We start from the raw sequence: 288,358 nt of genomic DNA on the forward strand, positions 1-288,358 counted from the left end.
GTTTTATGTAAGTTATTTATTTAGAGTAAGAAAACCATCTTTGTCCTGCTTGTCTCAAGTTTGTTTTGCTTTGTATTCAGACTGTTTTCACTGGCTTTGATATTTCATACCTTCTGAGTTATTACCAGAAGCACAGTAGGATATGATGTTTGTTGGAAATATGAGTTTTTATAAAACAGTTAAGGGCTATTTTCACAATGTGTCCTTAATGGCAGCATTTTAGTTAGAGACCTACAGAACCCAGTCAGCTAACTTTCTTGGTTACACTGGGATTGTTTCTTTGGTGGTGGAGGTTTTTCCTGTGTGCTATGTAAATAATCTTTCAGTGGCAAGTCTTGTGAGCTGAGCTTGGTCCTCCTGTAGAAGACATCTCCATCTTCACTCTCCCAGTGAAGTGTGTTCCTCTTGTCCGAGCCATATGAGGGTTTCCTTTTTGTTCACAACCAAAAATTTCTAAAAAATAAATTTAAAACAGAGGTGTGAACAGAGTGATGAACTTCAACCCATTGTAACAGTTTGTTTGCAGTGAGGCACGTGTGCACACAGCATGAGTGAAGCAGTAAACTGAATGTTGCAGATTTGCCCTCTTTTATGAAAAAGCACACTTCTCTGCCATCGACTAATAGATGTGTTGATTTGCTGTTTGTTTATGCCTTCCTCGTCTCTCTGGCCGTTATCACAAAATTTCTGAGCTAGGCAACAACCATTAACCTACTGCTACTGTACTTTGTAAGGGGGGTATCTACTGTACTGTACATTATTTGCTGAGATTTTGGGAAGCTTTAGGAAGTGTTTATTAATTATTTCATTTACCTTCCTTGTGGAGAAAACGTATGTTAGCACCATATTTGAGAGCTAGCATTGTTAAGAATACAAAAAGGTCGCTAACAAAGCAAAGCCATTTGGCCCATCTTGCTTGGTTGAATGCTAGAAGCTTGTTGATCCAAAGATCTTAACCAGCAGCCTCTTGTCTTCAGCAGCACAGCTGGGTAGTTTGTTCCAGACACTCACAACCAGCCAGTGTACAGAAATACCTTGTGTTTTCAATGCTAAATGCACACCCTTTTAATTTTAAACACTTGCTTGATCCCTTCAAAACCTTCACTTTTCAGGACTAATAGTATTACAGTAAGTTCCTCTAACTTCTCCATGTGAGACGTTCACAGAAAGATTAAAGTTAGGCTTTCACTACTGCGTTATCTTGTCCTCAAGTACCACAAGTTTCTTTTTTCACATAAAACTGGTGATTTTTTGAAAGTATATATTTTCATAAAATATCCATCTTTGATAGAGATTTAGAATGTTTCATTCATAAGCAACTTAAAATTATATTACAGCAGTGCATATTTAGACACAAAGCTTTTAAATACATCAAAAACAGTTACAATTGTCTGAGAATTTTATCTAAGATACTAATAATCAGACTTCACTTTTTGTTTAGTTCTATCACAGTGGCCACTGGGAAAGTCAGAGGCTGCTTTTTAAGTACAATTAAGCAGTCTTACCCTACATTTAAGCGGCAAACTTTAAATAAACTCTCACAGGATACTGTACCTACCATTTCCCTCTGATTATAAATTACAGGAGCTTGCTTTACACTTTGTATATTTATTTAAAGAATTATATTTTTTTTCCAGATGAACAAGCGTGCAGATAGTATGCATTTAAATATAATCACACTTAAGTACATAATCTGAAAAATGTATATTGTAACTGGATATATTTAGCTAAACTGTACTGTGTAGTAACTGGGGTTACACAAGTTGGACTTTAGAGAGCCATCATCTTAGTTTGTTTTTTCTGAGAGTGTGTGCAGCCTGATATTTTTGCCCATTAGATTCTCAGGACCTGAGGTGTTCAGATTTCCTGGGAGCCCACTGTGGCAGGATATTGTGATAAAAATTTCTTTCAATCAGGTATGGCAAACCAATTGTGGGCAACCTATTTCATAGTTCTCGTTTAACTTATGATTGTTAACTTTTGGCTTTAAGGATCATTACAATCATTATCCTCATTTATTATTATAAATAAGAAGTTTAATTATTATTATTATTGTTGTTGTTGTTATTATTTGCTTTCCAGATGTCCTTATCCAGATGATTTTCAACATGCCTATGCATAAAATCCCCCACAGCAACATCAGTAATTAATTTTCATGTGATAATAACAGCAAATAGCTTCTTAATCAGCATACTTACAAAATGTTTAATAAGACAGGAGCTACCATTGGACAGTGGTACCCAATGTCACATGTGCTCGAATGAATGAGAATTCTTTAAACCAAATCTTAATTCACTATGAAGTAATTAGTAACTAAATGGATACTAGGGCTTATATTTTACCTCAGAAGGTACATTACTCTTTCCACTTACGCCCCCACCATCACCACCCGCACCACGCCTACCCCTTTATTTCTCAACCCCATCCTCAATGATACCACCTTCCTGTATCACTGCAGGTCACAGTAGACGTTCCGGAGTTAAATTAAAGTCACAGACACACTTAATGAGATTATGGTAATATAATTTAGTTGATCTGACCTGGGAATACTGCAAGATTTTGTTGATATCCTGAGGCATAGACTCCCTGTGAGTGCCTGTGACAGACCCCAGCACATGTGCCTCCTACTTATTCAGCTTGTTATGAGTCGAGCGTGTGATTTGCAGGCTTACATTTCAGGCAAATGTAAAATTTCACAATTTCAGACTTACAAACCGGATTCCGGGGCAGTTTTGACTGCACCTGCTTATACCTAGCATTTTCTAAATTGCACAATAACAGCTAAGTCACACCTGAGAAACCCTGACACTTAAAAACAGGGGCATCTTTGCTCTTGAGCACAAACACAGACATTCCCAAAGGTTTCATAATTAACATGCAGATGCATTGCTAGTCATGTTTCTACTGTTCTTTATCGTACAAACTATCTTTTTATGATATCCACTAGTGTGCATCCCCTATGGTCCAGCTCATAATTGCAAGACCATTATTGTTGTAATTTCAAGCTTGTGGGCGTAGTTGCTATGGAGACATCCCACATGGTCAGTCCCTGCTTATGTGAAGTATAAAGTTAGTTGACTGCAATGATTTATACAGTTTTCCCTGAGGTTGTGATCTTCTGTGGAATTTTTTATGGACTAGGGACAAAAGACAAATGAAAAAAAGAATCTACAGTTTCTTTGTGCAGTCCTGGAACAAAATAGACAGACACCAAGTAATATTAAAACAAAAATGAGCAATGCTGGGGCAGTAGCAGTAGCTACTATTGGGTCAAAGTGAAAGCAGCTTTAAGAGCCTTATGATAGGAAGAATTAGATTAGTTTAGCAATGGTAAGTCAGGGGAGAAAAAAATAGTTTTGATCAGACAGAATTCAAGACTGGCACAACGATTCACTTGCTTCCCATGATTTTACTTCCAACTACAGTTTCTGAATGCAGATTTCATACCACATAATAGGTTCGCCACATGACACAGAGTAGGTCATTTGCTACTTTGTATTTTTGACTACTGCAGATATTTAATTGTTTCTTGTTCACACAAAATTAGGGGAATGAGACTGATGGTTTGGTTTTCTCATATTTCTTTTACCCAGCCATGAGCTTGCATGGTTTAGTCACCCACAGTTCCAGTATACCATATGAGTGTTTTATATCTGATCTTCCTTTTGTTTTGCCTGTTTTTTGTTTTGTTTTGCTTTGTTTTTGCGTTTTATGGTCGTCCAGTTTCCAAGGGTGAGTTGCCAGATTTTCTTTCTTTTGCATTTAAAAAGACCACCCATTGGGATCGGCGGGGGCAGATTCCCGACCAACGTCTGCACAGAATAATAATAGAGCTCTCCTGGGAAAACTGCCCACAGAATGGGCCACAGAATAAAATCGCATTTCCGATCCTCTTCAGCGATGTTTAGCAGCTATTGGTTTAAACAAAAAGTAGACTACTTTGCCACGATCTTTCCAGAAACAGATGCACGTGTGCCAGTCCTGTTAGGGGTGTTCAGTTACTGGGTACCCCTTCACATAACTGATTTTAAAAACCAACAAGTAATGAATCACAGCGCTGACCACAGATACAGTATGAGTCACATGAGTGAGGGTTATGTGAGTCTTTAAGAGGATGCTTCACTTGTGATGTCATTTCCTTTCGGGCTTTAGATAATTACAATGAAAACAAACTTAATAAGTGAAGTGCCTCAGTGATAAAAAAATGTTAATAAACAGTAATAGTATCAGTAGAAGAATAACAAGGGAAAGAGAAAGAGGAATTTTATTTGGCACTTAACACAAACACCCATTATATTTTGTAACATGCACACACTGTGTAGCTTCACTTTACTTTCAATAAATCTTTGCGTTTACTATCTGAACATATTCCTTTATCTTTATTTATATACAGTACCCCCCTACCCTGCAGAACAATAGAAATTCTGACTGCTTTTGACTCTTGTTCTTAATTTATAACCGAAATAATCTAGCCTTTTTCTCTCGAGCTTCTGAAGGGATGTTCGTAGACCAATGATGTGGGAGTTTTAAATCATAATTTTAAAACTGAGGCCAAAGACTTGGCATTTTTCTTTTTTTATAATACTGTACGTTATGAAAGACTGGCAGTGAATTATTTTACATTTGTGAAAATGTGCTCCCACATGCAGAAGTACCTACTGTATATAGTCTGTGGTCACAATAAATATTTAAAATACTTTCACAGCTAAGACTCTTATTAAAATTAAATACACTTCTATTTTTGTAAAAAGGTGTTGGTTTATTGATAGGCCTCCTTTCGGTAATTTAGTCAATATACTGTAGTAGATTTGCAGAATTATGAAGACTCTTGGGATTGTCTGCTCATCTGAAGACATGATGATTTGTACCTTGGCATTTGTACTGTCTCATTGCTGAAACTGACTGCACAAATCCTGAAGTTTTAATATTCTCTGTAAAACATAGTTGACCTGTAATTTTCCCTCTTAGATAGAACCTCTCAACGTGGCTTATAGGAACATGCTTGATTCCTAAAGGAAGAGAGATTCAGATTCATTTTTTATTTGCATCTTTTTTTTACGTTACCAACATCTGCAGCTCGTTGGCCTCCGCTGCCCCACGGTCCCCCAAGATTGAGCCCTTGAACACATGCAGGAGATGAGCTGGATGAGTTCTCTGTGTGCAGTGATTAATAGCCAGCTTAGGAGCCTCTTCCACCACCTCGGTCTACATAGGTTACTGACTGATCTGCGGAAGTGAGAGTCAGCTGCTGGAATTGGGCTTCAGCCACAGGGGGCCCCTGAGTCCTGCTGTACAGGCCACTGGATCAACTTGCTGTGCTTGAGTTAAACTCCTGCTGAAATACTGCAGCACATCTTGTATGGTATTTACGCAGAATCCCTCAATCCCTCAAAAAAAGACTAAATCTGTCTCCTTACAAGTCCATCTATCTACCTGCCTTACTGGATGCAGAATATTTCTTTCCCCATCCCCTGTCCGGTCCATTTAGAAATACAGCGATTTGGGGGCTATACTGGTTCTGTCTGAGACCACTTCTGTAGCACAGCTTCAGACCTAGATTTCGAGATGGGCTTTACCTCGCTCCAAAAACTCTGGATCAGATCTTGATAGTACTCATTTTTAATGCCTCACACTGTATACAGTACATACTGAAAAAAGGATTGAGTTGGGTAGAAACTGAAATATAGTAATCTTATTTAGATGATTGCATTTACACGGTGAGTTTGTAACATTTCTCACACTGAACACTTGCTTTTGGACTCAAGACCTAATTGGATAGGAGGTCCATCTCTGCGATTCAAATAACAGTTTGAAGAGAGGACATTTCAGTCATCAGAGCAGACCTTTGACCTTGAAACAGAATCTGCCCACAGTGGAACAGGAAATCAGTATCACAGCTGCCACCATCAGACTTTGTGTATGTTTTCTGTTACTTAGTCCTTGTTAAAAATGAACACAGCACAAGTACTGAAGTAATTTTAAAATGTAGTTTCATTGTTTCAGTTCTTCACTTTGCCAATAATACAGTACCATAAATTGTGGCTCTCCAAAGTACACTGCTTAATTGCAGTAATATTGCAGAAGCAATAGAGCACTATTTACGCTTGGAGTTTCAGAAGAATTGCACTCGGACAGAGGTAGCCTGTGCTGGTTATGAAGACTAACAGCATTTTTCAAAGATTAAGATTGAATGATTTGTGTCTTCAGGTGTAAAACAATATTCATAATTGAAAATACATTGACACGCATAAGAGGGCCAATAGTATAATGAAGTAATTTAAAGACCTTTTGATTTCAAAACATGAGCATCCTTCAGCTTTAAAGGGCAAGAGTTGGCTTCTTTCAATAAATGAACAGATGTCTTCATGAACTGATCAAAACCTTGAGTTTGTTGAATACCTGTATAAATCTTAAGCATGACAATCAAAATCTTATTGGATGGTTGTTCTTCCCTTCAATATGCTTATCAGAAAAGGTGTGCCATAATCATTTGTACACACACTGTGGCAGTGCTCCAGCAAAAAATATTTTCAAGTTTAAGAGGCCAGTTATTTAGTCTCAAGATTTTGATTTAGATCTATGATCCAGGAGTGGCAAGTTCAAGCCTGGGTCAAGTCGCTAGCTGAATATGACCGGGATTCCCCAAGTGCCAACCATTGTTTGGCTCAGTGCCATCATTGGTAGGGTGAAAAATGGTTGGACAGAGCTTGTTCGACTCTTAGCCAAAATCAGAGGCACTTGCTACAGTATGTTGCAGTGCTGTCCCCTGTCCTCCAATCATTGCAGAACCTTTGGTGCTTGCTTGTTGTATTAAAGACACTTGCTTGCTTGTGATGCATTCAAAGATTATTGACTTAAAGTTGGGCGGGTCACAGGAGTCTGCCTACGCTTCCTCATTCTCCTCTGTGTACGATCATGAGGTTCATAGCTGTGAGCCAGGACATCCAAAAAAAAACACAACTGTCGACTCTAAAATTGGGTGTGTATAACACAGAAAGTACATAGCTATTCTAAATTTAAATAAAATAATTTGATTAAGTACAGTCCACAAAACTCACTCAGTTATTTTTATGCTTTATTTAAAATCACAAATCTGTGATACAGTAACTGCAAACCTCCATTTTAATATAACCCAGGGCTAAAGCAAAACAGGCTACATGTTTGTTTTTCACTCTGCATTTAGCTTCACTGATAGTTTGCATTTTATTTGCACAGTAAAATAAACCCCAAGGTTAACATGTTTTCCAAAGGAAGTTTTCCAAATAAGCCATCATTATATGGAAATTAGTGCAAATAATAAAGTTCAGTTATGTCTTCATTGTCAGTGACTGCTAACAAAACCTGAGAGACCAAATTAAAAAATGAAGAAAATATTGTTGTCGACATTATGATGAAAAACACCAAGAATAATTTTTTACAGCATTTAATATTTAACAAAATCCTCCTATTTTCTTATTGTGTGAAATGGTTTGTTTTGAAATTCACAAGTAGCATTTGATGGATATGTTTGTTTGCTATTAGATATTTATTTGTATAGAATTTAATTTTCTGTAGCTGTAAGGACACCCATTGCCTATGTAAAACCATTCTTTTTAATTTTACTTTATATTTCTTAATAGTTATAAAACAGTCCTAGTGAATATGTAGACATCCATGAGCATACTTAATATTCTCTTTGTTCATTACAGGCAATCCAGAGCAAGCAAATGAGAGGGAGTAGGTCCTAATACAATGTGATAATTCTTCTACTGATATAAACTTTCCATGCCGGCTCGAGTTCAGTTCATCTGACTAATTTTTATTTCAGTGGCATTTCTTCTTGGCACATTAGAAGCAAGTCCCACACCGCAGATGTGGTGGGCCATTTTGTGGCAACAGTTCGAAAACTTTATCTCATGAAAGAAGCGTCATATCTGGAGCTATGGCGATGTGACCATTTCACAAATCTCTCAGATCTAGAAGTGAAACTCAGTGAAAAAGTTCTTAATCCTTAGACAGTGAAATGCTAGTTAATCATAATGCGAGGGTTTCCAAACAAGTTTTCCAAGCCGGATGATGATTGTGTTTATGTTACTTGTGATTTATTATGGGTAGTGCAATAGCTTTGAGCGTACGCTAATAAGAAATAAACAAAAATTTATATTTGATCATTGGTTTGTTTCAGTAAGAGAGGGGAAATGTTTAGAAAAGGAATCATACATCATCTCAATTGTCTGGGTAATAGCTAGTGATCTCATAGTTTGAAGCCCTGCATTAAATTGAACTGTAAAAAGCCACAGGCAGTATTTTGAATGAGTCTGACATTTCATGGCCTCTTGATCATTTGGCCTCTTAAAAAAAAGTACATCAAGAATTATTCAAAGATCGCAGACTTGTTTTGATGTTTACCAGGATAAAACTAAGTGGTGAGTACGCTGCCCAACAAGGGTTCTTATATTTTTACAATGATTTTATACCATTGCACCATGATTTACAACACCACTTTTTGAGGGATAGCTGTAAGCAGCAGAAGCTGTGTCTTGCATGACAAATACTTATTGTTTTTATGTGTTTGCTAAAAACAGTACATATTACATGCCATTCATAAAATATAAGTGAATAGATGGAATAAACCTTTCTAATTTCTAGAATAAATAAGGAAAGAAAAACATTCTGAATGGGTTCAGCTTTGAAGTATAGTATACAATGAGGAGTCTTATTTACACCTAAAATTGAAACTAAATATTAGACCTATGTAGCCATTTTGTTAAAAAAAGACTTGTGAGATATATCATATTCAGTGCGATTGCTAAAGCATGCTTTCAGATGTTCGACATAGAGCCATATAAGACAAAAGATGTTTTGAACGTTTGTACATAGAACATTTCAATTTCCAAGCAACTCAGCAAGCTTCTCCGACATTGCTACTGTACGTGATTACTTAAAAATATAGTTGTTTAAAGGGTATTTTAAAAATATTTCATATTTTATTGATTGAATATAAAAAGACGTCGTTTTCCTTCAGCATGGAATGTTTTTTTTCTTTATGCTTTTTTCAGCAGCAGCAGAGAGAGGACCAGAAGGAACCCGTTGTTGCAGCTGATGTGACAGAAAGTTCTGGAAGAAAAGGTTTATATCCCTCACCTTCCATGACACACCACCACCTCAGAAGAAGACTTCTGGGTTGACATCAGTCATATTGTAAATCTCATAAAGGAAGGACTCTCTAATAAAGCACTAGGAAGGCAGTACTTTAAAATGCTAGAAAGTAGAAAACAATATTGGAGTTAATCAGTTCTGTTGTTAAGTGTTTGTAATCATGAATCATGGACTTTTGAATATGTGAAGTGAATCTGCAGTAAATAAACACGCTGAAAATCCATACATTTTCTCTTTTATTGCAAACAATATAATACAAAAGATAAGCTTCTTTAAAGACAATAACTTGTTAAACTCATCTAAAGAAAACAAAAGGTTTGTTCAGTTGCATTAAAAGTTGTAAAAGTCAGTACTAAGATATGTAATACAGAATAAGAAATAACACCTTTTTTAAAAATAAAAAAGTATGCTGGTAATTTTATAAAGAAACAAATCTTCACAATGCAGCCACAGCTTCAAATAAACTTTTTTTTCATGTTTGTAAGAATGAAAAAAACTTTTCCAGTTTTTTCTTTTAAAAAAATTAAATCAAGTTTTATCACAATTAAAACTCATCTGTACACAACTAGATACAAGATTTAACAAAAAATCTTTTAAAAAGAAACATTTACAAATGATAAATAAACAAGATGGTTACAATTTGTACCATATTAAAACAAGCATACCCTTCCACTGAGAACCTGTTTGTATATTTTATATATATACAGAGGGTAATTCTTTTAATTTTAATTAGTTGTATACAGCTGTATTAAAGAATAAAATGCAAATAATTACTTTAAAATAAAATTAATGCTAATAAATAAATTAAGAATGGAAGGGTTGGAATAAGGGGGTGTGTGTTGGCGCTGAAATACTACACTAACTTGGTTATGACCTGCTGGAGATTCTAGTGTTAAAGGCCATTTCCCATACTTGCTTAGCACAGGGTAACAAATAGAAAGTAGCATCCCAGCTGTGGCTTCTATTACAGTGTGCTGGTACGCTGGTACTACGGTACTACGGTGGTAGTTTGAAACTGAATCTAGCTCCATAGGCACTGATGGTACAAAGGCAGTATCTTCAATTAAACAACAACAAAAAAAGCTCACAGCTGACTACATCCATTCTAAAGTAATGACATTAAGGCCTATGGATGCAAATCTGCCTAGCATTTGTAACCTTTGAATCTTTCATTTGCTTAGGAAAGCTAAAAAAATATCAGGTAATCTCTTTTCTTTTATGACTGTCAGGTGACCAATGGGCTGGGACCCATTTTTTCACACCACCTCTTCTCCTTTTTTAAGTTTTTAGTCTTGTTTCTTTTAAAAAGGAGCTGCAAAAACAAAGTTACAAAAGCACAATACATTATTGCAAGGCATAGTCAGAAAGACAAAGAAAAGATGGAACATTTTGTTTTCTGTACAAAAATAGGTTTGTCAAAGAGACATAAGGCCATTGAAGACTGCACTACTAAAAGTGGTTTATAGCTGATTTTGAGAAAAAAATAAGAGCTTTTCTTTCATCTACAAATACGTATAAATCCCCCAAAATAATAAACTGCAAAAAAGTAATGAAACATACACAGTACATACTAAAAATATTTATAATTAATGTCCTCATAGAGGATTTTTTCACACTTTTTTAATTATGGCTAAAAAAATAATCAAACTCCAAGTGTAAAAAAGGCACTGAGTGAACCATTCCAAGTCTTTTTTCCACTAGTCAAGTCCAGCATTTTTTTTGTGCGTCAGACCTGATGGATTTGTTCATTCTCAGACATGGAATGGTGGCACAGCCGCTGCCTGTAGCAGTTTGTCAGCAAAGAGGCCTTCAGAAAAAGTCAATGCTCTGTGTGGGCATGTCACTCAGGGCCTGGTTAGCTGTGTGTAGACAGGCTGCTGTTCCCAGTGCTGAGGACTGTGGTTCTGGGGGATGGAGGGTACCCCTGTTGTGTCAGCGATGGGGGTGTACATGGGTCTCTGACTCGGACTCATGTAGGTGAAGGTGGAGTACAGGCTGGAGCCCTGGCCGGTAGCGTGGCTGTAGTAGGAATTGGCACTCTGGTGGTCTGGATAGTCATACTGGGCACGTGTGATGGTGGGGTAGGATGAGCTGTAGTGCTGGAGGTTGAAGGAGCCGTAGCTAATGTGCTGTGGAGAACTCTGCTGCTCGCTGTAGTGGCTCGGGCTGAGCTGTTCGGTCTTGATGTGTGTGGCTCTCTGCTGGCCCTGCCCCTGCTCGCCGCTCAGGTTGGTCAGGGAGTGCTGCTGCTTGGATATCCAGCTGTGTCCGCTGGCACCCGCGGCCTGGGTGACTGAGGTGCTGCTGATGCCATAGCTGCCTGTGTACGTCACCTGCCCGCTCTGCCCGTGAGGGGGGTTGGTGACTGGCACCCCAGGGTGGCCGTTGGGTGGCAAGTACTGGTCAAATTCATTGACATCGAAGGTCTCAATGTTGGAAATGACATCGCTGCTCAGCTCTCCGATGTCAACATCTCTGAAGTCAATGTGCGGCTGTCTTCCAGTTCCTTCCTGAAGGGGGCGACCTTCGCGCTTCAGGTCGGCTTTGCCAGGCTGCACATCTGTTTTTGGAGTGGTAGGAGGAGTGGGGGGCCCCTGGGACTGGCCTGTGTGGGAGAAGGACAAGGAAGGAAAGGTAAATAACTGGGATGATTTTAGCAAATTGGATTAATAAAGACACACTTCGAGAAATTAACCAAAAAAAAGATAACATTTTATGAGCTTTCCCCTGGAGAAGGCAATTACGCTGTTACACACCGCTCCTGGGGAGGTATCATAAAAGAAGAGATAAGTCGGTAAAGTAGTGACAGGTGTTATATTTGCATTGCAGCTCGTAAAGTTCTGTAATAATTTACCGATAGTTCGATATCAACTCTCATATAGACTATGAAGGCTCCCCGGACTGTTAAGAATATTTAAAAAAAATGAAGCTGAACGTTTCTGTTTGGTTAGATTGCAAATGAAGAAGGAAAGGACGAAAACACGTCGGTTAAATAAAGGCTAAACCATTACTGGAGCCTGCATAAAAATGCTTTCACCGGGCTTGCCGCTCACCTGAGTGCTCTCCAGGAGAGTGCACCTCACTCATGCTGGACGCGGGGGAGTCAGCCTGCTGCAGCGCTTTGAAGATCGCATTCGGGGAGATGTGAGTCTGCTCTGTTCCGTCTTCGGGCTCATTCTGCCCGTTCTTCACAGACTTTCTTCGTCTCGGCTGGTACTTGTAATCTGGGTGATCTTTTTTGTGCTGAACCCTCAGTCGCTCGGCCTCTTCCACAAAAGGACGCTTTTCTCCTTCGTTAAGCAATCTGGGATAGGGCGGGGGGGGGGATAAAAGGTGGACACATTAAAGAGTGTGCAGCGAGGCAAGTCAGCTTCCTCCCCTGCAGAGCACCCGAGAAGATTAAAAAATAACGCACAATACGGTATATTGCAAATACACGCGGGCATAACTATAAGATAGATTCCCCATGACCAAACGTAAACAAAGTTAAAATTCTGTAAAACGCAATTAGACGCACATGCAGACCATCAACTTTCATTTAATATATACTGCTAATGGTCAATCGACGCGGATGTTTTTTTCACCAGAAAGATAAGAGTTGCGCAACGTTTAATCAGACTACAATCAATCCCGCAGCCCAACGGTCTTCGCTGTTAAAATCTGCAGGGTACAAATCACAACCTTAAATTCTCGGAATATATCCAGTCACCCCTCCATGCCTACTTGTTCAAAACGCAAAGAAAGCAAGGAAGCAAGTACTCACCTCCAGAGTTTGCCCAGTGTTTTGCTGAGTTCGGCGTTGTGAAGGTGAGGGTACTGGTCAGCCAACTTTCTCCTGGCAGCCTGTGCCCACACCATGAAGGCATTCATGGGTCTCTTGACGTGAGGTTTGTTTTTGCTGGAGCCGTTCACCCTGACTGGCATGGGGACCAGGGTCCAGTCGTAGCCCTTCAGCACCTGGGAGACCGCCTCTCGGATGCACACGGGGAATTTGTCGTCCTCGCTGTCCTTCTTGAATTCAGTGATCTGCCCGTTGTTCTCTGAGGGTCTGGTGTTCTCGGTATCGGACCCAGATCCAGACGGGCACGGGGACCCTGCAGAATCCTCTGACATGCTCGGACTCGGGGCATCAGAAAGACACTTCTCTTGTTCGTCTGTCATTTTCATGAAGGGGTCGAGTAGATTCATACGAAAAATTGAAAAATAAACGCTACCTATGAAATAAAGTAGGAGACCGAAAAAATAACAAGACCTAAAGCCAGTTATTACTATACGAGCCCCTCAGTTCTTAAAGTAAATATGCGAAAAAGCTTTCAATATCATAAAAACTGCAAACTTTATTTGCCCCAGCAAACAAAGCTGTCAAAAGTTTGCAAAAGTCCCTTAACCGATCTGTTTTCTTCAAAGCACACCTTCTTTAAGGCAAATCGAAAAAAGCAAACTCTTCACGTCTGCATGCACTATTTCTCTTGCGTAGGAGCACAGAAGATGCAATTCGCTTTACTCTTTCACGAAAATAGAAAGAAAAGTGTTCCTTTTCAGTTTTATTTCCAAGTTGTCTGGGAGTTTTGAAGACTGAGAAATCTACTAGCAGCCTGACTAATAAATACTGCTTCAGGAGAGCAAGAAGATGATTGGACAGCAGAATTTGGGGCGGAGATGGAATTTGATCTTTTTTCTTTTTTTTTCCCTACCCTGAACCCAAATGTGCCCGGACATTGATTCTAAAACTAAATTCAACTTCTTACTCTTAAAATATCATATGAGGTAGACTACACGCACTTTTTCAGTTAATTATTAGTATGTGCAGTTGGCTTTTTATGTAATCACAGTAATTTAGATAGAATGTCCTTGGTGTAAAGGCAACAATTGTATCATTTTTTTCTCAAGATATGTGATAAATAACAATTCTATTTCCTATTATATTTTGAAGATTAAATAGCTATTTAAGAAAATGCCTAGCATTTCACAAAGTACTTTGCTTACCCAATGCACATCACTACCAAGAGGTGTTACATGTAACCTGTTATATTTCCACACTTTCATCAAATGATATATGTAACCCTTTCGTCAGAATGTATATATAAATTAGTATAAGTATTGACGTTTTCTTTTTTCCCGACGAATCTGCCGTACCGTGCTCTCTATCCTTGCTCATTGACACACAAAACCATTGAATTGTTTTTTTAATTACTTTCCCAGTTAATTGTCATTGCATGTTATTATGAATGCTTCTGTGCACTACCTCAAGCGTACTGTACATAACAGCTGGGCAAGTATGAACATCTTTACCGTCACTGAAGTATCGTTCTACGTGTTACTATGTGAACTTTTTCATAATACGGGGCGTCTTTTTTTCATTTTCACAGTCGTTTATGTGATACATTTATTCATTTTGTATTCGTACTGCCTCTTTAAGTAAAATACTTATATTTTCACCCGAAGCGCGACCGGCGTTTATCAACACCGAAAATATACTATTTGTGAACCAAACATTTATTGGGCACCTTTCTCATCAGCAACGATCACTAAAATGAAATTTTTGTGTGTACTTTTTACAGTTTTGTTATATTATTTGTTTTGTAAATGCTGCTGAATTTTACAAATTGATACACTTATATGTAGCCGCGGACTTCGACGGGGATACAGTAAAACATTTTTCCCACAGTGTCACAGAAGTGTTACTAACCGATAGGGGGAGACAACAGCCCAGGAACTCACAAAAAGTTTCTGCAATGTTAGAAGCGCTTTCTGTAGCAGTAGCCAAGAAAATCGACCCAAACGGCTTCAGGAATGTTCGCTACCATCGCTACTATTACTGCTACTAATAATAATTTGCCATCTTTGAGTCTCTTTGTCTTTCTCTCTCTCTCTTTATATGAAACTATATTATAAACATATATTTAATAAAGTGTTAATTAAACTTTTAAATTAGAATCAATTTCGTGCGATTCCAGTGCATTGAAGAGTTTGGCACCCATTTTAATATTGGACTGCTATAACTACAGTATGTAAGGTACTCGCTGTCATGATTCAGTGTCCTTTAAACTTGAAAAATAAATGCTCGATAATCAATTGATCGCTTGATAAACACCGTACGGTGTGGTACGTCGTTTCCCGCATTAAAGCTGGTTAGGAAACACCGAACGTTCTTAAGTGGTTAGGAATTTAAACATTTTCACGTATTTAATACCCCGTCAATTCAAGTAGTTGAAATTCGAGCAGGTTTCTCCTAATACTTGAATTAGGACTTTAGCTACGTCTGCAGCTACTGTAAGTCTACAAAATGGCACAGGTAAACTATACTAAGTCTCAGATAATGTCATTACACGTCTTGCATATTCCCCTTCACATGCTTTGTTTATTGTGTCGGGAAAAATAATAATATTGCTTAAAATAACATGTTTTGGAAGCAAGGGGCATTATGTTTGCATAGAATTAAAACACTACTAACAGATCTCACACGCACGTCAATATTGCTTTTTCAGGAGACCGCCAAAAGTATACAAATTAATCCGTCTTAATTTGCAAATTGTTTACAAAAAGTTTTCAATGCAATTGAGCTTTTTTGTGGAAGATTAATGATACACGTCGTCTTAAAATATCCAAGTTGTTTAAGACGGGAGTGAGCAAGGTCCTGAATAAATACATAACCTTTAGAAAAACAAAGGCAAGTGAAGTCTCCAGCAGACAAAGGGGCTTCTTTAGGAAAGGTGACAAGATTATTTTTATGCACTACACAGAGAAAGTGTTTTTTTTTACTCGAGAACCTGTTTGTTTTTGTTACGTTGCTCGGCTGTGCTTTCTGAATCGAAGTGTCATTTAGCGCGCCGTGCTTGTGCTTTCTTGTGAGCTCGGTCATAAAACGGTGCTGCGCAGTTGCTGGTTCACGTTCTGTGTTAGGCCGTCTGGAGGTCGGGTGCGAGGCTCAAAGCCAACGCGAGCTACTGTAGACTTCAGGCAGAGTTGGTACATCGACCGTGCTGGTCTGCCCCTTACCTCGACCAGCACACAGCAAAACACACACAAAGCAGTGTTAGCCAAGTCCTGCGGAAACTCTCTTTCTGGATCCAGCTTGTAGTTTCGGTACTTTACCTTTACTGAGGTAGTAGGCTATGCACCTTGGAGTGTTCTCAAAACCTGTTGAAATTATATAATATCGAGTTTAAAGGGGCACGACACCATTTTATGTTACTATCAACACAAAGCAGCACATTGGTGTATTTTTTCAACACGATAATGTGTTTCAGTAGCACAATCAAAGCTTTAATTCCTGAATTAATGATAAAATGATAGAACTATTGTTGAAGGCGGTCATAAGGCACAAACTGTAAGCCTTATGACTGATACCAAGTTCCTCGCATACATCTATTGAATAAAGCATAAGCGCCGAATAACTGTAAATTCACATTCATTTATAATAAACTAAACGTATAGTCATTCAGATTTAAAAAAGTGTACTAACGAATTTCTGCCCAGTCCTGTTTAAACATAGACCCCTGTGTTGATCCCTTTTCAACACCAAATTATCACCGACACAAGTTAATCTAATTGTACATTTCAGTACACTACTTACATAAGTGTATACATGTAGGTTTGAATACATACAGTATATATTTATACAGTATATTTACACATTAATACTAAACATCTAAACTAGATGTTTGTGTCACTGGGAAAGAGATTCTTTAGTGTGTGCTTTTTAGTAGAACTGAAAAAGAATTCAAATACATTCGTAACAGACAAAAAAACTTTATCTTTGAGTACGTCACCTTGCGTTGTATTATGACATTTACAATATCCCGAGTAAGCAGGAATTGGCGTATTAATGTCACTTTGTTCTGAACCTTACCAATTAACGATGTGCAGCGCAAGAACGGTGTTGCCGATCGAATAACTCAGTTCTGCAGAACCCAAAAACCTATTTTTCTGAACGCATAATGCCTGACTAAGTGCCGAAACAATCGAACTTACAGTAAATAACGCCACCTTGAAAATACTAAATTAAAATACCGTAATATTGCCTTTAGAAAATCTATAAAGTGGTATATGTTCAGAAGAAAAAAACGAAAAAAATAGTGTAGAGGTGATAACTGAACGTTTTGCTAAGCAAATCGGTACAGTATGATCTGTGTTTCGTTTCTGTATAATGCCAGTTAATAATTAAACATTTTATCACATAGACTTTTCTGATTTATGCGTCCCTTCTTTTAAGTCTATAGTTAATGAAAATGTTATAGTTAAAATCAATTTTAGATATTGCGGAAGACGGGTTCTTACGACAAAAGTTGCAGACTTGCTTAGTCCTGTTTAAAAACTCTAAATACATTTTAAGTATTATCAAAGACTGGGATGAACCAGATTAAACGGAAGTTAAAGTATATTATTATGGTATATGAAAATGTTTAGTGGGTTTTCTGTGGTATTGGATATGCTTTATAGGAAAAAAAAGTACATTCAAAATATGTCTACGTTTAAAACGTGTTTGAAGTGTTTCATCTGTTCATAGTCCTTATTGAATTCAGGTATCTAGGAAGTTATCTGATCAGTAAAGCGTAGGGGTACCTCAGCTGTCCGCGGGAACTTTTACCTTGTTATTGGGTATTCTTCAGCGCTTGTTTACACCCGGACAATAGCAGCTTTGTTATTAGAAAAGTCTCAGTCACTGATCTGGGTATTAAGCGGCAGGAACTAAATCTGATTCTTAGGTCTTTGCTTAATGTAGGCCTACACCATGCAAGGACCAAACGGCTCAGTTTGATATTTTTAGCAGAGAGTTCTGTATAGTACAGTAGTTAACAACTCTATAGATTTCCCTGGTTTGGACAATTTAATGTATTTCTATGTACTGTAAATAGATGTTATATTGGTTTCATTTGCCTTTTATTATCAGAAAACAATATAGAACAGACATAGGAATATTTTTTTTTGAAGACATGTTCTGGAGTTTGCAAATGAATTAGTTTACGTGTTGTATTGCAATATACAGTATGTATACCCGTTTTACCATCCTACAGATGTCCCGGCTTAATGTTACGATGATAAGAACAACTCCCATTATGCAGTTATATAGAGACAAAATGTCGATCATCATTGTACACCAAAGCCCCCTTTCCTCTCTGGAGAAGGATCAGATATCTTTGTCCCGTCCATTGTCCTGTTTCCGTACAGCCTTCGACTGAAAACAGTTCTCTACCTGTGCAGATTCTGTGTTTGTAGCTTCTTGCTAATGTATATCGTGCAGTTGTTTATTTGGGTTAGTAAAGCTGTGGAAATGTGATTTTAGGTGTAATGTGGGCAGCATGTGTGCTTTCCTAGGCTACCTGAAGTTTTACATCTAATAGTTTACAGATGTCTCTTGGCAATTTCTCCTCTCTTTTTGCCCTCGAAGCCAGTATACTGCTCTTTTTAAGCAAAGGGAAACTCAGACTTCTGGATCTTGTAAAATTGTTTGTTTGTGTTACGTCAAAACCCCAAAAGCTGTATCAGTCAGTAATCCTATCTCCTGGTCAGGTTAATTATACTTCTGATTTATTTTTTAAAAATACATAAACTTATGCAAGACTTGATTTCTCTTCACCCCGCCTTTTGAAAGTTTATTTACACTGGACTTATTTATTTAAGATATTCACATTTTAACCACTTTTAGTACAAACAGAACAGGAAATTTCCAACTTTTTGTCAACACTGTCTTTGTTGTAAAACAGGTCACAAAAAGATAATAGCATGTGGCTTTTGAATTTTCTAAACGTAAACTTGTTTGAAAGCATATTCTGAAATTTCTCCTGCATAAGATGAGCTGTGGAACCCCTGATGCTTCACTGTAAAACATGTAGTTGTACTGCTAAGGTATAATTAATGGCATCCACGCCCTTGTCTGAAATATTTTATATCAATTTACTCCGCTTTAAAGATAGTTTTCAAGTAATATAAACATTGTAAATAATGTAAAACTACAGTCCATATATCATTGAAAGATAAATGTTATAAATTTAATATTCCACACTACTGGGCTAATCAGTACTGATGTTTTGTAAAAACTGAATTTACTGTAAATTTCAGCGCTGACTGCAAATTGTAATATACTAGTGGGACATGGAAGTTTGTACGTACATGTTAATAGGGCTCATTAAACACAGATTAAAGAACTGTAACTCAGGTCATCACAGAAATAAGATATAAGATATAGTTTAAAATTGAAATGCATCTGAAAAAAATTAAGTACTGGTTGCCTTCAATTAAAAATGCATCTGTTTCAGAACGGATTTTGCTGACCACCTGCAATATGAAGAGTTCGTTGAAAATTACACCTGACGCGCAGGTAATAATTCAATACAGATGGGTTGTCTTTCTTTGTTCAGAATAATCTTGGGTAAACTACACCTACGTGTCAGACTGTCAGAAATAATAACGTTTCTTAACGCAAACATTATATCAAAGAATGAGAAAAACATATGGCTGAAAATGTACATGTACTGTATATATTTTTTACTCCCCCACAAAAATAAAATACCTGCATTGAAATTGCTAATCTCTGATTGGTTTTTTTAGTTGAAAGCTTCTGATATTAAGATATGAAGTTTCAGACTGGCATGGATTCAAATCACCCTGAAATTTGCCATGTGATCTGAAGCACATTTAAAAAGTGCACAGTTCAGGCCAGGGTTTTTGTTGAGTGATAATTAATGTGGAATGGTTTGTAGAAACTGTAACACAGCACTACATTAAATTAAAAATAATATATAGATAACAATGATACATAATACAGGGGAAAGTGTAATGTAAAACCTCTGTATGTCTATTTTATTTTGTTATTATGGTTAAACAACAATCGAAAGATGTTACATTTTACACACTTAAAAACACAATTTCTTAACCGGCTGCTAAAAAAATCTGATGGGCAGTGATAACAGTGGTGAAAAAGTGTAAGTGAAAAGGAGCATCAGTGAGCACCAGTGCAAGCCAATTAGATGGCTTGAGAGGTGAACTCAGGAACATTTTGAGAGCTGGAACATTATCTCTCTGCTTCCACGAACCATTGACTGACCATTGATTTTTGATAAGAGGGTTTAGATTAGAACAGTCAGGCCATTTACAAATGAAATGAACATGATTTATTTATCATCTTTCCAGATGATTAGGGAGAGCTTTCAGCTGCCTTACTCCACAACTCTGGAACTTGCTCCCTGTCAATCTGAGAATGTAAACTCTTACAGTTTTCAACTCTAGACTAAAAAGACTTATATATTTTGTCAGGCTTTTAATTAGTGTTTGCCTTTTCTCATTTTTCCATGTTTTTTTATCTCTATCATTATTGCTGTTCAATGCTATTTGGCTTTTTTACCCAGTTAAGTGCCCCAAACACTGTTGGTGTATGTGGGCACTAAAATAAATTTGACCAAGATGGCAGTCTGCCATTTCTTCTAAAGAAATACAAATCGGTATCAATGGGTAACATTCTTTGATTATTCAGTCAGAAGACACACAAATGAATAATCCTACGATTTTTGCATAGAGTGTTAATAAGAACTTTTTGGAGAAAGCCGACTACTAAACTACTAAAAGAAAAAATCTTAAAGCCATTGGAAAAGCTGTGGCCCTTGCTACAACTATGGGCTAAAGAAATCCTACAGGATTTTTATGTGAGGCTTCAGTTTTTCATGATGTGTTTATAGTGCTGTCCTGTATTTTGACAATCTTTAACAAAAGCAATGGTAGCCATAAAAGAAACCAAAGTTAGGAACAGAGCTAAATAATTTACTTCAGGACATGTAAGAATTCCCGAATACAACACTGTGTAGTGGCAAGCTTGTTTTGAATACAACTTCCCGGCACATAATTTCATTTACATCCTCCCTTGCCTCACAGGGGTTATGACCCCATGCATTAATTAAAATCAGGCCTTGATTAGCCTGTCAGCTTCACCTGTAATTATAGCTTTCAGTTTCAATCATTCACTGGAAGTTCTGTGAGTTCTAACTACCCTGCTTTTTAACTAGATGGTGAAAGATTTCCTTCTGCAATCGCCATGCTCTATTTGAGATCCTATAGAAACCACAAAACTTACCAGTGGTAATGGAAATACAATAACAATAGGATAAGTAGGAGACTGTTGTTTCTTGTTCGTTCACAAGCAAAAAGGCATAATTACTCTGATTTAAATAATCATCCACGAAATATGATCTTAATACCCTGCTGTATGGTTTTCCAGTCTTTGAAAAGGTTCTAGTCTTGTTCCAGGGCTAAGTTGGGCCTCCAGCCATTTCTTTTGTGTAGTTTGTACAAACTGTACTTCAACTGCATTTCGCAAGAGCACTCCTGAGGATTGCTGCTTTTAACAGATTTAAATAGATGTTTACACATCATTGACTGTGTAGTTCTCCCCTTAAATTTTGGTTAACCTTTCTTTACAAGCATATATTTTTACCTTTTTCTTCAGCTTAAAAAAGATTTTTTCAAGAAGCAATACAAACAATTAGCTTTTGCCGACATAGAAATGAAGCTATTTTATTATTATTTTTAATTTTTCTATTTCTTTTCTATACAGAATCACCAGTTGAAGCAAAAACTGATGTTCCAATTCTAAGGCCTGGAATGGAAAAGGGAATGTTGCTATCAAGGCCTTCCAACACAGAGGAAGGTGCATCTCAAGCATGATTTTGGCCTTTTCCAGATTTACAGTAGTTAAGCTTGCTGTGTTTTGTGGTCGAGGGGACCAGTATGCTCCTGGAAGATACATATCCCTGCGTGGTGCTTGTGTGCTGGGCTGCTGCTCACAGACTCAGGGCTTGGGAAACTTCTCAGCTTGACTTCTAACTGCAGCGTAAAAATTCAAGGCAAACACTGTGAGTAAACTGCTAAATCATGTCTTAGATCCCTTCTGCTCTCCCGGATTCCTCTCTGAAATGTTTAACCAGGACATTTTTCTGTGTGTATGTCAAAAGTTTTAAATTGTCCCAATAAAGGATGCCCTAGGCGTTTTTCCTCTCCCTGAACCCATTCTGAGTGATATTACTGTACTTAATTTTCCTTATGGCTTTATTGTCTTAATTATGTTATTGAATATATAGTAATAAGTTTAGTTGCACATTTATGTAAATTTACAGTAAAGTAGTCTTGCCAGCACTAGTTCACGTTTATGAATCCACAATAATTAACTGTGATTTCTAACATTCAAGTAAAGTCTTGTTTGTTTTGCAAAATTGACACTGATTTCTAGTACTCCACGTCTGTGGCTTTCATTTGTGACCATTCTTCTGAGTCCAGTTTGGGAAACTGACTGCCCTTTTAAAGGCATATACAGTACAGTATGTTGAGCTCAGTGTGTGTGTGCTGCTGCTGCTTCTGTTTGTGTTTACTAGGTCCAATGAGTCATGAGGACTTTCCAAGTGTAAATACCTTGTTTGCCTAACCCCTGACATAGGGCTGGACATTGGCTGCTGATGGAAGATGAAGTAATGGGAAAGGGGCAGTGGGGCACTGCGTGGGAACTAGAGGAACAAAGCTAGGTAAGGCCACCTGTGCTGGATAACAGGGCTAATGTAAAGAACATTAGCAGATCTCCGCCTCTCAGCAGTAGCAGCTATTTAGCCCATAAATCTGATCCCCCCTATCGAGTCGTGACAGCTCCAACCACCCCCCTCTCCCAATCCTCTGTGCCCCTTCCCTATCTCCTGGTGGCTGAAGTTATTTCAGACCAAGTTGAGAGTCCTGACAAAGCATGGTCAGGGCCACATCTTGGATCATAAAAGTGGTGACAGCAGCAGGGCGAGAGTCTTATAGCCCTTTATATGGTTGGGAAAAGCAATAGGTTGTTTAATTTGCCCCGGTTTAAGCCCCCATGAAGAATTAATGGAATTCTACCCAGTTCCGTGGCACTGTGATAAATGACAAAGGGGCAGAAGAGCAAAAGCTAGCTTTTCACCTGTCTAACGCTTTCCCTCACAACTGCCAGTTTACCAAGATAATGCAGCCGGGTGGGAAGGGCACAGCTACAATACAGTACCTATTGATGTGATTTCCTTCTGACTATGAACATTTCAGGGAAACTTTAAGATTATACCAGAGGAAACAATTACAGACATTAATTCTAGAATATACATGAGAATTCTCAGTCTTTTTTGTTTTTTTGTGTTTGTTCATGGGATTATTTGCTCTTTATGTAGGTTATTACTTACTATTCTGTTATTATTCCTATTTTTCCAACCCACTCACTGTGTCTGGTAAGCATATAAATAACAATAGAAAAGAACGATTTGCATGACTTATTTTAAATAATTAATTTAATGATGATAGAAATCCAAATGGTAAAAACATGCTTTACCCATCAGAGACTCCTGATTTATTGGGCTGATTGGGTGTTTGCCTGGCCAGATCAGAGCATTTGGGCACGGTCGCCTGTTGACACGTAGTATTTTGTTCTGGGTAAAGTTTAAACAAGACTTATCACACCCCTGACACCATCAGAAGGCAGGACTGATTTAAGAGTATTGCTTTCTCGCGCCTTTCTAAAATGCCTCCTACTTTCAAAACTGTTCCAGTTCCCACTGCACTGTCAAAATGCTAGGCAGAGGAGTTTGCTTTAAGTAGGAGAAAAATTCAGTAAATAGGCAAAAAAAACTCCTGCCTGTAGAATCATGTACTAATGTTGAACATATATGCTGAACTATCCAGCTTTAGGTGCTATAAAATACTTTTTGTAATATTCCAAATATATATTATATTAAATATATACAGTAAATATTCCTCTTACATCTAAAAAATTCACTGGAATATATCTGTAAAACATGAAAAGGAATTGAAATCTCGCAAGTAAGGCCCCTGGGAATTCGTTTTCACAAGAAGGATAGTGCTATGTAAATACCTCACTTATCGTTCATTAAAAGAACAATGGCTTCCAGCGACAAGTCTCTTAATTCAAAGACAAATATGAACCTTCTTGTGTGGTTATAGTTAATTGCAATTGAAAGTAATCGTTTATCAGTGGGTGGTAAGTGCAACTGTTATTAAGCGAGTCAGTAGTTAACATCCAGAGCAAAAACTAGCTGAGTATCTGAGGCAGCATAATGGATTTTAAGATGGAATGTCCTCTGATTAATCACACAGTGTTTCAGGGATTTATGAAATACCACTAACAGACAGAAGCATTAGATGTTTCTTTATGTGCTGTGTAACCTGCTGTACCTTGATACAATTTATACTCATTTCCTCTAAGGTGCTGTAAATTCCTGAACTTTTATCTCCTTTTTATTTATTTCCTTTTATTGCGTGGTTTAGATCTGGAGATAGCACAAATCTCTTTCCTTCTCAGGTTTGGCTTTCTGGCAGACTGAGGTTCATTTTGGGCATACAGTTAGGGCATCTGCGGGGAAAAAAATGCATTCCTCCTCCTAAGAAGACTAATTGCTCTAGCTGAACTGACATCCCACTTTCCCAATGGCAATGGATCACAGCCTCTGTGAATATGGTACAAGCAGAAGCTCCTTATTGCATCAGTGCCGAAAACTTAATTAATACTCAAATTAATTCTGAAATTGCAGTCTGTAGACATTGAAGTCAATGTTTACACACTGGAATTAATAATTAGTTACATGTCAGGAAATGATAAGTCCGGATAAGTGGAAGATGCCCAAATTGTTGTGCTGTAATTAGTGGAGTACCTCATGGATCTGTATTAGGACCACAGCTAATATATTGACAAACTATATCCTGATATTGTTGAAATTAACTCTGTTTTGCAGATGATAACAATCTAGGTTGATCAAATACTGTTAATCCAGAACTGAGCTAACATAGACATTTAATATAGACAAAAGATGACAAACCGGCATTTAACATGTTTCTCGTATCTTTATAAATAATGCTCACAACAGCTTTCCCCACCTGTCAGAGTCCTTAATCTTTGGTTTTCAAACCAGAATAAACAGGATTTTCAGAAATTTCTTCTACCATTAAAGGTTACTCAGCTGAAGGAATTTCATAGAAACATCCAAGTTGCAAGCTTTTTCTTGAAAGATTTCCATTCAAGAACTTTGGTTCAAAAGTATACTGATGCAGGAGAGACAGAGGAGTTCAGTTGGCTTTTATGTGTGTGTTGACATGTGAGGTACTTCATTCACATTCAGCAATTCACAAATGTCTGCTGTTATTAAACTTTAAAAGAATTGAATAAGGGCTGTCACTTCTGTAAATAGGTCATACCACTGTTAGGTCTTGTAATCTTATTGTTTTTGAAAGCATGTCACATTTGGAGGATGTGAACTATCAATAAATTGATTATGCATTTAGCTTATCTTTTTCAGTACAATGTATTCAATGGTTTCTCTCCTGCTTAATTATAAATAAGGTGTATTGATGGAGGGGCTTGAGTGATGTTCAACTGGTGCATGAAAATCCATTTTAAGTTTAAGATGTTTAGCAGACATAAATGGCCAGAATTAATTAATCGACAAGTTCACAATATGTCTAATTTATTTGATTAGAAAGATGGTATTAGAGATAGATTTGCAATATGTTTCATTTCAACAACAAAATCTCCATTATTGGATATTAGAATAGTTATGTTGAGGTGCTAGCTGATGGTAAATTCTTTGCAGAGACATGACAATATGATCATAACTGATCAATTTATTGCATATTTGTACAACAGTGTATCTCAATATACAGTTTCAGTGGTAATATTGAGGGTTGATCATACTTGTTTTAGTATTATGGCCAAATATAGCTCACCTCTGTTCTGAACTGCTGTGTGTAGATCATATTTCAATGCTGATTGTAATGTATATTGTACAGTCTTGAGCTTGAAAGTAGAGTTACATATTTCACACTGAAGTTCATGTCTGGTAACAAGAATCTTAAGTCTACAAATTTAATGTTGACTTTTGTATCATTCCAAATTGCATTTTTAACCTTTTTAAGAGATGACAAAGTCATAGTGTTCAGGCATTTTTGTTGATGTTATCTGGTACTGTATAGTTGCAAAAAATAAAAATGGTAATGATACAATTCAGCTCTTTTCAAATGGCCCATCTTGACTATTTTTATTTCATCCACATTTTGTGTCCAGTTACAGCCATGATGTTTGATTATCTCTGAGAATCTTAGACTTCAGTGCATAGTTGTATCAGTAAGCATATTTAGTACAGTATATAACTTTAATGCTTCCATTCATTTTCTAACTGCTTTTATCCAATACAGGGTATCTGGGGAGCTGGAGTCTAACCTAACAAGTAACAGACACAAGGTGGGATACTTCCTGGACAGGATGCCAGTCCATTGCCAGTCCATACTTTAATTTAGTATTTAAAATTCATTTGATACAAACTAGAATTCAGTGCAACTGAATTCACAAAAATAATCAAATGCAAATTTAACTGCACAATTAGGATTGTGAAAATACTTTCATCTCACTGCAGTAAGTCAGTAGATGTGCTTTCATCCCTTCTAAATATGCTCCTTTGTAGTTAAAAGATACAATAGGTAATAGGAAAACAACCTAGTTGGGTACAGTAGAAAGTTTGACACAATATATTGAAATTGAAATCTTATTACATCTCATCAGACACCATTTCTGACATAACAGCTAAAATAATACATACATACTGTACTCATCTAATTCTAATTGTCTTGGTTTGGTGGGGGAAGAACAAGCATTTAGTATGCTATATCTGTCTGATCTGAGGATCCTTCCAGAGTTAATCTGATTCTAAAAAACAAAGCAGCCCCTGTCAGCAACAGTTCACTGCAGCCCTCCTTTGCTTAGTGTGTGTCTTGGACAAGTCCGCTGTGTGCATCTCGCTGACTCAGTCTCACTCTCTGTGCTCACTGATCCCCAACCAGACTCAGAAGGAAATTACAGTTTAGCTCTCAATGATGTCATTCCCCCTTTTTTCTTTTTTCTTGTTTTTTTTCGGGCACCTGTATTTCGTGCCTTAGGGTGTAACTCCATGCAGTTTTATTTATTTTTTCCTATTTCTTTTCCATGTAACGAAAGCGAGATTTCTAAATATAGCCTGTTATGTCACATTGACGTAAGTTTGAAAGTCTGGCGACTTTGCTATTAACCACTTCCTTCAAACAACACACTCCAAAATCTCTATAGGTGCTGTGCAATATTTTAACTTCCTTATTTACTACACAGTTACTCAATAATGTTCATTCATGTCATGCTATAAATGTTTATACAGAAAATGTATATGTATACATAAGTGTAAATAGACAGTGACTTCTTTAGGTCTTTCACAAAGGGTTTATGTACTGCAGTGGTGCATCAAAGTAAGAACTAGAATGTAATGTACAGTATTAATTAATAATGTAATAATGTTGAAATTTTAAAACAAAACAGCATTTACGTTTTGACAGATATTGTCAGGGAGGTATTGCATAGCAGATCCCTGTACATAAATCTGTAATTGCTTATAAATGTCTAAAGCATTTAAATACTGTGATGTGTATGAAACCTTTTTTTTTTAAAGAACATAATGGAAGAATGTAAGTACAAATCTTTTTTGTTGGTAAATATAACTTCTTTATTTTGTGGCTTATGAAGTAGATAGACAAATATATATTTTTTTGGAATTTAAAGATATAAGTTATGCAATTTTCAAACCTATCCACTCGTTGGCCTGAGTTAAGAAAGCATAGTTTATGAACCAAATAGCTGAAATGCATTGAACACAATATCCTACTTTATATAACAAATCAGCCAATAGGTAATGCTGTTGTAAAATTGTACATACAATTTTACTAGATGTTTTGCATCTGACAAATGAACAAATGAATAACACAAAGAAACTTCCTTGGCGGAATTCTTCCGTTAGTTTGTATCATTCCTGTATTGCCACATCTCCAATTCTTTCCAAGAAGCCCACAGATTCTCGGGCGAATGAAAAGGTTCATTCTTTTTTTGCGCAGTCACAGTTACACCTGTAAATGCCACAGTAATGAAAGAGCGGTGACATCTAACCCTGATGTGGTACGGCTTGGTGAGGCGCTTCTAGAAGTATTTTTGTCCTGGTTGACCAGTTAACTGGACTAGTAAGTTATTTGTCTTCTCAGCCTGGAAATACTCTTGTCGCAAAAACAACCAAAAACAATCTAAAATCCACATACTCCTGCAAAACATTGTGGAAAGAAACCAAACATAATTAGGATATATACTTATTTGTATCAAAATCAAGTACAGATAGTCAAATGGGGTGCAATAATTGCATACAAAGCCTTTAATTAATTTTCCTCTGGTGCTCATATTCTAGAGCTATTAATTGTTTTTTATAGCTGTTATGAAAGGAATACTACATGAGAAAGAGCTCCTGCCATTGTGAGGAGTGTAGTGAAGAACAGGAAACATTATCAGTTTTTATCTCTGTTATCACCACAGTACCACAGTAGTTTAATGAAATTAAAATGAAAATGATAGCCACTAATCCTGTAGTTTTTTTTTCTTATGCTTGATCACTGGAACTTAATTAAAAAAATCAAGTTGGAGTTTTATGTGCCAATTTTGAATCACAGGTGCTGCCAGAAGATAAATGTTGGTCCTATTCTGATATATTTGTGTTTGTGTCTAGAAGATAAGGCAGCAAGGGGGAAATATTTGGCAAAAGTCGAAAGGGGGAAGGAGTGAACATTCTTTTCATGTCCTTGTTGTTTGTGAAGCAATTGTGTAAAAGACAATATTTCTACATCAATACTCGAGTAGCAATGTGTAAAACCATTTTTAACAATAGCAGTTGCAACAGGTGTCTAAAGCTTTTCATACTGTACATGCTCTTGAATAAAGGAGCTGAAGCGAATTGTTTTTTAGGGTACTAGTCACAATCCCATAGGCTCATGGGTTTAAACCCAAAAAGCAAACAGTACGATTGTTCCCTTGAAAAAGGTACCATACTGGGTATTGGTGCAGTACCTTACTGCTTCAGTTAACCCAGGAGTTGGATCTGGATCTTAATGTGTGACAGAGATATCCATCCATAACTTCAGGACTGTTTTTATACTTTAAGCAGTTTTGAAATTAGGATAAACTATGTTGAGTCTTTAAGGACGTCAGTCTCTGATTCATTCTTTATTTTGATACAGTTAAAAATGGAACATTTCTATGCTGGTTTGTCATACATAGAAGCATACATCTTATTATTGAATACATGAGATTTTTCCTTTCATATCCTGTTACCCGGTGACTCTTTATTGCCAGTGACATCTCTTTACTATTATGCATCAATTTCACAGTTAAATAAAGCACTCATCCAATGTTTAAAACATAGAAAAATAATATTATGATCCATTAAATCACGGTTTTGCATTTTGCTGACAAACTATCCTGAAAGGGGAAACAGAGAATGTCCACATGTGATTGCTTTGGAATGAAATGAGAGGTCATAATAAGGCACAACAGGGGAAGCTTTTCTTCTCTTTCCATTTTCTGTGACTTTATTTTTAACGAGCACTTTGCAAAGTAGCGGAGGCAGTGTGAACCTGAGCAGGGTGTAGGGTCTGAAAGAGGTTAAGTGTAATATGTGCAAAGTACAGTATTCTCTGGGCACATCAGACCTCTGCCCAGCTATCCTGTATTCGGATCAGGTTCAGCACAGTGGGGTGGCGGCTTAATTGGAGCAGCCCAGTAGTTATGGCCCAGAGCCCCTGGACCCCTGCTTCTACCTTCTAAAGTTACATGAAGGAAATTGTCCTACCTGATTTCCTGAGATCCAATATTTGAACAGCGTGTGTATGAGTTCAGTGGGAGGAAAGAGAGTGTAATTCAATCAAGTTTATTAGATTTTTCTGTGATTGGTGTCCTCTGCTTGTCTGTTGACTTTCAGCCTAGTGGTCACCTGTGAGATAAAAGCCCATAGCCATCCCTGCCAAGTAACACCTTAGTATTGTAACTACCATTATTACATGGACGAGGGCATGGCTGTGAAATTATTCAAAAAGAAAATGGAATAACCCACCATTAAGAAAAACTGTATGACAAAATTTAAGAACATCACAAACGTTAGAGAGCTAATTTTCTTAATTAGTTTCTTAATATCTATTCTCATAAAAATAATTGCCACTGTTTTTTATATAATAATAATATATAAAAAGATAATATTGGATTGATGTGAAGGTCAAGCAGTGTGCTTCCTTATTACTGTCACCATTATCATCACCATTATTGTTATGCCGAGTGTGTGCTTAAGCAGGCTGGATTCCCCCCAGTGGCTTAGGTATGCAGACAGGAGTATTGAATCTGGCAGGGGAATGCATGCTGTTCTCACTGAGTAACCAGGCTATGTCACAAACACAGATGACTCAGTAGGTTATCAAGAAGCATTGACCTGCTTATCGCACTACCAAGGCCTGTAATTAAAAATATAGAGTTACCCTTACCTACAAGTGCACTCCCGTGACCTTCCCTGTGAGCCTTAATAACATTTTTTAATGAATTAACTCATAAAGGTATTTTCAAAATGCTGACCTTGTCATTAAAGGATGTCTCGGGAACCCCTCTATCTAGGTATTATATTCTTTAATGACAGAGTCTGAATGTTAGTGCTTACGCATGGACATACAGGTCAATCCTTTCACCTGGCAGTGCGGCTCAGGGTTTTACACTGCGCTGAATAATATGATTATTTTTCATGGGCCTTGACCTCTTCGCAGTGCTAAACAGAGAAAGGAGAAGGGAAGAAGGTTATTGTATTCATGTAATACATAGTGCTCTTTACTTATCACCCTAATTCATATAAAACAGAGCAACAGAAATCTATAGTCAATAATAATATAATCAAAGTATACTATCACAGTATAAATATAATTTGAACAGAAGGTACTAAATAACCTTTCAACACATACAGAGAAAATATTTTTTTACTGTGTTATCTTTAGGTCTTCCACTTTAAAAATATTTATAGTAGTGATATCCTCCCACAGTCCAAAGACATGGTAGGTTAATTGGCTTCTGGGAAAATTAGCCCTGGTGTGAGTGTGTGCGTGTGTGCATGTTTGTGTCTGCGTGTGCCCTGTGATGGACTGGCCTCTTGTCCAGGGTGTTTCTGTCTTGTGCCTGTTGCGTGCTGGGATAGGCTCTGGCTCCCTCACAGCCCTGAATTAGAGAGAGTGGTTTGAAAATGGATGGAAGGATTGTCATTTATAATGATTCAATCCAATATGCCTCTTTCATTTATTGTTGTCTAACATTTTGTTAAAGCATGTCATTTTAAATGAATGGCTTTAAAGGTTGTACTTATGGTGAGAATGGTTGAATAGTCATATTGTGATGTGTGGAAGAGACACAACCCCAGATTGTAACACCCTTACAGCCTTAGTGATTTTCTCCAAATACACTGTGGAATTTTCCAAATTTGACTGGATTTATTCAGTAAAGCCCTGCTTTACCTGTCATTTTTTGTTCATGTTGGCTGTCTCAGTCTCCGGCTGTGTTCTTTACTGAATGCCCTCAGTAGGACAGCAAAAAGAGAAGAAAAAAGCATTTGTACTCCAGCCTCAGCACCCCCAGTTCAGTTCCACTTCATAGTTAATAAGTTTTGACTAAAAGAGTGAGAGAGGAGAGGGAAGGATAAGCGCAGCTGAAGTTACAGTCACATTTGATGTGTGCGTCTTAGCTGAGTCCTGTCACATGTTAGGCGAGGGCACATGAAAGTTCTAGGCACAAAGCTTAAGAGGGGTAGCTTTGAGTGAAAAAAAAATCTTACTGGTAGCACAGGTCAAAGTCTCCTGGGTCATTACTGAAGCTCATGTGAGAGGCTAGGAGGAAAGACCATTTCGGAAGTTTTCACTGCAGTAATTGATTACCAGGCGGAAGGAAGGATGTGTTGCAGAGAGTGAGTCCTTAGAGCTTAAAAGTTTACAATTTAATGTAAAGTAGGGGAATGAAAGTGGCAGGAAAAGCATCGAAGCTGAGCAGGCTGTGTGTCAGTATCAAATTTGACCCTTAATGCCTCACAAATCGACAGTGGTCGACCAACAAAAGTCCTAGAAAGTCTTAGTTTCTGAGTGGCACAACCTGGAAAAGTGCACATCTGCAGTTAGGTGGACCTCTATAGCCCAGGGTCAAGGTTCACTGGTTCAGGCCTTTGAAACATAGATATCCTTAGTCTAGCATTGTTAGTGTCCTAGTGTCATTAGGTAACTTTCAAGGATTCTCCAAGCAGCAGTTCATCACAGGCCAAGCATAATCTTAAATCAGCCTGTGTATCTTTGATTGGAAACCCCATAGTTTCTACTACTACTACTACTACTACTACTACTACTACTACTACTACTACTACTACTACTACTACTACTACTACTACTACTACTACTACTACTACTTGAAAGGTGCTTGAAATCTTCTAGTACTCAGTGTGGTCAATAAGAGTGTCAGTCCTCCCTTTGATACTGACTTTGCTATTGTCAGTGGAACTTTCAGCATGGAAATTGGCAGCTCAATCTAATGTGTGTGTTTCAGGGAAAAGTTGTCTTCAAGCCACTAGTCCCCATCCTACCCCATGACTACATAAAGATCATAGTGTCCCTTGATAACAACAGGGAATTTTAAATTAGAGGAGCTTATTAGCTGATAATTTAAGGCCCATGACACATGAATCACGTTTAATGATGAAAATCCCAAAATAAAAGAAAAATGAGTTGTGCAGGCTGTGTATGTCTAAAACTTCAAATACACTAAAGATAATTTTTCTTTTCTTTTATTAAAAATATGTATAGTTGATAAGAATTTATAAACATTTCATGTTTACTCACAGTAGCTCTTCATTTGCCTTGTTCAGCCGAATCCATGAGATATATTGTCAGGTGATTTTGATTCTTGACCAGGGCTCAGAGGGGTCTGTGCTTATCACACTGAGTGAAACTGTCATCTATGTCTGTGCTGTAGTAAATGCGCACAGATCTGTGCTCTTGCATTACTGACAGACAACTGTAAATCACTGAAGCCTGATTCATATGGCCTCACCTTCTTTTTCTTATCAGGCAGGTTGCTTTACAGAGTGCTGGAGAGACCAACAGTTTAAAACTAGTGTATTTCAAAATCTTAGACAACACTGCAGTGAACAAATGCAGTGAACTTCATTGATGGATGTCTTGTAATAGTCTTAGATTGAAACTTTGAATTGATAAGTTGAATTTTTATTAATTTATTTGTGAAAACCTAGGGTGTCATGTGTACTTCAGGCAAAGGAAACTAACAGTGAGCACCCTGCTTTGTGACAGAACCTTGGTCTTAACTCCACTGCCGCTAAAACAGTGATCTTACTTGCACTCAGCATTGTGTAGTATATTAAAGTTGTCATGCAAAGACGTTTAAATTTCTAATAAAAAAAACCCACGTCTAAGCTTTTCAAAACAGGGGTTTGCGTAAAGTCAAGTATCACCTCACTGAATAAATAAATACTGATGAATGTAACTTTATTTCAGAACAGGGTTCAGGTTGTATCAAACTGAAAGCATATAGTCCTGTTTCAGTGTGGCATTGCCTAACATTTTACTGTAAAATAATTCATTTCCAATCTTCTGTGCCTCTCAAGTTCATGATCCCCGATCTCAAAACACATATTTTAAAAACAAATGAAAACACAGTTTGAGTAGTTAACCCTTTATTACTAGAAATGTTGATATTTACTTTAAATTACCTTTTTTACCTAACTGCAGACTACTATACTGTAGTTAATGTATACCGTAAATGCTAGTTAAATATTATTGAGACCTGAAAGGTTTTTTGGAGGTTAAAAGAGATTACCTGTTTTTCCTTAATGCAATAAGAAATATACATGAATTTAATAAACAAAGTACCCTCTTTGTTAGCTTACTTCTCGTATTTCCAAAGGCATGCAGATTTTTTTGTATATGGCCAAAATTCTAGACGATTCAATGTAGAAACTAAGGGGCTTGACCTAATATTTATTTTTACATTAATTCAGAAACAGGCCAACTTTCCAAAATCTAAATGAAAGGTAAAATGTACAGTAAATTCCTTTTTTTTACATTTCATGTGTGGTTTATTAGCATCTTCCTTTCTGGCTGTGCCAGTAAATAAAAAAGGCAGCTCCTCAGTAAGTGCCAACTGATTTTTATCGCCTTTAGAAAACAGACCCCACTTCCTCTACAGTTTCTCTTTGGCGCATTTAATAAATTTTACACTGACACGAATCAAAACAGGTAACTCTAGATCCGCTTAATGAAATCTACCATCAACAGTGTCAATTGTGAAAAAGCAATATCTTTGCTTTTATTTATTTTTTTTAAATATTTTATTTGAGCTTGTGAAATGTTTCTTTTATTTTGTGCTATTTATTTCATGACGTTTCACCTTTGCAACCCCTTTCCTGTGAGGATTGTTATTATGAGCAGGGGAAGGCTTGCCAAAAGGCACTGAAATAAAGGAGCTTCAAGACCAATCAGACAAGTCAGCCACGGCAAAGCATTTGAAGGTTAACTCTATCTCAGTCCTGTTCATTTCCTTTGTTTAGGCACCTTGACCTCTCCATTTCTTCATGGTAGTACTGCTCCCTGTTTGCTGAGGGGACATTTGAGACTGTACAATTGCACTGATTCGATTTCTACATCTTCAGCTGAACTTAGGGTACTTAATGCAGCTCAGCAAATGTACTCAGATAATTGCTAACATTGAAGTAACCAAGAATTGATCCCACAGTTCCTCTAGGTTTCTTTTTGGCCTTTTCTTTCATTCTTTTCTGTGATCCTGCAAATAATGTGAGGTGAAATTAGAAGCGAAAAACTAGTGGCTCCTATGGTTTGAGAATGATCCAGTGCGCACTCAGGGCCTGATCCATTGTCTAGTCCCAACAGGGGAGGGAACTGGGATCCCCACCTCATTTTCCACCTGGGAGAGGACTAGCCAGCTCTATGCCTCTCCCGCTACAACCTGAACCATTTCTAGGACTGCATACTGTATGAGGTAAGCAGTCCCTACTATACTGTATATTTCTGACTTTGCCCAGAATAGGTCTGTTGTGAGTTATGCTTCAGGGACCGTAAGACAATTTGTGAGGCTCATGGAATCAACTATCTGCATTTGATACAGTTACAGTATATCTGCTACATCCAGTAATTCTTAATCACATCGCAAATGCAAGTTTTTGGAATATCTCGAAGTTTCTAGATGGTCCAGAATACAGTGGTATTAGTAGTAATGTAGTAGATAATGAGTACTTAACTGGGGAGCGCCAAATTCAAGGATAACTGTTGTATTTCAAAAATGAAATTTGGTCTTAATATTCTCATCATACAGTAGGTATGTGAATAAATGTCGAAAAAAGATCCATTGTGTTTAAATTGCAGTGTGGTTAATGGCTATGCTACAGAGTGCCGCAGGAGCAGAAACAAGCCTGCTGAATAGATGAACGACATGGCAGCATCTTTATGCTAAATGGTTGTAATTGTTTACCTGCAAAAACTGTCCTTGTGTGAATTTGTAATGCTTTTGGTAGCTGAAGATCAAAACTGAAATGAAGATCAAAAATCTCTTAAAGGATTAAAGGCAGTTGTATAATGCTTCAGCATGTTGCTATACCATATGGTAATCAGCTTAAGTTACCAAAGAAAAAAAAAATCTTCCAGCATTTAAAGACTGAATGATAGTCCCTTATGAAAAATGTATATTATACTATATAGATTTACACAATATATTTTGTGATAATTTTGTACCATAATTCACAAGGTAAAAATACGTTTTACTGGTACAAAAAACATTTAGATTTGAGTAATTAGATTTGTTTTCATATTCTGGGCATTGAAGAAAATAGGGGTTTACAATGTTAATGATTTTGCTTTGACTCTTTGATTAAGTTGTTTTTGGGCACTACTAAGGCCCTCTCATGCCATAATTTTGAAGTAGTGACCATAACTGGTGAAATGAAACCCATACGTAACACTTCCATCAGCGCTAACAAGGTGGGGCTCTAATTCCAGTTAACACAATCTGCATATTCTGTTTGCTTTGTTTAATAGTTTAATTTTCTCAGCCTCAGTCTTATTGCTGAAAATTCTAAATACTGGGTGCAAATGTTTGCTTAAATAAAAAAAAACTAGCATAACAAAAATAAAGGCAATGTCACATAAAAAATATTTGAAGTGGCAGCTACTTTGTTTTCCTTTTATTAAAAGCTGATTAATATTCAGTGGTTGAAGGTTAATACTTCATTCATTTTATTCCCCAGTATCCTGCAGAAAGGTTGGTTTCACTGCTTCATCTGGGCTGTAAATGCTCAGAAATCTGGTTTCAATCAAGTTGAGACTATATTACAGAATAAGCAGAATTGTATTTTTATTAAACTCATAATTTGCAAAAATGAGGTATATTTCACACCAAGCTAAAATGTAAAATGTCACAGTGGTGCCTTATCACTTTTGTCAAACTTCCTTACAGTGAAAGCCCATAATGTTAACTTGATATTTACTAGTAATAATTGTGTAACCAGCTTAGAAATTGCTGTGAACTCATTTTCTTTTTCTTGCTTATTTGAGCTCTGTGGCCAAACAGCTTTCAAACTGCTGAAACTGATACACCGATCTCTTGGTTGCCCTCAACAGGGAAGAATAAGAGTGGATGATGAGGGAACTAAGGGCCTTGCTTGTGTCACATTTGTCAAGATATCAATACAAAAATTAAATGGGGAAACATAACACATGTACAATAATGACCTACAATTTATTTCATGGCTCTGAAGTCCCTGTTCAGTGTCCTATTAATTATGCTGTACTACCATTAAGTAATAGTATTATGTAAGACAATATCACTTAGTTTTTACCAAATTTGTTTTTATAGCAAGCAATTTGAGTGTGGAATGTCCAACCTTCAAGAGCTATGCTCTAAAAGAAATATCATCAGCTCATAATTTTGTAACTTAACTCCAAAAGAAGTCTTTGCATTAAACGAGAGGCTTGTTTTGTTCTTTACTTACATTGACTGCTGTACTTTAAAGAGCCTTAAGTGTGAGAGAGTACTCACGAGGGTCAAGGATCAAGTTTGGGACTTTCAGTACAGACATTTGTTGATGGTGGAAGATATTCTTGTAGCGTGCATACACCATTGCTGACCATTGTACGCAAACCACATATCAGAATCACAGGATCGGTGCAAGGCGTAATCGATCAAGGTGGCCAATGGGAGAATACAGGGGCAAATGATTGGAGGGGAACAGAGGGAGCAGTGAGGGTGCTGGGAGTTCAATACAAGGTGGAGGATTTGTGGTGGGAAGGTTGTTTCTTGTGGTTGACACAATTCCTCAGCATGTATTTCTGGTAGAATTCTGGTGAACGTTGTGTATACTGTATGTGAGTTCAGGGAAGGTGGCAACCAGTATACACAGAAACCCTTCCTTTATTGTCCCCCTGCTAGAGCTTGCCACACAGAGCCAAAAAATGCTTAATAAGCACAGATACCAAATTAGCTCTTCATTCGTTTTCAGTTTTGTCCTCCATCTACCTTCTGCATTCTATATGCCAAGCCCAGTCACGACATTAAAAGGCCTATCCATGTATGAACCTTTAGCGTTAGAATGGAAACAGAACAGTCAGAGCTCTTTCAACGCCTTTTTCAGCACCTCTCGGAAAATGATTTAAATTAGAAGCAATAATGTCGAAGCTCCAGCACCTGCCGCTTGAGGCAATCATAGTGATTCATCTACTGTAAGGGCCAGCCTCCCTTTCCCTCAGGTTATTACTGCTCTGCTTGCAAAAACATTTTGGAAATTAGTTCTGAAAATATGTGTTGAAGAATAGAGGAAGAGAAGGGAGGAAAGCACTCCAAAATATAAATCACTGCAGTTGGTTGTATTTTTTGAAAATGTGATACTCTGTTATTTTCCTGAATTGCTCATGCTTTGGAGACCCTAGATCATGCAGATATTTGCTTTCTATCTTGTAAGCTTTTCTTCTGTCTATTCTGTTTCTTAGTGTGATCAGGCTGTTGCTGAAGACCCGATGTGTTTGTAATGCACACAACACAGACTGTAAACTATATACTATATTTGCATAGAGAAATGTATGAATTATGCAGGGAGAGCTATAAAATACAGATGTGGGAAGATATAAGACATCACCACACCACTGTTGTCACTTTGTTTCAGATTGTTTCAGGTAAAACAAAAAACCTCTTACAGAAATAACAGTGTTTTCCCAAAGTACTGTATGCTGCTCCATACTGGAAGCCATCTTCAGAGGTTAGACCATTGCTGGATCAAAAAAATACCTCTGAACATACAGTATATACAGTACCTCTGAAATACCTCTGAGTTATGTACTGTATATATACTGTACATACAGTATCTAATTGGATTCACCTAAAATTCACTCATATTTTTTGTTCTGATTCTACCTTATATGTATAGAATCCATTGTAATTCATTTAAATATTAAGCTTCGATTTCCAGTCTGTCTTGGAAATGTATTATAATCTTAAACAATAATTTGGAATTTACAGATAAAAACTAGAATAAGTTTTAGCATTCATGACGGTGCTTTTGTTGAGAAGAGACAGAAAACCAAGAAAGTGCACAAGTAAGGTAACATCTAATTCTGTAAAGGATCAAGTAATAAGTTTATTCCATGCTGAAAAGAGAAGAAAGAAAACATAACGTTTCGGCCATGGAGCCTTATTCAGGGTGTAAGAAAGACTGGGCAGTAAGCAAAGGTAATGTACAGTAGCAGGAGAACAAAAGCTGGGAGAGAGGAGGGACCAGAGGTGGGAGCAGGGGACAGACAGGCCAATCAGGTAATGTGAAGTCAGGATAGGTGAAGAGAGGTGTGATATAAAACCTACAATGAATAGAGAGAATTTAGAAGAAAATAAGTCTGTCGTTGAGAGAAGGGGATAGGTGTGATCCTAGCTGCAGAGTAATTTTAGTTAATTTTAGTTTCTGTAGTCTTTCTGATGTAGGAGTTAGGAAAACCATCTTTAAGAACACAGACGGAGAGATTAGTGTGATCATGGCTGTCAGAGGTGAAATGAGAAACAATAGGTTGGGAGAAATTAATCGTCAGAGCCCTTACATGTTCTCTGAAGCTGTCTCCGAGTCTCCTTTCTGTTTCCCCAATGTAGATGGTTGGGCATTTACTGCAAGAGATACAGTAAATAAGGTTGCTGGAGGTACAAGATGTACCTCTGGATGCTGACACAGCTACCCACCTGAACTACTTCAGTCTAATGCCTTAAAATACATTTAGAAAATACATATATATTGAAAAGTGACATACTGTTACTTAATTTTTCAGAAGCAAACACACATATGCTTAAAAAAAAGTTCACACGTGTTGCAGGCACTCCAGCTTTACTGGAAGCAACATTTCTCCTTATCACCAAGGAGTCGTCAGATTTAATTAAATTAACAGAGACACGAGCCACAGCTTTGCCTCAACTGTTTGAGCAGGAAAAAAAAACAACAAAAAAGTTGAGTTGACTGAGAAAGAGAGGGAGGAGAAGAAAGTGAAAAGAAAAAGGTTGCAGTGTGGAGAAATTACAGCGGGTATAAATCAACGCTTTGATTAGGCAATCAGCCTTAAGCAACGTTCTCTAGTAAAGTTTTAATCAGGGAGTCATGCTGTCTCTTTTTCCCCTCCATACACATCCAAGCTAGGTCTCTGGAGAGCTGTTGTTGAGGAGTTTGACTGGAGTAAATCATGTTTTATTTGTGCAAATCTCTCTTTACAAATTGTTATGATGAAATCAAAGAGGTCCACCCCCCCCAAGGTCTCCCTGGGAATAATTCCTTCCAGAATATTAGAGTTAGTGAAACGACCAGGCTATTTTACACTGGACCTGGAACCTGGTGTCATGTGGTTTAGATAACAGGACAGTAATCAGTGTTTTATTGCTGTCTCTCCAATTACTGGGTATCTTTAGCATATCAGAGCAATTTTTTATGAAAGTGTACTGTGAAAAGCATATAGAACCCCCTGGCTTTCCTTTTCGGTTTCTTTTTGTGTGTTAGCCTTAAATATAAAATTCGTCCCTTTGGATTATAGTTCTCAGTTCCCTGTCAGTGTCTTGGAAAGGCTGGTTAAGTCCAATGAAAATGTTGAGAAATTATCTTTAAATAAGTAAGGATATCCATATTAGATATGATCATTATCATATCTAAAAGCTCATGTGAAATGTATTTTGTCTAATAGGGTAAATAATAGATTTTGGTATTCTATATTTTGAATGCTTTCTTTTTTCCATTCTCTAGATGACTAGTGATTTTGTCACACAGACACAAACTGTTCATTGTCAGGCACACAACAACACTGTTTCACACTGAGGAAAGCACTGAAAGGAAAGCAATGCTTGTTCCCTAGTTACAAATTCTAGAAGTTTGTGACATCTTGATTTTCAGTTTCCGTCATTAGAACTGGTTTAAGGTTTCCAGAGAGTGGATCCCAGTAGCTAATTCCTTCTGTACGTTTTTGGCTCAATGAGCTCTTAACTTCAATTTGTCATGGCATTTAATAATTTACACTGGGTTTGGAGTTTCTTTTTCATGATTTTTTTAAATTTTATTTTGTTGTTGCTCATTATTACTACATAAGGGGTCAAAGTTGCGCTGAAATGTTCTTGGTTATCCAATTTAATAGTAGCTGCCTTTCCAAAACTGAGGTAATGCCCCAAAACAGAAAAACGAACTCCCTCTGAGCCCGTCACACTGGAATATGACGAATAGACCGTGTCCTGGTTACTTTCTCTCTCTCCCTTTTCTCCTTATTTTCTTTTTCCATTTACGTAACTCTTGTTAATGCAAATGCTCAAATGAGAAAGCGGGGAGCTGTAATGGAAAAATAAGACAGCATACAAACAAAGTTAAACAAGCTGCCTTTTTATGAAACATTGTAAAAGGAAAACCAAACAAACAGGAGACATGTACAGTAATACTCAAGGAGTAGTGGCATCTGAGAGTGGCATTTATTACATTTTTACAGACATTAAATGTAAATTTGTGTTCCAAATTCAGTGATAAAAATCAACATTGACAATAAATGACCTGCCTGATATTTTGGCCAAAATCTTCATTAGAAGTTTGATATTTAACATTGGAGCTAATGGGTCTTAAAATATCACATTTGTACAGGTAGGTTAACACTATTGTCCTGGCAAGATTCCAGTTTGGTTTGTTTTTTTCTGAAACTCCAAATTAATTCAATTGTTGAAGTAATTTCTCACTTCTCCACCTCACCTTTGGTGTAGTAAGTAGTGCAACTGCTGTTACATAATGGTAATCTTGCATTGTCCTTTGGGGTGAAAAGTAAATGCAAACACTTATCATTATGATTCATTCTGGAGATGGAGTAGATTGACAGCTCTTGCAGGGAGGATAGTTATGATTGAGTTACTCTAGTCTAGGTGGGACAAGGACCCAAGGAATGTGCCTCTTCTACTTCAAACACTAGGAATGTGTTTGAAGTAGAAGTGGCAGGGACCATGAATGGAACCAAGGCTCTTGAAAGAGGAGGAGGGTTTTAGGATGGTGGTGGAGTGAAAAACAAAAGAAAGGTCTGATAAGGGGAAGGAAGAAGAAGGGGGAAAAAGAATTAAAACTTCAAGAGGTTATGTTCAAGAGTGATAGAGTGCATCCAGGTGGAGAGACTAGTATTAGTAAGAAGAAAAGACCAAGATATAAGCATCATTAGCACAAAAATAAGAAAAAACCATAGGGAAAGATATGAGGACCCAGGGATGAGATGTACAGAGAGAGAAATAGGGGACCAAGGGCAAAAACATGGCAAAGAGTGAGAGTATGGGAAATTGAGCCTCACCAGTAGGTCTTTTATGTTTGACCCATGAAGCAAGAGAAGAGGCAAATGTGAGCACTACCAGTAGTGCGTAGGTCAGAAAGTGTTGACTGGGGGATAAAGCGGTCCATAGTGTTGAAGGTGGCAGAGAGAGGAGATGGCACAGGTGAAGGGCGAATCACTAGACAAATAGCTGAGAGATGGAAATCAGTAATAGAAAAGAGAGCTGATTCTTTCAAGTGTACCCAAAAATTAAATCAGACTGGACATGGTGAGTGCAGTAAGTGGAAAGCAGAAATCTGGTGGTCTTTTTGACGGCTTTAGAGAGAAGTTAAGACAACTGTGAAGCTCTGAAGGAATGAGGAATAAATGGAAAGAGAGATATAATATAGGCCTGTTAAGAAATTTGAAGGAAAACAAGATGTGAGTAGAGAGGTGTCAGGAAATAGAGAAGTGATGTTTAACAAATTCCTGACTTGGCATCACTTTTTTATTCCCTGCTATTAATTAATTAACCTTGGCAAATATTAAGTAATATAATTGGAAACACATTAGTCTTCCATTCTTTGAACTGATACAGTTAAAAAAGTACAGGAAATGCCTTTTGCTGGCAACAGGTCTAAGACATGTTCTGTGAATCGGTTCATTGCCCACAATCAGTGATGCGATTTTACTTCTGTGTGGTCATTTTTCCTTGCTTCTAAATGGTTAAATGGTGCCCTGCAAGGCCAATAGTAAATAAGGGACAGCGTGTACACTTCATTGCCAGTCACTCGTAAAGTTGCCACGTCCTGTAAAATGCTGAAAGGAATACTTATTACAACTTTATGCGTTAGTGAACCTTATTTTTATGAGGTTTTAATAAGTTTCCCTGGGGCTGCTATAATTTTGTGGTTTATTTTCGGAACAGTTCTTATTTTTATGTAGGCTTTTTTCTTCTCCTCATATTGTTAAATTTTACAGTAAGAGGCATGGCTTTACACTGCACAGACCCTGAGCTGCATCCTCTCTCCACCTTTCCCTCCCCACCCCTCCACGCTGGCCATGTATACAGCAGTTGGAGACAGTTCTGGGTGGCTTAGGGGGAAAAATAATGGTTGGGAGCACTCTGACGTTGGCCTTGGTAAAACAATGCTTTTGAGCTCCTGCACAGTTGGCTGTTTCTGAATTTCAGCTGCAGCAGGAGAGAAAAAGTCCTCCTTTGTGTGGACAGAGCCTTGTAAGATGAGCCGCAAAATTCCCGCTCCAGGTCACATTAGGCAAGCATTAGATAGACATGGAGGAATAGAAATATAATCAAGCTGGCCATTTAAGCAGTGATGTTGCAGAGACACAAGTGGGAGATTGCAGGACTCATCCGTTTTGATCAGTTTGTATTTGTTGTGAATGCCATTGCATACTTTGTTTTACAAGCCTCTGAATAGGAAATGGGGAAAAAAAGAGCTTTGCACTCTGAAGTTAAAGGTTTATTAAGATTCATTTAATGTTCACCCAATGGATTCAAAATCAAATTGAAGGCTCTATTAACTGCACTGCAAACTGACATTTTATAAGCCTATTAATAATAATCTGGAACTCACCAAGGGGCAGTTAATTACCCATCTGCCATGGGTACAGTCTGGGTAATCTTACAGTTTCAGTTTGTTTTGGTGAGATACAGATGTAGAGGCAGCACAACTGAAAGCTTCAAATTAAGATTTTTTTCGGAAAATATCTTTAACACACTATTGTGTGCGCTAAATGGTTCATCTACAGCTTTGCCATGAATGACTCTGACATCCAGTTCCTAACTCACTCAGATTAGAAGATAGTAAAATTAACGCTAAACAAATATTCATATGCATTTTAAAACAGTTTATGTCTTAGCTTGTAAGTCCAAACCAATGTAATGTTTTGAAATACTCCAGAAACTCAGTGTTAATGATAGCTAGAACAGTAATTGTCTTGTATACTGTCAGTTGAACAACTTTAAGGCATGTCGTTATTAATTTATGTCTCCATTTCAGATGTAGCAAAAGCCAAATATTTTTCCTGGAGCAAAACTGAACCATCCTAAGGGCTTTTGGAAGAACATTTGTACAGGATAAACCAATCAATTGAGATTGTTAGGATGCCAACATTGCCTTTTGTTTGTTTGGTTTCATAAAATAAGTTTTAAAAACTATGACAATACTTTTTTGAAAGGTTGGGTCTTATGTTTATTGTTTTGTTCACTTGTACAACGGCTTACCTTGTTGATATTCATATATATTGAGTGAACCATTATATAGCATTACTGTATTAGCATGGTATATTTTTATGGGATAAATGTAATAATATAACACTTTTCTTTTTTGTGGGTGAAAACTATTTGCAGAAAGGAGCATGTATGTTTTGTAAATCAGTATGATCTTCTCCTCCTTCGCGAAGCTGTCTGTTTTCTGAGTGGGAAGGATTATGAAAATTGCATCCATATGTTTGCAAGAGACATTTAGTCAAAAATCATGATCTATAACATGTCAGATGTTAAGCAGGACTGCACGCCTGACATCCAAGAACCCTTTTTTAGAATGGCAATTACTGACAGGTCACATGACAATGACATCATTAGTCTAGTAATTCTGTAAACTCTATCACATGAATCTATGGCTTTCTCATTCATTGGGTGGTGCTTTGACAGATACACCAGTGATGTAACCTTATCCATCTAACCTGCTATGCATTAAAAAACAGCTTAACCTCAGCTAAATCTTGAAGCTACATCCTGAACCCCAGCAGTTGTATCATTACCTTGGCATGCCAGTATCACATTTAATTCAAATAATCATTGTCTTCTGTGCTAACTGGACAAGATCTGAACTTGTCTGCAACACAGTGACCCCATTGGGGATAACTACATACCAGAACTTTTAGTCTGTTCCAAGACAATATGCATTAATATTCTACATTTTGTTCCTACCCAGGAGGGCAGGTGGCGAGTCCCAATCAGCAGGGAAAGTTAATGTGGCTAATGTTAATTGTTAATGTTAATGTTCCTGGACTACGCAAGTCTGTAGATGGGAGCAGCGTGGACCAAACTAGAGCAGCACAAGCAAAGTCAGTCAGCAGAACAGCCATGGGGTGGAAATGTTTGGAACCCAGTCATGACGGAACTTTTAAAAGTTGAAAAAAATCATTACATTGGCAATGATGGGTTTTAGTACAGTTACAACGATCTACAGTACCTTTAATGTTGTCTCAAGTCCTTAAAACTATGATCAATAAAGATATTCTAGATATGCACAGGGATATTGTAATAACAGGTCCTATTTCACCCTATTTTGTTAAATGTAGTAAGAATCAATTCTATTTATATCCAGGTACAGTAGTTAATTTTATAGGATTAAAAATACTAAAAATAACTATATCCATATTTTGATTAATGTTATACTGTATGCCTGTGACATGGGCATTTGATTTATTTGAAATGCATTCAATTTCCAGAATCAACATTTTGTAGTTTTAATATAATGCAAAGAATACTTTTTTTACTGTTGGAAATATAAAATTTCAGACCTCTGTCTGATCACAACTCAGAGGTGTTTTGTTATCATATTTTTTAATGCTGTCATACGTCTTCCTGTAATCAGTTTTTATTTTTATTTTGTATGTTCTTTTGAGTACATTTGTGAAGTTTAATATTCACATTGTTTCCCTTTAGATATCATTTACCATACTGGCTAAGTATTATAAAGGAATCCTTCCGATGACCTCTTACTATATCAGGAGTTGGCAACTCATTTGGTTCTCATTCTGACTTTAATTTTAATGATACAGTCTAACTAATTATTGGACTAATAGGTCAAGTCAACTGCAAAGCATGGCTCAGTTGCTAAATGAAAATCAACATTTAAAGAATTTTAACACTTAAAGAATTTTCAGTCCAAGAAAATACGTGCTGGCCATTCCTGAAGCATACCCTGTTCAAGCATGAAAAATTAGGATCAGAATTTAACTACCACACACTCATAGTTCACCATCTCATCCTTTTGGAAATTCATTGTTATTGTGTTATTGTGTGATTGTCACCAGAGGTTTCATGGTGGACACTGAAAGACTCTTTTTGGTTTGGTTGTCATTTGTACATGAGCTAAATATCAAATTCCAATTATAACCTTTGTAGCTGGACAATGAGAATCAATTCATTAAAGTTTGTTGACAGCTGCTGTACATTTCTAAAACCTGTGTGGTGTTATTGAGAGCCCTTACCAGGATTTAGACCTTGACAGCATGGTTGGTGTCAACAGGTTGACTTTACGTGTTGTCACTAATTCATTACAGGTAGACATTTTAATTCCATCTGTTCTGAGCCTGTTAATCTTGGGATCATGGCTGATCACTTTGACCTGTTTACCAAAGCAGTCAACAAGCAACACACTAGGACTTTAAATGGAGACACCAAGGATGCAATTGTAACTGATTTTTAAGGAAAGATAAACACAAAATATGACCAACCGTTTCATTTCTCTCAATAATGTGATTGAAATATCAAATCAGTTGAAAAACATATTCTATTCATGTGCGAAAGCTAGCAACATAGAAGAGTAAATAGTTGTGGTACATCTTTATTTGATGACTAGCTGATTAATTACATTTATTTGTGATTTTAAAATATTTTAATTTTACTGCTGACTGTTCTGTAAGTACAGTGGAATTGGAATTTCAAGGCTGGTTGCTGCACATTTACAACGCGTAGCAATGTGATGCTTGGTGCAGTAATTGGAAAGATATGTGCTATTCCACTCTTACTGGAAAGCTCTGGAAGAAACGCAGGAGGAACATTCCACTTTTATTATGGCACACTGGTGGCATGACTCATGGACTTCTAATCTTATCCTACGAATATACAGTGTACCAGAATTTTCCTTCTTTTCTTGATAGGAAATTGACATGGCCTACTTAATGTGTTTTACAATATGTTTGACTGCATGAGCAGGACCTTTTCATATTATTGAGTTATTAGGGTAATTAAGAAATTAATTTACAGATTTTCTTTCTTACTTGCCAACTGCTTATACTTTATGTGTTTTCTCTACTGCAATGAAATGCATATTTTTGCTATAATGAGTGGGAAAACAGGTTTACTGATCTTTTCTGTGTGTATTATTATTAGTAACACTATTATTTAAATATGCTCAGCAGCTGCACATATTCAGTATGACTTAAAACAGGTTTCAAAATACACAACAGAGATCAGTTTTAAAAACTTAAGAAAGGCAGTTGTGGTATCTGTACATATTTAACACAAAATACAAAATGCAATCAAATAATCATTGTTTACCTTGGTTTCATCAAGTAGCAACCAAGCCTCTTCATGTTCTTTAACCAGATTGAGGAATGCATACATCTCAAGCTATATGTTGATTAGTGTTTTCATTTAAAGAAAATAGTTTAAAATTTTTAATAACCCTAAGCAGCCATCCTTGCTAAAATTAGACAGACATATCCCTGCAGGGAATTTGGAAGCAAAGCCAAGTATAATTGATTTTAGCTGTTTTTTGTCTCTCCTCTCGATCCAAGTGTTCCTAGGCTGAGATATACCGCCATCGTAAAAATGTATTGACAAATAATTCTGCTGTAACGTTTCCTGGAATGTTCGGAGGGAACCTCTTGTAGGAGTTCAACTTCTAGAGCCCACACTACACAGGTAGACATGCAGACATGCAGCTCTTCTCTCAGTCCACTGTAGCGCCAGTGCTGTGCCAATTTGTGCTTGCCAAGAAGTAATTGTTTCCATACTGTATAATATATTACAAGCCCATTTTTTTAAGCTTGTACAGATTGTAGCTTTCCTCATGTACCAGACTTCCTCTGGCTGCACTTACCAAATGTCTTAATATTATTTAGATAATATGCGAGTGTGAAATTGAAAATATATTATTCACAGAAGTGAGACTTGGCCACCATTAATTCCACTGGTTTGCCAAAACCAGAAGACAGAAGTATTGCTGCTCATTATCCAACATATAGTGGTGTGTATATACAGCAGGCAACATACAGTACTGTACGTGCACTGTTTGTGTTCAAATAGGCTGACTGTGGAAAAGAGGACAAATAACAGCTTCATTTGTTAGGTTTTACTTTAAAAACAGTCTAGGATTTGAAAATAATTGATTAGCTAGTAGATTTTTGTAAAATGTATTTATATTATATTTTCCTGCCCTGCGGGAACATATGGCAACTTTTATTCTGTTGGCTTTATACTGCAGACTGGCACAGGCACTCAGCAAATGAATGAAAAACTCAAGCTGGCACTTTGGTTCCAAACCAGTTCCTTGGCTGTAGGATTTAGCCCTGGTACAGCTTGTGGGTGTCATTATCAGACCTCAGTTTACAGATGTGGTAAACTTATAGATCTTAATCACAGCGGCCAGCAGGATAAGTCTGTGACAGAGAGAGAGTGGTTAGGAGAGCCACAGGGATTTAGCCAGGCAGAACATCCTCTGCACTTGACAGGCAACAGGATTCTAGATGTTTACTGTTACTCAACTTACAAGCTTTTCCAGATGAAGATGCCTTTGCATCCTTATCCATAAAAGTGTCTACTCACAGAACCATGTGTCAGTGCCAGTAAAAGCACATTAGCACACCCTCCTTATGCTTTCAAGCTGTTTGGATATGGTCTTCCTTTCTTTGATTGGATTTTCCATGTTTTGTACTTTGAAGAAAATAGAATCATTTGTATGGTTAGTCACCAATCTTCTTTCCAGATTAGTGTAGTTGGGTAACATTCTGGAGAGAGCCATTTGGTATTTCTCAGGAGCCTGCCTAAATATTTTAGATTAAATAAGTAGCTTATTGAGTGCTTGGGGAATTAATGTAATTTGGTTTAACTTGTAAAAATAATCGCTCTTCGCAGCTCTGCACCAATGCCTGTGACTCAAAACTCCAATACTGTATATCCGTAGAAAAAGTGACAGAGGGATTTTAATCAGATGATAATATAGCTGAACCTTTCTAAGTAATCTACAATATGGAAGAAGTAAAAAAGGGTGTCTGGCTTGTCACGTGAAAGGCATCAATCTGTTTTCTTTAAAGACCTAGTGCTTTGTGGTACAAAAGAAGATCCTCTTAAGGGGACCTCCGCTGGTCATTTTACAGGATCCAAGTTTATTAGGAACTGGTATGAGTTAGGAAGGTGGAGTTGCCTAGTGTTTTAACTGCTCCCTATTACCACTGAGGATTTTTAAAAGGTGGTTTTTACATATAATGTCATTTGATAGGTAGGGTTTCAGACACAGGAGGCTGTGAGGCAGAGTTTTGTGTTTATTCAGAGGGCCGTCAAAGAGATAATAGTGAGATGTGAGTTACGCAATCCATGGCTGCTGAAGGCAGGGAAAGTTCCTTCCCTCTCATTATTAACTGCACCAAAGTGGTATATTTAGTCTCTGTCTGTGAAGGCTAAATAAATATGGTGATGCTTCCGATTGGGAGAACATGAGAACATATCAGCAATGTGCTTAAAAAGGAATACAATTTTTTAAGTTTTATTTCTGTAATATCGTAAGGAAATAAAAGTCTTCTTTTTATTTCATTTCATTTAGCCGAGTTTTTGTGTTGTTTTATTATTATATTGAAGGCGTTTTCGTCTCTTCCATAGAGAATCTGTGTTATACAGATTTGAGAGTAGCAAATTACAACATTTGTTTACATGGACAGCAAAGAAAAGATCAACTAAATTAAGAGCTTATTAGGAGGTCACCTTTTCACCTATTTTTTGCAGGTTGTTAATGATTTGCTTTGGGCCTGTTGAAATAAAATAATATGCACATCCAAAAGAGAAGCCTTCATCTTTACAAAACATTGTTACATACAGTAATGTAAGTCCTTTTTCTTAAGATGCTAGTGTGGTCTGCGCTTATAGGATTTAGGCCCAATATCTATCGGGTTGCCCAGTTTTTGCAGTATGTTAGTGATTGGTTTTCTGTTTGTTTTAAGTGGATAAAAACACAGCTGGTATACAGTACATGATTACCATATGCCCTGGTTTTAGGAAAGGTCTATGGTATTACATATTCGCTTTTTGCAAAAACAGAAAAAAACAAACATTTATCAGTCACTATGCTTTGAACGTTTTTTTCATTATATGCCACATTTTCCATTTCACAAGAAACCTGAAGGTTCATAAAATGCAGTGATATGAAGTGATTTTGAACAGTAGCTGATCTGAAGTGAAAATAACCAGACTTGAGCTTCAGTTATTTTAAAATAAAATATTTTTGGGATATTGTGATTGTGATGTCAGCAACAAATACAAAATACAATGCAATTACACAACGTGTTATTTCTCATGCAGTTCAAATAATCTATACTGTATAAGATGTGACCTGTCTGACTAATCAACAAAAGCATTCATGAAAATAATAGGTTATTGGCGTTAATTTGGGTGATGAGTTCGTACAAGCAAAATGATACAGTTAATAAAAATTCCTATAATCTAAATATTCATCATTAACAAGTGTGTGATGATAAAAATAATATTGACTATACAATTCAGTGTTTTACTTATGATGGTTGCATCTAAATCGAAATTTAAAAAGTTAAATGTCAGTTTCAAAAAAATCTATAACATACCATTCTTATAAAAGTCATTACAAAATTGCAATTTTCTTGGTTGGTTTGAGTAAATCATTTACAGGTTTCATTTTGATTAATAGGAGTCCACATTAATTTAAATATAATTGGAAGTTTTTTGCAATGCATTTTGTATATTATTTAAGATAAGAAAATATTTCAAGGAATGGAAGACTTTGTAATAGAGTGGCTCTTGTCAGAAAATAAATGCTGATCTGTGTTCCTGAGTTGTAGCCTTGTGATTTGAGCAATGTACAAAAACAGTAAACACCAAAGGCTAGGATCATGTGCTTTCTGAAATTTTAGGAGACAAATCATGTTTCTAGATTCTGTTGTAAAGTGAATCATTTGGCTCTGTGTAAATGTAAATCTGATAAGGATGATTTGTAAGGGGAAAGAGAAAGCAGTACAAACAGTAGGCCTAAGTGATCCATTTGCTAACATTCTTATCTGTTTAGATCAAATAACAGATGATAATTCTCTGAAGGTGCAGAAACCCAAACACTGTTCTCAAACCTTTCAATTGCACCTTTACACTAAAGCCTTTAAGCTGTTTATGGATGCTTGCTAAAGCGTAATCTGTCAGGTAGTACTAAGAGGTCTTAACAACCACTTAATCCTGCAGTAAAGCAATCCTCAGTTGGGAATGATTGCCTAAAAATTATTTGTAATGTCTTCAGAAATTTATGTATTTTTTATTTTAAAATAACCAATTTTTCTCAATCAATGTTTCACATCATAGGATGTAGTTGTACAAGAGAAATAAAATCACAGTAATGGGATGGTTTAAATTAATAATAATAATAATTGCTTACACTAATATAGCGCTTTTCTGGACACTCCACTCAAAGCGCTTTACAGGTAATGTGGACTCCCCTCCACCACCACCAGTGTGCAGCCCCACCTGGATGATGCGACGACAGCCATAGTGCGCCAGAACGCTCACCACACACCAGCTATCAGTGGGAAGGAGAACAGAGTAATGAAGCCAATTCATAGTTGGGGACACCAGGGTAATACCCCTACTCTTTTCGAGAAATGCCGTGGGATTTGTAATGACCACAGAGTCAGGACCTCAGTTTTACTGTACATCTCATCCGAAGGACGGCGCCTTTTTACAGTACAGTGTCCCCGTCACTATACTGGGGTATTAGGACCCACACTGAACACAGGGTGAGTGTCGCCTACTGGCCCACTAACACCTCTTCCAGCAGCAACCTAAGTTTTTCCCAGGAGGTCTCCCATCAGGTACTGACCAGACTCACACCTGCTGAGGTTTAGTACGCTGCCAGTTGTGAGTTGCAGAGTGATCCTGCTCCAAAGACAGTCCAAACAGTCTAAAGACATCCTGGTAGGTTACTTAGCTTCTGGAAAAATTGGCTCTGGTCTGTGTTCTGCATGGAATGGTGTCCTCCAGGGTGTATCTTGCCTATTGCTTGCTGGGATAGGATCCAACTCTCCCGCAACCCTGTATTAGATATTGAGGTTAGAAATGGATGGATGGACAAATTTAAGAAGATTGAATAGTTTAAATCTGAATTTCTGAATAAACTAAGATACAAATTAAGAAAATACCGCAACTTGTGGTGTATATAAATGTTTATTTTTGGTTTAATATAGAATTTTCAAAACTGTCCTTGGTTAAACTGCAGGGTTCATCTTCATTATCTTCATTTGATTTAATTATAAGCCCTTATGATACTATATTAATATATAAACAGAAACTCTAACTTTGATATACCTGTAGTGGTACACCATACCAAAGAAAGAGCTTATTTTAAAAACATCCCAATGGTAAATGTAAAAATGTCAGGCTCACAGAGCTGTAATATACTGCAATATATACTGTGGTAGTTATGCCTAGGTACATTGGTATGGGAGGTCAGAGGTTAATCTTAAACTTGGGGTAATTAAGCTGTGGCACACTGTCCTAAATGTAGTCTCCCGGTGTAACTGCTGCTGTTGTTTGTCCCTAGGGCATATTAAACGCACAGCTCAGGAAGACCTGTGAAGTCGTGTTGTTCAACACCCACTTCTTACGGCTATACATTCATACCAAAGTTACAAATGGAGAAACAAAATATTAATTTGTGTCAGTTTCTTTTAGTTTGTAAACTGTAAACTATAATTTTATAACAAGGTCAGATACTGCTTTATTGACATTTCATTCCCCATGATAATCCATCTGATCACATTATTCTTTCCTAGAGAGGAAACATACTATAATGTATTGTGATTTTCATTTAGTACAGTACGTAAAAAAGATTCTGTTCTAAAGAAATGGGGGGGGGGGGTATTTATTCTTTCTTTTTTTGTCAGAGATGAAATGTTTAGCTGTTATCCGTCAACATTCCTGATACAATTTTTTTAAAATGCATTTAGTAATTTTATCATCTTGTTAATTCTTGACTTATATAAACCTACCCAATGAATGCAAGGGAAAAGTAAGTTTTCTGGGCACACAGTTTGACTTATTGAGGATGATGAAATAACCAGGAACGCATGATCTTAATAATCTGTATTTATTATTAAATTGTAGGTGAAAATATGTATTCTGCAGTATATACAGTTGCACTGTGCTTTACGCTGACATCTGGTCCATCCCACAAGGCACCAATTCTGCTTACCAAAATTCCCCATGAGTCTAATAAATTTGTTACCACTATAGCATAATATTGTTCTCTATACTCAATGAAAAAAATATTTTTAATTGTGAAATTTCACAGGTTTCAGAAACAGATTTGTTGGATTTAAAATTTCGAATCATACTTTGCTTACTATTTTGCATTTTCACTTTTCTCCTTGCCTCATGTTTTCAGTGTACAGCAAGAATACTGTGGCAGGAGTCTTGTATCAAACGTTTTGTAAAACTTTCCACAAGCCCAACAAGTTTGTTAGCTTCCTTTTCTTGCTGATTCTACGTAATCCCATAAGGACTTCAGCTGGATTGGTGTCAGCACTCTGTGGTGACCACTCAAGTGCCTTTAGCACAAAGGCATTCACCTTGATTTCTAATAACCATATTTGTAGTGAGTCTGGGTTACCCTGCTGTTAAAAATTTGACTGGAACTTGTACAACAGAAAGAAATGCTAACCTTTGCAAACTGTGTAGTTCCAGCAAAGTCAAGTGTCTGAATGTGATGGTCGTCCATACAGTGACTGCAGCTATGGAACTTTATTTAGCGTGACGGATTGCAGTGTTGCACAGCCATGACAGCTGAGCCTTCTGTGTTTTGCTAAGGGCACTGGTGAGAAATCCAGGAGTCTGCTTCATCTCAGCACGGCTGCTTCATTTTTGAATCTCAGCTTTTAATTGTATTTCCTAGCATGGTGGCAGCCTTATCTGCAGAAGCGTTGTCTCTCATTTTGAAGGGACCACACAAAGAGCATTTTGTTGGAGCAGGAGCATAGGTAGGATCCTGTGTGGTGCAATCTTGATTGGATGTTATTATTTGGATATATGGTCACAAGTGGGAAACACTGATACTATGCAGAGAATCCATAACATGCTAGTGGTTTTGAGATTACATTTCAGAGTTGTCTGTCTGGCAGTCTTTTGGAGGGTTGTGGATACTGTTGTTTTAATTGATTTTGACCAGCTTTGAGTGGATCCAGGACACTGTTCTTAACATCCCCCCCTTTTTTAAGTGCAATTCTCTTAAAAGAATAAGTGAAGATATTCTGCAATGTAATATTTATTTCATTTAAATACATTTTTGGCACTTCAGGACGAAAATCAGCTTTGTAATTATTCTGTCAGTGGAGGATTGGGAATGCGACACAGTGTTATCATTATGATAAGAACGTAATACCTTCCGACAAATTGTGGGATTTCCTTTCATAAACACGCGTTATAGGGTAATATTTATTTTTAGTCTGCATTTTTAAACAACTCAAAGACCAAAATAAATGACCACTGTGACCCTCCCACCCCTCCTCAACTGCACTTGCTTTGTGGTATGGGAATGAGCCAGCACGATGATGTCATGAAGGCTTCTTCTCACCTAGCTGAAATTCTTCAGTGACGATTCCGGCCGCAGTCTGGGTGGTTTCCTGCCTATACCAAGCTGAGATAATTCCAGGCAAACAATGAGACAGACAACAAACAAAACACTATGCGCCATCCACCTGTTCACGCTGTATGGCCTGCCTCCAGCGCACAGGGACACAGGCTGGAAGACAAACACATAAGAGTGGTAGTTCAGCTAGTGCATCAGCTTGCTTTGGAGCTATTTCAAAATAGATGTGCATAGGAATCATGCTATTGAACAAGACACCTCAATCATCAGAAAGCAGCTAGATAACTGTTGTGCTATATTTAGCTGCTTTCTTAATCTCTTTACCCCACCCTTTCCTGCTCTCTTTATTTTCCCCATGATTACCTTAACATACTGTACTTTAATTACATTAAAATGTTATGCCTACAGTACATGCCATGAAAAGCGTATATTGGATGTTGGCTAGAAGCAGTATACTGTACATTTATCTCAGGAGGGTAGGAGGGGGGGGGATGCTGCATTGTATTGCTAAGATGAGCAGATGATTTATTTGCTTAGCTGCCACCCTTATCTGGAGTGACATCTCACAATTTTTTGTGTCTTCAGCAGGTGGCAAAAGGTGGTCAGGGACCCAGCAGTTCTGACTCCTATAAGTGGTTCATTCTGATGCTGAGGAGCGAGGAAGGGCAATGCATGGGCTCTGAGAGCTGGAGAATGGAGTATGGATACAAGTAGTGCAGCGAATGTGGAGGAAAGGAGAAGGAGGAGAGTGGTTGAGCCAGTGATAGACAAGGGATTTATTGGTCCTATCTGTGTAGCAATGTAATTAACTCAAGTAGTCAAGTAGCATGCAAATGTAAAAAAAGAGAAAAGAGAAGTTGAGCAGCTTGACTCTGGATGAGGTGAAGTGGGAAGAGGGTTGGTAGAGAGTTATAATATTGTAGGACCAGGGCCTGTACAACGAATTGTTTCGAATGGTTGGTAAGGAAGGGAGTCTTGGTAGGGGAGTGGGGAGAAAAAAGCTGATAGAGTCCAGGGGAAGAGAAAAAGAGAAGTCTGTTGATCGACTTCATAACAAGAAGCATGCTGATAAGCTGTTTTCTTCATTTTTAACAACATTCTGTATCCAAGATCAGTACAATGGAAAATGATGCTGATTTTATTACATTTACTTGAATTTAACCTCAGATGAAAACAAAACACCTGTGAGGTTAACACAATATGGAGTGCCATGCAGATGACTAAATCACCATTCAGTTTGAAACAGTTTTTAAAATATGTAGGCTCTGCAACAATTCCCCACAAAAACTCAGACTCTGAGGTTAAAGTTGTCTGTCTGGGCTCTGAAAATTCTTCGAGATAATTCAGCTCACAGACAAGCAAGAATGTTGTCACACCACAAAAGTGAAATATTATAAGGCTGAAAACTGTGACTGATGCCAGTTCAAATTAGGGTTTGTGCTGTAGATATCTTGATAACCCATCATCAATTGCTATTAGCTTGTTAAGCCTTTCCAGGACATTGTTCAATTGCAAAAGTTTCAAAGCTCACAACCAATCAGTCGCCTTCAACAAAAGAGGACCTGTTGGCCTGTTTGTAGGACTTTAAATATAATAGTTTGTGAATGCTTTAAAATCCCAACACATGGCAATATAATAAGGAGACAACTAAACAGTATGTATGGATATACTGTAGCACGGATTTAATCAAAATGTAATAAAGAATGGGTGTATGGATTTATACTCATCATTTAAAATGGATTTCAGAGATTGATTCCAAAAATTCTATAGGAAAGTTGTCAGAAAACTTAATTGGGGAAGTCAGATGGCTGAGTGGATTTATCTTATGCATGTGCATGTAGTGAGTAACGGATTTTGTTTATTTAGAGGTAATTGGAAGACAGGTGGGCCGGGGACATGTTATTTTGCTTAATCTCCACTCCAGCAATCCAGAACTGTGCAAACTAGACCTCACTGACCCCTACCTCTACTTAAATCAAGGCATAGAAATCACACATATTGTCCCTTATGTTTCTGAAGCCTGTAACAACCTGTCAAAATATTCCCCGCATGTGCAGGGCGACAACTACAAGACCTCTACAGTAATTTCCAGAAATCAAACTTAATTGCTTAAGTCTTAAATTATCTTTAATTGTCCCGTGTTGGACTATTGGGGGTTGCTCATAATCATGGTTTCAAGTGAAAGAAACTAGTCTTTTCCAGCTGTTTAATAATGGTAGTGGGGTGCCTACTGACACTGCTTAGAATCTTGAAGGTTACCTTTGGCAAATACTAGAATGCTGGCAGGTTAATTTTGAATTAATGGAATTGAAATTGTGAAGATTGTGAAGACCTAGAGCTGAGAATTTACATTGATTAAGAGATTATATAAAACTTCACTGGGGCAACTATAACCAAAATGTATGCTAACGTTCACCTAAAAGTAATGCATTCGAAAATATATTGTTAAGAGTATTCCATTGACATATTAATGTGAAAGAAATACAATACTGTATGTGCAAAGCAATGCTTAAATCCTTGGCCGTGGTACAAGAATGATTTTGCCCTATGGAAATTTGGAAAACTTTCCTCATCTGTAATTTGGAAAAGAAATCAAAATTCGCACAACAACAATTCTCAGATTCTCAGAAAAAAACATGATAAAAAGTACAGAAATTATGCTGAGCAGTCATCAGATGATTAAGTTTAACGGCACGAAAACTTTTCTTTAATAATCATTCATTTAAAAAAATGATTAAACCAAAACTATGTCTGCTTTAAGATAAATTTTTTCTGACTGTAATTTATCACAGTTGATAAATCAAATTAGTTATGGTTTTTGGATTTTGCATTGCTAGTTACATAACCACGACATGGTGGCATGGTGTTTAGCATTGTTGTCTAATAGTGTCTGGGTCCTGAGTTTAATTCTAGACTGGAGCACATTCTATGCAGAGTCTGCTTTTCTTCCGGTGTTTGTGTGGGTTTCTTTGGGTGTCCTGGTTTCCTGTCACATTTCTAAGACATGCCTGAAGACATTTTTCAGCCTTGGTTAATTGGTATCTCTAAATTGTACCCGAGTGTGCAAAATTTCAGTATCAGTCATAAAGTACAATTCCATCAGGGAAAATATTTTTTGATTCCTAAATTTAAGCTGTGTTCAAAACTACCACAGTACTTTTGTTTATATTTAGTATTCCAAACCCCACCTATAGCATCTGATTTCATTTATATATGCATCTGTACATCTGAGTTTAATTCTTGAGGGACTATCTCTGTGGAGTTTGTATATTCCTCCCATATTCACATGGGTTTCCACCGAGTGCACTAGTTTCCTCCCACAATCCAAAGACATGCGGGTAGGTTAATTGCCTTCTGGCAAAATTGTCCCTTTTGGGAATGTGCGCGTGTTTGTGTCAATGTGCGCCCTCCGATGGACTGGCATCCCATCCAGGCTGTGTCCTGCCTTGCGGTTAGAAAGTGGATGGATGGATGTGTACAGTATATATACTTCAGGCAGTTTGTCATATTAGATGTTAACAAATCTGTGCATGCTATTAAACACATTTACAGTATACAGCAGCAGAGCTTTACTGATGTGCCATAATTTTTATGTGGTATTATGTAATGTGCTAAGTGGAGTCTCGGATGGTGTATCACAGAGACCGGAGAGAATGCCGAAGTGTTTACAAGCCATTGGTATTATCATTTTAATACCTGGAAGTAACCAGAATCCCTCCACTAGTGGTGATATCAGTGTGGCTTGAAGGGGGGGTTACATCGCACCAGAGCTCCTTGCGGAAGAAGGAAACAGACCCTCTCTTTGTGCTTTCCCAATGAAGTGAGGACGAAAAGTAATCAGGAGGCAGAAAACATACACCGGGGCAAAACAGGATCGGGCCTGGAGAATTTATCACAAACTTATTAACTTTTCAAGGGCTTAAATTGAAACCAGCTCAGTCCTCAGGTTTCAGAGGTGCTGAGTGCTCGAAGTGACAGAATAATTTAAAGAAGATAGCCAGCAGTGGAACAGACAAGGAGAGAAAAAGAGCGCAGTGCCAGAGAATTAAATCAAATGAGTGCTACTCTGAATCATTTAGGAGGGAGAGAAAATGCAAAACATGTCCAAAGTACGATGCTTGAAAAAGCAGTGGTAACACAGTCTATTAATAGCAGCAATGTTGACTGTTGTTTGGCATATTTTACAAAACCAGCAGATTTTGTGAGTTATCATAAAGCGCCAATAATATTTCATTAAATGTCATGAGATTGTTTGAAATCCATAAACCAAAGATTATGCAAAAATTCACTGATATTAGTATGATGATTTTAAAACAATTAATCAGTGACTTTTATGATTATAACATTAAATATAAGGTATCAGGCAAAATCTAAAAATGAAATTTAATGACTTAAGGTTTTAAACTGTATGTATGAATGTATTTTTCTAATATTTAGATTTTATAAATCAACTATTAATGTAGTTACTGATGTCTGCTGATTATCGTATACTGTATACTGTAGTGCTTACTACTTAACAGTAACAGACATGCTCACCTTTTCTCATTTTCCACACTTAAAATGGGAACAGAATGATTTAAAATAACGGCAATAATAATTAATATAGATTTTAGAAAGTCATTAAAGTTATGTAGTATTCTAACACTCAGTAATGGCTATTGAATATGATTTTCGAAACACAGATATTGAAACATTTTGTGTTTGAAAAGGTTTTTATTACACCCTGCTTTATTAAGGATGTTTTCCTTGAAATATTCTATATAATTGAGCTAACAAATTTGTGTTCCTTGCTGATGGATAGAGTTTTCATTCCATGTATAAGGTGCACTGCAGGAGCTGGCATGCTGCTGTCTACTTTACACCCCTAATTACAAACGCAGTGCTGTAAGTGAGAATCCAGACTGATAATTTACACCTCCTCTGTGTGTTCTGGAACTCACCACCACTCTGTTGCTTCAATCTGAACTGTAAACACCGTTATGATGTGTTCCCAAACATTATTATTTTGCTCCCTTTCCATTAAATTGAATTGCTTTTCTGCAAAGATCAACAATGCAAAGATTTGTTCCCAGTTTTTGTTAATATTGCCTTTTATTGATCATGGCTCTTGATATTTTTCCACTTGCATTTTATCTGTGCTTCACTTTAGTTTGTCCTCACATACTGTTTAATGTGAAAGTACTGTATGGTGGTGTTCTCTGTAATAAAGCTGTTTTAATCTAAATACGCATTGTCTTGAAGTAAAGTAATTATTCTGTTCTCCGTTTTGTATACCATACAATTTTCAGTGAGCGTGCTGTTCTGTGTCATATCTTAATTTGGTGGGAACTCTGATAACCTTTGTACAGAGCCAATGTTGGCTCAGTATTCCCAGCTACAGTACTGCAACCACGAAGCAGTTCTTTTTAGCTCGTAGGCACTATCTTAGTCCAATACCACAGTCCCAAAATTTTCAATCAGCCATGCTTTTGTGTTGCCAGTTTAACTGGAAACTCTTATATTATACAGTCTGACTGAGTTAGTGGTGACACTATGGTTCTACTTAACTTTCAATGATACTGCTGAAAGGCCAGGCAGCACATTTACATCATGTTTAGTACAGATGACTCATGGCAATTTAAGTTTGGGGTGCCTTCTGTGTGGATGCTGTATGATCACCCCATTTCTTTTAGGCTTTCTTTGGGTGCTCTAGCAAGATTAATTGGTGCCTCTAAATACTCCCTATGTGCTTGCATATGTGCCCTACAATGAACTAGCATCTCATCCACTTTATAGTTCTATCTTGTCCAGAGTTCAGGTTGCTGTAACCCACGAGGATGGGACGTTCTGGTAATGGATGGACAATGAAAAGCTTAGCTGTCAGACTACAGTAGGAGTCAGATTTGGCCATGCTGTGGCCAAGTTGTAATGAAGCCAACCAGCCTAACCAAGATATGTGTATACTATTATGTGTACAGCATATACTGTATGTTTGTGCATCTACTGTACCTGTAGATGCTGGGTATATACAGTATCTGTACAGTATGTGCATACTTACTAGGAAAATAATCACTTAATAAAAATAATTTTAACTGCTTAAAAGCCAAATAAAGTAGTTTATAAAATAAAACAGTATATAAAATAGGTTTACAGTATAGAAGTATGTAAGAGTTACTATGGCCACACAAATACACATCCCATTCTGAGGCCATAAATTCCACATTTCTCGATTTGCCAGTTGTTCTTTATGTAATTGTTTTGTGTCATTGTTCCCTATCCTCTTCTTCAGGTGTCCAAATGTTTGGAGGAGCCATGGTCTGTGTGTTGTGGGGAAATGGGAGGGGACTATGGGAATTATCTGACTTGTTTCACTTAATTTGGAATTGCAAATCCAGGGTTCTACCATTTTGGTCTGGCTCTCTTCTTTCATGGTCCATGCTTTGTTTTGGTCATATTGGGGACCTGCTTTAAATCAACAGGCTGACATTTGCTTAATGTCTAATTAGCCATGGGTGGGCATGTTCTTTGATTATAGGAAGTGCCTTGGGCTTCAGGCTGCGCAGTTTTGACAAAGCATTCGAGACTGATCAATCATGCCCTGACAGATGGTTCTGTCTAATTTTATCACATTAGATTTTTTTACCCTTTCTTTAAACCAACATATTTAATATTTACTGAGACATTTTCCCTTATTTCTCCCATCTTCTTCACACATGAATTAATAATTGGTTTTGGCTGTTGGCCACACTAAAACAGTGCATGCACTTAGTTGAATAAAAACATAAGGAATCACCCACAAATTCAAGCTGTTTCTTAAAACCTCTATAAGACTAAAATAAAGGGCGCCAAGTTACCAATGTTTTGGCATCTGTCATCTTCAGTGAGGTGCTCTGCAGACGATAGATATGGATACCTTTGTTTCCAGACTTCAGTTTCCTTTTCTGTTCTTATGGGAAAAGCCCACCTCAAATTGTGTTTATGAATTTAGGAGCAACTATATTAGATCCATCTCCTTTTACCAATTTAAAGTCAATGCCATTTTGCCCTCGCATGTTGGTGTTCTATCAATTATTTGTCAGTTGTCATCCAAAATAAAATTCATTTGTTTGAAATTTAATGCAATTCAACAATTCTAATGGCACAATTTCCCATAACATTGAAACTTAACTGGGTTAAAATTAACTCAAGGTCCTCAAATGTGATTTGAGCTTAGGAGGACATGGCTTCAAATTCTTTAGCACACCAGAGAAACACCAGAGAAATGCTTCAGAGTCTCGGATATGGATTAAGTATCTGTTCTTTGTTACTAGGGTTCAGTGTTGGGTTATTGAACATTCTTTACATTGTCCGGCACTGCTTAAGACTCTGACTGAAATTCTAAAATGTTTTTTGATAATCATTGCTTTGGATGTTTGAGACTTAAATAGTGTTCCTTACATGTTAACCATTGAAGAGTCAGTGAGTGTGACCTCTCTTCATTTTATGTGTCAATTGTTTGTTTTTTTGCTTAAAAATGAATAAAAATGAAACAACTATTGAGTTGAATATGTGTGTCTTATGAGGCCAGTAATGCAGGCTATTTAATATTAAATTTCAATAGATAAAAAGGAAAACTCAGTTTTACAGTAATACTCCTCATTGTAAAGAATGAATTTTAGGTTTACTCTGTGCAAGTGGAAAGTGATTAATTGGTTAATTTTGCTACATTGCTTGTTCCAGGAAGAAAACAGCCCTAAACAATTCTATTCAGATTGCCTGCATGACAGACATAATGCAAAGAGCTTGTCTTTTCACTGATTATTACTTTGTCTGAGGTATACAGAGTTTATTGGGTCTAACTGGAGGTCTGTTTAACTTGAGTTCTCTTTGCCTTTTGTCATGCCTGGAGGCTTCAGGATATTGGAGTGAAAATGAATGGGTTCTCCTCAATTTTATTAAACTTGGAGGGTTTTCTTTTTCTTTTCCTTAAAACCAACTTAAACACAGGCCAGATGGCGGAAGGTTTACTTTGTTTAAACCCCAGCATTCCGGCTGCTCAGTCTTCTCCCCATTTGGTATTTTTTATATCCAGCATAGGCCCCTGTGCATTTTGCTCTACAGACGATTCAGCTTAGTGACGACATGTCGAAATTACACTGTGATGACTGGAAGTGCAGAAGGGATTAGAGGGGTTCGTTTGTTTGAAAAGAATTGGCATAGGGTTTTGTGATCTTTACGATTGCTGGATTTTTTAACACCACTGAGGCAACCGGGTAACTTTATTTCATTCGTTTAAATACAGAACCAAGAAATGGAGAAACAGAAACAAATTTTACTTTTTATTTTTACCATCTTTAGTGTGTGCACTCTTAGGATTATAAAAGTGTAAACCGAAAAGGGATGGAACCTTTTAAAATTGCTTAATGTATTATTCCATGGAGACGGAAGATAAATTGATTTGCTTTTCCCATATGGGCAATGTTAAATCACATATTTTTTATGTTTTGAGGTTATGAAATAGAATCTTCTTGGCATCACTGGTGTGGTAAAAGGGGTGTGAGAAAATGAGCTCATGTTTGAGACTTGATCATTTCCAATCATATTTTTAAAATGTGATGTAGAAAACAAAGGTTAATTTCACAATTTTGTTGTGCACTTAAATACTTTCACCAAAACATTCCAGGATGATGTGTTTTTAATCTAGATTATAACACTTACGGGATTGTTCCATCCAGAGGCACATTACTCTCATGCAATAAAGGGCAAAAACACATTGTTTCACTGTGCAGTCTGCTCCAGGTCACTAAAGTAACAAAATTTGTAGAGGATTTGCTTAATGAGCTTTTCCCAGTTTTAGTAACTTGTTACCTGGAAAGATCGTTGTGAAATGCAAGATGTGATTTGTGCTCAAATCATTATATATGCAGAATTCCTGACTAGTTAATACCTAAGACCTGTCTACAGTACTGACTTTATCAGATGGCTTTCATTCTCCTGGCTCTTAAAAGTCACATGAATCTACATGCTGAAAGAATAATGCCTTCATTATGGATCTCATTAGTGTGGGGGTTAAAGGTCACAAAACAATCAAGATTACATTGTGTTTAGTGACATACCTCTGCTTTCATTACTGATAATTGTAGTGTCTTCTGGTCTAGGGTGGGCTTATGAAAAACTGATTATAATATTAATGTGTTTTGTCCATTTGTCTTAGCTTTTCTGTGAGTGAATTGAGTCATATCTATTTATACCTGTTACCTGTACCTATATTTATACACAGGAAGAAAACCTTGCATGTCTGATCTTTTTATACTTGTCTTGAGGTTTAATAGAAAATTAGTAAAAGAAAAGATGCTTTCAATATGAAATCACGTTTTAGCATCCCTGCATCAAATTGCTACTTGCTGGCCGTGGCTCAAATGCATGATCTATGACACCTGCATCACGAGCTTGTAGTTTAGAATTTAGACTCCATGTCTGCTTCCATGTCTCCTTTTTCATTTACCGCTGCCTGGCAGGTCACCCTCTTCTTTTACCCCTTGAAAAGAGAGCAGCCAGTCCTTGAGTCCTTCAATGCACAGTTTCCTCAGAGGGAAACTGAATATAAACCAGCAACAATGGTAGGGGTGCAGGGGGAATAGGACCGAACAGCCATTTAGCAGGTGCACCGAAGTGGCTCCTTGCTGTTCCCACACATATCACTCAGCTGTACCAGGAGCCCCGGGGACTACCTTTGAATTGTCATTAAAGATCGGGTATCGATCAATTAAAAGGAGAACAAGGGGGGTCCAGGACCGTGTAGTGTCCGGTCCCCCCTGCTTTCTTTCACAGAATGCTCATTTGCAACTTTATCTGTGTTGCTGCTTATAATTATTGTGTTCAGGCTGGGATGGAGATGCTATCTAGCGTGGCTGTGAGAAACTTCCATGGCATTTAACTCTGGCTTTTGTTGCAGGCAGTCAGGGTTGTCAGGTATGAAGTCACCTGGTCAGCCAGCTGGAGGGCCTTGTGAGTATACGTTATCTACAGGCAGTGTATGGGTCATGATGATGATGGTGGAGGGGAGGAGGAGGGTTCAAGCAGTGTGGAGGCAGCGACAGAACACTGCCAGGTGGCGTACTGGGCTAGTGAACCTGCCTTTCTGCTCTGGTGGCCCTGTTGCACGTCTGGCTTCGATTGCACGTGGGACAAGTCTTGAGGTTTACATTTAATCCCTAAGTCCAAGCTGCGGATGACTTTTCAGCAAGGCTTAGTCATTTATGCCTGAAGAAAGCTTAGGATCCGGAGGCATTAATGGTGATTGAATCTAAATCCATTCTTATATGTCATACACAAACTCACTTAGAGGGGAAACAAAATTGAAAGCTTTCGTAGTTTGCCCCAGCTGCTATAGAAAAATGGCTGTCATTGCTAAGCAACAGCAGCATAACTGCAAGTTTACCGGCCAGGTGTGGGGGAGGATGGGAGCCTGATGAAATCAAGACTGCCCCAAGGGGAGAAATTGTATAATACCACACAGGAGGGAGAGCAGGACTGATACTGAATAAGGAAGGAGAAGCTAATTCTGCAAATGGGGATAAAGCCTAGCTACAGCCTCCAAGGCAGATCTTGCTGTTGCTTCACAATTTATACAAGTTGCAGGTCAAGGCCTCATTAGAGCATAATTTCAAGAATGTGTTTTTTCCATGTTTCGTCAGCAACTTACAACCTGTACTAATAAACATGATTGTTCGTTTTGAGCTTCATATGCTTTACAAACTGATGTTCCCCACTAACTCTAGCACATACTGTATGTCAAAAGAAATGGGCTTCATTGCATTATTTTGTTATTGAGACCACCAATTACACATTTTTGTCTAAGCTAAGGTTACATTTGAAGAAAAGTACCAAATTACTCTGAACTCTGAACTTAGCAATAATTTATCATGGCAATTATTAAAATGTCACTAAAAAGAGTAACTGCAGTTCATGCCCTTAATTAACATTTCCCTTCATATCAGTGAAATGGAAAGGTGTTGGTTTATAAATAATTGCTGTTGGTCCTAAGACATTGATCACAATGTGCGACACCGATAATTGCGTTCGTGGTTGAGACTAAGTGAGTAGAAGAATTTCCCTGACATAATATAGTGGACTGTGTGAGTTGTGAGATAGCAGGAAACTAGAGCTGTTTGCCTGCTCTGTTCTTACAGAGTCTGTGCAGTTCCCTTGTAGCTGGTTTCAGATCAGCCTGGATGGAGTATGAAAGCTGCCCAGAAGAAGGTGGCAAAAAAAAATTGCTAATTTTAAAGAGAATCAAACATAGAAATATACAGTATAATTAGAAGCAGGGGCTTCCTTGGTGGATCAACCAGTACAAATGTTCTTGAAAGCGTAGGCTGAGCTCAATGACTCCACATGGGTTCGAGCCTGGGTCACGTCAATACTAGACTCTGACCGGGGTTTCCCTAGAGGTGGCGCTCAATTAGCTGAGTGCTGCTGATGGTAGGCTGGAATTAGTTGGCCAAGGTTTTCTTGGCTCTTAGCAACAGGATGACCCCTATAGGCTCGTGGTGCTGCTGGGGAGGTACTTGTCTTTCCTCTGGTCGGTGCTGAACATCTGGTAATTGAGAAATACAGCAGTCCTATTTCTCATGCAATCATCTCCAGTTGCCGTGGTTGGATAGTCACAGGAACATCTTTGTATGCAACTTTGATTTGTATCCTCTGGGCCTTAGATTGTTTTCAAAGATGACCATAATGTCCAGTATAATTTAGCTGTTGGACATGGACAAGAGTGAAGACTGATGTGTAATGGAGTACTGTTTTTTGGGGAAAATTTGGGCTGCTGCATGCTTCAAAGGGGAGGAACAGATTTTCTGGATATATAGTTTGCATAACAGTGGCCAGCACTATAGAAGTTGTATCTTTTACTTCATATGAAAGTACACACAAATAGTAATCATTAATTTCCAATACACGTTTTAAACATTTTTTTCTCAGTATATGGCTCTGTTACAAAGTATTTACGGCGTATTTTTCTTGAATATGTTACAATCAACTATGTAAGTGCACCAAGACAGAACATTTCCCTTAATGCTATCCACTGTGTATGCAGTACTCAGACTAGGAACTGCCCTGTAATAAATAACCTAGACCAATACTTTGTAATGCCTTTTACAGTGCATTTTCTTCTTAATCCTTCCAGGCTTATGTTTTTTTTGCTGCAGTCAACAGTTCCTGTTGCCATTACACTTGCTTCAAAACAGAGTTCTTTGTACAGATTGCATTAAAAAGTGAAAGGAATGCAGAAAAGCATTTTAATGGCATTTCTGGGCTGTGCTAAGCTCTACTCTAGCCTGCTTCTCCATGTCTGTGTTGTAAACATGCCTGGAGTCAAAAAACAGGTTTATATAATATTGAGGCCTTGGCTGGTAAAGAAGTTAAAATTAATAAACACAAAACCCAAAATGTAATCTTAATGATTTCAAACAATATATTTGCCTACATACAGTATTAGACTTTTCTGTTTTCCTAACTGTTTGTCTGCTTCATGTTTTAACATTAAAAGTTAAATGTGATGTCAAAAATAGATAAGATAAAGAAAATAAGGATCACAGATGTACATGCTTTATAAAAAGCTTGTTACTGTGCTCACTACTTAAAGCTGCTGTTTTAAGAGTAATATAGATTTCAGCTGACCATAAAGGCTGATACTGATGCAGAAAAAACACCCACATTCTTGTTCATTTTATTTATATATAGAATATTGCATTACAGCAGGGGTCTGGTTCTGCGGATTCCCAAAATACTTAATCAAGATTGGCAGCCTCTGTGGCTATTGATGAATCAATCAAGTAATCTGTTTAATTAACTGGACTCTGGTCTTTGAAGACTGGGGTCAGGAATTTAACATTTCACTCCTAATTATCTCTAAATTACTTTATTTAACACATCACCTGTTTAATTTATCACAATTGAACTATTCCACATCAGTAGAAATGGGTGATTTAATGGTGATGTAAAAAACTGCTGGAGTATGGCACTCCAGGACGAGGGTTGGAAATCCCAGGTTTATTGCAGGCAATAAAGTATAAGCATATTCTTTTCTTAAAATTTCTCTCAAATTCTTATTAAGCTCTTTATAAATTGGCATACCATTCATTTGCCAACTGTGTCAGTCAGCTCCTGATACAAACTTTTATCTCAATCTGAATTCCTGAAAGGTAGTTGGTGGGTGACCCCTTACTTTCAGCAGTTAGGAAGTAATCCTTATGTGTCCTCATCTTTTTCCACTCAAATGATTAAAGAAATTCTCCCTTCAGAGAATCGCTGGATAAGGACATATCCCTTTCCTCCTTATTGACAGATTGTGAAGTAGATGAGCAGCAACCTGCAATTTCTGTGACAAGACAGCTAACAAATGAAGCCGTCACCGCGTCTGATGGTCACACAAAGATGAATACAAAGAGGTCTTCAGAAACAGCAAAAGGATGTCAAAAGGTACTTGCATCTGTAAACAGAGGGAGAACCCTTCTAAAAAGCAGTAGGTCTTAAATTTCAGAAGAGTTAAATGGTGGTCAAGGCATACATGTGCTGTAGCATTGTTTTGAAAACAATAGATTCAACCAGTTAGTACCACCTGTTATGCTGACCCTAAAAACAACCTCCTAAAAGGAGATCACTTCCGAAAAAGCATTTGAAATCCTCAAATCATTGGTTTTGTAGTGAAAGAGGATTGTAATGCAAGCTATAATATTATTTTTAGTAGCATTAAAAAGATACAAAAGAACTGCTCACAGGAAATTCTGAACTACACTTTCAATTTATTTGCAGTTATATCTGAACTGCATTGTTAAATGGCTTTAATGAAAGAAACCATACGCAACACGTTGCTAGTAATTTACATTTTATCATTTACTTGATTTATTTTTTAAACAATATGAAATATTTTCCTACTACAGCTTTAACCTTAATCCAAAACAAACTGCCTCCAAGATAAACTAGGGTCTACATCCCTGCTCCTAGAGAGTTATTGTTGGTGCAGGGTTTGTTCCAGTTCTAAATGACAATTGGATTAATCAGTTGGTTAATTGGGTAGTATTGTTGTGGGTTTCTGATCTCAGCTCACTGACCATTGAAAGCATCGGGGAATGGTACTTAATGTAAGTGTGTAATTCACTATATATATATAGTTTCATCTAGTGGACTATATTTTTTCAGTCAAAGCTATCTATAAGCCCTTCAGGTCTGTAGATGTGTGTATAGCAAACTAAAAGATAAATAGATAAATCAACAGTTGTTTTTTATACTGTACTTGTAACCTTTCTGTAAATGTAATATGATTAAAAATGCATATATACAGTAAATGTGTTTCTATATTGAAATGATATTTTCTGTATTAGCCACACTGTGGCTAAGGATCTGCGCCTGTGACTGGAAGGTTGCCGGTTCAAATCCCATGGCCGGCAGAGGAATCCTACTCTCTTGGGCCCCTGAGCAAGGCCCTTAACCCCAACTGCTCCAGGGGCGCTGTATAAATGGCTGACCCCAAGCTTCTCTCTCCCTGCCTGTGTGTCTCATGGAGAGCAAGCTGAGGTATGTGAAAAGACAAATTGCTAATGCAAGAAATTATATATGGCTAATAAAGTGATCTTATAAATGACATGGGAAAAATGTACTTGTGATCAATTGCAGGTGATGAGAAAATAAGGCCCCCAGCATAAGTTTCCTTTACTGATCAGATTGCTTAATTAATCAATAACTGGTATATGCTCCGAATCTTCAGACAAAGGTGGTTTAGTGAAGTGGTACCCAGCCCTGGTTCTGGGGGACTCTGTCTGCTGGTTTTCATTCCAGCTGAACTCTAATTATCAGTGCTAATTGTTTGATCTGTTTCCGTGTTCATCTGTTTCTGTACTTGGATCTTGCTGTCTTTAAACATCCTCCTTCAAATTTGTATTGTTTCCAATTACAAGAACATACATGTATTCTCAACTTGCATTTGAGAGTGTTTTCCTTGATCCTTTATGTGATCAATTTATGATGAACAGAGAGAAGTGGGAATGATAATGTATCAAATGCTGAGCATTTTGTTTCCTTTTCAGGAGGCCCGATTGGTTATCTTTCAAATAAACTGCCTGAATCAGGGCAGTTCTAAACCTCCTGAAATGAGTACAGGTTTGATGCCATTAATGAATTCCAATTAACTTTTTAGGACCTGAAAGCAATTTTAAAAATATGCCTCAAAAAGTCAATTGAAATCAATTAGTGATTAAGAACTTGTCAAGAACAAAAACCAGAAGAGTCAGTGGTCCCCAGTCCCCCCAGGACCAGGTCTGGAAACTACGGGGTGACCAATAAAATTTTCCATCTTGGGGCTTTCTGGGCCAATGTTAGGGACCCCGCTCTAAAGCCTTTACATTTGTAATTAATGCTTGCAATCATGCGGTTTTATGAAGTTTGCTTAGTGTCCTGTTTAAATGGAATACATCAGTTATACATAAATTTACATATGCGTAGATATATAAAATGTCTATGTGTCTATGTGTTACATGTTTAATTCATACATACATAATATATTTAACTCAGTGTTTTCCTTTTGGGAGTAAACCAGATTTTTTTAGTTCATTTCAATTTATAAGAATCAACCGAATGGAAATTTTTTTTAGTTTTTTTTTTTGGTCGGGCAGTTTTATGGCTACAAAAACAAAATTTGTGGTTTCGACGGTTGAGGTTTGATGCAAACGGCTGTGGAACCTTTTATGCAACCTGGCGTCCAGGAGACTAAAGAAAATATTTTGCTTTCCACCCTTTTGAGCCTTTTAGCCTCTGCTAAGGGAAAAGCGCGTGTTTGAAAACCGCACGGAGAAACTAAAAATCCACAAGGTCAAATGTCCTAAGTAGGCTGCATGCCAGTTTTATTCCATAAGCAGTTCACACACACGGACTGGCCACGGCCTCAGAAAAATAAAGGCTAACATGAGTGATCCATGAGAGCATAAGAGGGTATTTCAGAGGAGAAACACTGCAGATCGCCCAAGAAGATTAGGTGTGTGCTGTAAGGCTTGTGTAAATCTCCTCCTAATTGGTTGGGGAATTTGAAAATAAAATAATTTGTGAGGCCTCAGCTTATTATGGTTGCTCAGCTAATGCATAAACACAGTGTCTGTAGATCCCTATAAGTGCCATCAGTGATCAGATACGAGGCCCTGACCCTCAAGACTAACAGTGGCTCATTGTAGTGACATTAAGTAATAGGTGGTATAGTATGGCTGTGAAATCTAACTCTTGAGTTGAAAACCTATTGTTACAATTGAAACTGTGTATGCTTATTAAAGATTTTGTGAAGGTTGCAAATGGAGTTTTATTTGTGACTATCAGGTGTATTAATGAAAAAGACCTCCATACATTTCTAAGAAAAATGATAGATGCTTCATACAGTAGATATACAGTAGATGTTATCATTCATTGTTAAATGAATAATCAACAATATTGACATACAATTTTGTCCAACTGACATTTCATTTTGAATACTAAAATTAAAAGCATCTTGTGGTCTTCATTTGACTTGAAATCAAATGAAGACCACATGTTGGTCAATCAATGATGTCAGTGACTTTTATTTTGGTGCTCTTCACAGGTCAGTATAACCGATGCATGTACAGTAGTGACTTAGACTGCAGTTTTAAATTGTACAATTGTATGAAAGCAAAACAATGATGTGATAATATCTTATTTCTTAGTGCTAATTATGTTTGTTTTATAATATAATATGAAGAAAGGGCAAAATAAATACTGCCAATGCAAATGGAGCTATGGATTACTGTGCAACTAGTAAATACCAAAACAAATCAATACAATTAAACCTGTCTATGTGGGTAGAAAATTAAACAGCAGATGTTTAAGTGTTGATTTATGTCAAATAATAAATCAGATTATGGAGAAATGTATTGATTTAAAATAAAATGTCAGGTTGTAAGAAGATTTCTTTCCTTTGAAAAACAATGCAGAACATTAATCAAATATCAGTGTCAACAGCAGTTTAGATGTACTGTAGCATTATTCTGTTTCATTCTGTTTAATATTTTATTCACTAGGGAAGATGTTGTAAATGCTTTTAAGATACGTTTGATTGAACATGTACATTTTGGTAAGTTGTTTTCTTTATTTTATCCGTCTTCCAGCAAAACGGGGTATCTTAATTTTTACTCTGGGATTGTTCACATGAATAAATAGAGATCTGACTTTTTGTCTCAAATTCCTATAAAGTGACTAATCTGACCCAAAATTAGTGTGGCCAAGCTCTGTTCTCATACTTCACAGAATTGCTTTTGCTTGCATTTTTTATATTAAAACATCTTATCAGAGGAAAAGAAATTCACTACATTATATTGGCTATCAGAAGCAATAAGACAATATTACTGCACACTGTATATCTACAGAGTCATTAATTGTGGAGGATTTAACATAAATTCATGGATTAACAATCTCTCAGACTGGGAAATCAGCATTCCTTTCTTTGGCTGCTTGTTAGGCTGCTTGTTTTTTGTAGATGGTGATTTGATCTGTACATACAAAACAAGCAGAAGAAAGAGGCAAAGGCTTCAATAACTTAGCAAGAACACAGTGTGCAAAAGTCCACACTTAAGCCTGTGCTGGCTCTCATCACTAGAATTTTAAATTCTACTGACATCAGCCAGGGACTGGACGCAAATACACATACTAATACTGGAAAAGGAAAGGTTTTGTTTGACACGTAAAGGGTGTATGCCAGTGAGGGCTCTCCCCATTAAATACAGTACACGTAGACCTACAGCATGGTCAGTCTGGTATGAGGATGTGTACAATTAAAGATGCCTTATTCTAGAGAAAGGAAAAAGAAACTTGAACATTTTAACGCAGTGTTATTGCAGGTGCGTGTGGAAATCTCTGTAGTGATGATGTGAGCTCACCACAAAACAAGAAAAACAAGCCTACTGTACATTCCCCGCACATGGCAAGAAATCCGAAAACAGACACCCCAGTCAGATGCGATCCAGTACAATGTTATCAAACCAGCCAAGCCAGATAAGAAAATAATTTAAGAATCTTTTTAGTTTTACTCCTTTCTCAAAAGCTTTTGGTCAGGTTTAGTAGTTACTGTACCTATAGTATTATGCCTTGCATCTACATTTCTATAATTTTATAGGAATTTCAATATACACTGATAGCAGACATGTCAATGAGAGGCCTACACATTCTACAAACATCTATCCCAATTTAACTTCACTAGGAATAAATAATCACTAGGGTTAACCTCCTGGCCAGAGGATGAGGAGGCTGGTTTCCTACTGTATGTAGAGAGAGGAGTGACCAATGGGCAGCTGCAAAGGTGGAGGTGAGATGCAAATAGATGTATGTGAGGGAGAGAAGGGGATCATGTACAATATTTATAATGTTTTAGGTGAGGAAATGACTTCAGGAATGATAATGAATTACTGACAGCTGAGTCTGATTGAACTTGGCTGTTGTCATCCCTCCCAATCTTTCGTTATAAACACCATTTAGCATTTACTGATATTCTGATGGCATCACAGATGCCATTGTTCACACTTTTTCATCGCAGGTTTTAGCTGTTCCTAACCAAGGCAAAGCTTCTCAGTTAATTTTGTTCTCCTGGGCTTCATGCTTCACTCAGCTGCCTCTTCCAGTACCTAATCTGTAGCAAAGGCTTCAACATTCATACATGTCACTGTTGGTTTAATTAACAGAGAACTACAAGCAAACTATGTCTTACACTTTTAAAGGTCAACTAATGCGTAACACAGTGTTTATATAAACAATGCTCTTAACAATTAACAAATTGACAGTTAGTAAATTAATCTGGATTTCTTACACTGCCTGAAATGAAAATACTACCCCACTGGGTGAACGGTATAGATTTAGGGAGGTACTGTTGTACGGGCTAGTATAATAGGGCTTTACAAAAATACATGAAATATCGGCATTGAAAATTCATATACAAAATTTCTCTTTGTAGAGAGGGTTTAACTAAACTTAGAAGTTTGAAGTGAAATGTTTCTTATGTTTAAAACTCTTAATGATTAACACCAAATGTTTAAAATATGCTTTATTACGTAAATATATTATATACCCCCCTGGCTTTAGTTATCAATCTTAAAACTCAATCTTTAAAGGGAGTTGTTCCTGTTAATAATGATATATTACCATATTTTTGAGTACTTTGTGAATAATTTGATTTCTCTGTTGTGATCTTTGTGTTTTTTGTATTACAGTAATTCTGACAGGCTTTGGTATAAAATGTCTTTTAAAAATATAAGAGGCACTCCCACATGCCAACTTTAGCTTTCTCGTCTCTCGTTGCAGTCTGCCAGACCTCATAGTTTCATCTCACATGAATTGTTTGACCATGCCTACTGTTCTTCCTGAACATACTGTCATTAGAGTGACATCACCTCAATACACCAACAGGTACTTTGCTTCGTTGCTCCTAATGAAAACAGGAGCTGACCACGTACACAAAAGGAATGCTAGAGTCATTTCCTTGTGCATCATCAGCCAAAGCAACAGGATGCCACAGCTTTGTGTATGTGTTTCAGCATACAGTACCATCCAGACACTCATAATGTCACTTTACTTCTTCCCTTTAAACAGTGTTGAAAAAAATATAAATTAGAAATGAAACAGCTAATCCTTGGTTACAGATGTTCGTTCCTGTATTAAAGAATCTACAAATAATACAGAAGTCTCGTTTACAATTCTCGAAGTTCACATGAATGAATGTCCTTTCAAGAGAGCTTCAAAAAGTTTCAACAAAGTGTACATGCTCTCATTGTTGTGAGAAAAGTAGAAAAGGACAACAGTTACTTTGTGGTATGTTAAGTGGCTAAGAGACATACTGTAGAGGCTTAATTTTGTGGTCCTTAAAGCTTTGTCTCCAGAGCCTCTCATACCTAGTAAGCCAAAGATGTTTGATGGTCTTAAGCTAGCCCCTAGTGGACATCAATCTACATCACAAAACCCCTCAGGCTATTTAAAACATTTGGAAATCAGTCCTTATGCAGGATGTAGGCAGCATGTCAAAATTATTACCTGGATTCTGCAGAAATATATACCATAGTAGTCTTTCCATAGTAGTATTTTTATGTATGACATATTCATTCATTTTAAAGTGTGCAATCAGAAAATAAAGAACATTGCAAAAAATCCAAATGCTTTAATGTATGAATATGAAGACAAATCTACATTTAGGAAGACTCTTTATTATGTTTCAAAGGCCCTTCAAGGCTTTGATGGAGTGATGCTTAAACAAATATTGAACCTATTACTTAGTCGTGTATTGTTTTGCTGCTTAGTTTGCTAATGTTTCTCTTCTTTTTGTTTAAACACAGCTAAACATACAGCATACCGCCAGAAAACGAAACACAGTAACCTGTTCCGCTTACTTGATCCCTCTGGTGATGTGCTCGGTGAGATGGGCCAGGTACTGTGGCTCATTAACACCTTCACACATTGCAGGAGGATTCCAGACACAGGACAATGTTTTTGCAGCACATTCCTCATTACTATCCCATCGTAAACTTTCCAGCAGTGCCCTGTCTCTGATTATAGTGTCAGCTGTGACTCAGCTGTGAGAGCACTTTAGACTAAGACGCCCACTGACAAGCACATGGAAAAGTTGCACAACTTGGGGGAAGGGGGTGCATCGTGGACACAACACCATTAGCAAACCATTCAATGGCTCTGTACACTCTACTGAACTGGTAATAAAGTCTGCTCTAGTTACATCTCTTTGCTCCACAGTGTCATGCATGTGCTCACTGAGCAGAATCTCAAGTAATGACAAGTGCATGATACTGATTGCACCAGTTAAAAAGGTTATGGGCTCAAGTGGGACTACTTAAAATCACTGTAAATCCTGGAATGGCATAAGCCACACGTAATAGGATTTTTCTTTTCTTATCCCTGATGTGTGAAGAACAAAATCTTCAAGCAAATCAGCAAGTACTGTGATAATTTTTAATTCCTCTTAGCACAGTTGACCGTTTTTCTTTGTATCATCTCAAATGCACTTTAGTTGAAAAAGTACAGCCAAAAGTAAAATACAGTATTTGCAGTTGTGTCTGCAGTGACAGTTTCATAGAAAAATATGGACAGCAAATATAATGTGAACAAGGAAATGAAAGGTATGAAATACTGTTCATTACAAATCTGAGAAAGGTCTAAAAACTGAAATTCACATACAGTGCAGCTCTTTTTTAGTCATCACATTCTTTGTCCTGCACACAATGTCCTGTGATCTGCTTACTTTACTGGCATAAGAATGAACGAGTTAGTTAAGAATCTGAAAGAAAATCCTGAAAAGCAGTTAATTGTGTAATGTCTGTGTTGAGAAATAGTGTCTTAATCTAAAAATGCTCTTGATGAGTTGTTGTTCTGCTGGTTTTTATTGCATATGATCATAATACTCCAGTTCCCTTTTCAAGTGAGACAAAGATAAATATTTAACTTTTTCCATGGCCTGTGGCCGCAGTATCTCTGCAACCAGTTCTGTTCACAGGGAGTGAATCGTGGAAATGAAAGTGCGATGTGATCCATGGTACAGTACTGTATATGGTTTGCCCTAGACTGCAAGCAAATATGAGAACTAAGTTATTCCGTTGAGCTAATCATTAATGTATGGATTTTCTTTTCCATTTTTGAGACTCTAGCATATGTAAAATGAGTTTAAAAATGGCTGGACTTGAGGGGTGAAGTTTTATCCAATGTTTTTATTATACCTGCTTGTCTCATTTACTTTAATGTGGTCTGGGTGTTCCTCACCTCCACCTGTAACTCTGTCACTCTGTGGCAGATTCAAGAAAAAAGCCCTCTCATAATTATTTCGAGGCTTGTGGCATGGAACAGTGCTCATCTTTGTTCTCTCTTCTGTTGGGTGATCATAGGTGACGATTGCTCACAGGTCATGGAGGAAATAGTGACAGGAGGGGTGGAGGAAGTTAAAAAAGCATTTTAAAATCTTTTTCTTACATTTAAAGATACAAATCAATCTTGTTTGTAAAATGCAAAGTGAAATAGTTGTAGGAAACATGCGCACATAGTTTTAAGCTTCTCCCCAATGTCTTCATTCAACAAAAAAAAAGGAAAAATGTCCTGTCACGTATGTTTTCTTGGACAAAACTGTGTACATATCACATATGGTTTCTGTTTGAATTAAGAGAAAAGGTTGAGTATAAGTCTGCATATGTTTCTTTAACAAAAATTGTTCATCTAAGATTTATCTGAATCTAAGACACTTCCCAACTGCTGAGGAAAACAGCATGTAGCTGAACTTGTCTACACAGAAATATAAGTAAGGTATCTTAGTACTAAACAGTGTTTGTTGAAGCCACACATGTGACTTATGTTCAGTTTGTTTGTAAGGAAAAATGTATATTACAGTTGTTGGATATATAGTAAAGTATGTACTAACATTATTCATATCCAGAAATATTAGTAGATACCAAAGGCCTCTTTTACGCTTTGCAAACACACTTCACTGACAGGATTTAAGTACCAGTAAAGGCAATCTTTTTGTTTTCAGCTGCTTTCTGCAGGAGGGCATGTGAATGCTTCATTGCCCATAGGGTAATTAAACCAGCTCACAAAAGTGCATAAGAATGATTAGTTACTAATTGTGGTGCTTAGAAGCCAGAAACCAGCATGGAACACAGAAGGTGGCTGGAATTCAGCTGTGAATGTACCTCCAAGGTAGCACGGAGACCTTTTTCAATTTCATCGGCTGTCTAGACATGCCTAGAGGCTGCAAGGAGAACCAGTGGCAAAGGAGACAAGCTCCTGGGGACAGGAGCCTTAAATCAAGGACCGCAGGACACTTTCTTAATAAGAGTCTCCGCCAGCAGATTCCCAGCAGGGAGACGTGTTTCCAATTGATCTCACTCGAGCAGTCCATGTCTAATCACTGCCCTTCTTTACTGCTAGGGTTAAAGTAGCCAGAGGATCTCCCCAGGATCGCTTAGCCATGGCAGATAACTTTCTTTTGATTTTTTGCCCCCAATTACGTGGCCCGAGGCTTGTAATGTAAGAGCTGCAGGATTAGCAGGTCAGAGGTCCACTTTCTTGCTGGGAAGACCATTTCATCCCATATGGACTGATACGCTCATCCTACTGGAATTTGTGACCTGAAGTTGTGTCTTATATAACTGTTCATGGCTAACATTTTAAATGAGTTTTAAAGCTTTATATAAATATACACTGAGAGGCATCCTGTAATCTATTACTTCAGTTTAATGCCTCCCAGTGTGTACAGTATACTGTATATTAGATGTAAGCAATGAATAACAGATTATTTGAAGAATACATGCATGTTAAAGTCACATTTTAATGGATCTTTTATTAAATAGGAATTTAGATTTTTTTTAAATTTTAACAGAAGCTCAAAGTATGTTTTCTCTGTAGTTGCAGCGGCTTTCTATTCTAATCCTTTAAAGACTTTTATGCTATTGAACAGTGAATCATTATTTGATCCTCTAAATTCTTAAATAAATATGGTTTCCAAGTGATAAACTTGATGTTGCATGGAGTGCAACCGACTCTGATGGTCCAGGTGTCTTCAACCTGAGCCTGGGTCATGTGTTTAGCTTTTTCCCAATTCTTGTGACAGCTGCAAAATTGGAAAACTGCAATGGGTGGAGGATGGGCATCAATCAGCCAAGTTCCTGTTAGTGTTGTTGAAGCATTGCCTTACAGGGTATTTCCAGCCATAACACTGACAGATGTGCCACTTCTCCAATCCACTCTATCTCTCCTATCGGGCACCGTGGAGGTCGTGGCATGAAAATAAAATGTACAGTAGCAATAACAAGTGGGCATGTTGAAACAACTTGGACTTGGTTTACTGTGCAGTATGGATGTCTTAAGCACAAACCGAGAACTAAAAAACAGCTAATAATAATAATAATAATAATAATAATAATAATAATAATAATAATAATAATAGGGTTATGGTTAACACCTAACCCTAATCTTTTTTTTGGTCTCACCAATACAGATTTATTTTTCCACAACGTATTTGTTGTTTTTGTTGTCTACATTGCGTGCGGTTGTCTGTGGTACTGTGCATGTACCGAGATATCAGTGCGATTAAGAATTCCAATGTATGTGTACATATGGCAATAAACTACTCTACTCTAATGTATTAAGTATGCTATCTCTTTATATTTGTCAGCTGATATTATCATAATTGATGGTTTTACAATTTATATTTTTGGAGAAAATATTTACTAAGGAACTGTCAGCTTTTTGATTAAAATGTATTTATAGTGGTGCAGAGTACAGTATGTATGCTCTTAGTCCACAAGACAGGGCCTTACCTTAAAAATGTTTAAAAAAGAAAGAGGGAAGAAAAATAACTTTTAATAGTTTATGTTTCCTGAGAATCACATCGGTGTTCATTCTGAGACAGCAAGCATTCAACGACATGACTGCCAATAAATCAATGTACAAAAACGGAACGGTGGTGGAGGAATATTGTGGAGTTTCTGAAACTTGTTAAAATACTTATATACCTCTCTACAACACACATGGTGCTGTCAGGAAAACAGTGCCCTCCCGTCGGCCATTAATTCCTTGTTTAAATGGTCTGTGTCCCTCACTGGCAAGCTATGAGGTGAAGATGTATAGACTGTGGATCTGACTTCTCCCCAGCAACTGTACCAACACAAAGGTGGTTGCCACTACAGAGTGTGTGGAGTAGGTTGTTAGTATAAGTGTACTGTTCCGTTTACAAAAGGAGTAAGGAGATCTAATGCTGCAGATGCTGTAGTTTGACTGCTAGGTGTTCTGAAGGTATTTGGAGGAAATATCCTATAAGATAAGAGTCCAACAATTAGAATTTTTAATACTTTGCTTTGCCCACATATAATCCTGTGTCAGGACACGTAGTCACAGTCCCAACACATGTACATTTTGTAAGCCAAAAGGAACATTTAGAACACATCTGTGTCTAAAAAATAGCTCAGTAAGCAGCATGGTATTATTGGCTGTTTGAATGTTAACTTGGATTGCTGACTGGAAGACACGTTTTGTGCAAAAATGGCAATAATTTTCCTTCTGTCAACCTCTACCCAACTTAGGACAACAAACTCTCTGACCACATTGACTTCATCTGTGGGCCACCTTGGAGCTTCTCTTGAGAAAGCGAGGAATTTCATACTTTCAAAGGGTATTTTCAGCAAACTGGACTTCAAGAGAGGCAACACCAGAAAGCGTATAAAGTGGAGGTTCTTATCGTGGTCCAGATGCACAAATGTTCCCTGAAGCACACTTAGTAGGGTACTGTAAACAATTTTCCTGCATTCACAGTTTAAATGTCCCAGTACCACCTACTGTAGACAGTATCTTCCCTTTGCAAATAAACAGACTTGGCTTGAGATGCTGGTCTTGTGGCTGACCGAACGAGCCCTTTGGTTTGGATCTATAGCTGCCAGTGAAGTGGGATGCAGTGGCTTTTATCAGCAGCCAAGGTTTCATCAACCTAGATGTGGGCCTGAAATAAGAAGGTGAAAGTGGGGTGGCTAAGTGCCCAATTGAGATGTAAATCCAGTTGGCGTAGAAAACATGGCTGAATTAGAACTAAAATCAGGCACTTGGTCACCTCAATGTCCATGAATAAGGCTATTGAAAGTTGTGGCGTCAAGTTTGGCACAGAACTCAAAATGAAATGATGGTCAACTTCAGGACCACAGAGCAAAACAGAGAAGCACAGTTTTAGAAAACATGTTTTTTATTCAACCTTTCACACAGCTCATTTAGTTTTAAGACTGGTATAGGATAAGGATTTTAGAAAATGCCTTTTTTCTCATCTTTTAATTCAGCTCATAGAGTTAATTTTAAGAATATGCACTTAAAAAGGAAGGTGTCGCAGAGCTCCCTCACATGATGAGTTCTGTGAAGTGGTTTTTAATTGTTATCATTTGTTTGTCACAGATTTTTCTTCTTCTCCCATTTGAAAGAACGGGGGGCTTTTATTTGTGGTACATCTGTGATCCGTTTAGTTTTTTTTAAAATAAACTCATCCTGTTTTCAAAATTATCCCACAATCTAAGACATAACAGATAGACTTTGACTAGTGGCTGCATTTGCCTTTTAGACACAGAGCTATAGAAAGGAAATAATTGTCTGTATTTTGAAAGCTGGTTAAGATTGATCCGGTAGTCTGTGGACTCTGAAGTATTTTTCTGCCAACTTTATTTGATTGTCAAATGTGATTCCAGACTTTGAAGGCTCACTTACATGGTTTTGAAATAATTTGTGCCACAGCAATGTCAGTGATTCTCAGAAATATCTGCAGCTAGGGTACAAGATATTGAACTGATGGAGCCACTTCCTTTGGGAATGCAGAAGTCTATTCTTTTAAAAAAGAAAAAAACACCATAAAACAAATAACAATAAAGCATTCCTTTGCCATTACCAGACCCAAACAATTTTTAACTTTAAGTGAATTTTGTATTGCATTCATTATGTTTACAGTAAAGCTAAATGCAAGTACAGGATGGTTAAATAATAACAATCTTGACCCCTTATCTGAAGAAGTAGCTTACTGATAATGAATGGGTTAACAGTTCAAGCAGCATTTACAGATACGATGTACTGTGGTCAGCATTGCTGCCTCCCAGTACTGAGGCCCTGGGTTCAATTCCTTGGGGTCTATCATCACGGAGTTTGCATGTTCCCCCGTGTTCATGTGGGTTTCCTCTGGGTGCTCCAGTTTCCTCCTACAGTCTAAAGACAAACTGGTAGGTTAATTTGCTTTTGGGAAAAAAGTGGCGCTGGTGCGAGTGAGTACGCACTCCTCAATGGACTAGCGTCCCGTGGAGAGTGTATCCTGCCCTGCTCCATCTCTGTTTTTGTTGCTTCCCTAAGTTGGATAAAGTGGTTTATAAAATAGATAGATAGTAAGATCACTTTATTAGCCATATACCATTTCTTGCATTAGGAATTTGTCGAGATGGATGAAAACTGAGATGAGTTATTATCAAAGATCAAGCACACAAGCACAAACTACAGAGGAACCTAAAAGGACTCGCATAGTATAAAATATGTGAAAAATAAAAAGCATGGCCATAACTGTTTTTTATTTCTGAATTGTATTTTGTTTATATCGTGAGCATCTTCCCCTTGTTTGTGAAATGTTGTTTAAAATGTTGATGAAAAAATAGGACGAATTAGTGATATCGGAATCTTAATCAATGTGTTTAATTTTTAAATCTGCAGTTTCATTTTTCAAAATTCTAGAATATAGAAAAGAAAAAAGATCATATGTTTACGGTATCTTTAGCACCAAAATCAGGAGTAATATTGCTGCTTTATGTCTTGAATTATTTCACTTTCATTACCTGGTCAAATGTTTCAGTCATTTATTATCAAATTCTAATTTTAAAAATATCCAATACACGTCTTGCTGAGAGAGATTATAAATTTGATCCCCTCAGGATAAACAGTCCCTTTAGTTCCTCATTCCCAAGGAGATTACAATGAAGATGTATTTAATGGTTAACATCTCCAGTAACCCCCTGCTGGTACTGGGGTCACCTGCCGGAGGGGGGGCAACAGTTCTTTGGGCTACACTTAGGCAAATTCACCATCGCTTAGGGCAGTATACTCCACTGACCTGCTGTTCGCTTTACTGACGCATAGGAAAACCAGCCATGAGAAATGCACAACTTCTTTCATTCCCTTTCCAATGTGCTCCCTCACCATGGTCAGTTGTATGTTATATGCAGGCCCAATTGTGTTTTGTTGAAGTTCTTTCCAGCTTATGCCCTGCTAAGCTTTGGTATAGTTCCAGTATAAAACATCCGTGTCAGTAAATTCATATTCTTCTATTTTTATTTTTTATTTTTATTTATTTTAATTTTTATTTTTATTTTTCAGTTGTAACAGTACGACAAGGCAAGCTTATTCTATATTAGGTTAAAGACATATTGTGGAAAGGTGTATTTGACATATTGTACTGTACAGCTTTTAACAGAAGGCCTCCAGATCTCTTTGAGTTGTTATGGATGATAACAGTACAGTACAGTAAGGGCATTTTTATTCGAAAGTGAGAGCGTTTAAGCCAGTTTGATAAATGAGTGCAAATCCTCAAATTAATTTTTTAATCTAAGGTCATCTATGAAGTTACCTCATAAAGGCAGAAGAAACACTACTGTTCACTCACTCCAGAGAGTGATGTAAAGTGACAGCAATCATGTTCTTGTTTTCTATTTATCATACAGGTAACAGCTGTGCTTCTGCATTAGCTGCTGTATGCACTACAACATTGGTTCCAAACATGCCTTGTTGCTGCTGGTACATTATATGTAAAGAGCAGAAGGCATTTCCAGTTTGGCAGTACTCTGAAGATATAATGCCATCCACATGTCTTGGCAGAAATCAGTGTTTGCAATTTGTGGATCCAAGTGAATCTGAGAGAATAAGAAACATTTAAGAGATCATTGTCTCCAACTTTGAATTTTTCCATAAAGCAAGAAGACAGAAACAAAGCAGAGAAGAGAAAATGAGAGAACAATGAACTAGGTGTTTCCCGTTACCAAGGCTTCATCAGGACAATAAAAGACAGCAATATTTGTAAAACTTTAGATCTCAAAATTAATATTACTGTGTTGAAAGATGTGTGTAACTGGTCTCCTGACACATACATACTGTGTAGCCGCAGTATTAGCAGGTTTAACGCAACGTGTAAATCATTTGGGTTTTGGTGAGTGTTGCGAACACTTAGGAAATAACTGTAACTTCAAGAGCAGTGCTCTGTCAAAATTGTACTAGGAAGCGCTGTTTGGCAGAGTGTAAATTCAGACTTCAGAATGTAGTCAAAGCATGGAGGTGTCATCATCAACTAATTTAGTGGTCTGTCACTCCAGAGGCCTCAGCTCAGATTTCAACATGGACAAAGTGAGCTTAGTGGTTTCACTATAGCCAGGAATGGAGACAGTGCTGCATTAATTTTCTTTTAAAAGAAAATACAGTACATTTCCTCTTTTGACTTTGTCCATTTCCCAATTGTTGCAAAAAGATGTAGGCCTATATCTAATCCAGACTACTTTTTTGTTGCCTTTAGACCTTATGCTGCAAATGAATATCTAGTACTGCGTTATCGGAATTTTCCAAATCTCTGAACGGTCTAATATCTGAAATTAAAAATATTTTATGCATAATTCAAGATACAACAAATGAGCATTGATGCCGATCTGTTAAGTTTTTAAGGAATATGGTGAGACGTAAAGAAGAGTTATTACAACGCAGTCCACCACTTCTTTCCTTAGATGAACTTTTGTACGTTCCAAGGTTTGGGTTATATACTGTAGTTCATTGGGACATGTGTAGTAATATATCGCATGCCATGGATACAAATTCCAGAGAAAAAAATGATATATCGTGCACCCATGTTCGCTAAATCTGTGGGTTTTTTTCTTTGTTTTTCTGCTACAGTCGTTTGCATTTTCTCAGAAATGTCCTTTCACTGAGAATGTGTTCATCTGAAATTGCAGATTTTCTGAATGTGTGCAGCAGGGAAACAAAATCAGCTGGAACAAAGATTCTCTTCAGTCCGGCTGACTGCGCTCTGGAATCCAATCCTTCAATGGCAGCGGCCCCTTAGACAGAAGCAGTGTGGTATACAGCAGCAGTCCTTCAGACAGAAGCAGTGTGGTATACAGCAGCAGCCCCTTAGACAGAAGCAGTGTAATGTTTTAAGGTGTAACAATCACAGAAACACCTACAGTAGGACAGACATCGATGAAGCATGGGATTCTTACAGCCAGACAAAGCTTGAAAAGAAGGCAGCAGGCCTGATGAGGGCGTAATGGAGGGAGTGGAGTGGGCAGCAGTGACTATCACTGGGAGTCGCAAATAAAAATATCTGTGCTGCTGCTTGGCAAGTAGAAGCAGCCGGAGAAAAGGCTTCGTGCCATGGGGTGGTAATTAGGGCTGTGCTGCAGGGGAGTCTTCTCTACCACAGACTCCTGGAGGCCACTCTGAAGCTGTGGGACTCAAAGACTGTTGACCCCATGGGGGTCTGTGTGGTGTTGTCTGCTGCTGGCAATAATGTTAATGAGCAGTCAGCTAATGAAAGAAAATTGCTTAATTGTGTTGGGTTCCCCCAAAAGTAACCACATACTGTAGTTAGCAGGAGACAATGCCGTTCACTGCAGATTTTGGTAATCCTTCCGTAATTACAGTATCTGCTCCATGGAGTACTAAAATATGAGAGAATGTGGAAGAAACTGCACACACCTCCTAAAAATCCAACGCAGAATGCATGCAAGTAGTTAGCAAAAGAAAACACAATGTTTTTGAGAGACTGTATTCATATAACTGAGTAAACTACAGCAATATTCAGACAAGGGGCATTTTAACTCTTAAGAAATGGTCCAGTACAAGAGCTCTAGACCTTGTTTTAATGTACTGTATAATAGTAGAGAGAGATATGGTACAATATTCTACAGCTTTACATTTCACTAGTACTATATATGAGAGTCTTTAAATGTTTGTGGTCAGATGCATTATGGTAGAATTTTCTTGCAGAGATCAGATATATCATGCAGAAAATGACAAAAATATGACAAATGTTTCTAACAAAATGTATCATTTAGTAGACATACTTATGCAAGGTGACTTACAAAGTTTAGATGAAGTGTACAAACAAATGTGCTTATTATTAAGTTGGAATTAAATTAATTATCGAGTACCTGTACAATGCCCATGCTTATTTATTAGTATTATCCATATAGAGCTTGGCACTAGATCCTTTTGTCCCTATCCAGATTGACCATATTTAATAGCACACATGTTAAAATACAATTGTTTTTCCATGCCTTTATGCTACTGCCCGACTTTTTTACATGCCAGTACAGCTTTTATTCTTGGCCCCCCTTCCCCCCTAAAAAGGAGAAGACCAACCAAGCCCCCAACTTTGCTAGGGGGCCGTGTTTAGCTTCTGACAGGAAGCTAATGGTTTTAATTGTGCAGTGCATGCATAATTAACTAGCTCACACAATGTGTACAGGATGTGTTGGGAGTGGGTCCAGTGAACACCTGTGGTAAACAAAGATTTCCTTTGCGATGGATGCTACTAGTACCCATTGTCGCCATGCCCTGCCATTCCCAGCTGCGACGCATTCAGCCTCGCATTCATCTCTCCGAATTTGGAGCTTCAGACGAGGCCAAAAAGTGACACTGTCCCTATAAAGAGGTCTTTATTTGATTATTAATGATAGCTAGCAAGCTGTGGACAAATGTGTGGAAATGAGTTTATTATTAGACCTCCAGCCTTGGCCTGAGATGGGTTTTGTTTTAATACAAGGATGCACATTCCACTGCCGAAACCAAGTGGTTGTGCAGGCAATGAGAGCATATTCAGCATCGTTTTTGTGTGCATTGTTTCACGTTATATTGTGACATTGTTTCTTTGTTTCTTGCTGCTGTTTCACAGGATTTCATTAGGGAGGGAATCTGCGATAATGGGGTTCAGCTGAGGAGCTTTTTTTTTTCTTCTTCAGATAAGAAAATATGCACTGAAAGGTAATGGCAACAACTTAACAGCAGGCCATTGTGCAACCTGTTCTAAATCCTAGCAGTCATCAAAACAAAGTATGTATAAATAATTTTGTGAGAAAATGTATCACTTATGCAGTGTTCCTTTTTGCCTTTTTGCAAAGATGGTTCATGTTTAGTTCCTTTTAGATGTAGTTATTCACAGTGGGTTATAATAAGACACTTGTACCCTGTTAACTTAGCCGTTTAATATTGAGCTTCAGTAAACAACTAAAAAATACAGAGGTCCTAAATTTGATATTCCAATGTAATTTTAATTTGAGCAGCTTTTACTACTAAAAACAGTTTTTATTACTAAATTTGTCTTAAGCATTTGTAAAGATTTCGGATTTTGTTGCAAAAACAATTAACTCTCTTGCTAGTTTAATAAATGATAAAAAGAAAGAAAATTTAAGCTTCATTATACAGGGATTTTAAGATGAGGTACCAAAGAAAATCCGATACTAAATACTTTGATTCTACTTCAAAAACCAGGATGAAGTATGTAAAATAGAAGTTATTTATTTCAGGACTTAATTTTTCATTGCATAGCTCTGTATTCAAGGTAACTGCAATAACTTTTTATTATAATTTGAGGTTCTGTGTTTCTTTTGTTCTTTTGCCATCATATTATCAGGGCTGCAATTTCTGCTGTTTCCAGCAGGGGATGATTTATTCCAATGGTGCTCTGGAATTTCTCAAGCAGCCAGCTGCATTGCTCTGTGGGGAACAAAACATTCCCAGCTGCAAAGATTACAATCTTCTATCTGCTACTGATGCTCTTCAGATTTGTTTCATTACACATCACATGACTGGAAGGTCGCTTTCGTTGCTGTTGTTATGTTAATGACTTGGCCTCTTAAAAAAGAAGGGTTGTTACTGATCCATCCCAAGGAAAAGGACAAGAATACAAAAGGAAGCAAATTTAAAAGAATCTGAAAGAATTCATAGTTCACAAGACTGCTAACCACTCTCACCCTCCCTCCAGATTTTGTCTTCTTCAGTGTCCTAAACATTACATTTAAATATTTTCTTGACACAATATTCTGTCACACTAGACTGTGTTACAGTCCTAAAATATTATTTTTTATTCATCGATTCACAAAGTAAAAGGGCATTTCTGTGTTCTATAAACATATCATAAGAGCTGTGATAGAAACAATATGTTGGCTCTGTGATATACTGTAGTGGGAATTTGTTGAAATTTAAATAGCAATTGCTGGTAATTGTGTATAAAGTTACAAAACTTTGACATTAAGCCCAGCTTGCCTAATGATCTTTGGGGGGCGCTTTTACAAACTGGCATAGTTGCAATTTTTTTGTCAATTTATCAATCACGTGAAAACTTTTAGCATTACTGATTAAATAACTATAAGTTACAATAAAGGGAGCAAACAAAGGATTCATATTTTAAATAAATGCAAGTCCAACTAAGTCTGATAAAAAAATCTGATCAAAGGTGTTAGTGCTTGCAAAATAAACAATTTTTTTATCTTAGTCCCACATTCCTGCTTTTTAAGCAGACACGTTTTGGCATTATTCAGTGTAGTTCTGTCTGTTTTGTGAAGCATGTTGGAATCCCTGAAGTCAGTCCAGTTGGAAGGAGGTTAGGAAATGGATTGTTGGTATTGTGTGTCTGTTCTGTTAACATGGGCATGTTGGCATATTCCATTAGTGCCCCCTGTGCTTCTTGCTGTGCCATGACAGTGAATTGTACTGTATATCCTTCTGAATTCCTTTGTCTTGTTCTTGATGTTCGTTTCTTCTTTTCCTGCATATGTCAGTAAAAATGAATTAATTTACTGTAAATAAAAGTGTAATACAATGTTCAGGGGCAAATGTTTGAACAGATATGTATTTGAATATAAAATTATAGTTAGTTTTAGTATTTTAGTTAATCCATCTACTGTACTTATCTAGTTGTAAATTTGTTCAAGTGGAAAGTTGCTTCAGTGTTAATTAAAACCACACTATTAAGTAAAAATGTTATAATGTAAATGCAGAATATACTGCAATACAGAAGTTGTAGAATTTATTGTCAGATTACTTACTTGGTAAAATAAGTAAAGGAATAAAAAGATTAAAAGAAGAAAAGGTACTGAAACACTATTTTTTGACAAATGTTCCAGTACTGTTGTCATCAATGTTTTGCTAGTTCATGTGTATTTTTTGCTTATTGGTCTGTCTTTCATTTTGTAGGATTAGTGTAGTTCCTTTACAGTTATAATTGAAAAATATGAATATTTGGGGATAAAATTGACTGATAAAGCAACTTTATAGGTCAGAAGCATGCAGGGAACTTCTTTATTGTATAACTTTTTTCCAAACTATCAGAAAAATGTTTTATAAAAATTGCATTACAGGAAAAGCTTTCTCTAAAATTACATGTGTACACTTTTTATTACAAAAAAGTAAGCATTTTAACAAAACATTGAAGACTGTAATATCCAATTACAATTAACTCACTCATTCTGTAACAAGGCCCAAGGTAGAAAATCGGAGAAATAATATTTTCTTTCTGGGTTAAGTAAGGCATTTGTCAGCTTCATCTCCCACTGCAGCTTTCTGCATAGATCTATGGAAAAGATTGCATGTGATTTTAAACATGTGGCAACAGTTATGAGAAAATGAGTTAAGGGATCCAAACGAAGATTTATTAAATATCAAGTTTTTCTCGACTATGACAAACTCCAGTATCTAACTTTAAACATAAGTCTGTAATAGGGCCACAAAAGTGGTAGATCATCGTTTCATACATACGTTGAAAATTATACACATTCCATATAATAATCCCACCTTGACTGTTTTGTCTGGCTGTAGAAACCATTATTTGACCACTTCACATGGCACAGCCACTGGAGCCCAATTTGTGTTGTATAATTGTACATGTGAGGGTTTGTCTCTTGGAAATACCGAGGATCTGGTAATCCTCACCAGAAGGGAACATGGACAAGCTTTCCCTATGCTTTTCTGTGTTTATTTCTTAGTTTACAAGTGGAGAATTTAGTTAAGTAAGAAATTGCTTGGCTTCTTGGTCTGTTTTATTCTGGGCATACTGTATGTTTACCCATTAATTCCCTGATGCTGTATTTTGTCATTTTGGTACATTTATTTAAAGGAGTTGTTTTTGTAATTTACAGTACTTTTCCTTTTAGTTTGTTACTCATTGTTTATCCAGTTGTGTACACCTGTTTACTGTATGTAACCTTTCAATATAGTGTTTGTTGTGAAGATTGATAATTTCAGAACAAGTGAGCATGTCTTTTGCAACTCATTGTTGAAGTGCTAGTGAGGAAAAAAATGCGCTGATACAGTAGGTACGTAAGCTTCTTCTGGTTTTCTAAAACCTTTCGGTAAGGCTTGATTCCTGAATACTAAGTAATACATGCTTGGAAGCTTTTCACCTGTTGGAAGATTATTCTCAAGATCTACTTTTGTTAGACCTATTAATCAGAAGTAGTTCAAGTAGGTAGCTGTGTCGACTGGCGTAGGCTGCAAAGGAACAAGTAAAGGATTATTCCATGCTGAAAAGAGAAGAAAAGAAACAATGTTTTGGCTGTTCAATTATTTAGAAGAGTAGGCAACAGCCTTGGGGAGAAATATATTAAGACCATTGCATTGTTTAACTTACAGAAAAAGTGAGTAACAGGGAAAAAAGGAATCATCTCATCATTAAAGAAGAGTGAAAAACAGTCAGACATTGACAATAACATGTTTTATACCATACAGTCATGCATGCATCCACACTTTAATTTTGGAGGTCTGCAAAGTTGCCTAAGGTGGACAAGGCCATGAGCAATCATGCATAACAGAATGTTATCCCTGTGATAAGATTATTATTCTAAAAAGTTGTGTGAAACAAGGATTTCTCCATGAACAGCAGAGTTTGGGTGAAGGACCTCATTCCAAAATGTGCCTTTAAAGTCAAAGTGCACATTGCCTTTGCTCGATCCTAGATTAATTACTGTGCATTGTAGTTTAGATCAGTCTTGTACACCCCAAATGCACAGAATTCCCCAACAGCTGCAGAATGACTGGGGTGAGATTTGGTAATGTCCTGAGAAAGAAAATACGTTAAATTGATAAAACAATGTGTAGCAATAAAAAGTATCATTTTATATAAATACACAAATTAATGTATTATTTTATTTAAACACTAAGGTAAAAAAGACCAACACTGAAATATACTTACTGTACAGCACAGGTCAGTAGCTTCCAGTTTTCAAATCCCCTCCAAACCTTACAGCTCAATCCAGTTTTTAAAACTGGCTTTAGTTAACTTGCTGTGTGGCGCGGTGCCAGTGTACTCAATAAATTGTAGTATAGACAGTGCCTCAGCATCCTGTTCACTTTAAGCCGATGACAAACCACGAGAGTGTTGACTTTAGCTTTATGTGAACCTGATGTTCTGCAGCACCTGATCATTTTGTTCCAGCATTCACTTTACTGTCTTTGGCATTATTTTTTGCTAAGGGAGAAATGGATTTGGCGTCAATCCAGCATCAAGCAAATAGAGGGCAAGGTATTGGTTTCAAAGTTTTCATACTGGCAGGGTTAAGAATAGCCATTTAGTGCCATTCATGCTGGGCCACAACAGGCAAGCTTTTCTTTGGATCCCTGGATTTGAGACAAACCCAAGAAGCAAAACCAATTTAAGATGCATTATGGAAAGTTTTAAGGGAAATTTCTCCTAATTCATCAAGCTAACATAATCATATTATAAGCAATAACGAATAAGGTGTTTAGGATTATATTACATGTGGTGGAAAATATGTATTTTTTTATCGGCACTATACTTATTTTTACATTTCTATTCCCATTCTTACATCTATAGGTGAATAGCAAAGGGGTACAACTATTTTATATTCATTCACATTTTTTTTCTTTTCTATTACAGTATTTTTTAATACCAAACAAAGTAACATGGTACCAAAATAATGTGAGAAGGCAGAGAGACTTTCATCATGTGAAGCATATACTGTATGAACCCTAACAGAAAACATCCTTTAAAAATATTTTATTGCATGCAAATGAACACCAGATGCCAATTAAATAATTTGAGTGTATTGTTAAAGAAATATATAGCTATGACTTTGTAGCCCTTAGAGACAATTGATACCATTTCCAAAATATTCAGTGTTTTTTTATAGAGTTTTTTTAGAGGTTTGATTTGATTGATAGCAATACTGAAAATCTGGCAGTTGCAGATGGCAAAGTTTTAAAAGATTTTTCTTAAATAAATTGCACAATATCTCATCAGTATCAACTTTTCTAGGAGTCCAATATTCCAAGAAAACGACAGATTATTTTTTCTACACTCTACTGTGTCATCAGAAAAAATAGCAGTAGTGCACAGAAAATAGAAGCTTGATTATTTTACTTAGCAAAAAGCATTGCAGATTTAACATGGTGAAAATAAGAAAGACTGCGTTTAAAAACAGAGGTGAAGATTCTCATCAATTGGCCTCATCTGCTTAACGTGCTTTTTCATGTTCGAAGTTGAGCCTTATTCGCTCATCCAGCAAAGCTAGTATCACAAGGATTCACGTTTGGTGCTTAAAGCTTTGCCTGTACCCATTGCACTGTACCTGTCTGTGCTTTAAGCATGCTATTGAAAGGTTCACTGCAGTTACACAGTACAAAAGTTTCCTGTCTAACCTCATTCGTTGCTTTACAATACACATGAATGTATATACTTCACATATGTAAAACACGCATATTTCTTCCAGACATGAGTAAAGATTTCCTAATTGTGAAGTCTGACCTGAAAGCCCAAGGGGGTTTATTGCATCTGCTTTAAGTCTTTGCAAATCAGCCTGTAACAACCTACACCCTTTCCTTCATGGCACAATATAAATAGCTGGATTGTGAAATGGAATCCTGCTTAGGTGTTGCCATCACATTCTTACGAGTTTGCCATCAAATTCCTGCCTTCGACGGCTCTTGCTCCTTGTCTTCACAGTTGCTCCTGAGCAGGACATTAGCACATCTTTTACTGAAAACAAAGACAGCACTGGCCATTCTTGCACAAAATTGGCGTTCTTAGCTGTCCGTCATGTAAATGCTCAAGCCAGATGACCTTAATTATATGTTATTTATTGTATTAGTATATTAAATGTGAATGTGCAGAGGTGGGATTCTAGACACTTGCTTTAGCCCATTTAAAATGTAGACATGTTTTTACAGCATTAATTGATTGCTCATTAAGAAAGTGCTGGGTATACAAAGTTATTCGTTCTTCCCATTTTACATTTTTGTAGTTCATTTAAAACATCTCTTAAAAATAAATATCATCCTAAACTGACTTTCTGCAAATGTCAGCGGAATCATGTTCTTGGAATGATCCCATATTATTATTTATCCATTTTTCACCCAATTAGTATGTCATAAAATTGTTTTCTGAAACCTAGCCTTTCAGCAACCACTTTTAACCACTTCCATTGTCTACATGCCATATAAAATAAACTTCATGATGGAATCTCAGGCCTCCTCAAAATATGACAATTATGTTTTCAAGAGGCCAAGGAAAAATAATTGAAATAGTACTGGTGATTACAATAAATGTTTCTCCTGCTATTATCACTTACAGTAGAAAGTAAAAGTGCAGTTAATTGTTTATAATTCATCAGCAGACCCTGTGACCATTTGAGTTTGATGGTCATGTTTTCAATTTCAAAGTCTAAGAGCTAAAGCATACTTTGGTTTGAAATCATTCTTGTTTGTATATTTGTTCAAAAAATGGAAAAGCTTGTATACTGGACATCTGTCATCGTGGAAGTAGAATCCTACACATTGTGCTTTAAGTGTAACATACTGTAGGTTCAAGTAGGTAGCTGTGTCAGCATGCGTAGGCTGCAAAAGAACAGGTAAATGTTTATTCCCTGCTGAAAAGAAGAGAGACACAATGTGGAGCCTTTTTCAAGTGTCAGGTGATGAGGCAGAAGGATGACAATACATCTGTTGCTAAACTTATGTGAACATTTGGACCTTCGAGAATGTATTTATAATGCCATATTACTGTATATACTGTTTTTCACTGTTGTGTTTTACTGCATGCATATATCTTGTCAAAACATGCACAAATTAAATATATTGTTTAAAAAAGAAATACAGTAAATTTGCATTGGAATAGCACAAAAAATAACTAATTGCATTCTGTGTATAAGCTACACATTTTTTATATATTATCTGGCATACTGCAATATATATCTTCTCATTTTTCAAATATTTCTTAAAATGGTACTGTATTTACATTGTAAAAACAATTAAGAAATGTTTGTTTTTATTTTCTGTATGGGGCCAATTAAAAAAAATCCCCAGCCCCAGTCTTTTTGCTCAGTTAATTTAATACTTTATTAACTGATTCTGAGTTGAAGTCTTTTAAAATCAGCATGAAAGGATATAAGCTCACGCTCTCTGGTATCAGCCTATAACAGATAAAAACATATTTTCTTGATTTACAGTACCTTTTTGCAAAGACATTAAATTTATTTTCAAGAAAAGAAAGAGCATTTACATTAAGGTAGGTGCTGTAGATGGTTATTAACCAAAGCCATATACTGAACTATTTCTAATTATTTATAGACATAATATGAAATATAGTAAAGATCTCCGACTTGCTTAACAGTAAGGAAATCTATAGTGTCCTCTCTCCCTTCTGAAATATGTTTAGCATTATAGACTAGAGCAAGATGATGCTCATATAAAAGTGAATAAATTATGTACCACTCTTATCTTGTTCTCTATCACCTGATCACATTTGCAACCTTATTTATGTATACTATTCTAAAATGCATACTTGGAGACTAAAGGTATGAATATACCTGTACCTGGATCGTTTGAGGTGCTATAACAGTTTTTTAAAGCAAGAACGTTTTTCTCAAAACAGGTGTTAATATTTTGTGCGCTACACCAATTAGGGTACTGATAAATAGACCTGCAAAACACCTCTCCTCTCAGGAAACAAGCCCTTAGTAAAGTCAGTGCTTATTAGAAAGTATTGTATTGTATTGTAACTGCACACCAATTTTGTTTTTTTAAAAGATCATGTAAGGAAACCATGATCTCACTCCTTGAACATCATTCTTTTTTTAATTCAAGGGGTTACTTTTATTTTTTTATTTTCTATTATGGTCCCTGGCCTTTATTTGTTGTTATTTATCACCTCAGTGATACATTGGGATTTAATTGTAGCCTTAGTGTGTAAGCTACAGTTCTCAAGCGCATCCCTAACTAGTTCAAGAAAAACACTTTTACCAGAGACTTCACATCCGGTATACATTTCATATTCTATTTCTATAGCAAATCACATGCACACTTCTGTCCAAACAGATAATTTCTGATACAGTCACAAAAGAATGTTAGTCACCAGTACTTTTATTAGATTCATCACAATATGCATCTGTGGTTTTCCCAAAGTTTGTAATTTATCTAAAGACATAGACATCTTTTGTTGTATCGTGTTCAAATTTATGAAAGAATGCAGTGACTCTTTTAAATGTCACAATCCTTTTATATGATCCAGATATCACACATTGGAAACTGCCACTGTCTGACACCAGGATTTCCCAAGTGGGAACCCGTGTTGGGATTAGCTGGAGAGGGACTTCCTGTGTTCTCAGGGAAACAGTAGCTTGTGCACCTTCCAGGACACCTGCAATTTAGTGTCAATGTTTGAGATGGGCACATCTCTCTTCCACTTGTCATCAGTCTTTCTCTACATCATTGTGGGGCTTGTAACTTTTTAAAAAGTATATGTTATGATGGGTAGGTGGGTTGTCTTTACTTTTACTTTTTACTTGCCTTTCTCCTTTTAGGGTACAAAGGTTGTTGCAGTGGGCTGAGAGTCACAACTGGCAATTCCGTATTGAGTGAATGTACTCTAAAATATGTACAGCAGGTCAAATTTATATGAAAGGAATGAAAATGAATTACATCCATCCTTTCACAGTGCAAACCTCAGTTCTGTCTTTTACTATAAATTTCTTTCAATAACTGCTTAAATGATTAGATTAATAAGAAGAAGACAAAATATAGCACAACAGCTTTCATACTCAATCTTCTTATCCATTTTTGAGATATAATTTTAGTCACATTGATTTGATGTCAGATAGTTTCTCTTATTTTGGTGAACCAGTAGGAGATTGCTAAGACCGTATGGCAATGACTTGTAAGGGTATACTGGATGTTTGTATTATTCTAGCAGAGGAAAATATTGGGTTTTCTGGAACCAATTTTAAAATCTATATAATCCATGCATGCCACATGGCATTATTTACATTACAAAGCTATTCTGCCTCAGCCTACGGTCAAAGTGAAGTAAGGTAGAGATGAGATCCATATGAACAGAAAGAGAAGTTCGCTCAAGGCATGTCTGCAGAAGCTGTGGAATTCAGGAAAAATGCATAGTGGAAGCTGGCATAAAATTACAGTATTCCATTATCCTTGTCCTTTTACTTGGCTAATAATAAACATTAATGACAATATAAAAAGTTCCTGTGTGGCATTTTCCATTTTTCAATAGCTGTTTCTCCAATTTTCCAAAGAAATGTCAGATATTGAGGGGTGGAAAACCTTAGTAACTCAACTTTAACAGATGAAGGACCTCCAAATAATAAGTATTTTGTGTAGATACTGAACAAATCTGTATTTTTCAGAAATAAATATGGGTGGATTTCTGTGGGATATTTGGAAGAAAGATACAATAGAATTTGAATACATAAGTTATTTTTCTTGTAAAATCTCTTGTAAAATCCATATTATTTTTTGGAAGTCCATATGTAAAGTTAAACCATACCATTGCACCTACAGTATACTGTATACAGTACATATAACAAGAATAATAATCAATTGTATTGTTTCTGCATTCAATGCACACAAAATATAGTTTAATGATTCTGTATCTACAGGCTTTGTTTCATACATTTGGAGGCATGAAACCAAATGAGGGTCTTCAGGTTCATGCATTTGTAAAATACTCATTCTAAGTCTGTGGAAACTGCAGTGAATTACTGGTTTTCATTAAATCAAGTGAAAATTAAACAAAATTACAAGGTGGGTTGCAAACGGAGGCCAAGCTGTTTTAAGGTACAGTTTAGGAAAAGTAAAGTCCATACTCAAGCCTGGAATCTTGTCAGGGGATAGCTTATCCTCCTTATTTCTGTAGCATCAAGCTGTGCACCTGAGCCAGCAGCCATATCACCCTGCATCTCACAACTGGCAACCCACTGAAGCTCAGCACGTGTGATCCAGCACCTGAATGGGAGACCTTGTGGGAAAGTTACGGTTGCCATTGAAAGCAGTGTTAGTGGGGCCAACAGGGGGTGCTCACCCTGCAATCTGTGTGGGTCCTAATGTCCCACTATAGTGACAGAGACACCATACTGCAAAAAGGCACCATCCTTTGGATGAGACATAAAAATGAGGTCCTGGCTCTCTTTTGTCATTAAAAATCCCAGGGAGTTTCTTGAATAGAGTAAGGGTGTAACCCCAGCGTCCTACCCAAATTTCCCATTGGCCCTTACCAATCATGGCCTCCTAATAATCCCCATCTGTGAATTGGCTTCATCACTCTGCTCTCCTCCCCACTGATGGCTGGTGTGTGGGGAGCATACTGCCGGACCATGGCGTCCACCAGGTGGATGCTGCACACTGGTGGAGGACTGCTGCACACTTGTGGTGGTGGAGTCCCCATTACTTATAAAGAGCTTCGAGTGGAGTGTCCAGAGAAGCACTATATAAGTGTAAGTAATTATTATTATTCACTCCTGGACAGGATACTTCACTATGGATGTGTTACTCCCAGCAATGCAGGTATACATTTGTAGTGGTGGGTGGAATGTGAGTAATTATCTTCCTCAAGAGTACAGCAGCAGTGTCCTCAGAAGATAAATGAACAGTCAGCCTTCTAGCTGTGAGTCCAGAACCCTAGACGCTACTCCTTGCAGGCCCCTACTTTGCAGTTTACAATATTGCAGATCTGGCTTTGTGAACTGTTTACACATACTGTACCATTTTAACATTTTCTGTAAAAACACAATTTTCCACATTGTACCTCCTGTTTATTTATAAATCAAATAACATTATTTAAACTGTGCTGAAATTTACAAACATAAGTATGCATTGATAGAACACATTGAACATAATAAATAGAATATCTATTTCCTCTTTCATGCTTCCCATGAACATTTGTTTTATTTGAACATGTCATGGAAAAAGGCATTTTGTTTTTTTTCTACATTTTTATGTTATATATACACTGATAACATGTGATTGGTGTCATACTGGTAAATGTCAATGTTGAAACAAAAGTAGGCTTCTTCAAATGTTATTTTGATTATTTTTTCAACATTTTTAAAAATGTTCAGTATAATAATGCTGGTTTCTAATGAGTTTACAGAACTCCGATAGAGAGACTGTGTGATTGTGTGATTAAAGAGGGAATCATAATTTTTTTAATTGGTTACACTAAGTTTTAAGTCACTTGTGCAACAAAGCTGAAGGTTGAGTAATGTACTTACCAGGAGAACTTTACTTTTATGAATGGTGACGTGGGGTTTTTAATACCTACATAGTCAGTATCATGGGTTAACATCTATTCTGCAGGATGACACCTCATACTGTACCTGTAGTGTCATCGTCATAAAGGGAAATTGATTTGGAATGTCTCCAATCACAGTACTGACCAGGCTTAGTCTTTTTAAGTTGATGAGCTCTGACAAAATAGGGCTACAAAGTGGCAATAGTTATGTCACTTGCCAAATTATCATTCTTCTAAAACATGCATTTGAAAGCAATGTTCTTGTCTTGTACTTGATGATTTAGATTTTATATACTTTTCTATTTTATTTTATTAAATTGAACATTAAGTTCTTTTTTTCTATGTATGTGTATGTATAACGTACTGTACATACTGTATCAGTTAGACTGCACCCGTTGACTGTTTTGTAGCATTTTCTAGGTCAATTGTTATCCCAAGGATGGTAGGAATTAGAAGAAATAGAATCAGGCCTGAGATAATGACATTGTGGGCACAATTCTGGCGAACCACCAAATACAGTGGTAGAGGTGGGGGGATTTCTTGATTTAATTATATCCAGATCATCTGAAACACAACACTTCTCCATTGTTGTATTTATAGTGCAAATGAAAAAAAATAGCTGGTGTTTTTGTGTCGGAGGATATGTTGTCTTTTATTTGTGGAAGATGAAAAGTCTTATTCTTCCTGTTTTGTAAACTTAAACCCCTCATATAGGATTGAGGGTAGAATCATGACTTTTAAAATGCTAAGCAGGATTCTCCAGTGAAACCAGTACACCACAGAGTCGACAAGAGCTCAGAAATACTGTCTACAGCTCTTTCTCTTTGCTAAGGAAACGGCACTTACTTTGTAAACTACTGTAACTAGTGAGATAATTAAAATGCATTGACTATATCTTTGTTTCAAAAACGTATATAGAAATAAAGTTCAGTAAGGTCTGATATAATTAAATTCAATTTATTTTTGTGTTTCAATTTATCAGTGTTTTATTTTTCATGGTTGCCTGTAGTTTCAATAATTAATTTCTTAACTTTTTTGCCTCCTGAATATTTGATTGAAAGTGTGTGGTGTTTGTGACCTTAGATCACCTCAGTTGGTTCCACCAGTTCTATAGATTAAGAGTATAAGAACCTAAGAAAGAACTCAGATACAACAGAGAGGAGGCCATACCTTCATCTAACCCACTTGGCTGTTTGATAGCACTTACTAAATGACAAATATGATTTAAAATTTATGGACAGTCATGGAAACCTATTATATGTTGTATAAATTCTTGTCATTACATTTCAATATTAATTAAAAAAACATTTACAGTATATAATTCTGTAAAAACACTCCTTCATTTTTAAATTGCTTTTTATTGGAGTAGTTCTCTCTAAAAGTATGAATCTGTATCCAGTAGTACTGTATGTTCATTAAAGTTTTTTAATTTATACAAAGTTGCCTACATCTGCACCCATGGCAAAAAATATACTGCTCAGCCTTAAACAAGCAATAGAGAACAAGAGGACAAGAGCCAGCTTCGAACCTGCTTGTCCATACTTTTATATTTCCTTCAAGCTGCATGAAAACCTAGCATTTTAATCCTTCAACCTTACAAGTCCCATGCTATGTTTCTCAAAGCACCATGTAATTTGGTGTAGAAATTGCCAAAGGAAGGAGTGTTCAGCAGCTAACAGATTTTTACATGATTAGACGCTATTGAGCCGTGCAAGCAAATATTTAAATATGTTTTAATAGGCAGCACATGTAGTATCTTCCCAAATGGAATGCAATTCTGAAATTTTCTTTATAAAAGGTAAAACAAAATATTTGACAGTTATTACTTTGGCCCAGTTAATTTTATAGTAAACTGAAAACAGTCAGAAGCAGTGTTTAGGTTTTTGGACTCAATCTTGGCCCCAGTATGAAGTACAGAATGTGAAATACAGATTAATCGTGGTAAAAATGTAGACAAACATTTCTTTTTTTTTGTAAGTGGCATGAAGAAAACATTTTAGGCCGTAAAAAAATCAAATTTTACTTTCTTGTATAAGGAACTGACGCAGAAGAAATAAACATCTGTACAGATATATATGAGCCATATTTGTAGGGGGCAAACTAAAAGAGATTCAATTCAATCAAGACTCTATTTGCCACTTAGTTCTCCTGCCTGAAATGATTAAACATAGCACTGGAAAACTGAAAAGCAAAGAGACTGTACTTTTCAGTGTAACTGGTGGGAGAAAGATGATAACATACAGTAGTGGTACACATAACCTTCTAATTTAAAATGAAGATGAAATTAGTATATGAGTCCAACTAAATAAAACATTTTAACTTGTCAATCAGTTACTGCTTATTGACCTAAGATAAGCTGATAGTGAGATACTTAGGATTTAAAATGTGTACTTTGGAGGACATGTTCAATACATTACTTTTTATTGAGTATATTTCTCTGTTGGCGTCAGGCAGGGAAGCTTTAGTCCTAGTGAATTAATGTTGTCTAAATAAACTGCTCCATAATTTGCTGCCTCAAGAACATGACAAGTGTGTATTTAATAAATCCTAATTTGTTTACAGGAGCAGCACTTAAAATCACTTTGCTGGTATTCTCAGCACAAGCTTCGCAGATAATAATCATGTGTTTCTGTCACAGTTTTAAAAGGTCAGTGTCTGACCTCCTTCGTATTTGAACATTGGCCCGTTTTATAGCAGACTGTATTCATTTAATATAAAACCTTTGCCTTTCTTAAGAAAAGAAAAGTCCTGATGCAATCCTGTGCAAATTAGAAATAAACGAATCCATCAAACTCAGTGCCCACTCGGGCATGAAACTAATAATCTAATAATCTGCTTTTATTGAAATGGAGTCCCTATGAGCTATAGTTTCTGTCATATTCAGCTTTGGCTACTCCTGTGCCTGATCATATGAGGAGGATGGCTTAACTGAAAAAGGCATCTCAGACAAAAAGACGGAGGAATTTTCATGTTTTTGATTATGAAGAGGCTTGACCGCAGGGCTGGGGATGTAATACGTTAAACTTTGAAAGAAAGTTGCATTTCATGCAAGGTCAGAGTGGAAGAATACAAAACAGGGCTGGGAAGTAAGCTAGACTTTTTGATGGCAGGTTGACTGTTACCTGTCTGTCTGGAACCTTATTTGCGCAACAATACTTCCCGAGATGGTATGCGTTCTGTAAAAAAAACAAACATCTGAGGTTAGAATACTTTGAAATTGCCAGGAGTCAGAAAAGGTACCTCTGTGTATTTTTATTAAGAGGGTTAGTACTCAAATACATTAGGTAGATTTTTTTCTTTGTAAGCAGATCTGCATCCATTTTCTTCTAAATGTTTCACTTTTGGGGAGAATTACATTTTTCATCTTACTAAAGTTTGTTCTTAAGATCAGCTTAGACAGAAGAGTTTAAAAGACTGTGACCTGTTTTACTAGAGCAGTATTTTAACTGCAACTAAAATCATGATGTACAGTAGAAGGAAGCTGGTGCAAACTCCAGTGTCAGGAAAGGATTTTGATTTTAATATACTGCAGGATTATTCATTATAACCTGTATCTAGTGATGATAAGAATTCAGAAAGCAGAATGAGAATACCAAGTGAGCTCATGAATGTAGCCTATTGCAGAGGTAGTCCTGCTCTTGGATTCTAGTCCAGAAGATAGGCAACCGTAAAAGGCCAATAAGCATAAATGTGGAAAACAATGTTAACATCTCCTAACACAGTAATTCTGCATACACCAAATCTGTTGATCTGTAGAATTTGAAGCATTATATGTATTGAAACTCTTTTTCTTTAGATATGTTTTTTTCATATGGCAAAGCTGTCTCAGTTGGTTAGTGTGTATTTGCACTTTTTAAAAAATCCTGTCAATATTCATATCGACAGAACATTAATAAAAATTAGTTGTGACCCTTTTCACGTTTTACAGATGTTTATCAATACCTTACTATTGACAGTTATATAAAGCTTTCTTAATCCAAAATGTCATCAACATCTGCTGTATGATCTTAAAAATGACAAGTTGAAATATACTTCTGGTTCCTTTAAATTTTTTTCTTGTTTTTCATCTGCAATGTAGCAATGTGAATCCCAGTGGACTTCACTCTCACCAGCAATGTTCTTTGGATGTTCTTGGGCTCTGATCTCTGAAACTGACGATTGATAAGAGTCATTTCCAGAACACAAACTGCGTCACTAACTGTGAAAGATTTGGCTGTGCTTTTCCACTTCTAGGATATTAATGACTGAGTAAAAGGTCAGTGTATTACATAAGTTACAGTATATGGAGCTAATGAGACTATGAGATTGATTTACTGATATGTTGTGTTTGTAGGTTTTAATTTAAATTTAGCTAAATATGCAATTTAAATTAATACCTATTTATACCTAAATTTAATACCTATTTAGAGGTATTAAAAATAAATTTTGGGGACTATTGTTTCAAGAAAATGGAATTATGAATCATAAAATCTAACCATAGCCACAAAATAAAGCAATATCACCCTGTAGCTCACGAGTGGCGACCCACTTAAGCTAAGCAGGTGTAAGCCTGTTCAGTACCTGGATGAGAGACCTCATGGGAAAAACTAAGGTTACTGCTGTAAGTGGTGTTAGTGAGGCCAGTAGGGGACACTATACTGCAAAAAGGCGCCGTCCTTCAGATGAGATGTAAAACCGAGGTCCTGACTCTCTGTGATCTTTAAAAAACCCCAGGTCATTTCTCCAAAAGAGTAGGGGTGTAACCCTGGCGTCTTGGCCAAATTTGCCATTGACCTTTACCAATCATGGCCTCCTAATAATCCCCATCTATGAATTGACTTCATTACTCTGCTCTCCTCCCCACTGAGAGCTGGTGTGTGTGAAGTGTACTGGTGCACTGTGGCTGCCATCGCATCATCCAGGTGGATGTCCAGAAAAGTGCTACAGGTGTATTATTATTAAAATAATTCAATTCTAGACAATTTCAAAGACTTGACCTCACTCTTTTCAGGACTCCAAACAGTGTTCTACTTTTCCTGGTGGGACACCAGTCACTTGGCCTGGTAGAGGAGTTGTTGCTGCTGTTCTAATTCTGGGTCCCACAGCATACGCTACACAAGCCATCCAGTAATTTTCACACTAGAAGCCAGGGACAGAAACAGAAAGACTATGGGTTAGAACATAATGTTTCAGTAACATGCTGGTCATGTCCTAGTGTGCTTATTCTAGCAGTATTGTGATATTTTCTATATAATATAGTGTAATATATCCTACAGCAGTATTGTCTCCCCTATTAAATGGCACATCGCTCACTCCTCTAGCAGCGAAATCCACCAAAAACCTTGTAGAGAAACTAGACAGGGTTTGGGCAATCTTATCAGATTGTCCAGGAACTGTTCTTATTGTCAGCCTGATAACTCAAACGCAAATGAGGGTTGAGAGTTTACAATGTGATTGCATACAGTATACAGAAGAACACACTAAACATATTTCCACACACATATTGCACGTATGTACTGTATACTTCCTGTATTTAATACATGTATAGACGTGCGCACATGTATGCTTGTGACTGGAAACATTTTTTGTTTCTATTTGATTTGGCAATCTTAGTTGACCTTACAGTAGGTAAGTTGTACTTCTGCAGTTGTTGCCCTGGTATTTGTTCAGAGAAGGTAGGCAGGTCTCAGACTGTCTCTCGGCAAGCCTATTGGCAGGAAGAATATCAGCCGTGCAGTCTGCCCACCACCTGTACCCATTCGCAGCTCCTCACACTCTGGGTTTGGCACTCCCTCTGAGAACCTTGGCACCCAGTGCGCCTGCAGATGACTCTCAGTTACTGAGTAACTTCTCATAGCTATACAGTATCCCTCTGAGTGCAGGGTGGAGTAAAACAAAACACAGCTATTGTTTGGCTTCTGTCATTCAGAAAGGTTTATCGCAACAGGAGAATGTCTCTGCTTTCAGTGTAAATTTACTTGGCTGTGTTGAACTGAAATCGGTAGCTCTAAATGTCTTTTTTGTATTCAATCCATTACTTCTCTCTTTATTCAATACATATACTGTATGTGACCTGCTGTCTCTACTAACCAGGCTCCCCCAGGAAAGGTTTCACATGTTAAATTATTGATCTTGAAGCCCAGCTTGGAAAGTACAGGTTTAAAGGAGCCGATCATTTTATCTTTATGACTTTTGCAGATAAAGTCAGGATAAATACAATAATAAATTAGATTGAATCGGAGATGCAAAATAGCCCCGTTTTGGAAAAAGCTGGTCACATATGTTCATCTCTGCTGTTACCAAGGCATCCTCTTTGCATTCTGCTTGGGTCTTTATTCCACTGTATGAAAATACAGTATGCTCTCTCTGTGTTTATGCTGCCTGCCATACTGTTGCCATGGCTAAGATTGTGTATGTTTTTATGTATGCATTCTGTATACTAATTTGTATATTTTTGCCAAGAACGAAGATAGGCTTAAGAAAACACCAGGTTTGTGAAAAAAATATTTTTATGAGAATTAGATATCAGATATGCAACTTAACCCCAGTGAATATGAATGTAAACAAAGTCTTACCTCATAAGTGACTTTAAGTCTTTTCAAACTCCGCATTATATTTAATATCAACCCTGAAAACCCCCTGGTCTCACCATAGGTGAATCTGGGAAATTTGATTTATTAATAGGTTGTTCTCTTGGGTAAAAATAACAAAAACGTATTACAATATTTAAATCCCTTTTATTTAAGTACTACAAATTTCATTGTGGAAACACCACTCCATTCCACTCAAGTATTTGTAATATTTGTAATTTAATTATACCTAAGTAGAGCTCAGTATTTTTGTATACTTGGTACAGTATGTCATATATAATACAATCAAATATCTGGTCTTTTCACGTACTGGACACAGCTTTATTCTTTCTGTATGCACAGAGCTTTGAAATTTGAAGATTGTGGGGCATCAATCTTTCTGCAGACTCAAAATATAAACCATGGTGTGTTTGTCAATTGCAGTAATGGAGAAGTTTGGGTTTGTAGTCTTTCGGTCCCAATGTGCATGTCTGATCTTGGGCCTCTTTCAAATTAAAAAAAGACATCCAGTTTGGTTTGGTTTGATTTACGTTTGAATTTATGGACAGGAAATACACTAAGACATTTTTCCTTGCTTTAAAGAACAAATCCAATTAAAGTGAAGTGAACTCACTGTTTATATTGAATATATTTATACTGTAGTTCTGGTGTTCATGAGATGTTGACTGTCTTGACAAATAAACTCATCTGCAACTCACGAGACCCCAAATTGTCCTCTAAAATAACTTTTATTATATTTGGGCTCCCATCGCTGCATTGATTACAGATTGTGCCCCTTACTTCAAACATTGGTTTTAGTTCAGGCAGACTTATGTCAATAGCTGACTTTGATCATGATTAAACCCTTCTTTTATTTACAGTAGGCTTTAATAATAATAATAATAATAATAATAATGGCTGAGTGCAACTCAAGAACCGAGCACTGAACACTGGAACTTAAATTCAACAAAAAATCAATAACAATAACTCCTAACATTTATATAGTGCCTTTCTGGACACTTCACTCAGAGAGCTTAACAGGTGATGGGGACATTTTAAATAAGTGGCTTCACCAAATGCTCTTTCTGATGGAAAACCCACATAGTCTTCACCCTCCTCCCCGTCCTCCAAAGTTTAAAACACTGTGTGTACCACATTGGGAATGGGGTTTATAACAATTCTGAGAAATCCCTAGGAGCATTTCAAGCTGGAAGCTTAACGTACCATGCCAAGGCTACAGGGGAATGATTCTCAGAATTGACTTTTTTAAAAATCAGCTGGAATATTATTCGGTGAAAAAAAGCAATATTCGAGTTTGAAAATGAGTTTGCGTGAGTTATAATTAACATGTTGCTTGATCCCAAATACATGCCGACGTGTTGCCAGGGAAATTGAAGGAATCTGACTGTTTTTTCTAAAGGGTGAGCTGCCCTCCTGCTGTGCTCGAGCAGCCTCTTTCGGACTGCTGGACCCTGCTGAAGGCTAGGACATCAGAAGTTGCACCTGCCACGGCGCTGTAGCTCTGCAATGTGTGTTTGAGAGCCAGCCACACATGTGTGTGTGCACACGCTGCAGGATAACAGAAAACAGATGTTAAGTAACGCCTTCCAATCCCCTCTAAAAGTCACTAGGCAAAGGGAGGGCTTTCAAGCCCATCAGAAAACTGATAACTGCTTAATGCAGCTTCACTGGCAATCTTTAGGGCTGTGTCCTTTTGAAGGGCAGAGAAAGAACAACTGGAGGGACTTTCACTTCACTGTTATGAAACATGCCATAGAAATATAACCTAAAGGGCGGGCCAGTCTGGTAACATCGAGGGGCTTATATGGCAAAGTAAAAACATCAGTATCATAAATTAAAGTTGAAATTGACTGTATATGGTCTTCACAAATTTAAGCATGTCATGCATATGTCTCTATTTTAGCAAGTTAGCTAAAGTTTGCTTAAAATTGAACTCATGCTAAAACGTAAATGATATGAGCATATGGTATCGTGTTTCTAGAACAAAATACAATTCTACTTTTTTCTTACTAGTGCCTTGTGTGCATGCACCGAAGATCTCCAGCCGAATCATAATAAAATTTGTCATCCTGTATTTTTGTATCATGACCATTGATCCTTTTTTCTATAATGAACGCCGGATATAATAACTTTCTATAATTTTTTCACGAGCGCACAGTTAAACCATATGCCACAATGAATCTGTAAAATAAACATTATGCAACAGATATCTGAGCAATAATGCACAGCTTTGACATCCCATATTACACTTAATTGCCTCCAAATGCAATTTAAAAAAAACCCAGCCACCTGTTCCACACATTGTTTACATTTGCCCAATAATGACAGAGAATAAGGGTGATTTTCAGCAATTTTAAGACACTTGAGATGGGGATTTGGCAAGAATGTCAGCAGAATTTTAATCCACTTTGTGTTTTGATAACCAAAGTACATTGTTTTAGGAGTATATGGTACTAATTTATGTTTTAAAACAGATTTTTCAATGAAGATACAATACCGCCAAAAGATAAACTTAGACATACATTTGTAGTTGTCTAATGCTTTATAAACCAATGCTAATTTCTCATTATAATAGCTAACAATTAAAAGCCCTTGATTCTTGACCTGTGTTCTGTTTGGTTTTGATGAACAATGTTTGACAGCTTATTCTTAGTTAGGAACTGACTGAACATGCATGCTTTTTGTTTTCTATACAGATAGAGTGTACTTTGAAACTGATATGATCACTGGAAACAACTCCGAAATCTCTAAAATGAAAAGTTTCTGGCTTAAAACACTATCATTTGTCATTTTATTCATGACAGCTAATTTAAAGGTTGGGAAATCATGAAGGGCCCACACTGGTATGAAATGTTATATATAGTGTTAATATGAATATCATCATGTTAAATTACTTGTACTGGTAATAGTATCTTTGATGACTAAGCAGTTTTTTTGTTTTTCAAATTCTGATTTCCAGAAAAATAGGTTCACTGACAACATTTGTCAGTTTTCTTTGACTGTTTAGTTTTTCTTCTGCATTTTCTCTTTTTGAAGAATCCTTGCCAGAACAATTAAGAAGCTGTTAAAAGATATATCCGTAATTATGTTACTGTATATGGTTTCAAATTAAACTACATAAAGTATTAGTTGGGTGTTCTCAGTTTTTACAAGTTTAACAAATGTCATATTGTTTTCTTTTAAGCTATGATTAATTGTATGCCATTTCTAATGTTAGAAAAAACTAAAACGAACATCTGAAGAAGCCTTTGCTCACAGGATTAGTTTACTTTGAGGTGTCCGGTCTTGGTTCTGCAGGGATGGTATTTAATATAGGCTATATCACCCTGCTCAAAATGAACTGTCATTGAGGATTGATCAGATCTCCATGTGATGTATGAATGTGGCACAGGGCTGGGTGCATTTTTTTTTCTTACAGCTTCATTTCTCATTTAAACATTTAATAATAATAATTATTATAATAATAATAATTGCTTGCACTTATATAGTGCTTTTCTGGACACTCCACTCAAAGCACTTTACAGGTCATGGGGACTCCCCTCCACCACCACCAGTGTGCAGCATCATTTCATCTTTATTAATTTTGTGTTTAATTATAAATAATTTAATTATTTATTATTACTTTTTAATTTCCACATTGTGTTAAATGAGTTACAGCCATGGTTTTAATTGACTAAAGCTTTATAAGTCTTACTTTTATTCTTCTTAGGTTTTATGCTATTCTCATGATATGTTCTGAAATGTTAAATGTAATCTTTTATTTAAGCAGATAACTCAACTGAGAACAACTTCTTATTTATTGTGATGACATGTAGAGGGTTTACAGAACAGGGCATCTACAGGAGCAGTCTGAGTGAAGCATCTTTCTTAAGAGTACAATAGCACTGTTCCCCCCAGAACCTAAACCCCCAACTCAGTGGACTACAATGCAGACCCACCTCAATGATTTTGATGTCAGTATAAAACATATTGTGCCACAAAACTACTGGAGGTCATACAATTGTGCATTGTTTTAAACACGTCCCCTAGTACTCTGTGGACCTATTGAATGAATCCCATAGAGCAGTTTTCTCATAGAATCCCCAGAGACTTCGATCTAATCCTTCAGAGTGAAAACTGCAGAACTGCCATACAATCAAGTATTTGATTTAAAAAAAAATTGTATAATAAAAGTTTGTACAAACCACACGGAAGCGTGGAGCCACAGTAATTGTGCATCTGTTCCCTCTGACATTGTTGTGTTTTCTGAGATCATGAATCACAATTAATCAGAACAGAATGTAATATAAAACAATTTATGAACTTAGTTCACTGTAGTGCACTGTACAATGCTTGAGTTACATATATAAATAAGGGAAAGGGTTGCTGAGTGGATTATTATGGATGATTTAGTATTTTGGAATTGTTTCATTTAATTCACTATAAGGTAGTGGTTTAATAGCATTATAGACAACAATAAAGTCATTTAAATTAGGAGTGTTCGTTTGCAAAACCTAAAGAGCTGTCGTTACGCACAATAATCTCTCATCAAAATGGATCTTTTGGTTCATTACCATATGTCTGCGTCTGTTAAAGTGAAGCCTTGTTTTCAGAATCTTTTTTTTTTGTCCTAAAAGGAAATCGTCTATACTGAATGTTTTACTGGGGGACCATAAAAGAGCTCTTGTCACTTAAAATTCTCAAAGGAGAATGTGAGACCGCATCTGAACCCAGTACTAGTCGCCGTTTATTTAAGCTACTGACAGTGTGCTTGGGGTCAAAGAGGTAAAAGATTAGAGACTCAATGCCACCTTGTACCTGATGGGAAAAGTTAAAAAAAAATCCTCAGGAAATCATAGTTACATCTGGGGCCACTCACATTCAGCTGGTTAGCCACAAAAGGTGTGCAGTGTGCATGGTAAAATTTAAAAACGTAAAAACAGACTGCTTATACCGTCTGCCCTCCTAGTGGTTGACAGGGGAAAAGGAAGATTTACAGCCCTAATCAAAAACGGCCCACTGCTGGAAATTGACCATGAATGATGTCATGAAACTGTCTTCACTCTGATGCCTTGATTTATAACATAATGTGAGATTCATAAAAATTAGCTCACAATTTCACGGTGCTTCATATGTAGTGTACACACCATAACATGCGTTTGCAGAACCTGATCTGCTTCTTATTTTGCCATTGTATATTTATTTTGTCCTGTGTCTATAGGCTGTGTCTCCCAGTGATGCATCGGGCCAGCTCCCCTTCATCAATAATAATAATTATAATTTCAAAGCGCAGTTCCAAGAAAACAGAACTTGATGCCAGTTTCTGCTGTGTTTCCCCCTCCTCTACTGTGTAGCTTCTGGTTTAATAAGAGCCAGACTTTTTGCATGAACCCCCTTCAAATGCAACCAACCATGTCGCCTTAATCAGAGCTTATCTTCATAGAAGGAAAGCATACAGTAGTAAGGTAAACCAATGCCTTGGCACCTCATTTGCAGCCATAAAAGCGGTTTAATTTTCACCCAGGGGCTTTGAGAATGATTTGCAATGTCTTGACTTTTTCCTACACTACAAGAAACTTGGATAGCAGGCAAGAACAACAGGCAGCGGTTGAAATCCTTTGGAGACATTGCTCCACGGGACAGCAGGCCTGCAATGACATTGCTGACACTGTTTCTGGAAATCATAAAATGTTCCTGGGTTAGGAGGTGGCAGCTTGTCTGACTTTCATTAGAAGCAAAGTTTAAAGTAGGAGTGCTCAAGCTACCTGACAAACAGGCTGTATTTTGGATTCTTCACAGCCATGAGTTAACTAGTACTGTAGTTAAAGGGATGCTAAATAAGGAAGCCATGAAACAATATTGTAGTAATGTTCAATTTATGTTTTTCAACTTTCTTAGAACGTATTCTTTTTTATTGTTGTAACACACAGTCAATGTACAACGTATGTCAGCAGTTATAAAGAGCTCCTTGTTGGCCTTTTGTCCTGTGATGCTGCACTTTAAATGAATGTGTGTGTGAAGATTGATTAATACTGTGGTAATGAATACAGGAACAAAATCTCCGAACACACCATCAGTCCATATGATTAATATTATCCTACTTAAAACATCATCTCTTACTGTTTTTTTTCTTATTTTCCTGTGTGGAAAAAAGTTCAATAAATAATTTGGACAAAATGGATTTGGCGCTAAACATGAAAATTATGCTACAGATACAGAACAAATACAGTGTGACTGAAAGATTCCAGGACTTGCTTAAACATAAAATATTACACTGATGTATACTATTCTATACTATGAAAAGGTTTGCATCAGCAACATATTGGGTTCCTACATAATGTTATTTAAGAACATTAGAACAATTATAAAGAAGGGGAGGCCATTCAACTCAGTTGGATTATATGTTGTTAATTACATTTTAAAAAATGAACAGATACATGCACATTTGTATTGAGTAGTAATATTCCTTTAGATAAAATAAACTACTGAGCCTAAGTTGTGTGATAGAATAAAAGCACATGGTTAATTGAACTGAGTTAAAGTTCCCAGAATAATTTGATTAAGAACCTAAGCAGGCATTCACAAATCCATTATTTTCATTAATACAAGAACAATTTACAACACCTGAAGAAGGCTCCACAGCTGAAACGTTGTGTTTCTTTTCTTTTCCTTTCAACATGGAATAAACATTTATCCATTCCTTTGCAACTTACAAGAAATTTACAACAACAGAAAATAAGGCCATGCCCTGCTTCAGTAATGAAGATCACTCGGTCACTATCATCTGGTGGTTGAAAGGGGTCTGTATAACAAGTTGCGTGGAGAATGAATTGTTGTGCTTAAACTATCAGAAAACTAGTCCAGAGAACTGCAGGCCATGTCCTCAAACTCAGATGCCACCTCACTTTAACAAAATTACATTTTTCCATCCATGTAAAATATTTACAGCATGAAACATCCCACACATAAGCAGAATGACTAGTTTTCTGCCTGCTTGAAAATGATCTGTGTACTCGGAGGCCATTCTAGGTTAACAGGTAACACATGCAATTGCTATCTTCTGTGGACCAGAAAACATCTGAGGTGGCAGTAGAAAGGAATGGAGTGTTGTATTTACTGGTGTCATTGACAGAAGGCAATATGTGGAAAAGCAAGGTGGTGAGCATTATGCTGACTGTTTCTTTGTTAACGTCAACTGCCATAGGCCAGCCTTAATAACTGGGCAGGTCTGTGCATCAGTGCTGCCAGTTCAGTGATCAAGGAGGACATAGGATACAATCCATGAAATGTTTTCATTTTGACAGTGTGTCACATTTCATACTGAAACCGTATCATAATTTATTCATGTTTTGAGGAGATCTGTTGATATCTTTATTTAAAATATTTGATTTAATCCTTTAGACATTACTACTGATACCTTTTTCATCAGTATGTTTTGCCATTTGTTTTGAATTATCTAGTGTAATTATTTCCAGTGTAATTATATGATCTAGCAAAAGTACTAGACTGGTTTGTTTTTGTGACCCAGTTTTTGTATGTCATGTGTTCTAGTGGTGTGGTTTCTGTTTGTGTCCTGCAATAAAAAAAAAATTATCGTCTACGGCAGCAATGTTGAATCCAATGCTCTTGGGTGATATACAGAACACAAGCATTAAGCCTAGTCTTGAATGGACACTGTCCTTCATTTTTCAAATAAAGGAACAGCATAAGTCAAAGGGGCCACCCTTAATAAATTACCTGCCATGGCGCTATTTCGGGCTTACACTCAGGAATAACACAGAGTTGTAGGTGCAGCTGTGTGGGATCAGATGTTCCTAGCATGTGGTGTCAATGTGGTGTCTGTTAACTGTCAGAAACAGACACAACACTGCTACCAGCTTGCTTGGTATGGATTTGTAGCCCTACTGCTGGCTAAGAATTTTTACTGGACAGGGCTATTTTTTTCCAGCCAGATTAAAGCTGATGACTTACGTACTGGCATAGTCTCACTTTGTGGCAAACAACTGAAATGCTGGAAATTTTTCCATTGGTGTTAACGGCAGCTGAGGAAAACTTCTATGCAATCTGAATATAAATCAGCAGAATTTTTTGTTTGGGTGGACTCAGAAATTCTTCCTGTGTATTTAATCCAGGCGTTATTTGCTTGGTTTGAAAGTGGTATGAAACATTAACGATTCTTATATGAACAGCAAATGCATATGTGTTGTTTAAATGCATGTTATTGTACTGTATGTCAGACAAAATATTTTCAAAACAATAAAGAATAATTTAAATAGAAATGTTAGTTTTGGAATGTGGGATGGGACTTTTGTCTGTGTACTGTATCTGAGGGCCATACATGAGTATAGGACCACAGGTTTCTCACCTCTGGCCCTACATAAAGCTTCTTTGGTTTGTATAGGACATCTTTCCCAGGGGCATTACTGGTTGATCTGCAGAATCTACAAAATAAAAATATACAAAGAAGACATGACATTACAAAAGCAAAGTGCTAAAGAACAGCTTAAAAAGTAAACATCACTTGTGAGTCTCAATTACTCACTTTGATCTATTTTAAGCACAGTACACTGAAGAAATCCTCTGAAGCAATAGGTCCCTCTGAATTCTGAATCTCCTTGTGAGTGATTCAGTGCAGGCCCAGATTTCAATTGCAGTATTCTGTTTGAAGGATTTTGTAGCTTCATGTCTGTGGGAGTTATGAGTTTGCTATTTTTCTGTGCTACACTGTTGACATACTGTATTCACTCAGGACTTTGATTTGGGGGGGGGCAGTTTTACATTTTGAAAATAGACTTTGTTTTCAGATCTTATCTAAATTTTGGGGGTATGGGTGGTGTCACTGGGGTGTGAAAGGAACTCTTTTTTTTGGTTTTATTACTTTATAGAAACTCAAACAGTCCACTGTTGATACACCTGTTAATCTAGAAGAGAGGAAATAAACAAAATGGTCAAGTGCACCTCAGATTTCCCTGTTTATATTAATTAAAGTGGCTTTTTCACAAATGGGCATAGCTACACATTCAGGGGTCTAAACTATACTGCTGTAAATGCCTGATGCCGTAATAGGTGGACAGTACATAGCCTCAGGTTTATTGCTGGCTGCCTCATTGATATTGTAAGAAATAATTCAATTATTCGATTGGTGTTCATTCTCTGAAAAGATTCTTTGAGAAACATTGTTCCCAAACAGCGTTCGATTGCCTGCATGTTCATTTAATCAGATTTCCACTGCTTTTTCTCCTCCGAACTCCACTTACTCGTTGGTGAAGGATACTATGTACAGTAGAAGTAGCTGACAGAGCACAGAGGTGTGGTGCTTAAACTGACATTAAATAATAATACTAAAACCCCTGACTTTATAAATAGGGATATTTTGTGTTTAAAAGTTCAGTAAAGCGGAGCAGTATAAATAAAAGGAAATTAATTAAATGTCGGGCGATTGGTACGGCGCCATGGAAACAATACACAATTTAGGAACATATGCCAAATTTGAAAATGGATAAAATGAAGGTGATCAGTCATATTTTTCAGCATTTTGACAGTAAATATATGGTTTCAAGGGACTGACTGAGCAATTTACACAAATTGGATGAAATTGGAAAAGTAAACATGAGAAAAGCCCCCAAAAAGTTTTTGTTTTTGTCTTGCGATTCCTGTACATTTTTTTTACCTGTATATTTTCAGTAAACGGTGTTACTCAGGAAAGCATTTGGAAATGTTCTGGCAGGGAAAGTGGTCTAACTGTGAGACTGTGACTAGCCAGCTTGGTGCCTCTGTACATTAGCGTACTACTGTTTGGGTTCCTTTGACATTCACTGTTGATTACAGAAGAAGCTTTTAATGACAAATTGCCGATGTAATTGTTGAGTAAGCTTTTCTGTAAATGTTTCTTTTGAAGTGCTAGATGGTTTTCCCAATGAAAGAATGATTATTGAATTGCTGGGGCAATTAGAAGAGTTTTTAAGAAAGTCCTGCATTGTAAGTTTAGCCAAGGGCTACAAAATCTGTATTATAGCTGCAGTTAGTAGCAGATATTTTCAGGGTGAGTATTCTTTTTAATTTTGATTTTGTGTTTATGCATCACAGGTCTACAATTATGTTTATTTTCCAAAACTGTAGCATGCCTGATCATTTACATCATTGACCAAGTATGGTGGTATGGTCATAGAGAAAATTATTTACTGTAAATATGTAAAATCCATGTAAAATCTTCAGGCTTTGACCCCTTGCATATCTGACACAGGCCATTAGTTACCCAGGTTTGGTTTTCTCAGTTAAACCACCTCTGGATCCTGCATCGTGTGAACAATTAAGATTGTTGGACATAATATTAAATGTTAAATGAATATGGCTGATGCATCCCAACTGAAATAATTTGGGAAAACATTTTGAAGAACTTGTACTGTAGCTGCCCATACTGTAACAGCTTCCTAGAGGTAATAATATGATATTCCACATCACATTTGATCTGGCATCTCAGTATATCTAGCAAATACAAGGCAAAATGGTTCATTTGGTAGTAAGCCTGTCATACTTCAGGGCATACAGTTTAAACAATTCGGACACCCATGGGAGGCTGACCGTTTGCTGGAATACACTGCTGTTGGAGGGAACCTATGGCTGGCGTTGCGCCTAGACAGTATTCAAATGGCAGGTGTGGACGAACAGCAAATGAAAGATTATTCAGTTTTATACTTATCAAAAGGGTTGAACTGATCTAAGAAAAGCAGCCTTTGAAAAGTGTCTGTTTTTCAGGGCAAAGTAGAGAATTTATGAAAAGGTCAACAGAATGCTTGGATATAAATTAAACCTAAAGAAATTATACTGTTCATACTATAGTGCACAATGTTAGCTAGCTATACCTTGTATACTCAGTGTTGGCTTGCAATAGGGAAACTTCACAGAAGAGTATTCAGATTGATTCAGAAAGTTCTGGGGAGCCAGTTTAGAACCATTTGCCTCGACATGCTGTTGAAGCTGACACTCTGGAACCCTCTGAGAACAGCTTTTGAGATTTCAGTATCTATTCCAGATCAGCCACTAGTAATCATAGTGTAAAGATGGGTCTTCTGTTCTAAGATGACCTTTGACACACAAAAAACACAATATGGAGGCCAAGATGTATGACACTTCCAATATGTTTTGGTTTGTCACTTTAAAATGCCTCACAAATTAACATAATTGTTGCACATTGTTGTGAATAAGATGAAGTGCTTCAAACTATGCTCAATATTTTTTTTTTCTGAACCAGATCCTTTCAATCCCAAATAATTGTTCATTATCATGTTTGGCATTTGTTACTGAGATGCGATAGCAGTAAATGGAATATTTTAGCTAGTTTTTCTTTCACTTAAAAATCTTTTTTGATGTCTTATATTATTACTGTATATTATGACTATAACTTATCTGGCAGTCGCAAAAGTAATTTTTACAGTAACAGAAAATATAGAAGACAGTGGTTTGGAAAAGCAAAGGTGATCACTTTCTTACCACTTAGAAGTACTTTAGGGGTAGTGTTTTTTTTCTTTCCATTCGAAACAATCATTTAGATATGAATCATTTATGAAGCACGGTTCATTTAAACTATTTAAATCTGAAATTGCGTGCAAGAACTCAAAATTGCAGGCTGTTTGAAAGGTGATAGGGCTGTATGGCCATGTGTGGCACAGCCTCACTTTACACAAAATAAATAATAATAATAAAAATAACAGAGCAGGTTGCTAAGTGACTAAGCATTTATCTTATAACAGAGGAAAGACTGGTTCTTGTTTTCACTTTCCACAACGTTGTGGCCCAGTAAGCACACAGTCTTTTTATAGCCTATGTGTATTAAAAGATTAAAGAGGGAAATTAAAAAATCCAGTTCTCCAGTGTGTCATTTTAACCATTTACTTTTTATTTTCTTCAATGTGGAAAATATTCATTTCAGTTCCAAGATCCTCAAATAAACACAGGATGGTCAAAGACAGTCATTTGCTTTGTTTGGCCCTAATATTTAACCATTTCAGTCCTGTATTTAAGATTTTTTTATATTATTAATTGAAGTATTTTTTGAGGCATTGTACCTTTTGATGGGATTATTCTTCATTTTTGCTGTATACTCAATAGGTTCTTCCAGAAAACTTCCTCTTCAAAAGAAAAAATGGTCAACATTGATTCCATGGGACATTGTTTTGTCAATAATGCACAAACACTTGACAATACTTTCACATCAGTTGAACAGAATATCTTCATTTAATCACAAAACAGGAAATAAATGTGTGTGTCTGAATGAGCTTGAAAAGCAACCAGATGCATTCTCCTCCACATAACAAAAAACAATAAAACCTTAATTGAACTCAACAAACTCTGCTCCATGTCACAAACCTCATTAACATGTAGTTCAGCTTTCCAATAAATAAGCGATCCATCTCTGTCAACTGATTGTTAAAGTTTTTCTTTCTTTGATACACATTTAAATTAGTTAAGTACCCGATCAAGGTTCATGTAATCTGGAAAGAAAATGCATGCCAAGGAAACATTGGTGGTAACATCCTGGACTGCATTACCCGTCTGCAAGAGAGGATGCAAGATATGAGGATTGGTAGATTTCAAAATGTGTCCTTCCAATGTTACAATCTGAAGCCAACAGGGTGGACTGCCAGATATCACACAGGCCCTTTCATGATCTGCCTACAGATTAACATTGGAGAACATATAAAAGCCAGACATTTATCCCTCAGCAGAATGAGGCTTGTGCCAAACAAGCTGTGGAAAGCAGAGGCCCTGTCAGCCTGTCAACACATCACTGGATTGTCAAGGTGTAAGAGAGCTTTGCCTCCCTTCTACAGCTTAATTATGACATTGCTCAGTTATCTAGAACACTCAGAAAGAGCGTAACGTATGGGTATGAAGTACAAAGACAATGCTGGAGAATGAACTTTTTTCTCGCTTTGAGTAGATTGTCTTTCTTTGGCATTAATACAGTGGATTCACACCTTCCTTTGTATCTTTTCCAGTTTTGCATTTCTGTGCGTCTTAAACATAGTCCATTCACTCCGCTTACAAGTAAGTCCTTTTTGTTCTCGATTTTGGTCATTTTGAACATGTTTCTATTATAGTTCAGGTGGGTAGCTGCGTCAGCTTGCGTAGGCTGCAAAGGAACAAGTAATAGGTTTATTCCATGCTGAATTAAAGAAGAAGGAAAACACAACGTTTTGTCCTTGGAGCCTTCTTCAGGTGTCACCTGACACCTTGACACTTGAAGAAGGCTCAACGGCTGAAAAGTTGTGTTTTCTTTCTTCTTTTTTTTCAGCATGCAATAAACCCATTACATGTTTCTATTATTGTAATGCTCATGCAGAAAAGTGGACTGGAAAGGGGTGGAAAAAATGTGTTTCAGGAGTTCATCGCTTACTATTCAGTTTCTAGGCACATTAATTGTTTTTGGTTAATGTGAGGGTTTATCATTCCCTGTGGTGATGGGTTTTGTCATATTCTGCACTAATGTGTGTTGAAAAACTGTGTATTGAGAAGAACCAACAAAAACATGCATGTGTATACATGTTCCAGCAGTCTCTTTGTGGATTGAACTGTGTAGAATAATTCAGAGGAGATCATTAACTCATAGCAGTGAAAAGTAGTGCTTGTGAACAGTAGCCGCCAAAAACTCAACTCTTGAATTAAACAATAAAGGGGCTATGGTGAGATACTGTTGCAGATATCAACAAGTCTGTTAAGTGTGGCAGGTTTTAATTGTAAAGATTACAGCTACTGAAACGCAGTTGATGTCTGACCTTCAGACAACTGACTTGTTGTACAACATTGGGAATTATTTCACCCCCTTTTCGAGAAGATTAAAATCAGCATTGTTCCTGTAACAGCTGGACTGGCGGTAAAATAATCACTTCTGTCTGCGTGGATAGCTGTTTAAGTTTCAGTCTGGCCTGATGAAGACTTCCACCGTTCACATGTGGTGTGAAATATTTTACAAAGTTTCTCTGCCAGATCTGTCAGCCTGGATTTCAATCTGGCCTGGGCAAATAAAGGTTGATTGGCTGTTCTGACAAAAAATGTGCAATAGGTTGGCATGTGAAAAATTGAATTACATTTGTACCTTTGTTCCAATTCTAGAAAATGTCAGCAAGGCAAATTATTAAAGGAACGCCATACTGATTTTTAATAATTATTTTATTTAATATCCAAGGCCACATTATTGGTAATTTGGTTTCCTTCAGTCTGACAACGTTTTAGTTAGAAGGGTATGGGTTCATGTACCGTATATGTACTTCGTTCAGCTGTGAAGGGTTTCGGTAATGAGCAAGTACTGTGCATGTCTACTGGAGATTACCCTTACAATTTGCAGAGATGCATAAAATCTTAGTAGGGTGTATAAAATGGATACAGTTTTCTTGTCATAGTTGGTTAGATTGACTAAGGTATTTGGCTGGAAGGTGGAGTTTTGTCACGTTTCAGAATTGTACTCTTGTCAGGCTAACACCTTCATGGAATATTTTCATTATTAAATGACGACAGTAAAATGTCTCACACCATGTTCCTCAAATGCTGTATGTTGTTTTTTGCGTACTGAGAGTTTGATGAATTCACTGCAGTTTGTGCCTTTATATTCAGAATTCACTGGAAACCCCACATTAGATATATGAAATTGGCAATAATTATTAACGGATCTGCCAATAAACATGGTTCCTTTTTTGTTGCAAAAAGCAGTAATCTGCATATGAATCCAAACACCGCTGAAAAGCACTGTAAATAATGAAAGAACAAATAATATATTAAACCATTGGAGCTCTTGTCTATTCCTTTGTCAACAACATCACTCTCGGATACAAGAATATATTACATTCTCTTTCATAGTATTCCAGTTTGCCATGTACAGTAGTACAATATAAGATCGTGATATGTACTGTATCTATTCCCTGCTGTGTATTAGAGCTACTGTATAAAAGTATCTATCACTATTTGACTTCTAATTAGATTTAACATACCCACTGATCCCACCATTCTGCTGATTTTTTTTTAAGAAGTAACTGGAATTGTGACTATGAAAACAGTTCACTTCAAAGGCTTCGGTAGATTAGCTTTCATCATTTTATAATGCCCATAAATTCATGCTCTGTCATAAAATGTTGAGTGGGCATTGAAGAAACTGCCATTTGCATGTGTGATAAACAAGTCATATCCTCCTTTAATGTTTCTGAAGAGGATTAACTGTATATACACAGTGTTATATGAACATTCACTTTACAACCTTGGTATTGTCATCGCACAGGTCTATGTCCTTGTTTTGCTTGTGATATAATCAAGACTGGAAGAAGCTTATGAGGGAAGTGAGTCTCTTATGCCCTAAGGGGCTATGGGGTTATAAAAGTACATGATTTATCAGTTTTACCTCGAACTAGGAATACTGTTTTCTGTACTATTTTTCTGACTAAAGTCAGCAGTTGTATGAACTGTTACACATTGGCTCAGGTCACTGATTGATTAGTTGTGACTTATGACACAACCTCCATCTTCAGCAAGCTTTAGATCAGGCGGAGCGACTGACAGACAATAGCCGTTGAAGAGCATGATTCAGAGCCCCATTTTAATTTCTGAAAAATTCCTGAAAATAATACCTGTAAGCACTTTAATAGTGTAATTTGTAGCGGCTGGGCAAAAGCTCATTAATCAATATTTGGGCGGGGGGGGGGGGGGGGGGTTGAAGGTTTTGTTAAAATTAAACCTGTGCTCTTCTGAAGGACTGAGGGTTCGGAGTCATATTTTTTCAATCAATGGCTGTTCAATTTAGTGCCTGTGAAAAGCGAGGGGCTGACAGCTTTGGAGACTAAAGCCCTCTGTCTATCCACAGGCATTAAAATGAGGTTTTGTTACAGCCCCGGCTTCCTCTGCTTTCACATCTGGGACTGGGGAATCTGAGCAAAGCTCGGGTTAAAGGAACTGGGGGGGAGAAAAGCCATCTTTGCCTCGTACACAGCAACACCATCATATCAGCTATGAATGGATGCTCAGTTCTATTTACAGCTAGTGAGCTGGGAGTGTGAGTCAAGCATAGAGTTATGGTCAAGCATTTGAATTACCCTGTGAGATACAAAATGAAAAGGCAGCTTCTAGAATGCACTAGCTCACTTTAACAAAGACCTTAAAGGCTGTCTTTTGTTATGTCTGAGACAGCCAAATTCAGCAGTTTATATCTATTTCACCACTTTTGCTTAGGGATTGATAATTATTCCAAATCAAATGCAGGAACAATAACCCCAGGACACAAATGGTAACTAAGGGGAAGTGTGTTTTAAAGAGAAAAGGATGCACTTTTTTACACAAAAGGTTTTGGGTTTCTGGAACAAGTTACTCAGACATATTGTTGAAGTCGATACCATGGCTTCAAGAAATGTTTGAATGAGATCCTGTGATCACTTAGCTACTAAAAAACAAAATGAGCTAGAAATGTTGGTAATAATGTATACTGTATACACATCATTATCCAGAAGTAATAAAAGTCCATTAATATGTATTTCTCTACTGTATATAACTACACAATTCTTATATGCAATAGGCACAAGACATGTTGATTTGTTTTAATGAGGAAGTCCAAAAGGCTGAGATAATAATATTTATTTGTTCTTCATTTATATCAGCAAATTATTATACTCGAGCATTAATTTGATCAGATCTGAAGTTAACATACATGAAATTCCTCTGAACCTCTGAATAGCATTGTAAGAATAAGTCAAGCTATAATGCTTTCAGGAAAGTGAGTTTGGAGAAGAACAAAGCCATAAAAGAATTACACAGAATATTTGACTTAGACTTAAGAACAACCAAATAAAATTTAATACAAGCAACGCTAAACGTGCATGTAACCGTAACGCCGCGGCCAGGTGACAAATAGCCGGCGGCGATGCGAGGAAGAAAAGGATCCAAGCTGGTTTATTGTAGAGGCGAAAAACAGAGTATAGAGATGTGCTCTGACGGAAACACCCGAAACCCTCCTGGCGAGGCGCGGCGGAAGGCTCCGAAGCAGCTCGGGGAGAGCAGACAGACGTAGCGGTAGGCGACTGGAGACGGAAGCGGACTGGTACAAGACTACCAATAGCAGGGAATACTGTAAGATGAGAAGCTGAACAGGACTGGAAAACCGAGCTCTCAGATCAGGCTATAGCATGGCTGAGAGCAGCTGAAACCGAGCCCGAACACTCGTGCTTAAATACAACAATAATATTACTTACACTTACAGTATAATACTTACACTTGTACTTGCCCGCAATACACCTGGGCGCTTATGTGGACACTCCACAAATAGTGCTTGTGTGCACGTAAAGGTTGGTAAATGGCAAACGATTATTTAGGGCCACTGATTTCTGTACAGAGCTGACGCATTTGCAGGTAGTACAGTTTGGCCGATTGCATTGGACAGTGCGTTTAAATAGGCCAAATATTATTTTAGGTTTCTATACGAAATCAGCAATGGTGTTATAGGATGGGTCTTGCCATAGAATCTTAAAATTCCTGAGGATCATGTCCTGGACTTTTCTGCAAGTGGAGTAATTGAGAAATAGATTACTTTAGCAGTAAAAATTATTTGTACACTGCAATTTGGCTTACAGTGTCATATCTGTGTTTCCTTCTCTTACTATATTATACTAATATATCCAATGTCTTTTTATTCTTGACTAATTAAGCCCAAACCTTAAATATTATAAACTGAACAAGATATCTACTTCCTCATCCTTCTTACTTTCATCAGAACTAAAGGGCCTTTATGACTGGAGAAGGGTAAGTCATTTCTCCCGGCAGCTGCTGGGCTGAGATTGTGGGAGGTTAGTGCCAATACAAGGACAGCTCTTTCAGTTCCTGTTGCCTTCTTGTCAGCTCCTCCCTCCAAGTTAATATCAAAGAGCACATGGAGACCAGGGCAACCAGGCTGGAATAAGACATCTGCACAGATCTCCTGACTCCCACCACCTGCCTCATTCAGTGATGGCTCTGAGACAGCCCCCATTTTGACTGGGATGTCCAGGAATGGTCACAGAAGTCCTACAAAATACAGGCCAGACAAAGAACGGGGCAAGATGTGTCCCTTTACTAAAAGTGCTCTAGTACAAGAAAAATATGTAGAAAATCTGTAAATAATGCACATACAAAAGTAATGCAGTTCTAATTAATATAAAAATAAATACAAACATAATAGACTGCATTTTCTCCAAGGAATTTCCTCTTGGAAGTTTCAATGACCAAATCACCCCCCAGATGTCTAAAGCAGAATTACAAGGAAACACTTACCATAAAGACTTGCACCTTAATTTCCAGGCTAAATACAGTAAGCTCCAACCCCTGTTCCTGTTGATTGATAGGTAAGCCTTCATTTAAGCCAAAAGAGAGTCAAGGTCTGTAACTTGATACAAAATGGTGGAAAAATGAAGAAAGACAACAGTGTGGATCCATAATAGGTAAGACAGAAATCCAAACAACCAATATTTAGGTTATATTAACAATGCATCTGTACAATAATGCTATTCGAGATAGCTTCTCATAGTAAATATACATACAAAACAAATGGCACAGAAAATCAATACTAACAATTTAATGGGTCGGTTAATGTAAATATTTTAAGGTTCATTAGGTAATTCTTTAGTCATTTAAGTGTTTTGTTTTATCTGTTTAGTTAGGACCAAAAGGCCAACATTTAGCTGTCTTGTGTTTACAAGAACTTCAAGATCAAGATCACCTTTATTTTAAAAAAAACATATTCTATATAGCATTGACTTAGTTAACAATAGTTTTAACTTGGATTCTACTATCAGTCACTAGTATTAGCTGTTGAAAACTGAGTGTATACAGTTGTTTTGTGAACACTATTAACACGAATAACATAGAGAGTAGCATTGTTTCAGATTCAAATATAATATAATAGTATTTTTGTCCACTATTCTCAAATTGTAAAAAAAAAATATTAAGTGAGTTTTATTTTGGAGCCAGCTTTCGAAACATTTTGAAAAAAGCCTGCTGATTTTCTTGCTATGAAAAATACAAACATTACTGATAATAACAGTTTGTTTCAGAATGAAGTTTGAAATTCAAAATCCCATGGTTCAAAATTCAAAATGCAAGTGCATTTTTTCTGAAAGTGAGAAACAGTGACGCAAAGGATAGCCATTGTTTGTAACAAACCCCCATAACTGTGAATGGGATGAGCAAGAAAGTGTGCTTATAATCTGTGTGCAAAATATTAAAGTAACTTTGGTGAAATTAACATCTGCTCAACAGCTGTCAGTGATAAACATTGCCTTTGTTCATTTAAAAAAATGCAAGGTCAGTTATGATTAACAGAAGTCAATTAGATTAAAATATTTGCTATGAAATATTTGCTCCAGAAAAAGAAGCATTCTCAAGTCCCTTTCTTTTTGTTTAATCTGCTGCTATTACTGCAGCTACAGTACTACCACCATGGTAGCACTACTTAAACAGCTGCTGCACTGATACAACTACTAAAAAAAAAATATTTTGCAAAGAAGGTTTTCATAACCAAGCACTAATATTAAAAAAGTTTTTGTTTCATTCAGTCACAGTTAATGCACTAACAAGATCTAACCTAGCCAAATGTATTTTTTACCATAAGAGCATGTAAATGAGTTTCATGTGAATGAAGACCATGCACTATGTATTGTAAGAATATCCAAGTGTTCACTCATTCTTATAAGGTGGGAACAATTATAGACTTTGGTAAATTTAAAAGTGTCTCTTTTGTAAAAGAAGTACATAAGAGGGATGTTTAACGTACCAGATTGAGTTTATAAAATGTAACTGTAGCCACTGTTGATTGAACTGAGCAGTAACAAAATAACTGTGTGTAAATTACTGTACACTGATTAAAAGAGGAAATATAGTGATCATATCATTGCTCATTTTATTCCACTGGAAAGTGGTCTGTAGAGAAGAAACTAGGATCACAATTTGGCTGCATTAACTTTCTTTTGTAATTTATATTTGGAGTGATATTTCACAGTCTTAGAGAGAATGGATGGACCAAAAACAAATGTATTCATTCTTTTCTTATTTTGTGGCAATGTGTCTTATTGTGGAACCATTTGTTTTAAGCTGCTTTTGACCAAATACCCTGGGATTTTATTAATTATTCCATTTCAGCCTTTCAAATTGTTTATATCCTGTTCTTTTTAGTTTATTGATAATGGCTCTTTGGTAATGTGCTTAGATTAACCACAGCTTAATAGGGTCATTAATTTTACTGTATTGGGATATGGGTTTAATTAATCATTTCTTTATGGCAAACCAATGCAGGCCCTTACTGTTTATGTTCAGTTCTGTATTTAATTAGAATAATTACACTGTTCTGTTTGAATAAAAATAATGCTAGTGACACTGCTGGCACAATTGGATTTCTTCTGTGGTGAGTTCTCCACAAGTATTTCAAGCAATGTTTGTTGTACGGAAACCACATACTGTATGCTTAAGGGAAGCAAACACAACTACAAAGTTCATTAGTGCAGCTGCTAAAATATTTCATAAGTAAGCTTTGAATGATGAATCTACTGTACAGCAGACATAACATCTAATATACAGGAATCTACAAATATACAGGAATCAACTTGGCTCCATACTTGCTTTAAGTATGGCATAGAAACAGAAATAAATTTCTTTGTACTTGACTGTCCAGGTCTAAGACTTGAACCAAGTCATACCACAGTCTCTCTTAAACCCTTCCTTCAGTTTATTTCTTTTTGTCTGTGGCTTTCTCTTGGCATACTGGTGCAACTAACATTTATACAGAGTAGAATTTTACAGAAGCCCAACATTTTATAATCACCTTTGTGTGAGGTCATACCTTGATTTGTATTGAAACAGTCTTGTCAGATCTGCGTCTTGAAGGTGATTTGTGGTCCCGTTTTCATCAAAAAACCTCATTTTGGAACAAGTGGAAATATTTTTTTAATTTGTATATTTATCGTAGCGAAACTAAAGAGTCTATCTTGGTAATTAGGTCCTGTAAGTATTTCACGATGTACTTGTGACCACATCATATTGTAATGAGGCATGTAGTTACTACTGTTCTTAGTCTTATGTTTATTTGATTTCTTTATTGTAATTAAACTCAGATGGCCTGTGTTTACACCAGCAGAAATCAGTAAAATGTTTTCTAATTAGCTGCAAATGGGTTTGGAGGAAAGCACAAATTTTCTCACTGTGCCTTAAATTGAACCTATCATTAATTTTCATTATGGCGAAACACAATGTAATATAATGTTTCCCATTAGTACCCACATGCACAACATGGCACTTGCTGTTAGCAATTATCTCATGTTGTACTAAGTTTTAATTATTTCATTACTTCTTTGTTATTGATGGGGAAGAACCCTGGCTATTTTTTCTTTCCTAAGGAATTTTGGTTCAGATCGTTAAGCTTTTGTTCAACATGTTATTACTGACTAAGGTCTAGCATATCTACTTCACAGTTGTGATGGTTTGTGTGTAATTCCCAAGTCACATTAACATACAGCCAGCAGAGACTGAATTATTCTTTAAAAGTAAATGAAGCAGGTATAGTAAATATACCAAATCTGCACTACACTGACTTTATCATAAAGTTGCGTTATATTTTGTAATATATTTTCAGACCAAAATAAAATGGCACACTTGATGCAGATCTGAATATTTATTAAGGAGAGCTAGTTGCCAGCTACTGTTGTCAAATAAGAAATAAACCACATTTTAAACTATTTTACGTTAATGTCCCAGTCAAGCAATTGCAGGACAACACAGTGAAGGCCTGCCATTCTTTCAGGTCTGAATCTTTACCCTTCACTTCAAGTGTTTGACTGATGTGCAGCATGTTATTTGTCTTGAAAGGCACAATGCTTCTTTCATTGGATCGTTTCCCACTGTATTGCAGTTTGATAGATCAATGACTAGGAAACTGAGAGTCAGCAGTCATAGGTCAAATGTGGGAAGGCATGAAAGAATGAAGACAATAATGCCTTGGGGTCAAGCTGGACCACCAATTAAGGGGAACAAAGCATAGAGGGCCCAGTAAACTTGAACTGTAAAGTTTCCACCACCAGAAGTGTTATATTTTATTGGGCTTCAATGGTTTAATAAGATATTCAAGGTATGCAGCAGTGGAGCTGTAATTATCTTTAAAATACTATCATGCCGATGCCAAATTGCTTTGCAACTAATTCTTGTGTTGAAAACTTGATTGCAGAATTTGTTTCAGTTAACATTGTAATAGAATCCTGTGCCAAAACTGAAAGAGGTGATTTACCGTTTAAGAGAAGAGGCCTGTAATATACATGTATTGATGTTCATGTTGGATAATGGAAAAGGTTTATTACTGTTTTGGACTAACCTGCTACAGTCACCTTGGTGACTAACTTTTCTTTTGCTCCCAGAAGGAGACAGTACAATATAATAAGAATGGAGTACACTGCCTGCTCCTAATTAAAGAATAACAGGGCAGACTTTTGAATTCTACTTTTATTTTATGGTTTAGCTATAGAAAACGGGAAACTGTAGAAAGCTGCCAAATTAGAAAAGGTGACTAATTAGATCTGACAAAGAAAAACAATTCACTTAAGATTGGTGATAGAATTCCATCTGCATTGGCTCCTTAGAAAAACTAAAATGACTGCAGAATAAATCCTAGCTAATGAAGGAGGGAAACATAAAGTGCAAGAGACAGGCATAGAAGGAAGTAAGAGGACAGTATAATAAGAGAATTGTGTGTTTCCCTGGAGGCCTTTTTCTGCAAAAGGTGGTGACACAGGACTATGGGTTTGGTATTTCAAAGCTGCTTGGGCTACCGCTTAAAGCTTTTGTTTCTCTAAGGTACAAAGGGCATGCGAGTTTCTTGTTTCTTCTGAGTTCACCATCGAAAATCTCTCAGTTTTGTCTTCCAGTGTTTCATTGTGATGTAATGTTTCCTCAACATGAAGCCTTTGTTTTAAAACTATAGATCTTCTCTTGCTAAAAATCTAGAAACTGCAACATAAACGCCTTACTTCTACTGACTCGCGCGCCCTGTCGACATTTCACTACGGTGATCTGAACCGCTCGAAAAAACGGTACACAACTGTCATGGCATGGCACGCCACAGTCCTTATTAAAAGTTTATGAGAGCTGGAAAACTGGTTACATGCACAACAAAGTATGAAACGTTTGTATTGTCTGTTTCCATGGTATAGATGGCATCTTTTAATGACTTCCAAAAGTGGGGTGATTACAGTCAGGATGTTTTGATTATATTCTCTGTTTTTGCTGGCTGTCGTTGGGATACATGAAACATCCACTGACACAGCCTAAGAATATACTGGATACAGCAGGTCTGTGTAGGTAATGGAAGAGTTAAATTAAACCTGAAGGGAATAAAAAACCAACTGCAATCAAAATACACACACCAGACAGATCAGCTAATGTTTTGGAACTATTACCCTTTATTTCCTCCAACTGTGTGCTCTCTATGGGTTTTTTTTTTCTGCGCTTGATCAGAGTTGCCACTAGTGACAGAAATTGCCCCAATTTTGTTGAGATTGAGTGGTTATTGGAGCACAAGGATCCAAAACAAGATAGACGGGGAGGCTGGAAGGTCTGAAATGTCAGTTTATGTAAAAAAACAAAACAAAAAAAACATATCTTTTAGGAAATGAAGTCACTATTTTAAATTAAAAATAAATAAAAAATCAAAGCCTAGTAGTTTTTTCTCTGATTGCCATCAAGGTCAATTCGGCGCTTTGAGGTTTTTTGAGAGGTGCTTCTAAATAAAATGTAGGGGAAATTTCTACCTTTGTACATGTAGAGTGGAGAATTTATAGTTTAAAGGTGGTTTAAATATGTGTCCTTAACTGTAGAGATGAAGAAATCAAGTACTTTACTTCTGAACCCTTATATTGTAGATCAAGAAATAAACATACTGTACAAAACATAGTTCATCCTTATACAGTATATTGTGCTATACTTACGTCTATGCTGAAAGCAAACTTGTATGTATGAAGGCCACAGCTCTGTAGTGAAGGCAATCCCAGATCTTGTCTAAGACTCAGATCTTGTGGGTCTCCATGAAAATGAATATAAGAGCACTAAGCTTCTTCAGTGGCTTATGAAAACTGATTAGAAATTCTGTGCTGGTAGCCATTCAGTGGGTTATTCTGACACTGGTGCCAGTACAAACTCTATGTGAAAGAGCTCATTTATCACACATTGAGGTTTTGGAGCTGTGCTGAGGGTACCCAGGCGAGTTCTTTCAATATTTCAGATGTCAGTAGGGACTGCCTTAACTTAGGAAGCAAAACCCTCCAAGATTTAATTTACTGTTCCGACTGACTTGTGTTAGTTCAAAACATGATTTATAGCTCGTCAAAAAAATATACCTCACTGGTTCTGCCTTTTGGTTCTGTCTGTGCCTTTGATAATTTATAACATATTTGAGGCTTAGACAGTAATATGGGGCAAAATATTGGGGCATTTACATATACTGACAGAATTCTAAGCATGAATCCAATCATAATGTTGGATGGCAAGCACTGAACATGCATTGTTAGACATTTATGGAACCAGTCAAAGAAATGTGTCTATAGATTCATATAAAATAGGTTTCATTTGATGATGGAGGTGATGATGAAGGCAATTATACCTAATGGTAGCTGCATCTTTATTTTCAGTTATCTTGCTAAAAAGTCAGAAGTACACTAGGTGATGTTTATCTTGTGTTTTATCTTCCTTTATTAAAAGGCATTTAAATACAGTACATTGAGATAAATAATTAATGATAACATAGATGCACATCATTTCATGATCAGTTCTCTGATCCAGAAATAGAAAAGAACAGCAAAATTCTCCCCTCCAGGGAAACCTTGCTACACAATGTACAACAGTGACATTGAACCCCAGGATACAGCAGGGCTTTTTTTTTTTTTACTGATCTGTTCTTTTTTTAATCCTGCAGAAATTACTTAATTGCAGTTGTCTGAAGAGATATTCTTTTGGTATTTTATTTGTAAAACCTTATAAATATAAGGTGGGTTATGAATGAAATGTGGTGGTGTCGCACTTGTAACTCATTTGGTTTCAAATGCCTAATTGATCCTATGATCTCATCCAATCAGTTCTTGAAAGAAGTGGGGATTTTAGCTTCTACAATATGGTTGGGGTAGCTTGTTTCAGATAACCACAGCTCTTGTATAAATTGCCTCCTGTTAAATGCAGTTTTAAATGTACGTTCCTGTTGTTTCCACATGTCTTGTCTCATTTATTCTGCATACTTGAATTCTGTCCCCTCGTAGTCTTCAATGTTCCATACTAAAAAAGTTAGGTTCTTTAAGCCTGCGAATCTGCCTGGGTACAGTTCTCTGAGCCAACTTCTAAAATAAAAGCATCTTTTTTATAATATGATGCCCATATCTGTAAACAGTTATTTAATTGCATTGTACAGTTTTAATATTAAATCTAAAACTATATAACTAACTATAACTATCTGTTCTAACAGTCTGTTTGCCTTTTTTATTGCTCTATCATATTGTCTAGACTAAACAAAAGCTTTATCAACATCTTTTTTATAGGTTCTTGAAGTTATCTCCCATCGGAAACCAGTATCTGCACTTATCTACAGTACATTGAATGTCATTTACCAGGTAGTGTTGAATTTTGTTTATGTTCTATACGTGATGCAAACACATAGAAAGCATGACAGAAGGTACATTGCAAAAATTGTGTAGCAAGCCTTTTCACTGGGAGCAGCCAAGTGTCCCTTCATAGACAGTAACGTTTTTAAAAGGTTTAACAACTGAAATTAGAATAGGTTACTTGTTAAGGGCAAGGTGGGCCTACACCATACCCAGGAAACACCAGTCCATCACAGGACATGCCCTTATACACAGTGCGTTTTGGCACTGAAGAAAGTAGAATAACATGAGAAAACACAGACATGGGGTGCATATACAAACTCCACGCAGAACGTGCCAAGGCTGCATCTGCTTCCAGAACCCCAAGAACTGTGAGACCACAGTGGTAACCACCACCCCAGATTTTCTTTCACTTATCAAAACTTTCGGCACTGTAATGCTAGTTTATGGTTTACCCACCACTATAGCCTTCAAGAGAACCCTTGACTTTTGAGTGCACTAAATATACAACTTCTGGAGCTTTCCAGCAATAAAAGAGTTCATTACGTGGTACTATAATTGTTCATTTTCACTGATGTTCTGTAAAAAAAAACCGAACTGGTTTCCTGTCCATGATCACTCTTTAAGGATTATTATGCATTGTGCCATGTGCAAGTCTTTTTATGTGACGTGTCACTTATGTAATAAGCCATAATAGTTGCATGCCAGCTGAAGTGTGCATGTGGTTCTTGCTTCTTATAACAAATGTCAGTTTATTTTTTGACTGGATCTTTTCAAGTGTGATTTACCAATATTTTCCACCCCCCCCCCCCCCCCCCCACTTGAAAAAAGAAAAAGAAAGAAAATGCAGCACATTTGTCATCAATCTCTCAATGTTTATACTGTCATCTGAAAACATGCAAACGTGTCAAATTAAATCACCAGTCAGTACTGTCTGTGGAAAATACTCTGAATCATAAATTAGGTTTTGGGATACATTTATCATCCAGGATCCGATTGAGCTGAAGTTATATTATGGACTTTTCTTCAAAGTTGAAAACTGGGCTTTCTGGTATAGTGTGGAAACCTTTATAGAGGTAACTCTTTTGCTTTTATTGTCTAAAGGCTATGTACCTTTCTTTAGTGGAATTTCTCAAATGCTGTGACCTAAACCACAAATTCTTCCTAGACATGTGTTTATTTAGTCAAGGCTATTCTGAGCCTTCCTTCTTTCCCACTATGCCTTAAAGATAGGATTTGAGTGATAGCAGGAACAGAATCACTGACACATGTTATACATTAAAACACAAAAGGCTTTAAGGTAATCCATTTGAAACTCCCTAGTATTTGATAATGGCAGCCTTAATTCAAATGTATCACCATTGATCATGGTTTGCTAATAATGACTGCCAATAAAATAAATGATATGAATTACGTTCTTGCCTGAATGCAAAGGGTTACACTAACACAGGTCAACCCCTTTTCTATTCTTTTCTCTTTGCTGTGACCACCATTACTTGAACATGCAGTTCGCACGCGCTCACATTCGGTACGCATATATGCGCATTACCTTAAGACTATGAAACTTTAATGTGGAAAAAAGCCTGTCATTGTGAATATGGAAAAGATTCATTCGTGCAGTGATGTAAGTGTGTCTCAGTGACTTATGAGTAAAGTGTAGCCACATCAATTAATACAGCAACCACAGAGTTCTTCTCTTTTTTTAGCTAATTGGGTTTAATGTGGTTGGACAATAAGCTGAACCCTTGGCATTGTCTACATCTAGATGCTTGGCACCTGTTGCCTATGACACTTTATGAAACACTTTATGAAACATATGACACTAATTATGTTTGTTTAAGAAAATGAAGAGGTTGCTTTGCACTTCTTTGGTGCAGAATTCCATCTGTTACCAAGGAGAACAAACTGGGAGGGATTTCAGATAACATTTGTTGCACTGCAAAGACTTGCAGTGCTATTAAGCCCAGATACATAGGTACAGGTATGTTGACCTCTGAGCTTTTGATAAGAGATATTCACTATCTAGTGAAAGTCAGAAGTAGACTGTACTCCCAGATAGAAATAAAACACACCAGTACCTGCTTCTGAGAGAAGAAACTCAAATTAAATAGTGATATCAGTTGGTAGGGTTTTTGGTCTTTAAAATCACTGTAGCTACTGAAAAAGGGTTGTGGTGAGTTGTCTTGAAGAAATGAACTAGGTTTACCACACTAAGGCACCCATTGAAGAATACAGAAATGAGTCACAACAGCAGATCTGAAACAAGTAACCTCATATGAGTGCTGGAAGTTAACCTACTGTATAGGCGTACAGATGTTGGGTAGCTCATCGATATGTGATTAAAAAATGTCACTGTTCGGCAGATTACTTGTAAAAGACTACTGCAATATTTCTTAATGTCGAGACATGCCACTGTACTGATACAACATAGTACTAACAGATATTGTTGGGAAGTATGAAATGCTGGTAAATGTTAAAACTGTGTTGCAAATCTTACAGAAGTAACCTATTAAATAGTCTCTTTGTTATTTAAACTTAGCACTTAGCTTTTCATAAATATGCTTCACTCAGGTTGAAGCCAGTTACTATAGATGTATCACATGCAGTGTATGTTAAGTATTTTGGACTTTTTTTAGGAAGGTTGCAAAGTCTGATTCAGAACAAAAATGCCTCTCATTTATCTTCGGTCTGTGTGGCTGTTGTTATCCCAGCATAAGAGCACTAGTGGGAAAGTTGTGAAGAATCACTACTCTTTCTAGCCATCAAAGGACTGACACTTCCTTTTCAATGGATCAACTCTATCAGTCAGGGTCATGGTGTTGATCGTTCCTCTCTTACAATAGCTACTACAGGTAAAGGAGACACGAAGATTCACCTTTACTTGAGCCATGTTTTTGCTTATGTTGTATTTAAGTTGATAAAGTACATTCTGTTGAGCTTACGTGTTTCAATCACGTTTCTTTAATAACTTAAATCTCTACATTATATAGTTATGAGAATCTAATTCCCACATATGGAAGTATTTTGTGATTTATGTTAGAATTAATACAGCATTTAGTCTGTGGTACTGCTATATTAGAGCACAATTCTTCAGTATTTTATTGAAAATAGATATTCCATGTTATGGAGCAACTGAATGCTACAGTATATCCATGGTCTCTCCAAAGCGAGATTTTAAAAAAAAACTCACCAAGGTAGTAAAAATGTGTTTTCTGCTATCTCTTCCCAGTGATATACTAAATATATTTCTGCATGTCTGTATGTTTATATATGTGATAGAAATGCACCTGGTGTTGTTAGTTTCGTAAGCAGCTCTACCTCAGCGATAGATAATTTCTTGGTGAACAGAGCTGGAGCTTTGAAATGACAGGTAAGTTACAGCCTTGGTTATTACAAGTAATTATGGGGATTCCCACAAAATTACTTCCAAAATAGTTGGAGGTGTTTTTCCAGAGATTTAAGCTGTGGAAAAAGGAAGCCCTCCACCCTTTGGAACAAACTGCTGCTTTTTAAACAATTTTTGTTGATGTAACTTTATTTATTTTAAATAAAAAGCAAGGTAAAACCGAAAGAAAATTACAGGTTGTACTTTTAGTCTTGGTACCTAATGTACAGTTTTAGCCTTTAATTATGGAAAATTAAAAGAACTGTGAAAACCCCGTGTGTATTGTACCATCATCTAAAATTAATTGTAGAGTGGTTAAGTAATCATATTCACAGATTCTTTCACAGAGTACGTAAGCAAACAGCTGCTAATAGTAGGTTTGGAAAGAGGATGGCACACATTCAGTTAACACTTAATACTTTGTTGCTACAGTATCTCTATTAAAAAACACTGGTTCTTATTAGCATATTTTCCCATCTAAGAAAAGTCCATCTTTATTCCAAAACAATTGTGCTTATGAATAGATGGTTAATTCTACGCTTAACAGCAGAAGGATGAAAACAATTTCCATGCTGAAAAATAGAAATTCAGCATCAAGAAGGTTCTGCAGTCTAAACACGTTTTTTCTTTCTATCTTACTATTTTTCAGCATGGAATTTAGCTTTTACTTGTTCCTTTGCAGCCAACACACACATTGACCAGCTCATCACTGAAATTATTATCTTTATTATTAATCATCTTTATTGTTACTGTTGTTGTTGCAGTTGCCACACTAATGCAGTATTCATTTTTAAAGAGAAAGATAATCTGTGCATTCATTGGCAATTAATTCTGTCTTCCATGGGTTACATTTGCCATACTAATTTGCCTATAACTCTCAGCAGTTTGGATGTGTACATTGATGGGTACAAATTCTCAGTGCCTTTCTGTAACAGATGGAAGGTATTTTTGTGATGAGTTGTCTAAAGCAATTCCTGACAGTAAAGGAGAGGAAGAAATTGCATTTCAACTGTAGGAAATCAGTAGTTACGAGCCAGTTGTGAAGGTCTGTGGTACAAGGAATTCTGCTTGGCCGAGAGTTAGCTTCCTCATTGTCAGACATTTCCTGCCATGGTTGAACTCATAATGCAATGGAACCTGTGGAGAAACACCGATGTAGGTCACACCCTGCCTAAAACAACAGAACATGTCAGACACCTGGAAAGTAAAAAATCCCAAACAGACTTTTATGAATGTAAGCACCCAATCAAGCACTTCTGCCATGAAAGTGCAAGTTCAGATTGAAACATCCAGATATCTTTTCTTCAGCATTTATATCACAATTCTGTGCATGTCCTCTACATACTGTAGTAGTTATGCCATCATATTATCTATTTAAAAAGAAGTCTCTCTCCGTTCCAGTTGCTATTATGAGTAAATATTTGATGTCCTGGCAACTACTGTTTTCTTTCTACGGATCAACAACATTTAATAAAATGAGCTCGATACTATTTGGATTCCCTTACACTGATTATAAAGTTTTTTTTCACAGAAATTTATTTTGGGCTCCCTATTTGTTTCCTTAAATACTGGGACCTGCCCTGCTAATTTTCAACAAAATCTGTCCATGTCCTTTTTTGTAAAAAAAACATTTTTAAAGCATTGACTTTTACATAAAGCAAACACTTAATGTGGGGAGAAGTTGAACATTTCCACTCCTCTAATTGCTGCCATTACACTTGTTTAGATAATATGTTGGGATTCCAACCACAGTTTAGAAAACTTTGGGAGAGTTGTGGAAAAATGCCCCATTTAACTCCAATCAGAAAGGGAAATGTAAAACACATGAAATGTGAAATGTTGCTGTTTTGGAAAAAGAGCTGTGGTAAGGTGATCTTTTTAGGTTTTGAAGATTTTATTTTTTTAGAGATGTCTGATATTGACCCTTGGCCCACAATATTCAGATTTTTATGATCAGAAATACAATTGCTTTGCAGACTACACATCCATATAATTAACAATGTCAGCAGAATACAGTTTAGTACAGTTTAATGTACTATTTTGTGCCAATCCAACTGCTGCTCTGCAGAAAGTGTACTTATTCATGATACTGGGGTTATGTTGCTGACATCTAAATTATATGTAGTTAAGAGCACAGAAAGAACACTTTCATTCATTACATTTAAAAGGTCCCTAAACACATGCAAGATAATACACCTGATACACAGAATATCCTCAGAGTAAACTAATTTCCCATTTCTCTCATCTCATGACCCCTATAAACCAATGCCTCCAATAATTTAAAATTGTATATTTTCTATTGGCATGTACATTCTCTTAAAACAAATCTCAGTCATTGATACAGATGTAACCAGGAGCCATCTATGTATTCTATTTGAAAATCTACAACACAATACCTAAAATTAGTTAGAGATATAGGTAATTCAAATGCAGATGGATGGTTTCAAATAAGCGTTTAATAATATAATTCTTTCTAATCATCTCTTTAAAATGTCCTGCATGCTGAAATTATTTCCAACTAGCTGTGGAAGTACTGTATTTTAAGCTTTGTTGTAGGCCGTTCTTGCAGTAATTTAATTAATGGTAAGTTGAGTGATGAAAAAACTGGTCCAGGATTATTCCAAAATCACACTTTGTATTTAAGATGCTCCACCCAAGTACATCAAGGCTACAAAAAGAGACATACTGTACACCATGTGTTTCTGTGATCATCTTATTACTGACATTTCCTGGCCCTGGATGCATAAATCTAAGCCAAAAAATGTCATCTGTACAGAATTGCAGTTGGATGTCCTGCTCAGTGTAAAAACATTGATTTGAATTTCTCTGGATTGCACTACTGCCGATACGCTTCCCCTATCTTTCCAAAGTGGTCATGGGAAGGATTCATGTGGTTGCTAGCTGTGTCCAAGTTTAACATATTTAGAATTCTCTCTGGACAGAGTCTTGGGTTTCATTATGTTATCGAGCATCATTGAGTTATTTAGCAGTTTTAATGTACTACAGTGATTTCCAAGTGGGGTTTCTCAATATAGTTCAGAGTGGTTAAAAGATCTACAGTAAATGGTGTCTTCCATGTTAGACATACTGTAGACTCAAATAAGTTTAAAGGATTTGAAAAAGTCTTCCAATAGCATTTTCAGTTGTGAAAAAATATGAAATGGTAAGATCCAAAAGTAATGCTTATATTTAAACTTAATGGTGTTTATACTAACATCTGATATTCCTGTGGTAGATAAAAACACAATAATAAATGTTCCTCTAGAATCAATAAAACATACTGAGCTATTTTACATACTGAACATATTGTATTTCTTTCCAGATTTTTAAATTCTGCATATCATATTTTTTTATGATCTACTATCATGGTGCATAGTGTGTTTTGCCTAACTGTTATATCATTTTGTTTAACTCAGTACAATTATTCAGTCAGCTTAATTCATAAAATATTTGAATACTTTATATACTTGAATACCACACTAAACTTACAAACATATCAAAATTGCACTAAAAAATCCACCATTTTAAGTATACAAAACAATAAGGGAGAAGGATATACTGTAGATCGCTGAAATGCTTAGTTGACACCCCAGGTAGGGTTAGGGTTACCAATCACACACTACGTAGACAATTTTAACAGTCAACACTGGATTTTGGGGCCCAAGTCAAGCTCAGGACGAGTACTTTTTGCTCCTAACTAAATTGTTTTTTCCGGAAACTCTCTGGGGCCTGGATGGCGCGGTGCACCGCGCAGTAATTGTATCCCAAAACTGAGTCGGGCAGATCAAAGGTTGTAACCAATCATTATTGAATCTCGTTCACTTTCAAGAACTTTAATCCATGGTTTTTACTTTTTCACACTCATACTTTTTGGTTTGGGGAACATACGATGCCCAGAGAGGTTCACATATAGATCACGGAAATCCTGAGTTGACACCCCAGGTAGGGTTAGGGTTAGCACTGACACACTCCTTAGACAATTTTTAAGGTCAGCCGTGGATTTTGGGGCCCAAGCCAAGTTTCAGACAAGCGATTTTTGCTCCTGTCTATTTTTTTTTCAGAAACTCTCTGGGGCCTGTAAGGCCCGGTACACCGAACTATAATTGTATACCTGAGTATACAATATACAGTATAACTGAGTCGGTCAGATCAAAAGTTGTAACCAAACATTATTGAAACTAATACATTTGCAAGTTTTGATTGTTAATCATTCTAACTTTTGGTTTTGGGGAACATGTCAAAATCTGATCCCCAAAATCCAGCTCAGACCGTAAAACGTTTCTAAGTAGTGTGTGAATGCTAACCCTAACCCTATCTTGGGTGTCAGCTGAGCATTTTTGCGATCTATAGCTGAACCTCTCTGGACATTGGATTTCGACATTTTCCCCAAACCAATAAATAAGAGTGGTAAATAATCAAAACCATTGATATATAAGCCCTGGCAAATGTTTGATCCAGCCGTCTCAGTTTTGGGATACAATTACAGTGCTGTTTACAGTGCCATCCAGGCCCCAGAGAGTCTCTGAAAAAAATGTTTAGATAGGAGCAGGAAATCACTCATCCTAAACTCGACTTGGGCCCCAAAATCCAGCGCGGACCATACAAATTGTCTTTGTAGTGTGTAAATGCTTACCCTAACCCTACCTGGGGCGTCAACTGAGCATTTCAGCAATCTATAGCTGAACCTCTCTGGGCTATCCTATCTGAATTTTTTTTTCGGAATCTCTCTGGGGCCTGGATGGCACAATGCACCACACTGTATTTGTATCCTAAAACTAAGTTGGTCGGATCAAAAGTTGTAACCAAGCATAATTGAATCTCATTCACTTGCAAGAGCTTATTTCAATGGTTTTGTTTACCACTCCTTATTTTTATTTCGGGGAACTTGTCAAAATCCAATGCCCAGAGAGGTTCCCATATACAGTACTGTACAAATCACGGAAAAGCAGTTATGGTGTTGAGCCATAACTGAATTTAAGGTCTGTTCTGTAATTTTTTTCCAGTGGTTTTGTATCTTGGCATTATTTGCCCCTACATTCCACCTCCAAAATAAGATGGTGATACGGACAATTTCTTATATATGCATTTTAAGATACATAAATGGCAACTTTGACACCATTGATCCTACAAATAACAGCGCAGTTAGCGCAGAAGCTCTTTTCTTCTTGTCACTCCAGGGCTTTCATTTTTTTAAAGCAACAAATTTCCATAAACACCTTGAGTTACAGATAATCCATTTCACAGGAATCACACACATCTTTTTGGAATAATAAACCAGTGTTGGTGTATTGGAGCCACACAGGATCCATGGGCAGTACTTAACTAGACCACAAGTTTAGGTATTTAACTGAGTTATGTGATTTACATTTTTAGTGTTAGTGTAGTGTTTCAGTGTAAGATGACAAAGAAGACTAAGCGTCTCATTAGACTTGAGTAGAAGATTTTACATTAATGTCCATTTTTGAACAAATATATCTGATTCCAGGGTACATTTTTTCACTGAGTAGAGGTTTCGGCAAAGTACAGTATTTATACAAAGCTGATGTTTTTGCTAAAAAGGAAAAAAATAACTCTAAATGTAAAGAGTTCACTTATATACTATACTTATATTTCATTACTGTATATATTATATTGAATATAAGTGGCATGTAATTAATATTTAAAAGGCTTTTACTACCATTGTTAACTATCCTTTCATTTTCATTTTCATCTACAGATGTTATACAAAAGGTTTTCTGCACACTGGCTTTTTCTGCAGCATAAAATATTGACTTTTTCTACGTCTTCAATTTGTTTTTATTAAGAAGTGTGCAATCAAGAAATACTATAAGAACTCAGAAATCACCAATAACTTGGCAAAGCAACTGAAATAAACATTCCTGGTGTAAAACGTCTCATGGACTCACATGAAAAGACAGGGAAAGTACTATAACTGCTTCCTCTAATTGCGTTTTTTTGCATTATTTGTAAGTATCAATGGGGTTATCTAAAAAATGTGGTAATGACAGATATGAAACGCAAAGTGCCGCTCATAGGTATTCCCACGATTATGGTCTGTTTTTTCAGCAGAATTTAAGGTATGTTGAGATAAGTGAGACTTTTTTCCTGTTATAGCCAAGAACAAAGGATGTCTAAATCTCAGTCAATGTTTTTATCGGCATAAATAACTTGTGGTTTTTTCTAATGTGCCTTATAGCAGTTTTGTCAGACAGCTTCCTACTTCTTAGCAAGGAGTGGAATTGCAGTGCCTTGCTTGGGATGTGAGGATTCATTGTTATCAAAAATAGTTTGTGAATTAATTCTTTATTGTCCCACCTTTGAAACTCCCTCCCCCACCAACACACTTATGGGATTAATTTGTAATCGTTCCCACCTCCTTTAAGAGCAAGTGGGTAAGGACCGGAAGAAGGTGGCGAGACATATAGTATTCACTCACATATTGCTATTGTTTTCCCAGACAAAGATGTCAGACTTTCAGTGTTGTTTTGAAAGTCCCCTGCTATATGAAACTTACCTTAGTGCCAGTGACATTGATTGGCTTCACTACATGTTGTACTGTATGTGGGAGCAACATTGTAGCATTTATCCAGTGCAAGCACTTCTCAGCTCTAGCTTGTTCTTGTTGTACTTGTCCTGTAACACAGGTTGTGCAGAATGTGCTACATGGGGAATTTGGTGTCTGTTCTTTTCTAATGTTATTACTTTTGTTTTTGCCATTTTATGCTTGCTTATGTTTTTAATATAAAAGTTGCAGCGGTGTGTCTTTTTAATGTTCAAGAAATTCTGTAAATGTCAAATCCAACATTGCAGAAGGTTGAAATATTTAATATTAATAATAGCTTGGATTGATCAACACACCATGCATCAATGATGATGAACATCTCTTTTTTTTCTGAAAATAACAAAGCCTCAATTTTAACACTTGCTGTCTTATATTTCCTACAAATGCATCTTAATATTGTACATTTCTTTCAGAGAACTATGTTCAAATGTGCACATTGTTACTGTATTTAAGGATGCAATGTAACAAAATACTGTATATAAGTATATTATTTTTATGTTTTTTGGTATCAACAAACTGTAACTTATTATTCGCCGAACATTTGTAGCAAAACAAAGTCTATAATAATAAAATGCCTGACCATTGAAATCTAGATGTTTATTTATTGACCCAGAAACATAAGTAGTCATCTTCACATTTTTATTTCACTTCACAAAATTATTAAATGAAGACAGTTCACTCATAAAACCATTACTTTCAAGTTTTATATTTTGTAGTGTGGTGTTTTTTTTTCCATCTTCTGCATACACATTTTACTACACTATGACAATTCACTTTTCATTATCAATCCAACTAATGATTTGATCAGAATTTACTTTGCTGTGTTCTGCTTTCATCCTTGTATGTGGCAAAAAGAACTTTAACTAGCTTTGAAATTGTTTCAGCATTTTGATTAACATATGAACCGGACATTTATATTAACTGATGACCAGCAAAACAAATCAGGTGAACCATGGACATGCACTTAATTCACTGCAGTGAATACGCCCAGGGGCATTTGACCATGCAAAAATCAAATATTGAATTCAGGTGCAAAACGTTACCTGTAACAGTTCTACTAAAGGGTATAATAAGCTGTATTATGCTTATTAAACACCTTGTATCTTAACACATGTTATTCATTGGACGTTTTCCTTAAAACCTGGCTTGAATTGTTGTAGAACAAATGTTACTACAGTAGCTTTTGATGGATTCTGTGTTGGTAAAAAGTGCAATTAAAAATGTAAAAACCCATGTTTAACAAACAAGTGAAGGAAGCGTTATTCCTCTCTACACTGTAGTTTTATGGACAGTGAAACTAGAACAAAACTGGCCATGATATGTTAGCTATTTCATTAAAACCCAGATTTGCCTCTTTACTTTGCCAGGGGTGACAAGTCCTGGTCCTTGAGACTTGAGACCAAGTCCAATTAGCTCATTGGCTTAATTTGACCAGTTTGACAGCTTTTTCCAGGTGTTCAGGTGTTGCTGTTAAAGACTCTTAGAAAACCTATGGATACTTCAGTTACCGAGGATCATGTTTGGACACCATGGCCAATCATATAATGAAAGTGGGATTTTTTTAGCATTTGTTTTTGTTGTGGTTATTGTTATTATTGTGGTTCTCTGTATCATTTAAAGAATAATGTTGTTTACTGCAAAAGATACTGTAAGATTTGTACATACCCCTCTCCCTGTCTCAGTCTTTCCATTTGTCTGTATATCTGTCTCTTTATCAGTGCATACGTTATTATCAAATGAGAAAAAGTCTCGTCAATGCTAAAAAATATGCTTTTTCTTTCAAATGCATACAAAAACACACACAGACAGATATAAAAGATCAGAAGGGACTGCCTGCTAGTGAGAGAATTATCAAAGGCAGATCAAAAAAATCATCAGGAATACAATACTAAAAAGACTTTGAGAGCTGCACCCTTTTGTCTGTCACTTACTTTCTCAAAGTCCAATCACAGTGTTCTCTGACATGCTGAGTTGCTGCAGTAGGAATGTGTGGGTGGAAGGGACTTCTGAAGAGCTTTTTGGAATGCTTTGAGAGGACATGAATCAGAGCATTTGTTTGATCTTCCTTATAGGGTCACCTGTTGTTCTTTACTCATTGTGTCGTGCTGAGTTCAGCACTGCACAGTACTCACACTGTTTACTGCCAAATGCAACTATGTTCCCACCTGTCTTATTTAGAAAATTGTGTGTGTGAACTTGAACGTGAATGAAGCAGGTATTTAAATTGAAAGAGACAAAGAAGACAAGCAGGAACATTGCTTTGACAAATTGCATGAAGAAAGAGTAATTAAATTGTAAAGTTAGCATTCTGCACAGAAAATAAAAACACTTGCTGTTAGTAGTGCTTTGCAAACGTACAGTACACGGGCAGGCAGTTATTTACCTGTAAGTTACATTATTTGTTAATATTTTTCCCTCCTGCTCAGAATTCAAAATTGTTTTATGATGGTGTGAACAGCCACAACAGTATTCTGAGGTACAATATTCTGCTGAGAAACAGCTTTGGGCTATTGCTTTATCAGGGACTGGTAGTTTTACACTTCTGTACGGTGTGAAATGTAAGGAAATGTCTTGTTTATAACCCCAATCAAAGTCAGAAGAAAGTGACTTCCTCAGTTAATACTTTATGAGGCTACAAAGATACACAGAGGCTCACCCTTGAGTAACCTGATTTATCTACGAAATGCTATTTACTATATACTGTGAAACCCTCATCAGTTTCACGCATTTATTCTAGTTTCATGAGAAGAATTTGTGGTGTGTAACTGCAGTCTTCATTAGACTTCCAAAACAGGAACACACGCTAAACAAAGATTGAACATCTAGGATATCAGCTCACATTTACAATAGAAATTGAAGCTCTGCAGGCCAAAAATAGTATTTTGCATGTTTGACACTATTTCAAATCAACCCAAGTTTGTTGGTGCACGATTCTCAACTCTGATATCTCCCTTCAACAGCCTTGAGCCACATAAGACATTGTTCCCACTTTGTAGTGTTGGATGAGTCTCCAGTTACTCAACTGCCCCTTCTTACCCTTCTCCCACCTGTCAGGCTCTGCTGAACTTTGGCTCAGATATTGGCATGAGCCCGTTGGTCGAGAGCCAGATCAAACTACTGCATCAGCCCAGACAAGTGCTGCAACCAGCCCTGCATCCTTTCAGACAAAAAAAGCTTCAGCCACACTCCAAAACTAACCCCTATTTTTTAAAATGCTTCAGTGTTGAAGGCATGTTTTTGCTTTTCCTTCAGTGAACCGGTAATAAAACATTAATGTTATATTATGGATTTGTTTTCTTCCTGGTTTTTTAAGCTCTTTTCTGTCACATAAAATGAATTGACAAAGGCTTGCCAAATTCATGCAGTATGATTTATGGGCAATAAAACCATTTCTTTCTAAACAGAGGTGCCTACAGTGCAGCACAATTTGAATTTAATCAGTCTACCTGCCATGTACAGGTTTCGTAAATACCTGTATAAATGGTGAGGAAAAGCTTCTTTTAATTGGGTGTGTTGGAAAATTGGTTTCGTGAAAAGAAATAGAATTAAACATTCTCTTGTTTACCAATGAAAAACATTTGACTGATTTTTTATTGCATTGCAGTCATTTTATTGTCTCTGTATAAATAAGGATTAACATTAACATTAATTAAAACATTTTGGTGAGGGTGTGCAGTCATCTGTTTATGAAGGCTTGATACATGGATGTCTTATCTGTCTTGAAGACTGGTGAATTTGAAATTGAGACACTTTATAAGTGAGCGTTTTATCAGTGGGGTGCTTGTAAAATGAAACATTTTGCAGTGAAGATGATGCTTGTGAGTTGGTTTGATCCAGAATTCATGGTGTGTTGTCAGCACCCCGCAGAGGTGTAAATTCATAGACGGAACTGGCAGGGGACAATAATAATATCCTTTAAAAGAAGAGACTGGCAACCATTCCTTGAAAAAGAAATGTTTCATATTATGTTTCCAGACCCTTTCAGTTGGTTTTTGCTTAACACCCAGGTTACGCTTGGTAGGTGCAAAATAGTAGTTTGGAAAACCTAATGTTGATCTTTGGTGTCTATGCCAAATACAGTAATAAAGGAACTTTTGAAGATTGCAGTAGGCAGTGCGCCAGCTTCCTACTGTCAAGGGACTCTACCACATTGGAGGCAGGGGGGTAGTTAGGTTAGATTAATACCACTTTAGTGTATTCTAATGTTTTTATTTTGTCTTTCTCTCCCATTCACAGCTTTTCTAAGGCCTGCTTATGAGGGGAAGTGTGGATTTTGCAATACACTGGCTTGTCATAGTTGGTAGAATTCCCAGTTCAGTTTACACATTGGGTGGTGCTGTCATATTAAGCCAGACACGTAGCCATAAGGCCATTTTGGTGGAAATGAATCAAGATACAATGTAGGGATCTGGGATTCAGGAGGCTGTGTGGAGAGTCTGCTCAGTGTCAGCTGTTAGCAGGATCCCTCTGCATTGATGAGTAGTTTGCAACATACAGAATTGTGACAGCTAGGAAGAAATGTGGTATGACAAACTGGGAAGCACTAATGAGCAGCTGCCATTTCTGAGATACATGTTAGTTCTTGATAGAAACGAAAAAAATGTTTCTGTTCATATGTATTTCTTTTTTTTTTTTTGCATATGAAGGTTTTCAATAAAGCATTTGGTTACATGTAGTCTCCTTTCAAAAGTGCCTTAAGGAAAGATTTCTGAAAGCTGGTTAAAGCTGAAATAAGCAACAGATGAGTACAGTTCACAGTTTGTTGTGTGTTTATTAATGTTTTTTCAGGTTGTTTAACATTTAATGGCGCACAACATTTCAGATTACTGACTGGAGTGGAGTTATGGTACTAGTGAATTTTCCTTATTATGTACAGTGACATCCCTCCTGTCTACTATCAGAAACAATCAAGAACGTTGCTCAATGCTTTCTGTTGGCTTGTATTGTATTTGCCAGTACATAATTGAACAGAGGCCTCTTTTGATTCAAAGCCCTTACTTTCTCAGGATAATTTTATATGATCTTCACTGACAATACACAGAACTTCTGTTTAATGCCTTCCAAATGGTTGCTGTGGAATTCTAGAACCAAATGGCTTTGTACCAAATCTCAGGCTGAGTCATTGGTTACATTTTAGCTCAAAGGAAGAGGGAACCACCAAAAGCACCTCTCTCAGTCCACAGGCTAGTGGTGTGCATAAGCAATAGCCAAGATGTTAATATATGAAGGCAGTATCATTTAAAATGTGGTAATCATGATGTTTCCAGTCCTAGAGGGAAAAGGAATATAGCTGTGCTGAATTTTGTGCAAATCAACAGTGTATCTTAGAAAGTCCTTTTTAATAAAAAACATAAGTCTAAAGTCATGCTTTCTGAGATTTTACTATCATCAAAAGACCTACACTGTACTGTACAGTATATATGGCCTTTGAAACTTTTTTCTTGGACTGTAATTGCAATCTCTCCATTTGTATTATACATTTATATTTGTATAATACATATTTATCAGGACCCATTTGCCTGCTTTAATAAGTTGTTTGTAAGACACCGGGGAATTTCAGAAACATTTGACTCTGAGTCTTCTTACGTTCCACTTCTTAGTATCTGCTATGGTTGCCAGCACTCCTGTAATAACCGGAACATTCCGTATTTCAGCGAAAAAATCATTTGTCCTGTACGGGACACCATTTCTCTGGTATTCATGTGTGTCATTAAAAACATTAACATAAGCATGAACACAACAATGATTGGCTAGATTACCGTTCTACACATATCCGCATCATCCCGAAAATCATTCAAGCAATTCTTAGCACAGTGACCACTAGAGGGCGGTGATGTGCGAGACCTATCTTCTCATTATGGAAAGCAATATAATAATTAAATAATAATAATTGCTTACACTTATATAGCACTTTTCTGGACACTCCACTCAAAGCATTTTACAGGTAATGGGGACTCCCCTCCACCACCACCAATGTGCAGCATCCACCTGGATGATGCGACGGCAGCCATAGTGCGCTAGAACGCTCACCACACATCAGATATCAGTAGGGAGGAGAGCAGAGTGATGAAGCCAATTCATAGAGGGGGATTATTAGGAGGCCATGATTGGTAAGGGCCAATGGGAAATTTGGCCAGGACACCGGGGTTATACCCCTACTCTTTTCGAGAAACGCCCTGGGATTTTTAATGACCACAGAGAGTCAGGACCTCGGTTTTACGTCTCATCCGAAGAGAAGATGAGATCACTTTATTAGCCACATACAATTTCTTGCATTAGGAATTTGTCTTTTCGCATACCCCAACTTGCTCTTCATGAGACACAGAGGCACACAGACAGGGAGAGAGAAGCTTGGGATCAGAGCACAGGGTCAGCCATTTATACGGCACCCCTGTAGCAGTTGGGGTTAAAGGACTTGCTCAGGGGCCCAACGGAGTAGGATTCCTCTGCCGGCCGGGGAATTTGAACCGGCAACCTTCCAGCCACAGGCGCAGATCCTTAGCCACGGTGCCCCTGCTCCACCATCTTTGTATATATACCTGTACAAACAATAGATGTATACAAATTTTAATAACTCATGCAAATCTTTTTTCCAACCTAGCAATCTAAACTCTGACTAGTTAAAATAGCAAGTGGTTAAAACACATAGGGCACTGCTATTCTATCTCCCAATTACACAGGAAAACTCCCCATGGAATCGTATCCCATCTTAGGGAAATGGAACATTGGCAAACCTAGTCTCTGCCCTTAACAACACAGGGCAATTTTTACCTCATTTGGCTTGATAAATATGTATTCAGAAACTTTAACAAAACAATGGAATAGTTTGATAGTTTTATTATTGATAAGAGTATAAGAAAGGTTACAAACAGGAGTAGGTCATTCAGCCCATCTAGTCCACTAGTAGTTAGTAGTAGGTAATAGATCCAAGGGTCTCATCCTGCTGTTTCCTATAAGAAGCCATGGTATTGGCTCCACCAACATGGCTGGGTGTCTTATTCCATAACCTGTTAACCATACCTTTGGTTCAAGAGGTGCCTCATGTTCTTGATTTTAAATGCACTTCTGCCATAATATTTTGGATTGAATGGAAATTTGTGTAGAGAGCCCTATATTATATAAAATGAATATACCTTTCAAAATGTCCTATAAAATATATACAGTATAATAAAAGTCTGAAGGCATATGTTTGAAAGCATGTATCATCGGTTTCCAATGAACAGTACTGGTACAGTATTTGACTTCATTTGATTTCAATCTGTAGAATCAGATGCTTCTTTGTTGGAAATGTGAATACCTTTTGCTTTTCATTTGTCACTATTTTTTAAGGGGAATGGTCACAGTTGAATTCTTCGTTTAAATGCATTAATCATGTGTAAATCACAAAGGAATCATCAAACTATTTATAGTGATACAATCTGTAATAAAAAATTGCTTGCATTTTAAAAGTGCTTTTCACTCCGATGCATCTGAACTGCAGCAACTGCCTGATTTAAAGCAACAGACATTCTGCGGCAATATACGGAACAGCAAAGAAGAAAAAAGAGGAATCTAAGTTGATTTTAAAAAGAAATATTTCTTCTCATTTAGCCATCTATATAAATGCACTTCAAAAGCTCTTCTAAAGAATATACTGCATGTCGGTGAGGTTTGTCTAGCTGAGACAAGGAGTTATACAGTATCTCTGAACAATTAAACTTTTCAAAACAGAATTTTGAGTTTTGTGCTTTTTTTCCACAATATACAGTACAGTAGGCGAAGCCTCTCATTAAATTACCCAGAAACTGTCCAGTATACAAAGGCAGAAAATATGGCATTGAATATTAAGAGTTACACTGTACAGAAATCATGGTTTTATCTGTATCGTGCAAACCATATTAGTCAGTTATGCATGCTTTTTTTAAAATCTGTTTATTTTTTGTGCATGCATCAAAAATGTCATTTCCACAGAACACCCGTGTGAGAATTCTTCCTCTTCTTGTGGTTTGTAAATGGAGACAGCTGTTTTTATTGTAAATAATATGTCCGTCACACAATTTCAGTTCCCAGACCTAGTGGGGAATTTCATCGAGGCCAGACCTGAATGAATTTCATCAAAAAAATCTATATGGCCATTTTGAAAATGTGTATGTATTTTTGTTTTTGGACTGAGATACTGGAATTATTAAATAATAAGCTAAGTTTTATGTAAAACCATAAAAAGATTATCATTGTTTCATATTGTTTAAAAATCATATAAGCAGTTTTACTACAAACCAGCTTTTTCCAGTATTTGCTGTTGGCCAGTGTGTAAGTTTATCTATATAAGTCTGAATTTATTTGGTTTTAACTTTGAATATACTGTATACAGTACAGTATAAGTACAATTTGACTAGTACAGTACATAAACGCCATCTGCTGCACATCAATAGCATATCAACAGGTACAGAAGGTAAAAAACTGAGTTGTATTTAATCAAATTTAAAAAGACTGCTTTGACAGATTGCAGCATATTACATCTGGTAAAGGGACTAAAATGAGGTTTTCAATTATTGGGATCAAACATGGACTAAAGGCAACACACTGAGACGTCTTACTGTAGCTTGACACTTGTCACTTTGTACTCATATAAGCTGCTGTCCACGATAAGCACCTGAGGAGTGCTAGGCGATGGGTACGAATAAAAACATGGAAATTTGGCTGTAATTCCACAAAATATTATAAATATTTACTTAAAAAGAAAAGCACTTGGCCAAGCTTGTGATTGATCATCATGTCTAACCCAGTCAACCATCACCCTAAACCTGAACACATGATGGATACACAGCAGGAAAATAATTTCTACCATAAAACCTGATGCTGTTATAGGCAGCCAGCATCAACAATACTACACTTCATCTGTAGTCGTTCAGATGGCCTGTACTGGGTGCCTGACAATGATTTTCCACATTTCCGCTTTTGTAGCATATGAAAAGTTTTCCTGACACAGATTCTTGTTCTGTTATCTCTTCATTACAGTTTTTGCAATTCCACCTGCAGTGACTTTTTAACATTTCTCTAATTCTCCACAGATGGATTCTTATGCCATGCGCGTCCTCATGTGTCAAAGCTGGGAAAATATTTTCATTTTGTCACTTGGAACTTTCTCTCCTGTGGTGTTAACTGTTTTGATCCAAGAACAATTGGCTTGGAATGAAGTTGTGTAATTTAATGTACTGTAGTAGCTTGCAGACAGGTAAATGAAAAATGAACCAAATGATGGGAGTAATTAATCGTCCTATTTTCACTTTTGTCAACAACTTTAGTATAAAGTCTATTTATATCAGTTTTGATGAACATCTACTTTTTCTCTTCTGCAAAGAAGAAAATTGATTTTCATGCCTCTCTGTGTTGTGCAGACCAAAATAGTGCATGTGATCTGGACATCCTACATATTTGACAGCAAATATTGATATGATCTCTGAGGCCCAAAGATCAGACAGTACAGATGAATGTTCAGGACTAATGATGAAACCATAATCCAGTGATCAAAGACAGGCATCTTGACATTAACATTCCACCCAGTCCTTTCTTCTGATGCAGTCTGTTGGAGCATCTATTTAAATCTATAGTGTGCAAACCCCTGGTATTGAATGCTGTCTTTTCTCTTCGAATTGACAGATGTTATCTGAAAAAAAAGTTACTAAGTGTAGTGTTTCAAGTACATATGTTAATAAGGAATTAATTTATGATAATAAAATAACAACAAAAAGGAGGATAAAAAGCCATAGGCAGACAATGTTCTGAATATAGATAGATAGATAAGACTTTATTAATCCCGTAGGGACATTGATGTGTTACAGCAGTCCAGCCCAAGACAAGCAAAAACAGACATCAGAATAGTTATAAAACAAAAGACAACAAAATAAATAAAATAAATAAAAATAAATAAATAATATATATATATAGGTGTGTGCAAAATGTGATGATCATAGTCACTGTAAAAACAATAAAATACGTGCAAAATGTGCATAGGTTTATACAGACTGATTGTCCAAAAGTACAACGGAGCAAACATGCTGTCCATAGACGAGCAAATGAAGGACTAACACAGTCCTAGCCTAGGACTGAATATGTGCTAGAAAAATGAATTGGTGCTTTATGTTCTGTTTTCCAGTTTCCTGTGTTCTGCTGATCATTGTCTGGTCTGGTGCTTAGCAATCCAGTGAAACTGCTCCCTTTAGAAGAGACACGGAGATTGATGTACACTTAAAGTTTAAGCTGCTTATTCAGTTGTGGTCCCTTAAAACAGGGCAGGTTATGTAAAAATACCCATCTTATTCCCCTTTTCAAAAGATTGAATAAAGTAAAAATAGTTTACATGCGTCTCTTTTTCCACATTTTTTATTTTTTTGTAATTGCAGGCAGTATGGTGTTCCCTTTGACACACCTTATAGAAAAATATAAAAAAAGACGTTAATGGCTCCATAAAAAGCAATTCAATATCTGTCAGGGGTCCTAGCTCACAGAAAAGCATCACAAGAGTGTCTCAAAGTAGACAAATAATGTTCTAACCAAAATATTAAAAACTGCAAATCCCTCCAAATGCATATACTGCTATCTTTGTTTCATTCTTCGCAAATAATTACAGAAAATCACATGTATAATTTTTCTGATGTAACGTCCATTGAGTTTAATTGAACTAATTATGCAGTCACTGAAGGTGGTGTTTTTAAGAGCAGCAAAGGTTTAATATCCCCCTGGGAAATGAGTTCAGCTTCTGTGATAATCAAATGAAAAAGCCAGTTTCAGTGCCAGTGGGTTTATTAGATAATGATCTTGGATAATTTTTATTGTGCCATTTAAAATGTTTGTATTGCTCTGTATGTGTTACTATGTAACAAAATCATAAAACAGTTAAACTTGTTATTCCTGGTTTCATATTGTTTAGAACAATGTATTTTCATATCGATTCATGTGTGATTACTGCATATATCTCTCAGCTGCTGAAGTTAATTTTGTTCTATACAAATCCATTTCAAGAATGTACAGTACAGTATGTTAGAAAACTGAAACAGACAAAAAACAGAACCTAGTGCTGAATTCTAGGTTTGTTAAGAAGTACAGTATTTGTAACTATACTTTCAGCTTAAATACTGTTGTATTTACATTGTATAAATGTTATATTTGATAAAATAAAACAAAACATGACAGAGTTGAAACCGAGTAACAGAAATGTTTTCAGTGACCAGCCAGGGATTCAAATGAGTTGAATGTACTTTATTAGAATCTTGTATACCTGTAGGTCACTATAGAGCATCAAAGCCTACAAAGTGGCCTCCAAGTCATACAGTAAGATGCTTTGTACAAAGAGTATGAAAGATGCTGAGGTCACACTTTTTAATTCTGAGATGGTAGTTACTTATTTCATAATTACATACATGTATTTCATCATGTGCTTCATTTCACACTGGAAACTTCTTTACATTCTATGTTTTCTCTATTTGGTAATTGCCCAGTGCTATTAACATCCTGAAACTCGCGTGCATATATTTTCTTAAAAAACACTGGCTGAAGTGCCACCTTTCATACGTTAATGGAGATTTGGAATTACATAATAGCTGACTCGAATGAGGAATTCCAATAGCTTCATAATATGTAATTACTTGTATGAAACTTTCATACTTAGTTAATTTACTTGTAGATTGTACTTCATCAGCCTCTTCCAGTCTAGATGGCTCTTTAAAACAATTGTGTTTTACTGTATATCTGTGGCATGTCCCTGGAGGAGCAATTGCTGATGGTTATATTAATGTACAGTCTAGGAAGGTGAGGGAACTTTAACCGATAGAATCTGCTTAATAGTCATAGAGCTGTATTTATTTTCTCTGTTAAACACAATAAGCAAGTGTCAATATAACAGCAACTCGTTTACAGCACACAGCTATTGATGTTCCTTCTAATACTGACCCATTTCCCCACACATTAATGACAGAAGAGGTCTCAGTAAGGATCCCCTGTGAGACCTTGGTTAATAAGGATGCCTGTTTTTAAGAAACATTTTACTGCATTTACTCCATTATATACTGTACAACCTGTTGTTGCTTTTTATCCACAAAGTCACTTGCAAGAGAAGCAGATATTGCCTTAGTCGACTGTTGAGAAGACTCTGAGGTTAGCAAATAGGTGAAACTTACCAAAAGTGGAATTTTGTGGGTGAGGTAATCGTAAAACAATTAAATGCCACTTCCATTTTTGCTACAAACAGATCCATTGTCTGCTATTCTGCTTTGCATCCTGTAGGGATTAAGTTAAATTTTAAGCTGACTTTCAAGCCAATACTCTGGCTTCTTTCAAGAACTGGCTGGATGAGATTCTTGGATTAATTAACTACTAACTACCAAACAGACCTGATGGGCCAAATGGCCTCCTGTCATTTCTAACTATTCTATTATTATGACAAATGTGAAGAAAAGCATAGATTAATGTAGATGGTATAATGCTTTGTCTGCTATTAGATGAGGAAGTATTTCCCTCTGGCATTGTTTAACCCTTTGCTGTTTTATTTCATCCATGAACGTTATTTTTTTTAGTACACCTGGCTTGTTGCTGCCAATGGGTATAGGTTAGGCTAAAACCCTAACATTTACATATCAATTAGCAATGGAGCAAGGTGGAATTCCCCTTTTCTCGGTATCAGTTCCAGTTATTGACCCTCCAGTCATGCCATTATGGGGGAATTCTGTTTAGAGAGTCAATAAATATCAGCAGCATTAAAATGACAGTTTCTTTTCCCTGTTTTACACACCTTGCCTTGCTCAGTGGCACTAAGTAAAAACCCTGAGGGTGGTTTTGGTGGTGTTTTCCAGTTTTAATTCCTTTCCTCTTTTTATTAGATTTTTTTTGGGGGGGGGGTTTGCGTGATAGTTTTACAACCTGTGTTGTGATAACAACAGCCTCCCTAACCCTCTAGTTATAGTTCCTTTTTTTTATTTCGTAGCGCAGAACAGATGAAAAAACAGTCCAACCGCTCTGCTGTATTCCAGTGAGAATCCCATGGCAACCCGTTTAAACCATGGAACTGTCAAGTTTTCCCTCATGTCCACAGCTGTGGGTTTAAAAACCAGCCATCGGCATGATGTCTCCATCACTTGTTAACATGCCAATGCAGCTAAGCTGGGTTGTGTCTCTTGTCCTCCTCGTCTTGCGCTTGGCTTTTTGTTGCAGTTGTGTTATCTCCGGCCAGTGCTGAACCTCAGCGAAATAAAAATGCTAGTTGAAGTGGTAAAATGACAAGGAACATGTGCATCTGAGCTCAACTCAAAAGCCTATTCCTGATGAGTGGCTTTGCTTGTCTCACCCCTGAAACCATTAGTTATATTTTCTTGTTGCTATTTCACATTTTTCTTTTCCCCAGTGTGGAGTTTTGTTTCTTCTGCTGGCCGGGCCTGGCAGGGTGGGCTCTGCAGTTCACTTCTTGTGGCGTAGCATCATCACATTGTCTGCGGTCCTGGGGCCAGCAGTTACGGAAGATTTCCCTGCAATGCGTCTTACCAACATATTCCAAAGACAAAGTCTCATCAGTGAGTCCTCTGAACTGTGTTTACTGCCCCTGTGAGCACCTAGAAAGGGATATCTTATTTATGGCCACTATTTTCAGATGTCTTTCATACTGTGTCGTCCATACTGTGTAGTATGTCCCTGTTATTCCAAGTCCCAAATAACATATATTTTTATAAAATTGCTTTTAAGCCAGAAATGAGATTTTTTAAAATATCTGAAACGATTGGCGAATATTTCAGAATATACAGTATATGCATGTCTGAAAATGAGACACGTGTGTACTGATATAGTGTACTATACAATAGCCTCTTAATTTACTTTATTTTTTATCATTTTAAGGGGCTCTCTCTTAATTTTTAGTTAACACAGTTCTGAAAAAAATCTCCCACTTCACTTGGCCGGCCTCCCTCCATAGAATTATTTGTAGTTATTTATAGCCATCTAAGAATGCATGAATCCTTTTTTACTAAACACAGGCTCCACAGTCTCCACTACTTTCACTGCTTCACAAAAACAACACGTGCTGTCCTAAGTACGACTCAGATGCGGCATGGAGGAGAAAAAAAAAACCTGATGGGACGGTTCGCAGCTGTGACTTTCTAATTGTGACTTCTTGAGGAATGTATGATGCTTCCAGGACAGACAGAGAGCCCTTTATGTTGACACTTGCTTATTGCCCAGCACGTCCTAAATTTAAAACAAAAGAAGTGGTTTGAATGTCTGTTGATTTGATTTCAGACTGCTTGTGAATTTTATTCCCTTTGATTATAATATAATATAATCCAATAATTAGCATTCACCTGATTTTGCATCCCAAACCAGTGATATCTTTGTTATATGCATTGTAAACTCTTTAGTTCAAACTTTGAACTAGCAATGACGATAAGTAAATGGCATGAATTTCCTACTGTTGGAAAATGAAAAGAAATAGCTTCAAGAAAGCACATGCCACAGCCTTGTCTATAAAACCATTTCTTAGAAACTTTTACCCACATCACATGTTGTGCAAAAATAGTGTACAGTGATCTTTTAACTGCATAATTCAAAAAGGGGAAGCAAGCCTTACAACCTTTACCACCAAAAAGTAGCAGAAAATATACTGTAGCTACCGCAAAGCCAATTTATTTGAATGAGATTCAGTACGTCAGTAGATTCTGTACTGCCAAAATTATCTTTGAAGGCTTAGGCAAACATCTCTGTTGTCCATACCAACAGCTGTTCTGCTGTTATCTTTACCAGAGGAGACTGATGGTGGACCTGATTTGTGGTTGTGAGGTTGGCTGCTGTCATCAGTATTTGGAGACCAAGGGGTCAGAGGAGGTGACCTCTGGAGATGTAAAAGGGGTCAGTAGTAGTCTGTCAGAACTGTGACCAGCTCTTCCCTGAGGACTCTGGTCTTTCTCTCTAGGTCCTGATCCAAACCAGCTTGAGAGTACAGTGGAAGAAAGCACTCTCTTTTTCCTGACATTGTTTAACTTCACCAATGGGAGTAGGTTTCGAGGCTGTTGCACCTGGGAAGTCTGTAGTGCATTAAAGTGCTTTCAACTGTTTATTTGCTAAAACTGGGCATACAGTATTTTCCTCTATTTACCTAATGGAGACTTGAGTAGAAGTGGAAACTTTATGGGCTTGCAAATCTTACTCATTGAGAGATTTGTGTGACAAGGAGTCATCGAGATAGACAAAATAAATTAGAAAAAACAAAAGAGTATTTTTTTCTTGTTCAGATCGGGTACTATCACTTCTCAAAAACGCCAATAAAACCTGACAAAATGCAATGACCTTTCAAGAATAGCATTGAACTACTGAGTGATTTAATATGTGTTGTCATAACACAAATGTTTAAGAATTTTATCTCTCAGAACCCAAACTCAGACCCTCTTTACTGCTTTAACTCTTCATTTCACCTTAAATTTTAAAACGTGTATAACTACCATTGTCATTTAGACAGTATATTTATTTTCCCTTTAATACAGTACAAAGCACTGTGTTGTACTGGGTGAAGAGACTTGCACCTTAAACATTGTTTAAAAATGGAACTTTTTCCCAAGGAAAGAACGTTTTCCAATTGAGAAACTTTTGTGTTATACCTTGTTTCATGTATGTTGATCTCATAATCTGAGTGAGCTCTGTTTAAATTTTGATCTAATCTTTTCTGTTATACACCATAGCTATACAGCAGATGACTCTTCTTATCAGACATCCTTCTTATATGGCTAATTGTCTTTATCTCTTCCTTTGATACAGAATATGAAGAAGATTTTATTTTTACTCTTAATGTCTGCTATTACTTTGATTATGCAGTGCCTCAGACCAGCCATTGAGTTGCTAATATAGATGAATGCAGATGAGATACTGTCTACCATGGTGTCAGCTGGCTTGTTCACTTGTTTTCTACGAGCTGATATCTGTGACGTCTGGCCCATGGCCCTTTAACCTCAAATCAAGTGCGTGTGTGAAAGTGCAAAGAGGCAAGGCTGCAAACAGCCCACCTGCTCGGGCTAATAGAGAAAGCAGCAGTGTTTTCATAAATTTAGAAAGCTATCTTTGCCACTGAGTAGCACCCCCGCTTGCTGTAAATCTTCATGCTTTGGTAGCAGGAGAGCTGGGGGATTAACACTGAGCCAGGGCTTTGGAGTTAACGCTGGTCAAGACATTCTTCCAGTGCTTTTTGCAAACTGTCAGATAACGCACAGAGCGGCAAATGTCAAAACGTTTGCTAGTATATTGTTACTGCTTGTGGTTTGCTGCACTTACTGTACTGTAGCAGTCAGTGAGGGTACTCTTCCTTTGAAAGTCTAATTATAAATTTATCACACAAAATAGTTTTAATTCAAGTTCAAGAATTCAAAAGAACATTTAATTCCAATTCCTAGGACTGTCTTTTTTATTGGGAACTAGATGTTACAATCTATGTTTTGACATCACTGATTTTTTGTAATTACAAGTAATATACAGTATAGAAATAATAATGCTATTACTTGTAATTACAAAAAAATAACAGTACAGCAGTTTTGCATATTTTGTGGTTGTGATTCCATTGTGGTTTCTTCTGCTTGGCATAACTTGTCTGCAGTTAATTGCTCTGCAGTGGTAAAGTTTTGTGTGCACATTAAAGCATATCCCTTCTACATATTAATCCAAATTTAGTCTTGTGCAAATGAATGGAACAACGTGTCTCACTGTAGAAACCTTACAGTGGTCTACCCTTCCCTGGTCCTTATGATAAACTGTTCAAACAGGATTTTAACTAAGCTGATGCAGCACTTTGTCCCTGGATTTAAAAAATCAGGTGCCCAGTCTGACGTGCAGGTGTTGGGCTTGACTTTAAAGGTGGTGAATAGAGACTGAAAAGTTATCCATCAGCCTTGCTTGTGTGCTAAAAAAACTATGCAGCTGCGCTCTGCTCTAATTACTTTAAAACAGTGGGTGATTGATTGAAAGCTATTAAACTACCGTGTCAAATTATAACATGACCATAGGGCATGAAATATTAAAGGTTATGCTGCATTGCTTGTCTGCTCCCATTTATTAGCATAGTCATCTAATGCATAGGCTAATCCTTATGTGTCTCTCATCATTGGTACTTGAAAAATACAGTCATGTCACAAAGACTGCTTACAGTTATTTTCTGTTTTTTTAAATAGCCTTTCCTCTGCTTCTCTGTCTGTGAGTGCAATGATTCAACATGCATGTGAGGCTGGGCTCCTAATCTCTGTTGGGGTGTCCCCTGAGCCTTTTTCTATAATTTGATTGCCCTGCTACCTAGTTATGGCATGATGAATTCACAGTAATAGAGCTCCTGTCTGCACTGACTCAGATGTGTTGTGGTAAGTCCTTCTGCTGTAGGTGGGTGGGTGGGGGGGGTTACTAGTGGGCATGCCAGATTTGTCCTTCCTTGTCCTACCTAAATATGTGCTGACTGTGTTCAATTGACTATGCTAAACTGTGACTCTCCATGGCCCTCCTGTGGACTGTTGTCCCATCTAGGGCAGAGACGTTGTGCTCCCAGCCCTGCCTTGCACCTTATGCTTTAAGATAGACTGCTACAGTATAACTCTTAACAGAGTGAACAGTTTCCAAACAGTGGATAAATGAAAAGGTCAGTTATATTTTGTTATGCATTGCATCAGAATCTGTCCATAATTGTTGCTTCTCAGCTCACAGGAGATGTACTGATAAGATAAGATGTACTGTAACTATTGTCCATCCAAAAGGTTGGACATTTCTTTGGCAAAAAACAACAAATAACACTCAACCTAAAATAAAAAATACACATTAAAAACAAATTGTCCTAAACACCGCAACAACACATATAAAAACACCTTGTTCTGCCCATGTTACACTACCATTAATAATTCATTATATTAATAATCCACACAGGAAACAGTCAGTTAGCTGCATTTGATATACAGGTTGTATACGGAACAAAGAATTTCTTGTATACTGTACATTCCTGTATACTGATCTAAACCACTGCTTATATTTCACTCTCTGCAAGCTTTTGTTGTGAATAGATCTTAGATCTTAAGAAATTATACTGCATTACCTTTCATTCAGTATGTGCAGCGGGATGTGATGATATCCTTCAAGCCAAAAGCTCTTTCTTGTTCACTGCATTTCTTCCTTCACACAACGTAGAATACAGGTGGAAGTTGGTGCAAGAGTCTGCAAAGGAATTTTCATGTTTTTATATTTCTTCTGCAAGGAAAATTAACAAGCAACTTAGATGATTAGCTCCACAGGAAACCTGCTTTTAGTCAGTGATGATAATAAAATAGTAGGCAATGGTGGTGATATAATAATTTTGCACAGCACGTTAGGGCTTATTTCAGTAAATACTTTAGTCAGAAGAAAGCTTTGATGGAAATGTAAAGTCAAGTCAAATGACTGATTGCCAAGAAAAAAACTGTTCACCCAAACCATCTAAAGTCATTGAAGAATCTGACACATAAGCTAGCATGGTACTCCAGTTTCAGCGTTTTGACTCACACAAAGTCTGATTTGTTAAAATGTGAAAAACCTTGGTAATGTATGTAGTAAATACTACTCACACCATGTACAGTAGTTACACAGAATGTACAAAACCTAGAAACATACTGTATTTATTAATATTTCTTGTGATTTGTAGATCTTTAAGGAAATAATAGTTTTCCATAATCACCATGTAAGGTGTAAGTAGACTTCTTTTTTTTGACTGAATGATGGTCGATGTTACAAAAGCAAAGTGCTGGTTAATTGAATGCATTAATCTCCTGCATCACGTCATTACCCCTGGCCACTTATTACAGTAAATTAAGTCGTGCCAGTAGCCCCCCTAGTGAATTTTACAATGCATGGGTAAATTGTATGAGCATTGTGAATTATAATTAGGTCGCAATCATGCCATTAATGCATCCACCTATATTTTAAGCTGTTCCAACTAATAATGTGTCTCAGTCAATTTCCTTAAGTATTGCAATTTTAAACAGGGCTGGCGTGATGTCTGCCTCTAAAGAAAGCACTGGTTGCATATGCGCTAATAATAGCTGAATTCACAGCTTCTTTGAGGGGCCCAGATACTTTACCTCCATTAAAACAGGGCTTGACATCACTTCTTGCACTGGCTTTGCAAATGCAGCTACAGGAACCATGCACACCGTCCACAGAGTGGGTGAATATATTAATGAGCTGCCATAATTTGTAGTACATGACATTATTTAATCCTCCAAATATAAAATTCAATCCAGGCTGAAGAAAAAAAAAATAGAAATTGTGCTCACCTTGTAGTTTAAAAAGTTCACAAGTAGAAAGACTAAAGGCAGTTCAAAATGAGTTTTGAGCTTAAAGTTCAAATTAAGATCCCAGGTGGTGGACAGTCTCATTATTTACAGGCATACCACTAAACACCATTAAAGAGGGCCAGCAATAGCCTCCACCCAAAATTGTCCTGTTTCTCTAAATCTGTTTCCATTTATACAGGAGGTAAATATGGCTCCAGAGACTCTCTAAGGCACTTCAAAATATAGATTAACGTTTGCATTTTCTTTGTGCATCAGTATCAAAGAAACAATTTCATTTACACAACGTCTTACACCAGTTTTTACACCACTGTCTTCACATAGTCCATGCTGATGAAAAAACGACTCGATTCATGTGATTTCATAAAACTGCCAGGCTCCAGTGCTTCAGCTGAATTTGCCGAAATCACACGTTTGTACAGACATTCAAAAAGTCAGAGTTTCATTAATGCAAAAACAGTAAAAAATACAGACATCACTATAGCTGTTGGCATGTTTGAAGGCAAACTGTCTGGGAGAGAGGTTACAAAGCAAATGAGATGTTCTGCTTCATCAACAAGAAACCTAATCTAGAAAAAAACAGCTCAGAAGAAATAACCCATACATAGGCAGAATGGCTGTACTGTAGCTTGCTTTTCGCTTGAAAATGATCTGCATGCTCATAACCCTGGAGGAATAACGTGCTTTCAGCTGAGACGAAAATTCCATCTTCAGTGGTCCAGAGCACTCTTGAGGTTGCAGTAGAAACAGAGGTAGAGTGTTTTATTTGCTGATGAATGCTGTTTTGCCCATGACAGAAGATGATGTATATGGATACATCATGTGTTATGCTGACTGTTGAATTGGTGTGATGGGCAGATGTTCACTAGCTACACAGGAAGAGTTTGGCAACAGCCAATGGCAGTGTGGAACAGTGGTTAGCATTTTGACAGTATGTCACATTTCATACTGAAAACATATTATGATATTCTGGTCAGAATTGATGCTACCATTTCCTCTGGTTTTGTTTGGTATATATGTAAAATATTTAATTAAATCCATTAGACTTGAGCTCTGAGTACAGTATAGTTTCTATGCATTGACTACTTTACTGCTGCAAATTTAAAATGTTGTTTACTGACTGGTTAACGTTATATTAAAATACCATCAGTGATTTATTGCTCTCTGTTCAGTATATGTAAATACCCCATACATATTCAAATGCAGTTTTCTGTTGTTTCATGTTATGATATTGCATACTGATGTCACAAATCAACTCATGCTTAATAAGATTATTTTACATAACATTTGAAAAAATAAATAGTTCAAATAGTTCAAAAGATCAAGGCAAAAAACATATCTTGTTTTTATGGAAACCATAATACTTCTTAACCTGCAGAATATATTCACTTATCTCTCACATCACAGTCATCTGTGCTGTTTTTCCATAGTATTCCAGCAGGGCGGCTGATGACTGGTGGCCTTGATTCTGGGGTTGCAGTGAAGTGTTCTTCACTGATGCCACAGGCTGCAGTCTGTGCCCTGGCCTGCATGGCAGCGGTGAGGTGTCTGCCACAGAACAGCAGTGTTACCAGCCTGAGGAATGCTTAGTGCTGGCCAGGAAACAAAACAAATTCAGTCTAACTCAGCAAAAAAAAAGAATGAAAACATTCAACCACCATTTCTTAAGATTGTTTTTGGCTGAAATGATCCTGTTTTAGGAAACACAAGCCCACCTTTACAACGTCCCGTGTGCTCCTATTAAAATGTATGGATTTTTGTCAGTGTCGTGCCAAATATGAAAAATGAATTCATTTGCATTCTAAATATAGGTATTGTATATATCTAATAATATAGATAATTGTTTCTTTATTCATACTGGTACTGTAAGTTAATTGCAGCCTTTTCCAGAACTATTCAGTTTTGTCACTAATCCTGGACTACTGCTTTGCTTTCCTGTTATACCGTTTATTCTCATGATGGAGGTTGTTTTGTCATGCAAAACTTATTGGAATCTGGCTAAATAAAAAAAATACTAATAACGTACCCACAAAGCCAAGTGTTGGGTGAAATGGATTTCATAAACTTTTCCATTGCATATATATATTATGTACATATTAATGTACTTTACCTTGGCTTCTTTTCAGTTGTTAAACTAAAAATGTATAATATAGTTTTCTTTTAGTTCAATATCGATATATATTTCTCAGAGAAAGTATGTACAAGTTGTTTGCAGCAAACATTATTTTATTAATATTTTAAGTGCATGCTGTTGGCCATCATTACTCCTCTGTTCTTAATGTAGTGTTGAATGTACAGATTGCATTGAAATGATGACAAGAAATATTTATACATGCATAAACTGAACAACCCCTCCTCCACAAGGATTTCCAGTGTTAATGTAGCACATATTTACTTACAGTTACTAAACCTTCCTTAGTAAACACAGAAAGCTACAGTACATTAACTTTCATACGCAAATGACTAAGTACTGTGTGTTCAGCAAAGCTTTCACAGATCGTTTAATGAAAATGTAATGACAGCATGTTTTAGGTAATGGGGTTTCTTTATTTGTCAGGTTAACAAATTACCCAAAAATACATCCATGGTTTTCTGAAACTTGAAAGTGTACAACTGACTAAGTTTTATACTTAAAGGATAGAATTAGCAAGCTTAATACTGTACAGCTCTCTAAAAGCGACAGAAAGAGTAGTCCATAGTCTAGTCAAATAGTTTGAACACTCTTCCGCGCCCGTCTTGCTGCAGTTTACTGATTATGCACAGGTACAGCTGCAAGATGCTTGACTCTTTTTTCTTCATTTTACTTAAAGAATTGTTGTACTGTAGCAAAACTGGAAAAACAAAACATGGATGGGAAGAAAGTATAGCCTGATAGTATGTTTGCAAAAGGCAGTGCTGCTCCAAGCACATCATCTCTTTGCTCAGACTGCAAGGTCAAGCAGTGTTTCTCACCATCGAGCATAATTAACTCCGAACGGCATGTCTGCTGCAGCCTGCCTCCCGAGAGCTGGCCAACACAAGCAAAGAGCGAAGCCAAGACGAATATCTGCTTCATTATTAAACCTGATCGCCAGAGTTTTGGGTCTGTCTGTAAAAACACAGGCGACGGAGGGAAAGTGAAACCAGCTAGCAGAGTATGAGGTTTCAATAAATGTCAGAGAGCGTCAAGTCTGTTTGGATTGCAAATTATTGCTGGCTGATGGTCTATTATTTTACAACCAGAGATCGTTGTTGAGAAAGGGGAAAAAAAAGGGTCGGACTGCCGCCAAAGGGGAAAAGGAGTTACAAAATACTATAATAATCCCTAAAAATATTACTGGAGTGGCCACAAGTTTTGCTAAGAATAGGCCTGTAATAGAAACATCTGAGCCGTTATTATGAAGTAGATATGAGAAATGGGAGGGAGGCACCAGTAATTTTCATAAAATCTATGTCTTTGTTTAAGCGTAATGGAATGAACACAGTTCTTACCAACTTTGTTTCTAATCAAAAGGTCATTTGTTTCTATTTAGTCGTGTGTGCATATAGAGCCAATCGTAAGAACGCTACTGCTGCTATTCCCTTTGGAAGAGATTTGTTTAAAATTCAGACTATTTTTTTTTCTTTCCAATGGTGGAGAATGAGTCCAGGGAACCTCTTAAATGTTCTGATCTCAAAGGCTTGAATTTCAGTTAACACTCCAGAGCCAGACACACAGTTGTGGAAGAGATAATTTCATAAACTAGATTTTCAAATGGCTTTTCAGGAAGTATAAGCTGAATAACAGTAGATGATACTGATATGGGAAAGGCTCACCTAGTCTAACAGCTGAAGGGCAAATGAATGCCAAATCAGGAAAAGGAAAAACAAAAGTGGTGCAATTGTGCAGAAACTGAAAAACTAAAAAGCTCACTTGATATGAATGAAGAGATACCGCGAACTAAGTAGAATGCATCATGCTTTATTCTGAAATTGTATGCTTTGGAGCTGATCCAAGATACTGTGTAAAATTGGTTTGCTAACAATTGAACTGATCATTTGATTTTGCAGAACTTTGAAAATGATACTTAAGTCCGTGGGTTTGATCTGTCTTCTGGTTGTTTTTGTCTACAGATTTTATTCATGAGTATAACGAATGCACTTAAATTACAATTCACTTGTTTGATTTTGTTACACATTGAAGCATTATAAATAGAGGGCCGTACATGACATACAGTAAGTCATCAGGCCAATCACCAAACTCAACTGGGTCAGCAGAGTAGCAAATACTGTTTTGAGGATCTAGTTAGAGTTGGAATATTTTTCTAACACTCTTCTGCTGATTTAATATTACAGCAGTCTTTATCCCCTCCTGGTGCCAACGATTAATTCACAATTTTGTCTCAAAGTGATTTGTGCCAAATTAAAAGGCAACATTATATCACCAACCCAGAGAAAGCTGGAGTTAGTAGGAAGCAGTTAGTGGTCTTTTTCTGAGTTTTCAATAGAGGTAATAAATTGAGTCTGATGGCTAATTTTAGCTGAAATCCAATCCCTCACAATATGTTACAAGTCTAATGGGACCTTTTAATCAAATGGTGTCTGGCAGTGATATAGTGTAAAATAAGTTGTAAAATATAGCTTTTAAAAATCACATTTTCAAAACACAGAATAGCAGTCACCCAAAACATTGCGGTAAATTTCAAGCGGTGACATTTTGAAGTGCTGTATGAAAATGTTTGCTGTTAATGTATTCTAACTCATTAGTTTCATGGCATGGCAACATAATGGCTTGGTTACTAGCACTGCTGTGTCACAGTTTTGGGGCCCTAAGTTTGATTACAGTCTGGGGCACCTTCTGTGGTCCATGGCCCTATGAGGAGCTTTCTCAGGATGGAGGATTTTAATAGTTTGTGTTTAAGTGTAAAAGATCCATCTACTCCTCTGAAATGAGGACAGTTATAAAGTTTATAGGACATGTAGTCTCTGTGGGGATCCTGATGTGAACTATTCTTATGTTCTCTTTTGAAAACGCACATAGAAATGCACCCTGTCCATCTGTGAGCTCATGAAGACAAATGACATTATTCTGTTTTTGAAACTTGTTTTTCTTGCCAGGATCACTGACAAAACAGCCTGTCTGAAGCCACACAGTTGCTCATTGTCTGCGCCAAGTGAAAAAATCAACGGAGCACAAAAGACGAAGGGACCTCTTCATCACAGATTTTCGGTGTGCTCTCAAATTGCTGCCTGTTCACTCATGTCGCACATGATGTTCATTATGATGCATTTTTTTCAAATTAAATACAAATAAATGTGAAACATGAAAAGGAAGTATGAAAAACACCAGCAGTCTGCTAAACTGTCAGAAGTGAGAAGAGGGGCTCTGTAGAATAAAATGCCTTCCCTTCTGTTTGTGTGTAATGCCTAGGTGTGCTGTAGCATTTCTGAGGAAACCCCAAGTAACATGTCCAGGATTCCTGCAGTGAATGTCTGTGTTTTGAATCCATCATCTTGAAACCGCAAGACACATAGCACATGCGTGTGCCTTCCCCACTCTCCTATCACTTCACTGACCGCTGTGATTTGGTGTTCAGGCTTGGTAAAGATCAGAGAGTAAAGGATGGAAGAGTCCTCAGCCAAGGCTAGTCTCTGATTCATGTATTATTGGATATTCTTGTTCTGCAGTACATGTGGACACATCTCCTGTGCCCACTCGGCTGTGATTCTGGAGGAAACACTTCCCAATCGGAAGCCGAACTGAGATCTTTCAGGTCCCAAAGTGAGCAGTGTTTCTAAATCTTTTCATAGCAATCAGCATTTTATTATGAATAATTCGAAGCAATGAGTACATCTCTGCAGACCAGATCTGACCTCAATCTCAAAATAAAAGGTTTGACTGGCACTTTGGTTAATATTCAACCCAATGTCTCCCTTTTGCAACATTTCATTTGCCAAATGAAATGATGTAACCTCCAAAAAACTAACCATGCAATAAAAATATGATCATTGTTTTGTTCTAAATCTTGTGCATAATAGACATATAAGCATATTAATAGATGTATAAGCATATGCAGTACGTAGTCAAGTAGAAGTATAAGATTAGCAAAATGCTTGATTCATAAAAAATCACTCTTTTGCCTATGTAGAAATATATGTACCTGTAGTATTTAAGTTCAGTTCTTGCCATTTGGATAATGTCCATTTTGTAGTTGATAATTTTTTTTAATTGCTCCCAGTTATTGCATTAACGCACCTACAGACAAATCTCATGACCTGTTGTCATGGTAACACTAAAGAGTAAATACTTTTGTTGTTTTTCATATGCCACTCCACTTCCCTTAACAGCAAGACTGCACTCCCTCCCCCCCATCACCACCACATGGCCACTTTGAGTCATTTCATGACATGGTGACCAAAATACGAATGAGTATTGAACTAAAGTCATTTTGTCCATTGTAAATACAGCATGTAGTAGAGCTACTGAATTCTGTCCACTTTTCTGTGTATTAACATAAGAAAAGCTGGTATTGTAAGGTGTTGTTCCTACTCTCCTTTATTTTATATATCATGCTTAATTCCCAGGTAAAGTGGGGGTACAGACAGTTTTGGCCTAACTGTAGAACCGAATGGTTTAGTGGATGAGCAATCTGAGATACTGATTTGGCCTCAGCCCACTGGACTCAAGGAATTATAGCCCGGCCACAGGGGCAAGACCATCAGAACCCCATCCTGGGCCAAATCAGCTGCACGGATGATGGGGTTCAGGGTTAAACAACTGGTCAAGGGGAATTTGTTACCTTTATATTGAGCTCTGTGAGGCATACTGTACCTCATTAACTCACTCTAAATGGAGCTTACAATGAAAAGTTGTGAGAGATGACTGCAGCCAGGTGTACTCATACCTTAGCTGCCAAACTTGGAATCATTTTTCATGTCATTTTCTAAATGAAAAAAAATATCAATGCAAAAAAAAAGAAACGGTTTTCTTCTCATTCATGATTTGCATGCCCCCTCCACCCCATCACCATCTGTGCAGCCCCCTCTCAGTCACTCCTCAGTCTGTAGGGGGGGTCTTGGCCTCTCCGTCCTAAGACCAGGGGGCTGGCCCCTGGCCAGACAGGTTGAGCCAAATCTCACTAAGCACTCAATAAACACTTTCAATACATTTAATTCTTGGGTGTTACTCCTTGAGAAATTAACATTACATTAAACTGGATTTCATTTTTTTTTTACCCCAGGGCAGAATTGTTATAAATTAATATTCCCATTCTCTACTGTGTATATACTATAAGAATACAGCATACTGCTACAGTAGATGAAAATGTAAACCCCTTCTTGATTAAACATGAATAGTTTTCTTTCTTCTTCCAAAGGATAACTTGTTTTTGAGAATACAAATTTGGTTTATGTATTGTGCAGAACACAAATCAGAATAAACCCTGATTATTTGAATTTTATTTAATGAACATCACATCTGTTTTCAAACCCCTGAACACAAAAACAAAACAGACCGTGTTTCCAAGATGATGTATTTTTTCTGGCAAGCTGTTCAATCCAACATGCTTTTGGAGGCATGTTTAAGAAGACCGCATTACCATTGAGCACCTGGCTGGAGAGGATTCCCTCCTTCGCCTCTGGCATGCACTGCTTGGGCCACAGCCTTTAGAGTGACAGTGTTAAAGGCTGCCAAAAGCACTACAGAGCAAATCATGTTGTACTGTAGGTATCCTAAACCATGCTCAAAAGTCTGGGTGCATTGCTTGAAACATGTCTTTCTGCGTACTTTCAAGGCTTTCTGGTTTGATTGACTGAATTCACTACATGCTACCACAGAGTGGATAAGACTAAGACCCATCCATCCTTTATCCTGCTTTATCCAAACAGGACTTCAGGGGAGCAAGGCAGGAGACACCCTTGACATGTCTGTCTCAGGACACACAGAAACACTAAGACACTCGCACCAGGTCCAGTTTTCCCAGAAACCTCCAGTACCTCCTTGGACTATGAAACCAGAGCACCAGGAGGATACCCACGTGAGTGTGGTGAGAAGATACCCACACCACGCAGATTGCACTTCAGGAACTGAACCCATCACTGCAAGGCAGCAGTGCTAACCACTGCGCCACCGTGCCGCCCTAGACAACAATTTAGTGGTGTAAATCCCATTCCGGGATTTCAGTGCCATGGCAACACATGGACATTATTAAATTACAAAAACCCGCAATCCTGAACAGTCTTCAACCAGTATAGCAGTATAATCAGAAATCTTGCCAAAACGTAACAATAACCACATGAGAATATACAGTATATATACTTTAGTACTAATATATTTATACTTGTAAAATATTGTTTGAAATGATTTCTGCCCAATGTGAGCTACAGTGTCTATTCACAGCATTGAAAGGGATTTCCTCCCTGATCTCTTAAACCGCCTGTGTTGCTTTGTGGGAAAATTAGATTCTCTGATTCTGGCCTGCTTGCAACATCTGTGCCAAAGTCACCCTGGGGAGCACACATGCTTCCACGGTGCTCTTTCATCTGGGATGCACTTCGTGTCACTCTTTGCTAAAGAAGCACCAACTCTCTCTGTCTTTTCCTGAAACATCTTTTGATGCTTAAGGCCTTTAAGGTGCCTTATATTAAGGCATGAGTGTAACACCTTTTTAATATTTATTTAAAAAAATGTTTTCTGTCTATATACAATAAATCACTACCCTTACAATTTTATTTTACTTATTGGTTAGAAAAGAATCACTCAGTAATGTTCCACCTGTTTTTCCTCCAATGTGCTCTTTCAAGTATCAACAAGTAGCAAAAAATAACCAATAACCATATGTCTTCCAGACCTCAGTTTGCGGTGCACTAGTTTGCTAGTGCCTCCGTATTAGGATCTGTGCTGTTTTCATAAGCAATTAAAAACGGGTTCCACCTCGACTGTTGTTCCCTGTTGGCAGGATGTGGCGACTGACTCATGTTTACACGTTACCAGTGTTGAGGTGAGAAGCCAAACAAACACCCCACACTTCCCTATACCCGAAGGCCAACAGGTTGAAGTCTGAGTGACCTATTTGTCATTGGACATCTTGCATTCCTCCACTAATGGGTCACATTTTCCAGAATATCTGGAACTTTGTAGGAAATATTCACACAAATCAATAGGAACAGATCTAGATCCCCAAGGTACTGTATGTTCAAAGATGTGCACATTTCAGGCCATGGAAATAATTAAAACTGGACAGAATTCCAAGATAAAGGCATGACTTCCTCAAAGTTATATACTCCTATCTGTCATCTGTGAAACACTCACAGATCAAATTAATTTTTTTAGACAATTTCTCACAGTTTTTTACAACAAATAAAGAGTAACGTAGCTTGCGGGTAAGTGAGTTTGGTAATTGTTTTGTATCCTTGATATTTTTTCCTTTTGCAAAACTCTGATTACTAATAGTTCTGTGTGTAACCCAGCTGCAATTATTGTGGCATCTGACTTTGTACTGTACTAGGTCATAAAGTTTTCATTATTACCATTTATTGGATTCCCGGTGTTTGCTTTATTTGCATTTCCAGGTTCTCGTAACACGTTGCAATGCAGTGATCCCTGAAGCTTATTATATTACCTATGTTTTTAAATAAGAGAAAACCTAAAGAACCACTCTCTGTTTAGCCTTTCGTAGAAGTTCCTAAAATAACAAGAAGTGCAACTGTTCAATCTGATAAGCTTGCAGGGACCTTTGCTAAACCCTTGAAAAACAAACAATGTTGGTACACACTGAATGGGTGCTGTGATCCCAGAGAAACCACAGCGTGGCTGGCTAGGCCTGATGATCGTTTACACAGACGGGGCAAGGAGAACCTGCATATACAGCTCAGGCGCCAAGGAGTTAAAGAGCTGTTTAAACTACAGGCCTGCTCGCGAATACAAATACAGCACTTATTATGAAGTAAGGGAGACTTTTTAAATAAAGTAAAGGCAATAATATTTTTCTGTCACTCACCGATGTACCGTTTTATGAAGGCAGGGTAGAGGTCACAATGTACTTAAAGACGTTAAAATGCAAGTACCACTCCCCCTTTAATAATTTAGCTAGTTATTCATTCTTGGTCTTGACAAAAAGCCAGTGTATCCAATAAGCAAATCCACTGACAAAAGGGAAACAGTATCTCACCACTTACGATCTTTGAACATATAGAGTATTTCATTCATATAGAGCGTGTCACTCAGTTTACATTGCACTTATCTCTACAGCCAGTATCTGTGATACACAATTGAACTGGGGATAAATCTTGAAATGAATCACACATCAAACAGCTGCACTGTTTTAAAACTGAATGTTATATGCGTTCATGCAGGAGAGACTGGGAAAATATGAAATAATTGTACTGCACATCAAGTAAAAGGTTTTGCTTATAAACACACTGTCACACTTACGATCTGGAAGGACAATCTGTAGCATTTTGCTGGGCGCATTTGAAATACAATTGATAAATTCATTATGCTGATCATCATTTGTCATCAACAGCACCACATCTAGATACTTACTGTATGTGTGTTGTGTTGCGATGTGGCGCAGAGCAGGAAAGTGCCACATACATTATGTATGACAGGCTGGTGAAGCCACTTTTTAGGTCCCGGTGAAGGCAAGCTAAGAGGCTAGAGCTGGAAAGCATCGTGCAGCCAGAAAAAGACGGATGAAACAGGGAAGGTGCTGTGCAGCTGGGCTGAATAGCTCAGGGAAGGGACGGCACAGATGAGTAGAACAGAACAAGAAAGCTGCGCGGCCAAGCAGGTCTGGTTGGCTGCCATGGAGGTGCAGCAGCTATGAGGCAGACAGGGATCCAGGTGGCCATGTGGTTCCGTCTTGGGATCAGGATCTGGCAGATGGACTAATTCAGGTGGATTCTTAGTTGTTTTGACTGGCAGGTTAGTGCAAGAAGCACTTCTGTAACAAACCAGTAGGAAGCTCAATGACAGAGCATCTGACTGTGGACAGGGCAGCTGATGACCTATTAAGTGGGAGCAGGCAGCACAGAGCCCAGACGGAGTCATCATGGCACCGGGAGGTGTTCGACTCCAGGTGCAAACATGGCCGGTTGCCATGGAAACTAGGGACTGTAAGCTCTAGCTCCCCCTGGGAATAACACGTATTGATCATATAATGACAATTCATTGACAGTGGTAGCATTTGCCAGGTTAGAAATTGCCTGTGAACGCCCTAGACAGAAAGTGTACCAATCTAGTCTAGTCTCCAACATACCATCGGAACGAAGGCGTTGTTCTTTTGATAAATGGAGCATATGGGCTCATTTCTTTGTTTTTTTTTCAGGATTCTCACCAGACCGCTTCACAGGCAACATCTTAAATGACCTCATTGCCTGTGTCCAGTCGACTCTCTCACTAATGTGATGATGCAGTGCTTGTCTGACAGCCAAAGTCACAAGTATATCATGGCCAAGAACGAATTATCAATTAAATAAAATGAGGCCCAAAACATTAAATCAGTATACTTTATTAAACAAAAAATACATAAATAAACATATAAATATTAATTTCAGTATGTTTTTATGTACTGAAATATTTTCTAAATGTAGGTAGATGTAGTTGCAGTTTTTCTTTTAATTTTTCTTTGTAAGAAATATATACAGTACTGGAAATTGGGGAGCATAAGATGTTATACACATTTTTGCAAGAAATTTACACAGGCATATGACCTTTCACAGTGCTGCTAATGCTTGGTCTCATCCTCGTTTATCCACTCAGGTGCTGTTGCGATCTACACATGTGAAATGTATTAAACAACATGTTCAGACCTGAAGTCAAGTCTCCCAACAACTTTACAGGAATACAGGAATGTGTGGTGTTCGGTGATGTCTGATACATGTACTGTATGAACCCACAGTGGATTATACTAATGGTAATGGGTGTCATCCTGAAATTTCCGCAAATGAATTTAGCCAGATACCAGCATTACGAAACTTTAAAATAACACATTTTCAAAGATAAACCCTCAAAGGCAGTGATGCTGTTTGTACTACGCCTACCCCTGTAGCATACAGTCTGCTTATATTGAGTCCCAGCCAGCATTAAGTAATGTTAAAGCAACCTACGCAAAAACTACCAATATTTCTCATGGATGGAGAGAACATAAAGCAGACAAAATCGGGTGATACCGACACATCATGGTTTATCTAGCTGATATACTGTAACTGAGACTTTGCACAAAAAAGGATGCAGTGGTTGAGCACACCGATAATTCCAGCATTCAAGTACAAACACATGAGGCTATCCAGACAATACATTCTTTTATGATTTGTTCTCCTTCCCATTTTTTAATGAAGCTGAATTTACCTTTTATCTTGCCACGTTTTTGAAAATGAATAGTTATAATTAAAAATATTTCTGAGCAGCTCTTCAGTCTCACAATCTCTTTGTAAAGAAAAAATGAAGACTGAACTATAGGATGCTCAAAGAATCTTTTTTTTTTTTGGCTGAAATAGTTCAGGATGTTGTTATGAAATTCCCCTCCCTTCCTGACAATTATATATAACCACATTAGCACCTTTCTGTAGGATGATCGTGTAATGTGTTCTTCCCACAATCTCGGCTTCAGTCGCGCAAACCACAGAAGTGGATTGCTAGGACAAACAGCCTTGTTCAAAGAGGAAGATGACAGTTTTGCTTGGCCTTAAAAATTGGGTTAAGCATTACTGGTTGCTGTAACCGGATCTACATAACAATGCTCTGATGAGATTTAGGTTTCAGTGACATGACTAATAGAAAAAGGTTGAAAAATTCTGTCTTAAAAAGGAACACCGACATTATTTAATGTCTATAATAGTTATACTGTGCCCCTGATGGTGCTCCTTGTCATCCTTAGCACACAAAGGGGTGTATCACTACAACGTAATGCTAATTGTCAGTCATCTCATAACCTGGTCATTTGAATTTTGTGAAATAATGGACTAACGCCAGCAACAGGGGAGTTAGTATGTTTTAATGTTAAAAGGGGCTAAGACTTCTACAAGCAAAATTCAGGTCCTTGATTGGTCAAAATTTTAGTTTTCAATATATTGTTTTGGAATTAAATTGTGGGGTTTACAGTAATACGCATTGCTTATCTCAAGAAACTCTTTGTAACACACTGAAAATGCCTGCTTGTTTACAGTATTACTGAATGTTTAGAAATTGGGATGATAGTTTTTGGATATTTTGTCCATTCTTTTTACTTGCCAAAGGAATGATTTTAAGTAAAATAAGTAGTTTAAAACTGTTGGTTTAAGAGCTGAAAACAAGAAACCACATTAATCAGGTTATCTCCAATAAGGCTTCAGTTAACTACCTGATGGCTCAGCTGAAATGAATATAACAATCTCTGAGGTTAGGATGGCAAGGACTGGCCAGTCTTGATGTAACATGTAAAAGCTTTGCAGAGGACTTCAATACTTTTAAAAAGCAGCTTATGCCAAAAGCCATTATGGGCACATCTGCCTACAGAATGAGTCAGACTGAGGGAAACATAAAGATAGCAGGTACAGACAGCGCAAAAAGACAAACAGAGGCTCAAATAAAAAAAAATCAGGAAAACCACAGGAGCAAACATGGTTAGTCATGTAGACAGTTATCCAGCAATCAAAAATATACATACAGTAATGGCAGCTTCATATCCTATTTCACCTTGGGCTTCTCAGCTCAAACAACCTCATAGGTTAAAACCACATGATATCATTGCTTTATTTCTGTCATTCTGATCTGGGTCTTTGTAAAGTGGAGTAGTTTAGCAAACAGAGCACAGCAGAGTAAATCATGATATTACTATTCAAGTGAAATGTTGGTATTTTTACCATTTTTGTAAAATGTTTTCTAAACCATTTGCCACCAAATACTTGTAGTTTGTTTTTCAGTAAATTGCCAAGATCCACAGCTGTAACAGCACCAATTAAGGAAAATGGCCGACAAAGACTAAAAAGATTTTTGTCCCAGGGTGATATTTGTGTTGCTCTTATTTTTAAATGCAGTCTATCAAAATCATATGTGATTAAAATGTCAAAACAATCATTTTGTCTCTTGACCTTCTGACTCTTGGTTGAGGTAGGTGCAGTTAGAAAAACTGCACCCTCCTTCCAATTTGCTATGCCACCTGTCACAAACAGAGAGGTAAGTGTGATGGTAGCTGAGAGAGGTAAAATGAGGAGCTGTCAACTTAGAGAATTCTCTGGTTCTTACTGTTCCTACATGCTCCCTGAAATGGAGAGCCAGTGTTTTTGGTCCCTACAGTTCCAATGTAAATGTAAATTGTTTCTCATTTCACCTCTGACAGCCACGACCACTCTAATCTCTCCGTCTGTGTTCTCAAAGACGGTTTTCCGAACTCATACATCAGAAAGACCACCGAAACTAAAATTATTCTGCAGCTAGAATCACACATTCTCCCTTCCCTTAACGACAGACAACTGTTCTTTTAAATTTTCTCCATTCATTGGAAGTTTCATTTCACACCTCTCTGCACCCATTCTGACTTCACACCTCTTGATTGGCCTCTCTTTCTGTCCCCTGCTCCCGCCTCTCAGTCCTCCTCCCTCCCAACCTTTGTTCTCCCGCTACTTTACCTTTGCCTACTGCCCTGTCTCTCTCACACCTGAAGAAGGCTCCACGGCCGAAACGTTATGTTCTCTTTCTTCTTTCTTTCAGCATGGAATAAACCTATTACTTGTTCCTTTGCAGCCTACGCATGCTGATGCAGCTACCCACCTGAACTACTACCAATGTAAATGTAAGACCACTTTCTGCACAAAATGAAGTTGTGGATGTGTGTGATACCTCCTTCATGATCTTGAAATAGCCAGAGGAGTCAAGTATGTGTTACTGGAAGGTAAAGATTGAACTTGCATGTTACAGACAAAAGGCCATTCTGCCCACCAAGCCCACTTGGTAATTAGTAGCTAAAGGATCTCATCCAACTATTTCTTGAAAAAAGCCAGAGTATCAGCTTTTACAACATGACTCAGTAGCTTGTTTTATACTCCCCCAACTCTTTGTGTAAAGAACTGCCGCCTCATCTCGGTTTTAAACGCACTTCCACATACTGTAGCTTCCACCTATGTGCTCTGGTTCTTCTTTCGCTGTTGATTCTAAAGAACTCCACTTTGTTGTTATTGTTGATGCCTTTAAATACAGTGTAATACAATTGTGAATACTTGGTTCAAATCACCTTTCAGTTGTCTCTGTTCGAGATTGAAAACATTTAAATTCCCATAAGTCAGGGCATGCACCTGTCAACTAAATACCTTAGTCTTTATTTTAGTTTCTTTTTTTCTGCCTCAAAGAGATATTCTACACTTGTGTGCACTACATGACATATGCCCGTTTTTTTGGGGGGGTCAGTCCTGAATTTTAATGGAGTTCTAATGAAAGTTCAGGAGGGATGAGGGCAGATTAATTATTGCAACAGGTTGACGTCTGTTCAAATAAAGGTCTCTGACAAAGAGGGAGGCTGTGGATGCTTAAGCGAATGAAAGTACAATAGGTGGCTGATGGAATGAAGCGATTGTTGGCTTTGGAAAAAGATTCTGGTCGAAGAGTCAATCTGTAAAAAGGAAGAGATTTATCTGATGACCCTGGAAATTGAAAGGGTGTTATGGTGGAAGGGAAGGAAAAGTGGAATGCGGTTCTGAGTGTGGGAATTCCTTGTGGGATTATTGTTCCAAGGGCCGCTTTGGTTTGGGAAAAGGCCCTGTAAATGCCGTGCAAGGAATATCACTTGTCAAGTGAAAGAGCCCGCAATTGTGAGGGCTTGGTTTTGGAAGTGAGTCTCAAAGCTCTCGTGCCATGTCTGAGGAACTGTGAGAAAAGAACAGTTTTTACTATATTTGGCATGTAAGTAACAGAGATAATTCTGTGGATCACTGGATGTGTAATACACAGAGGTTTTCAATTCTGGTTAGTTAATAGACTTATTCCTAGAAAAGGAAGAGTGGTGGCAGAAGATTTTAGAAGTCTGTTGCTGTTGGAAAGGTTTTTGAGTCTTCTAGTGTCCTGTTAATCCTGTAATAAAATTGTATCTTTATATATTTTAAGATGCGTATTCTGCCTTACTTTAAATGTATGCTTCTCTTGTTTGTTTGTTTTTTTTGTTTTAAATGTGAATTTAACAGTCTGGTTTTCAAGATCTGTTGTGTGGGAAATGCAACATACTGAAAAAGCTTGGGAACTGTTAAGTTAATTGCTGTAAATATTTTGTGTTTTCCAATAAAGTTAAAAGAGTGGAAAGTTCTGCAGTGATTATGAGTGCTGGCATTTTTAGATACTGTACATTGTAAAAAAAAACTAGAAACAATTGGCAAATGGCAGCAGTTTATAATTCACTCAGAAATTAATTCCACAGAGTAGCATTTTTTTTATTTGTAAGTCAAAGAACACAATGCTTGTCGAAACATTCATATTTTACCCAATAGTGCTACAATGACAAATATTGTTATGTTTATTGTGTTTTTACAAATGTGAACTATGTGAAAAGCTAGATAACCCTAATGCAATATTTGTCACACTCGTTGTACAAGCATCAAGACACAATAATGCCATAAGTGCCATTAAAGCTAAATGACACCTGAAGAAGGCTCCACAGCCGAAACGTTGTGTATTCTTTCTTCTTTTTTTCAGCATGGAATAAACCTATTACTTGTTCCATTAAAGCTAAATGTTCAGTGTCTCACAATCACAGACATTTTCTTTTCACGAAATGGCTCTTTTGTAGCCATTCATGTGTTTTTTCTGTTGATTTCACCCCGGAACTGACAGTCTGGCTTTGTGGTCATGGATTACATTTCTTTGGGCATGTTTGAAAATAGCTTTGGAATGCTATTTTAAAGCCACCTGACAAGCGTTTAGAAAACAAAGTGAAAATAAGTCCAGCCGACAAACTTTAAATACTTTCTTCACAAAAGCCCCGTTTCCACAAGTTTCAAAATAATGGTTTAGTCTGTCTTGATTAAAATTCTTTTAAACTAATGCAAAAACAAGCACTGTAAATGTAAGACACTTACAGTATCTACTGAATTATTTTTAAAATAGTGTGCATCATAATAGAAAACAAAAATGATTTTAGATATGACTTAGTGATATTTCACATGAAGATAAACATCTAAGCTTTATAGATATAATTATAAAATATGCTAAAATGTTAGAAATTCTGCCTTCTAATTTACATTTATAGGTGTAAATTTGTCACAAATGAGAGTACTTGTAGTGTTGTATAAACCATAGTTAATTTGCTTTTTATAAATATACCCAGTTATACTGAACTATTGATTGGCTCATACTTCCAAGCAAAAAATTAAAAATAAGAGTAAGAGAATGTGAATCTGATTTGATAACATGCAGTAGTTTAACATGAAGGTCAAAGCCATTCCACAATCCGAGAAACATACACATACCTTCTCATCTGACGTCAGAATTACAAATATTTTATTAGATGAGACCAGCTAATGGTGTTTTAAATTGCAGAAGTTCATTAGATGAAATTATTGGAATTCACTATATCAGAGCTTAGGGAAAAAAATTAGGGTCTACTGTACTGTATATGAGTCACAAATGACATGAACTACAGAAATGTTAATTTCAGAAAAACATTTTTATTTCCCCGAGCAATTCTTAAAAGCCAGATATCACTCAACTGAGGAAGTTTTGAAAAGTTTGAGTGGATGTATACTGAATAAGATCTAGTGTAAAATGCCAGCTGAGCTACTGCATGTTGTTGAAGCTGATCCTAAACTTCTCTCTAGATACCAATAGATGAATAATTAGCTACTAGCAACCAAATGATCTAAACAGGCCAGATGAACTCTTCATTTGTAACTTATTTGTAACTCTATCCTTCTCCTCAGTCATCTTACAGACTGAAGCTCAGACAGGTCAGGACCAGTAGGTCTGGGCTACTTCATCAACTGATGGTGACAGAGAATCCCAAACTGATTGGCACAAACCAGGCTTTAATACACCAGGGAGCTGACACTGTTGTCACTTACAGTCAATGCTGACTGTTACAAATACAGTTGGGTTTGCAGTGTGGTTGCTGGGTCCCACATCTCAGAAGAACATATTTTGGATCCTCAACCTTCCCATGCAGGGATAGAGAGTGGAAGCATACTGTAAGAAACGTTTCAGTTACAGAGAAGTTACTGGATGATTCATAATTGGAGGGCCAGTAAAGAATTTAATTTATTTTATTTAAAATGAAAGCAGTAGTTGGCACATCAAAATGTGAACAAATAAAACTGAAACAGTACAGTACATCTCATCCAGATTGTTCCAGGATACAGTATATTGTATTTCTTTGACAAAAACCTTTTCAGAAATGCAATACATAAACCATTAAAAGAAATGCTTTATCTTTAGTTGTCTGATGAACTGGCAAGCTGTTAAAGGGCACCCTGGCAGTTAAGGGGACTTCCCAATTATTTTCCCTTTAAACAAGTTTTGCATCATCGAGCCTAAAAAAAAGGAAACCTAAAAAAAGGAAAGTACCTGTTTCAGTGATATCTTTAAACCTTTCAACCACCTGTTGCCATACAGCCTTGCAGCTTCCATAGTTAGTTGCCACCAGTGTTTTGAGAAATAATATTTTGTGCATATTGTAGAGTGTAGATTTACATGATTATTACCTTTAGAAGCAACCCCTACTTTTCCAAAGGGCTAGAGGGTTGGGAATAGGGAATTTACCAGTTGATGATGGGTCTACTAACTGTATTCAACAGAAGTTGATTGGTAACTATGCTTTGCAGCACAACATGCCCTACATCATACTGTAAATTATACAGGAAGAGAGATCATCTGAGGATACATTGGTTCCTCACAGGTTTTAAGTTTTTCACATGGTAAGGAATGGTTCAAATTGTATTTAGACGTGGTCATAAAAGCATGAAGCTTCTACGTGCTTCCACTGAAATCCTGACATGGAAAAACATCCTTGTTGGACAGGATAAAAGTTTAATACAGCTTAAGTGAGACAAGAATAACAGTCACATCTTGAGAAATGATTATAAAAATGGAAACGGTGTCAGTGGTATAAAAAGTATGCAATTCTGTCATCATAACATTCCTTAACTTCATTTGAATCTAAAATGAAAAATTACAGGTAAATGTAGGCATGGAATATACAGGTAACTGAATAATTATGACTGTTATACAGTATCATTTCTGTATCAGAACCTCTACCATGCAAGAAAAACATGTTAAAAGTAATGTTTGTTTTTTTATTGAGCAATACATCATTAAATTTAACTTTGACATTATTTGGACAAAATTATGTAATCGTAAGCTCTTGATGTCACATTATGTCAGTAATTGCCACGTGCTGTAATAATTTGTTCCTTATTATTCTTTAATGAAGTGTGATGATGTGTTGTGTTCAAAATAAAACATATTTTTGATCCTGTCCTCTAATGTTTAATGAGACTTATATAAAATGACTTTATATAAACAGTAAACTAGTGAGCGTAACACTCTTTCCACTAAAAAAAGTCTGTTTACAAGGTGTCTCTATACAGTACATACAATTGTCATTGCATGCACCTCAAATATTTAGAGAGCCTTTAGGAGCCCACACTATCAATATATTTGAAAAACACAGACCCAGGGCGAGTCAGCTGGAAAAAGTGACAAGGCCGTTACTACACAGGCTGAGTCAGAAGGTGGGGAGAGGTTTAATTGGGGAATTGACACTGTTTTGCGAAACGGGACTCCAAGCTGAATGACATCAGAGACAGAGATGATGTCAAGCCCATTTTCTTAAGCTGTATCACCTGCTTTTGCAGAAAAGGGGTTGGTTTTAACAAGTGGTCTAAATGCCACAGCCCGTTCCCTGAAGGAAGTTATGTTCCACTCACATTAAAGAAGCATGTTAGATTTCAATAAGCAATTTACAGATAAGCCCTCATGTTTGTGTAATATTTTATACAATTACATTGTAAGTCTCAGTACACTTAATAGATCTATCATTTTTTTTTCTGACTAGGGTTATCAATTTTTGCTGTGTATGTTTCAGTGTTTATTTTTTGTGCAAAAGTTCTTAGGTCTTTTTATGCTGTTATCTGAAAAAGAGTATTGAAAAACAACAATCTGTTCATGTGTATAAGATCACTTTTGCTTGTCATTCATTTATTTCCTTAACAACACGGTGAAGAAGTGACAGTAGAAGTTGTGAGTTGGCCATCCCCCCACGGGAACTGTGGGGTGGTCCCCCTGAATGCTGACCCTGCTGTGGGGTTTCCCACTGGGAGATGAAAGGGGAATGGAAGGGTTAGGGGCCATGTCTTTGTAGCATTTCATCACATCCTGCCATCTTGTCAGGCATCAAAGTGCTGCTTCTCCAACCTGCTGTTTAGTGACCAGGAATCTCCTCTCTGCAGTGAGGCAAAAGGGGAAAAAAAAGTTGTGCAAAGATGGAAAACGGCTTTGAAAACAGAAAGAAAGAAAAACAGGGAAAAGAAGATGATGAATACAGAGCACTGGTATTCTGGTGGTCCCTATTTTTATTGTCCTGTCACTTTTTATATGCAGTTTCTTAATAGCAAACCCCCAGCTGACTAAGCATGGCTGTCTGGTCACACTACATAAAGCATGGTATATACCTCAAATAAAATACTATAGTAAGGCTTGCCCTGCTGGTAAAATAAAACAAACTGTCTTCACTTTCACTAATTGGCCATTACCTTTGTTTTAATAAACTGCTGTTTCCAGGTAACATTCTAATGTGGATTTGCGTGACTATAGCATACAGACACACAGAATGTACTGTATGCTGTTGAATGGAACCATGGAAACAGTGTGTGTATAATCTCAACTCTGAAGTGCCTTATGTTATTCTTTCAACTTTTTTCAATGAACAGCTTTTTCTGAGTGGCTTTCAGAATCCATAAAGATGCAGATTAAGTTTTCCTGATGTGTTTTTCTAGGATGGTGAACCAATCTAAGATGTTATGCTCCCTTTATATATTTTCATCCTACCCTCTAGTTATTTGAATAAAGGGTGTGCTCACAACAGCAGTCTCAGCATTCAAAGTGTAGTTTTATTGAGATCAGCTATTTGAGACTATAAGAGGTTCTTTGCTTTGTGCACTTTGAATTCCATAACTCCACTGAGAAAGGGCTTGCGTTTCTTGGTCTTATTATAAATGTCTGCAGCCTCTCTTGGTTTACCCTGTTTTTGGACTCTGTGCAACTTCTCTCTGACATTCTTGAGCTTGGATCTAATATTGCTGTCCCATTCCAAATGACTGCCGCACCGCTTAATGTCCTGCACAGTACTGACTTCTCAAGACCTCACTATATTGAATTACTCTACTTATTTGCTGCACATGATTAGCCAAACGCTCTGCTGAACAGAAGGGCTGAATCTTGCAGTAATCACCCACTCACTGGTGAAAACATGTTGTTCTTCTTTTGTCCAGGGAGATTTTTTTTTCTTAGCTGGAGGGATACATTAGTATTGAAGTGAGGCCAAATACATTTGGCATACCCATTTAAGAAGTGATCACACTTAAGTACAAAATAAAGTTTTACACATTGTTTATGCATCTTTGTATATAGTATATAGCATATTGTGAGAGACTAAGGAAGATGTACTCTTCTTCAGAAGAGGGAACAAGACAGACAAAAATCAGTGACTATCCTTAGCCGCCATGCTCTATCCATTTTCTAGCTGCTTTATCCAGTTCAAGGTGGCAGGGGAGCCAGAACCTCACCTGGCACACACTCACCCCAGGGACAATTTTCTAAGAAGCCAATTAACCTACCAGCATTTCTTCAGACTGTTGGAGGCAAACCCACGTGAACACAGGGAGAACAACAGTACAAACTCCACGCAGAGAGCACTCTGGGTGCAGAACAGAAACCAAGGCCCCAACGCAGCAATGCTACCCACTTTGCCTCCATGTTGGCACCTGGACATTAATAAAGATTTACTACCAGTCTACCTATTCCACATTAGTCTTGCAGCAGACAAAGATTTAAAGATGATGAGGAGGAACGAAGATTGTATTCACAAAGAAAAGTATATCCTGATTCCTTATTATGATTCCTTATTTTACAATGTGCACATTCACATTCTGATGCAGAACCGAGATGTGAGTTAGTCATCAGTGTGCAAGTGAGTCTGTCTTCTAAAACGTCTTCTGAGAGTAAGTCGGGTTTTGCCTCCCTTTTGTGTCACAACATTTGGGTTAAGAAGGAAAGGGATGCATTTTCATCATGCTCTGCCCAACATCTGAAATGAAGGGCTGTTCGATTACGATCCCATGTCCGAGGCATCGTCTGGAGAGATACACTTACATATTTATTGATCTTTCAAAAATTCCATTGTAGAATGCAATATACTGTATCTATAAACAAGAAAATTAATACATAATGTTACTTATTCATGTGTTGGGTTTAAATCTGAGCTTAACCAAAAAGCCCTGTCTACATTCCTTATGTTTTGGGGCAAACCAAGCCATTTTCTATACGAACAGGATGTGCACCCCACACAAAATATAATGGTACCATTCCAATTGCCAGTGAAACTACACAAATTTTCCTTCCAACTTTGTACGGCTTAAAAATGCTAAATGATAGATACATTCACGTCATTTTAATTCCATGTATGTATTTCAAATTAATGTAGCTTTTAAAATGGACTTAAATCTGGAATAAAATAACTAGCTTCCTGTTTTGTTCTTTTTTTTACTTTTTCTGGCTCTATTTTTAGAAGGCTGTGATGTCAGCAGATGCCATTACTTTTTCTTTTGCCTGTCAACAATACTTTCTTCAAAATCTGCTTTTATTGGTGTCATGCGGTTGATGACAAGGCACGTTATGGAAAAAAAACAGAATAAATAACTTTATGTGATTCAAGTTCCTTGAGAGTAAAATAAGGCATTTGGCAATAAAACAAGACCTATTTTTCACTGGTATGTCTCACAATGCAGCCGCACAGGTTATATGAACTTGGTTTCCTTTTTCTTTCTATTTTTATGGACCATATTAACTGGTCTTGGCTCTTCCATATACTGAATTTTTATTTACTATCCCCAAAAGCAATCAGAAAGGTTTTTATGTGTTTTTCCATAATTTGTATTTTGTATGAGTTGGATGGAGAAACTAAAATTAAGAAATTTATATGGTAAGGAAAGATAATGGGACATGTTTATTGAGCTAATGTGCTGGTGAATAAACATATGCCACATGACCATTTTGAAGTTCCAGCAGGGATAGGGTTGGGGAAAAACTGAAGCCATGTACTGTATCTAAATGCAGTTAGGGCTTTTTAGACTGAAACATCTATGGCTTTTCATGAAAATACCAAGGACAATGTCTCTTTTGACCCACCCTCCAACAAAATAACCACCATGAAATAACCAGCATGGACCGAGATGGACTGAACAAGTTGTTTTATGATAATCCTTTTGATTTCCCTGTTTTCACACTGACGAATACACCAAGCGTAAGTGTAAATTACATCGTCGCGGATTCCACGGAGATGTTTCTAAGGTACTCCTCTCTGCAACTACTGCAACTGAAGTGGAATAATTTCCTGGAAAAACACATGTATGATACTGCCGTTATATTGGGATCCTTCGACCAATGCGATACGATCACCGAAGCATAGGACGCCATTTCTTTCCTTCGTCCACCTGCGGAGTCACTGTCCCTGCCTCGTGGTGCACGGAGGCAAGACTAGCCTGCATCAGCGGCAACCTCAAAAATGGACTCTCTCTACCGTGCCTGGAACCCACTCCATTGCCCCCTGGCTTCCCAGGACTGTTCACATTAGCACTACTAAGCACCCGCTCCGTGAACAGTAAGGCTCTTCTCATATGTGACTTTATTAAAGAACAAAACTTCACTTTCTGTGCTTAACGAAAAGAAGAAAAAATGGCACAGACGAAATGATGGTCACCTGTTAGACCAACTAGGTCCAGTTTGTTTGACCTCCCTTGTCTCTCAGGCAGAGGTGGGGGCATTGTTGTTATTTATAATCTCCTTTACAGTTGAAATTCTGTTACTGTACCTCTGCTCTCTTCTTTCGAGTGTTTTGTTTTAAATGTCTCCGTTTCCTGCTCTACCAAACCAATTGAAGCCTTTATACTGTAGGTGAGTTTGCCACTTTACCTTTATTTTTATGCCTCAGATTTAAGAGGATCCTTATTCTTGGTGGCTTTAATATACATATTGACTCATGGTCTTCCGATTTAGCTATAGATTTTCAAACTCTGTTAAGATGCTTTGATCTAACCCAGCTTGTTCTTAGCCCAACACATAACAAAGGACACACCCTGTATTTAATCATTGCAAATGTTTCTCACTTCTCTTCCCTTGAACTAGGCCTCTCTGACCACTTAGCTATTCTTTTTAATCTGGAATTATTTGTTTTTAACACTTCCCAGTAACGCTCCTTAAGTTTTCTCAACTGGCGAGCAGTCGATCAACCTTGGTTCACAAATTCTGTTCTATCCTCCTTTTCTTGTTTCTCTACCTCTGATCCTTTAGAGGACAAAATAGATTTTCTTAATAGCTATATCTGCTAGATCCAGCTACTTCTCATGCATCATTGAAAATAACCATAACAACCCTAGACACCTTTTCTCCAGCATCAACAGACTGCTAAAGCCAAACTGGTTTAAAAGCCTGTCAGGTTTCATGTTGACCTCAAAATCCTGACGCTCACCTACAGTATAAGGGTTTGCATAGCTTGGCACCTCAGTAGCTGTGTCAGCTACAGTCGTCCTGTTCCCCACCTCGCAACCTTCACTATTCTAATTCTGGTCTCTATGGGTGGCAGGGCCTTCTTCTGTTATGCCCCAAAGCTCTGGAACTCTCTCCTCAAGGATATCAGAGAGTCACTTTCCCTACACTCTATCAAATCTAAACTCACAATCTTCTTCTTTAGAAGGACATTTACTTAACTGGTTCTGAATTATACACCTCTGCTCTTACTGTATTCAGTACCCCCATCTGCTGTCTCATTGTCTCCCATTGTGTATTTTCATTGTGCATATCTTGTGTCTTTTTATATTGTTTATTATTATTATTATTATTGTTGTTGTTGTTGTTGTTGTTGTTGTTGTTGTTGTTGTTGTTGTTGTTGTTACAACCACATATCCTATTAGAGAGTCCCTCATTCTGGTGAGGCTCCCAACATAAACCAATTACAAGAAATAAACAGAAATAAACTTTTGACAAATTTGACCTGCATCTGTCTGCTCATTCATAAGTATACACCTGGAATGCATCTGAGGCACATCAACAAGAGAAATGTCCAACAGGAGACATTCTTGTTTTGCCACCAAATGGCTCTGTGAGTTAACAGAGGCCTTGGGAATCTAAAGACCTTGGAAATCTTAATAAAAGAAAACTACTTATTCTAACAGCATGATTTGCATCATTGATATCAGATGTGTCTTATTTAGTATCATTACAGCTGCTATAGATATTTTTATTGACTAAATCAGGAGTCATCTTGAACATATTTCACATTGGCAAGTAGAGGTGTCTCCAAGAGGAAGAGTATGTTTCCATGAAATAGTCAGGAAAGGTTTATAGTTTTCCCAAACCAATAACAAGAAAAGTTGGCAGAACATCAACAGGTTAAGGTCACCCCTGATTGGCTAGAAGGAAGTTAAATTAGAGAACTGAAAGCCTACTGAATAAAGGGAGAATTTCTGTTCCTCTGAATCAATTATACAAACGCACACCTTAGCTTATTCTTCTTCCTAAAACTCAGAAGAGATTTTAGTGAAGTTTAATCAGAACAACAGCTGCAAAATTAATATCATAGCAAGAGCTTGCATTTAGTGTAGTTGCTTGAAGATTGTCTATTCACTGTTTATTCCATCTTGCGATTTTCACCTTAAAATAATGTACAGTATCCCAAACTGCATTTATCAATATACAGTACTGTATATATTTTAATTTGAGCAAAATGTGTTTGCGTGGTTGTTTGGGTTTCCTCCCACAGTCCAAAGACATACTTTTCCCAGAAGTTAATTGGCTTCTGGGAAAATTGGGCTTATGATGCATTGGCATCTCATCCAAGTTGTATTCTGCCCTGTGCTCATTGTTTGCTGGGATAGATTATGGTTCCCCTGTGACCCTGAATTGGATCAAGTGGTAAGAAAATTGATGGAGGGAGTTTAAAAAAAGATGTCTGCAAACTAGTTATTTTATTCCATCAGAAAAATGCACCTGACATCCCAACATTCAAACCATGTCTAATTCAGACTTCTTACACTGTTTTCTTTGCCTTTTAAATAAATAGGGCTGTGCAGTGAAGTTAACTCTTAAGTAAAGCAAGCAGCATGATAAGGGTCTTCCTGATTGATGCAGTGTGGCAAAGTGGTTAAGTAAAGAATTATTAATTATATCATCATCAGCTAGGTCCACCGATAAATGGTTTTAGTGGCATTGAGGAACTGATTCTTGGTACTGAATAAAATAACAGACTTAAATGTTCCTTGATTTATCTGAATTACAGATCTCATTCTATAAATCTAATACAGTTATTATATTGAATGTTTAACTGAATCACTTTATAATTTCATCTCTTTTTTCTTTATTCATAAGTACTTTTCAAAATGTATTAACTACCATTGATTTTGTCCAATGTGCATGACAGAACTAAAATATCATTTTATGCAATGGATACCTGTTCTGCCCTGTCTTTGTCAAACACATTACTTTAGGTGATAAACTAATCGCATAGTGCTGTCATTATCTCATTGAATCACTTTTCTTACAAAAAGTGTCTGAATGGACCATTACAGAATTAAATAAAGAAAAGACTACAAGTGATTTTGAAGAAAGGGCTGTCCATTAGCATTATGTTTAATGGTGCTGAAATTCCGGTGTTTGTGAAAACTATACTACAACTCGCAAACGTCTGCCTGTTAATTTATTAACTAGTGGTTAAATTTATTTGATGTACTTTGAAATAAAGATTGCTTTGTTTATGGCTCAGCAATGTATATTGTCATAAAGATACTCAATGCATAGCATGTAACTAAAGAATTTGCATGTACTGTATATGAACATTATAAAATGTAGGTGCAGTAAAAATTGTAAATATTTAATCAAGTGTCAAATGAGATTAAAGTAAATTTTCCAACTTAACTGTAGCAGTATTTTCTTTATTTCTGCTGCTACTAATAGCAAAGGTCTGACATTGTGTGCCACTTTTATGCAGTTTTAAAAAACAGAATCCCATGCTATTTTACCCTCTTTAGATTGCATTATTTCATCCTCATACTTTAAAATAAAGTGGTACCCTTCATCTGAAATATTACCCTAGAATTATTTGGAGATTTTTAGGAGAAAAGTGCACCTGTCTAAAACAGCACTTATCAACCTTTATCTTGCTCAGAATAAAGAACCCTTATGTTATTACAACCCAACTGAAAAATGGGTCTTTGGTAACAGTAAACCTATGTCTGTCTTAAGCTGTTTAATTGAACTTAGTATGTAACTTTCTCTGTTGTCATTACAGTATGAGTGAGCCTTGTTTAAACATATCTTGTACCCATTTAAATATGGCAGTTATGTAATTTTGTTTCACAACAGCAATAAAGTAATAACTGAAATTAACCCACTTGCTAATACTGTATATCTTAACTTCTTTATTGTTACCTCTTCCATAAAAGAACTATAATAACAAAATGACAAAGAACTTTGTACCTTTCAATTAACTTGATTAGTATCCAATTCTACCAATGCACAAAATGGTGGGTTTATTGAAGTCTGTCTTATGATCATTAAAGAGGAGCTGCAATGCTATTTATATATTTCAGGGTTAGAAAGAATAAGCATTGATGCATGCATTTCAAACCACAATGGAAGCAAAATGTACAAACTAATGTGTAAAGCCTCCAAGTACAGTACATCACAAAATAGCCAAAATTTCCAGGTACTGTATATGCAGTGCCATTTTCTGCGATTCAATGAGGCAATAAAACATCTGGTGACGTGAAGTGGCCCCATTACATTGTAAATAAGCAGGCTTGTGAAAACATCTCAGAAATATTACTCTCTTGGTTTGGTCGACAAATATTGCTTACTTGTTGCTCTGCATGCATACATCGCATTACATTAATTCATTACAGGGACTAGCGAGCAGGAAGGGGCACTTCATCCTCACAGTTCTCACAAGCTCTCTCTGGAGCTCTCGCCTATGACGAGACCAGCGTTTTGTGACAACATGGCGACTATACTTTCACAACGTTTGCGATTTTGTGCTTAATTCGGAAATTATAAAAGAAGGGTAGATAAAATAATGATGATTTGACATTATTTGCAAGAATTATTATTGCAATATCTTTAATTATAATATAATTATATATAATTAATAATGGAGTAAATCAGTACATACCTTTTTTATACTTGCTATGAAAAGTTTACTGTAGGTGCTGGTGAACATCCAACAGCTATGTCACACATTACCTCTTGCCTGGTTAAGTAAAGGTACAGATTGATTAATTCAGCCCTTCACTGAAAACTTCAAAAATTTAAGAAAACAAAAAGAACAAGATTGTAACACTTTTTTTTACATCTATTATGGTACAGCTGACTTCTGATTCACAGCTCATCTGCTTTCAAACACACAAGAACATGGATTTAGCACATATGAGATCCAAACAAGACAATGTGTTATTCACTTGTCAATTTTTTATATTTATTTATTTCTTTCTAAACACATTGAGAGCTTCCATCATAGGGCTATGGAATGTTATTACCAGCAAAGTTTTAGAAAGCTGTGTGCCACTTGTAGAATAATAAAAACATGAAACAGTTTAAACACATAGGGGTTCTGTTCTTGATGTTTGATTTTCCATCACTTTTGCTGCCAGAAGATGGATTGGTGTTCCATCTCTCTGTCCACGTACACATTTCAATCCTTTAACAGCCTGTGAGCCTCTCTAAATGGTCATGACCACTGGACTGAGTGCCTTGCCTCACAAGAGCTACTTGTAGGTATTAAAACAGTCCCAGGTTATTAGCTCTCTTGATTATTTGGTGAATTGAAGGCTATGTTCCAGATATACTCTTTTGCCTGCCAGCTCTACTCAGATTGCTTCAGAAAGGGGTGTGAAAAGGCAGTTGAATAAATAAACACAAATATTATCAAAATATGTCCCTATAATGGAACCATAAATCTCCTTTCTGACATGCCTAGCTTGGACGAAGCAACAGATAATATATTTTAAACATGTTAAACTGACATGAATGTAAAGCTATGGGAAAATATATCCCCAGTGCTTATCGTCTTTGGAAATGTATTTAAATTATAACCTTTTATTTTCAAACAATAATTTAAGCAGGGTAAATATTGCGTTTAATTGCTCTAATGGTTTACCTGATGTTAAAACTGAAAGAACAGAAGTCAGACCTGGAATAATCATTCCTTTCTGAACCACGACTCTTAGTCCTCTTGAAATTGTTTGACAATTCATACACTCTACACATAATTCTCTTTATTTCTCAAATGAGTTACAGGTCTGTAGAGTGCTGGTCCAACCACAATGTTAATAACGTCACATACTTGCTGACCTTATTAAAACATTTCACTAGTAATGGAAACTTTTTTTTTCCTTTTTCTTTACTTGTTAACAGTGAGTGACTGTACGAATATATGAGTGATTCAAGACGTTATGGTCTGAAGTGGCCTGACAAATAAAAGGACTGAATTTCAGCTCCAGGAAGAATGCTGTTTCTCTCAGGTTACACTGTGTCTTGTTTCGGTACAGCATGCCACTGCTGTCTCTTATTTCCTGCCAGCATTTTTATGGAATAATGCGCTGGCCTTTCTTTTCAGCCTAAAATGCACAAAATAAATCTATCTGTATCACTTTATCTGTGTATGTAAGGCATTTATGGTGTCCATTTCTGTTTTTCTGATATGTCAGACATTTGCTTGACAGATTTTTTTTTGCAGAGACTTAAATATCCAGATAAATACTTCCTCTCAGTCTGATCTGAGAGGAGATTAACACAAGTGACATTGCATTCAATCATGGTACCACTATGGAGTGGAATGTAATTACAGTTCTTTTAACCAGTTCAGCATTATTTGCATCACACTGGCTGTAAAATCAGTTATTTCCTTAGAAACATTTAGGAGGATTAAAGTTATTTTTTTCTATATCAAAACTCTGATTCATTTGCATGATACTCTAGAACGGAATCAAGCCTTTAGTTCTTCATCCCCCAGCTCCCCTCCTTTGAGATCTGCTTGCTACAGTCATGCATTTTGGGACCAAAGCTGCTGTCAAACGCTTCCCTTACTACTACATGATTGTTAGCACCCTATAATGCGACCTTTCACTCCAAGCTATTAGTCATCTTGACAACAAACTTGTTATTCGCTGTTTCAGGGTTTCCTTCTGGTGTTGAAAGCGTGTATCTCTCTCTCTGGCTTTTCTGCAGAACACCAATTATTCCATGTGTTGCTTGTCCTATTTAGCAACACCAAGGGACAGGCACGAGAGGACGTTTTCATGCAAATAATCAATAAGTTACGTAGGAATTTCATCTTGTCTTGGTAGAAATATGCATTGACTTTACACTGACCATGATTCTAAACCTGCTTTTATTCTAAAATGATTCTAAAATGGGATAATGCTTTTTTCCCTACAGTTTCTTAATTAAATTGCTAATCTACAGGACCAAGTTAAAATATAATACACATTTTCTTCAAAAGTGTCTTACCTTAATGAATTAGAAATCTAATATTGCATTTAAAAAAAGCAAAATTGTGCAACCTGTGCATATCATTTTTGTTCAACAGATTAGTCAAATAAATGCAGTGCAGCAACTAGGTTTTTCATTTCTGCTGATTCAAAATTAAAATATCACAAGAACTAATAGTTGAATATTACTCAGTTTCCCTGCAAGTGAAAAGCTACAGGTCTATCATTTGTTTCCCCAAACGCCAGCCAGTAATATTGCCACCTTTACATTTAGCACATAGGAAAAAGAGATACTGTATGTGGCACCAACTGTACTGTACTGACAAACATGACCATGAGAGAAGCACTGACTACTTTTCTTGTTCTTGTTGTTATATCTGGATCTAAAATCAAATTAAATAATTATGATTGAAATAATCTAGTCCATATCTAGCAGTTCTTGGTTTGTTTATTTTGCTGCACCACAAAGTAAAAGGAAGTAGCAAATTCATTCATGAGACTCCTGTTCTAAGTGTTCGTCAAGACCAATAGTTGATTACCTACACTACACAGTACCTCTAGATAACAGAGAGATGCTTTTCTTTTTTTGAAACTCTTATCCACTATCAGAATGCTGTTTATTCTTCTGAGGGTCAAGATCTCAGATTGCAAGGCATTTCTGAGAGGTGATCTACCCGTGTACAAGATACTTGTCCATTTGCAGAGCCGTGCAGCACAAGGAGCAATCAAACCCAGCTAGCATGTCTTTGCAACATGTGGGCAAACTGGAGAACTTGGTGAAATCCCATGAGAATACCCGGTGGACCTACAAACCAGAAAAAATGCTAGAGGCCACTATCAACTATTTAGGACCCAGGAGCTGGAAGGCAGCAGTGTAATTTACCACAACCCCATGCCTTCCTCTCTTTATTCACAAGGAATGACAGCAGCCAAAGGTTGAGAGAAAGTAGAATAGTTTATTGAGATGCGAAGATTTGGCTTAACCCGCTTGGCTGAGGGCCAACCTCCTGGCCTTTGGACAGGGAGAGTAGGACCCCCATGCAACCAATTTGACAGGTGCAAAGGTGGAGAGGGGATGAGAGATTTAAGGAGGATGAGGGCTTAAGCAAGTGTGGAGGAGGCTCTTGCAGGTGGGGCGTGAGGAAAATCTATGGTAAGGAAATCATTGAGAAAGTGGATAAGAAAGGGAAGCTTGTAGTTATTTAAGAGGATGCAGCAGAGAGCTTCAGCTAAGGTGTCCAATCTTTTTGTGCTACTCTTGCATCTGAAAGTTAGGCAGACTGCAAAGAAGAACATATTCTGCCAACAAACTCCAAAGAGGTGCCAGAAGTCTGGGTCAAGACGCATCACCTTAACAGCACAAGAGATGTCAGCCTTAGCAATCCAGGCACCAGGACCAGCCATTTTCATGAGTAAAACGGCATGGTCAATCGTGGCACAATGGAGGAAGAAGTCGGAGCTGGGAATAAGACTATTGACACTTGGCACGCGGGAGTTATGTGGAGCTGACGGGTCGATTATAAAGTCTTTTTTTAGCCAGAGTACTTACGGAACGCTATAACAATAGGATTGATACAGTATGAGGGAAACGGGGGAGAATCAAGTGGGCTAATCATGAAACCATTCTTGACTTCAGATGCCAGCAAGGAATCAACGGACTGGGGATCGGTGGTAACAGATTGCAGGTTTCTGCAGATGATGGAGGAAGAAGAAAGTGTGCACAAGCCTGGTAAAAACCCAAAGGAAAGACCGTCAAGCAAGATGTAAGTGCAAAAGGGGTCAGGGAAGCAATTAATAATAATTATTATAATAATAATTGCTTACACTTATATAGTGCTTTTCTGGACACTCCACTCAAAGCTCTTTACAGGTAATGGAGACTCCCCTCCACCACCACCAATGTGCAGCATCCACCTGGATGATGCAACAGCAGCCATAGTGCGCCAGAACGCTGACCACACAGCAGCTATCAGTGGGCAGGAGAGCAGAGTAATGAAGTGAATTCATAGATTATTAGGAGGCCATGATTGGTAAGGGCCAATTGGAAATTTGGCAAGGACACCAGGGTTACACCCCTACCCTTTTCGAGAAACGCCCTGGGATTACAGAGTCAGGACCTCAGTTTTACGTCTTATCCGAATGACGGCATCTGTTTACTGTATAGTGTCCCCGTCACTATGCTGGGGCATTAGGACCCACATGGACCACAAAGTGAGCAAGAGTGGGAATGTCAATTGGGGTAGACAAATGAGCCAATAGTCATTTGGGAACGCGAAAAGCAAAGTGAGCATTGAAGGGCCAGCGGGGGAACATGGAGCGAACATGAGCTTCGCCACAGAATTTGCAAATGTGAAGGAAGCGACGAGGAAGAGGTACAGGTCGAGGAAATAAAATTGTTACAGATTTTTTTATCTCCAACCATCACAATAGGGCGACCGCGACCGAGCAGGTTTGAAAAAGACCTGATGGGGAAAATTGGCGGAGTGGAGGAGAAGAGGCAGGGTCAGGGGTGAGCTTGCAGATGGCATCTGGGAAAAGGCTTGATGAATGTAACTGGGAGGAACAGAAGTCGCAGCAGAGAGATCTGACGCCAGCGAATGTACTGGAAGAGGAACAGCTGGGTAGATGGGGCAGGAGATGGGACAACCTGCTGGCTGTGGTGAAGGTAGTTTGCTGGATGTACTCAGGGCCGTGGAGACAGCAGCAGGAGCCAAAAGAGAAGAAACCGGGGACGAAGGGACCAAGCAAGTGGAACCTGGGCCACGTTGGACACCAGAGGTGAGTGCAGAAATAAAACTAAACAGAGAGGAAGAGGGTGGACCTGGCGCCTTAGACCAGCACGGACTTTAGAGAAGGAGGCTGGGTGGAAGAAGCTGGGTGCAGTTGCAGGTATGGTTGAGGAAGAGACACAGACAAAGATATAGCAGGACAAGACACAAAGGAAGACAACAGGCGGAGGCGTGGGCAGCCTTGGGGTCCTCAAATTAGGATGGAGAGTAGCGGCATGGTTGACGTCATCAGAGGCCGCCAGGGAATGCTGTAGAGCCGAAGTTTGCTTTTTGTAGACTGCAGATAGATACCGTGAAACCAGAGCTTTTTTTGGAAGCTTTTCTTTTAAATCGGACACCATGTTTTCGGAGCGTTCTCTTAAGGCTTGCCACGGTTCAGCTGGCAATCTCAGGAGACGATCCAAGAAGGGGGAGCGGATATACGTGAACCGAGGTGGGGACGTCCCCGTGTGAGGCAGCGGCTGCATGGAGACTTTGCCGTAAATGAACGAGAAGGCTGGATTTGTGATGAGGGAGGGACTACGACAGCAGAACGCCATCTTCGGCGAGAAGCTGAACCCTGCGAGGACTGGCCGGGGGATGAGCGGTGCTGATGTGACATGATGGTGATGAAGGCGACGGACGGTGGTAAGAAAAGCGGGGGGAGCGGACCGGATGAGGAGAGTAGGGGAGTCCTCTGTGCTGCCGAAAAGTTATTCGTCGGAGTAGGAGATTTGCAGATCCATGAGTAACCGAAACGCGAGTGTGAAAAGCATAGCTTTGTTCGATGCAAAAACAAGGAAGGGAGAAGAGAGGGTGACATTTGGTATATATGGAGACTGAGTGCTTACGTCAGAATTTGTGGGAATTGCACCAGCTGAGATTAAAGAGCTCGCCTGCCTTCATTCCTCCCGGACTTTCATTAAAAACTCCTTACCTTTGCTTACTGCCTTGTCTTTCTCACGCCTGAAGAAGGCTCCACGGCCGAAACGTTGTGTTTTCTTTCTTCTTTTTTTTCAGCATGGAATAAACCTATTACTTGTTCTATTTAATAAGTATGTCTTTTAGTTCCAAATCCGCTATGACAGACAGCAGAAAGGTACAGTACGAGTTAGTCAAACATTGTGAAAAATTACAAAATATACAGTACAACGCATTAAAGGACTGTAAACATCATATCAGTACCTTTGAGTAAAGGGGAAAATTCTCTAATACAAAAAATATCCTTAGAAGACAATATAAGAAAGTTGGGAAGCTTCAAAACAAGGAAAGTGAAATAATTTCTCAAAGAATGTTTTTAACACTTGATTTAAGACTTGATAGGTTATGAAACTTTGGATTGATCTTCTTTAAACATGTTCTCTACATCATTACAGTAAACCCACTATAAAACCACCCAGGTCATTAGTAAAAGACGGAGCAGGAGGCACTGTCAACAATAAAGGCAATGCTTTGTGCGCCTGCAATTGCCTTGCAATTATGTACTACCTAACAAACTGTTTCCTGTTCTATTCCAAAGTGTAGTACATGAATAAAAGTCACTAACTGGGACAAAGCATTTCCTTCAAAGACCCTATCACACATATTTTATCACACATATTTTACACACAATACTGTATGCACCAACATAAAATCGGGTAAAACAGAAATCATCTGTCTATCTGAATGCACAATTGGTAGTTCAGATACTAAGTAACTAAAATTGAATCAAATAAGAAACTATATGTAATGTTTTTGAACACGGCAAAGCAGTTAAGAGTTGCCAATTTTCCTTTTTCTTTAATATACAAGATTGCATTTTGCACAGACTGTGCAGACAGATGTTAGTAGATAGCTTTTTTGCATGTTTTTGTTCATCTTTAAAATGACATTATTGCTTTTTTGAAAGGGAATGATTGTTTCGCATCTTCATCAAGAATAAAAAAAAATGCAAAGTATGAAATTTTAATTCTTTGGCTCACATTTTTTTTCTCTAGGCATTCAAGTACTGAAGCAGACAGTTTCTTGGAGTCACGAAAACCTAACAAAACCTGGGGACTAATCCAAGCTGGAAACAAATGTGGAAGAGCTGTTTACATGCAGTTAACCCAGTTCTGTGTCCTCTGTTTGTTATAATTTAATCTGTGGGTTACACGGCCCATTTCCCCTGTTGAGGAATTTGAATTCCTGTGCATAATATGGGTATACAAATGTGGTATTAGACAATTAAAAGAAGCAGTGCTGACACTTAGCATCATTTCATTATCAAGATGTGTCATAGAAACAAAAAAAATGTGGAATCGGCAGTAGGGTAATGGTTATGGTTTGTATGGAGAGCAAATGAGGTGAGTCCATAAACTCACATGCATTGTTCCTCAGACCTCTGTTTACAACCACACATTTTATAAAGGGTTGGGATTTGAAACACATTCTTAGAATCAACTTGTGCAACCTCAGACTGGTTCCCTGTTTATTGCCCTGTTCCCTTTGAGATTTGTATCATTTTTGTGTGCTTTCCCTAAAAGGTGGGTTAGAATCAAATACATGTATTTTAAGCCGAGATAACATCATGTGCATTGTTTGCAAAGCAAATGGCAAAAAATATATATTTTTGATGGATATTTCACAGACATTTTGTGTCATGAGAAATATGTTTTACAGCTTGTTTTGAGCTGAAATGGGCTCTGCAATGTGGGGTATCAGTAGTAATGTAACATTCTTTTGTCTATTGTCTCTTTTTGTTTCTGCAAGTATATTATAAATGTACTACTGATCATTTTTGTGTGAAGAATGATGACGCAATCACCATATTGAGTCCTTTTGCCTGATTTGTTGGCTGAATGCTGTAGAAATTAGGTTCATAAGGTTTAGTGAAGGGGCAATTCACCCCCAACAAAGCTACTGTATTCCAGAAAGGAAATGTACATTAATATTCAGGATCTTTGCTCACCGGAGTCCCATACAGGAATCTGTTTCTGATTACAAGGGACCAATGCAATGCTTATAGCTCCTGCTGTTGAGGCGCATGGGGCAGGAAACCTTAGGACCTATTAGTGGTTTCTTAAGGCCTGCAATCTCTTATTAGAATTGGCGCCGCTCCCTGAAAAAAGCATGCTTCTTTCTTTGGTTGACGTAGCCTCGCACTCTAAGGCAGCTGGCACAAGTAAACTTTCACACTCCTCTCATTGAACTACAGTTCATATTCACTTACAGATTTACATCTTCCCTGCCCTGCCCCTGAACATTTGGGGAAAAGGTACTGCTTTCGAATTTGTCAAAATGACATTTTTATTGCTCCTGTGGTTATTGTATTTTAGAGTTTGGGTTTCATAAAAGTGTCGTTTATCTCTGCAATATTAGCATTATCATCATTGCAATTTTGAGTTAGGAGAAAAATGACCTTGGTGGGGGGAAAAAAATGCGGTATACAAATACTAGACAAAAACACACTTTAGCCTGGCACAAGAACATACAGTTGGCTTATGAGCTAACCTCGGGAGATAGATGTGGTTATTGCATCAACATCCCAGTGTCCTATTCAGCTTCTTCATATCACAGTAAGGCGAATAACAATCATTTATCGCTGTTCTATTGCTGTGTGGCAGGTAACTGGTTTAGTCCAATACCTTCTCAGCTACCTTCTTTGTACTTCTAGTTTTTCCCCATGAAAACATGCTGAGCCTGCTTTATTCAAAGCATTTTACTGTCAGTGTGACACTATGACATTCCTGCATATAAAAATATAGCCCCATTTTCCAGTTTTCTGTTAAAAAAATACAGTCTAAAAGGCAACAGACATGTATGGGTGTCAAATAAAACGTTTATAATCTTGAAAATCCAGAGAAAAGAGGTGAAACGTGCTTCTCTTTTTCAACCAAAATTCAGGGTCCACTAAAACCCTGAAAACCCACTGGTTTATGATTATACAAGAAGTTATTACTGTATACACTGTATATTCTGTAGCATATGTGAGAATATAACATAAATCCATTTTTCTGGAAACTAAAGCATTCTGTACCAGGTACAACAGCGTTAATAAGATCTTCAGATCGTTTTTCATAGCTATAAGAAGATTGTACATACAGTGCCTTGCGAAAGTATTCGGCCCCCTTGAACTTTTCAACCTTTTGCCACATTTCAGGCTTCAAACATAAAGATATAATTTTTTTATTTTATGTGAAGAATCACCAACAAGTGGGACACAATTGTGAAGTGGAACGAAATCTATTGGATTTTTGAAACTTTTTTAACTAATAAAAAAATGAAAAGTGGGGCGTGCAAAATTATTCGGCCCCTTTACTTTCAGTGCAGCAAACTCACTCCAGAAGTTCAGCGAGGATCTCTGAATGATCCAATGTTGTCCTAAATGACTGATGGTGATAAATAGAATCCACCTGTGTGTAATCAAGTCTCTGTATAAATGCACCTGCTCTGTGATAGTCTCAAGGTTCTGTTGAAAGCGCAGAGAGCATCATGAAGACCAAGGAACACACCAGGCAGGTCCGTAATACTGTTGTGGAGAAGTTTAAAGCCGGATTTGGATACAAAAAGATTTCCCAAGCTTCAAACATCCCAAGGAGCACTGTGCAAGCGATCATCTTGAAATGGAAGGAGTATCAGACCACTGCAAATCTACCAAGACCTGGCCGTCCCTCTAAACTTTCAGCTCAGACAAGGAGAAGACTGATCAGAGATGCAGCCAAGAGGCCCATGATCACTCTGGATGAACTGCAGAGAACTACAGCTGAGGTGGGAGAGTCTGTCCATAGGACAACAATCAGTCTTACACTGCACAAATCTGGCCTTTATGGAAGAGTGGCAAGAAGAAAGCCATTTCTCAAAGATATCCATAAAAAGTCTCGTCTAAAGTTTGCCACAAGCCACCTGGGAGACACCCCAAACATGTGGAAGAAGGTGCTCTGGTCAGATGAAACCAAAATCGAACTTTTTGGCCACAATGCAAAACGATATGTTTGGCGTAAAAGCAACACAGCTCATCACCCTCAACACACCATCCCCACTGTCAAACATGGTGGTGGCAGCATCATGGTTTGGGCCTGCTTTTCTTCAGCAGGGACAGGGAAGATGGTTAAAATTGAGGGGAAGATGGATGCAGCCAAATACAGGCCCATTCTGGATGAAAACCTGTTGGAGTCTGCAAAAGACCTGAAACTGGGACGGAGATTTATCTTCCAACAAGACAATGATCCCAAACATACAGCAAAATCTACAAAGGAATGGTTCACAAATAAACGTATCCAGGTGTTTGAATGGCCAAGTCAAAGTCCAGACCTGAATCCAATCGAGAATCTGTGGAAAGAGCTGAAAACTGCTGTTCACAAACGCTCTCCATCCAACCTCACTGAGCTCGAGCTGTTGTGCAAGGAAGAATGGGCAAGAATTTCAGTCTCTCGATGTGCAAAACTGATAGAGACATACCCCAAGCGACTTGCAGCTGTAATCGCAGCAAAAGGTGGCTCTACAAAGTATTAACGCAAGGGGGCCGAATAATTTTGCACGCCCCACTTTTCATTTTTTTATTAGTTAAAAAAGTTTCAAAAATCCAATAGATTTCGTTCCACTTCACAATTGTGTCCCACTTGTTGGTGATTCTTCACATAAAATAAAAAAATTATATCTTTATGTTTGAAGCCTGAAATGTGGCAAAAGGTTGAAAAGTTCAAGGGGGCCGAATACTTTCGCAAGGCACTGTAGTACAGGTTTGTGACTACTGTGTCTTCTGCTGTTAAATTCACAATTGGCTATTAGTTTTAACTAGCAAACTAACAGAAGAAAAGGCTGGTAAACCCATTACAATTTGTTATTCACGAAAAGCTCTTAAACCATTCAAATCTAAAGGGAGAAGTGATTAGAATATCAGTATAAATCATGGGATAATATATGTTGTTAATTTATAACTCACAGTTTTTTTAGCCTGCTTTTGTAAATGTCTAGAGGTGCCTGGCGAAGCTGAATTAAAAAACTCCAAGGTGTAATCAGCAATAAGAAAAGGGAAGTAAGATGTCATCATTTTATAAATTGCTTCCCCGGAGAAAGAAGATTTATAGTTTGAGAAACAACCCTCCAAGATTCTAGAGTCTAGAACTGGAAGTAAAAGGCTAAGTGCATGGTGTCACAAAAATATTATTAAAATCCCATCAACCCTTAAAGGAATATCACTGTTTCATGTTAGTTTTCAGTATGATACTGTATTAATCGCCTATTCTCCATTACGCTCCAAATTGTATGCATGACCAACTATTGGCAGTAACTTTCTTATGATGATCTGCATATTTCTTTAGGGAGCTACAGTAGACTGATACCGTCCATGTTCCACTCTGGCATGTACCATTCAGTTTCTTATACAAAGGAATGCATCCCTAGAAAAATCTTTGAATATCTGCCACAGCGGGCTGTGCTCAGTAGATTTTCCACTAAGCAGTGTTGTCTTTATAGAGTGTGTAGATGTGGAAGACTTGAAATGTCTCATCACTTTTCCATATTAGATTGTCCCACTGATTAGATGACAATTAAACTGCAGGCTAGACACAGTTCCTTATCTTTTAAGTCTGAAGTCTTGTTCATGTTTTTCACCATCTGCTCTGTCTGCTTTTCAGGTCACCCAGTTACTTAAGCCTGTTCTTGCAGGAGACGTTTACATCCTTGTGTTTATATACAAGATGCCTTTCAAATCACGAACAGGCAATATATACATTTCAGCACAATGCAAGCTTCTTGATATTGGCTGTAGCTGTTGGGTTTGTTGTTATTTTGCCATTGTATTCAGCTCCCAGCTTTTACCCAGGCATAAAAAAGGCATTTTGGACCCTGCCATAAATTCAATTGTAAATTGGCTTAGGCTTATATTTGTATTAAATGCTTTTCTTGATTTCGAGGAGCCAGCCGCTGAATCCTGTGTGCCTTTCCTGACTGAGTTAATTGGGCCTTAAGGTAGGTAAGGGATTTGAAGAGGTTTTTGCCAAGACACAGACATGGCTATTCAATGTATCTTTTTTATTAGGGTAAACTTTGAAATGTTGAAAATGGTACCATTTCAACTGAACCCTTAAAAGACTCTTAAGCATTTGGAAATCAACTTTCTGTACAGAACGCTTGTCTTGTAAATGGATTATTTACACTCCCAGAAAGTAATTGATTTTATTACCGTAGCTTCAAATTTGATGGTTAACTGAATTACGATTTTATTAATTAACTGCGTATTGCCTAACACCACAATGTTCTAAATAGGAATGAATATGAAGTATAGCGTCAAATCCTACGTACAGTATACATTTGCATAAAATGTACAGATGTTTCTCTTGCTATAGGTCATGTAAATATTTTGAAAATATGTAATTAAAAACATTTAACTAGCAATATAAGCTTAATTAGAAAAACGTATAGTGATTTTCCAATACTGGTTAGTTATTATTTAGTGATTACATTGTAATTAGCAATTAGATTACTGGTTATAGTGTAGTAGTATTTCAAGCTTTATTTCATTGTAATTCCAATAGAAGCACATCCAACTTCGTGAAATAATTCAGCTACATTCACTTTGTGTCAGGTAATGAGAGAAGGAAAGTTATTTAGGAAAAACATATAGAAGTGTAAGAAAAAAGCCCTAGTGTCTGCACTAATGCTCTCAATCTCTGTGGTGATGTTTTTTTCTTGGCTTTACAAATGACATCACATAGATTGAAATAAACCTTTGCAAAACATAATTTATTAAACCATGGGGCAAGCTTAAGTTCAGAACTCAATTGCTCTTCAACCCTAAACAGCAATCATTAAATTATTGCAAATCCAGAACTTTATTTTCAGGTAAATTATTAGTTAGTAGATGTCAGGGTGTATGCATCAAATGGCAATATCACCCTGGGGGTAGTGGCTGAAGTGGAAAATGGTATGTATTTCATATTTATGGAAATTACACAGGAAAGTGGCCCCAGCTGAATTGCAATTCAACAATGCCATACAAGCACTGCCCATGATCTGTCTAACAGCTGGGGGAGCCATTGTAGGCCTGTGATTCACATCAAAGAACAGAATCAAGTATTCAAAACGAAAGCAGGGTAGGCATGCCCTGAGAAAGACAGGCCTTCTGGGGTCATTTCTAGGAAATGGTGCTGATGAAGGACAGTTTGACGAGCTCCTGTCTGTTATCAGGACCTTTAGGAGTTTGAGGTGAACAAGAGTATAAAGGTGTATAAAACACACTTGCTGTAGGATCTGAATAAGACCTGACATATTTTACATACATATTTAATATTACATTCTAGTTTACACAGTCTAAATATTGCCTGTTATATTTATTTAGGACCAGAGGATAACAAGTTCCTCTCTTAAAAAAAAGGTATTTTATGATTTTGCAAAGCCTAACTACTGTATCATTTTTTTTTTCTGAGCGCACAAAAAGGGCTTTTTATGCTTCACGGAGTGCTTAAATCGGTAAATCAAAAGGTTAGAGTTATTTAAAACACCACAAGGACTAAATGGTTTAAAACAATACCTGGTTTTGGCTCGGGCCATGATGGTTCCAAACTCTATGATGCTTCAAGCAGTTTACAATAAAGTTAACTGCAGGAATTGGTGGCCAACAATTTAAACAGGGTGCTGTGCCAGTCTGATTTCATTGTCTAGCAGTTTTACAAACAGTTTTACTCAGGTTGTGAGCACTAAATCTATCAAATTATACTAATGGAATGTAATATTTTGGTTTATTTTTTTAATTCTGTTTAATCACTATATTGAATATTTTTCTGTATTGTGGGTATTCTATGAGTCTTGCATTTTTCTGTTGGATTAAGCTTTTATGATTTACATATGCTTGAAATGATGGTGTTAGAGGAAGAGAAAAAAATAAATATGTAAAATGTACAAACAATGTAATTGAAATTTACTTTATATTTGTAATTTTCTTTTGTAAGACATATACTCATAACAACAGAAAGAAAACTATTTGCTGGTCTGTGAAACTAATTCCATTTTTTTATATATATATAAAATATTGTGAATTAAAAAAACATAGTGATGGAAAAGTATAAAATTATACAGGCATGACTAAACAGCTGAGGGCTGCCAATATATATATTAATCTGTTTTTTTTTCCCTAGCTTTTCCTGACAGTTTGAAAAGGTGATTCAATTGATGACTAATCAAGGAAACTGTTATCGTCTGAATCTGCGATGTTAGGATCACTGCGTTTGAGCCAAGGAAACAGTATCCCCTCAGCAAGCTTAGAACGAAGTGGCATTTTGTGTCCACAGATCTTAGATAAAGCCTGGTCCGGAATATCCTGACCAATCTTAAGTGATGTTAAGATTGATGACTGGGTGGTCCTCTTCCAATTTCTCAAATTGTTATTGCACAATGTCAACAGTTACTCACTTAATATATATAGTCAGCCATGAAGAAAAGCTTTGACTTCATATTGGCTCAAGGCAAGCTTCTGTGCTGTGGTGAGACAAGGCTGTGAAGGTTTACCTGAGCCTTACTAAGGGGGTAACAGGGAATATTACATTCCTTTTCTACAGTACACATTTTTTGTTTTTTCTTTATCTGAGAACTGATAGTATGCAGGAATGTTTAATATTCTTCATTATTTGCTATTTTTTTAAAAGTAAATTTGATTAATGATTTATTGATGTAGGACCTTTATTATTTATTACAGTAATGTAGGGCCTAGTTAAGGTTAAAAACACAAAGTTCTGCGATAATCTGTACCTTTGAAACATTTCCTTGAAGAATTAATTCAGACATTGGCTCCACTGTCCTAGTTTATCATAATTAACAGTTACAGAATATGAGAAAAGCCATACTTTCAAAAGTAAAATGTTTAAATGACTGTGAATGTCAGGGGATGGGAAAGAGATGATTATGGTGTTTACAGTTTGTCTTGGATTCACTTTGAAATGCCACACATTCTCCTCACGGGGGTTACCTTGTCTGATAATCATTGCGCCTGACAGTTTTTGGTATTAATAACAAATTTGTTCTGACCCAGACACAGCTGGCAATCAACCCGTGCCTTTCACCTTTGACCTCTAGCAATATGGCTGGCATCTTTCTCAATTATCAGCAATTGGTTAGAATTATTTTTTCAGAGTGAAATTGCTCAGCTGCGAGAAAATACAAAAGCTGCAATAAAATTTAAATGTTTCCATTTGTAGATCACAGAGTGCTGCAAACAGCCTGACTGGCACAGAGGCTCACTTCTGTCATCCACTTTCGGGTTCTGGGCCAGCTGGGTCTGCTCTTGACGTAAAGTCGTTGTTGTTGTTTGCATTCAGCTTCACCCAGGCAGCATTATTAATCTGGAATCAGGAATCACACCTATTTGACAAGCATGGTTACACATGCAGAAGAGCTTTAAGAGGGAGGAAACGTGAGAGAGGTGGACAAGCATTGCAGTCCGGCAAGTTGATCCTGTTTTACCTCATTTCAACATCACTATCATCTTTCTTTAAACAAAGTGAAGTAAAGTTAAGTAAACTTCTGTGCCTTCTGCTTAAAAAGCTGATAATTTTACTTGTTTGTAGATATTGCTTCATGTTGGCAACAAATGAGGAATCAGAGTCTGAAATGTTATGTGGCTATTAATCACGTAAAATGCATCATCTCTTGATGCTCTACTGTATTGGACTAGGTTGTGCAGATAAAGTTTCCTTTTTTTTTCCTGAGATAATGTGGGTAAAGGCAGATGTGCTCTTTGGTAACACTAAATGAAATATGAACATTGCCTGTTAGGTTAGTTTCTTCCCAAGGAAAGGGAAAGCATCAGTTGCCAGAATGGAGGTTGGGTGTGTTTCAAGAATGACCCTTTAGTATTATTATTATTAACACAGCAGAAACAGATGCAGGTTCACATGCAGAAACATTTTCTGAGAGATCAAATGTTTTATTGCCAAATGCATCACGTATACTAGCATAAAAATAATTTACTCTAATGCAATGATCAAAACAATCCAAGGGTCAGTTGTTATAGCAGATGCATATGGATGAATTGGACCTACAGATACTGTATACAGTAGCCTGATGAGCATGTGAGTTTTGAAGGAAGACCAGAAGTGGTTTCTGTTGATGCAGTTCAGATACATGTACTGTACATCCTGATGGGATCCTACAGGGAGAGAAGTGGAAGACCTTGACTGGGCAGCAGGGAAGAGAGGGAAAAACTAGGTGAGGTTCAGGGTAAAGAAGATATGAAACCAACAGAGTATTAGCATAGTTAGAGTGAAGCAGAGAAGATACTGAGCAAGCTGAATTAGTGTTCTCAGGCAGGGTTGTTCATACAAGGAGGTGAGAGTTGCAGTAGTCAACTCTCAAAAGAAGTGGTAGAACCATGAGCTGAGAGGAGCAGGCTGTTATGAAGGTTAAAAGAAGGCACTTAAATAAAGTTGAGAGTCTTTAAGAGAGGAACTTCTTGGGGATACATTGCAAGGTTTGTGTTCTAGCAGTGTTCTCTTCGCTTTACCGCTATAGGCATAAGAACAGAACTATTATAATTGAAATATAAGGAAAATCTCATAAATGTCAGAAGGAGTCACAGATAAGCCAAAATGTACAAGCATGCCACCTAAAGAGGAACATGAAGTGAATCTATAAAACGTTATTCAAATGCCAGAAAAGACAAATATAATTTCATGACCCTTAACAGGACAAGCTCTGCATTCATACTCATTTGAGTTTATCTGACTTCAAGGTTGTCTGCTGTCTCTCTCAGTCATGCTTAATTTCTTTAAGAAGTAAAATGCTTTCTGTTCACTTTTCATTAAACATTCAGGCAACAGATGTAACAAACTGTATCAGTAAACAGAAGGGAATTTACACATTTGTAGCCTTAGGCATACCCGAAATAATCAATTTTAATTTTAAAAAGGGATAATAAATTAATAATATAATACTTTTAAAAGTAACCTTTTTTAAGTTTCCAAATGCTAGCATGTTGTAAATAGACACACAGTGAGGGCATGCCTGGAGATGTGAAGGCTGACTGACAAGCTCTTAAGGATTGAATTTCAAATTCACGATTTATGGCATTATCTAAACTATCAAAAAATAAATAATTACAGCAATGAACTTTTTTAATCAGAAGAACAAATACACACACACACCGTGAAACAAACTAAGTGGTTGATAAAAGGGCTTGGCTCATTGTTTTTCCTGGTTTTCACAATGTACCTATTGTGTAACTTTGTGGACAATGTGGCGTCACTTTTCGAAAGGAGGAGATGACACTTTCCCAGTTTACATTCAAGGGTAGCCCTCGGTGCTGTATGCTAAGCCAAGCAAAGTACTGGTTGTCTGAACAACAAGGATATCTTTTTTCCGAAGCAGTGTTATGAAGTCTGGTTTATATTTCTGATTATTGGCTTTGAAGTGACTTGAGAGCTGTATCTTCTGTTATTTTGGCTTGATGTCTGTAATAATGCTTTGTTATTGCATCACATTAGTTTGTGCCGAGCAGAGCTTCAAAGTAGCAACAGGTTGCAACTATCTTAAACAGACATGGATTTGCCCCATTCATCACCTTTCATTTTAACTGCTACATGTTAATACATCAACTTTTGCACTGAATCATAGTGACATTACAAAGTTACTAATTCATTATTCCTTGCTCTCTGTTTAGAACTTTTAGATTTATATTTCAGATTCCATATGCAGCAATTAAAGTATGACCGGTGTCCTTTGGATCAGTTTATGTTGGGATGAAAGTAACTTTTTATGCAACCTGCATTTGGCCATGTTGTTTATTTAACTTGCATAGCAGAGATTCTGAAGTACAGGAAATAAACTATGATTCAGCTGGTGACTTGTTTATTTATGTTAGCTCTTTAAGACTGAACATTGCTGCAGGTTATTGTAAAATGTATAACATTCTAAATGTTAACAAGATACATATGATGTCAGCTACCGTAACTTATTAATCTAGTCACGGTGCAACAGCACAATACATTTCAATTTTGAATCAGTTAATAGCTTACTGGTAAATAACTCATTTATCTGTCAGTGGTACCCTGCCTCTGTGTAAGGTAGATACACATTTTAGCAACTTGAAAATTTGAAAAAGCTAGCCCCAACTTCGTTCAGCTCAGCTTTCATAATGTAGAGACAGATTTATATGTCGTTATTGTCCTGTCTATATTCCATAATACTTTTTAGGAAACAGTTATCTTAATTAAAAACTCAAAGAAAATCAGTACTAGGCACTTTGCTAATGAAGTCACGTCCTTTTAATATTCCTTCTTCAAAAAGCTAATTGTAACCATCAGGCTTGTAATATACACCACAACACAGATCCAGTATGTATTTGGACTTGGTGTACAAGGACTATGACAAAAGGTAAAGAAAAAGTAGGTTATCCTTTAATGAGCTGCGATCAGCTTTGACAGAGTTATTAAACAAAATGGAAAAACATGTCTCGTATTAGGTTTCTTTTTCCTGGTGTGGTGTCTTACTGGGTGTTCACCCTAATTCCAGAAGCACATATATGCAGTATGATTGACTGCTGATCCCTCAGGTAGGCAATTATCTTGCTTTCAGTGCAAAGAAAAAGTACTCATTCACCTTGTGTGGGACATTTAACAAACCCGTTTATGCCATCAAAGAAGCTTTGTTTTCATAATTGCAAAACCTGTCCCGTATCCTCTTGATGTGTCATTTCAGTATGACCTAATCAGAATTTTTAATATTTCAGATCAAATAAATTAAGTGAAAACTTTAGCTCGTTGAAAATAGCACAGATTAAACGGTTCTGTGTGGATAACTTAAGGGAAATTTAAGGGCTTTATGTCTGGCCTGACATCATCCCAAATTGTATTTGTCACATCTTAAGAGCCATAGCACTGTCACTAGAATTTCACAATGAAATTCACCTATAATGTAAGAGCAGAGGACTGTAACAAAGTAAGAAAGCAATATCTAATATCTTTGATGATATTAGTCATTGAAGTATGCTGATCAATTATGAATCCATTGGTCATGCATCATGGCTAATTTAACCATGGTACAGTCTGGTTTGAAAAGGAAGTGAATGTTACTTGGTGCCACAGAAGACAAGGAAGCTTTAATAGAGATGGACTGTTTTCTTTTTCTGAATATTGAATTAAATTAATGATCCACAAAGTGCCCATACTAAAGGTGCAGCCACTGTAGGTCACCCAAGATCTGGAAAAGTTGTTTTAAAGAGAGGAGAAAGAGAAGAGCCAACATTAATATTTACACGAAGCCGGTGAATCACAGTAAGCGTGGGTTTTTCCTTCAAAGATCCTTGGCATCGCTTGTAAATGCTTAAATCAAATTGAACTAATAAAAAATGTATATAAAACCCTGTCATTTTAACTCTTAAAAATACCCAAGTTGACCACTGAAATGTCACCCTTGGTAACATTTTTCCTGTGCTGATGGAAACCTTCCAAGTTAAATTTCAGGCATTTTAATTTTACAAATAAGCACACCTTTATGTAAATGATTCAGAATTTGTCTTTGCAAGGAAATTTAGGCTGTGCTTCCCAACTATAATTAATCTATTCATTTTAATTAACCTAATCTTTAATTTCAGTCCAATCCTAAATCCGTAACTGTACCAAGATGGCGTTAGTATTGGTCTTTATGCGTTGCTGTTCAAGGAAGAAAGACCATTCAGCAATTTCCTTATGAGACTGTTTCTGCTTTTGTCATATGCCTCAGCAATGACTGACAGTTTTAAATTGTGGTAAAAATAAACAACACTAATATAATAATGATTTCATCAATCATGTTAGAAAAACTGATCTCCATGAAAGTGCATTTGATTGGGCATGAAATGTTTGCTCAAGCAGTGCGGTTCTTCCAGTTTTTCGAGACATCATCCCGATAAAGCTTTGTTCCTAAGTTTTTGATTACATTGTATTGTGCAACATCCACTTTTCACTGCATAAAGGCCTCCATTAGTTTAACAGCACTATAAGTATTGTACAAGTAGCAGTACATAATGAAATTGCAGGGAAAAGCTATGAAACAAAGACATACAGTATCTTTTAGCTCTTAGGTGTACCAAAGGTCTAGGTTGTTTTGCATATTTTTATGAAATAAATGTAGATATAATATGTAACATCTGACTCATGTCAACATCTCTACTTTTAAAGCAAAGAGATGTTTGCTGAGATTCAGTGGTCCCAGATTCAGTGATCAAAGCAGTCATAAAGTTTACCTTGGCTTACCTTAGTTAATTAAGTTTTCAGTAAATGATTAAGTGTCAATCAACAGTCCAGGAAGAGGACCCAGAGAGAGAGTGAAGGAAAAGGAAGATTTTGAAGGTAAGCGATCCTTATCATGATCATCTGGAAAGACCACATTAGAGCAAAGTACAGTATTTGATCCCTGATAGGAAAGCTTGCTGTTCTGTTGTAGTTAGGAACTATGATTTCATGTGTGAAGGATCCATTCGTTAAAAACAGCCTTTCCTGTTTTGTGGGTGCATTTTTAGAATAGGGAGTTCCCAATACGGTTTCCATTAATTTTGAGCCATCTGGGTTTAAAGAGAGATTTAGTCAATAGATTGAATTCTATTTAGTTTAGAAGGCAAAATCTCCTATTTTGTCCTTTGTAGACTTTATTTAAGAGTCAAATACTTGGTAGCAGTCTGGGGTTTTTCTGGATAGTTAGAATGTTAGGCCTCTGGAACACCTTATTTGTAAATTTGTACGTAGGGTAACTTGTGTGTTCTATGTTTCTTTTGTGTGTAGTGTATGTACTGTATTGCTGACAGCTACTGTATATCACCCTGCAACTTACCGCTGGCAACCCATTGAAGATAAACAGGTGTGAGCCTGGCCAGTACCTAGATGGGAGACCTCCTGGGAAAGCTGACCACAGCTGCTGGACGAGATATTAGTAGGGCCAGTAGGGGGTGCTCACTCTGTGGTCTGTGTGGGTCCTAATACCCCAGTAATGGGAAAACTATACTGTAAAAAGGTGGCATTCTTCAGATGAGATGAAAAACCAAAAGAGTAGGGGTGTTACTGTGGTGTCCTGGCCAAATTTCCCCCTTTATCAATCATGGCCTCCTTATAATCCCCACCTCTGAATTGGCTTCATCACTTTGCTCTCCTCCCCACTGAGAGCTGGTGTGCGGTGAGCGTACTGATGCATTATGGCTGCACATTGGTGGTGGTGGAGACCCCATTACCCTTAAAGCACTTTTAGTGGAGTGTCCAGAAAAAAATTCTATATAAGTGTAAGTAATTATTATTATGTGTAGTTATTATTAATATTTAACCCAGGGCCTGAATTATTACTCTTTAATCAAAGTTGTGCTCGAGAACAAAGATCTCATGTGCCTCTATCTCTACCCACCACTCTACAAGTGTGTGTGTGTGGGGGGGTAATAATTATTTATTTTGCTTATTGATTTGTCCGCTTGGTCACTCCTTGTAACTAAATTATGACTCAAGAAAACAGAAAACATTTGCTATAATCCAATACAATGGCTGAATTTGACGCACAGTGTTACAGTCTCAATAATTCTACATTTCATCGAATAATGACATGCCAGTTGACTCGCCTCCTCCCAGACAGAGTCACAGCAAGGCTACCAGAAATCATTACGGCATGGTACCCTGTCTGTTATCATCCCTTCTCACTGGCAGGATCCCCAGGATCACTTCCTCCTTTGACAAAGCACATCTCAGAGAGCGCAATCTGAGCGTCTAACAGAAATGCGCGCAAATGACAGACATGTCCTCGTGGTACACTTCCATAAATCAAGCCCTGACTCGTGCGCGTGAAACAGGAGGGCGTAGCTTTACATATTCGCTGAGAAATCAAATTGAATAAAATAGAAGCCATTAAATGGAGGGTTTGAAGGGAGGGAAGCAGAAATGGAAGGAAAATATCAACTGGAGGAGCAGGGAGACTCAGCTTTCCCTGGCATTTTCAAACATCTATGAATTGTATGATATTCTTGGCATCGGTCTCCTTTTTTTTTAAAGGTAGCAGGCGCCTACCACACGCTCTAATTCCTGCCAGCACTGCCTGGTCCCAAAGGGCATTTCTGAGTTCAAGCCATCCCGCCTGCCACCCCACCCTGTCCCGCCTCACCGCCCCAAATTGGTCGCAGTACAGCAGCTCACCTCACACCACTTGTCCCAGTAGCAGCTTGCTCATTTCTAAATTGCTTAGGTCTGTCCAAACAAGGTGGTGGCAATGCTGATTACTGGCATATTACAGTTTTTTTTTTTCTTAACAGGAAACTTACCAAAGTAAAAAAAAAAAAACTGAAAAAGCAGTGGAGAACTGTGTGTTGCATAACGATGTGAAGAGAACTGTTCATTTTCTCTTCGGTTTAAAATGAACAAAAACATTATTTGATTTTGGCTCAGAAGAATTAGTAGCTTCCTGCACGGTGAGAAGGTAACTAATGCAAAGTGGTTTTGCTGTTGTTTACCTATTGAATGAGCTATTCCTGTGTATCAAAAGTTCTCACATTGACAGTAATTGATATCGTTACAAACGCATTTATTCATCATTTAGACTTTGCTGCCTGCTTTCAATTATAGCCCAGTGAAGTTCAACTGAGGTGTCCAGTTGGGTGTGATGATAGTTTGGCAGCAAACATCTTTTAGCTGTGCCAACTGTGAATTGTTTTTATGCTGTTGACCTGACTAATTCTGCTATGGTGCAAGTGTTGGAATTTTCCATATTTTTGAGTCTTACAAGACTATAATTTCTGTTTTCTTGTAGAAGTTTCTCATCAGTTGACCACAACAGTCATGGTGGTAACAACTTTAGCCAGACACTGGCAGGCAGAACGGCCTCCATAAGTTTTCATTTTAGGAATTGTTTTAAAAGTTGCATGAGCCAGGAGATAGGTCTCTAACAGTATGGACAGCATAATTATTCAAGGAAGTATTTGTGGGAAAGATTTTTTTTTCTTTCTTGTGTTGCTGTCCAGATCCTGATTTTGCAACAGATTATTGCCCTTTCCAAAGGGAATATATCACTAGGTTATGCTTCTATTTCAGCTTCAATTCCACTTCAGAAGAGTACAGTAGATAATACTTAAACCCTGGACAAACTTAAAATGTATGTGCATGTGATTTTATATAGGTGTGTTTATCTCTACTGTGTAAATAAGAAACGTCTTTGCTGTTACCGGTGATGTTGCTAGCAACAAGCAACAGTAAGGAGAAATTATACACATGGCTTAGGGACTAGCCTTGAATGGCACAGATACTGCTAACAGCTAACTATCATTTACTGTAGTAAAATCTCACTTAAGTTTTTTTTTTTTCATTTTCTGTATGTTTTCAATGAACATACGAGTGCTGAGGGATGCTACAAGGCCTAGTAAAAAAAGTTTGCTCTCTCAAACTTGTGTGCAGCTTTTCTTGTAGCAAGTGTTTCATGATAGCAAATACATTATTCTATACAGTACACAAGAGATTTCCAGAATTTCCAAGGATCTAATGCTTTACTGGCATGTCTGTTCTAAAAGGGAAGGCTCAAAGTTCAATGCTGCATCTATTCCTTTTTGCTGTTGGGATAAAAGTGACATACTGATCCAATGTTAACAGTAAAAGAACTGAAAGGCAGGCTGAGAGTAATTGTTTCATGCAGGCCCAGTATAGCCCACTTTCCTATCATAAAACAAAAATAAAAAGTGCCGCAAAAGGTTTTCTTAAATACATTTCTCCTTTAAAGCACTTGATTGCTGGGTGCAAAAAAATCTCACAAGCCATATCAAGAGTATAATTTAATATGTTAGTTTTAAACATGTTTTAATTTCGGATTTTACTTTTATTTATTTTCCCTTCATTGGAGTCTGTTTTCTTAAACTTTGGATTCTATGGAGCTTTACAAAAGTCTGAGAGGGCTAATTAATTATCCTCATTACACTGCTGACAATCAAATGAGGCTTATTACACTGAATTAGATTAAACAAAGTGCGGGGGAGGGGACATTTTTTATGCCACTAGGCCACATACAGGGCAGCTGTTTTTCACCTTTATTAAGACATGCTTCAACTCAGTGCTCACGGTGCAGCAGGAGCTGTAAGAATTAAGATAAAGTTTAAATCGTGTCAGCAAAGCATGTTCCTTAGTGAATCACACGTTAAGGTATAATTAGAGAAAATCCAAAAATCTGCATTTAAACGTGGATAGAGATTTATTCCATGCTGAAAAGAGAAGAAAGGAAACACAACGTTTCGGCTGTGGAGCCTTCTTCGGGTTGTGTTTCCTTCTCTTTTCAGCATGGAATAAACCTCTACTTGTTCCTTTGCAACCTACGCATGCTGACGCAGTCTATTTTCTAAGGTGCACATAAGTATAAGTAAATATAACTTGGAGTACAGAAATTGTTTTTTAAAAGTACTGTCATTCTTTTCTTTCTTTCTTCATTAGCTCTTCTCTGTTTCATGTCAATCAGTGTTGTAACATAAGTGATGTTACAGTATAATGGTGATAGTGCTGACACTGACACTTGAACAACCATTTATAACTGTTTGCTTTCCTATTTGCTCTGGGCAAATATGAAGTCAAAAATGGCTGCTTGCATTATGAAATTTAAACTTTGCGTTCTAAACTATTAAAATCAGCTGATGAAGTTTCAAGAGGAAGGAAAGAAACGTAATAGGAGCTATCAAGTTAAAAATTATTCTAAACCTATTATTGAAAGGCATAATGACTCTTGTTGTAGCACTGAAACAAGCTAACTAGCCATGTTATTGAAGCTAAAACCCACACTTCTGCCAAGAAATGAATGGAGGAGATCCTTGGATCAGTTAACTACTATCAAACAGGCTTGATCGGCTGTATGGCCTCCTCTCATTTGTAACCTTTCTAATGTTCTTATGATAATTTACAATATCAATGCATTAAAATACTTCTAAATACTAAAAAACACTATCATGTTTCTCAAACAGGGTTTGGTTGCTCAAAACAGCAGCTGTCACCCAATCTTATTCCATCTTTCACATTGTAGCATTTATTAAAAAAAAAATATTCTGCAGTAGTAGATGCTTTTCCCAGCTAACAGCAGTTCAAATAGAATATTATATGCGGTAAAAACTGATTGGGTAAGCTCTCATTGAAAATAACCTTATTTCCTTCCTGCTCTTTATCATAATCTACACAAGTCTCCAAATCTCGACAGAAACAGAAAAAGAAATAGGAACATAATTTAATCTTAATGAAAAATGTGATGACTATTTCAGAAATCCAGACTTTTTAAAGTGTCTTTTGTTTTTTGCATTGTAAGATAAATATAAATGCAGTTTATTGGTCTAGAATCTTGGCCTGCCAAGAGTAACACTCAGCAAAGTCGGCAATTGTTTGAAAAAGCTCTGTAATTCAGACAGAGCAGGGAAGACTTGCCTCTGGATTTTTGCCTGTCCCACTGGGATTTTGCTCCCTCTTGTGGAATAAGAGCATAACTGTGGTCAATTTACTACGTACTGCAGAAGCTGAATCATTCAAGATACGTTTGCAGAATTGTGCCCTCAGACTGCGCTGATAGTTTTGATTAACAAACAAATAAACTAAAATGTGTTTATATAAGTACATTAGGAAAGGGTAATGATTTATTGAATTATTGATGACTGTTTATTATTAACTCACCTAACAATATTGTAGTTTTGCAATCTGAGTCATACTGGACATTGGTGTCTGATAAGCATATATAAATAAATATTTAATGTGAGATTGAGCTATAGATTAGGAACCATGCAATGGTTGAGGACTTGGCTGTTTCTGTCTTTTGTTCAACTCCACAGGCGGCAGTAGTATAATGCTCACTGTTACCTGAAAGGTAGTGTTTTGAATGTTGGCCTAGAAATTAAAGTGTAGCTGCCAAATCTTTATTTTAGTAGTGTTATTAGTATAGACAATGACTCTAGTGATGCATGTGTGGTTATCTTTTGTGAATGTGGCAGATTTCTTTGATGAATATTTTAATTTGAGCGATTTAAAAAACACGTCAGAGTAATATTTTAGCAAGGTGCTTTTTTCACTCGCATAATATACAAATATGTTTAAGTACATATGGTAACGAATAATCACTGGTTACGTGCATTTTATTGCTCCAGCTGCATTCTAAAAGGAACAGTCGTGATGGCAAGAGCAGAAGCAGTTTTTTTTAATCTTATCTTTTTTGGTCTTTTGCCATTATGACTACATGAGGAAAAGTAAAGGAAGAGTGGCCCTTTAAATATTCATGTGTGTGCCAAATACTGTTATTACAAGAATCAGGAAAGTAACTGCATTTTAACCTTTTGGCTAATCGGGCCAGATTACCAAACTTTGCTAGTCTTACCAAATCCTGTTTCTTCTTCGGCTCGCAGAGAGGAAAAACAAATATAGTTAATTTAAGTCTGTATTGAAAACGTATGACACAACTGTTTATTTGGTTTCTAACAATATTTATATGAGTTTTTATTTCAACACCAAGGCTCCAGGATTTGAGCAGGCAGGCTTAGCAAAGGAGCTTACTGTGATCCTGGGAGGAATGAAGGGCCTGTTACTCTTCTTTGGCTATGATGCAGGAGCACCTGATCTCACCCGACCCCCTTCTCCAACTCCTCAAATCGTGACCTATCGGTTTTCTCAGTGGGGATTATCATGATTATGCCACACGCCAGGCATCACAGGTGGCTGTCCCGGACCTCACACGTAACACTTTGAAGATGTTTTGGCAGCTTGTTCAGTGTTTTGCCATTTTATTTTATTCTGTGCTCACGCGCATGTGCAGAATGCACAATTCATTGATCCTTGCTTCCTTTGTGCCTGTAATAGAGGAAATCAGTGCCTTTCGTTTCATGGATTTTAGCGAGACATGGACCTGTTGAGTTCGGAATCTACTGCGGTGCACTGAGATGTAAAGTCGAAGTAAGAGAAACCATTACAGACAGTTTCAGTTGTCACCACATATTGGTCACACGAAGTTACCTGGAACATATCTTTTGGACTTAACTGGTATGCTGACAAAACGTGCATTGATCTACATTATTCATTTTCTAAAATGCAGCAACATCATATACTCTTAGAAAAGCAGCAAGCAATAGCCCCCACATGCCCATCTGGGAACTGATGAGCCTTAAAACTCTAAAATTAAAAACGAAAAAGATGTTTTAAAAAGTCAGATCCATATTTACCGCTGTACGTCACAGAAAGGAGAACAGTTGCCGAACCTAGTTTGGGGATCGAGAATAGCCCCAGTCTGTGTCTAATGGAAAGAAGCAGTTAAAACTGCAGAACACCCTCTTTTGTTTATTTAGCTAATTTCAAATTAATTGCAGCACCTGGGGAATTATTAATTAGTTAATCAAATAATCGCCTTGTGATTCTGACAGTGTCTCACTCAGGCCGAATGGAAACTGAAACTGGGAATATGTAAATTGGAATTAATTGGAAGGTTATGTTTCAGTTATTTTATTTTGAATGAAAACAATCTCTAGGCCCCTGCAAGCTCGCTAGCGTCTCGGAATTATTATGCCAGGTCCCGTCGGCGGCAGTATAATTTCACCTCATTACCTCTCTGATATAAATAGAATTCTTTCCATGAACCACCTTTTAACAACATATACTCTTAAAACACCTACAATTAACCCCTTGTAATATTCGCCACATTTGCCATTGGACTGTTGTCAGGTTGTCCCCAGCCCTTCATTGCCTTTTTTGTAGAGCTGCCATAGATCATCTGTCTGTTTTCTTTCCTTCAGGATTTATAGGGTGGCTGATCAGTTTAGTATGTGTATAATGAACTGTCTTAACCACGTTATGACAAGCCACATGCAGTGCATGCTTATGGACACAAATAAGCATGTTGTCCTCCTCAAAAGCCAAAGATCAGGCTTTCCGAGTTGCGTGGCTCAAACAGCGTTGGACACAGTGTTTCAGCTAAGGTGAGCACACAAAAGGGGACCATAACAGCCTTTCAGATTGCTCCCAAGAGCCATCCGCACAAACATTTTTACTGGCTGCGGTCCAACCGATGGATTATAATACATTTGACATAAACGGCTCATTAGATAGAAAGATATTCTGTTCCTCACCCATACAGTTTTTCAAATGTTTCTATAGGTACAGTATATGTGCTAAATGCCACATTTACACAACGCGTCATTTAAGTCAAAGTTAAAATAATCCTTTGGCTCTCTTCAGGGGGCTTTTTGGTCAAACAAAGACGGAGACTTTTTTGGTTCTTAGAATTTGTCTTCGTCTAAGCCCTGACCTTGCATTTCTACAAAGTCTTTGCAGTTGAACAACCACTGCCATAAATTCCTCAGTCAGGTTTGCCCAAGCTTTTTTTGGCCCCATAATTAAATATGAATCATTAGCCTGGAGTAAGTGTGTCATCAAAATGTGGCTACTTATTAAGATTCACCAATGAATTATCTAATAATTCAGTCATACCAGACAATCAGTACTCTATGTTAAAATGTAAATATCTTTCGTCTCAAGACAATTTTTGTAATTCATGTTTGTGGCACCCATCAGTTTCCCTGTGCCTCTGAACCCAGGTTAGATCCCTCAGAATATAAAATAAATAGCATATGTCAGCTCACTCCAAGTGCTTTTATACCAGCTCTGTTCCATCAAAGAGGTCAGGATGGTGTGTGCTAACATAGAACACAGAGTTACAGAAGAGTCTGATTTGCTGTGGCTGTTTTTGCAAAAGACTAATATGGACAATGTAACACCTGACTCTTTCAGACAAATTCCCCACCACTGCAATGCATAAACATATCCCCCCCCCCCCCCCCCCCCGCACACACACACATACACATTTTGTGTGTTCATGTTTTTGTTCAAGTCAATCAAGAATCCACAGGACGAGATGTGTACATCTGAGATCTTGGACATGAAACCACAACGCTTTGCACTTAAGCTGTGTCTGCAATCAATTTGGCATCCCTAGAAACAAATTACATGAAATTAGTTTTTAGGTTAAAGCTGGCCAAAAAAATTGACCATTAGGCTCTCAAAGAGAAAAGATTTATTTTTACCCCTGGGCGCCACTGCTTTTTTGGACTAGCTTTCTCCCCAACATCACTTTTTTTAACTAGGGATCTCTGTAATGTGATTATTTCATTCATTTATTTGATTTATTCTAGGCCTGTTAAAATCATCTAGTCAAAGAATAATTGGCCCTCCCCTTAAAAGTTTGAAATTGAGTGCCTTGAGAGATTCTCCTTAGTGCTCCTGAAATGCACCTGAATCCTGGAATAAACATGTCTTTGTTTCTGAGCTTTTTTCAAATGGGAGTAAAATTATGCTGAATTTATGTGATGAATTTGGAACACATGGTAAGTCTAGGGAAAAAAAATCTTCTGGAGTTGCTGGAGTTGGGTGCAAGAGAAAAGAATTCACTTTTGCCACGACCTTCTGTGTGCTACAGTACATGCAGTATGCAGTAATATTGGCAGTAGTGTGGAGCAGTGTTTCGGGTTCGTAATTGGAAATGTGGAAGGTTGTAGGATCAAATCCCAGATGAAGCCCGAGTACTAGTTTTGTATCACTGAGCAAGTTACTTCACAAAAATTGCTGCAGCATAATTCCCTGCTGTATAAATGGATAGGTAGTAATTTATAAATTAAAAGTACAATAATAGTATTTCAGCATAAATTAATAATAATATAAAAGTTCTATGAAATAATAAGCCATGTAACTCATACTCAATTCTTAACCCAAGGGAAGATGGCACTAGAGTCAGTCTTGGCAAGTCACAGTAATGAGATGAGGTGTCCAACTCCCTTTCCCATGAGATGACCTTGAGTGGGGCAATTTAAAGATGTCAATCAAATCTTACCTTCATGTTTTAGAGAGATGTGGTGAAAAAAAAATTGAACATGGGGACAACATGCAAATTGAATATAAACAGGACACATAAGACTGGAATTCTACAGCTGTAAGGCAGGAGTGCTCACCACCACACCACTGTTAACAATCCTTGATATAATTTTAAAATTCTAACAAGAAAGGTTAACTAAGCATTTTTCACTGAAACCCTGAGTGTGCAGTTGAAAGATTTTTATGAGGTTGATACATGCCCAATAAAGGACAGGGTTCTAGCCTTAAGTGAAGTATTTAATACCGAGAATGAAACCACAAGAACCAAGAACACATGTTTCAGATTCAGTTACTTATTGCGGTTAACGCAAACCATTTGTGAAAGCAGAGCAAGAAAATGGCTGAAAATGGCAATTTGCACTAATGTTAACATGGTATGTTACATGTTTTAAATATATTCCATGTCAAGATTTGCCAAAAGTATTAAATTCATAGGGGTGGGGGCATGCTTTCTATTATGAGGGGCTGTATCTGCAGTAGTTAAGATACTGTAAGTTTATTAATTTCAGGTATAAAGCAGCATATACTGTCCTAACAAGTGAACTTTGCAATTTAGTTATCATGGATTTAGGCCTTTGTTACCCTCTATTGTAATGAATTCACCTTCTGTGAGAAAAATAATCTACAACTAGCATTGTTCTTTGGAGTAACAAAACACTCAGCTCAAGGTATGTTCATGAAAGCAGTGTTTGGTTAAAACTGGCTAAATGACTTCCTTAACAAGCTACAGTATATGAATAATCCACCATAAAGACAAGACCCTGACCATGCCCCATGTGAGTAATGAAGAATAAGGTGTTGCTATGGATATGGTTAAAGGCAGCTTTTGTGGGAGAAGAGGTCCAGAGGATGAGATGATCTTCTCCAGTCATTAGCCCACTAGTTCACTAGTTCAGTGAAACCTGGAAAATGGATATGTTTGACAGAAATCAGGTTCCGGAAGGCAGAGGGCCACTACAGCGGCCCTGCACTGCCATACATGTCCGATCCATCAATGTGATTGAATTTCAGGGAAACACCACAAAAAAAAAATTCAACAAGAAAGACCCCCTGCATCAGAATAAATGTAGATCACCAGTTGCATGGAATTTGTATGCGTGTTTGAAGGGAAACATTTATAGCTGACAGATAATATCGCTGTCTTTTGCAGACCAGGTGTTAGATGTCACTACATCTGTGAAGATGAAATGGTAAATGTGTGGCATTACACGGCGGCGTGATCAGTGTGGAGGAGGAGCCCTGGGTTAGGGGCGATGCATTGCCTTAGCAACCACAGCTGTTTAACAATGAGCCTCAAGAGGAGAACTTTCCAGAGACATTCCCGGACAGGACTGTGACAAGGGCATTGAGGCCGCGTTTTTCTTTCATTTTCTTTATTTTTTTCTCTTCTCCTGTCCCACCATGTATCTCCCTGGGACAGATTGAGTTCTTTTTCTGTTTTGGGCACATGCTCCTTTTCTTCCAGACCGGCCCCCATTAGACAGGGAACGTCCAGTCTGGATACCGCTGTCCCAAGCGGTGCTTTTTCTTTTCCCCCCTGACTGGACACCATTAAATAAAGACAGTCCAGCCTGGACACCGCTGTTCAAAGCGGTGCATGTTTCTTTACCTTTTTTGTGGGTTTTTTTCCCTCGGTTTTTGCTACCTTCGCACCGATGCCTCTGCCCCCTCAGACAGGGTGTCAGCTCTTACTGGTGTTCGCCGCGGCTCCTCCCACTCCCACGTTATTACAAATATTATATGAATTGTTCAAGTAAACAGGTGGTGGAAGTGTGACAATGTGGGAGGAACCTGTCACACAGTAACACCTTTGATGCCAACTGAGTACAACTCCACTGCTGACCAGTATAGAACAGTTTCCTAGCAGTGTGCTTTATGCCATAATAAAGTCCTTGAGCCAATAATTTTGTTTCCATTTCTGCAAGCCATTCCTGAAGTAACTGAAGTGTCAGTTTCCAAGCAGGTCTACACAGTACTAGGAGGCATAGAGGTTACCATCACTGCCTTGCAGCACTATGGCCCTGGGTTTGATGCTTGGGGAGTTATGAGGCTCCCCCATGACCCTGTATTGGATAAAGACTTTGGAAAATGGATGGATGGACTACACATTATTAAGTCTACAGTGGCAGAATTTCAGGGAAGCTCATGTCCTGCCAAGTGCATCACTACGTAATTTATTTTGGATTATATCATAAATCTGATTCTGAGATTGTGTGGCACATGTTGCTAGTATGTACTCATAGTGTCTTTTACTGTAGAGTTTTAGTTTTAAGAGTAGTCTTTCCATATAATAGACTTTTTCGCAAAAGAGTTGCAAATTACCATACAACACATTTTTGAGGTTTCTTTAAAAAGTTCAGTTCACATATTTTTTTGATGGAAGTCTTCATAAATGTATTTTTTATTTGCTTTATTTAGTTGAAGGAAATGTATGTAGCCTTTGTATTGGAAGAGCTACATAGAATCAGCTAGACAGGTTAACTGAGGGTAAAAGATTCTTCAAAACAATAACTCGGCAAGAGGATGAAGCTTTTTCCATTCTAGCAGTCAGCATAAGTAAAATAAATTCACACACAAATGTGTTTTAACATGGGAAAGTATAAAACATGATTGATTGCGTTAAGAAGGAAAACATGCAGAGTTCAACGGGCATCTAAAATCTATGCTTTTATCTTGGGTGGCTTTTAATTCAATATTCAGACAGTCTTTAATGTTTGAAAAAGAACAGTAGATGTTCAAATGCAAAACTGAAGTGCTGCCTTATTTATTAATGTCTACTGGTGACTCTAAGGACATTTGGATTCTTATCAGATCTTTAGATTTCCAAATATATTTCATAATGAACTGCCGTCAGAAAGTTGTTGATATTATGATGATGGCATTTGTAGTTCAGTATAAGTATTACTTTGTTTGACGGTGGCCAAAACATATCTTTACATTCCCCTGTCCAAAGAAAACACTTTTGAGCAGTCAAAGTATTTGAGGCATAGTTCTTTTTTTTTCATATGGGACTACTGTGCACAGCCAAAGCACAGCAGACATACTCATATTCAGGGAAACGTATCACAATGAATTTAAAGGAAAGTGACACTTCCTCCAAATGACACTTTGCTGGTAGTAAAATCAAAAGATCCTGTCCAAAAAAAATAAAAAGAAAGTAAAGTGATAAAATACATTTTATAAATTAATAGATAAATTACTAGGGAGCAGCAGCACCAAGCCCTGATTTGGAATCTGTTTTGCCAATTGTATAATATCTAGGGGAAAAAAAGCAGATCTGATGTTTGAACCTGTTTAGTTGCTTTGCTCTATATTTGTATAAGATTTGTAACTAAACGGTTTTATAATTGTTGTACAGTATGTAATGCACATAGATAATATTCATAATTTAGTACCATTTCTGGATTGTAATACACTTTAAAATGTAAGCATGCATCACATCATATGCCTCACATTAGGGCTACACAGTGTACATGAATGACTACTGTATGTAAAGCTGTAGGAATCCAAGTTAAGGTTCTAGGTACATTGCTAGTGGCTACAGAATTGGTTAAAAAGCAGAAAACAAAGAGTACTGATGAGGAGTTACCTGAGACCAGAAAAGGAGTGCCACAGGGATCAGTTCTAGAGCCTCTGCTCTTCCTAGTCTACATCGATGATTACTGTAGCATATTGATAGACTGTGGTATAGAGAATACATTTGTCAAATTCACATATGATATCAAAATGGATGGTGAAGAAAATGCAGTTTAATAATAGGAGCAGGAAATACAAGAGGACTTGGAACACAAGTGGGTTGAAGAATAAAGGTCATTTAAGACTAATTAAAGGAGACCCTTCTTTACGCAGTGGATTGATGCTTTTTTTCCCAAGGACATGTGGTTGAAGTTGACTCCATGGGTTTCTTTAAGACCATTAAACAGCAAATAACCTAACGAGCAACATAAGTGGAATGGTGGCCCTCTCACTTGTAATCTTCCATTGCTTGGATGTTAATTATGAAAATGCTGACCCCATTCACTAATGGCGTATCAAGGAATATTTGTGTTCTGTAGCGTGCTCTAAAATCTTATGTTATCCAAAGATATACTGTATGTGTAATTCAAGGGCTATAAAAATGAAATCTGTTTGGCAAGAGGAGCTTGGTGTGGTATGAATGTTAAAATCTCAAAATGATCTGGTATTATAACTGTGGTTTTCTCTTTTGTAGATGTACAGCAGCATCTCAACATCTGCAAATTTTAACATTCACAGATTCACTTATTTGCATTTCGGTCTGGCTGACGGGGTCTTGGATGAAAGAAGAGCAGAGTGGGACTAAAGTGAGCCAAAAGATGTCAACTGAATCTTTCAAATTAGTTCAGCAACAGACTAAGATCTTTAGAAGAGTCTATCTAGCGAGTGAGCCTCTCCTTGCCGCCTGCCCAAGTACCCCTTACCCAACATGCACATCTCAACGTGGTCTAGTTTTCATATTGTAACAAACACTCCCGATATCTTTGTCAGCAGCATGGGGAATGACAGGCAGGAGACAATGTTACAGGCTCTCTGACAGTTTTATTGCCTGTTTAATTACAGTGGGGCGTGATAATCACTGAGATAGAGGGATTTGTGTTATTTATTTCAGCTGTTTACTGTATGTTTGTGATTGCTGTTGTTTTTTTTTTCAGTTGATCCATGCTATTTAAATTAGCCAAAAGCCAATGCATCAGCACTTTCATTATCATAAAAGGGACATTTACTTATGTCATTTAACCATACAGTATGTACTGTATATTGTAGTACATTATACAATGGTTTAGGGGTTTTGGTTATTAGGGAATCTGACTGTTTGCGACAGTTCTCTGCACCCCAGCCCTTGTGAACATCTAGACCACTGTATTTACAATAGCGTTAATTGTTTATATCCTCGTGTATAGACGAATAAACTACTGGTTCCATCTTTTGAATTCTTCATTTGTTGGCTTCTCTGCTTGAGTCTGAGAAGACTCACGGGATTCTGCCAGTTTCAGAGTACTGTAAATCAGACAACTTTATTTTATTAGTGACCTCAATGGTATGGTATTGTGAAAATAGATGCTTGTGTATTTCTTTGGATTTCGTTTAATACATACCTGGTTCATGCGAGCTAGCATTCGCGTGGCAGCTGGCTTCTGCTCCACCCTCCTGTCACTCAATGGCAGTTGCCATGGACACCAAATGATAGGAGATCTGGATCACGTGGAGGCAATTACTATCGTGCTTGCTTCAGGTGATTCACGAATATTTAAAGGCTGCTCAAACCTTCTTAAGTCATTATACATAATTACACTATAAACTTTCTGCCTTTTATGGTAAACGCTTATACAGCTGTGACTGTACCTGTGTTTTTGATTTTTTTTATTTTCTCTCTTCTTTTCTTTAATTTAATTGTTATTCTCTTAAAAAGTGTCAAAATTGATTTTTCTATGGTGACTCCCTTGAAATATTTAATAAACAAAATTGAGGGGAAAAAAAGAAACGTATTGTGGCACACGTCTTATGTCGACTTCTAAAGAACTTTTCCAATGAGGTAATAAATGTTTTACAAGTATTTAGATACAGTAAGGTTTAAAATGTCTTACATATTATAGCCACTACCAAGCTTTCACCTTACATACTGTACAGTATCCAAAAACTGTTTAGAAATATGAAAGAAATTGGTACTTTAAGAAACAACTAATGTCAAATATTTATTTGAGAAGTAAAGCTAACAAATAAGGTAGCACTGGAATTTAGTGGTAAACCCTAGAAGAGAGAATAAGAGACAGAGAGAATGGAAAATAAAGTGCTGTTTTGAATTGAAAGTTTGTGTAAAGAGGACTAGTAATTTAGAAAAGTCGATATAGTTTGATTTTAAGCACTCCTTACACTTTTTTTCTAGGTTTTGAGTACACTTTAGGACTGGTGATTTGCAGAGGCCACATCTCCTCACATCATATTACCCTGCAGGTGCTTCCAGCATGCCCTAGATTATGACACTTAAAAATGACTAATGAGTGTGCAGGTCATAGCTCATAATTCATGTAACTCATGCAAAAGCTGACTCTGCAGACTCACCATCCAAGAAACTGTGAGTAAGGTTAGAACTCAGACATCACATAAGCAAGGGGAGAACGTCTCTGCCTTATTATTCCATATTGCGACACAGTTATTACAGCTTTATTTAAAAAGTTAATAAAATAATCTATTGACATTTCAATTATAGAATAATAATGAGGGCGTGCCAGTTCTGGCCCATGGGCTACATAGGCTGATACCCTGGCATGGCAGCCTGTGAGCCGAGCGTGCTGTTGCACAGAGCCACAGAGTAAACTATTGACTGCTGCCATCCCAAAAGTCTGCTTTGACGTCAACTGGCAAACTGAAGCAGTGCTGGATCACATTATATTCTTAGTCACGGAGAAGGTCTAGCATTAACAGTGTGCTGTTACAAGGCTTTGTCCAGGACTTTTTTAGTTTTATATTTTTATAACAAGACACATTTTCTCATATATTGTGTTAACCCAAAGATTGTTTTCTTTTCCAGGTTTTTATGTGATTTTCTTTAAACTTTTCAACCTTGGTGTCTGCTAGGAGATTTGTGCAGACCACCACGGTGCTTAAGTTTAAGTGGAATACTTCACGTATTTTCACACATGTGGGTCTGTCTGCTTGAGATGGAGATAAGCTCTTAATCAGGTTTGTCCTGCTCAGAGTTTACCTAAACACCGAGTCTACAGTCCTGTTCCTGCACAACTGTAGTCCTGCAAGTTTAATTGGTAGCTTTAATGGAAAATTATTACAGAAATAAGTCTTTCCTATTAAGTAACTGATTGTTACAATTATGTTGTTCAGAGCTCAGCTGGCTCTGAACCAGAAGACACTGAGACTCTCCAGGACTGGTGTTGCAGATCCCTGTAACAAATACTGATTGTCAAAGTCTAGTTTATGCCTTTAATGAAGACACTCAGATAATTTCATTATGGGCAAAATAGAAAGTAGCATAATGACACTGAATTAAAGGTACAGTACGTATACATACAGTAGGAAACAGATATTTAGATCTAAAATCAAAATTATTACATTACCATGATCACAGCTTACTCACCTCAACTTCTGTTTCAAATTGACCTGGCAAAGCCTTTTGCAAACATATGTTGTAATTTGGAAGTGTTTTAAATTGCAGTTACCTTTTCTTCTGACTTCCAGAAGTGGTTGCTTTAACATATGGAAGATAAGTCATTATTCCTGAGTTATACAAATATTACAACATTAGCATATACTCTATAATCTCTTCAGCCACACTGTGAAGCATTAACTAAACCACTACTCAATAGCCTTTAAAAGTATCTTATATTTGTAAAGCATGTAGTTGACTTTAGTCTTCTGCAGGACACAAATACAAAGTCTCTGTTGGGGTAGGCAAAAGACCGGGTTCTGTGCTGCTAATGTGAAGATTACAATGATATGCTTTGCTATGGTTTACAGTTCAGGTAATGTCCTAAAGGTGCTGGAGTACAGTATTTGATTTTTAATTATTTCCTTGAGCTCAAAATAAAACAGGAAGCAGCAAAGATTAATCTTCATTCAGCATGTATTACTGTATATTTGCTGATTTTAATTTGGAAATAATACAAAAATATTTTCTGCAGGTGAGCATATTGTATGTGTAATGATGAGTTTACACTACCCAAGTAATTGCTCAAACTACAATGGCATAAAATAATACAATGTATTTAAAAAGTATATTTTAGTGAATGCTATTTCAATCCAAATCCCTACTCATACATAACAGTGCAATCATTAATCATTGTCCACTGGGTTGTGGAGTAATTTAAAGATTGCTGGAAGCACAGCTTCTCTCTGTCCACACTGCAGATTGGCCCATTAAACTGCAATCGAAATTTCATTAGTCATACTGGGCCCGCCCTCACAGAAATGATAAGTAACCTCAAGTGTCCCTTGACACAGATCTCACCACCCAGATTTCTTTCTCTGACAATTAGGACTTTCATGAAAAAAAATCAACAGGATAGAAAAAAGGGAGGCATGTCTGTCCAAATAAATGTTAAGTGATGTGTTCTATTTTAAGGTGTCAACAGTTTATAGTAAATCCAGGCACAAGCTAACATTTATGAGAAATTTGTAAAAATGGGCAAAGCAGAGTGGACTGGTTGCTATGGTTGCCAGACAAACACAATAAACAAGCATGAGAATGACAGGAGTACGTTACACCTAATTTCTGTTTGCCAGGTATCCTTTTACATTTGGAAATCCTTCTCTGCTGACATTATGAGTCCCCACTGTCACTAGATGCTTACAGATTTATAGATATACAGTATGTAGTATATCATACACATACTGTAGCATGAAGGTTTGGATGTACTAAGTAAATATTTCTGCTTAAATAGAGAATAAACACTGGTAGATCTAAAAATGTTCAAGTCCCTTTCCATTACAGGAGTATATACGTTCTATTGTATACAATGCATAAAAATAATTGATATCTTAACATTCATCTTTAAGTAACAAAGCATTTGAACCAGCTTAATGCAATGTTGAAGTTCATGATTTTTAAGATTTGTTACATGAATTCAATCCAACCAATGATTCTCCAAAAGCCACTTATTCCAGGTAAGGGTAATGGAAACCTGGAACCTCTCTTAGAAGCACATGGCTCAAGCCCGGACTACACCTAGTCCAGCTCAAGGTACACACCTATACAAGCAGATGAGAGACAGAAACTATCCCTGCTGGAACCAGAGCACCCAGAGAAAACACACATGTAGTTTCCAGTCTGGAATCAGAGCAGGCCCAAGAGCTAGTGAGATAGCAACATTAACTGCCATGCCTACATTCAAATGTTTTGATTTCAGATCTAAATTATACACATCATTTTTAAATGGTTAGTATACAAGATTTCTTGCAATACATTGAAATAAAATTGGATTTCCTTTGCATACATGCTACAGTATGTACTTACTAGATATCATTGTACTGCCTGTGCTGCACTTTGTGGATTTTCATAGAATTGAATCTTAAACTTGTAAGAGGCTGATTCTAAGCACAAATACTTAAGGTGGCTTTTTAAAAAAAGCATTCATCATGAAGCTACAGCATGTTTCTAAGGATCAATGGCTTCCCAAACAAGCAAAACTACAGTTTGTATTATTTCATCTAGATCAGGTCTGTTGATCACAAAAAGTATTTAGTGCCAAAGGGAGGGAGGGCAGTGCATGGTTTTTGCCCTTGTAACACTGAAATCTGAGCACCATGTCTGAGCTGGAAACTGAGTCATTCCTACACAAGCTAATACTGCCAGGTTTAAATGTAACCTAGGAAGAGACCACAATCCAAAGTGTGAGCTTATTTTTGGCTTCCTTCAAGCACTTGGCCTTGTTTGGTGCCAAAATTGTTATTAGGAGAAGAAAACTGACAAAAAACCTCCCACTGCCCTAAAGTCTGTTATTGCCTAATGTATACATTCTGCATGGTGCATTAACGATTATCTGAGTCACAGTTTTAAGTCTGGCAACATCCAGGAGAGGGTCCATTCTTACACTCACTTACAAATCTACCTCACAAAAAAAGCTCATACTAAACCCTTTAATTCTAAATGCTTTTAGGACAGATTTAATATCACTTTGAAAATGTTGTGGCAGTAAAGGAACATGTGTAGGAAGCACTCCAGTTTTCAAAAGTTCTAGTACTACTGTATGTAACACTTACAGTAGTAAATATTATCAATTATTGATGCATCCATTACTTAGGGCATGGGTTGAATGATCTACATGGCACATATGCACAAAATATAAATATCACATCTGCATGCTGTCACAAGTATAATGATAACTCATATAACTATGTATAAGTGTAATTGCTTGTAATCAATTGTGGCACTCTTTTAACAAATCTCTTTGGATGGTGCTAGAGGGCTTTTTTAGAGGTTATGGCCCAGGTATATTAAGGTCACAAAGATGGGAAGGGAACGCAAGGTTGAAAAAAACAATGTGAAAAGGCATCCCCAAACTCCAAGGGAAAGACCCTTGTTTCAGTCTACTGAATTACAAACTTCCTTCCCATCGGTTGTCAAACCCATCACCTTGACGTCATTTCAAGTCCTAGAGCACTCCAGATGATTTCATTTCTTAAAACAGCCAACAACATCTCCAGCCCATGAAACCAGTTTGTACATTGTGCTGGTTCCCCTTCGTGAATCACTATTACACTGGAGAACGCCTTGGCCTGTGTCAATCACCACTGCTGGTCAGCAGAATGGAAATCCAGGGCTGTGTAAAATTTCACAAGAGACCTGTGCTGTCAGACAGCACAACATGTGTAGAATTTCGCCACATAATTAAGATGACATTCAGCATGTGGGACCCCAACAGTGGAGAGCCTGTGTCTATGCGAATCGGTGCACTTCACTTTAATTAGGCCCTAATTACTTACTAGTTCTGGCTAAGTTTAGCAATTTGCCCACAGAAACCTGAGAAGTAGCTAATTTTAATTGTTTTTCTCTTAATCAGAGCGACCAAATAAGTAAACTCGGATACATACAGTACACTACTGTGAATTATTAAATCCACCTGAAATGCTGTGGAATCCTCTACTCAATAACAATCCTACAGTAATGTAAACACTTCAAAAGTTACTCAGATGTTCAAATAAGTTGTATTTTCTTCATGAAGTATACCAAGTGAAACTGTATATTTACAATATACTGTAGTTTCTGCACACAGAGTAAAATGATTCAAGTAGTGTCAGTATGTGTGCTTGTCTATTTAAAGTTTGACAAATGTAATGAACAATAGTGATGTAGTTGATTCCACATCAATCTAAATCTGCTTATTTCCCCTCTTTCTCTCAATTTCTAAAAAAGTCAGAAGCAAGTCCCCCTAAGCCCCTTAGTGGTTAGCAGTGTTTGTGGCTTCTGTTCCAAAGTGAAAATCAATATAAAAGTCTGTACTTTTTAATTTCATCTGCTAGTTTTACCTCATATATTAAACATTCAGGCTCTACTCAAGCATACACTAAGCATTCTTTGGCAGTTGAAAGTTACTATGATCTCACAACCAAAAACCGAGCATGTTGTTTGTCTTTTTCCCCGGAGAGCAATGAAATAAACAAGACCCCTGCGTTAACAACTGATGATTTCCTGACATGCCAAAGACCTGGATTCTGGGTTTAAGAAGGCAAACAAGAGAGAACCAGTGGGAAGCACAGAGACAGAGATCATGAATGTCTTTGCTCCAGAACAGTCTGAATTAACAGAACAGGTAAGCCCTAGAAATCCTGAAGTGCTCTTGTGCTTTCTTAGCTATGAAGGAGGCCTTGAGCGGTGGATCTGAAAGGTTTTCTGCAGTGACCAGAAAACTTCTCCTGGGTTGGGTGCTTGAAAAAAGGTCAGAACCATCATTAGCAGCACTTTTATTGCAAAATGTAACCCAAAGCACTTTAAATTAAGAAATGGATGAACTACAAAACAAAAATATACAGAATTGAATAGCAAGATAATTTAATTCAAATCAAACAGAAGGACTAAGAATATATACAAATACATTTTTAACCTGGATTTAAACGTGCAAGGAGAACCAAAGACTTGGAAGTGCCTAGAAAGATCTGTCCTTAGTCTTGGACCATAGGGACAGAATGCCTGAGCACCAAGAGTTTTGTCATAGGAATGGCTACACAGTCAGAATTCAGAGACTGAAGTTAACAAGAAGGAGAGAAAAATGAAGTAACTCAAATAAGTTATAGTTATAACTGAACAACTGAGGTCTTTTAACTTAATTTGACAGGAGAAGCAATAGTCAATTATAGCAAAGCACAGGCATTTATTAGATTCTTAGCATTTGACTAAGAAAGGCAAGAAAAGGGGAATAGTACTTCAACTACTGTACATACTGTCATAGTGTGGCCTGTAACAGTGCAGAATTGATAAGAACACAATAAGGCTATAGGGTCAATTTCTGTCCTAAATGTAATTTAATTTGAACATTCCAGATTTTCTTTACAACATGTGTTAACTAACGTTTTTTCCTGTTCAATTGAAGCTTTATGCAGTGAACAGCATGGGAAAAGGTGAAACTCAAGAAGCAGATTCAGAATATACATTATGTCACAGAAACTACTTTGTATGAGTACGTGAAAGACCAAGTAAAAAGAAGAAAGATGTGTTCATATGCTGTAAGATTCACTATAGAGAGCAGCTCAATGGAAAACTCCGGATAACTTCGGAGTGCTATAGATAATGTATTAGAGTGCTTTTATTTTCTTGAGTTCTTTAGAAACATCAACAGGGAGTCCCTGTCTTTGGTACAGTATTCTCAACATATCAGCTTAATTATAAAGCAGTGATACTTTCAGAAGAAGCATGCATATACAGTACTAAGCATTCTTGAGTTTCTGTGAGGAAAACGTTCTTCAGCTCTTGAATTATGAAAGCAAAATCATGCTTCTTGCTATAAATTTCTGCTTCTAACATCTTAGAATTCTCAGTAGCTTAATTTATAGTAATTATATTTCAATTAAGTTTTACACTGAAACTGGGAGTCTGTACCGAGGGTGAGTTGAGAAACCCCATTATTAACATGACTAATGCACTATATTACGTCCTAAGATGATATATGAGTCATGTTACCTTGAATTTAAAAACAAAACACCAAAAGGCACATAAATGTTTGCCCATTTGAGTGCAAATAAGAAAAGAAGGATCGTGAGTTGACATTGATTGTGTTTTTCAGGACCACATCACATTTTCGTAAAGGTCTGTTCTACAGTCAAACTATTAAAGGTCTTGTATTTATAGCTCCCTGTTTGGTTTTAAAGAATTTGAAACTTTGTTACAAGGAGGTTCAGGTTTTTGTCACAGTGGGCCTGTTTTCTGTCTATAAATCTCACAGCCAAGTTTTTAAACATGATCTCTGGTGCCAAGATAGGGTTGAGACTGTTAAATGTTAATTTTCTGTAGAAAATTATATTCAAGAAATTAAATAGAAAAGTGAAAAGGATGGAATATTGGCACAGGTTTGTTTCAGTTTCCATGGCTCCAGGGATATTGCTATTACATTTTTGTTTATTTTCCCTTACTGTACATCTTTAAAAAAATATATCTTTAAATATGTATAAGAGGCGGTGGCATGGAATTTTAACCTTTTGAATCCTAATAAAATATGCAATATTTTCCTTTACAAGCTACTGTTTGCCTATTATGTAACATAAAATACACTCAATGTTTGAATATCTTTGCCTAATTTAAAATGTAGTATGTTTATGTAGTATGAACCTTTTTTAAAAGCGCTTTTCATACAGAGTTAATTATTTTATCATATAGTTTTTTTATTACATACTGTATCAATCAACAGGACTGTAGTGTACAGTGAAGATGAACCCATATTTGTGTGATGAAATGGTCATATGCAGACCAAACAATAGATTGTATTTTTCTCATTGAACCCTAAGGTTTTTTTTTAATACAAATGTGACTTCCTTTTGTTAGCAGCATTCTGGAAAACAAAGAATTTTAACTTTCATGGTTTTCTTAAACACTGAACTTCATACCTTATGTTTTTTTGTGTGCACCTTGCAATTCCAATCTCCATTAAGAAGTGTGATATCATGAATGGTATGACGCATTACTACGCCGTGGCACAATCCCCAGTGAAGAGCTTCTTGGCATTACCAAGCCTACAGAAAGCTTTCACATACAAAGCACAGAGATTTCGTTTTTGAAATTGGGATCTCTGGTGATTTAATGGTATAGATTCACATCCAGGTTTTGTGATTGTTACACTAGCGACATGACTGAGAGATTTATTTCCCTTTTTCTCCACCAAAGATTTATTTTAATAGATCACCGCAGTTTTTCCTCTTTCCAGAACTCAGATTAGTCAATACTCCACTAGATGCACAAACGAAGAGATACTGGGCAGCAGGCCAAGAACACTGATGTTTCCATTTAAGTGTCCAAAGATTTAATCACAAACAGTATTTATTGCAGGCAGTTCAATTGCAAGCTAATAGGATCATACGTCTACCTCCACAAAAAATGTAGAAATATTAACTTAAGTTTTCTACCAGCACAGTTGTGGGTGATTTAAAACATCTTAGGGAAACACGTTTCTGTTACAACATTTAGCTATGCATTGTTGGACTTTTACATAAATAAAAAGATTTGGTTTCTGAAACTCTAACAGTCTTTCACTTTGTAAGAGCAGTAAATTCATCTCCAGCTGAGTTTATTCCATTAAAGAATAGGTGAAGGAGATATAATGAACACTAGTCTCATATTTGTCAAATGTAATGTGTTATCCAAGGTCATTTTAGTTCATAAGTTGCCTCCTGCTTATAACTTGCATAAACATACCTTCTTACCTCCCTTCCCCCGTTTTGCACACATTTATGTTGATCTTGTGGTTTCCAAAATTGGATCCTGGCTCCAGAAAGCTTCTGTTTCCATAGTTACTACAGGCCTTATCTGCTACTGGTTTTTGGAACCCAAACAACAAGGTCTTTCACTCAACTGTTCCTTTACTTTTCCAAGCCGCTGTTACAGACGTGTAGACGTAATATATACTGTACATTTATAATAAACTGAGAGGCGTTAAAAATGCAACAAATGAGTCGGGGAACTGATAGCATTTATCGCCTTTTAATTCCTTTCAATACTGTATATACATATACTGTACACTCATATCTAGGTTTGACATAATAACATAATGATGGTGCCTTTACAAATAGGAAAAATAAGAGACATTTTCAGCTTCTTAAATTACTGGTCCCTAACTTATCTATCAGGTAAGATGCTGTCCATTCTGAATTTTACCTAAAGTATCCAGATTATTCTAAGTGTTCCACAGTATTTTGGAAGGACCATGCACTGTTTATTTGTTCTCTGTTTGCTTCTCTTCCCATTCGGATTTAAACAGCTTTCGGTGCAGGATATTAAACGCATGCCAATATGAAAGTTCAACCTGAACATTTCATTCGGTTTATGTACTTTGGATCAACTTTGATTCCTACAAGAAGGGGGAAAACCAACAAACAACCTAGGAGGAAAAAAAACTCTACGGAAACATCATAGCATTCTTATTGATTGGAATTAATTGCTCATCACGTCATAGTTTGAAATAATAAACATTACAATAATGACTTTATTGTATAATGTTTTTTCTCTAATCAACAGGCATTCTAATCCTCCTGCTAAAGGCTGAATACTGTGTGTCTTAGCTGCGCTAAACTGTCACACAGGGAGAAGCATCAAGTTATACACAAAGCTTGCTGTGCAGTCACATGCATGCAAACTAGGATCTGAATTTTGCAGATTGTATAAGGCTCCAGAATAGTAGAGCAATGTGGGCTTAGTTTCAATAGTTAATAACCCAGAGTGCACTTTAGTCATCTAACAATTATGTCTTCTTGATCATCTTTGGGCACAATCCTAGGTTTTTATATAAATGGAACCTCAATAGTTTTGTTCATCAACAACAGCATGCATATTCTGCTTTAATGAAATTTCAAGTGCCTCATTTAAATTAGTTATAAGGAAGGAAGTGATGCTTCAAATTAAGTTTAGACTACACAAGAATCCCATGAACACCATTAAAGACATAGCAAGGTGGGCACATTACTTCAAAGCTAAAATGGAGAATGCTAACATTGTTAGTGGTTTAAATAATTTGATAAATGTAACACAAAAGCAATAAAATATATGTGCTGCACAGTATGTAACAAATAGCTTAATTAACCTTCAGGTTAGTATGTTATGTTCATGTGTATTGTACAGTATACAGTATGTAATATTTTTAGGGACTTCATTCCAAATTTTTTAAAATGTGTAATAGAACAAGGAAATCAGTCCCTGCAATTTCTTTAGCTTTGGATTTTGCAGACAGATTTATGAGTGGAGAAGCACTTTATAAGCATCTAAATAAAGAACTAAAAAATACCAGTGACATTTCTTGAAATCATTCATGCATGCCAAGGTACTGTACGTACAATACCCTTTCTCCCCATTTAAATTGAATTACCATTATCTGAGTTTCCTAATAGGAAATAAACATATATATTATATATATATAATACAGATTATCAATTTGGAAAACTTCAAACTTTAATTTAATTTCCCTTTTCCTCAAAAAAAGGTTTTCTCCCAAAAACTATTATTTAAAATAGCATACTTTGGTTATACATATAAACATACAGTGGCAATGACACATATTTTGCAGTGGAAACTATAATCATGCTAATTGTATTCTATGAAGACGTAGTAGTTTGTAATTTGTATTGATTGAACTTCTCTGTCTATTTAGGTAATTATAGAAACAACTTAGATTGAAAGCCTTAAAGCAATAAGAGCACATCCATAAAAGAGCACATTTATAAAAACGTAGTGTTTTGACACTGATTAAAAAAATGCCCATGGCTTTCACACACAGCATTGTGCAATCACCAACAATCTGAGGTACAGCAGGCTTAATGTTTTAATGCTGTTCAATGAGTGTTGCAAGCTTCCTCTTCCAGGTTCTGAACTAAGTTTCAGCTACTGTCCAGCCAAGTGCATCCACAGTTTACAAAACAGACAAGCAAGCTGTGACCTTTGCAATACAGGAATCCATGATCTCTCTGTGTAGTCCAAGCCATGCTTTTAGATGACTCACAGCAGACTCACACTAGAGGAGGGCTGGCCAAGCATGGCCCTGTCAGTCACAATCCAGCAGATTTAATGAGTCACCCTTATATTACAATGGCTAAACACTTTGAACAATTTTGTTTTAACCACTTAAGCAAGTGATTTGTTCAATTAAGTAGTTAAAAGATTGTTTGAAAGGAAAATACCAAGACTGTGTAGCTCTCAATGGCCACTGTTGGCCATTCTTGACTTAATTGAACTAATTAACTTCAAGTTGATCAAACCTCACAGGTGTTCCAAGACTTGACAAATTTATGATTTAAGGATGACCTATAAGACCAAGATGGAGTGTGTAGGCCACCAACGTTGGGCACCTTTCCTTTAGAGTTTAGTATACCTTAGAGAAACACAGATTTGGAATGCTAGTTTAATTATTCTGTTTTTCTTGCAAATATGGGGTATTTTTCTCTAGTTATTGATTTAAGTATTTCAGAATAGTGTGTTGCAGCGGACAGGTATTTCCTGTGCTTTAACATCTATTTGAAAAGATGTTGTATTTGTAAATGGGGAATTTCAAATACTGTTCTAATGCTTTAGGCCTGATTTATATGTGAATATCAATCCTGATTCCACAGGCTACATTTCCCAGTCCTGGTCCCGGAGTACACCTGTGCCTTTTGCACTCATTCCAATTAAGGTTTGGGTGTTCAAGCATAGTGAATACTCAATTAAAATATTTGCTTTTTAAAACCCATTACAGTTCTTGATTACTAAGAGAAGGTCAGAAATTTGCATGAATTTCATACCAGAAAAAGTATTTTTAATTTCTTTTATTGTATCAATGCAGAATTAAATGGGTCTGCATATAACATGAGTGTTATTCCCTCTTACGTACAGTATATACAGCATATATTATCACTCAATCATAAGGGACACCTCCACGACTGGAAAACAGAGAGAAGATGTACTGCTCTGACAATATAGTTTGATTTATCAATTTACTCATCTTCTTCCTACCCAGTATGGACATGACCTAGACATAACAAACCAACAAGGTGTAAATATTTATTTACATATACTGTATATTATGATCGATTAGTTCTACCTTCTCATTCTAATGAAGGATGTCTCCTTTCTCTATTCTATTTTTACATGCCATTATCCTTCAATAAACATCCTTCCAAGAGTAGTCCACTGTGCAATTGGAAAAGGTCCTGGAAAGTCTCCGTGGATATGTCTGATTGAAGTGCCCACAGTCTATCTGGGTGCACAGACAGTCTAACATCTTCCTCACGCATTCCCCATTCATGTATTCATGTGGTATTAACCATGTTTAATACCCCTTCCCCCCAGGCTGCACAGTAGGGCAATTCTGTTTTGCTCGTGTGACCCCCTGGCATAAATTACCTCCTGCGTTTGTCATTTGTCAAAGTCACAACCTGAACTTGGAAGCAGAGTTGGCTGTCAATATGTTTTCTTTCTCCTCCAACCCCCACCTTCCTCCTGTTTTCTTTTGCTTGAACATAAGCTGTAAAACAGCTGATAACCCAGTATAGTGAAAGATAGGAGAAAAATACTATACCTGGTACGTTTGTACATTTCACACATTTGCGTGAAACTCTTTTGGGTTTTATAAATTCCAGATAAGATCTATACCACATTCTCTTTCTGTTCCTTATGTATGCTGTAGGAACCCATTGCAAAATCATAGAGTGAGGATTAATATAAATGCACTTTCAGACAGGTTTTGTTCAGGGGTTTGTATTAGCAATACAGTTAGAATATTTAGCAAATGTTAACTTCTGCAATACAGTTGTCCAATACAATGCAATAAATGGCATGATCAAATCCTTTTTTAGTAGAATCTCTTTCTGTCCTACAGCACATAGTCTAGACGCAGAGAGGGAATTTATACTGTATAAGGCAGATTTTGTCCCAAAGAATCTGCTCCCTGCAAAATAAAACTGAAAAGCAAGGATACATTAGGTGCATTTTCATATTTGTTGGAAAGAAGGTGCAAGGAAAATGGGATAGGTCTTCCACTGCATCTGAGGCAAAAGGAAAAACATTGTGGATCTTTGCTTATGTACTGGTGATTTACTCTAGCCCTGCAGCAGTAGGAGCCATACTTACATGTGGGCTGGTTGTGTGTTCTGGAAAGTTGCCAGCCAGGCTGTGCTGGCTAGACAGCGTGTGGGAGAAGGTGGTGTTCAGGAATGGAGAATGCCAAGTCCTCTGGTCTCTGGGTTAGTCCCAGGGCCTGAGCTGTAATACCATTGTCAGCGTGGATTAAGAAAGTCAAGATAAAGAGACTACTCCAGACAGGGAGATAAAGCTGAAAAACAAATACTCTTGTCTCCTTGCTGGGAATTACTGTCTGCAGGGATCATGTCATCCCAGCTAGCAATCAAAGCAGGGCCCCAGGTTTCATCTTCATGGCACTGAGGACAGCAAGTGGAGATGTAGTGCAACAATTCGAATTTTTGCCAGGCGTTAGCAATAGGCTCTGTTTCAAACAATAGCAATTTTATAAAACAGAAAAGACATGTAACTGTGTGTTTAGATTATGTGCTCCTTATTGCTTTTATAATAAATACGTTTGGTATCTCTATGTCTTTTGTGAAAAAACATGTTGTAAACATCTAATTAAAATAGTAGTTCTTTCTATACACCAGTTCCCAAATTCATGATTTGTCCTCTCATCTTGATATTAAAGATATTTATCCACATTTAACCCCAAGCAGCATGAAGTAATCTGTCTTTTCTGTGAACTGTATTTACCAAAGTGTCACCTCTCCCTGGAAAATATATATTAGAAAGGTTTATTTTAAACTAAAAATGGCTCAGACTGTCTCCAACTGCTAACATTAACATTGTTTTAAAAGAATACAGATGAATACTAAATGACCATTTTGGAAAACAACAGATTGAGAATGTCATATTTCTCCAAGTCAAAGGATTTTGAATTAAATTGAGTTTTTGCTTTGGATTTTCTTTTTTGTAGAAAACCATAAGCCTGTAAAGACATTTCTTAAAATATGCCTTCCCACTTTATAAAGATGCATGTCGTCTTCTGGAATGTCACATATCCTTAAAAAGGAAAGGAAAACAAATATTTGCCCTTCATTAGTTATCCCCTAAGTAGAATTTTTAGGTCTGTTGATTTAAAAAATGTTGAAAACAAGGGCTTAGTCATGAATTGCTACCCTATTCTAGAAATAACATAATCGTCAAAATAAGAATTCAGGTTCCTACCAAGGGGTTCCAAAGTGGCTCGAGCAGCAAAGGCTCTCTTGTAATACAATGATTGAACCCCCTGTTCCAGGACAGGATTGAACAGGATTCCCCAAGTTGTGGTGTAGAAGTCACTGAGTTGTACTGGCATGGTCTTCAGATGTTCAGAGTTTTCTCTGCTTTCGATGCCACAGCAGTTCGCAAGTACCTTTAAAATTAAACTACCAGTGGCAAACGGGATTGACACACATCTAATTGTCTTTAATTTGTAACATACAGTAATTCATCAAACAGAACAAAATTTTTAAATGCATTCAAATTTGAAGAGGCCCTACTCATATCTTTACTGATGATTTATCTATTACACCAGTCTTTAGGAGTGAAGTTAATATGGATTCTGACTTCTTTCCACATTTCCAAAAATGTGCCAAATGTGCCAAAGAAATATACCAAAGTTGCCGTTTTCATTTTTTTAATTTGTAAATGAATCCTCATTGCTTTGCACAACTTTTGGAAAGGGATTTGTGAAGCAGGAAAGTATGATGCATTAACAGGCACTGAATAGGAGGAGAGTTTAAGACCTGGGCATTTGGAAATCTCAGTTGGGAGGTGAATACTGCACATTTATTCCAGATATCTCTCAACCAGCTCCTGCTCCCAAAATGAAACGTATCATTAATGAAGGACTTTATTAAAGGTTGCTGTGAAGCTGTCTTTGGACAATTCAGAAATCATTTTAAATTTGATGAAAGCTGAAAAACAAGTTGTAAAAAAAAAATCCTTGCTCAAATTGTGCCAGAAATTAAGAACCAGGTGAGTATCTGAACCGTACTGTATATTGGCACAAATAATGTGGAATTTGGATTTTTTGCCACACCTAGCTGCAGCTGACCAATGAAAATTATTGTTTTTTGGCCAAGGCTATGCCATGCATTTACCCAAGTCTAATAATTTTGACAACTGTTATTGCATTATTTGCATTATATGGTACAGAGCGGTCTCTGTTTCAGGAGGTGCTCCTGCAAGGCAGTGCTGTCAGTGATCAATTGGAAAGTGAGCTCTCCAGCATTTTACTTTCTGCCCTTGACTAATGCTGTCCACCCCTGCGAGTGCCCCTAGAAACACATACTGTACAGTACAGCATGCTCTCCTACCTGTTGCATTAGAATTTTTCAGACAAAATTAAAAAGGAATTATACAGTAGTTTAGGAACTACGGGTAAAAAACAAAAAAAAACTATTAACAGTTACTTTTCGGAACTATTCAGAACACTCGTACCATAATAATAGTCATTTTCTGTCAGCAAGGCCATGGAAAAACAAATTAGGCAGATGATTAATGAATGTGAATAACAGCTTTCAGATTGTCCAAGGTGATGGGACTCCCAGTATGAAAACTCACTGCCGTCCCAGCTGACATTTACAGTTTTAATATCAACAGACCCTCTCCCCAGGATCCTGTCATTGAAGTGGTTCTACTCCTATAACTCATTGTGCTATCACAGCTTTTGGACACAGCTCTCAGTTTAATGCACTGCAGGTACTAGAAAAAAAGATTGAATTTTACTTTAAGAAAACTCCTCAGTGCTCCTAAAAAGGGGGTTCTATCAGAAGTCGATGAGATTTTTTTTAGATTTTGTTTTCATACTTTGCACCTAAATATGTAATCACAGCAAACTTTACTGGATTTTTTCAACTTTAATAAAATAACCTTTACATTCCTTTTCTCAGATTTCTCAGATAACCTTAAGGTACACTGCAAAAACATTTGGTTTTGAAACAAAACTAGGAACAATTTCTATTACGTCATATTTTTATACTCAGCACAAGCTATTATACAGTATCAGTTAACAAAAATTGATCTACTGTAGCTCTCTTATTGAAGTTTCTGTCAGACATATTTTGAATCTCCTACAATATGTTTTAGAAGGGAAAAGTCCAAACCCCTTCTTTCACCACATGGATGTTTAATAGCTTCTACAGTATATCTGTTCCAGAGATGTGAATACATTATTTTTAAATGCTGCATATATTTTCATTACATGATTCTATAAACAGTGGCTTGCATTTATTTTATTTATGCCTTCGGAGGCGGTCACTTTAGGGATTTTAAAATTTCCTAATGTAAATCTATACTTTTTATTTAAATTGAAGTTTCTATAAGACACTGTATGGCTTTTTGGCCATTTAGATCAACAATAATATTATGAAACAGTGTAACTTGTATGAAAACATAGATGCTGTGAGCTGAGGTGAACAGGATGCTGACAGCTGCCTTAGCGATGACAGAAGCTGTGTGTCAGCACCGTGAGTGTCAATATGATGCTGTCCTGTGGCCCATGAAAAGGTGTTCTTGTTGTGTGTTTTCTCTGTGTAAATATACAGGACAGTGATGATGTCAGGGCCAAAGTCTTCTGCACATATCATTTGAATTTTAGGGATGTGAAAGCTGCAGTGCAGCTTTTAATAAAGGAAATATGTAGAAACTGGATTTGTAAGTCCACATTAACTCTTGCATTTGCCTCGGTTGTTTTTCAAGTTGTTTTCTCACTGGAGAGTCTAGTTAATACCCCACTGACTCTCTACCTCATGGTGCACATTATCTAATATTCTGTGAGGGAATTCACAGAAGCAAAATTCTTCTGTGGGAGAAAGAAACTCATGGACATAATGTTAAATATTCAGTACTGCACGTTATCTTTTGAAATGGTATGGAATCTGAATGAGCAACTTGTGATGTAGTGTTGTGATGTAATGAGTAATGTAAAGTTACAGTATTGTGTATTGTATTTCATATAGTATATGAATATATATGTACTGTATATATATATTGATCTGAGAATAGTTTTTTTTTTTATCATGGTGCACATACAAGGAAAGCATTGCAGAATTCATGACTTCGTGCTAATCTGTTACAGGCAACGCACAGTGCTGACGTAATGTCTGTTACCAGGTCTATCAACTGTTTCCAGATCAAAAAGCAGTATTTATTAAATGACTGTATTTATTAGAGATGTGCCAATATGATGCACCTATATATTCTGATAGCTCACGTTACAGCCATATGCAATTTAACTTTTTTGTTCCTGCCACTTACTATACTATGATGGGGCATGCTGATGTGTTAAATGTGTACTGTACAGTATATCCCTGCCCTTATACTTTAATGATTAAGTGTTGCTGTAGTAGCCGGAGTGTAAATTTGCATATTAAATGCATACATGTAGAAAGAATAACAAAATATCTATGTGTTTGCATTGTTCTGGATCAAGGTCATGTCTGTTTTCAATACTGGGATATTTTAATTGCCTCCCTCCTAATTTGAGGCTATGACCTCTATTTTCAAAAAATATCTGCTATAAAATATCCGCTTAAACAACCTTTCTTATTTAAAATCTGAGCATGCCTGAAGTAACTGCTTGCCATACTGGAGATTTCAAATTTTTATTATCCAGCCATCTGTTACATGATTTGAATGTACTTCACATCCAATGATACTGTATATAGGGAGGCAAACTTTCGGATTGCACAGCACAAAAATTTTATGTCACTGGGTCATGTCAATTTTACAATCTCAATGAGACTGAGAGTGCAGTTGTAAAGTCTATTTCATTTATGTTTTTGGGCACACAAATGAAAACGCTCTGCATCTTAGTGTGATATAAACAGGTACATCTCCAATTTATTTGTTTTTCAGAGGCGCCAACAAAGGGCTGGATTCTGTTTCTTTTAAAGAGGAACAAAAACAGTGGACAAGGATGAAGCCTCAGCAGCAAAGCAGTTAATGACATTTTATGTAACTGTTAAGCAATTATTGAATACATAAAGCCTTTTTATAACATCCTTGCAGAGTGTGCACTGCGAGCAACCATATAGAGTAAAGACAAATTGTTCAAGCAGAGCCAAAATCTACATTTTCATTTGGCAAATTGGTTAGGGTTATTCATAATCCACAGCCTGAATCGGGTTACAGGTATGACTGACTTAGTGGCTCCAGCTACTCTTTTTTATGGGTAGATTATTTTCTGACTGCGCAATTAATTTCTGCACATAACAAGGCAGCTTTTGCTCCTTACATTTTCTGCAGGTAAAACAGAGAAATCTGGCCAGGGGCATCATTCTGCATTTCAGACACGAGTCAGTAGCGATGTTCTCTTTTGGCGTCTAGAGTGAGGAGTCCAAACCGGTAAGAGGGAACTGTGGCAGAAGGGTCACCTGCCAGAATGAAGTACTGTACACCTCCCCTGGGATACTACCCATAACTACTGTATAACAGAGTCGCTCAGGTTCACGCCAGACTAGTACAAACCTGCTATCAAGAGAACGTTTGCTTTAATGACTAAAACAGTGCTAAAACAACCAATGTGAAGTACAATATAAGGAAACAGCATACAAATATACAGCTGTTCAACTTTGTGCCATTTTCTTCTATACTATAGGTTGTGTAGCAATTTATGAGTCTGAGAGTTGAGCAAGAGTTTACATTTTTATTAGTCACAATAACATTAACATAGTTGTGAGATAAAGTGTTTAGATAGTTGCCAAAGAATCATTCACAAACTGTCATTTGTGCTAGATAAGTATTAAATTACCTCTGTAGACTTTAACATTGAACAGAAAATAATATGAGGGTTCTCATCCAAGCATTCAAAAGCCTCAAAAGCATTGACAAAAGTTAACTTGTTGGATTAATTCAGGATCAAAAGTTGGAAACCAGAAGGAGCTTTTTACACAAAGGGATTGTGGGAATCTGGAATAAGCAACTCAGCCATGTCGCTGGGGCTGATATCTGCACATCTTTCAAGAAATAGCTGGACGAGATTCTTGGATCTATTATCTACTAGTAACCAAATGAGTTAGACAGGCTAAAAGGCCTCATTCTTATGTTGTAGGTGATTTGACAATTTGCTTCTTATTTTGACTCTAAAATGTTTTCTTAGAAGCAAAATAAGTAAAAATTGCATAGTGTCCTCATACAAAACAACACAGAAGACAAAAATACTTAAAAACTGGATCTGAGAATTTTTATGCTTTATGTTTTTGTTTTTACTGGATTAAATTGAATGTTTACATAAGTTTTAGTCCATTTCTCCCTGCGGTAGTCACAGTGTTATAAATTAAAAAATTGTTTGTTTGTTTTTTATACATATACTGTATTTTGTTGGAAAGAATGAACTGATCATGAAAAAGCTTAAATTCTTTTCAAGGAGTGTTTGACTCAAAATAATTACAGTACAGCTACTGTCTATGCCGTCTTACTCCACTGCTGAAAACATGATCATTTATTTCAGAACACTTTTTTTCATGTGTTTTTGTGCTTATATTTTATTTACCCTGGGAGAGTGTTCTACTTTTCTGGAACACTTAAAACATTTTATGTCTCATAATGGAAGTCACAGCTTTGTCAATATTTAAACTTGTCCTGAGTGAAGAGCTCAGAAAGAGGTTTCAGGAGGTACTGTAGGCTGCACAGCGCACTATGAATTTGTCTTGTCCTTTGAATTCTCAAGGCGCATGAGGAATGTGCCTCACTTTTTGTTCTATACATCAGTGAAACACAGCTAATTTTTACAGTGGAAAGAGGACAGAACTGTGAAACCGCAGCATGTTTTTCAATCTGTAATAAACTGAGTAATCAAATTTGTAGAGAATAGAATTCAAAGAATCAGAAAACATCTTTACACTGACCTGTAATACACATTTTAATTTTAAAAATGTATCCACAGTTACTAGTTATTAATTTCCTTTGTATTAGTGCTTAGACAACAAGGGATCTGTGCAGTAATTTTCAGATTGTATTTCAAATGCCCACAATTATCTATTGTAGGTTAAAAAAGACATCTTCAATAGAATTCACCTTAACAAAATTACTGTAAATTTCCTGTGCATTTCCTGTCACACCCAGCCTGCATGTAGCTTGGATAAGAAGAACAAGGGGGCATACAGTAAATCAAGTAAATGTTTAATTACCAAAACTGTCTTGGTCTGATAAAGCAAAACGTTAATCTTTGTGACATACAGTAGAAAGCCAAGAAACACCTAAAACTCATTGCACTGATGTATCTTCATTACATCCTCACTGATTAAGTGAAAAAAATACATTTAGACGTTTTTAAGCTCAATTCATTTTTTTCAGTGATAATGTTTACAGACATTTCTTTCTATATGGACAATTGTGCAGTATAACAATTCTGCAGAAGTTCCCCCCTTTTACTCACATTATTTTAAATTATTACATTTAGTTACTGCCAGACAACCTTTTAAGAATTCTGCCCAGGTTGTTTAGCAGTCACATTTCTGCTTATATTTACTGTGCAGTAACTGGCCATCTGACAGATTTTGATTTGAGGCTTTATCAGATACAGTAGGTCACACAAGGCTGTGCAGCTGCTGGTTAGTCAGAGAGTTATCTCTTACTTTCTTTAAATGTGTTCCATAGTTAAGCAATACTGCCTTCCAGAGCTTAAGAAAGCTGCTCACAACACTCTTTCAACAGCTGTCTTCAATGTGATGAGTAAGATAGTTACATATTCATTACCAAAGTAGTTCATACTGTTTTTTTACAAGAGGTTTTAAAGCTCTTTTCCATGCAAATATTAAATATGAATCCATGCAATTAATATTTATTAAACACCATGCCATACCATCAAGTTACAGCTTCTGTTTTCTACTCCAGATCTACAGAAAGCTGTAGTCCCTCAGCCAATGGATTGCATACTGCCAAGAGAGCCAATTTGTACAGTATGGCTGTAGAGTTGGTTGACATTGTAAAGTACTGTAGGTGTGTACAGAGGGCCGTGTGTATAATAGTAGTTGTTTGCACCTATAGTTCAGAATTCTCTTTCCCTTTATTTTATGGCTCTTTTCTTGTTTAGTGGTGGGATGGGTGTTGATGCAAAAGCTTTGGCTCAGGAAAAAATATCTTCGGCATAAATTGTAGAGCACACCACGGGAAACCAGTAGCACATATCCTTAATATCATCATTCTTTTAGGCTTCTTAAACAATTAATATTCAAAAAGCAGAACAGGAGCAACACACATTTCTAGTTACTTAACAAATGTTATTTTCACTTCATAATTTGGTGCAACTCAAGGTTTTCAGCAGGAGTAAGTTTTCACCCTAAGGCAGAAATGATTAAAAAAGTCATTGGAGGTCAAATCAGGATTTTTTAAGGAACTATCTACAGGTGAATTGAATTACTGCTTTACAGCTGCTGTGTGTTCCACAAACTAGAGCACTTTACCCTTCAGCATTGCTGTATTTAAACATTATTAATTCAATGGACTTTTTCCAATTTTGTTTTGTTCATTTATAATGTTAATAAAAATAAATGGAGATGCACTGAAATATTAAGGTAACAAAGCATTGCATTTGTCATGCATTTTTTTAAAGGAATGTTTTGTTTAGCTACAGTATGTATATTAATCCCTTTCCTTGGAGACCTTTCAAAATATTAATTATTTCGGGTTATTATATAACAGTAACTCTTTCATATCGATACCATAGTTTTGAATGTCTTGAAGAAGAATCAAGGTTTCTGTATTAATGTTTTATTTTACTGACCAGACATTGCAGTGTTCAAAATTATAGTATGATACAATATGGAATATTAGTGTTCTATTTTATTAGCCTCTTTCAGTTGATGAAAAGATTGCTTTACTTAAGTCACAAGTTATAAACACCTTATTTGAAACCCAGATGGTAGTGAGGGGAGCAAGATACAAACAATGAATAGCTAGTAAATAATGGAAAAAATATATAGGTTGGGAATTGCATTTAAAAAATGAATAAAGTTATAAAACAGCATGAATAACTGCTTCCATCTGGCCACACTTAGCTGGAAGTTCTCAGCACAACTTAAATTATTCACACATATGGAGATGTTGCTTTAGTGTAAATCATCGGTAATTGAATTCTTATGATGTAGCACCAAAACTCAAGACTTATTTCCTTGTTAAAGAAAGAAAAAAACAGATTTGTTATTCACTATTTGTAAAGAAGTGCTTTTTCCAGAATTTAGAAACCTGTCTCAAAATTCTCTGTACCCATAACTAATGAATAAACCTGAGTCTGAAACAAATGAATGCCAAGCCCGTACAGACTGCACAGAAGCACATGAAGCAAGGTGACATTTTATCGATGAAAGGCCGCAGTGTTATTTGTACATAGCACAGATCTGGCAGTAAAATAATACAGGGGCTTTAATGACTGCATTAGTATTTAACAGAGAGGGTGTGGTAGACTTTCCTGTTTTTGCAAAGGTTAGTTTTACAAAGATGGTTGCTGCCACCCCTTGATCAGACTATGATTTGCAGAGAACAAGATATTATAATATCACCTGAAACAGAAGTCCATGAGTTTAGACATCATGTGTATTTTGCGAGCAAAGCAAGCTTAATCACCCAAGAATAGATCATATAAATTACCGTCAAACTTTATTTTGTGTGTGGGGAAAAATAGGAGCAATACAGCACAACACCCAGATAAAAGCATTTACATTGCAGTGTTTCATAACGGTGCAGAAAAGCTCTTATGTAGCTTCAATTACAAAGCAATCTCACAACTGTATGTTACAGGGCATTTTGATGAGTGGCTGTCATTTTAAAAACAAAAGCCCTGTAACATGTTGATCTTGTAGGATATAATTGTAATGTATTACATTGTAATTTATTAGTATGCACTCTGAATTTAAATCTGTTGTGTGTCGTGGTTTAGTTTGCTATTGTAAATTCACAAGTTTATATTCAATAACGTAATAATTATGTAAATAGTAAAAATGGCTAATTTTATTTTGTGCACAAATCAAACAGATCACCTGGAAAGTGATACAATACATTTTCAGGTTCTTATTTTTAAGTTCTTTTGTTGTTATTGTATGTAGAATTTAAAACCTCACAAATTCATTTTAAGATGCAGCTGTTCTTGATTATGTATACATTTGTTTTACTTCAGCATCTTTGATATGTTACATTTAGTTAAAAAACCCTTTGCGTTTCAGACATATGTTGCTTTACAAATTATAGTTTATGCATGGTATTTATTTTGAAACCATTGTATAACCCATTTTATAACATGAATTTGTTTTAAAATTTTAAAACATTTTATATTTGTTCATGTACATTTCTTCCTAATCCTGGGAGAGGAATTTTAAAATTCTCACTTAAAGAGCCTTCTAAATATGTTCTTTCAGACTCAGGACTACAGATTTTTACAATTAACACCGAATGCCAACTTAATGTCATGCCACTAATTCTAATGGCAAATCAAATTCTACAATGGATCCAACTTATGGCTGAGTAATAATTCACAAATGAATCATGTCTTAATTACATTTCAAACACTGTACTCTTGTAGCAGGATATATAGCAATTAATAACACTCAAATATTATTTATAAAATACTTCAAAGGCCATAAGTCTTTCATTAATTTATGAGAACTATACTCCCTTTGCGTGTTACATTTTATGTACTGTATGTATGCATATATTATATTCATAAACCAACCCATACTGTACATTTTATTTCATTTTAGTATACAGTATGTATATACAGACTGTATATTCTAGCCACTTCTGTGACATTTGAATTAATTCAGCTCCTGAAAGAAGTCTTTTTTTTTTAGATTGGCTTCAAATAATCAAAATCATATATATCAATAATCAAAGTCAACCAAATGCTATTGAACAAGGTGTACCATACAACAAATGAGAAGCAACCTGAAACGGAAAAGCTACTAAAAATAACTAAAAAACAGTAACATAATATTTTCCCTGTGCACTGTACATGCACGTAGGCGTGACTGCTGGACAGAAACGAAAATATACAGAGACGATTTTTAGAAGTATTTTCTTTAGCTGGCACTCCATTTACCATGAAAATACTGTATTGAGTGGAGCAAGGAGAAGAAGAAGGAAAAAAAGACAGAGAAGCCGGGCAAATGCAAAAGCAGCAGAATGCACGTATTTATAAAGTTAATTCTAGCCAGGAAATACTTTATTTTAAAATGGTGAAACGGCTTAATTACTTGTGTGAGGCTGTGTTCCCGTGGAAGCACACATCACTCGCGTCTGGGTTCTGATTCTATATGAAGCGTACTCACCCACAACTTTCTCTACCACAGGCCTCTGCCATGTTTATTTGTACAGATGCAGTAAATCCCCATTTTTGGGGGGAGCTGGTGCCGGGGCATGAGGCCTGCCCTGCTCCAATGATAATTTGTGGTTTTGTGAATGTTCGATGGCCCACAAAGAGGCTTCAGAGTGTTTCTGCCTAGCTGGAGCAGCCCCGTTCCATTACAAATAATCCAGGACCCTCATTTTTCGAGAAGGAAATATTTTAACCTTATTTCTTAGAATTTGTTCTGGCACTAGCTCGGAAACTGTTTTTATACGAAGAGTATTAAAAACCCTTGGAAAAGGAAAAAGCGCAAAAAAAAAAACGCAACCTGATATTAAAACCATATTTAAAGTACACATTTTAAAACATCTAAATTAGTGCAGCATTTTTTAAGGAAAGTCACATCGAGCATTCCTGTTTGCAGACACCTTGATTCCTTGGCACACGCAGGTCTTTGGCTTAGGGTTTGAACATGGTGCCGGTTGGACGATGCCTTTTCATTACAAACAGAAATAACACTCATTCAAGCCTGAAAGTAGACAAAATCATTTTGTTGAAGTTAGAGTGCGTTACACAAAAAAACATAACGGCTATTACCTAAATTTCAGTTAAAGTATAGCATTGCAGGCCTACAGCATGTAGCAGAACATTTTTGTATACAGTACATCCTGAAAGACTTTTTATAAAGGTCTAGGCTGTTGCTTTCAGTACACAGTCTTCACATAATACCTTGTAAACTCCTGGCTAACTGAAAATGACTAAAATGTCCACTATTATTGGAGAAAATGAACATTCTGAGTTGAATCAGTTTATGACACTAAACTAGAATATTGTAATTTAATAACTTAAATTCTTAAATTCTTTCAGACTCATGAGAAACAAAAACAGATTCACTGTGATAGGAACAAGTCTTGGGGTTTATAGTGTTTTCATATCATAAATGATAGTTATTAGTTGAGTTGTCCCACATAGGTATCCCACACACAGTAGAAATAAATTAAAAACACCAAATGAAAAAAGCAAAGAAAAATAAGGGGAAGAGAAGGAATTTACTAAATCAAAGTAGGCCTTACATACGCCATGTTTGTCAATTTGAAACCATGAAGATAAATGGAGGTCTTTGCTTATAGAATAGGACAGTTTTATGACAAAAAGTGTTGTAAATATGATTTAAACCAGAGTGGCAAAGTGAAAGCTGATTGACTTCAAAGGTGAACTGTCTGTTTTATAAATGACATTGTTAGCAGTTTCTGTTGATCAGATCTGGAATGATTTGTTATAGCACTGCAGTTTATCTTTCCTCCCCACGATTCCTTCAGCACAGTCTTCTTAACTCTTTGATAAGCTCCAACCTTCTACTCTGAACTGAGTTTCGGTGAATGGTTTGATATACAGTAAAGTAACATTGCTAAAGAAGCTTTATTTTTTTTTTAACCTTGAATAGGTACATAAATTAACATTTCAGATGATCAGGGCATTAATTTGACTTTTTACAAGACATTAAGAATAAGGCATTCATGTTGAAGTATATGAACTTACATAAATTCCAAAGACCATTCAGACATATGTTTATATCTTCTTTTTCAGACTTTTTACAAACCAAAAATATTTTTTAATTGCCAGTCACATTTACAAAATGATAAAAGCATATGATGAGAGCAGATGATAACAGCAAAGATAGATTTATTAGTCACATTAATGTGAATTAACTCTAGTAGTTGGCACAGATATGCCTGCAGTTTCTTAGTTTTTGTTTACATTTAACAATTGTCCATTGATAATATGAGGATGTGCCAGTGTTTGGTTGGTCGAGCAGTGTATCTCACACTATCAGCCTTTCCGCCAATTCTGGGATCCAAGATGACCCTGGCCAAATGTTTCCAGTGCTGCTCCCATGATGCTCTGCCAATTGATCACTGCTGGTTTTTTTATTAACAAAATGGACAGGCTGAAACCAATGACCTTTGGGTCAGGTTACTCAACCTGTGCCCTGAGCAAACAGCTCTGGAGGGGGTGGGGGGTTGTGCACTGCATTACAGTTGTTAAGAGTTGTCATTTTACAGAGAGAAGTGACTCAGATGACAAGAGGAAAATAATGTGATGACTCATTGGGATTACCATTACTTCTAAAGAGGTTTTGGTGGTGTCTGCCATAGGAAAACCTGAGTTTAATAAATAGCCTATTTTCCTTCTATCAGCTCTGATGGCAAAAGTTAAAATGGAAAATAGAAAAAAAACTGGATAACACATCATTCCTGGTCTATACTGATGTAATACAGAATGTGAGGTCCAGCCAATGCTCTGCTCTCTTGAGGCATACCCCCTTGGTTAGTTCTTCTGTTTCAAGATTCGGCATCTAAAGACCATTTCCTGAGCCTCATTTTGGAGGGTCTCCGTGGAAAATATATGTTAAGCTAAATGATATCTCTTTGGGTCAGAGAAATGTTTTTTCCCAAGATTTGGAAATCCTCACTGAGTGCCACTTACAATACAGGCACATGAAGTCGCCAGTGCCAAAGATTTCAATATTTTGTAGTCCTGAGATGAAAATAGTTTTAGAATCAGTAAATGTCAAGTTATGTTTTCTTGATCTTGGGTTTTTTTTTAATGAAAATTTTGATACCAATCAAGTTTTACATTGACAGGTAAACTTATTTGCGACTTTTTGGGTTAGCTAATTTTATGTAGGTTAATATCGATCTGAATGTGAGTCTCACCTTTTAAAATGTGCAGAACATTATGAATAATACAACTAGTTCTGAAACAGACCTTCACTCGTGAATGCACACTATACATCTTTTCACAAACAATACACAAAGATTGGTACACAGAATGTTTGCTTTTCATATATACAGCACTTTTGTAGTTCTTAATGAAAAAATGGAAATTAGACTTTATTGTGGCACATTGCAATTAAAGACAGTTTCCTTGTGAACGTAATAAATTCCAATAAACAAAACACTTCATTGAGAGGCACAACATCCTTCCCAGTTGTAAGAAATATACGTTTTAATAAAATCACAAAGAGGAACACAGGAAGAAGAAAACAGGAAGATTTAAGTGAAAATGGAGGGAAGCACAGCTTTGGTCCATATGCTTGACCTTCTGGAAGTTATTTTATTTGTAACCTCATCACAGCTGTGTGACACGGACGTCAGACCTAGCCAAGGTTTTGACCTTCTGGACAAAGTCAGCTGGTTGTATGGCTATCACCCTAATGAATTTCCTACCAGAGCTCCTTCATCCAATCCAAATGTTTACAAAGGCAAAAAAAGAAGATAATTGCAACCTGTGGCAGGGTCTGCTGCTGATTCTCAAGCCTTTGAGCTCTAAAGGGATCCTGAGAGTCAAAGGTTAGTGGCACAACTCATGCTCTATCAAAGTCGTGCTTATTTTCAGTCTGAGCCAGGCAATGTAAAACAACAAACAATATAAAAGTGCCACAGAAAGATTTGCACATCGACCTCTGTGACACTTGGGCAACCCTGGGTGTGTTTGGGTAACACAGAAAGGGTGTGGCTCCATCTCCTCTTGTGTTTCTGCTTTGCAGACCCAGGGTCCAAACAGACCAGAAGTGGAACAAAACAGAATTCAGAGCAAATTTGTGTCAATACAAGTAGATCCAGAATATAGTTGTGACTTTGGATCTGACTACAGTTAAGCTTTTTATGTAAAACACAGTCAGAAATCAGATACCTCAAAAGGAAATACCTGAACCAGAGTGTCTCTCTCTAAGGGCGGAGCGGTGGCTCTGTGGCTAAGGATCTGCGCCTGTGACTGGAAGGTTTCCGGTTCAAATCCCGCGGCCGGCAGAGGAATCCTACTCCGCTTGGCCCCTGAGCAAGGCCCTTAACCCTAACTGCTCCAGGGGCGCTGTACAATGGCTGACCCTGCGCTCTGACCCCAAGCTTCTCTCCCTGTCTGTCTGTGTCTCCATGGAGAAAAGCTGGGGTATGCGAAAAGATGAATTCCTAATGCAAGAAATTGTATAGGGCTAATAAAGAAATATTATTATTATTATTTCTCTGGAGCCCCTTGCCTTCTGAGGAGTTCAAAAACATGAAACATGAAACACAGTTAAAACATTGATAGTCTCAAACTTGAAGAGCAGCAGAATTTGGAGAGCCTTTAATCCTGAAATACATACTTAATCATGTATCACAGTCATGTTCCTTGTCTGGTAAAGAGTCCTCAATAAAAAAATAGTTTTTGAAAGTGATGTTGTACCACAGTAAATAGACAGTTAATGTCTCTTATGGTCCACTAGATCAATAACATACCATTTAGTGTAAAACGATGTTCTGCTTTTTTCTTCATCTCTACTTCATATTAAAAAAAAAACAAAAAGAGAAAAAAAACTCAGATTCATTTTCTGTGATCATCTTGTGATTGGCTCCTGTGATCGGCCAATAATTAGAACAAAACACAGTTAAGTGGGGCAGCGCATTGGCTGGGCTCCTGGGTTTAATCCCAGTCCTGGGGGGCTATCTGGATGGAATTGGTATGTTCCCCCCACAAAGAGTCCCAAATCTCTTTGTACTGTATGTTTGCATGTATTTCTTCAAGGCACTCCAGTTTCCTCCCACAGTCCAGAAACATATTTATACAGTAGGTTAAGTGGTTTCTGAGAAAATCAGCCTAAGGTGTGAGTGTGTTTGTGTGTGTATCCTGTGAAATACCGTTGTGTCCCATCCAGTGTACCTGCCGTGTGCCTATTGTTAGCAATGTTCTGGCTTCCCTGCGACTCTCAAATAGAAGAAGCAGTTAGAAAATAGATGGATGGAAAAAAGCTTAAATGAGATGATATCCTTAGGTAAGGGCACTTTGAGCAGCAAAGATTAGTCTTTATTACCAAAGAATGTTAGGTCAAAATAAACTCAGTTTATAAGATTTTGCCTTACTGCTAATAAGAAGGAGCACCTCATGTCAGGGTTATCATTTGAGGTGAGTCTTATGAGCTCCACCTCACACAAAGGCTTTCAGGGTTGCCTTTACAGATACTGTACTGTACTGTATATAGGGTTTAATGGAAGGGCAAACAAAAAATGCTATACACCCCTAAAAACACTTTTTTCCCACCCTCTAAAGGGTAACAGGGCTTGGAAGGGGACTCTCTAACTCAGTGCTCACAACGCCACCACCCCCACACACACCTAGGTTTCCTGAAATGCCACTCCTCCATTAAATGTAAGGGATTTTTAATTGTGATACTAATTGGTCTCCAATGAATTTTGATTTTGTCTGAGCAAGACAAAGTGTTTTTCCATTTACTGTCAAGTCCATTGTCTTTTTGCAGCATCTGGTCGGCATTATGGAAGTAGCTGTGGAGTCTATTCCACTTTGCTTAAAGATGGATTAGTCTTGAAGGAAGGATCTTGTGTAGTTTAGCTGCTTTGCAGCCATTCATTTTTCTGGTATGCTTAAATAAATCATGCTTGATTGCAGCTCCCGTAACCTTTAATATCAAGGACTTTAAGAAGACACAGAGGAAAAAAAAAAGTTTTTTAACAAAAATAGGACTCCATCCCTGCCATCTTGTTTATTTAAGGGATTTATAAATTGTAGGACTTAAAAGGACATAGTTCTGCTGGGGGTGACAGGATTCTTTACATTCCTGTGTTGCAAAGCAATCTGTTAGATAAATGTACCGCTCCCGCACAACTACTTGTCTCTTATCCTGGAGAAATTATGGTGCAAACATCAACAACGTTAATATTATAAAATGAGAAGTCATAAATATATCAGTTCCACCAACACCCTTGCCAGCCTCCAGAGCATTAACCTTCACCTGGACACTTTCAAATAATTTATTAACCTTAATTATCAAGGTGTTAGAGAAACAAAAACAGATCTGTTCAATAAATTAAGGAGCAGTCAGGCTGACCACTTCTGGGTAGTTTTCCCTTTTGTATGTCATTTACTCAGGTTTGCCTCCATTTCCTTGTCCCTTTAAAGATATAAACCAAACGAGGATGCATGATTTATTCTCTGTCTGTCTGGAATGGCTTAACCATTGCACTTTGATCTCAGAATATTTTCCCTCTACTTTATAGAATTAACAATGAAATTATTATTAGTATTAACATTTTTATATAGTTATAATAAAATCAAACCCAATTATAAGATATTTAGATATAATATTCCAAAACTTATCTGTTATGTTTTAAACACCATTAATAATTAATAAACAGCTTCTAAACTGTGAATAAAACATACAACTATAGTAGTAATAATATGTTCCAATGACTTCTCAAGACTACAAAAGTACAACATGTAAAACATTTGTTGAACGTTTTAAACCAAATGTGCAAAAAGAAAACAAGCTCTACCATCATCAGGATACAGTGTCATTGACACTGCCATTAAGATGCCTTTTCAGATCTCTCACATACAGTACTTCATGAGTCTGGTGTGCATGAGAGAGTTCTGCTGCAGCATACAAAGCAACGACACAGCAAACATTAGCAAACCACACTATAAAACTGGATGAAACGCAACTGAATTTGTTAGTGGTATCATTCATGCAAAGTTTGTGCCAGAAAAGAATGCTGTCCTTTTTGTGAAGCAGTGAAATGGATTTGCTCTGCTTCAGGGTAATTTTGCATCCACTGGTCTGGTGGCATTTGTCAAGAAGCTCAAGTTTGGTCACTAATGTACTTTCCAGCAGGATAATAACTCAAAGCAAACTTCCAGATCTCTTGCCAAATGCTTAATAAATTAATGGTAAAAAAATAATTCATAAGGAAAACACATTTAATATAAATGCCATTTAATAAAGAGCTGGAGATGTGTTAAATGGGAGAAATGGTCATACTGTAAATTCCCAGTGAAAATTGCCCAAACGTATTGAAGTACTACAGGAAGTAACTTTGCTGTGCTGATGTGCAAAGAAGAGTTAATGCAATACGGGTAGGGTGTGAATAATTATGAATATTGTTTATTTAGAAAAATATGCAATTATTGTGGGCAGATTTGTTTTTGCAAACCCAATCCTGAATTCAGCATTCTTGTAGTTGCTCACATTTTTTATTTATTTATGCCACAAATACTGGATGGATTTTTTTCCTGAAACCAGCTTTCAGTTACATCATGTCAGGACTATGAATAAATCTGAAGCCAGCTGTAATTCTAATTAGTTTCTTATTGCATGTAATTCACAAATGTTATAATCTTTCTCAAAACCCTGAATACGCATGGAGAGATGAAGTACTGTATACAATCCGCGTAGTGTTTGATATGCAAAAGAACTTTCTACCACTTTACTGTAGATAATCAACATTTTGATCTCCAGCAGTTCCGCCACATAGTTTTGCAATGTGTTTATTATCATTTCTTTAATTCCTAAAGAAGGCATTTTAGCTGAAGCATTCTTTTTGTATTGCACTGACACTGATTTCATAGCTTAAGAGTTGTTGTATGTAGATTTTCCATACAGTACATTCAATTATGAATCCATATTATGAATCCAGCATATTAAGTGTATGATGCTTTTTATAAACAGATATGCTAGACCCATCTGGGCACAGTTTGACTTGAGTCACACAGCAGTGTTTGATATTGGGGCTAACCGGGGTTGTGTGATACTGCTGACCCTACCTCTGGCTTCTAATGTTAGCTTTGCCTTGTGAAAACAGCCTGTGAAAGCAAGATGTATTTAAAATGATAACATTCCTTAAGAGTGACAGGAGTGGTGTAAATTAGTTAATAGGATCTGATTGCAGAGAAAAAAAACTATTAATATACTGTACCTGTATACAGTAGTACATTAAAATACCAATGATTTCTACATACAGTATGTAATGTAATACTGAACTGGACATTACAAAACATGAACTTTGGAACCAAATTCAGAAGACCTTGTTTGCATTACCTAGCATGGGGTGACATGGTATCTTGTCAGTTGGAGCTGCTACCCCACAGTTTTTGGCCACGTGGTTCATTTCTGGATTAGGATGTCTTCTGCATGGAGTGTACAGTACATGTTATTCCTTGTGTTTTTTCTTCCAGGACTTCCAGGTCCTTCCAAACATATGCTATTATGATTAATAGGTGTCTGAAAAGTTTCCCTGTGTGTGTGTGTGCTCTGCAATGGACTGGCACTCAAGGTTTAATCATCCCTTGTGCCCTGTGTTTCTGGGATAGGTTCTGGAATAGGTTCTAAACTGCTGTGATCCCTACCAGGAATAGGTGGGTTTCTGATATTGAATGGAAATACTCAATGTATGAAGTGAGCATTCAGAAAATTTAATTGTTGCATATAATGAGTACATTAGACTTTAGGTGTGCATGGTTTTACAGCTCTTAGGTAATTTTACAAAAGACCTGCCAACAATTACTGTATCTGAATTGAAAAACCATGAGAGTGACTCCTCAATTTCTGTTTTTCTCCATAACTGAAAAATGTAAGGAGCGGGCCACAAGCAGGAAGAAGATGTTCTAGCTGGCTGTGCTCCCGTATGAGTTGAGGAGCTACGGAAGGAGAAGCATTTCTAAGTGATTTGCGTGTTCTGTTTACGAGGCAGAGAGAAAGCAGCTGGATTGACTTGCAGCGTCAGTGTTAGGAGGTGAGCAAGCCCTCACAGCTGCATGTGCTACCTCCCAGAAAGCAGAAAGCCTAGACACAGCCAACTCCATCAGGGAAGTATTGTTATTCTCCGGTGTGTGAACTTTCAAAGTCCACTCTTATCGTGTTTAACATAGACTGTTGTATTTTTAACCTGATTTATTCGTATTTGTCTTTGCAAATTTATCAGAATGACACCGGTCGCTCAATTACAGTATGCTGCAATGTGCCTGAAAGCAGAAAGTTCAGAAAACTGTGAAGCATAATTACATAAGGATGCAATACCTTGACATTTATTGTACAAATCAATCGATGAGGTGACATGTCACTAGTCTTCCATTTCATCACATTTCGGCATTGTGTGGATACTGATTTCCAAATTACCCATCTACCTGGTTAAATGACAATGCACGGCTGTCAAGTACGATATTAGTGTTGTGCAATTTCTGGAGAAATGTCAGTACAGGCCATCCCTTTGAAGTACCCCGGGCCTCGCCTGATTTAGCAGGCCCGCCTTTGTGTTTACATGTGAACCGTGGCAGCCACTGGCAGCACAGCTGGATAGAACTCTCCGTTGTTGACCAAGGCGGGCTTGAGCGCAGCTGGGGTCTGGTAAACGCAAGGTCCAGTGGCGTCGGGCCCACCTCTTGAAGAGAGTCAGTGTTTTCATAGAGGTCTGTACTGTATGCACACGTGGCCCCGGATTGTTCTTCCAATTTATTTTCCCTCTCGGCTTGGTTTCTGTGAACTGTGTGTGGGCTCCAGCATCCCTGTGTTTTAAATGAGTAGTGTAGGAAATGTTACATTTTACAGTAGTTACTGGTGAGTAATCCCATGCAGGTGGTTCAGAGTCAGCAGGACAAATGGAAAAGACTTGTCTGTGGCCCATTCATGGGTCATCATTCTGAGAAAAATGTCCTTCACTGCAACCTGAGATCAGACCTCATGTGGTTTTTGAAATGTATTGTTGATGGGTCAACTGAATTCTTCCTCAAAGAGAGCAAAGTGACCTCACATACTATAGGGAGTGCTACCATTACTGCAAAACGTATCATTTCTAAAGGGTCCAAGCAATATTTTATAACCCAGGTAAGTAAGTACTCGTTTAGAACTACTGATAAACTCCAGCCCTGTTTACCAAAGATGATTTGGTAGTGGAGCCACTGTAACACTTACATTTGTTTAAATTTACATTTGTTTATTTGAAAGGCAGTTGTTTTTATCCAAAGTGACTTACACTTGCATGCAGTCATGCAAAGAATGCGGAAACAGTAGTATAAAACGATTAAGCCCCAAAAAACAGAAAGAGAAGCAATAATTAAGTAGCAGGATTTTGGACAACACAAAAGTCTCATTGCTGCTTGACTGACAGGAATTAGAAACCTAGTGTAAAAGTAAGAAGAGATGATTTTTCAGTTTATTCTAACAGACAGTGTTTTCACAGTTAAGTCAGTGCCAGGCAGGTTGTTCCACCACTAAAGGGCAGCACAGAGAACAGTTGGGTCAGGGACGTATTGGCCCTGTGCATTGGAATTGCCTATCTCAGTGCTCTCACAGGGATATACTGTAGAGCCTTGTATGGATTTGGTGGTATGCTAGTGAAGTCCCCTTGGAAGCCCTGTAGACTAGCACCAATCTATTGAATCTGATAAAATGGCCACAGCTGGAAACCAATGTAGAGAGACAAGGAGGGGAGAAACATGAGTGTATCTCAGGAGGTTGAAGACTAGGTAGGCTACAGAGTTTTGTATGAGTTGGAGTGGTCTGATAGGACATGTGGGAAGTCCTGAGAGAAGGGAGTTACAGTAGTCCAGTCTTCAGAGGACTATTGTCTGAATGAGATGCTGAATGGATGGCTCTTTCATATGTTGTATAGGAAGAAACTGCAAGAGTGAGATGTAGTGTGTTAACATAAGATTGCCATAAAAAACAAAACCAAAGTTCTTGGTTGTCTTGGTGTTTACTTTAGTTTCACAGGCTTACAGAGAGTTTATGATTAAGTGAAAGCTTGATTTGGTTGTGGATTGGATCACAACCTTGCATAGATTACTTGGAAATGGTGGTGGTTCTTCCAGGTGAAGATGTCTGCTAGACATGCTGTGATGCAGGAGGAAGCCTATACAGTACATGTATGTCAAAGGGGAAACTACAGATAGAGCTGAGTTTCATTAATGTAGCAAATACACAAGAAACCATTTTTGGACACGATGAACATTCACCTTATATCAGCCACAAAATGCCAAATTCATATCTCCTCGGTATGTTTTCTGTCCTAAATGTACTTTCTGTACTGTAATATTTTTAAATTAGGTATTCTTAACAATGGTTACAAGTACAATTTCTTCATCAGGTATGCACAGTTCACACGGTACAGCATTCTGTTTATAGTAGCATAAACTCTGTTGCAATGATATTATAAAGAATGCATACTGTAAGTATATTCTTTTGGGCAACACCCTGTAACTTTAATGTACTGTATTTGCAGGATACAAGCAATATTTTGGGGGTACCCATTTGACTGCGGGGTGACACCATGAGACATGCTGTCATGAGAATGAGATAGCCAGAGCTCTCATTTTGAGTGAGCCAAGGGGTTGCTATTAGGGCAGTTATGGGCACAATGCACATATAGAAAACAATATGTATATAGGATAGGAAGTTGCATTTGTGGCATGAGTTCAGCAACTTGTATTAGAATTGTATGATAGTGTGCAAACCTCAAAGCTCATTGTCTCAGAAAGTGGCTCTAGAACTGAGCATCATTAAATTATGTCCACATTACAATATCTTGATAATTTTACAGGATATGGGTACTGTAAGTATCAGAGAAACAAGGACTGCAAATATTATACTTTCAAAATGCTACCTTAAAGTAGAATTACTTGTAGGTTTATTTGACACTTTCTTTGAATTTAATAATACAAGACATGTACAGAGAGATTGGAAATGTGGTTAGTCTAGCTTTTAACAACTGTACATTAGGATCACCACAAACTCCCCACAGTGTCCTAATTTCAGATTTTTTCTGCTAAATTGTACTTTTCATTAGCTTTCTGCATGCATTAATCTTTCATTAGATTGAGACCTCCTGTATTCAGTAGTTCTCTCTTAAAAGCAGACACACTGGTACCCTGGGGTTTCAGTCCCAGTTTAAATGCTCTACCCTCCGCCATGGCACAAGTCCCATTTGAAGAAAATCCACCGTCAGCTTGTGTGTTTGGTATATTAAGGAAACACGCTGTGGAGGCTTGTTTTCTTAGTGGTCTGAGCATGACGTAAAAATAAAGAAAAGAGTTCAAAGGCACCCACTGTTTACTGGTATTGGTTGCTTCACCTCTCTTCCCTGCTTCTAATGTCTTATTCATTGCAAATCAAACCACTGAGCCCACTTTACGGCTGCTGAAACACCTATATTTAACCACTTCTCTGAAGAAAGTTTGTCCTCATCCAGCACTGCCACTTATAGGGAAGATACCTTGTTGTTAATTTGTTTGTTCTTCTTGGGAGGTTTGCAATTTTGTCTTTGTCAGTGTTTGTTCTTTTCTTGTTTTTTTATTTTTTAAAAAAATAACTTATCCACTTATCAATTAGTCATTGCTGTAATTGTGAAAATAATTGCCCTTACTGCTAACATTTGTATTACTGAACCTTGACTAAGTAAACTAACTTGTTCCTTAGGTTTTTTGCTACAACACCTGCACAAATAGTTAATGAATAAAGATTATGAAATGACTGCAGAGAAACTGAGAAAAAAAAACTTAAACCTATCTTATCATCTCAGGATTGTCCGAATGCTTTTGAGTCTAGATGGGACTTAAGGATTTGTTGATTCGCTGTGCACAAGCATCCCCTGCCTCTCTCCTACAGAATGATAGCTCTGCTATTTGTGCCAAGGGGCTTGTAGTGTAAAGAAAAAATGGAGAATGATTTTGTAATGCACTTTAGGAAGATTCAGAGAAAGTACTGAACAATTCCAGGTCGGTACAAAATAGCCAGTAATCCATTCATCTTTTTTGTAACTGCTTAATCCAATTCAGGGTTGTGGGAGAGCCAGTGCCTATCTTGGCAAGCAACGGGCGCTAGGCAGGGTACACCCTCAATAGGGTACCCTTCCATCACAAGACACACAGGGACACAAACACACGCTCACACCAGTGCCAATTTTACCAAACGTATGTCTTTGAAGAAAACCCATTCGAGCATGGAGAAAGCCTACAAACTCCGGGCAGATAACAACCCAGGTCTGGCGTTGAACCCAAGGCATAGCTAGTAATATTTCCATTAAAGAGAAAGAAGCAAGGCTGACCTGCCAGCTGCACTTCAACACCGCTTTTTCTTGTCCAAGTGCTCTTCAGAAGTAAGCTGTAGCAGGATAGAGCAGCTATCAACAACTGTGTAGCTGTTACAATATAGATCAGTTTATTTATGAAGATAGAGTGGAATATTTATCGTAATAAAGTGCCATTTGTAAGACATTAACTCAAGTGCTACTTAGCTGTATGAAATTACTAAATCTTACCTCTTAACTTGTATGTACATTCATAAGTGTTGTACTTAGCAAACAGTGTTTCATAGTAAGCGAAAAGTATGAATTCGATCAACACTGTTATATTAATGAATGTTAAGAAAAAATAATTATGCTCCATTGTTTTTATTTTTGTAATTCCATCTGTGGGAGTATTATTTTACTCTGTTAAGGAACAGCAGAATGTTTTAGAAGCTATGGATAAGGTAAGGCATCTGAATAACAGCAGTAACAGAGCTGTGTCATAGTGCATTAGCAAGACAGAGCTAAACATTTGGTTACATTCTTTATTCTTGTGAGCTGTTTTATTTTAAAACAAGAAAAGAAAATAATCAGTTCAAGTAAAGCTTCAGCTATATTGCATTAAGGAAAACCTTACACTACTCCCTCATAAAGGAAAAAAAAATTGTGAAAGATCTGAGATCACTAAGGACACAGGAAAAGATAGAAAGGTACATTCAATTCTCAGAAGTTTTGCTTATTCATTTTATTTTTCAAATGGTGCTAGGATTTGGACCATCTTAATATTATTAAACTGTTTTTATAGTAGTTTCAGAAATTACATCATGAGGCAACAGTCCTGTTCAAATATACATGAGCAACCCCCCACTCATCTCCTTCCCTTGTAAAAGGCATTTAAGAGTCCACTATCCTACAATATACACATTTATAAACTGTTCAAAACATAAACTTCACAGTGTGATATTAAAGTCTCAAGCTTCCCACTAAAAAGAAATATGCTTTCTAAGTACTTTTTGTTTATTGCATGATACCTTGATTACTTTTTTTTGTGCAAGGGTGAGTTGAGGCAGTTGTGTTAAATTGTGATTTGGTTTTCCAGGTCTCTGTGCTGTTGGGGGCACAATCTAATGAAACGTAATTGGAGATGAAAAACACCTATATCGCACTCCTGTACTCTATAAATAAATAATAAATAAACTACAGCGTACAGTGACCTTTGTCTTATCTTTCAAGTCCCTTATACTTATACTGTACATGCAACCTACAGTAGGGTAAAGTTCAGGTAAAGCTGAGATCTACAGTACATTTTCAGCCTTAAATTATCAAAATTATAAAGCTGATAATTGATAAAGCTATGATCTGTTAAATTTGAAGTAAGTTTTAGACTGCAAATAAATTGTATAGTCATTTCTGTTTTGTGCAGGTGTTTTTTGTCTTTGCTTGTTTTTACAGATTTACTTCATACTGTACAGTATGTTGATGATATTTAAAGTGCTTGAGAATCCCCCATGTTGTGTTTTTGGTAAGGTACAGCCTCTAATCACCCCCACTGCGTTTGGTAGCATAAGAAAACTAAATCCTGTCTCAGCAATGTTTTTTCAAAATATAGTAGTAATATTATACTAATTGTGAACAATGCTGTTTTCTATATTTTTCGCTGTTCACTGAAAGCATTCAGTATGTGCAGCCATGTTATCTAATGTAAGACAGGGTATATTTTTGCAGCATGTACAGCATTGGTAAGATATTCCACATATTGTACTGTTTGTTGATCTAGAACTGAAAATATCAACTTAACCTATTTTTTAAAACCTAGGTTTTAATAATAATTATAATAATTGCTTACACTTATATAGCGCTTTTCTGGACACTCCACTCAAAGCGCTTCACAGGTAATGGGGACTCCCCTCCACCACCACCACCAATGTGCAGCATCCACCTGGATGATGCGACGGCAGCCATAGTGATATGGCTATGGCTTTTACCTATGCAGACACATTTGATGTTATAGTCTGATAGAAAATTCTAAAGAGGGATAGTGTGGATGAACAAACATTTCCTTCACTTTCAAAATTCTGGCCCAAAGTAAAAAAAAAACAAACAAAATACCTTTGTGATGATAAACAGTAAAGGGTATTTTCTCACACTAATGTTACAATAAAATCAGTAAAATTGTCTCAGGCATTTAAAACAAATGAGGATGTAAAGACATGCCCCAATCAAGCATTTTATTCAAATAGAAAAGTGTGTAATTTTGGCATCTTCATGGACCAAAAAACTGCTCTGGCATGGCTTGCTCACTCCATATTTGGGTATATTTCAAAACCACTGATACTGTACTTCCTCCATTCAGACCCATGAGAGAGAATTAATGACTAGCATCTCACTTGTTCCAACAGCCCCAGTATATCACCTGTGATATATTTCTACTGTATTTATGACATGCTCATTTTATTCTGTCAGGGAACTGTAGATGCCTTTATCACTACTGAGCTTTCTTTAGCCATTCTTAGCATTTTTCTACACTTTCCTGTTTTTGGCTTCATTCTTCACTATTTTCATGTATAGTTTCCTCACAGTTGGCCATGTTTAGGTTTTGTAACATTATCTTTTTGCTCAATATTTCTGACTTATTCATCAATCAAATTACTAATCCACCAGTTTGAAGTTAGGAAGTTAAATAAAACACAATTACCCTTTTTTCCGATCTCTGAGGGAAAACAGTTTGGCTTGTATACAACACTGAATCCCAATGGTTATTTCAAATATGAGAAGGAAACATCTTCCGAACACTGTCAGTTGGAAGATGTCCAGACTGTGGTTTGTTAAATTACAGCACAATTCAAACTGCAATATATATTGGAAGATTGGACCACAATTATGGCATACAAATTGAACTTAAAGAACACCTATCGGATTCAATACAATGTAACAAACGTTGGAAATGTATAATGGAATTTCTCCAGTGTTATGTAATGGGCTTCTACACACTGTGCAGTCTTCAAGGGACATTTCCCCTTCTGTTTATAAATTTAGTCAAGAGAATATTCTCTGTATTCATTCCATGACACTAGATATTTACAGTCACATTTACAATTTTCATGTCAGCACTGCATATTCACAGTAACTCACTTAACCATACAGAAATACAAGGATATATTACAAAGTGGTAAGTGCACCTTCCTGTGTTTTTCTGAAATATGAACAAATGAAAGTGCACCCAGTTTTTAAACGTCCTAGTCTACAGACCATCCGGAATGATAATGTTAAGCCATCAAATACGCAATAAAGAGGTCATCTGAGATTCATGAATTGCTCCTGTTCATAACGTTTCTTACTATTCTTGTATAATAGTACTCTATATGGCAAAAGGTGCTATCAGTTAAGCTTTCAAATATATACAGCCTATACTGTATATACTGATGAAGAAAAGAAACACAACATTTTCTGGATGGGAATGACAGTGAGGCTCCATGCTGCTGGCCTTAGAGCAAGGCGACCTGTCAGAGGCCCTCTGCTCACACCTCCTAGACATCACACCCGACTGGCTTGGGCCAGACAGAGGCTGCGATGGACTCATCAGCAGTGGCATCAGGCATCACTCTTCAGCCTGCTCCACGCAGACGGGAGGGCCAGAGTGTGGAGGAGGAGGTGTTGCGTTTCTTTTTCCAATCAGTATATATTGACAACATCTTCTCGTGAACTACCTAATGGTTATTGTTAATCAGAACTTTAGGTTCGAGCTCTGGCTTCTTCCGTTTCAGGTTTAGTGTCCCTTGAACCCTTTGCTCTGTTACATTGTAGGGTATCAAAAGCAAATCCCAGGTCCTGCATTGTCTCACTGTCTCTCCAATTGTGTCAGCTGCGCTAACAGCACAAGAAAGCTTTGGTGCCACTCACTTCAGCTAACTAACGTAGTGTTGTCCTTTCCTGCAACCACTCGATGTGCTCAGCAGACAGTCACAAAAAACAGAAGCAGAAATGTGATTAAAAAACTCAGTGACACGTATCAAAGTACAGCCTGATTTATACCACATATCTTGTCAAGATGAGGTGTATTAAAATAAAATGCAGCCAGCACTATAATTTAAACCCAGTTCTAATCAGAGTAGTGGTTTTATTCATACTGTTGCAAAGCATCTGAAAACAATGTCATAATGTGTTGTGACATTCATTCTAACTATTCTATAACACTGTGTGTCTTTTATAGGGCATACTTTTAGCATACACCTTGTACAGTATATGACTTTTTGAAGTAAATATTTGTTAAATGTAACTCTATATGCTAGATAATAGAACATTATTATGACAGGCAAGACTATACCCAGTCTTTTTATAACCACTATAACCAGGCCAGAATTTAACTGGCCAGTTGTTAGTGGTTCTAAAACAATGTATGTTGCCAACTTTTTTGCTTTTGTAGCATTATCTTTCTAGATAATTATAAGCAGTGACTTAACATATCCAAAAAATGCTTGGTTTAAGATTTGCAACTAATTCATAATATATACACAAGCGGATAATTGTCTGACAGCTGTTAAGAAAGTACAGTATAAATCAGTGCTCATAAGTGTTTATGGCTCCTTCTCTAGAAGTACTGTATAACAGGTAGTTCCTTATTAGCACTGAGTTGTTATTAACATATTTTTCTGTGTGAAGGAATGATATGTGGTCTAAAGAAACTGACAGGGTGCTTGGAAGATGTTAAATTTTTCTTTTGTCACCCCTGATTAGCTCTAATGAGCACTGAAATGGTTTTAAATTCTCCTCTTGATGGAAACTCTTCAAATTAACCTCTGTTTCCATTAGCACTCCCTCATAAATACATCCCTTCCTGGAAACTTTTTTAGCGACCACTTTCCCTCATTAAAATATCCTTGCTTTTAAAGGGCTGTTGAAAGGTCTGTTTTGTAGTATTCTTAATATCATTCATCTACCCTGTCACACCCTGGTCTCTCATTCGATATTGGTTTTCCCCTTCATTGACAGCACCCAGCTCCATGTTTCAGTATAGTTTTATCAGTGTGTTTAGTCAAATCTATAACTCTGGTCAGGGCTTGTTGTTACATGTTCAAAGGGTTGCATGAAAGAGATCAGGTCAGCATCTAACGATCTACATGACCCAAGCTTTTTTAAAGTGTCCTCCTTCGTCTGATTCACAACAGATTGTTATTCGTATGGTGAAGCTTTACAATCAATCGCTCAACGATGTGAGTGCAAGTCATCAAACTGAAACAGCTTTTGTGCATTGTGTACACTGCTATATGTACGTCATATTGTAATCAGCTTAAGGCAAGGGCCTGTTTGATAAAAAACAATTCTGGGTGGGCTGGAGGAGTGAAAATGTTTTTCTTTAGCTGTGTATTACCACTAAGAGATCTGTACAATATCTAAATCCAATAAGCATGCAAATTACGTCACTTTTAATAGTTTGATTTTATAAATGAGATACAATGTGCATGCCGCTTCAGAAAGCATGCATGAGGGAGCATTTTAATTGTTATACACACTGTATGAGGTTTGGCACAGCATTACAGTGCATTCAATCCTGTAGGGTCTTCTTGCTTCAGGCTGTCAATAGAATGGTACAGTAACTTCTCACTTGCTTCAGAATCCTTGTCCAAATGAATTCCAGGTTAGGTTAGGGCAGTTTTTTTTTTACCTTTTTTTTTTTCCAAGTCTGATACTTGGCAGTCATTTTTCGGGGAGTCAGGTTTTTATTAAGCTGTGGTTGGAGCTGGCCTCAGTTCATATTGAAGGAAAAAAAAAAGAAAAGGTGGGATAAGTTACTCTTTGTATAAACAGTGTGAGGTGAAAGGCATACTGTATACAGGGGCCAAGGGATTGCTCTTATGGCTCCACAGGTCTTGTCGCGGGGCTCTTGGTGAGACGCGTGTGGGTGCCTTCCAGGTTCCGCCAGTAACCACAGCCCCGTCAGGAGGCCAGGCCAGTTCAGAGAGACCTGCCACATCCCCTTTCTGTGTAAGAAACACCTTGTGCAGTCCAGCTAACCGGCTTGCAATCACACTGTTGCACATTGTTTCAGCCCGCTTCAGTTAAGCTTTGTTTCCTAAGGTGTTTGTCCCGATGAAGGCCTTTTTCTTGCCAAGATGCTGACAATTGTTCAATATAATTTGTTTTGGAGTATAGAATTTTGTATGTTTCTTAGGTACCCATAAGAAGGTGGTTAATTAACAGGGGATTTATTTTATTCATTTCAGATAGAAAGGTTGCTTTTTCTGCATGAGAAGAAGGAAGCATCAGTTCAAAGGTAAAAATGACTGTAAATTGTAATTGTATAAGTGGCAAACTTCACAGGTGCTTTTTCACTGTATCATTTCACAACTTTGTCTTTTTTGTGTGATTTATTATTAATTATTAAAATCTAAAAAATAATGTTTTCATTTAGTGGTACTGTATATGTTACATATCTAAAATATACACTGTAATTTATACTTCAGCAAACATTTAGGATGCATATACCACTATATGTTAGCTTTTGACAGAGCAGTAGATACAATGAATATTTAAATACTGTAGTACTTATTAGACTGTCAAGTACGTTTTCATCTTAGTGTTTATCTACTAGCATGTCAAACACTGGATCATACTACCTATAGAACAACATCAGTAAATTTATCTTTCAGTGTACTACAGTTTATTGCAGAGTTGATTATTAGTAACTGTGATAAGTGCCAGTTGCTAGCTCATTTTTATGTGGAGAAATCAAAACTAAAAAAAATAAGTCTTATGTGACTTTGTAATTCTGAATATGTAGAGCAACAGCTTATGGACAACTTTCAGAACGTCAGTATTGCGTGATAATATGTTCATTACCACACTGCTGTTGGTCAAAGTACTTAGAATTAAAAACAAGTCAGTGATGAGAGGTGAATGCATTCTTTATATAATTTTTTTACAAAGCACCCTTTAGAAGTATTCTTTTTCAATTTTGCTCCATGGGGCTTATTAAAATTAATATTGATGTGTTCCATAGCTTGTCACAGATAAAGGGTATTAAAAATACAGACTGCAACATGACAGCATCAGAGGCTGGAGATCAAGGGCATGGCTTGAGGCTTACAAGCAACAGAATGACTGGTGTCATCGGGGAGAGCATGACTTCAGTTTTTGTCTGCCTGCCTTCAGTTTCCATAAAGAACCCCCCCCCCCCCCCGCACCTCCCCCTCCCTTGCCACTGTATCCTCCGACACTGATCCTTAACAGGCTTTTCAAGACAAAAAATATGAGAAATGCCCTGTAAGGTTTTATTATACTTTTCACAAGTGTGTGAAACATCCCCGTTTTATTCAGGGGGGCATATTTCAGCACATGTGGTATAAATTACATTGTGCAGCATAAGAAATCTATGGCTCTGAAAATCAATGAGGTATGAAGCTATGCCATGTCTACTTTTAGATGCAATAATTCAATTCGGCCTAGTAAAGCACCATCCTCCCCTCCTTCTGAATCCACCCCACCCCCCACCCCCCTTTAACGAAGTGTTTAATAAACTTTTAATGCATATGTTAGCAGCTAATTATTATTAGGGTTGACTAAGCCTTGGATGTTTTGGGGAGTGATCTTGGCAAAAGCAGAAGGCCCTTTCTGCCAAACTGAGCCTTCTCATCAGATATGACGTCTTTCCCTGAGCCAGAAAGCTCAGAATCATTGCTGCTTGGTTTGTGCATATAATTTTGGCTATTGCCAGCTGTGAAGCTTATCTGACTTCCAGCTAATGAGCCAAGACCCCTTCCACACCCCCACAGCCTCTGGCCAGCCCTCATTCCCACCTGGTAACTCATTAACTTTTTCGCATCCATTCTCAAGAAGTACTGTAGCAATGAAGTTCTGTAGATTGAGCTGAGAGCTTTCTTATTTTATAACAGATCCTAATTGCACCATACTCCACATACAGTACCTGTCACTCTCAGGTTAAGGCCCTTGTGGTACTGTAGGTGGAAGTTAATTTCATGTAGGGGTTGCTGCTATGAATCAGAGCACATGAACCCTTTTGAATAGGGGTCCACTGTGCTCAAGCACGGAGATCCCAGTGGACGTAAGACACAGGCTGTAACCAGGTGTCCCCTCTTCCTCTGTGCCTCAGCACGTTCACACAGCTCCATACTTTATCGGCACAAAATGAGATCTCACCTTGCCTTTCAACACCTCGTGCAGCAGAAAAAGAACCTCTTTGTTTTGTGTCTCACAGGCTCCATTGAATGGGTGGTTTCATTAGAGAAAGACTACAAAAAATAGCAGGAGAGCATGATGCAACTAATACACACAAAAGCTTCTGTATTTATTTAACAAGGAATGCCCAATGTGTCAGCACTTCAATACAGACAGTCTTTTATGCAACAATGTTAGTATTTAACACGATTGATTTTCAGATTTATATTTACTGCTAAAGAACTGAAGGTGATGCCTGTTAATAATAACCCACAGATGACTGAATACTGATTTATGACACTTTAAAATTTCACAGATGTGTACAATGGTTTTTTAAAATGACTATTCTTCTGATATAGAATCTTTTAATCCAGGCCGCTACTGGGTGAAAGGGGAAAAAATGCTGCCATCTTAATTTAATGATTTAAACCCAAAAATTAAAAATGTGAATTTTCTGACATTTATAATCTGATGTAAGAAAATTGAGGTTTTATAAAAAACCTATATTTTAAACAGATGTAACAATGCCTCTATTTAAAGAGAATTATTTTGGTGTTTTGATATTTGTAAAGAGCTTTTAAATTGTTTTGAGTTAGACTGCTGTTCTGTTCAGTAGGGAGCAATTTAATAAATGAGAGCTATGCAAGATTTCAGATGAAGAAATGTATAAGCTCTTACAGTATATCAGATTTGTTGCAGTTTTTCTATGTCTAAATAAAAGTAGTCTGGGTTATTCTAAGAAAACAGGATAAAAATCTGTCTAACATCTTACTCAGATTGTGCTGTCATTTATTAGTTTGATCCATTTTAGAACCACAGAGGACTATACAACATGGTCTTAGATAATTCTAAACCACAGATTAAGTATAGCTATTTTAAATCATGGTTATAGCTCTATGATTTATTGGTCAGTATGTTTAGGAACCAGGAATGCCTGTGGCTTTATTTGCTACTGTAAATAAAATAGATGACCACACACTTCAATGGCTATCTTTCAGTATCCTGTTTTAATGTTTTAGAACTAGCAAAGTTTCAAAACTAAAATAGGCTTTTTGTGATTAACAAAGCCTTTTAAATGTATCTTTTGAATCAATTGAATCAATTTGTTTGACCTCTGTTTTGCTGTACTCCATTTTAAGTCATCTGGTTCATTCTTGTACAGAATTTGTTGTTTCAATACACTAATTGGACACTGTGCCGTTCAATCTAATTTTCAATAAAAAAAAACCTGATTATTTTATATACTGTACTTAGTTCATGTAATAATGTTGATCCCTGTGACATGAAGTGATGTTCCTTGAATACAGCCAAGTAAGGGAAAATCAGTATTGAAAGAATATCAGCTTGACGAGGAAAGCCCCAATCACAAGCCCCATTACCACAGGAGACCACGAAAAAAATTCATTACGGACAGGAATTATTTCCCTGTGTTGTTTCGCATAGAAGCAGGAATTTGATAGTATATATTGGAGTAACGTTAATCCACAGGAGCCTAAATTAATAAACCAAGTATGGATGGCCAAGCTGTAAATGAAACCCAGCCATATCAAGACCAGCATCACAACAGTGGTCTGGCCAGAAGCCATGGAACACAGCAAGAGAAGAATCAAGAGATTCATGAGCGGTCAGACCACCGGTGCCCCCTGACCACCACACGCTGGCCTTGTCTATCCTTCCTTGAAATGGTCTAAGGAACAGCAAAGCCAAACCCTCAGATTATTAGACCTGTACGTTTTCCAGTCTGATCATAATTCTTCTCCTCCTCTTCCATGCTGCAATAAGAAAATGACCGGCCTGCATGCCTTTTGCAAAAGCAGCTGTAATTTCTTGCTGTAGGTGTCTGCTTTCAAATGATTCTTTCAAAGTGCGGTAACGTATACAAAAATAACTTTCTTGTTATTTTGAAATACGCTGACTAGCATATCAATAAAGAAAACACTGTGCTAAGTTTTGCAGGAAGAGTCTTGTCTGTCAGACTGAGCCATGCTTTTTTAATGCGGGTGGCAGTGCATTGGGCTGTACACCTTATTAGATGTACAGTATTGATATTTTATCAGACACTTGTGTGTTTTGTACAAAAAACACCTGGACGTTCATGCTAGGGATAATAGGTTTTGCATTGAATGTAACTTAGGCCTGGATTAAATCAAAACTCTGACCCACCCGCCAATTCCAAATAATGAACCCAGTACTTGCCGGCTACTTTCAGTTTTCCAGAGTTTTTACTAGGTGGAAAATTGCCACTAAGTACTGGATTTTTAATCTGCCATTGGCAGATTGGTTGAAGTTTTGATTTTATCCTGGCTTTAGCATTAGAAAGACATTTTGACTGTAAAAAGTGGTGCAGCATAGGTTCTCAAAATCATAATGGAATAGTTTAATCACAAGGTACTATCAATAAAAAAAAAATCCAGAAACTTAACAGTAATTGCTGCTTTGATATTAGTAACAAAAATCAGGCTGCTGACTTTGTTTTCTAATGTGCTACATTTGAAACAGCCTTGTCTGCCTGAAGGTTGCACATTGTAGTTTTGTAACCAAGAATTTGACAGCAAAGTATATCAGTACAGTACATTTATAGTTTCTTTACTTGATGAGAGCTCTGGCGTCAATTCTGCTTTGCTACTGCAAAGCACTGTGTGGGCTAGTGCTTCAATGCCAGTGAGCACAGACTGTCATTTAGGCATCATTTAGACAGAGCCAGCAGACAGGCTAATAGTCCTTACAGCAAGAATAAAAATACAAGATTTTATTGGAAACTTTTAAGGGTGTTTCATTGCAACTGAAATTTTTACCCATTTGGAAGGTAATTAAATCCAAATTTAAATTTCCAAAACTGCAAATAGTAAGGGAAAAGTAACACATCAGATATTAATGTTATATTTTTCCTACTAGAAGGTGAGATATTCTATCTCCAGTTTTTTAATATAATATATGTTCAGCCTCTAACTTGTTTTCATTGGATTGACTTACACTGCCTTCCTTATCGTTGCTTCCTTTAAGCTGACTGGATCACAATATAGGAATTATTATGAAGGGAGACCTGGCTTTTGCTCTAAGGAAACATGTGATGGACAGACAGAATCTTTGAGCCAAGAGGGAAAAAAAATGAAATAAAATCAATATTCGAACATAACTTTTTAAATAAACATTTGCACTCTGTGGACATTGTTGGCAAAATCTTTGGTAGCCTTTCCCTGCTGTGGGAATATAATACAGGACTCTTGCGAAGCTTGAGCGAGTAGCAGTGATGGCTACTGGCAAAAAAATGTGACATTAATAACATGTTCTGTTTACTTAAAAGAAAAGTTAAAATCCTAATATATACTTTGGGAGCCAGTATTTTATTATGGATTGTTACTTTTTAGAGGTATTTGAATTTTGTAGAATTGCTATCTTTAAGTTACGTTTCCCCTTAGAGAAGGCTTTTAAACAAGTGCCTGTGTATTTCATGAAGCCATCCCAGCTTCAGACTCCTAACCTTGTTCAGGAGATATTTGAAAGAACAGCTTAAAGAAATTTAACTCTGTCAAAGAAATGAGGGACTTGAAGGGTGTATCTTCAAGAAAGAAATTGTATTGCCTAACGAGAGAGGGAAACTCACAAACCCCACAAGCAATCACAGAGTAATTTTGGAAACATATTATAACTCTTACTTTACAGTTGCTTTCATTAAATGATGCTTTGTAGACAACCAGTAGGCGGCGCATTTTCTGCTGGACAGAATTCCAAACCAGCATCTCAATATGGCAACTGTGAACACCCAGCACTGTATCAAGCCTCCATGGCTCTATATATAAGTAAGCAATGGTGTTGACCCCAGTTCCCTGGTAAATTCCACTCTGGACTTTCATCATCTGGCTTCCCTAGATTTTTCCCTCAATTCATTTGGTGAAGTGGTTTCTCACTTCCTTTCCTGATCTTCTGTGTAGTGGTGTTGTTGAGGCATAATGACTGTTGAATATCACCTAGACGTGCACCGCCATTTTGTTGGCAGTAGATGTTGTTCCCCTCTTATACAGTATGTGAAGAGAACTATAAATGCAATCAGAATTATAGTGTTTGACCTCACTTGTAACAGAAATTGGCCACCTATTACTGAAATGTTAAGACGAAAATGTAATTCTGAAAAAAGACGTACTTTCTAAAAACGTCTCCCCAGAATTCCCATGCTAAAAGACCTGTCTCCAGCCTCTTGTCACTGCCATTTCAATTCTGTATTTTTGCAGGAAACCACTTCTAGAAGATCCACTATTTCCTCCCTCAAACCTCATTTTATGACGCTCTCTAAATTTTTAGAAGTGTCAAATAAAACAGGAAATGTGAAAGAAAAACCCACCAGCCTGATCTGTGCTCCAGTCCTTTGAACAATATTTTCTTTGCACTTAACAATAATGTAATACTGTGGCAGTTGTTACACTGTAGAAAAGAAAACGGCACCTAGAGTAATAGATGGATTGCTCCGCTTGATTCCCTGTTGGTTTTTCATTTAAAATTATTCTGTTTAAGAAATCAAATAGAAAAACTTAGGCGGCCATGTTTCACATATGTGTTACATATTAAGTTCTTTATATTAATTCAGCTCGCACTGTAATTGTGGTAACAGTAGTTGTGTACCTGATCAAGTTTACAAAGAAATGTTTTATGCAGAGCATGTGAGATGGTTGTCTGAATAATAGAGAAATCAGAGGGGTGGGTGACATCTCAACTCTCTGCCTGCTTCGAAGAAAAACCCTGCCTGCTGTGTGGTTTGGCAAGGTTTTCCCCGATCATAAAGCAACTGTTGGTCCTAAAGAAGGTACTGTAGCCTACAGCTGCAGCTGAGCTCTGTACAGCTGCAGGCCAACTGTGGAGGGGAAAGTCTGGCTTCCTGAGGCTCCGGCTGCACTGGAAGTCTGATGTTTCAGTCACCTGGGCTGTACTGGACTGTGTTAATAAGCATTTGGCACCCTGAATTATAGAAACACACCCAAAGGCAAGAAAGGCCTGGGGGACTTTGGCTTAACAAAAAAAATGCTCCATATACAGTATTTTGGTGCAAGTCTATATGGGACAATATAAAGTGTTAAATAAGCCCCTGGGCTCATAACAGGCAGGTTCTGGGTTCAAATCTTTGCTGCAAACACTGCTGTTGAACCAGGGTAATTTACCCCATTGCTCCAGTCCACCCAGCCGTAAAAATCAGGACTGGCATTGCTGAGGGTAATCCCAGCGATTTTTTTTCTATCAAAAGAAATTTTATTAGACAGAAAACATCTCACAATAAGTACACATTCTATTAATACATTACACTTTAATCAATTAGCAAGTGGATGATGGGGCCAGATTTGCACAATGAAAAGGTCCCTCCAAGCCCTACCACTTGTTTTTGTCCAGGCCATTTCCCTGTCCCGGCTCTGAAACTTTGGAGCAGGAGCTCAGGGAACAAGGATTTCCACTTTAGTCCCTGTACAGGGCCTAAAGTCCCTTCCAGCGCTCCCTCACCGTGGAGAAGCCCCATTTGGTGATGTCATGCTTCATCCTTCACTGAGGTCCACACGGATCCTCTCCTCCTGCTCTTTGTTGTGCGGGATGACAGTGTTCCTCGTGTTCCACCGTCCTTGTTTTTTTAGGGACACCAGTAGCCAAAGCAAGTACTGTGTCCGTTTGTCCAATCCTGTCAATGCCAGCCCCAGCAGGAGGGGGGGGAGTCTGAGTTTCTCAGTCTGCTTAACATTAAGGCAACAAACGTGAAGTCTGGCTCACTAGGCCACGATGGTCTGATATGGACTTTGTCTATATGAGAGAAGCCCTGACATTGAGTCACTTTAGACATGATGTGATATTCTCAATAGAGCACAAGCAATGCTTCTCTGAAGTCATAAGGAACAAAGCCAGGGTGACCGTTCACAGTACTGGCAAGCTCAGTTCGCATGCAAATTTTATTATAATTAGCAGATAGGCTAAGGCAGCAATGGTGCCATCCACTCTGTGGACCAGATAAAGGGTGCATGTTTCAGAGATGGAGAAACAGATGAGGAGACCTCGAAGCCAGTTAGGGCTGGTAGCGGATTGGTCTTTGAGTTCTGGAGAGTGCTGGAGAAATTCGGCTTCTGAAATGGGCTGGTTTTCTCCCCATTTATGCGTGGATTACCTCTGATTTCTCCCCACAGTCCAAAAACATACTGGTAGGTTAAGTGGTTTCTTGGAAAATTAGGCCTTAATGTGAGTGTGAGTGTCTCTGTGTCTGCCCTGCAATGGACTTGTCTCCCATCACTCTGGTAGGTAGTGCATCCTGCCTTGTTCTTATTGCTTGCAAGGATAGGCTCCCCTGCCACACTGAATTGGATGGATGAAAATTCCCACGTTCCTAAACCTTAGTGGAATAGCACTGAGCTGTGGTAGATGAAGATTCCCATAAAACTGTGTTCACAGGATTTACTTAAATTACAAACAAATGATAAGGCAATTGGTATAAAAAAAACTGTACTTTTTTAATTCTGGGGAGGTTCAGATGATTTATTGATTTTTTTGGTGCATTACCCCTGTTTTCCTGTGACCATACTGAAACAAGAGTTAACAGTAGCGGGAAAAAAAAACAACTAAAAGTTGTTTTTCTAAAAAAAAATGACTCAGGTTATGATTTGTGCTCATCTCAACAATTATTTATTTATATACATTTAGGAAAATACTCTTCATCTGGCCTGACAGATGACTGCAGACATCAGTAAATTACAGGGGAAAAACAAACAATTTGCAAACAGCCTATTCTTAATACTTCTTTTAATAGAATGGAATGATAAACAAGGAGTTTTTGTGGGTTTTTTTATGCTGGAATGGGCAAACCTCCCCTTAGCACTTACTGGAAATGAAGGGTGGATGTTTGAGTGAGCTGGTTTTCTTTGCTCCTGCCAAGCACCAGTACACTGTAAGCCATTATTAAGCAGATAATGTTAATGGTACCTAGGGGCTGCAATAAGATCGTCTGGACGGACATTGTTGACAGCTGGTTAAACATTGCTCACATGTCTGTGATGTTGTATCCTAAAAAGAAGATGTGCAGAAAATCCCAGTGTAACCGTCACTTTAAAACAAAGTGAAACGACTAAAAGCGAAAATGTCCAATTCAAGTTCAATTTAGCACGCTAATGACCTGCCATTTAAAAATGACAGGCAAATAGAAGCCTCTAAAATTGTTTGTGATTCATACCCAACATAGAAGGGTACAACACATGTGAAGAGCAGGGCAACCATAATAATTAATTCCACGAGCTGCCTTCTTGATCTTAAAAGCTCTTGACTTCAGCGAGTGTCTGGCCTGTTTCTAAAATACCTGAGATGAGGGAATGTGACTCCCCCAGAACCTGAATATAGTCACTGTCAGAGCAGTGAAAATGTCTTAGATAAGGATGTCCTAAGTGGGTCTGTGAATGTTAACTGACATCAATGTGGGCGTAATAATTTATTGGTTCCACATACGTGTATGTGATGATCATGCAAGCACTATTTCCACTGCTTGAAATGTGCAATTTGGCTTCAGTCCTTCAATCCTTCAGTCTTCACACAGAATAGTGTACATTTTAGCCATACTGTAAATACTTTCAGTCTTTTTTCACATGATTGGTTTAAGAATGCTTCAACTGTTGAAGTATCTGATAATTCTAGCACTCAATTGTTTAAGAACACAAAAGTCAATATACAGAGCCACATGTGCAGAAAGTTTTTATTTATATTGCTGTCTTTTACAGAGCAGAATGATAAACTTTACAGCCATCTGAGATACCTTGGGTTGGATATCTACAAACACTTCCTGGAAACAGAGCTGGTGGGGTAGGTAGTGGTAGGTCTGATATTTGGCTAGCCAACATCAGGAAACATAAACTAGGATAAGTCAACTTGGCAGAAACAACCTGACACTTAAAGTTAAACATTAAGAATCATCAGAACAGGGGATATTGTGTTTCATACTGTAGATACAGTTTACTATGCAGTGTTTGTTGGTGATTTGACTCAGTAGCTACTAAAGAAGGTATTGACATTTTTACCAATTCATGTTATTTTTAATAGAATTTGAAGAAAAAAAACAAAAATGCCTTTTACATGTTGCAGGCCCAACTAGGTGCAAAAAAGATAAGTCTGAGTCAAATCAGTGCCAAGATAACCAGGTCACACGTGCATTAAACTGTACACTGTAGTAACAGGACTTACAGTATAGCGTAAAGTCACACTGTAATAGTGCCATCCTCGGGTTTCTCAAGTGTATTCAAATTCATTGTGCAAGTGCACTGGATATTTGAGTAGTATACTGGGTTTGGCCTTTTCTTGTACTGTTCTGATCAAACAGTCATGGGGTTGCATGTGACTGTAGATTCAAACCAAGCTCTTACTGTATATACTATAATATTACAATACAAATATGTACTGTGTGGTGTAACATGTTATGTTATACTGTGTGTACAGAGTTATTATGCAAGTAAGCCGAAGCAATATTGTAGCAGAGCAGAGTAAGCATAGAGAAGTGCATTGGATTTAAGACAGCTCCATCTAGTATTCAAATTTTTGTACAGCTATTTAACCTGCTTAGCTTTTGGTTTAAAGTGACAGCATGTGAACTTCACGTGCTCATTACAGACCATCAAAGACACATGTTTTTGTTATTCAGCTTCATTCCTTTTGACTTCCCTTTCATTCCCTTTGACTAAAAGTGAAAGCACCTATTTGCTACATGATTGGCAATTTTGTACAATGGTGCGTACAATACTTTGTCATAACCAAGTCTACAAATCATGTTATTTCTTCGCCTGTGACTGCATTAGTTGCAGTAATTGTAGTGAAATGCAGCCTTTAACACAGCACGCAACACTCTTTCAAGGTTTCTCTATTTACTTGAGAGAACTCTCAGTGCCATAGATGTACAGTATGTGTAGAGCCCAATTGGTCTATAAAGGAATCCATTCACACAATAATCACTGCATGTGAAGGCCCAAGGAAAACAAGTCAGGTTTAAGGAAAACAATTGGGTGGTCCTCACAAATTCCTAATAATTCACAAGCACCAGAGAAACAGCCGCACTCGATGACATTTCCCTTTCTGTTGCCAGGAGATTCCTCAACAAGCTGTTCCTTTTACACATCCCTGGCACATCCTGATCATTTTCACTCAGTTTCTATTGCGAGTTATTTTTGTGCTGTGCTTACGGCATAACTTTGCTTTTGCGAAAATGAATGAATACCAGTTTGTACATTTCCACAGAATAATGTACGCAATATAAACATTTTCAAGGCAACAACAGGAATGAAAAGCATGAAAATGTGGTCTTTTCTTTGCTTTCAAAGGAGTGTGAAGACCAATTTCCGATAAAAAAAACAGGCAGATGTCTGTTTTAACTATAAGAAACAAGATATACAGTACATTTTTACAAAACTATTTAGCAAAAAATGAGGCTTTTCTGTTTCAGTAAGAAAGAAGGTTCCTTGAAACTGTCGAAAACTCCTGTACACTTTCCTACTTCAGTCAGAAAGAAGAAGGGGCTTTTGAGCCAATGTAGCCATGCGGTCTTGGAGTCCGATAGTCTGGCTTCATTTTTTTTTTCATGGCCCCTAGTGGTCAGTGAGTCCGGAGATCTGAGCTGCTGGATTAGTGATTGTATACCTCCACCCTGTGGACTGTGGGAATGAGTAAGTAAAAATAAGTATATAGTTTTTAAAATTGTAATTGATCACAAAGATAAGCAATCCTGGAAATGTGATAAACTCTTCTGAACACGGGCTATCTAGAGATATAAATGTACTGTGTACAGTACTGTACTATAATAAAGGCTTTCATTTCTGTACAGAATACACATACATGTCCTAGAAACACATCAAAAACTATTCACAGTGTGATTTTGTAGGGGTATTACACAGACATTCTCAGTCCGACATCTTTATTACACAATTTGATTTAAAAATTTAAAACATATCAAAAAAGGTCTTTCACATTCAAGTCTCTTTCTGTCCAGGTTTCAAATTCATGCTGTGAGATGTGATGTTCTGGGTCCCTATGATGAATGAGGTTTTACGGTGAAGGCAGCATAAAAGGTAACTTTATGTTATCATTCGGCACTGGATGTGAGGACTTGATCTGGTGAATGTTACACCAGAGGGATCTTTCTTCATGGGCCTTCATTAATCATTTTTCTGTGTTTCCATTTACTGTACATGAAGTGCCGGAATGGATAGACTCATGACAAAAAGCAGGAAAACTTTGGCACCATAACAGAAAATCCAGGCTGTAATGTCATGTCTTTTAAGCAGGGACCCTGCTGTTTCTAGGCCTCTGGAACAGCAGGCAAGATTCTAAACAAACAGGCACATTTTTGTCCATACCATAAGCAGTTGGCCCATGTTAATGTTGCTGGAATGCTCCATCCATTTCTGAATCAAAAGCTTGTATTACAAAAAACATAAGAGACCAGGAAATTGCTTCTTTTTCCTCTTAAAAACAAAAAAGATCTGTTTAAAATTTAGCCAGAAAAAAACACCTTAACTTTCTGACATATCTGACAATAGGTAAGCTTTTCAGACATTAACAACAAAGTCAACCACAATTTCCCAGCGTATGACAGCCATTCAATAAGTATATTTATAAGCTTATACAGTAAGTTATAAGTAAAATGAACATTTAAAATAATTTCCACTGGATGTTTCCAGTTCAGATCCTGACTGTACCACCTGCTGAAGGCCACCAGGAGTGGGCTGAATAACATTTTGGACTTGGATTCTCAAGTTACCACTCACCAACAACACCTTTCAATCACAACAGCTAATCAGTCATGGCCATTTACAGCCCCTCTGAGCTCCTCTATCTCCTCTGGTAACCAGTAGGCATCAGTTTCTGTGATTGGTGGACGGTTTCCTCTACCAGGATTCCATTACTGCTGCTCACAGACACTTCCAGCTTCAGAGACACATAGTGCCACTCCCCAGATAGTTGGGAACCAAAAGGTTTCCTAGGGGATGCTGTCACCTTTTGTAATGGGTTGAGCCCTGCTGCACTGGTAGTACGGACCATTGCCAGTTACAGTTTGCCACCACAGTGTTTATCAGTGCAGTATACAGCAATGATGATATTGGCAGCATTTTTGCAGGTTGCTAACAAGTACAACTAACAAGCTCTTCTTTCTGTTTCTTCATTCTCAACATTAGTTGTCAACAACTACGTTTAGTTGCTGTGTAGATGTTTTCAATATGCAATAAAAATGGCTGATTTTTTTAATGATTTTTTAAAATTCAAGACTTCTATTAGCCATGGTTAAATCTACTTGCCACATTCAACTAATGTGATACCACTTATGGTATACTTTTTAAAACTCTTTATATCTATATGTACATCACTTAGGGACTCTGAAGTGTTATTATAGAACCCTGTTGTGCCAGTAGCCATACTATGCTGTGCATTGAGTGCAAAGCTAATGAATTCAGCCTTCGGTTTTTGCAGTGTACTGAAAGGGTCTAGACCTGGTGCACGTCCAGGTCTCAATGCATAAGAGATTAATTTATTGAGATATATTTAAACAGGAAAACCCACCAGTAGGCAGTCTCCTGTTTATAGAGGTCAGAACAATATAAAGGGAGCACACCTAATTACTCAGCACCATTCGTTCACAGTAATAATGTCAGCAAGTAAAATGAGACCAGGCCTGAGCAGCCCTAACAAGTTTTGCCCTGTGCCAGTGTCTATCACCTTGCCTCATAAATTGTTCCAGTTTGTTCCTGGCATGTGTGCTGCAAAAGCATTTTTCTCATGCAAGTGGAGTCTCTTGGTAAAAACATCAACTGCACATTTACTGGAAGGTTGTGGCACTGTTAAAGTGACAACTGCATCCTCCAATTTACTTTTCGGTTCTGCTGTGAAAAGAGAAAATGATCAGTTGTGTTTCTCTTGCTGTATTATCAGTGAACATTCAGTATAGAATGATAAAGAGCTTGTAGAATGTTTCATTTTATGAAAATGTGTGAATGTAAAATATAATTTACCATATGAAAAATACTATTTCTGTTTGTATGTGTTTTTTCAGATATATAATTGGTAATCATTTTTTTGTGAATCACCAAAGATTTGATTTTCTGGCAGACAGCTACAGTATAATACCATTCAGGAGAGAATCAGGGGTATTGCCGTGTTGCTCTGACACGAACAGCTGAAGAGCAGATCAACTTTTGACACACTGAAAGCTCCGCAGTGCCTGACAGGAGAGTTAGCACTGAGTGAAGGAATGGCTTTTCTCTTGTTGACATCAATGTGTCAAACAGGTCACAGGGGATGTTTTCTTCAAGAAAGTCAAGGGAGTCCTGGCCAACTAATTACAGCAATTCCAACGCTCTGCCAGTTGTGTGCCACCACAGGAGGAATCCCCAACAAACTCAGCAAGTGATATGACCCAGGCTCCAACTAAACTTGAAATAAATGTGTAGGTTTTTACTACAGAAGGGTAAAACATGTAATTCCCTTTGGTCTAGTCATACATAATGTTTTATTTAATTTTTATGGTAAGCTTTACATAGTCTTCCCTGGGATTTAAAGTGTCTTACTTAGGTTATTTTAAAAACATAATGCGTGCATGATACTGTATGTAAAGGATGAGAACGAAAAAGCATGTGGATGAGTGGTCTGTAAATGGACACAGGGAAAACAAAACAACATACAAAGTGGCCCTGGCATAGTGAACTTCAGAACAAAGAAACATTTTTGGAAAGCATAGTAGAATTAGATTTGTAAAGTCAGCTTTTGTACTTGCTTCACTGCATTCGACAGTCTATTGGGCAGCAGTTAAATCAGCTTAGTTTTAATTAAAAGATAGATGTCTGCTGACTGCCAAATGCCTCCAGATATACAGTACATATCTTTAAGCATTATTACTTATTATTTTGCTTTTGGAGTGCATTGGAAAAAAACTGCCAGGAGGACCTACATTGAAGTAATAAAAATAGAAAAACAAATACATTTTATATGTTGTACATGTTAAATCAGCCTTCTCAAACGGAGGATCTTATGGAAATGGGATTAATCCTTAGCAGTGGTTGACTGGGAATGTTGATCTGTGACCAGAGACTGCTACAAAGTACACCAACCTCTGACAGCCTGAGGTTTTCATGGGCTGTGGGGTCTGGCTGTCCAGGCGGGCAAGATAGCATCGTTGAAAGAAAAACGCTCCCCAGCATCTCATGCAGTTCCTTCACTGGGATGAGAGGATGCTGAGGGGCACAGATGTGTTTTCATTGGCCTCAGCAACCATCTGTCTAAATTGTGAGTGTGATGGCCAGGCATGGGTACTAGAACCTGGCCCTGATCCTCGTGGCTTCTTGCCCAGAATCTCTTTGGAGCAACCTGAGCTAAGCAGTGTGTACAGCTGTGTGTACTGTACAGTATATATAGTCTACCAGTTTAGCTTGGCAGGCGAAGGTCTTGGAAACTTCACACAACATACATGTGACTGGAAAAAGACTCTCCCAATTGAAGGCGGTTCTGTCCCGTGTAACGGGGAAGATCTCAATTTGAGCTTGACACACCACGTTTAAAACGTCACTCTGGAGCTTGAAAACTACACCTTTGGATCATGGGTTTACGTGCTTATTAATTCTTGGCCGCCAGGACTTTGCGGCAGACCCGGTGCTCTTTGTCTGGCAGTGGCATTCATTGCTATTGAATCAAATCTCAACAGACTGTCTTCCAAGTTCAGCCCTCAAATACTGGCCACAAAGGAAAAACAATGAGACAGCTATTTCCTGTTTTCTTTTTAAAAAGTCACATTGGAAGTATTTTGAGGAAACTTCATTTTGGGGCATTTCAACATCTGCAGATTAATATTTATTAATGTAGAGTGGACAACTGGTAAATTAAGCATTGAAAATATGTTACTGCCGAGCTAAAGTAATTAACAAGGTGATCCCAGAATATTATTTCTCCAGTATTTCATATTCAAAAGAATGTCTAAGCTCTTTTAACCCTGACCATACCCTGTGCAATATTTGACTGCACATAACAGGGCAATATTTTTTACGCAGAGCAAAAATATTTACAATATTTTATTTATATGTAATTATTTTGTGAATGTATTTACATTTTGTGTGTTTACTTGGCTCCAACACCCAAAACAAAAAAAGGAAACATTAAAATAGGAAAGAGATGGACCCCCATCCTTTATTTCAGTGGTTTTACCACTGAAAGTACCTTCAGCTAAGAGTTTGGTTTCCCCAAATTGCTTGATGCTAAATATTGCAAAAAATGAAATATCCTATATGCAATGAAGGGAAAGAAACCTGCTATGTACAGGATGGGTGGAAAGTCAAAAATATGCTTATTGCTGCAACTAGAAAGTTCAGCTGGGAAATATTTTTTTTTCTGATGACACAGAATTATCCTCATTAGACCAAGAGCAGAATGCCAACACTTATATAATGTTTTAAAACAGGACTGATATATTTTACACTTCTATCCCCAACAAAATCTAATACAGAAAGATAGAAAAAGTCTATTCTATCACAAATGGCAGTGTAGCTGTTGCAACTATTTCTGTGTGGTGGTTTTACATTTTTATATCACACTGAGTGCCAGAGAGTGGTGACTTGTTATTTCATATTCACAACAAGAAAATAACAATAACTTCTGCATTTCTACATGATTTAAATTTATCATAGCTGAATACCCAAAACAACTATAGTACATTGTACCATTTATTCAGTTCTCTATTATAAATATTTTAGAGAAGCAGCCACCCTGAGCCTGTTGTAATGATATGTTCATTCATATCATTTTTTGTGTTGACAGAACACTTCAATGTTAGTGGGCACCTACTGTATCAAGTCCTTTCTCAAGAGATGTGTTTTAAATTCCCTTTTTCATTATTGCTTTGTATTTGTCTGATGGTTTCATCCAAAGGAATTTACAGAACTTATAATTATGCATTTTATTAGTTATGCATTTTTCATACAATTTTTGGCACCAATTTATACAACTTGTTTTGCTGGAGTAATTCAGTTGAAAGTACCTTGATTATAAGTGGGGCACCTACAGTATATCTCCATAAGGGATATTTATCCCCAGATAAATTCAGGAGTCCAGAGCCTGAAACTTATTTTGAAAACAAATTGAACAAGATATACTGTTGTATGCCTGTACCATCAGTGTATTTCAAAGTTATCTGTGTATTTCAAAGTTAAAAGATCTGGCCTTTAGTTCAAGTAATATGTAATATTATAATATTCATGTCATTCTGCAGCTAATTTTCATAACAGAAATCAAATTTAACAAATAGAAAACATGTTCACAATTCTTGCGTTTATCTCAAGAGAGCAATCCAAAAGCCTTGGTTAAGTCTTTCATAAACCAATGCGACTTCTCACTTTACTGCAGGGAGAAGTTTCAGGGCAGTTGTGGCACTTCTCACGGCTACCCTAATCTTTCAGTGGATACCAACTATAATTTAAATAACTGTAAAAAGGAGTTTATACTTTCAACATAGCACCCATAATCTGAGTAGTGAATTGCACAGTACATGTACAGTATAACAGTAGTTGATCCTTAGAGGGGCTACAAAAAAAGTGAATTGAGAGAGCATTGTCTGCTAAGAGCACAGCCATTCATATGTCTGTCTCTACATGGAGGTCTGTGCCCAGGAGGCCTGGCCCTCTGCCACTGAAATGCCAGGTGTAATCTGCCTACCTGTCCAGGGCAATAAATCAAGACCTACAGTATACAGTAAGAAAACCACACTGAAACTCAAATACATTTTCCATAGACTAAATTTCAAGAATGGTGTTTCTTTTCCCTCTTCTGAATCTAAGGAAAGCTGCCATCTAATTTTTTTTACAAGCTAATTTAATTTCACATCTCCTGACTTGGAACAAGATGATGGAAGGTTTCCCTAGTAAAATTGCAGATAGGTATTTACTGGCTGCATTTATCTTCTGGGCAATTTGTTGCAATTTGCATGCAACAAGGAGGCTTTTTTTCAAATCATTAAAAATGTTACATTTGATCTGTAAGATACCTAAGTAATTATTATTATTATTATTATTATTATTATTATTATTATTATTATTATTATTATTATTAGATGATGATGAAATTCTAATATTCTTTGTAGCTGCCTCTAATTTTATTCCAGCCTGTTTTCTAGCATTCAGATGAAAGCTGTCTCCCCTTTTCTTGCACTCTGGTGTGCAGAAGCCCACAGTTTATCTCGGTCTTGACATAACAAACACTGGAGTACATAGGGTACAGTACAAACATAGTGGCGTCTGTTTTGCTACCTGAAACAATATTGCTGCTGTATTTTTCTTAAACCCAAATTACGTCATTTGAGAAACTAATAAATACGTTAAAACCACTGTGGTCTCCTGTTCAGGTTTAGTGCAATAATTAAATGCAGGCAAACACAATTAGTAAGAAATACAGGGTGCTAGAGGCATACTAGATTCAGGAACTGACCTCATACAGTGGCAGTTCACCTTAGTTGTTAAATTCACACTTCAGAAAAAAACTTGCAAAAATTCAGACAATGTGCTTCATCTCAAGAGCCTCCACATTTACACAGCAGATTTCGAAGGGTTAGTACTGGCATTTTAGATGAATAATTACAGCATTAATTTACAACTTGCAGGTGAATGAGAAAAGAAGTGTAAAACACATAATGGTCAGTGTTAAAATGACAAAAATATTCCTAAGAACAAGTATTTTAGGCTCTGATTTTTCATTATGTGATTGCATTTCAGCATTGATCCACCATTGTCACTTGATTATCTTATATACAGTGTGTCATTGACCACCATTTTTTGGTTTGTGAGAAACATCCTAAAACAAGACTAGGGATATCTCCATCCCTCAAGAAAGTATAAGTAATAAACTAGTCAATCCAAATCTATTTCCAAATATAATCTATTTTATTTACAAATAATCTTCTGAAGATAATTGGAATAGTACAGATTAAACCCTTAGTACTATTTGTTTTCTGTACTCTCATAAAAATATTTATATTTTATTATATAAGGAATCTGTAAGCCAGTTATGGAAATAGTTTTCTTTGTTTCTTTTAATACCTTATTCTTTTACCACAGCTAGGAGCTTAACCAAATACTTTAGGACTCACTTGAGAACATTAAGACAATAGTAACCTGTGTATCACAGAGAGTGTGAGAGGCAGCACCTTTGCAACATTATGGAGGACCCTGAATTCTCTGTGACAGATTTCAGGCTTTGCTCTGAAGCTGACACAGGGCTGCACAAGGCAAGCTGTGTGAATGATTCCCAGAGGCCTCTGCCTGGTCCTGTGGAAAAAAACAGTTTACATCACCATGACATCGACTCTGACACCTCTGTGGTGACTTGCTGCTGTTTATGGTCTGCTTTTGTTTTGTTTGTTTAATTCTGAACTGTACAAAGACACCCTTCAATTGATTTCAGAAAGCCTCAGAGACAAATTTAGGTGTCTGGAGTGGAAAACCTAGGTGGCACCAAGCAAAGCTGAACCATAACATGTATTTATTTGGTTTTATTTTATAGGGAAAAAAGTGGCATACCTGGCCCTGGACTGGAAAGTACATCATGATGTTTTTAAGTTGTATTCACTCTGTCGTGTGAGAGATTTTTTACCCAGAGTTCATGTGAGGTGAGAGATAATGGCATTGGTTACACTTCACCACAGTTAACTACAGTATGTCTCTTCAAAACTCTGCTAAAGTAAAAAAAAAACACTTCGGTTCAGTATCTGATCTGAAGTCATTTCTCTTGCATAGACTACCTAGTGAGGTAAATTACAAACAGTTGACTATTTTTTATCTATTGTACCTAATGCAAAAGCTGTACTTTGTTGCAACCAATGCCGTGTATGTTTTATGTTTTTGTGTAGTGTTTGTAAATATTATTTTAATATAATATATAATATTTTTAAATATTTAAAAATTGAACACGAGTTCCTCTGTGAATAAAGATTTTTGACGTTAGGATAGTTCAACATAATTGTGCAATTTAAAAGTAGAGTCAAGAATATCTACGATATCTAAGAAATTAAAACAAAAATGTCAACTTCTTTCATTAAAATGTACGGCCTTCTTTGAAACTTGGGACTGTGCCTAGTCACTCTTATTTTCCCTGCTCTCAGAGCCATAATGTTTTTTTTTGTGATAAGGAGACGAAATTAAATTAGCAAGATTTAAATGAGGACTCATCCCTTGTACAATTCTCAAATTAATTCCATTGATTTAAATTGATGCTTTTGGTATTTTAATTTCTTTAATTGTATTTATGTAACACGTTGTATCCCAAAGGGATTCCAAAGGACTTGTAAGTGTAGGAGGGAGCCCACCTCACTCACCACTGAATCACCAAACAGCAGTCGTTATGTGCCTGTAGCCCCACTATAAGGCAGTCCAGATAAGAGAAGTGAGACTTTTTTCACCAATTTAATGAAAGTGAAACTTAAGTTAGGCCTGATTATACAAACCAGAAATAGGATTTAGTCAAGGCACTGGGGTTTACACTACTGAACAGTATCGTGGGATGTTAAATGGCTAGGGCGACATCTTTTGAAGATCTCATCTGTAGCACAACACCTTCTATAGCACAGTGTCTCTGGCATTTGTTAAGAAATAGAATTTAGAGGGAAGAACACTACCTTCTGGTCCACAGATAACCCTTACAACAGCGACTCCCAATCCAACAAAATCTCCAATCCCACAATTGATCAGACTAAATACCGATATCTGACAAGTCATGCCGGAGGCAGTAATCCTGAAGTCTGAAAATCCTGAGTGCAGACATGAGTGCAAAATGAGTGCAGACATTTGTTTCTCAAATTTCTCTATCTCATGTTTTCTGTACAAACACTGTATGATTTCTGCTCTCACCCACCATGTTCTCTTTTCTGTTCTTTGGATATTTTCTAATGCCAAATTTCTGTAATGTGCCATTGAAAATGTAATAGTGCTTCCACGTGTGATTATTAATCCTACCAGAGGACAGTTGTGCCATCCATGGAATGTTAATTTTGTTTGTTGGGAGTTAAGCCCACTCCCAGGCAGAACTAAGATAAGATACAAACGTTCCAAGGTAGTTCAAGTAGGTAGCTGCGTCAGCATGTGTATGCTGCAAAGGAACAAGTAAAGGTTTATTCCATGCTGAAAAGAGAAGAAAAGAAAAACAATGTTTCAGCTGTGGAACCCAGCTGTGGAGCCCGAAGAAGGCTCCCCAGCCGAAACATTGTGTTTCTTTTCTTCTCTTTTCAGCATGGAACAAACGTTTACTTGTTCTGTTGCAAATAACGGCAGAGTTGACCAATGGTGTAGCCAGTATATGAGCTTCTAGATGCAGGAGGGGAGTATCACCTCTTCAGGAGCACAGATAGAGTCAATTTCATAATTACACAAGACTTCCAGGTGAATTGTCATTAAGCTTCATATCAAAAGCTGAGATGTGTTGTCATAGACAGCAGGTCCAGGCTTTTTACTTACCTAATTAAGGTTGAGGCTTAAGCCACACAAAAACATAGCAGTGTCTCATTGTATTAGAACTACCAGACTGCAGAGGCTCTTGGCATGTTTTTTCTCTCAGTTAACACACTTCTTTTTCTTCTGGAATCTTTCTTGTCAGTTTGTGTTGTAATAAAACTCCCCTGTAACTTCTGTAAATCCAAAGGCCCTGGATTTTTAATTTGCCAGACCAGCACAGGCCTGCTTTCATGCACAAATCAAGGGACCAATTCGAGCAGACAATATTAATTAAGGCCTAATTAGGGCAGGGAAAACAGGAGCTCATTTTTTATTTTCACTGAAAAGGTAGTTTTATTAAACCAGAAGGGTACGCGCCAGACAGAAGCTGTAACTTTTGGCCCTCAGAATAATCTAATAAGCTGACACCTTTCAGCAAAAGAGCAGAGCTATATGAAGAGCACCAAGACACAAGATATATTCCAACCTATTCATTTGTATGTTTTGGACCTCTGTAGTTCCTAGCCATTGTTATCCCAAGACCAGGCCACCAGAGTTGGAATTAATAACAAAAACGCAAGGGACTATGACGTGACTGACAAGTTTGATTCTCTTAATACCCAGTAGTGCGCCGTCTACCACGGTCAGGAGTTAGAATTTATTTTGACAAGCTTTCTTTTGGGTATTTGAGGTGGAAGCTGCAGAATTTAGTTCCAGT

The 288,358-nt window shown here is 37.2% G+C and overlaps 1 protein-coding gene and 4 long non-coding RNA genes across 6 annotated transcripts; 3 read left to right on the plus strand and 2 right to left on the minus strand.

Moving 5' to 3' along the window:
- The first annotated feature begins 2,127 nt into the window (after positions 1 to 2,127).
- LOC148652694 (uncharacterized) lies at positions 2,128 to 9,361 on the plus strand. The gene is made up of 2 exons (XR_015925400.1): positions 2,128 to 8,405; positions 9,039 to 9,361. It is a non-coding gene; the product is annotated as an uncharacterized LOC148652694 (long non-coding RNA).
- sox9a (SRY-box transcription factor 9a) lies at positions 9,362 to 13,730 on the minus strand. The gene is made up of 3 exons (XM_088599746.1): positions 12,902 to 13,730; positions 12,192 to 12,442; positions 9,362 to 11,743 (listed from the first exon to the last, which is right to left on the minus strand). The coding sequence occupies exons 1-3, from the start codon at positions 13,324 to 13,326 to the stop codon at positions 10,983 to 10,985; spliced, it is 1,437 nt and encodes a 478-aa protein (XP_088455872.1). The 5' UTR covers positions 13,327 to 13,730; the 3' UTR covers positions 9,362 to 10,982.
- Positions 13,731 to 19,394: 5,664 nt separating this feature from the next.
- Positions 19,395 to 168,466, plus strand: LOC148652696 (uncharacterized). Of its 2 annotated transcripts, XR_015925403.1 has the most exons (7): positions 19,395 to 19,459; positions 21,686 to 21,983; positions 22,562 to 22,646; positions 67,780 to 67,913; positions 68,816 to 69,008; positions 129,659 to 129,730; positions 164,046 to 168,466. It is a non-coding gene; the product is annotated as an uncharacterized LOC148652696 (long non-coding RNA). The 2 variants fall into 2 exon arrangements; XR_015925402.1 differs by lacking the exon at positions 19,395 to 19,459 and having other exon boundaries at positions 21,505 to 21,983.
- Positions 168,467 to 179,053: 10,587 nt separating this feature from the next.
- Positions 179,054 to 187,398, minus strand: LOC148652697 (uncharacterized). Its single transcript, XR_015925093.1, has 2 exons — positions 187,319 to 187,398; positions 179,054 to 179,324 (listed from the first exon to the last, which is right to left on the minus strand). It is a non-coding gene; the product is annotated as an uncharacterized LOC148652697 (long non-coding RNA).
- A 5,604-nt stretch (positions 187,399 to 193,002) lies between these two features.
- On the plus strand, positions 193,003 to 196,147 carry LOC148652698 (uncharacterized). The gene is made up of 2 exons (XR_015925401.1): positions 193,003 to 193,051; positions 194,380 to 196,147. It is a non-coding gene; the product is annotated as an uncharacterized LOC148652698 (long non-coding RNA).
- The last annotated feature ends 92,211 nt before the right edge of the window (positions 196,148 to 288,358 follow it).

This window comes from Lepisosteus platostomus, chromosome 11 (assembly GCF_059453375.1).
Source record: "Lepisosteus platostomus isolate fLepPlt1 chromosome 11, fLepPlt1.hap1, whole genome shotgun sequence".
NCBI classification, from domain to species: Eukaryota; Metazoa; Chordata; class Actinopteri; order Semionotiformes; family Lepisosteidae; genus Lepisosteus; species Lepisosteus platostomus.

Bases quoted from the DNA above. Each gene is read 5' to 3' on its own strand.
- sox9a (XM_088599746.1), bottom strand. From the start codon at position 13,326: ATGAATCTACTCGACCCCTTCATGAAAATGACAGACGAACAAGAGAAG. The intron at 12,443-12,901 runs GTGAGTACTTGC...GCCCTATCCCAG, and splicing joins ACACTGGGCAAACTCTGGAG to ATTGCTTAACGAAGGAGAAA. The intron at 11,744-12,191 runs GTGAGCGGCAAG...TCTCCCACACAG, and splicing joins CTCTCCTGGAGAGCACTCAG to GCCAGTCCCAGGGGCCCCCC.